This window comes from Bubalus kerabau, chromosome 4 (genome assembly GCF_029407905.1).
Source record: "Bubalus kerabau isolate K-KA32 ecotype Philippines breed swamp buffalo chromosome 4, PCC_UOA_SB_1v2, whole genome shotgun sequence".
NCBI classification, from domain to species: Eukaryota; Metazoa; Chordata; class Mammalia; order Artiodactyla; family Bovidae; genus Bubalus; species Bubalus kerabau.
Window position 1 is genome coordinate 170,533,445 of NC_073627.1, and position 271,289 is coordinate 170,804,733.

Genomic DNA, 271,289 nt, shown 5'->3' on the forward strand with positions numbered 1-271,289 from the left:
AAAGAACTTGCCACCAATAGACCATTGTTAAAGAAACTTCTAAAACAGAGTTGTCCAATAGGAAGGCAACATGAGGGACACAAATTTAAATCCCCTAATAGCCACAATTTCAAAAGCAAAAATAAATAAAAGGATAATCCATCTGAATAGTGATCTGCTTAAGCCAATATATCAAAATCGTATCATTTCAACATGCAATTAATATAAAAATCATTAACGAGATCTCTTACATTTTTGTACTAGGTCTCTGAAATCCAGGATGAGCTTCACACTAACAGCAAATCTCAATTCAGAGTAGTTGTAAGTCAAGTGCTCAATATCCACATGACTAGTGGTTACCACAGTGGTCAGCAGAACACTGAAAGATATGCTTCAGATACAAGGGAAATGATTCCAGGTAAAAGGAACTGAGATGCAAGAAAGGAGGACGACAAGATAAGCAGTAAACACATCTGTGTGTGCTCAGTCATTCATGTGTGCACGTTCATTTGTGTCCAATTCTTTGCAGCCTGGACTATAGCCCAGCTGTATGCAACATGGACTATAGCCCACCAGGTTCCTCCGTCCATGGGATTTTTCTGACAAGAATACTGGAGTTGGTTGCCATTTCCTCCTCCAGCAGTGAGCATATGGGTAAACCCCATATCCAAAAGATATTAAATGTATAAAACTATCATAATTATGTTGTAAACTGGAAGTTAAAGTGAAGTTGCTCAGTCGTCTCTGACTCTTTGCGACCCCATGGACTGTAGTCTACCAAGTTCCTCCCATGGGATTTTCCAGGCAAGAATACTGGAGGGGGTTGCCATTTCCTTCTCCAGGAGATCTTCCGGAGCTAGGGATTGAACCCGGGTCTCCTGCATTGTAAGCAGATGCTTTACTGTCTGAGCCACCAGGGAAGTTAAAAGGAGGTCTGATCTGATTCTGCTTAAATAGTTTGGGGCAAGAATATCCATGAAGATGTTGTGTATTTCAAATGGCATCACATTAAGCAGCATAGAACATCTGGTCAATGATGGCAAGGTTAGAACAGGGTGAAACATCTAAATCCTTCTGTCATACTTTCTCTCACTTTTTATCAAAATATAAATCTGTGGAGTAAGACCTTGGCAGAAAAAAATAAGTACAAAGCCCCTGAGGCAGAAGTGTGCCTGGTGTATCTGAGAAATACTAAAGAGTAAGATTTCCTATGGCTTCCCTGGTGGCTCAGAGGTTAAAGCGTCTGCCTGGAATGCTAGAGAACGGGATTTGATCCCTGGGTCAGGAAGATCCCCTGGAGAAGGAAATGGCAATCCATTCCAGTACTCTTGCCTGGAGTATAGTCTTTGACTAAGCCAATATCGGACCAGAATCATTTATCAGTTTAGTAACAATTCTTTTAAAATGTATCAGAATTACTAAAGGATCTCTTTTCAGTGGCTGAGAATCTTTTAATCAGAATTTAAAAGTAATCCCTCTAGCAAACAACTTTTGGTATTGGACCCCCTTGAAGCACTCTAGCCATTTCTTTGCACCCTCCCCACCCCTAGCTTCTTTGTGATTTTGCTTCTGTGGACCCACATTTCTGACTGTCTTCAGAAGACTGCCCTCAACCACAGATGCCACTTTGCCTGCCTGTGCCAAGAACTGGAAGTACGTGAGTGTATATGAGAGTTTGGGTCCCCCTTAGAATTGGGTGGCTCTTAGCCTGTGAGTGATTTATGAAAGCCCAGGTCCCTTGCCTCAATTTGGGACAAAATCTGAGTTATAACTTGATCTGTAAAGCTCTCCTGTATGATCCAGCTGAGGCTAGAACTTTGTCAGAAGTTGTACCCTGCTTGGATTCCTTCCTCTCACTGATCTGTTTCTCCTACTCCCTTACCTGTTTCTCCTGGGAGCAATTTGCTAATAAATCGTTTGCACATAAATCCTCGACTCAGAGTCAGCTTCTGGAGAACCTGACACAAGGCAATCCCTAATTGTGAATGCCACATTACATCCAAAATATGTAGGACAAATGTAATCAAACACTATATACTCACACGCAAAGTGAAACATGAGCAGAAATCCTTGCTATTTTCATTTGAAGCGATTGAGTTCCATTGGTATAACACAGTGACTAACTCATCGTGAGCAGCCCAAAGCTGATCCGTGAGAGGCATATACCAGTCAGGGGGCAACACTACACATCACCGTGTGAAATCACACTCACACACAGTGTCAGCATTATTGAGAACTCAGCTGTGCATCACTTTTCTGGATGTGGAAAACGTCTTTGGTTCTCGAATACAAGCAAACTGCTCACCATTTCTGAAGACTGAATGTGGCACTTATTGTGTCAGAGACAATGGATCCAGTGTTTGGCGCTCAGACTACATGTTTCAAAGGGAATCTTTGTCTGCTTACCATGAAAAAAAAAAAAAAAATCAGACTCTGTATTTATTGGGAAAAGAGAAATCCAGCAACCTTCACTCAAAGAAACCAGCCCTGTGAGTCTTAAGTTACTACAGTTGAATAAAGCCATAGGTAGACATGGAGTAACACAAGCCAGAGACTTCTGGGGGTAGACAGTAAAGAGAACCCACCCCTCACCTTTCTTTAATTATTTTTAATCATTGAGGATCTTTTTAATGACTATACAAATGGCTTTCAAGTAGGTTTCTTCTACCTAAATTCTAAGTCTAAGATAACTTCAATTCTAAAACAATTTTATAAAACAAAATTTCTCCCAATGACACTGTTTAAATATTTACCAATATAATACATGATGATCTGATTCTCTGCAAGTAATATAGAGAAACGTCATCCGATTGGGCTCCACTGGCTTGTGAGAAATATTTTGGAAACTGTCTGCTGAAGTTCGTCATTGTCTTTTAGAGAACTATATATACACAAACACATACCTACATATATCAATAATATAAACAAGGCCATTAATAAAACATTTTTCTCAATTTATATTAAGAGTAACTTTTTTGCTGTTGAACAGGGCAAGATATGCCTGCCGTCTATGACAGACATGCCCAGAAATGGTAAAAGCAGTTGGCCACACCAACAAGATATTCCTGGTGTCAGAGTACTTCACAGAGCTTCTCTCTAAACTAAAGGCATCTTAAAAGAATCAGTTAAGAAAAGGACTCATTTCAGGCTCTTTAGGAGCATCCATTTACAGGCACAAAATGTGCTAATTAAAATCATTTGCCTATGTTTGCCAAGCAAGGCCTCTAAGGGTATCAAATGAGTTATGATGCCTTAATCTAGTCTTAGAGACTGTGCGGTCTTTAATGCAATCCATTTCTATAATCCATATTGGTCTCCGCCAGTTCTTTTAGAAATATGTTTATTATCTTTCTTTAGAGTGAGAGATGATAATTCCAGAGAAAAAAGAAGAAAAAATTCTCTTAAAATGCAATGTTCTAAACACTAAAAACAGCAAAATACACTTAGAAATTCAGCATGTGGCAAATTCTATGTTTTTATAATCTTAGAGTGACTTGTTCACAGAAAAATGTAAAATGTCTGCATATTAAGAATCACACAAGAAAAGCCAAAAGATAAATAGAAAACTGAGGAAAACATTCGTAACCCAGATTACAAAGTTCCTATTTCCCTAATAATTTTTAAATATCTTAATAAGACTGAATTCAATTTAAAATGGGTAAAGGATACAAAAAGACAGTTCACAGGAAAAAAGAAAATGTCTCCTAAAAGGTAACTAATATCATTCATAATAAAATTATTCTTTGACCTTGCACTGAAATATTTTCACCATCAAATTATGACCAAAAAAGTAACGAATGGTGCTACTGAAGAATACAGACTGCTGACAATGTATTTTTTTCCAGCACTTTAGCCTAAAGATACATTCACATGTTTGAAAAGATTCTATCTATAACTATGCCCATATTCATATCCATCCATCCATCTACTATATAGCTTTTAATATATATAGTAGATATAAAAGCTATCTACTGTGTAGCTTTTAATAGAAAGATACTCAAGAATGCGGCAGAGGCTGCCTTCAGGAAGCGCAATGATCAGTAGAGTATAAGGGAGACTGTTTCCTTTATACCATGTATCTTCATCATTTGCACTTCTAAGACTTTGAACCCTATCATCTTTGTAAAATTTGTTTCAAATAAAAATCTTTTAAAACACCATATTGTCAGCATGAATATAGGGCACTAAGGAAACAGATCAGATCAGATCAGTCGCTGAGTCGTGTCCGACTCTTTGCGACCCCATGAATCACAGCACACCAGGCCTCCCTGTCCATCACCAACTCCCAGAGTTCACTGAGACTCACGTCCATCGAGTCAGTGATGCCATCCAGCCATCTCATCCTCAGTCGTCCCCTTCTCCTCTTGCCCCCAATCCCTCCCAGCATCAGAGTCTTTTCCAATGAGTCAACTCTTCGCATGAGGTGGCCAAACTACTGGAGTTTCAGCTTTAGCATCTTTCTTTCCAAAGAACACCCAGGGCTGATCTCCTTCAGAATGGACTGGTTGGATCTCCTTGCAGTCCAAGGGACTCTCAAGAGTCTTCTCCAACACCACAGTTCAAAAGCATCAATTCTTCGGCGCTCAGCCTTCTTCACAGTCCAACTCTCACATCCATACATGACCACTGGAAAAACCATAGCCTTGACTAGACGAACCTTTTTGGCGAAGTTATGTCTCTGCTTTTGAATATGCTATCTAGGTTGGTCATAACTTTCCTTCCAAGGAGTAAGCGTCTTTTAATTTCACGGCTGCAGTCACCATCTGCAGTGATTTTGGAGCCCAAAAAATAAAGTCTGACACTGTTTCCATTGTTTCCCCACCTATTTCCCATGAAGTGATGGGACCAGATGCCATGATCTTTGTTTTCTGAATGTTGAGCTTTAAGCCCTCTTTTTCACTCTCCCTTTCACTTTCATCAAGAGGCTTTTTAGTTCCTCTTCACTTTCTGCCATAAGGGTGGTGTCATCTGCATATCTGAGGTTATTGAAGCCCTACTTCTTTTTTTAAGTTTTTTTTTTTTTAATATGGACCATTTTTAAAGTTTTTTATTGAATGGGGTCGCAAAGAGTCACACACAACTGAGCAACTAACACACACTGAATTTGCTACAACAGTGCTTCTGTTTATGTTTAGGGTCTTTGGCCACAAGGCATATGGGATCCCAGCTCCCTGAGCAAGGATTGAAGCCGCATCCCCTGCACTGGAAGGCAAAGTCTTTTTTTTTTTTTTTGTAATTATTTACGTATTTTTGGCTGTGCTGGGTCTTGGTTGTTGTGTGGGCTTTTCTCTAGTTGCGGCGAGTGGGGGTCACTCTCCAGCTGAGTGTGCAGCCTTCCCATCGAGGTGGCTCCCGTTGGTGCAGAGCCCGGGGCCTGGGCAGCGTGAGCTGCAGTCGTTGTGGTGTACTGGCTTAGTTGCCACAAGTTAGGTGGGAGCTCCCCGGACCAGGGATCGAACTCAAGTCTCCTGCATTGGCAGGTAGATTCTTTACACTGAGTCACCAGGGAAGCTCAGAAGGCAGTCTTAGACACTGAACTGCCAGGTAAGTCCCCTAGAGGCTCTACTTCTGTTGATTGATTCGCTTCTTTGATCCAAAGTCCTTCACAAGACTTGATTAAAATACTCTGGAGTGCAGCATATATTACTAATAGCTCAAATGTATTCCAGGTTTTGGACAGGAAATATGCTTTTCCTCTGACATCACAGGGCATTAAATGTGTCTCCCCGTCTGTAGTATTTTCGCTTCCTTTGTGAGACTTCTGCAGGGTGATGTGGGGACACACAGCGATGTGGCAGTTTGGACTCTGTCCCTGCTGCATCATTGCTGGCTTCAAGTGGATGCAAAAGGGAACCTGCTAGATTCCACTGAATACTCTGCCAACTTGTCCACTTCATATCAATGTATCATTTCATCCTTACAAAGCCATTATGATAAAAAAAAGTATTATCTTCATCAATTAGAGACTCGTAGAATCAACCAAGTTGCCCAAGAGAGCCCTGGGATGAACAACTTGCTGGGCTGGGATGCAATTCCAGGTGTATCTGATGCCTCAGAGGAGGGCGCACATCAGGTGACTATGAGTCACACAAAACTAGTTGTGTATAATAACTGCATCAACAAATGTATGTTTTTAATAAATGCTTCTTAGTGGAAATTTATAAGAGCACATCATTCCTAAAATATTTCTAAACTGATATAACTGTATTAAGTGTTGATGGGAAAAAAACAGACTTAGAGCTGATTCTATTAATACAAAAAATATTTTTTGAAATTAAGAATCTTCTGAGATTGGTGTGAATAAAATGTTGGAAGCAATTTAAATGGTCACATAACTACCCCAGTTCTGCCGCTGAGAAGACTCCAATCATCCCGACCAGCTTTTTTTTTAATTGTGCAATGTATATCCTGATACTGCCCAAATATTTGTGGTTTATTTTATCTCAAATCTGCACAGTGAGTTCTCTGTTGAATGGATTTGGGCTTTTAGTTTTACTTTTAAGTATCTGGTTTAAGAGGACTCAGTATTACAGCAGGCACCAAACTTGAAAGAAATAACATGAAGAACTTAGAACAGGAATTCTTTTTCGGTCCCCAAAAAGACGCTGTTCCAGCAAGACTCAGGTCAGAGGGCTGGGCACTGCAGGGGAAGATCACGTGGCTGAGCTGGGGTGAACTTGTTTTGTGAAGAAACAGATGATTTCTAGCTCTGTTGTTCCTGTAACTTTTTAGCAACAGTTAAGCCCATTCCAAAATGACAAGCAAAAGAAAGGAGCATTCTGAATAAAATGCAGATGAATGGACTTTTCCCCTGCGTCCTTGGGAATATTATGAGCATCTCATAAAGGGGGTCATATCCTGTTTCTTTCTCTGGTTGCTACAACTGTGCTTTGTATATTGGCTGTATCAGCAATGTGAATTTATAACCAAAAAATGCCAAAAGAAAAAAAATCAGTACTCCTTCATAAATATGAATTTTTCTTCTCTATTTTTCAACAAGCACTGTTTTAAGTCATTTTTTTTTTCTGCACTGGAAGCAAATCTCCATGTCTTTTTCAAATCCTACTGCTAGCTCAGAAGGTGAAATACTGACATCAATGAAAGTAGTTGCAAGTTCAGCATTAATAGGAACCAGGCAACCAGCACTGGGATATTTATGACTCAACAGTGTCCTCTAGTGTGCCTCTAAAGAACTGCATGAGTCCAAAATTCAAAATGAATCTGGTTGGAAAAAGGTCAATTAAAAGACGCTAAATCAATTAAAAGACGCTAAGTCGACTCTTTAGTGACCCCATGGACTGTAGCCCGCCAGGCTCCTCTGTCCATTGGATTTCCCAGGCAAGAATACAGGAGTGGGTTGCCATTTCCTTCCCCAGGAGATCTTCCCAACCCAGGGATCAAAACCTCGTCTCCTGCATTGAAAGCAGATTCTTTACCAATGAGCTACCTGGGCATCCCCAAAAGACACTAATAAATGTATTATTTTAAACAATAAAGGGATTTGTCTTGGGCATACATTTTTTTTCCAGCTTTGTCAGTTTTTACTTTTTCAACTTATTTATTTTACTCAGTTTGTTAGTTTCTCACAAGAGTTCATATTATCAATGTTCTTGCCCACCTACTATCATCGGTAATCTCTGGCCACCAGTGCTCTTCATACATCTATGAAATTATTGGTACTTTCCACCAATGTCCCTGAAGTTGGAAATTAGTTTTCTCTGCTTAAATGATCATATCAGTTCAGTTCAGTCGCTCAGTCATGTCTGACTCTTTGCGACCCCACGAATTACAGCACGCCAGGACTCCCTGTCCATCACCAACTCCTGGAGTTCACCCAAACTCATGTGCATCAAGTCGGTGATGCCATCCAGTCATCTCATCCTCTGTCGTCCCCTTCTCCTCTTGCCCCCAATCCCTCCCAGCATCAGAGTCTTTTCCAATGAGTCAACTCTTCACATGAGGTGGCCAAACTACTGGAGTTTCAGCTGTAGCATCAGTCCTTCCAAAGAACACCCAGGACCGATCTCCTTTAGAATGGACTGGTTGGATCTCCTTGCAGTCCAAGGGACTCTCAAGAGTCTTCTCCAACACCACAGCTCAAAAGCATCAATTCTTCGGCACTCAGCTTTCTTCACAGTCCAACTCTCACATCCATACACGACCACTGGAAAAACCATAGCCTTGACTAGACTGACCCTTTTTGGCAAAGTAATGTCTCTGCTTTTCAATACGCTATCTAGGTTGGTCATAACTTTCCTTCCAAGGAGTAAGCGTCTTCTAATTTCATGGCTGCAGTCACCATCTGCAGTGATTTTGGAGCCCAAAAAAATAGTCTGACACTGTTTCCACTGTTTCCCCATCTATTTCCCATGAAGTGATGGGACCAGATGCCATGATCTTCGTTTTCTGAATGTTGAGCTTTAAGCCAACTTTTCCACTCTCCTCTTGCACTTTCATCAAGAGGCTTTTTAGTTCCTCTTCACTTTCTGCCATAAGGGTGGTGTCATCTGCATATCTGAGGTTATTGATATTTCTCTCGGCAATCTTGATTCCAGCTTGTGCTTCTTCCAGCCCAGCATTTCTCATGATGTACTCTGCATAGAAGTTAAATAAGCAGGGTGACAATATACAGCCTTGACGTACTCCTTTTCCTATTTGGAACCAGTCTGTTGTTCCATGTCCAGTTCTAACTGTTGCTTCCTGACCTGCATACACATTTCTCAAGAGGCAGGTCAGGTGGTCTGGTATTCCCATCTCTTTCAGAATTTTCCACAGTTTATTGTGATCCAAACAGTCAAAGGCTTTGGCATAGTCCATAAAGCAGAAATAGATGTTTTTCTGGAACTCACTTCCTTCTTCCATGATCCAGCAGATGTTGGCAATTTGATCTCTGGTTCCTCTGCCTTTTATAAAACCAGCTTGAATATCTGGAAGTTGAAGCCTGGCTTGGAGAATTTTGAGCATTACTTTACTAGCATGTGAGATGAGTGCAATTGTGCAGTAGTTTGAGCATTCTTTGGCATTGCCTTTCTTTGGGATTGGAATAAAAACTGACCTTTTCCAGTCCTGTGGCCACTGCTGAGTTTTCCAAATTTGCTGGCATATTGCTGGCAGCACTTTCACAGCATCATCTTTCAGGATTTGAAATAGCTCAAATGGAATTCCATCACCTCCACTAGCTTTGTTTGTAGTGATGCTTTCTAAGGCCCACTTGACTTCACATTCCAGGATGTCTGGCTCTAGGTGAGTGATCACATCATCGTGATTATCTGGGTTGTGAAGATCTTTTTTGTACAGTTCTTCATGCATTGGAGAAGGAAATGGCAACCCACTCCAGTGTTCTTGCCTGGAGAATCCCAGGGACGGGGGAGCCTGGTGGGCTGCCATCTATGGGGTAGCACAGAGTCGGACACAACTGAAGTGACTTAGCAGTAGCAGTCTGTGTATTCTTGCCACCTCTTCTTAATATCTTCTGCTTCTGTTAGGTCCATACCATTTCTGTCCTTTATCAAGCCCATCTTTGCATGAAATCTTCCCTTGGTATCTCTAATTTTCTTGAAGAGATCTGTCTTTCCCATTCTGTTGTTTTCCTCTATTTCTTTGCATTGATCACTGAGGAAGGCTTTCTTATCTCCTCTTGCTATTCTTTGGAACTCTGCATTCAGATGTTTATCTTTCCTTTTCTCCTTTGCTTTTCACTTCTCTTCTCACAGCTATTTGTAAGGCCTCCCCAGACATAAATGATCATTTAGCTCTTTCCAAAAGTTTCTGATACCTGGGGGTTTACAACATTTTGGGCTCATGAAAAAAAGTAATGCTATGATAACTGAGAAAAAAGATATTCAGCTGAGCCAAAGGCACCTAAGAACCCTTGAAAGTCATGTTCAAAAGAATTCCTCTTGCTGGACCCAAAAGCCGTCCCAAGATGGAGTGTACATCAGGCATTTCTACTCTTAGAACTTCATTCTCTCTTTGTCTCACCAAGAACTTCTATAGAGTTCTTATCTCCTCTTGGTTCAAATTCTACGGCCATCAACACTCCCTTTACAATTTTGAAGAAATCTTTCAAGGCTGGTACTCTATCTCAATGTCTTCAAAAATGTTATGCAAATAAAGTTTCATCGTGTCCACTATCTTGAAAAACACTAATGGAACCTAAATTATTTGAGAAATCTAGGCCTGATAGAATAAGGAAAGCTCCCGTACGTACATTGTTGTATAATAATATCACAGAGCTACAGTGTGTAGCAGAGCTGCATCACAAACCCATTCTACACCAACTGAGCCTCAGTTCAGTTGCACAGCTGCATATATGGTTAAAAATAATTGCTATTATTTGGGTTTATTTGTGAGATAGTTCATTACAAAACATCATTATAGCAATAGCCAAATGATACACATATTAATTGATAGATAGCTAGAAAATGTAAGTTTAATTATGTGTATGGCATTATTTCTTCTAATATTAATATATTAGCAGGAAAAAGAGAAAATTTAAAAATGACTAGAGGGGTGTGGGGGGACAAACGAATAAAGGGGAGAAGAAAGACTGAGCGAATAAATAAGAGTAGAAACAAGCCTAAAAACATCATAAATAATAAACATGAATAGGTAAAATTTATATTAGAAGACAGACTCACTGACTGAGGGGGTGTAAAAATAAACTCTTGCTATTTTTAAAAGACAGGCTTAAAATAACAAGACAATGTTGAAATAAAGGTATGAGAAAAGACACATCTCACTTTGCTGTAAAACTGAAACTAACAGTATTATAAATCAACTATACTTCAATTTAAAAATATATATATATATCAAAAATACCTAAAGGAAAATAAGCTGTAACAATATTCAGTTCAGTTCAGTTCAGTCGCTCACTCATGTCCAACTCTTTGTGACCCGATGAATCACAGCACACCAGGCCTCCCTGTCCATCACCAACTCCCAGAGTTCACTCAAACTCATGTCCATAGAGTCAGTGAATCTGTCCAGCCATCTCATCCTCTGTCGTCCCCTTCTCCTCCTGCCCCCAATCCCTCCCAGCATCAGGGTCTTTTCCAATGAGTCAACTCTTTGCATGAGGTGGCCAAAGTACTGGAGTTTCAGCTTTAGCATCAGTCCTTCCAATGAACACCAAGGACTGTTCTCCTTTAAGGATGGACTGGTTGGATCTCCTTGCAGTCCAAGGGACTCTCAAGAGTCTTCTCCAACACCACAATATTAATATCAAATTGAATACAAGATGAAACTTACCAAGAGAACCAAGAGGATTATGTTAATAACTATGTAAGCACATTGCAATACATCAGAAGGACACAATAGTTATGATTTTTTGTGGATTTAACTGAATAGGTCTGAAACATATAAGCTAAAATCTAATATAAAGAACTTTTGCACAACAAAGGAAATCATTAACAAAATGAAAAGGCAACATGTAGAATTGGAGAAAATGTCTGAAAATCATACATCTGATAAGAGGTTTATTTCCAAAATACATAAGGTATTCACACAACTCAATAGCAAAAAAAAAAAAAAAAAAGGAAATAAAATCAATTTAAAAAATGAGCCAGAGTATCTGAATAGACAGTCTTCCAAAGAAGGCATACAAATGGCCAACAGGTACACGAAAAGTGCTCAACATCACTAATCATCAGGGAAAACGCAAATCAAAGCCACACTGAGATATCACCTCACATCTGTTAACAGCAGCTATCATCAAAATGACAAGAGATAAGTGCTGGGGAGGTTGTGTAGAAAAGGGAACCCTTGCGTACTGTTGGTAGGACTGTAAATTGGTGTGGTCATTATGGAAAACAGTTTAGAGGTTTCTCAATAAAAATATAACTATCATATGGTCCAGCAATTCCAATTCTGGGAATATTCCAAAAGAAACAAAAACACTATGTCAAAGGGACATCTGCAGCCCCTTGTTCATGGCAGTATTTATAATAACCAAGAGATGGAAGCAACCTGAGTGTCCACTGACCGATGAATAGAGAAAGAAGTTGTGGCATATAAAGAACATGCAAAGAATAAAAACAGTTCTTGAAAATTTAAAATATGACCAAAACCAGGAAAAATTACACAGAAAAATTGGAAGATAGAATTAAAAAGATCTCCCAGAGGATAAACCAAAAACACAAAAAGAGATAAAAGATTAGAAAATTTAGAACACCAATCCAGAAGTTCCAACATAATGATAAAAGTTCCCAAAAAAAAGACAGAGAAAGTAAAGGGAAGAAAATCATCAAAGTATTTTGTTAATGTCCCAGAATGTGAGTTGTAATATTAAAATTTTCCAAATAGTACCTAGCACAATGGGTGAACAAAGTCCATCCCGAGGCATATCATCAAGAAATTTCAAAACATCTAGAATTCTACAGCCAGACAAATCTTCAAAGGAACAGATATGTTCAGACATTCAAAGTCTCAAAAAAAAAAAACGAAAAAGTAGCACTCTTGCACCTTTTCCTGGAAAGCTACTGAAGCATGGTGGAGCCTATTATACAGAGTGAAGTAAGTCAGAAAGAGAAACACCAATACAGTATATTAACGCATATATATATATATATATATATATATATATATATATTGAGTTCAGACTGAAATTGAAGAAAGTAGGGAAAACCACTAGACCATTCAGGTATGACCTAAATCAAATCCCTTATGATTAGATTTAAGGGACTAGATCTGATAGAGTGCCTGATGAACTATGGATTGAGGTTCATGACATTGTATAGGAGACAGGGATCAAGACCATCCCCATGGAAAAGAAATGCAAAAAAGCAAAATGGCTGTCTGGGGAGGCCTTACAAATAGCTGTGGAAAGAAGAGAAGCGAAAAGCAAAGGAGAAAAGGAAAAATATAAGCATCTGAATGCAGAGTTCCAAAGAATAGCAAGAAGAGATATAAGAAAGCCTTCCTCAGCAATCAATGCAAAGAAATAGAGGAAAACAACACAATGGGAAAGACTAGCGATCTCTTCAAGAAAATTAGAGATACCAAGGGAAGATTTCATGCAAAGATGGGCTCGATAAAGGACAGAAATGGTATGGACCTAACAGAAGCAGAAGATATTAAGAAGAGGTGGCAAGAATACACAGAAGAACTGTACAAAAAAGATCTTCACGACCCAGATAATCACGATGGTGTGATCACTGACGTAGAGCCAGACACCCTGGAATGTGAAGTCAAGTGGGCCTTAGAAAGCATCACTACAAACAAAGCTAGTGGAGGTGATGGAATTCCAGTTGAGCTATTTCAAATCCTGAAAGATGATGCTGTGAAAGTGCTGCACTCAATATGCCAGCAAATTGGAAAACTCAGCAGTGGCCACAGGACTGGAAAAGCTCAGTTTTTATTCCAATCCCAAAGAAAGGCAATGCCAAAGAATGCTCAAACTACTGCACAATTGCACTCATTTCACACGCTAGTAAAGTAATGCTCAAAATTCTCCAAGCCAGGCTTGAGGAATATGTGAACGGTGAACTTCCTGATGTTCAAGCTGGTTTTAGAAAAGGCAGAGGAACCAGAGATCAAATTGCCAACATCCGCTGGATCATGGAATAAGCAAGAGAGTTCCAGAAAAACATCTATTTCTGCTTTAATGACTATTCCAAAGCCTTTGACTGTGTGGATCACCACAAACTATGGAAAATTCTGAAAGAGATAGGAATACCAGACCACCTGACCTGCCTCTTGAGAAATGTGTATGCAGGTCAGGAAGCAACAGTTAGAACTGGACATGAAACAACAGACTGGTTCCAAATAGGAAAAGGAGTATGTCAAGGCTGTATATTGTCACCCTGCTTATTTAACTTCTATGCAGAGTACATCATGAGAAATGCTGGGCTGGAAGAAGAACAAGCTGGAATCAAGATTGCCGGGAGAAATATCAATAACCTCAGATATGCAGATGACACCACCCTTATGGCAGAAAGTGAAGAGGAACTAAAAAGCCTCTTGATGAAGGTGAAAGAGAAGAGTGAAAAAGTTGGCTTAGAACTCAACATTCAGAAAACAAAGATCATGGCATCTGGTCCCATCACTTCATGGGAAATAGATGGGGAAACAGTGGAAGCAGTGTCAGACTTTATTTTTCTGGGCTCCAAAATCACTGCAGATGGTGACTGCAGCCATGAAATTAGAAGACGCTTACTCCTTGGAAGGAAAGTTATGACCAACCTAGATAGCGTATTGAAAAGCAGAGACATTACTTTGCCAACAAAGGTCCGTCTAGTCAAGGCTATGGTTTTTCCAGTAGTCATGTATGGATGTGAGAGTTGGACTGTGAAGAAGGCTGAGCGCCGAAGAATTGATGCTTTTGAACTGTGGTGTTGGAGAAGACTCTTGAGAGTCCTTTGGGCTGCAAGGAGATCCAACCAGTCCATTCTGAAAGAGATCAGCCTGGGATTTCTTTGGAAGGAATGATGCTAAAGCTGAAACTCCAGTAGTTTGGCCACCTCATGCGAAGAGTTGACTCATTGGAAAAGACTCTGATGCTGGGAGGGACTGGGGGCAAGAGGAGAAGGGGACGACAGAGGATGAGATGGCTGGATGGCATCACTGACTTGATGGATGTGAGTCTGGGTGAACTCCAGGAGTTGGTGATGGACAGGGAGGCCTGGCGTGCTGCAATTCATGGGGTCGCAAAGAGTCAGACACGACTGAACGACTGAACTGATGACTGATATATATAAATATATATATATATATATATTTAAACATGGAATTTCTAAAGATGGTAAAAACAATCCTATATGCAGGCAGCAAAAGAAACACAGATGTAAAGAACAGACTACTGGACTATGTGGGAGAAGGCGAGGGTGGGATGATACGAGAGAATAGACTGAAACATGCACGTTACCATATGTAAGACAGACGACCAGTGCACATTCAGTGCATGAAGCAGGGCACTCAAAGCCAGTGGTCAGGGACAACCCGGAGGGGTGGGTGGGGAGGGAGGCGGGACGGCAGTTCAGGATGGGGGTGGGCCGCATGTGTGCCTGCGGCTGATCCGTGCTGATGTGTGCCAGGGGCCACCACACTGTTGTGAAGTGACTGTCGTCCAATTAAAATAAATAAGTAAATTTTAAAAAGAGAAAGGCAGTAAACCGAGGAGGAGGAAGATGTCAAATCAGGAACTAGGGAACACAACCCAAGTCAGAGGCAAAAGCAACCCTTGAGCTAACAGAAGAGACCCCTCAAATCACCGATCTACACCAAGTCTAAAGAGTAGTCAGTAAAGACTTAGCAAGTTAGAAGTATATCTGAGGAAAGATTTCTTCAAAATTAATACAACTATGTATGTGAACATATTGAGAGAAAATATACACGCTCTGGTGTTTGGGTTTGAGTTAATTAAAAATAAGCATAAAAAGGCAAGTATTAACTTCAGGGAACACAAATTATTGTGCAAGAAAAGAAAAGTAATTCAAATAAACTAGGCAATGGCACCCCACTCCAGTACTCTTGCCTGGAAAATCCCATGGACGGAGGAGCCTGGTAGGCTGAAGTCCCTGGGGTCGTGAAGAGTCGGACACGACTGAGTGACTTCACTCTCACTTTTCACTTTCATGCATTGGAGAAGGAAATGGCAACCCACTCCAGTGTTCTTGCCTGGAGAATCCCAGGGACGGGGGAGTCTGGTGGGCTGCCGTCTGTGGGGCCGCACAGAGTCGGACACGACTGAAGCCACTTAGTAGTAGTAGTAGTAGCCTTAAATTAGAAGAAAATATACAATATTCTGCAGGAACTTGAAAAAATACAGCAAATCTTTATGTATTTCCATGATGCTATTTCCAATACACATTATTAATTTTAAAAGTAAATTATACAATAATGCAAACAGTAAAACATTTGCACAAAACTGTATATACAAAGTTGTACTAAATATTTCTATATGTGCTTAGTCACTCAGTCATGCCCAACTCTTTGCGACCCCATAGAATGTAGCCCCCCAGACTCCTCTGTCCATGGGATTTTTCCAGGCAAGAATACTGGAGTGGGTTGCCATGCTTTTCTCCAGGGGATCTTCCCAACCCAGGGATGGAACCCAGGTCTTCTACATTGCAGGCGGATTCTTTACCAGCTGAGCCATATACCATATGCCAATAGTAACATTATCCAAAATTTGGTTTGTGAATCAGCATTATCTGAGATACTGACTCATTGGAAAAGACCCTGATGCTGGGAAATGTTGAAGGCAGGAGGAGAAGGGGAAGATAGGATGAGATGGTTGAATGGCATCACCGACTTGATGGACATAAATTTGAGCAAGTTCCAGGAGTTGGTGATGGACAGGGAAGCATGGCATGCTGCAGTCCACAGGTCAGACACAAAGAGCAAAGAGTCAGACACAACTGAGTAACTGAACTGAACTGATTATCTGAGATCTCATTAGAAAAGCACATTCTCACTTCCCACCCTAAACTTACTGAACCAGAATTTCTGGGTAGGGGCTGTAGAATCAAGCTACTTGCCCTCCAGGTGATTCTCAAGCAGCAGAAAGTTCAAGAACTAAGTATTGCATAAAGGTCTGATTAGAGGAATTAAGTCAGTTGGGTGACTTGGACCAGTGTGAACGTACTTAAAGGAGAATTCTGCTAAAGCATTTCACTTTAATGGTTTTTACAAGAATATATTTATTCACTGTGCAATGCAACAGAAAGTAAAATAATTTTTTGAGCATATGCTTAAGAAATATTTGCATAAACATGAGCCAGCCCTTGTTAATCAATGTCTCTCTAGAGTTGGAATGCCATTTTCCAGATGTAAATTCCATCCATCCGGTGCTAACTTTTGCCTGTGGTTGAAAAACAACAAATGCTAGAAGGAAATTTTTAAAGAATTTTGATGAGCTACTAAACTTCTTCTTCTTGAAGCACAGCTGGTAGGCAACCTGATACTGGAAGTAGCCATCCCTGGAACATGGTTGCTCAGAATAATTGCTAAAGTAGGTGGTACATTCCATCTAAAATTAACAGGCATTGTGGACATAGCTCTGACCCATATGCAGTAGGAGAGGACTAGCCCTTGATTTGTTCTGGGCTGTATGCTACTATTAATACGATATTAAAGGGCCTTCTTTCAGCAATATGTGAACTGTGAACTTCCTGATGTTCAAGCTGGTTTTAGAAAAGGCAGAGGAACCAGAGATCAAATTGCCAACATCCGCTGGATCATGGAAAAGGCAAGAGAGTTCCAGAAAAGCATCTATTTCTGCTTTATGGACTATGCCAAAGCCTTTGACTGTGTGGATCACAATAAACTGTGGAAAATTCTGAAAGAGATGGGAATACCAGACCACCTGACCTGCCTCTTGAGAAATGTGTATGCAGGTCAGGAAGCAACAGTTAGAACTGGACATGGAACAACAGACTGGTTCCAAATAGGAAAAGGAGTATGTCAAGGCTGTATATTGTCACCCTGCTTATTTAACTTCTATGCAGAGTACATCATGAGAAATGCTGGGCTGGAAGAAGAACAAGCTGGAATCAAGATTGCCGGGAGAAATATCAATAACCTCAGATATGCAGATGACACCACCCTTATGGCAGAAAGTGAAGAGGAACTCAAAAGCCTCTTGATGAAGGTGAAAGTGGAGGGTGAAAAAGTTGGCTTAAAGCTCAACATTCAGAAAACGAAGATCATGGCATCCGGTCCCACCACTTCATGGGAAATAGATGGGGAAACAGTGGAAACAGTGTCAGACTTTATTTTTCTGGGCTCCAAAATCACTGCAGATGGTGACTGCAGCCATGAAATTAAAAGACGCTTATTCCTTGGAAGGAAAGTTATGACCAACCTAGATAGCATATTCAAAAGCAGAGACATTACTTTGCCAACAAAGGTCCGTCTAGTCAAGGCTATGGTTTTTCCTGTGGTCATATATGGATGTGAGAGTTGGACTGTGAAGAAGGCTGAGTGCCGAAGAATTGATGCTTTTGAACTGTGGTGTTGGAGAAGACTCTTGAGAGTCCCTTGGACCGCAAGGAGATCCAACCAGTCCATTCTGAAGGAGATCAGCCTGGGATTTCTTTGGAAGGAATGATGCTAAAGCTGAAACTCCAGTACTTTGGCCACCTCCTGCGAAGAGTTGACTCATTGGAAAAGACTCTGATGCTGGGAGGGATTGGGGGCAAGAGGAGAAGGGGACGGCAGAGGATGAGATGGCTGGATGGCATCACTGACTCAATGGACGTGAGTCTCAGTCAACTCCGGGAGTTGGTGATGGACAGGGAGGCCTGGCGTGCTCCGATTCATGGGGTTGCAAAGAGTCGGACATGACTGAGCGACTGATCTGATCTGATCTTCCTACAATGGGTTAAGATGATAAAGATACAGGCATACCTCCAAGATATTGTGGCTTAGGTTCCAGGCCAACACAATAAAGCCAACCTTGACATGAAGGTAGTCAAAAGATTTTTTTGTTTCATGGTGAATATAAAAGTTATGTTTACACTCTACTGTATAGTCTATTAAGTGTGCAATATAATGGCTAAAAAAATGTACATACCAGTGGAAACCAAATGGTCCCTGATGTTCCAGTAAACAATAAATGAAGCCCACCATCAGCCACTGAAGACATCTCTTCACATATACACTCCCCACTACAGTGAACTCTGAGGGGAATTCAAGATGGAGAAAAACAGGAAACATTTTCCATGCTCTGGATCCTGGCCCAAGATAGAAAAGATGCCTATCTAAGGAACCATCTCAGTAATCCAGACTCTTCCATCTTCCACACATAAAGAAGCATGAAAATCATTAACTTGAGAGGTGTGTTTTTTATTAGCAGTAGTCTTTTGATGTTCAACTACATGGGTTTGTTTGGGTTGTGTTTGTTTTTCAGCATTTTCTCCTATATGTCCTGGCTCCTTCCTTACCTCTTCAGAGTAGTTCCTCAGAGCTGACAAGCTTTCTCCAGGGATATTAGTCCTCTGTGAAGTGAAGTGAAAGTCATTCAGTCATGTCTGACTTTTTGCGACCCCATGGATTATAGAGTTCATGGAATTCTCCAGGCCAGAATACTGGAGTGGGTAGCCTTTCCCTTCTCCAGGGGATCTTCCCAACCCAGGGACTGAACCCAGGTCTCCCACATTGCAGGTGAATTCTTTACCAGCTGAGCCATAAGAGAAGCCCAAGAACACTGGAATGGGTAGCCGATCCCTTCTCCAATGGATCTTCCCAACCCAGGAATTGAACTGGGATCTCCCGCATTGCAGGTGGATTCTTTACCAACTGAACTATCAGGGAAGCCCAGTCCTCAGTAAGGCTCAGTAAATCCTAAGTAAGGCTTCCTAATAAATCTTAACTCACAATTTTAAGGATGCTCATTTTTCTTCAGTTGACATAACTTGATTTAAAAATACATAATTGCTAAAAAAAAAAAAAAACTAACCATCATCTGAGCCTCAGCAAGTTATAATCTTTTTGCTGGTGAAGGATCTTGCCTCAAATGTTAATGGTTGCTGACTAATCAGGGTGGTGGTTCCTGAATGTTGGGGTGGCTTTGGCAATTTCTTAAAATAAAACAACAAAGTTTGCTGCATCAACTGACTTTTTGACAAATGATTTCTCTGTAGCACGCAATGCTGTTAGGTAACATTTTACACAAAGTAAAACTTTTTTCAAAATTGGAGTCAATTCCCTCTCAACCCTGCTTTATCAACTGTTTATTTAACAGTCTAAATCCTTTGTGGTAATTCCAATAACCTGCACAGCATCTTCACCAGAAATAGATTCCCTCTCAAGAAATCTCATTCTTTGCTCATCCAGAAGAAGAAGGTTCTCATCCATTAAAGTTTCATCATGCTGCTACAGCAATTCAGTCACATCCTCAGGGTCCACCTCTACTTCTAGTTCTTTTGCTATTTCCACCCATCTGCAGTTACTTCTCCTACTAAAGTCTTGAACCCCTCAAAGTCATCCTTGAGGGCTGGATCAACTTTTTCTAAACTCCTGTTCATGTTGACATTTTGACCTCTCTCTGTGAATCGCAAGTTTTCTTAATGGCATCTAAAATAGTGAATCCTTTGCAGAAGGTTTTCAATTGACTTTGCCCAGATCTATCAGAGGAATCACTGTGTACGGCAGTTATAGCCTTATGAGTTGTATTTCTCACATAATAAGACTTGAAAGTCAAAATTACTCCTTGATCCATAGGCTGAAGAATGGATGTTGTGTTAGCAGGCATGAAAACAACATGAATTGTATTGTGCATCTCCATCAGAATTCTTAGGTGACTGGGTGCATTGTCAAATGAGCATTAGTATTTTGAAAGCCATCTTTTTTCCTAAGCAGTAGGTCTCAACAGTGGGCTTCAAATATTCAGTACCATGTGGTAAACAGATGTACCATCATCCAGGCTATGTTGTTCCACTTCTAGAGCACAGGCAGACAAGAGGCAGCACAATTCTTCAGGTCCTTAGGAATTTTAGAAAGGTCAATGAGCATTGGCTTCAGCCTTAAGTCACCAGCTACATTAGACCCTAACAAGACAGCCCATCTGTGTACTGAAGCTTTGAAAACAGGCATTGACTTCTCCTCTCTAGCTATGTAAATCCTAGATGGTATCTTCTTCCAATAGGAGGCTATTTCACCTACACTGAAAATCTGTTGTTTATCCATCTTCATTAATTATCTTAGTGAGATCTTCTGGATAACTTACTGCAAATTCTACATCAGCACTTGCTGCTTCACCCTGTACTTTCATGCTATGAAGACAGGTTCTTTCCTTAAACCTCAGGAACCAACCTCTGCTAGCTTCTTTTCTGCTAGCTTTCCTAACTTTGCTTCTGCAGCTTCCTCACCTCTCTCAGCCTTCACAGAATTGAAGAAAGTTAGGGCCTTTCTCTCGCTTCGGTAAGGGAGTATTGTCACTGGTTTGATCTATCTAGACTGCTAAAACTTTCTCCATTTCAGCAACAAGACTGTTTCCCTTTCTTATGATTCATGTGCTCACTATGGTAGCACTTTTCACATCCTCCAAGGACTTATCCTTTGCATTCGCAACTTGGCTAACTAGCATGAGACGTAGCTTTCAGCCTGTCTCAGCTTTTGGCATGCCTTTCTCAGTAACTTTGATCATTTCTAGCTTTCGATTTAAAGTGAGAAATGCTTGAATATTCCTTTCACTTGAACACTTAGAAGTCACTGTAGAGTTTTAATTGGCCTAATTTCAATATTGTTACGTCTCAGGGACTAGGGAGATCCAAGAAGAAGGGGAAAGATGGGGTAACAGTGGTTGGTGGAGCAGTCAAACCACACACAACATTTATGAATTCAGTTCATCATCTCATATGGGCACTAGTTCATGGTACCCCAAAACAATGGACAACAGTAATATCAAAGATCAGACATCGCCATAGTAATCTAATGGTAATGTGAAAGTTCATTACATGAATTACCAAATTGTGACACAGAGACTTGAAGTGAGCAAACACTGTTGGGAAAAAATGACATCAATAGACTTGCTCAACACAGGGTTTCCACAAACCTTCGGTTTTAAAACAAAATCCACTACCTGCAACATGCAATAAAGTGAAGCACAATAAAGCAAATATGTCTGTGGAGGGAAATGTTGTATAGGTTAATCTGAAGGCCCATTTGCAGAAAGGAAACATGAGGAGGAAAGAATCGTCCTGGGGAGGTACTTCTTTGCTCAGGAAACAGTAAAATGATGCACACCACTCTACCTAGTCCTTCTCTAATTTCCAGATGCTCCAGTACCCCTCTGAGAAGATCTTCCCATGGCCCCTTGGGAGGAACAGCTACTTAGCTCTCCAAATAGCTCTAGAGCATTTACCAATCAAGATAGTTATAATGCTTCTCTTTTTCTGCAACACTTCTTCATTATGACACTATTCCCACTAGACAAGTACAAGTCACAGACCAGCTCTCACTGTCCTGTGTTTCACTAGGCTTCATTACAGTTTAGAACCCGTGTGGCCCTGCTTCCCTGGAGGTGCACACAGGTTAAATAAGACACTGTGGGACTTAGTCCCAAGAGTAGGCAATAGGTTTGCAGTGAACTTGGGAAAATTCAACTGAGACTTATTAGGAAGAGAACTTAACTTTTCTCAGGAAGTTTCCTAAGGGGGATTTGAAGTGCTTTCAAAGTGAAATGATCCTATTTATGAGTAACAGCGAAATACTGAGAGGAGGGGGTGATTCAAAGTACTCATAAAATGTCCAAGGAAAGTATTACTCAAGTTTAAGAAATTTACTCCATTTTATAAATTACAAATCCCATAAAGTTTCACAGTTTGATGCCATAATGATGGATACAGATCACTCTACATTTGTACAAACCCACAGAACACACAACACCAAGAGTGAACCTTAATTTAAACTATGGATTTGAGGTGGTTATGATGCATCAGTGTAGGTTCATCAATAAACGCACCACTCTGATGGGAATGTTGATAATGGTGGAGGCTAAGGGGGCAAGAGCAGGGATTATATGGGAAATCTCTGTATCTTCTAAATTTCGCTACGAACCTAAAACTATTCTACAAAAACACTTAATGAAAAAAAAAAAAAAAAAAGAGCAAAGTAGCCCATACTGAAGGACTTATCAGTTAATTGAGGACATACTAGAGACAATAAAATAATTAAAATGGGCAAAGACTTGAATAGACATTTCTGTAAAAAACATACACAAATGTCCAAAAAGTTTGTGGAAAATGATCAACATTACTAATCATTAGATCAGTGCAAGTCAAAGCCACAATGAGATATCACTTCACCCCTACCAGGATGGTTAATACAAGAAAAACCAAAACAAATAATACATAGTGTTGGCGAGGATATGGGAAATTGATCCCTGCGCTCTGCTGGTGGGAATATCAAATGGTGCAGCTGCTACAGGAAACATAACAACTATTATGGATGTTCCTCAAAAAACTACAAGTAGAACTACTGTAAGGGGCTCCCCTGATGGCTCAGCTGGTAAAAAAAATTTGCCTGCAATGCAGGACACCTAGGTTCAATTCCTGGGTCAGGAAGGTCCCCTGGAAAAGGGATAGGCTACCCACTCCAGTATTCCTAGGCTTTCCTGCTGGCTCAGATGGTAAAGAATCTGCTTGCAATGCAGGAGACCTGGGTTCAGTCCCTGGAGTGGGAAGATCCCCTGGAGGACGGCATGGCAACCCAGTCCAGCATTCTTGCCTGGAGAATCCCCATGGACGGAGGAACCTGGCAGGCTACAGTCCATGGGGTCACAAAGAGTCAGACATGACTGAGCGACTAAGCACAGCACAGAACTACTATATGACCCAGCAATCTCACTTGTGCATATGTACACAAAACAACTGAAAGCAGGATCTAGGAGAGATATCTGCACACCCATGTTCACTGCCCCATTATTCACAAGAGCCGAGAGGTGGAAGCAACACAAATGTCCACCAATGGAAGGATGGATAAAGAAAATGTGGTATATGCATACCCTGGAATATTCAACCTCATTAAAAAAAGAAATTCTGTAACATGCTACAACATGAATGAAACTTCAGGACATCAGATCAGATCAGATCAGATCAGTCCCTCAGTTGTGTCCGACTCTTTGCGACCCCATGAATCACAGCACAACAGGCCTCCCCGTCCATCACCAACTCCCGGAGTTCACTCAGACTCACGTCCGTTGAGTCAGTGATGCCATCCAGCCATCTCATCCTCTGTCGTCCCCTTCTCCTCCTGCCCCCAATCCCTCCCAGCATCAGAGTCTTTTCCAGTGAGTCAACTCTTCGCAGGAGGTGGCCAAAGTACTGGAGTTTCAGCTTTAGCATCATTCCTTCCAAAGAAATCCCAGGCTGATCTCCTTCAGAATGGTCTGATTGGATCTCCTTGCAGTCCAAAGGACTCTCAAGAGTCTTCTCCAACACCACAGTTCAAAAGCATCAATTCTTCGGCGCTCAGCCTTCTTCACAGTCCAACTCTCACATCCATACATGACTACTGGAAAAACCATAGCCTTGACTAGATGGACTTTTGTTGGCAAAGTAATGTCTCTGCTTTTGAATATGCTATCTAGGTTGGTCATAACTTTCCTTCCAAGGAGTAAGCGTCTTTTAATTTCGTGGCTGCAGTCACCATCTGCAGTGATTTTGGAGCCCAGAAAAATAAAGTCTGACACTGTTTCCACTGTTTCCCCATCTATTTCCCATGAAGTGGTGGGACTGGATGCCATGATCTTTGTTTTCTAAATGTTGAGCTTTAAGCCAACTTTTTCACTCTCCACTTTCACTTTCATCAAGAGGCTTTTTAGTTCCTCTTCACTTTCTGCCATAAGGGTGGTGTCATCTGCATCAGGACATCATACTATGTGAAATAAGCCAGTCACAAAAATGCAAATTCTGTCTGATTCCACTTTTATGAAGCATCTAGTCAAATTCATAGAAACAGAAAGCAGAATCATGGTTGCCATGAGGTAGGAGGAGGAGAAACAGAGAGTTGTTTTTCAATGTGTGTGGAGTTTCAGTTTTGCAAATGAAAAACTCTGGAGATGTGCTATACAACAGCATGAATATACGTAACACTATGGTACTGTATGCTCAAAAATGGTTAAGATGATAAATTCTACGTATGCATTTTTTAACAATCAAATCACTGTTCTTGAATCTTCCAAGATTTCTTTTGATTTCTTTTTCCTCAAATTGAAGTATAGTTGATTTACAATGTTAATTACTGCTGGACAGGAAAGTGGCTCAATTATAAATATATTCTTTTCCATTATGTCTAACACAGGATATTGAACATAGTTCTTTATGCTCTACGGTAGGACCTTGTTGCTTATCCATTCTATATACACTATCTTGCATCTGCTAACCCCACGCTCCCAATCCACCCTTTCCCCACCCTTCACCCGTGGCAAACAAAAGTCTATTCTCTGTATCCGGGATTCTGTTTGGGTTTCATAGATATGTTCATTTGTGTCATATTTTCCATTCCACATGTAAATGAGATCATATGGTATTTGTCTTTCTCTTTCTGACTTCAATTAGCATGATATCTCTAGATGCAGCCATGCAAATAGTACTATTTTCTTCTCTTTTATGCTATGCCTTTAATTTCTATAATTTCACCAAGAATGCAATATGGTCTTTAGTGTATATATTTAGTGGGAAAAAGAGAAGTTCCAGGGGCCTCAGTTCATATTTTCCTGCTACAGTGTTCCTTATTCCATAATTCACAAGGCCAGTGTGGGGATCTGCCACTTGTTGATAGTATCTATTCCAAATACTACGTGCAAACTGAGGAAAAAACCATGGGTGCTTTCAGAGTCTCCATATGTGGACTTTGAAGTGAATCTCAATCACCTGAGACTCATAGGCAGACTCACTGACATCTATATTGCAGTGTTGTTCTGGGTCTTTAGCAATTGGAGGAAGTTCTGCATGAATGTCCAAGAATCTGAAAGTGTTTCCATTTCTCAGTACAGCCATTTTGAAATCAAGATGTAGTAGGAAAAATAATGGTCCCAAAGAGGTCTATATCCGATTAGGACCCCGAAACGGAGCATATGTTAGATTAGATGGCAAAGGAGATTAAGGTTGCAGATGGAATTAGGTTGTAATCAGCTTACCCTAAAGAGATTATCTGTCTAGGCCCAACTGAAATCACACGGGTCCTTAAAAGTGGAAGAAGGAAATGAAAAGAGAGAGAGATGTGATGACACACGCAGGGTCGGAATGATGCAATGTGAGAGAGACTTGACTCATCGTTGCTGGCTTTGGAGATGGACGCAGGGCCCACGCATTAGAGTGCTCAGGCTGCCATAACAGAACACCACAGACTGGAGGGCTAACAGAAATGTATTTTCCCACAGGGCTGTAGGCTGGAAGTCTCTGCCTCAAGTACCACACAGGAGATGATAGAAAGAGAAAAAGGCAATGGGGACTCTTCCCAAGCTCGTGGGACCACGGTTCCTCTAAACCAAGAAGAAGGGCTCTTCCCTCAGGGTTTTAGGTGCTGCCCAGCCACCGCTGCTGCTGCCGCCACAGCCACCATGGGATTGCCTGGGAGTTGGGGCAAGAGACAATTTTTTTTTTTAATTAGTAAATTTCCTTTGCTCCCCATTTCTCATTTCAGACCACCAAAAGGGAGCTTCCCTTGGAGCTCATGCTATCTTTCTCTCTGAACCCAGTGTGTAGGTTTGGGCTTCAGGCTGCCCTTGAGTCTAGACCAAGAGATGCTGGATGGTGGAGAAGAAAAAGAAAAAAAAAAAAATTCACCGTGAGTTTGTTGGTACCTTGCATTCCAGTTTCCTTCCCAGGTATGCATGGTACCATTCATTTTTCAGAGCCCTCAGATGACTGCTCCATGCATCTCTATCTAAAGTTTTTAATTACATTTGGCGGGAAAGCAGGGTGGAGAGGGCTTACTTAATCTTGATGAAAACTGGAATCTGTCTTCTGGCTTTTGCTCTCTCCCTACTTTAGAAGTTGCTCTTTCTCAATGCCGCTTTGTTGGCTTTTCCTATTTGATGGGCTTTAAATATTAGTGTTCCCCTAGTTTCACTTAGGCAGTTTTCACAGTTTGTTGTTGTTCAGTCGCTAAGTTGTGTCTGACTCTTTGTGACCCGGTAGACTGAAGCACACCAGGCTTCCCTGTCCTTCATTATCTCCCAGAGTTTGCTCAAACTCATGTCCATTGTGTCAATGATATGTCAGTCATCTCATCCTCTGTCACCCCCTCCCCTCTTGCCCTCAATCTTTCCCAGCATCAGGGTCTCTTCCAATAAGTCGGCACTTCACCTCAGGTGGCTAAAGTACTGGAGCTTCAGCATCAGTCCACCCAATGAATATTCAGTGTTTTGCACACTGTATACTCTATCCCTAGTTAATGTTAAGTATTTTCAATACTTAAATTATTATATATATATATGCAAATATGTCACAAGTTTATATCTCCAGGCTGATCTTTCTTATTAATTCCAAACCAGCATATCCAACTGACATCTCTTACACATTTCAAAATCATGACAGATTCCACATGTCTAAATTATAACTCATGGTTTCCCTTCAACCCCTAAACTTGGTCAAGTATTTCCCATGTCAGTTAATGATATATCAGGCTTCTTTGACACCCAGAAGCCACCTTTGACATCCTCATCTCTCTCACTACAGGAATGGTCAAGTACTTAATTGAACAGCCATCAAAAGTTTATTATATGCATATTTGTATTCAACAGATGTTCACTGAGCACTTGATGCTTCACAAAAGTATGCACCGAATGCCTTTCCTGTGCCAGACTTTGCGCTAAGCTCTGGGTCTCCAGTGGTAAATGAAATTGATATGGTCCCTGCCTCAAAGAACCTACAGACTAGTGAGAGAAATATTAAACAAGCAAACCCACAAATTATTATCAGATTACAAATTTTGATGAATGCTTTCAATAAAAAGACACAGCACAACACTTTTGTAGAATGAAAAGGAATCTGAGTTTCCCAAAGCAAAGAATATAAATGGTGGGTAATCAGATTTTGAAAGCCCATGCATATCATCTTAAGGACGTCAAGCTTTAGGGTAATAAAAAGCCAATAAGGGGTTTAAATGGGAAGTGACATGATTCAATTTTTTAAAAAGCATAAACCTGGTCATGTTACTAATCTTTCAGGAACTGACTGTCAGAGGTGGTTGTACCTTTTTGTCAAATATATTCCTCTTTTTAATACCTGACAAGAATCCCTCACCCAAGACTCTATAAAATTAAGGATTGTAATTGAGACAGAGTTTAACCCAAACTGATTGATATGGAGTCTAATCTAAATGACAGAATGTACCAATTGCTAATAATTTCCTTTAGTACTGCCTGTAACATATGAAACACATTTATATTTATATTGACTTCCTGTTTTTCACAGCAACTTTAGCTAACATATGGCTGTAATACTGTAACTCCTAATCTCTTAGCCAAGAGCTACTAGGGAGATATCTACCTAGGTTCCATTCTGGGTCCTCTTCTGACATAAGGGTCATTTATAACCTGCTTCAGTGACTCATGTCAACTAGCTCAGTTCCCTTTGTCAAAGCTCATATACTAATTACTAAGGGTATTCAGTGTCTCTGTCTTCAAATTCTCATAGTTCACTCTCTGCAGTAAAGATTTCAGCTACTTCTGTAACTCCAGTTCTTCCTGTTTATATTTGGTATCACACATATTACAGCTAACTCCAGGAGACAGAAAATTCATTCTAAAATCCAGCTCTGCTACTTTAATAAAATTCTACTATCAAATATCACTTTAAGATGATTTATAAAGCAACAGACCTCATTGCCCATGCTGTTTCTTCTTCATAATTTTCACAAGTGGTATTTACTTCTCAAATACAGTGACTAATTCAAAGATGATAAATTTATTAGTTTACTGACTTATGTAAACATAAAAGATACAAAATAATAGGAATCCATGACTTTGTGAAGTCAATCATCCAATTAAGAAAAAAGACATATACACACATAAAAAAAAGACCTAATTAGTAGTATTGGTGGTATATTGACAGAGAAACACATACAAGCTATGCAAGCATCTAGGTGCTTGGAAAAGCAAAGTTAGCAAGTGAACAAAACAAGCAGGCATTACAACCTTACTCAAAAAGTCAAGAGTTTTAATGAGCAGTTTTCAATTAGGAAGGGTAGTTAGCCACTCAGCATGTAGAACAAGCTCTGGCGAAGAAACCCAAAGGATGAGGGTTACAGTTCCAGTTTTACAACTGTGTGATGATGAGCCAAGTATTTTAATTTTTCAAAGATTCTGTTTTATTGCTTAAGTAACCAAGGCCATTGTGTCTTTGTTTCTTTATGCTCCCACTTCATTCTGGAAAGGATTTAGGGCAGAGATGATAGACAAGTTTCTTCTGGCACCAGAGTTTACAGACTAAATTCATCCAAGTTTCCTTCTGGAACAAAAGTGTGATGACTCTATAGCCCCAAACTTCTCACAACCATAAGACAGAAAAGACAGAAATTACAACTAAATGCAAATTGGAGCCTACTATCGTCCATAGGCAATCACTCTATATACACCTATTTCACAACTGTAAAGTGACAAAGGTCAAGCACAAGTTAGTTTACTGAGCATGAGTATATTGTCTTGAATTCTTCTGGTGAGTTCCGCCAAGGACACACCCCTGTAAAAAATCACGGACACACAGTCAGAGATGTTCCTGTGTTTGTTGCAAGTACATTTTGCCCAGCACTTTTTTCACCGCATCTTTGACTTCTTTGTTTCTTAAACTGTAAATTATGGGATTCAGCATAGGCGTAAGCACTCCATAAAGCAACGAGATGATTTTATCTATTTCTTGTGAGCCTGATGAAGAAGGCTTTAGGTACATGGAGAGGGCAGCCCCGTAATACAAGATGACCACAGTCAAGTGGGCACCGCAAGTAGAAAAAGCTTTGTTTCTGCCCTCTGCTGAGCTGATTCTCAGAATAGTGGAAAGGATGAAGACATAAGAGATGCAAATTAAGAGCATTGGAATGGGCAGGAGGAGCACACTGATCACCAGCATGACTGTGTCCATGAGCAGAGACCGTGTGCAAGCTAGCTTCAGCACTGCCAGAATTTCACACGTGAAGTGGTCAATGAGATTTCCACAGCGGGGTATCCGTAGGGCGAAGCTGGTTTCCAGCAGGGCTGTCAGAGAGCCCATCACCCAGGAGATGGTGGCCATCTGCACACAGACCTGTCTGTTCATGATGACGGGGTATCTCAGCGGGCTGCAAATGGCCACATAACGGTCATACGCCATCACAGCCAGGAGCACACACTCCGTGGAGCCCATGGCAAGGGACAGATACATCTGTACAGCACACCCAGAAAAGACGATGGTTTTCTGGGATGACAGCAAGTTCACCAGCAAAGTAGGAATCGAAGCAGATGTGTAACAAATATCCATGAAAGAGAGATTTCCAAGGAACAAGTACATGGGAGTCTGAAGGCGTGAGTCTACGACAGTGATTAAAATAAGAGTGCTGTTGCCCAAGAGGGTTATCAGATACATTAAAAGGCTGAAGATGAAGAGAACGATCTCTAACTTTGGGTATCTAGAAAAACCTTCCAGGAAAAAGAAACTCCAGCTGGTGAGATTTTCGCCTTGCATTTGCTTCCTTTTACCTGTAGCTATTCTACTATGATTCTATTCACTTTATCTGAGGATAAAAACGGATAGATAAAGTATAATGTTCATTGACTTAGGAAAACACTTTTGCACTTATTTCCACTATTAAAAACACAATTTTACCACAAGAAATCACAGGACAATGTATCTATTGATCGAAGAGGAGGGGAAACAGGTTAGATCTACATAAAAAGTTGATTCTTTCAACACAAAATTTAGAGAAGAGTGAATTTGAAAACATGAATAAACAAATTTAATATGTGAGTCTCAGCTTGTAATCCTTTGCTTGGCACACAGCAGGCTTTCAGTAAACAGTTGAAAGTACTCAGTGATGAAAAATATGGAAGAACAATGAATATATTATTGAGCACTAATTAGAAAAGTCAGTCAAATAAATGAGGAAAAGAAAGCACATTTGTAAAAATAAAAACCAGTAATGATCTTCACTGGAAGAAAAGGAGAATTCTTGGAAGGAACAAGTAAATGAATTTTAAGCTAACAACCTATGAAGTTCTGGCCAGCTAACAGCTTGGAGGTCCATACACCTGTTTCAAAAATGGTGACATTGTTTGTAGCGTTGCAGATACCCATTCTGATTCTATGTAAGAGCCAGTTTACAAGTCATGCAACACAACCCACCTCATTTAAAAATTGTTACATCCACTCTAAAGTTTTATTCATTATAGGGACCCATATCGTTGTGAGTATGTAAATAGTTTTAAAAATTATACCCAGGCAATACTCCTGTTATACACTAAAACTCAGAAGATTCAGGAAATGTAGAAATGAAACCCCCTTTAAAACTTATCTTAAAATCTCTTTGCAACAAGACAGATAAACTTGGAGGATATTGTGCTTGGTAAAATCAGTCGACAAATACTGTATGAGATCCCTAATAGTGGAATCTAAAACAGATGAGTGAATATAACAAAAAAAAGATTACAGATCATCTAATTATCTACAAGACACTTAAGGTTTTATTTCTTTTGTTTTTGTTTTTAATTTTATTTTATTTAACTTTACAATATTGTATTGGTTTTGCCATATATCAGAATGAATCTGCCACAGGTATACATGTGTTCCCCATCCTGAACCCTCCTCCCTCCTCCCTTCCCATACCATCCCCACATTTCACATAATTATCCAAAAAAAAATTTTTTTTAACTTACCTTGCTTATGCACTGATATTGCTCTTTATCACCATCAATCTTTTTCCTTTCCCCACTACTTCTTTCCTTTCTATTTTCAGATATACTGTTCTTAAAAATTCCCTTCATTATCATGCAACATATGCAAATTGCATCCTATTTTTGCTCTTCCTTTCACAGGTAAATTCCTCAGTTATATGGTTTATCTTGCAGCAATTCACTCTTCACTTTCTCATCACTAATTTGTTAATTTCTGTCAATATTATCATTTGTCTTCCAGGTCTTCGTATTTAAACACCTGGCCTAAATGGTGAAAGTGAAAATAATAATGTCGTGGGCAATGCCTTATATCATGGCTGTATAACAGGGACGTATTTGTCAAATACCTTTCATTATATTACATTATTACTTCTGATCTCGTCCTCACTGTATCACATATCCAGTCTATTATCAAACCTGTCAATATTTTTTCCTGTTTAAGTTATCAGACCTCCAACAGCTTACATTGAGATCTAAACATTATCAGTAATCCTGAATACTCTGAGTATTTTAGGGAATACTTGCAGTACTACTGCCCTCTGTGGTAACTGAGCAGGAAGAGTTTCTGCTTTTCTTCCTAAGAACTGCATTTTTCCTACATCCTAGGAGTTAGTTCTTATTTATTTGTTAGTTAAGAGATGACTTCTTAGAAACTTCTCTACCAGATTTTATATTTAACAAATTTCCTACAAAAATTTTATTATATTACTGCAGGAGATGATTTCAATGAAACAGGTTTTAGGACTGCAGTTCTTTAGACTAGCAATGAAAACAGTTTTTTCAAGAATTTAAAATCAGCTCAGTTGCCTGGGACTTGATATCTTCTATTGTTTAAAAATAGTAGCCAAGAAAAACTGAATTCCCTATCACCAATGCCAATTAAAATATTGTTTATGATATACATCATAAACTTAGCTATGTGCAAGAAAGAATGAATTGCACCCATGTTTAAAATCTTAAACATATTCCTTAAAAGTCAACAATGCAAATCATTTCTTTCAGAAGAATTGTCTGTTACCTCAGTAACTAAAAATGCCAAGGTATAACAATTGAAATACTATGCAAATATAAATGCTCTGTTGTTTTGGGGGAATACCTTTTGTCCCTGAACAATTTAAAGTTCAGCAACTATAAAGTTCATGCAGAGGTTTGAAACTTTAGATCATTCAGGGATAAAGTCCCAAAGATCCAATTATATCAAACTTTTAAACATTGAGACAAAGAGTGAACCACAGTTCTCCCAAAATAATTTCAAAGAACTCATAAAAACAGAATTTTCTTTCTCCTCTCTGTCCAATCCAGCCAATGAAGAGTTTTTTTTCTTGAAAGATTACAGTTAGAGTACTTCTCAGTGTATAGAGAAAAGAGAGCCCTAAAATTCTAAAACCTGTATTTTTTTTTACTTGTGAAACTACATGTATCTTTTTTCATTTGTGAAATTGCTCCCTAGTTTTCGGAGATTAAAGGAAGAAAGTGTCCTCATTAAGCCACTTGTCCCAGCAAATGATCAGAACTTTTATTCAATTGGGCTTCCCTGATAGCTCAATTGGTAAAGAATCCATCTGCAATGCCAGAGATCTGACCTGGGTTCGATCCCAGGATTGGGAAGATCCCCTGGAGAAGGGAAAGGCTACCCACCCCGGTATTCTGACCTAGAGAATTCCATAGACTGTATAGTCCATGGGATCACAAAGAGTCGAACACGACTCAGCTTAGTGACTTAAAGAAAAACTATTAAAAATTCCAACATATGGAGGCTGAACAACACGCTGCTGAATAACCAACAAATCACAGAAGAAATCAAAAAAGAAATCAAAATTTGCATAGAAACGAATGAAAATGAAAACACAACAACCCAAAACCTGTGGGACACGGTAAAAGCAGTCCTAAGGGAAAAGTTCATAGCAATACAGGCACACCTCAAGAAACAAGAAAAAAGTCAAATAAATAACCTAACTCTACACCTAAAGCAACTAGAAAAGGAAGAAATGAAGAACCCCAGGGTTAGTAGAAGGAAAGAAATCTTAAAACTTAGAGCAGAAATAAATGCAAAAGAAACAAAAGAGACCATAGCAAAAATCAACAAAACCAAAAGCTGGTTTTTTGAAAGGATAAATAAAATTGACAAACCATTAGCCAGACTCATCAAGAAACAAAGGGAGAAAAATCAAATCAATAAAATTAGAAAGGAAAATGGAGAGATCACAACAGACAACACAGAAATACAAAGGATCATAAGAGAGTACTATCAACAATTATATGCCAATAAAATGGACAACGTGGAAGAAATGGACAAATTCTTAGAAAAGTACAACTTTCCAAAACTCGACCAGGAAGAAATAGAAAATCTTAACAGACCCATCACAAGCACGGAAATCGAAACTGTAATCAAAAATCTTCCAGCAAACAAAAGCCCAGGTCCAGACGGCTTCACAGCTGAATTCTACCAAAAATTTAGAGAAGAGCTAACACCTATCCTGCTCAAACTCTTCCAGAAAATTGCAGAGGATGGTAAACTTCCAAACTCATTCTATGAGGCCACCATCACCCTAATACCAAAACCTGACAAAGATGCCACAAAAAAAGAAAACTACAGGCCAATATCACTGATGAACATAGATGCAAAAATCCTTAACAAAATTCTAGCAATCAGAATCCAACAACACATTAAAAAGATCATACACCATGACCAAGCGGGCTTTATCCCAGGGATGCAAGGATTCTTCAATATCCACAAATCAATCAATGTAATACACCACATTAACAAGTTGAAAAATAAAAACCATATGATTATCTCAATAGATGCAGAGAAAGCCTTTGACAAAATTCAACATCCATTTATGATCAAAACTCTCCAGAAAGCAGGAATAGAAGGAACATACCTCAACATAATAAAAGCTATATATGACAAACCCACAGCAAACATTATCCTCAATGGTAAAAAATTGAAAGCATTTCCTCTAAAGTCAGGAACAAGACAAGGGTGCCCACTTTCACCATTACTATTCAACATAGTGTTGGAAGTTTTGGCCACAGCAATCAGAGCAGAAAAAGAAATAAAAGGAATCCAAATTGGAAAAGAAGAAGTAAAACTCTCACTATTTGCAGATGACATGATCCTCTACATAGAAAACCCTAAAGACTCCACCAGAAAATTACTAGAACTAATCAATGACTATAGTAAAGTCACAGGATATAAACTCAACACACAGAAATCCCTTGCATTCCTATACACTAATAATGAGAAAACAGAAAGAGAAATTAAGGAAACAATTCCATTCACCATTGCAATGGAAAGAATAAAATACTTAGGAATATATCTACCTAAAGAAACTAAAGACCTATATATAGAAAACTATAAAACACTGGTGAAAGAAATCAGAGAGGACACTAACAGATGGAGAAATATACCATGTTCATGGATTGGAAGAATCAATATAGTGAAAATGAGTATACTACCCAAAGCAATCTATAGATTCAATGCAATCCCTATCAAGCTACCAACAGCATTCTTCACAGAGCTAGAACAAATAATTTCACAATTTGTATGGAAATACAAAAAACCTCGAATAGCCAAAGCTATCTTGAGAAAGAAGAATGGAACTGGAGGAATCAACCTACCTGACTTCAGGCTCTATTACAAAGCCACAGTTATCAAGACAGTATGGTACTGGCACAAAGACAGAAATATAGATCAATGGAACAAAATAGAAAGCCCAGAGATAAATCCGCGCACATATGGACACCTTATCTTTGACAAAGGAGGCAAGAATATACAATGGATTAAAGACAATCTCTTTAACAAGTGGTGCTGGGAAATCTGGTCAACCACTTGTAAAAGAATGAAACTAGAACACTTTCTAACACCATACACAAAAATAAACTCAAAATGGATTAAAGATCTAAACCTAAGACCAGAAACTATAAAACTCCTAGAGGAGAACATAGGCAAAACACTCTCTGACATAAACCACAGCAGGATCCTCTATGACCCACCTCCCAGAATATTGGAAATAAAAGCAAAAATAAACAAATGGGACCTAATTAACCTTAAAAGCTTCTGCACATCAAAGGAAACTATTAGCAAGGTGAAAAGACAGCCTTCAGATGGGAGAAGATAATAGCAAATGAAGCAACTGACAAACAACTAATCTCAAGAATATACAAGCAACTCCTACAGCTCAACTCCAGAAAAATAAATGACCCAATCAAAAAATGGGCCAAAGAACTAAATAGACATTTCTCCAAAGAAGACATACAGATGGCTAACAAACACATGAAAAGATGCTCAACATCACTCATTATCAGAGAAATGCAAATCAAAACCACTATGAGGTACCATTTCACACCAGTCAGAATGGCTGCGATCCAAAAGTCTACAAGCAATAAATGCTGGAGAGGGTGTGGAGAAAAGGGAACCCTCTTACACTGTTGGTGGGAATGCAAACTAGTACAGCCACTATGGAGAACAGTGTGGAGATTCCTTAAAAAACTGGAAATAGAACTGCCTTATGACCCAGCAATCCCACTGCTGGGCATACACACTGAGGAAACCAGAAGGAAAAGAGACACGTGTACCCCAATGTTCATCGCAGCACTGTTTATAACAGCCAGGACATGGAAGCAACCTAGATGTCCATCAGCAGATGAATGGATAAGAAAGCTGTGGTACATATACACAATGGAGTATTACTCAGCCATTAAAAAGAATACATTTGAATCAGTTCTAATGAGGTGGATGAAACTGGAGCCTATTATACAGAGTGAAGTAAGCCAGAAAGAAAAACACCAATACAGTATACTAACGCATATATATGGAATTTAGAAAGATGGTAACAATAACCCTGTGTACGAGACAGCAAAAGAGACACTGATGTATAGAACAGTCTTATGGACTCTGTGAGAGAGGGAGAGGGTGGGAAGATTTGGGAGAATTGCATTGAAACATGTAAAATATCATGTATGAAATGAGTTGCCAGTCCAGGTTTGATGCACGATACTGGATGCTTGGGGCTGGTGCACTGGGATGACCCAGAGGGATGGAATGGGGAGGGAGGAGGGAGGAGGGTTCAGGATGGGGAACACATGTATACCTGTGGCGGATTCATTTTGATATTTGGGAAAACTAATACAATTATGTAAAGTTTAAAAATAAAATAAAATTTAAAAAAAATTACTCAATTACATATATTGAGAGGGCCTTAAAACAAAAGACACAGCCCCCACCCACACCTTTGTTTCTAAAGGCAATTCTCAGTTAAAAGGAAACATAGCTCCTTAGAGAAATGGCTGATGTCAAGGCTACTGCAGGTAAAGGACAAGATTCAGTTCAGTTCAATTGCTCAGTCACGTCCGACTCTTCGCGATCCCCATGAATCGCAGCACGCCAGGCCTCCCTGTCCATCACCAACTCCCAGAGTTCACTCAGACTCACGTGCATCGAGTCAGTGATGCCATCCAGCCATCTCATCCTCTGTCGTCCCCTTCTCCTCCTGCGCCCAATCCCTCCCAGTATCAGGGTCTTTTCCAATGAGTCAACTCTTCGCAGGAGGTGGCCAAAGTACTGGAGTTTCAGCTTTAGCATCATTCCTTCCAATGAACACCCAGGACTGATCTCCTTTAGGATGTACTGGTTGGATCTCCTTGCAGTCCAAGGGACTCTCAAGAGTCTTCTCCAACACCACAGTTCAAAAGCATCAATTCTTCGGCACTCAGCCTTCTTCACAGTCCAACTCTCACATCCATACATGCTTGCAGTAATTTATTGCATGATATCAATAAGAAAGTGTGCAAAGAACAACTGGGATATATCAAAGGGCTTTAGGAGCCCAATTGATGAGGCTCCCATTGGCCAGGTCTGGGAGAGATTATTTTGAGCATCAAAGTAAATAATGGTAAAAGTGGATTATAATCCATAGAAGGGGATAAGTCCATGAATTCTTTTGGAAGGAAGGGAAGAAGGCAGGGTCTTCCTTACAGCAGAATGCTAAACTATAAACATGGAAGAACAATGTAGTTAGAAAATCATCAATCAAGGATGGGCTGTTACAGTAATAGATTATCATAGGTAAAGTGTTACTGCAGGTAAATGTAAATATTATAGTTGCACAAGCAAAAGTTGGATAAGAGACAGGATATTTACACGATGTCAATGTATCTTGCAGCAAACTACTTATTAATTTCAAAAACAAGATAGTAATAGCTTTATAGCAGATACCATAACATCACCAATAATGGGACATATATCCACGTGACCTTGAGAAATCTGTATGCAGGTCAGGAAGCAACAGTTAGAACTGGACATGGAACAACAGACTGGTTCCAAATAGGAAAAGGAGTACGTCAAGGCTGTATATTGTCACCCTGATTATTTAGCTTATATGCAGAGTACATCATGAGAAACGATGGGCTGGAAGAAGCACAAGCTGGAATCAAGATTGCCGGGAGAAATATCTGAAGTTATGTAGATGACACCACCCTTATGGCAGAAAGTGAAGAAGAACTAACGGGCCTCTTGATGAAAGTGAAAGAGGAGAGTGAAAAAAGTTGGCTTAAAGCTCAACATTCAGAAAATGAAGATCCTAGCATCTGGTCCCATCACTTCATGGCAAATAGATGAGGTGGAAACAGTGACAGACTTTATCTTCTTGGGCTCCAAAAGCACTACAGATGGTGACTGCAGCCGTGAAATTATAAGACGCTTACTCCTTGGAAGAAAAGCTATGACCAACCTAGATAGCATATTAAAAAGCAGAGACATTACTTTGCCAACAAAGGTCCATCTAGTCAAAGCTATGGTTTTTCCAGTAGTCATGTATGGATGTGAGAGTTGCACTATAAAGAAAGCTGAGCACCAAAGAATTGATGCTTTTGAACTGTGGTGTTGGAAAAGTCTCTTGAGAGTTCCTTGGGCTGCAAGGAGATCCAACCAGTCCATCCTAAATGAAATCAGTCCTGAATATTCATTGGAAGGACGGATGCTGAAGCTGAAACTCCAATACTTTGGCCACCTGATGCAAAGAACTGACACCTTTGAAAAGTCCTTGATGCTGGGAAAGATTGAGGGCAGGAGGAGAAGAGGACGACAGAGGATGAGATGTTGGATGGCATCACAGATTCAATAGACATGAGTTTGAGTAAACTCCAGGAGTTGATAATAGACAGGGAGGCCAGGCTTGCTGCGGTCCATGGGGTCACAAAGAGTTGGACAGGACTGAGCAACTGAACTGAAACTGATATCCACATGCCTCCCTTGAGGACACAATAGCACTTCTGGGGTATTCCTCTCAAAAGTACATCAGATCAGATCAGATCAGTCGCTCAGTTATGTCCTACTTTTGCGACCCCATGAATCGCAGCACGCCAGGCCTCCCTGTCCATCACCAACTCCCAGAGTTCACTGAGACTCATGTCCATCGAGTCAGTGATACCATCCAGCCATCTCATCCTCCGTCATCCCCTTCTCCTCTTGACCCCAATCCCTCCCAGCATCAGAGTCTTTTCCAATGAGTCAACTCTTCGCAGGAGGTGGCCAAAGTACTGGAGTTTCAGCTTTAGCATCATTCCTTCCAAAGAAATCCTAGGGCTGATCGCCTTCAGAATGGACTGGTTGGATCTCCTTGCGGTCCAAGGGACTCTCAAGAGTCTTCTCCAACACCACAGTTCAAAAGCATCAATTCTTCGGCGCTCAGCCTTCTTCACAGTCCAACGCTCACATCCATACATGACTACTGGAAAAACCATAGCCTTGACTAGACGAACCTTTGTTGGCAAAGTAATGTCTCTGCTTTTGAATATGCTATCTAGGTTGGTCATAACTTTCCTTCCAAGGAGTAAGCGTCTTTTAATTTCGTGGTTGCAGTCACCATCTGCAGTGATTTTGGAGCCCAGAAAAATAAAGTCTGACACTGTTTCCACTGTTTCCCCATCTATTTCCCATGAAGTGATGGGACCAGATGCCATGATCTTCGTTTTCTGAATGTTGAGCTTTAAGCCTGGAGAATCCCAGGGATGGGGGAGCCTGGTGGGCTGCCGTCTGTGGGGTCGAACAGAGTCAGACATGACTGAAGCGACTTAGCAGCAGCAGCAGCAGCATATCAATAAAGATATAGGAGACTGACAACACTATAAATCAACTAGATTTAACACAACCTATAGAACACACCATCCAACAAAATATACAAATCCACATACACATTCTTCTCAAGCACACATGGAACATCACCTGCTGATTTTATGCCATTAAGCAGTACACATTTTCCTTCCTTCCCTCCATAGTAGGCTTGCAAGATCCATGTTGATGAGTGTGGCTTCTGTTGGTTCATTTTTTACTGCTATATCATAGTCTATTTTATGATCATATCATACTTTATCCACTATTCTGTTTTTAGACACTAGACATTTTAATTGGCTTCACTTTTTGGCTACTTCAACCAATGCTGTTACAAACTTGCATGTGAATCTTTTGGTACAAGTCTGGGTATATATAATTAGGAGTGAAAACTGGTGTGTGAAATAACATGCTTACATCACCTTTAGTAGATTTTAAGTGACTTTCCAACATAGTAGGAAAATTTACTATCAGAATTATGTTTCCTATTGTTTCCTAACAAAGTAACCAAAACTTAGTGCCCTAAAACAAGTCATTTTCTTATACCCCATGGAGCCTCCGGCAGGAATTCAGACTATTTAAGGGTATGTGTGAGAACCTGCAGTACGAACTTGATAAGGATTTTGGATTAGAGACTTTTTTCCTTTGCATAGGAGTTTATGCAAGCTGGGGGCAGAACTGGTGGGCTGATCTCAAAATTAAAACCTTTGGTAAAACTAATTAAAATAGGATACATTTTGTGAATCCATATTCTCCAGGGATTTAAACAGATTGTTATTTTGTCAAAGGATTTAAAGTATTATATTGGGAGTTACATATACAAAAGAACACCTAAAAGCACCCAGATTGCATACTTTTCAAGACGGAATTCTGTGAGCACAAATGTACAAAGGGCCCATGGAGGCTTCTCCCCAGATTCCAAGCACACAATGCAATTAATGGTGAACAGGGGTCTCAAGAAGCCTTATTTTCTAAACATAGAACTTCTAATTTGGCACTCTTGCCTCTGAAAGTTGTTTCCATTGACAAGTTAGGTAGAAGCATAAATTTTTAAAGTTGTTAAAATTAAGTGGTAATGACATCATAAATGGTTTTTACACCAAATTAAATGGGTCATGTATGGATGTGAGTTGGACTGTGAAGAAAGCTGAGCACCAAAGAATTGATGCTTTTGAACTGTGGTGTTGGAGAAGACTCTTGAGAGTCCTTTGGCTTGCAAGGAGATCCAAACATTCCATCCTAAAGGAGATCTGTCCTGGGTGTTCACTGGAAGGACTGATGCTGAAGCTGAAACTCTAATACTTTGGCCACCTCATGTGAAGAGTTGACTCATTGGAAAAGACCCTGATGCTGGGAGGGACTAGGGACAGGAGGAGAAGGGGATGACAGAGGATGAGATGGCTGGATGGCATCACCGACTCGATGGACAGGAGTTCGAGTGAACTCCAGGAGTTGGTGATGGACAGGGAGGCCTGGCGTGCTGTGATTCATGGGGTCGCAAAGAGTCGGACACGACTGAGTAACTGAATTGAACTGAACTGAAGTGGGTTAAATCTAATTTTGTGGACAAGGAGAACTGTTTTAAATACATTTGAAACATGATTTGGTTGATGACCATAATCAAGATATAGAACACTCCAAACATCTAAGACCTTATTTTGTGCCCATTTGCAATCTACTCTGATCCTATGCCTCCAAACTACTGATCTGATTTGTCACTAGTTTTGCCTTTTCTGGAATTTCATATAAATAGAATTATATAATACACAGCCTCATCACTTAGCATAGTGCTTTATGTTTATATTCATCAGTACTGAGTATTCCACTGCATAAATCACAATGGTTTATTCACTAGTTGATAGACATTTAGATTGTTTTCAGTTCTGAGCTCTTATGAATATTTCAGCTATTCACTTACAAGTCTTGTTTTTGTATACAGTCACTTTGTCTTCTGACTGGAGCATTTAGTCCATTTACATTTGAAGTAATTATTGATGGGTATGTACTTACTGATATTTTGTTGTTTTGTAGCTCTTTCTTGTTTCCTTTTTTAGCTCTGCTTGGTTGTGATTTGATGACTATCTTTAGTACTGTTTGGATTTCTTCTTTCCGTATGGGTGTCTATTATATACTTTTTGGTTTGTGGTTATGTTTATATATAGCACTCTATACAAATACATGATTAAACTGCAGATCCCTTAAGTTTGAATGCATTTTAACAACTCTGCATTTTTACCTGTTCCACATTTACTATTTACATATTTACATTTTTGCTTTGTGTATCCCTTAACTACTTATTGTGGATGTAGATGATTTGACTACTTTTTTAACCTTCCTACTAGCTTTTCATAGGGTTGCTTTACTACCTTCGCTGTATATTTGCCTTTATCAATGAGATTTTTCCTTTAGTGATTTTCGTATCTCTAGTTGTGAACGTTCCACTTAAAAAAAAAACTCAACCGTTATTCTAATCAGTTCATCTGGAACTAGCTTGACGGGAAAAAGAAAAGCATAACAGAAAAGGGAGCATCTAAGGCTTGTTATCTGCTATGAGAGAAAGAGCAAGTTATCTCTCACCTTCAAGCCTATCTTCCACAGCCTAAAACTTTGGTGTCCATTTACAACATAGGATGAAACCAAATCTCTGATATTTTATGTATATAGCCAGGTATGTTAATCTTGATCAAAAGCAGAACCGCATCTGGGATTACTTTTATCATAAAATCCAATCTTTCAATGATTGCATTTCTCCAGGTATTTGACAGCAATTATTCAGGTGTCTTGCCTGTTTCTATTTTGCCTTGAAATTCCCAGACACCTAAGCCAACAATTTCTGCTTGGTTAGAAGTAGCTCACAATATGGCAGGCAGTAGGACCTTTTTTGGTCTTTAAAGAATAACTAAGCAATGTCTTGGAAGTTGAACTCTTTTCCAAAAGAACCAGTAAAAATTAATGGACCACTTCAAAGAACTGATCATGCAGCTTTTATTCACCACTTAGTATCTCCTTGGGCATCAGAAGGATTTTCCTTTCAAGACTATCACATGCTTCGCTAGCTCAGTACATATTGCAGAGGATTCTATGAAGACTTTGCATATAAAATACAAAAATCTGTTACATATACATCCATTAACAACAGTTTGTACATTACAGTGGGTGCCAGTGTCAAAACAACTCCCTGCACTTCACAAGCAGCATGACTATATTGTGGCAGCAGCAGATATGAACTTCCCCCGGGGGGCAGACAGTGTTCACACAGTGCGACTGCTCCTAGAGCACAGACCAACAGAGTCACATCTTGTTTCCTTTGCTGTTCTCATCAGTGAATACACAAGTGAAGAGATGGGAGGGCAAAGCAATGGGGATTTGTGGCGCTCGGTTGTTGTCGTGCGGGTACGCTGTATTACAGGCAGACACACTGGCAATTGTAAATTTGACACAGACATTACAGAAGTGGCTGCTCTTTATCACCAAAAAGACAAGTTTTATACTTTGTTTTGATTTCCAATTGCCAAATTTCAGGTACCTTCTTTTCACATTATCAGTTAAATTTGTGACGATATGTATTCCAGGAATAAGGAATTCAGTAGACCCTCTAAATCAGTTGCTTATGTGATGAGTAGCACTGAATGTTCCTAGGGAAAAAATAATAAAGATCTGTTTCAGATAGCTTTGGAAAGTGAAGGCCAAAGATACAGACGTTCACAGGTCCTTTTGCCATTTGTTCACCAGTATCACCATTCCACAATTACAAACTCTCATTAACTCTTCTAAATAAATGTACGTGCGCATATGCACACCAACACAAGCTGCATCGGGAGACCATGAATAACATTACCAGCTGTGCGAATGACTTGGCTGGTCAAGATGAAGGCAGTAAGTGTAAAACTTAGAAATGTGCTTAGAAAACTAAAACAAATTAATTCACTAGCACTAAGCACTAAGGTTCAAGTATCTTAGCACCTCTCTCAGCACCATGGGAAATTCCCATTATTGAGTAACAAAAAGTTTAAAAAGCATAAAATCTGATGAGGTTTTAAACTTGATACGAGCCAAGAGCACAATTCTTGCCCTTACACTCTTACTTTCTGATAATACCCGATCTACACCGCATTCTTGCCTAGGAAGAGTATCCCAGGTACTGAAAATTAAAGTCAGAGGGCACTTAGTGGAAGGGGAAATACTGATCTGAAAAACACCAAGTTCCACGAGGACATACGCTTTCTAAAAAATGGGGTTGATTTTTTCTTCCGCAAACACACACCACTCTCAAGTGGAAATCCATGATAGTTTACTTAAAATTCATGATGCTGCCAAAACTCACAATTATATTTAGTATCAGCTAGGAGGATATTTTGGTAATAAACACTTAAATTTTCATTTGTAAACTCCTTTTCCAATCAGAAGCAACCCCAAAACATAGCATATACAGCTAGGCTTAGGTACTATCTAGGGCAGTGTTTTTCAAACTATAACAACCCACTTATGAGTCAGAAAATGAATTTAGTGGGTCTGAAGGGCATTCAGAATGGGGTGGGGAGCTAGTGGGGAGGGATCAAAGCAGATCACACTTAAGAGTATATCATTTCACAAAACATTTTATTTAAGTTAAAGATTTTCTATTCATCCTCTGTCTCTGTCTCACACACACACACACATACAAACACACAGAGTTCTGGGTCATGATGTAAAAAGTTACTTTGACTATGGGTCACAGTCAAGAAAATTCATTTCCTACTCCAGGGGATCTTCCCAGCCCAGGGATCGAACGCATGTCCCTAGCATCACCTGCATCGGCAGATGGATTCTTTACCATAAGCGCCACCTGGGAAGCTCCACTTTGGTTAACAGAGGCCCCCAAAAATAACAACATGGAATTTCCACCCTGCTGTTAACATCAGTAAGGGGTCAGAATTGAGTGAAAGTCAATTTTGTGCTTGGAATCCAAGGTGAGCTAGAGGGTTCTCCATTCACCTTGATAAACACTTATTTAAACTTCTTTCCCCCTTACCTGACATCCCTGGGCAGGAGTATGAGCAGTACAAGGAAAGAAAGAATCCCTAGCTGCAATTACTTACTTTGAATGATATCATGTTATTCCCAGATGGCTAATTAAAATGCTTCTCTTTCTGTCTCACAGTCATATTGTTAGCATAAAAGTGGGTAGAAAATTTTAATTTGCCTTTACAGTTTTGAGATTATAAATGATATAAACCAAAGCACTTACGATATCATTGTTGGTTGGAGTTTTGCAAAATACACACCACAGAATGAACACTTCTGTCCTAACCTACCTTCATCTGCTTTTAAAAGGAGGACAATTAGAATTATCACATAGAAACTGAATTTCCCCTCCCTCTCAATTTGTAAGGTTGGTAGATAACCATTCAAAAAGCCAACCATCTAAACAAATGATAAGACAAATGTTCAGCTTCTGAACTTCAAGAATCCAAGAGTGCTTACATAATGGGTCAGTTCAGTTCTGGTGCCAGGACGGCTGTACCTTCTCATCTTGGGAATTTCTCAGGCAGGTCAAGGTTAGCACTGATTGGCAGCAGGGTGTAAAAGAAAAGTGTCCTGGGTAGGTCATCAAACATGCAGGTTCCAGCCTCGGCACAGGCCTCCGAACGGAAGCTACATCATCTCATAGCCTGTTTCTTCAGGTTACAGAAGGGGGTTAAACTAAGTGATTTACACAGCCCCTCTTCCTGAAAGGACTTTATAAAATTTGGATGCAGTTCTAAGATTTTTATGCAGGTTCCCGCTGTAACTTTGTCTATTCCTTTAATAACAGCTCTAATTCTTTCAACAGCTATTTCTGTCAGTTTCACCTACAACCACCTCTCAAATATCATCCAAGGTTCCATTTAGCTTATCCAGTCCAGATACTTTTAAAACATCGAGTAAAATAAAGCTAATAAGGAACAAAATTTAAGGCATTTTTTTTTTTTTTATTTCAGCCAAGGAATGATGCATGCTACAGATTAATCTTTACTTTTCCCCACTTGGTTTTTCAAAGAATACCACCGTTTCAAACCCCAATGAACATGGCACTTGTTTTGTTTCTTCCCCTTCTAATTCACTCCAGACTTTCAAGTGTTTTCTTCAGTAACGATGCTTTCTCCTGCAGCTCAGGTCTGCTGTCTGTCTCCATGGCTCCTAAAGACTCAATCAGGACCACTCTGCACTCAGGGGTCAGACTTGCCCACTGTTTCGATTCTGAACGGAAAGAAGAAACACAAAAGAATCCTTATAGAAGAAGCAAGCAGAAAACCCCAAACTATTCTTTCTGCTTTTATGCCACACATCCTATCCCTGAAGTAAATGCAATAACTGTTCTGCATATAATGATCACAGGTTTAATAGTTGTCTCAGAATCTAATTATTGACAATAACCTGAGGGCCTATCGGGGGTTTCATCCTCTGCCTCCAGAGCTGCTGGGACAACGAGAATGAAGGGTCACTGAAGCCACTCAGGAGACAGGGCACACAGTGACAAAAAGCCATTGCAGCAACTGAGCTGAATATATCTTTGTAAGATAAGCTCAGTAAAAAAAAAAATCAATACATCTGAAAACTGTAGAGACAGTCTGAACAGATGATAACTTTATTACACCTTTAAGAGAAGCATAGAAGAACTACATGCATGCTCAAAATTTTAGAAATTCAGAAAGTATGTCAGATACTAAATCTTGTTTATGAGGTTCTGATACGTTCTGATGATGGAGTTTCAAGCTAGATATTTCACTGTTTAGCCTCATTTTCCTCATCTAGAATGTACGCATACATATGTGGCAAACATGAGAATCCAGGGATATATCTAAGTTCCTAGCTTTCATTTCAACAAGGAAAATGGGATTATGAGATGTGCAATGCTACTGAAACAAACGGCCTATTTGACGGAGCCTTGAGAGATGCTTTAATTGCTAGGCAAGGACAGAGACAGAATGAGAAACAGCAAATACATAAGGCTCTACAGAAAACTGTTCCATCTTCCTCATTCTTTATTCATATGGCTAAAATGACAAAAAACAGGAAACAGAAAAAAAAAGAAAAGAGGCCTCCTTCTGAAGTCAGTAGCAGATACACTACTGGAGAAATGCTACCAGTCTCCTGTTACCAGTGATAGAACAGACCATTAGATAAAATCGCTTCTGTATAAGACAGCTTTTAAAAAGGAAAACAGAAAAAAAAAATCAACTAAGAAAACTGCAATCAAATTTGATGATTCGGGAAGTTAACTGTTACGTGTTTTCCTAACTTCACTTTTCAGTGTGCCATTGTTTACTGACACGAGTGCAGTGAGCTCTGCCCTGCCACTGTCAGCCGCCTGCTGTAATTAACCCAGACTAACTCAAGATTCACTACAGAAACTACATCTTTTTTTTTTTAACTAATTAATTTTAGTTCAGTTCAGTTCAGCAGCTCAGTTGTGTCCGACTCTTTGTGACCCCATAGACTGCAGCACACCAGGATTCCCTGTCCATCACCAAGTCCTGGAGTTCACTCAAACTCATGTGCATTGAGTCGGTGATGCCATCCAACCATCTCATCCTCTGTGGTCCCCTTCTCCTCCCGCCTTCATCTTTCCCAGCATCACGGTCTTTTCAAATGAGTCAGTTCTTCACACAGGTAGCCAAATTATTGGAGTTTCAGCTTCAGCATCAGTCCTCCCAATGAATATTCAGGAGGAGGCTAATTACTTTACAATATCGTGGTGGTTTTTGCCATATATTGACATGAATCAGCCACGGGTGTAGTGTACATGTGTCCCCCCATCCTGAAACCTCTCCCCACTCCATCTCTCTGGGTTGTCCCAGGGCACTGGCTTTGAGTGCCCTGCTTCATGCATTGAACTTGGACTGGTCATCTACTTTACATGTGGTAATATACATGTTTCAATGCTATTCTCTCAAATCATCCCACCCTTGCCTTCTCCCACAGAGTCCAAAAGTCTGTTCTTTGTATCTGTGTCTCTTTTGCTGTCTTGCATATAGGGTCATCATTACCATCTTTCTAAATTCCATATATATGTATTAATATACTGTACTGGTATTTCTTTCTGACTTACCTCACTCTGTATAATGGGCTTCAGTTTTATCCACCTCATTAGAACTGACTCAAATGTGCCTTTTTTTTTTTTTTTTTTTAAATAGCTGAGTAAGATTCCATTGTGTATATATACCACAGCTTTCTTATCCATTCGTCTGCTGATGGACATCTAGGTTGCTTTCAATTCCTAGCTATTGTAAACAGTGCTGCAATGAACATTGAGTTACATATGTCTCTTTCAATTCTGGTTTCCTTGGTGTGGATGCCCGGCAGTGGGATTGCTGGGTCATATGGCAGTTCTAGTTTCAGTTTTTTTAAGGAATCTCCACACTGTTCTCCATAGTGGCTATATTAGTTTGCATTCCCACCAACAGAGTAAGAGGGTTTCCTTTCTCCACACCCTTTCCAGCATTTATTGCTTGTAGACTTTTTGATGGCAGTCATTCTGACTGGTGTGAGGTGGTTCCTCATTGTGGTTTTGACTTACATTTCTCTGATAATGAGTGATGTTGAGCATCTTTTCACGTGTTTGTTGGCCATCTCTATGTCTTCTTAAGAGAGATGTCTGTTTAGTACTTTGGCCCATTTTTTGATTGGGTCATTTATTTTTCCGGTATTAAGCTGCATGAGCTGCTTGCATATTTTTGAGATTAATTCTTTGTCAGTTATTTCATTTGCTATTATTTTCTCCCATTCCGAAGGCTGCCTTTTCATCTTGTTTATAGTTTCCTCTGTTGTGCATAAGCTTTTAGGTTTACTTAGGTCCCATTTATTTTTTTTATTTCCATTACTCTGGGAGGTGGGTCATAGAGGATCTTGCTGTGATTTATGTCAAAGAGTGTTCTGCCTATGTTTTCCTCTAGGAGTTTTATAGTTTCTGGTCTTACATTTAGATCTCTAATCCATTTTGTGTTTATTTTTGTGTATGGTGTTAGAAAGTGTTCCAGTTTCATTCTTTTATAGGTGGTTGACCAGTTTTCCCAGCACCATTTGTAAAAGAGATTGTCTTTTCTCCATTGTATAATTTTGCCTCTGTTGTCAAAGATAAGGTGTCCATAGGTACATGGATTTATCTCTGGGTTTTCTATTTTGTTCCATTGATCTATACCTCTGTCTTTGTGCCAATACCATACTGTCTTGATGATTGTATCTTTGTAGTATATTCTGAAGTCAGGCAGGTTGATTTCTCCAGTTCCATTCTTCTTTCTCAAGATTGCTTTGGCTATTTGAGGTTTTTTGTGTTGGAAACTAAACTTTATTGAGATAATCACAGTTCATAGTGCATTAAAAGTATATAAAATAGAAGTGTACCAAATTTAACACTTCATAAAGTTTGAAGGTTTTAGCTATGTATATTAAACTTTCATGTACAAATATACTAATTTACATTTTGGAATATATGCTTCATTAAAAATAAAAATAGAAAATAAAAAAATTCCTAAAACATCTGCCATAAAGTCTCCTTGGCTTTCCAATCCTCCAATCAGAAGTATCAAGAACTCACCTTCAAGTTTTTTAAGCAGCAATTCTATCACAGATAAAGCTTCTGTTCTCACAGATGAGTAGGTCTTATTTTCTAAGAAGGAAATCATATAGTTCACATTATTCATTTTATATGCCTTACAAACAGTACTTTTAAGATTAAGTTAATGTTACTGAAAAAAAGACATTCAGAAATTATAAATTCAGAAAAAGATATACCTATTCTTAAGTAATTATCCCTTTGCCAATTATCACCAAATATTAGAAATATGCTATAAGTCCATATTCCTTACTTCAAAAAAAAAGCCATCAGTGAAATATACCAATCTCCACAATAAATGGCAATATTTAAAGGACCCATTTTAGAAGTCAGAAATCAAAAGACAGTATCTCAAACACATATTGACCTCATAGGATACCTAAGAAAGTCTTAAGGTTTTCATGACCTCTTCATTTTAGCAAAGAACACGATACAACCCAGGGGTAAAGAGCCAACTCAGGGACACCTGGCTGGGACCCGACCCCACAAGCACGTTTCTTAGCTGCCAGTTCTTTATCCAAAACCATGTGGCTACCTCCAAGGATCACCAGTGAAATATGCTTCCTTGGTGTCTACTCTACACGGAGCATCTAGCTCACAGTGAAACTGTCTAGAGAAGAAACTGACACATAACCAGACCTGAGTCAAAGAAAGAACAAAATGAGGTTATGACAGGTTGTTACGCTACGAAGTACACAAATGCTTTAAAAATGGTGGTGAGCTGACAACCGGACACAGGAGTCAGCTCAAAGGGGCTTCCACTGGCCAAATTTGGGATAATTTGAGCAACAAATTAATTCAGGAAAGTAATTATAAACCAATAGGGAAATAAAGGGATGCATGAAACAATGTGGATAACAGATTAATAAAGAGTTCAGGAGAGGGACCTGGCTTATGAGAAGATATCAGTTGTCAAAGGGTAAATGTAGAGGAAGTGCTAGAGTTGGAAAATCCTCTTAGTAAAAGCTGCTCAGGAAAACCTATCAATGCATGCTGAACCTAGAGGAGATATTTTGAAAACCAGCAGTCCATGTACATGGTCTTAAAGTGTCTTCTCCCAGACTGCTTAGAAGACACAGTTCTGAAGAGGAGCAGGTTATTCGAATGGTCTTAAAATATGTTCTCCCGCAGGCTGCTTACCAGACAGAATGGGAAAAAACAGTAACCATACAGCAGAGAAAACTGAGTGATACCTTGACTGGATCATCACAATTAACCTCGCCAATGAGGGCAGATGGACAGTGTGCCTCTTGATGGGAGAGGACACACCACTTACAGAGAAGCACAACTGGGAGCTCATAACCCGGATCTGATCACAGGGAAAACACCAGACAAGCAGCAAATGACAAACACGCTATAGTTTTAAAGTGGGGCAAGCTGAGGCTTTTCTTCAAAATTGTCAATGTCATATAAGATGGAAAAAGGCCAAGGAAGCATTCCAGATTAAAGGAGACTAAAAGGATATGACAACTATCAATAAATGCACCAAATGACTCTGAACCAGATTCCTTAAGGAGAGGAGGAAAAAACTATATAAAAAACATTACTGAGTCAACTGAAAACCTAGAATATGAATGGTTAAAAATACTACATCATTACACTATCTGAAGTTGGTAACTATACTATGATTATGTAAAAGCAGGCACACTGAAGAACTTAGGAAAAAAGGGGCAGGACGTAAGCAACATACTTTCAAATGTTCAGGGAAAAGTATTACATGTGTACAGAAGGCAAATCAAAGTAACTGGCACAAAATGTTAACAGGTGACTTTGGGTAAAGCGTATACAAGTATCATATGCACTATTACTGTACTTTTCTCTAAGTTTGAAATTATTTCCAAATACAAGGTTTTAAAAAATACTGATCACAAAGGTTTTTCTAATCTAGATGTTGAAATTCTAATTAGTTTCAGGTTAATACATTCCAGTTTGGGGGCACATACTGAGTCTACTAAATAGATGAGTTCAGTAGTTGGTTCCATGAATTTAGTTCCCAGCACAAGGTAGGACAAAAATGAAAACCCCCTTATCCATGTCAGTTTGAAAGTGAAAGTGAAAGCCACTCAGTCATGTCCAACTCTTTGGGACCCCAATGACTGTACAGTCCATGGCATTTTCCAGGCCAAGAATACTGGAGTGGGTAGCCTTTCCCTTCTCCAGGGGATTTTCCCAACCCAAGGATCGAACCCAGGTCTCCGGCATTGCAGGCGGATTCTTTACTAGCTGAGCCACAGGGGAAGCCCAAGAATACTGGAGTGGGTAGCCTATCCCTTCTCCAGCAGAGTTTCCTGACCCAGGAATCCAACCGGGGTCCATCTGCACTGCAGGCGGACTCTTTACCATATCAGTTTACCACTCACCTAAAGAATATGTGATTGATTTACAAGTTTCAAGGAGAATTTCAGCCAGAGCCTCAGGATCTGCATGTTCTTCTTCTAAAAGCATTAATCTGTACAAATCAGAAAGCAAGATCCAAATACTAGTTATTTCAGAAACATTCTAAAGCCTTTCTGGCACAAACGACTCCTATCTGTATGTATTACTTTATGATGTCATTTTAGCTTTTTGAAATTTAAAAGAATTCCACTGATTATACATAAGATGCTAAGGGGAAGGGGAAAGTAAAATAAATGACTGAACTATGAAGCGAATTACCCCTGAAAAAAGGCATTCATCGCCTGTAGGACTCCCAGCTGCACTTTCCATGTGCTGAGTTTCAGCCGTTCACACATCAGTTTGCACAACTCCTGACGATAACAACCTGGGAAAAAAGACAGATTGGGACAGAGCAGGACAGAGAATGAAGAAGCAAGAGACAGAGCAAGTGAGAGAAACAAAGAAGAGAGAGGAAGAGAGGGACAAACAGAGAGAGGGTGGGATTCGGGGGGTAAGTGGAAGAGAGAGGGAGAGAGGAAAAAGTGAAAAAACAAAAACAAATGCCTTTAATTAAAGTCATGAAATTTCAAAAACACTTCAGCATGACTCTGTTCAATTCCCACAAACTTCCTTGATCAGAAATATGCTCCCCCTACCCTCAAATCGTATATAACTATTCAAAAGTTATAACTATTCACTGTCAAGGCAATATCCTTCTCTACAGAACTGACAGTCAACCACACTGTGTTTTCCCTGTAAAATACCCTAAATGACGGCCAAAGAAAGCAGGACTCTGGAGGCCAGGGGTCCTTGCTGGACACTCACAAGCTTATGCATATTGCAGACTTAACTAGAATCAATGGTGCTTTATTCCAAATCTGTTATGCCAACTGCACTCTTATTATAATTATGTAATTAATATTTTGCTAAATGATGAAAGAGGAGCATAAAACTCAACAAAGTAGTTATTTTTTAAATGCTACAGAATTTAGTAAGATTCACAAATGTAAAGATAGATAGGGGTTAAGAATCTAGATTCTGCATTTGAACCGCTTCCTAAGAAACTGTGCTTTCTTTCTCTACTATAAAGAAATAAAAACAAAAACAAAAAAAGGAAATAAACCCAGGAATTGAAGATGATGAGTAAGATGTATATGAGAAGCCAGTGTGGAAGAAATTCTCAAAGGCCGTTGCCCTTCCCCTGTATGTGAATTACATCTCTATTCCTTACACTAAGACTGCCTTGTATATGTGTCATCTTTTTATATAACTCCCTATTTGAATTTTTTCCACCTATCAAGCAAAAGTTAATAGTCCTAATGAAATCAAATAAGTGGGCTTCCACTGCAATCCAAACATAACACCAAGAAATAAAACCTCTTACAAATCTGTATCTCTGGGAAAACCCATCCTATACATAGCAAATATACTTTTTGAAGTTCACACAAAGGATGGCAAGGCTCAATGACACTCTTGAGTGTGATTTTAGATACATCCAAAACATTAAAAAAACAGAGAGACATTACTTTGCCGACAAAGGTCCATCTAGTCAAAGCTATGGATTTTCCAGTAGTCATGTATGTATGTGAGAGCTGGACCATAAAGAAGGCTGAGCACCAAAGAATTGATGCTTTTGAACTGTGGTGTTGGAGAAGACTCTTACAAGTCCCTTGGAGTTGGGGATAGACAGGGTAGCCTGGTGTGCTGTAGTCCATGGGGTCGCAAAGAGTCACAACTGAGCGACTGAACTGAACTGAATCAGAGTCAATGATGCTTTTCATAAGATTCAGGAATATTCAGATGTAGGATGCACTGCAAGAACCAATACAAGGCAAACTCCTACTAACTACAACCTAACCCGCAAGTAAAGGTTTATTATTTATTTAAACCTTCGCTGATAGCTCAGTTGGTAAAGAATCCACCTGCAATACAGGCGAGACCCTGGTTCAATTTCTGGGTGGGAAGATCCGCTGGAGAAGGGATAGGCTACCCACTCCAGTATTCTTGGGTTTCCCTTGTGGCTCAGCTAGTAAAGAATCCGCCTGCATTGCAGGAGACCTGGGTTCGATCCCTGGGTTGGGAAGATCCCCTGGAGAAGGGAAAGGCTACCCACTCCAGTATTCTGGCCTGCAGAATTCCATGGACTGTATATCCATGGGGTCACAAAGAGTCAGACACAGCTGAGCAACTTTCACTTTCACTTTTCACTTGGAAAGATTATGCTCAATTCTGCAAATCTCTCAGAAAATTACGAGTTTCTCAGGTAGACAGATTTCATTTGCTTATTGAAGGTTGAGCAACAAGGCCATTCATTTTGAGACAGAGAGACCCCACTAATAAGTTCCATGGATCTCTCAGAATACAGTGCCATAAACAAGACCAACAGAATTCTTTTTATAGTCAAATTATCTACATAAAATGTATCACAGTTGTTATGGTGGTTTAGTTGCTAAGTCATGTCTGACAGGCTCCTCTGTCCTTGGAATTCTCCAGGTAAGAATAGTGGAGTGGGTTGCCATTTCCCACAAATTCACATGTTGAAGTCCTAATAACCCCAAGTATCTCAGAATGTGACTGTGCTGGGAGACGGTTTTCAAAGAGATCATTAGGGCCCTAATCCAAGACGACTGGTATATAAGATATAAGAACATTAGGACACAGAGACATGGAGGGCCATTTACAAGCCAAGGAGAAAGAGCCCAAAAGAAACCTCAACACTGTTGATATCTTGATCTCAGACTTCTAGTCTCCAGACTTTGAGGAAGGAAGCCACCCAGCCTGCAGGACTATGTTACAGCAGCCATACCAAATTAATAGTCAAGGAGATTATTTGTCAACACAGAAGTAACATTTATATTGGACAGCCCTCTCTATTCCTCAGTCAGGCCCCACAGGAAACGGCAGCTGTAAGCGTCACACAGGACGCCCCGCTCTCAAGCGTCACACAGGACGCCCCGCTCTCAAGCGTCACACAGGACGCCCCGCTCTCAAGCGTCACACAGGACGCCCCGCTCTCAAGCGTCACACAGGACGCCCCGCTCTCAAGCGTCACACAGGACGCCCCGCTCTCAAGCGTCACACAGGACGCCCCGCTCTCACGAGGTGACCCCTGACTGCAGCAGCACCCCTCGGAACGCAGGCTCCGCTGCTTACGCTGCGTCTCCGCACTGCGGGGCCAGGCTTTGCCCAGGCTCTCAAAGGCGCCCAGCAGAGATTCCAGCTGGAGCTCCTTCTCCTTCTCATCCTCATCTTCATTTTTGGTAGTCCGGACTCCAGTGCTTTCAGGTGAGTTCTGGAAGGCAAAAGAAAAAGAAAGCAAATTAAAAATTGTTTTTTCTTTGAAGTTACAAGTATACTATTAAAACATTCAGGGTACCAGAGTATGAGATATTAACCAGGAATTAAATGCTAAATTCTCTACCATGGGTCGCCCTATTCATTAAAAGAATTTTGAACAGGAAGACTACATCTCTCCAATAAATTTGGGTGATCCTGTAAAGGACTCTGTGGGAAAAGGTGAAAAAACCTATTGTATATATAGTATTTTGAGCACAACACACAAAGGGTGGCATTACAGTCATGGAATTAAAGGAGAAAGAACTCGGTAATGATCTAAATCCAAACTCTGTCTTTATAAGATAAGGAAACAAGCTGGGAGGTCACTTGTCCAGCTGGCTGGTGAAATAATGCATTTAAAATACAGGGCTCCCAAATCCATACACTACCATTATGTATGTAACAGAAATTATTTAAACAACTTTTTTACAACTGCAAAATAGCAGCAACACAAGAAACCAAATAAAAATGTTATTTAAAATATTTTGTGTTTCACCAAAAAAAAAAAAAAAAAAAATTGGTAAACCATACCCTTCTTTCTCTGAATCAGTGTCCAACCTTTAAAAACAAGAACTTCATTATCCAAAAGAAATCAAGGTCCATTTTTGATCAAAGTCACCCAATCTGTAGCAAAGGCAGTCAACAGCGGCACACTGAGCTCCCTGTCTTCACTCTGGGATGCCTGGGCTGGCTGCTGCCCAGACTTGCAACGCAAAGCTCATTCCCACCAGGAGAGAGACTATTTGTCCACTCCAACACCAGACTCAGGAACTCACTGGTCCCGCAGCCCTAAGTTTCTTGCCTCTCAGGATGAAATCTCTGCAATAAACTCATCTTTCTGCTTTGTTTTTTATTTTTTTTTGGCCATGCCACATGTCATGTGGGATCTTAGTTCCCTGACCAGGGATCAAATCCATACCCACTGCACTGAAGTGCAGAGTCTTAAACCACTGGACTTCCAGGGAAGCCCTCTGCTTTGTTGAAAAAAAAAAAAAAAAATTCCACCATTATCCCATGGAGGGGAAATGGATACCTAAAATGAAGATTACTGTTTGCAACCTCATCTGCAGCCAGGTATGGCCATCTGGCTAAGCACTGACCGACGGGAGAAGTGAAAAGGCCCTGCCACAGTTTCCAGGAGCTGCCCTTAAAAGAGATCTGATGTGCCTACTCTGACCTTTCATTCTTTCTCCATCTCCTCTGCCATCACCCGCTTGGAACGCAGACACACGGTGGACTGTGAAGACAGTGGCCACCGCCCAGGGATAGCAGAGCTGGGAGCTGTAAAGAGCCAGACTCCCAAAACTAGTATGTGAAGGACAAACGTCTGTCTTGCTTAAAGCCATGATGTTTTGGGATCTCCTGCAATTTGCAGCTACATGAATCCTAATAAAACGTGCAAAGAGGACACAGGAAAATCTTTTCCTTTTTTAAAAAAATCTTTTAAACTATAAACGAGACCTGAAAGAAGAGGGCAGGCATTACCTTCTTGATGAGAGGTATGACGATGTCGGCAAACTCCTGGAATCTGTCTTCTTTGGTGGCCTTTAAGACATCCCCTGCACAACTGATTGCTACAATCTTGTACTTGGGGTTCTCTCTGCCACACTCCTTCAGAACAGCCTGCAGGATTTCATTTGTGCTGGGCTGACCGGGCACAGGCTTCTCCAGCTCTGCACTGTACGACCCACACGAAAGCATCAAACAATTAATAAAGGCTGCAGCTTTCTGGCTCAGTTTAAGAAATGGCGTCTGATTCACTGAAGGAACATTTACCTGCAAGCTGTCACCACACAGGCAATGGCCTTCAAAAGTTCTTCCTAAAGGGTTGAAAGAGGAAAAGATAAGCACCCATGTGTCATTTACATTCTCTGCACATGACTACAACTACCTCAGAAGTATCTAAAAATTATGGCAACAAAAATTAACCAGTCACCACATCGATAACACACTTTTCGTTTAACGAGCACACCACAGAGTTTTTCTCCAGACCATGGAAGCAGGATAACTGTCCTCATCTCCACCGCGTGAAGCCTAGAGAACCGACTTGCCCAAGGGCATAGAGGCAGAAGCATTAACAATGGAATCAGAACTGGTTCTGACTCTGAGGCCCCCACTTCATTTACAGCTCTGCATGGGCCACCAGGGCTTCCACCATGCCAAGCAGACTATATATGATGCCACAGTCTCATGCTCACCACGATACAGTCACTGTGTTAACCTACCACCAACGTCTATAAAAAATGACCAATTCACAGGCCCCAGAGACGTGCATCCTGAACTCGGGGGTTTAGACACACTGGCCTGGCCACTCAATTTCACATATGCCCAATCCTGATGGTCTGCTCATGAGGTCAACAGGGACAAAAGGATGAACACCTGGGTTAAGCCTTACCTTGGAAAGTTGAACAGGATAAATAAAAATCAACCCCCAGCATTACTGTGCACTATTCAAGGACATGTGGGTTATACTCTGATGAAATACCACATTTAATCAAAGTTTACCCAGGGCTTCCCACTGCCTAGGAAATCTGTCTGGTTCACAAACACCATCCATCTTTTGTCCCACAAAACAGCATTTTAATTTTTATAGAAAATGAAAAGTGAAGGATGAAGTCATAATCCTTTAAGGATACCTTAGGTTAATTGGGCATGAATGGTTCCTTTACCTTTCCTGCCCACGTTCTTCCAGCTAGGCCTTGTAGTAATGCGGTCAGTATCATTCCCAGATACGGAGGTACCAGGGAGCTGGTTTGCTTTGCAATTGACGCCATGGCAATTGCACCCTGCGCTTTCATTTTCCAGGACTGAGACTGTAAAGCCTTCTGGGTAATGGTAATCAACTCCTGCAGGTATAACCGAATGCCGCCAAAGGAACCTAGATTATGAAAAGCGAAATTAAAGCAACTTTTAAGTGACCAAAACAACCCCCAAAACTAATGGATTTTTTTTCCCCTAAGTCTGGAATAAAAGTCGTGAACATCAGTTTAAAGCAGTGACTCAACAGTGACACTGCATCACATCCCTCTCTCAAAGGAAGAGAAAGGGACGAGGGGTGTGAGGAGTCTTCACAGCAGCAGGACTTTATGGACTTGGGTGCACCCACAGGTGGGCTGTCACCCATGAATGTGGGTCCAGGTGAAAAGCAGAGTGGAGAAGCACTACTCTAAAACATTACTCAGAGCAACAGAAAAATCACTGTTCACTCTCAACTGAAATAAGCAAAGTTCTGCTGTGTTAGGGCGGTTTCTGTTCTCTCACATGGCCAGCAATGAGAGAGGAAAGAAAAGAGCTCTGAGCGCCAACCTGAGAACTCAGCGATTTGGACAGGCTGAGAACCCAACGGGACACACGCTGTTAAGGTGCCAGGAAAAGTAACTACAGAAGTTTGCAAATAAAAAGTGAGCTAGAAATCCCAACAATGGGATGCAGAAAATCAACTTATGGTTACTGGAGGGGTATGGCAGGAGGGGTAATTGGGAGATTGGGACTGACATATATATATACTACTATATATAAACAGATAACTAATGAGAACCTACTGTATAGCTCAGAGAAGTCTACTCAATACTCTGTAATGACCTATATGGAAAAAGAATATAAAATAGAGGGGGTGTATGTATAACTGATTCACTTCACTGTATAGCAGAAATTAACACAATATTTTATTTCAACTATACTCCAGTACAAGTTTTTTTTAAAAAAAGAGAAAAATAAATTTCAACTGTGGTTCTTAAGGAACAAGTTTAATTCATAGGCACTGTTTACTAACCAGGGACATTCTCCTGCCACACTTCAGTCCATAAGTTACATTCTTCTTTTTCTGCTTTCTCCTCATCAGCAATTTCATGCATGCCTAGGAATGCCAAAGGCAGAACTTCTTTGGCATGGTTCTTCAGTACATCGGGGCTGTATCGTCCAATAGCATGAATAGTCAGAGCACAAGAGGTCTTGTAGATGGGTTCTAAAAAGAAGCAGAAAAGCCCACAATCTTCATGACACGTACTGTCTTTAAGAGTAACTGGCTGAAACAGACCACTGCAGGACTTGTACCACAACAAACCAAACCAGTAAAATCAACCAGCAGTGTTCCTCGCAGAGCACATAAAATCAGAAAGGGTAAGACCTGATTTGTCCTGTTTCATCAGGCTGTTTACATCTAAATTAACAGTAACTGAAGTAGGAAAAGAAAGGCACCTTCTTTCTCCATATACCAGCCGTTGAGCTTCTGCAGGAGTTTCTCAGTGCTGCTATCCCGTGAGGTCTGGAAGAGAAACGATCCCAGTCATTTCTCTATAATTATGCCACTATACTTATTTAACTAAGTAAGAAATTCAACTCACCCGAACTAAATGGCCCATGGCAAATGCACAGGATTTCTGAATTACACTGTTCCGATCAGTCAGGCCACTAAGCAAAGCACTCATGAGTTTACCTGGCACAAACAAAGGAGGAAAATCTTGACACCTGGTTGACCGAACGCTCTGCTCTGTTCCCAGGACCCAAACAAAACTTAAACCTGTAGTTAGTATCTGATTTATTCCATGGTAGCCTAGAGCCCTTGCACATTACATCTGTACTATCCATTTGCTTCTCTTTGCTTGGTGTAAAATTAAAAATTAAACTGCATCAGGACTTCCCTGGCAGTCCAGCGGTTAAGAATCTGTGCTTCCAATGCAGGAGGTACCAGGGGGAACTAGGATCCTGCAGATGGCACACTGTGCCCAAGAAATAAAAGTAAACAAATAATAATCTGTGTCTAGAATACTGGGGGGAAAGCTGCAAAAATGAGACTGAGGTACTTTTGTACAAGTCCATCAGCCCACCTGGAAATCAATCCAAGAAGATAAAAGTGTTGATGTAAAATTACAAATCCTACAGAAGAGGAGATACTTTCACCTCCTTATACCAGCAAGAAATAAAATCTGTAAACCCGTGAAAATGTGCTAAACTTGATCATCTTGTACCTCTTGCAAAGAGAGATAAAGGCAGAGGCAGGGGAGCTTGAGGGAATAAGTACACAGTATCTCAAGCGTGGCTCAATGACCGTTCTTTTTCCATTTAAAACCTTGTCACACTAGACATGGCCATACGGACGCATCGCCCACATGGTTTGGACAAACTCACCCGAGTGCGGCGTTAGGTCCTGGGGACACTGAGTGGTCAGTGACACAACGACACTGGCGCAGCCTCCCTGCAGGGTCACAGAGGCACACGTCTAAGTCTGATGTCAGTGTTCTATCAAACTCTGTTTTAGGAGTCAGGGATTTAAAGAAATATGCAAAGCCTAACAGCCCCTCCAAGAGACCATCTAGGAAAAACTCTTACTTTAAATTACTAACATGAAGATTTTCTTCAAGACTTCCAGCAGGAACCTTTGCTGCACAAATGCACACTGCTCTCATACACTGCAAGTGAGGAGCAGACTCACATGATCTCTGGGGAGAGCAACCTGCCACCCCATCCATTCTTGTTTTAACATTTCCAGTTCTAGGAATTTAACCAAAGGAAGTAGCTTCAGATGTGTCCAAGGACATTCATCACAGTGCTTTGTGGAGAATCAAAAGAACTGAAAACCAATCAGATGTTCCTTGATGGGTTAAAATAAATGCTGTTCCAGCCACACAAGAGAATAATGTGGCCATTAGAGAGGGCACTGTGTAAGCACATAGAGAGACCAGAAGGCAACCCACCCCAGTATCCTTGCCTGGAGAATTCCCGTGGACAGAGGAGACGATATTTACTGAGTAAGTCACATGTTTTATATTCTGAGTGAGTTACATGTTTTAAGTTACTAATGCAGTCACAGAAACAAAATAGTTAATGTAAAATAGTATTAGGTTTTAAGGGAAAAAAAAATGTATTTCACACATGACGTCTATTCTATGTTTGTGGCCCAAACTAAAGAAGATGCAAATTTCTCTGGTAAAAAATACACTTGCTTACCTTGGTTCCAAGACCTACACCGCTTCTGATCAGTTCACATAATCTAGGAACTAGCTCACCCAGCACTGACACATCAAGATATTGCAGGCACTTTGGGAAGAGAATAAATATAAAGTTAACTTAAGGAAATAAGTCAGTCAGTCAGTCAGTATCACATCTTCAATTAAAAACTGCCCGGGACTTCCCTGGTGGTCCAGTGGTGAAGACTCTGAGCTTCCACTGCAGAGGGAGCAGGTTTGATCCCTGGTCAGGGAACTAGCCACACCCCTTCCCCCAAGAAAACTGCCCACGTCAACTATGCACCCGACTGGTTTTGACATGAAGCTGAAAAACTACTGGTTTGATTTTGCTCTAATTTCAGTGTTAAAACCACCATTATACTACACACAAGAAAGCCATTTATCAGTGGTTCAACATTAGAAACAAAAAATAATAAAAAGCACCAATTTATAAAGGAGAAAATAAATAATGAGCACCCAAGAAGAAAGGATCTCTCTGGGTCTACTTCCTCTTTATCAATCCAGATTAAAACCGACCTTCTTCAGGAGGCCTGCCCTACCAAGCCATCTTATTAAAGTTGACTTCTTAGGCTGAATTTGTGATACTGTTCTTTTGAAAGTGTAACCACTACATTCTATTACTGATGAACACATCTATAAGAAGTTTGCTAACTATTTCTATTTCTTTAAGCTTTCTTCCCCCATCATCCAACTAAAATATAACATCTTTACACCAAATTTTGATAATAATTCCCCAGTAAGCGCTAGAAGAATTTCTTCTCTTGTCTAATCTTGCGATCTGCCTAGCACCACAATTTCCAGTAGCTCCTGAGTTCTCAGTTAACCACTCCAGGGCAGGCACAGGAGAGTCGGCTTTTGTGACCTTAGGGACTCTTAATCTACGACTCCACGAACACTGGAACTTTGAAACTTGGTGCCAAGCAGCTCTTTTCTGCAAATCCCCTTCCTTTAACTGAACAACCTATCAAAGGTGCTCAGTTCTCTCTCCCTACCTTTTCTGCTGTCTACTTCTCTGAACACTTCCAGCTTACAACTTCCTAGGTCCCCAAGACGGTGCTCAGGCAGAGAGGAATACCTGAACCTTTCTTTAGACAGGCAGGACAAAAGATATACAGATACAGATTTACAGGGAAATATTTTAATATATTGTTTCCCTGCATAAGACAAATCTGGGCTAATGGGAGTCTAGTATTGGGGAAAGTATGTGTTCCTTTAGCAATACAGGAGAAGAAAAAAGAATTCTTAAGAAACAACTAGAGTCACAACAGCTGCTTGATTCGTCCCTTAAATCTCTAGTTCATTCAGTGCACTGGAACCTGAAGACTTTGAACACTACCCTCTAAAGTAAGCCAACAAATGTTCTCATTATAGGAGGCACTGACCATGTTGATTGTTTCCATCATGGGAGAGGATTTGGCAGCACTGAGTCGGGCACTATCCATTGCAGCCTGAGAACACAAATACAAGGGCATTCGATCAATTAAGAAGAACCTCCGCAGACTCCCACTGGGTGAGACTGCCAAATTAAGAAATATTTTTAAAGAATATACAGATACAACAAATTAAAACACAAGTCTAAATAACATCTTCGGTCCTGCATTCAACCATAGATATGTAAAGGCAGCATCTCATCACAGGTTAGACATGCAGACGACAGTTCAGTATTAACCACAGCTAGAACACACCCCAGTATGGCTCTGAGCAAGTTATCCAGCCTTCTGGAGCCTCAGGTTTTCCATCCAGTAAGTAAGTAGATTAAATAATTTTCCATCTAAGACATGATTTTTAATTTTTATACATGTTTTCCTTTAACTATGGAAAGGGCCCTCATGTGGTATTTTAGTCCAAGAACTAGGGAGCAGGAGAGGCTGACACTATCCAGACATAATAAACAAGAAAAATTGGGCACACAGAAGTGACTTGCCTACGGCTGCAAAGTCTGAACTATAATTCACGTTTTTTCATTCTCAACACTTATTAGGTGGGAACACAGGAAAGGGCAAGATTACTGCTGAAAGAGGGAAGAATGACCGAAGAAGAAAGAGCAGTATCAGAGGCAAAGGGAATGAGAAGAGAACAGTTTAGGTGAGTTAAAAACCAAACACTGAACTGAGAGAAAGCTTTTACAATCATATGACAGGAGCTTGATAGTTCTAACAAAGACAAATGCAAAAATATAAACAAGTGAAAAATAAACACGGAAAAGAAACAATACAACTCACAAAATAAATACAGATGGCTAACAAAATATGAAAAGACAATGGACAACACTAATAACAGGAAACTGCAAATTAGAATGAGATTCTTATCAGACTGATATTATTCAGTGCTGGCACAGACGTGGAGAAAACAGAACATTTGTAACTTTTGATATTATAAAATCTCCCACACAAAAGTTCAAAACAACCTCACTATAGAACACTACACACGCACTAAAAAGAATGAAACGGATCGACACACACACATGGTATTTTGTTAAAAACACAAATCAAGTTGCAGAACAACGTTTGTAGCTTGATTCTATTTCTAAATTACTGTGTTTGTTGATTTTGTAGCCCGTGACTACAAAAGAACTTGAAAGAAGACACAGGGAACTGCTGACAGCGTGTCCTCAGGAACGACACTGTGCTGCCAGAGAAGAGGGGACTCCTAGGGGAATACTTTCTACACTTCTGTGTTGCTTTCATTTTTCACATTAAATATATTTCATCTGTAATTTAAAGAAAAAAAAAAACCCACAACTCTGATTAAGAGACTAGGGAACTATAGTATACCTAAAAAAGCAAAATACTTTTGAACCATGCCAAAGTCTAGCTAGACATCCTCTTGACTTGTAGAGCAAGAATGGTTCATAGAAAAAGACTCAGAGGGTGTAGACTTAACCCCTAAAAAATAAACAAACATGTACCAAAAACTCTGTTAAATAAATGCACTGATGTGTTTTTTTGGATAGAAGTGTCATTTTTCACTCACTTCACATAATAGTATATGAGTCCTCTCCCTGCCCACCCCATTACTAAAAAAACACTGCATGTGGTTATAGGAGTCAAGTTGTTTCAAGAGTGTTGAAAGTATCATTTGAGTTGTGAAGTTTGACCAAGGACCCTGGAGGACCTATTCAGTATCTTAACAGGGCTCTCCCTTCACAATAATTATCAATACACTTGTACTGTCAACTCACCTTTTCTTGGTCTGTAGCCCGGAGGCTCAAATAATTGAGAACTTGGGGCTCCAATACACTTAGGGACTCCAGCAGAGCTGGGATGAGTTTTGGCGCATGTGGCTTCAACATGGCTCCTGCACTTTTGCTGATCTTCACCAGGGTGTTGATACTACAGACACACAAAACACAACTCTTGAGTTCTTTTAACAAAAGGAAGAAGCCCTACAAGTCTAATCATGAGGATATCCTGCAGTTACCTGCGTTAAGGAACATACTCCCTTGGGTTCAGAGCCTGGTCTTAGCTCTGTGTTGTTTTTCTGGGTTTTATTTCTACTTTTGATTAAAGAAAATTTCACGCATGTATGAAAGCAGAGAGGATCATAAATGAAATTCTATTATATTCTCCACTCAGTTCAACAATTAATAACCTTTGGCCAATCCCGTCTCACTTATACATCCATCCACCATACATACAGATCACACATATATTTTTTACCCCTGCCGTCGTAGTATTTTGAAGCATAATCCCTAACTTAACTTCACTACGTGTCACCAAGAGAGAGGGACTCTTTATCATCATCAAAATACCATTTCACACCCCAAAAATATTAAGAATTCTTTTCATTATCATCTAATATCCAAATTTCCCTGATGGTTTCACAAATGTCCTTAAGAGCTGGTTTGACGGAATTGAATCCAGAGTCCATCCACACACTGCAATTTACTGCATTTCCTGAATCTTTTTTCACAGTGCCCTCCTTCCTCTTTTTTTCTTATAACTTATTTGTCCTCACTGATCGTATTCTGATGGTATCACTTAACATGTTCCTCTGTAGCTTATACAGATCTGTAGGCTAAATCAAGTTTAATTCAAATTTTTTTTAAAATAAGAATCTTTCACAGATGGTCTGTCATGTCCTATCCCATCACATTAGGATGCTTATCTTTTTCTGTGCTCTTAAAGAGTGATCAGAGGGTTGAAGTTTGGTCAGCACAAACCAACCATCCATTGTAATTCTCCCCATCAGCCTTTCACCAGTGGAATCAGAGCCACTTACGATCATTAGCTGGGTCATCTTACTGATGACGGCAAAATGGTGGTATCCTAATTTTATCATTCCTCTGCATCTCTTAGCTGAATCCTTCTAAAAAGAACTTTCCCAAACCAACTACTTGATTACCACAAAAGAGTGTTGATACTATTAATTTGATCTAATATAAAGAGTGAAATAAAAATGGAATTCATGAAGTTTCTAGATAGTATTCTAGCTTAAAAAAAAAAACGAAACTAGAATCTTTCACTACTGACTTTAACTTAGAAGAGCCGTATAGATCTAAATACTTGTTTCTTGAATATTTCACAGGTAGTAAACAGCTTATTTTAAATCTAATAATCGGTGAAATGTTACTAAGTAATATAATCAACAAGCAAGCTTCCCAAGACCTTGCTTAACAGAGGCATAACAAGATGTGCCTGCTGGGGGCAGAGGCCAGTGACGAGAAAAGAGCACACCGCCCTCAAGGCTGAGGCAGGGTGCAGAACGCTGGGCGGAAGCAAGGCTCCCAAGAGAATGTCTCTGCAAAAATGTTCTGACTCGCCACTTCTCACACACACTCTTGGGTCACCCCAATGGATTCTCCTCAACTCCCTTCTCCACATGTTTCAGAATCTTAACCTTTGAAGAAATCCAATTTCTACTGGATGGCTAAGAACTCAGTAAGTCCAGTATATTCATCTCATCAGCTGATTCAAACCTGAGGGCTCGAACTTCCGTCACAGGACTCATCATTCCTTTGTCCAGAAGGCAGGGCAGGAGGACAGCAATGGTTCTCTGGCCAGCTGCTCCCTTGGCAGGGTCACACATTTTCACACAGACCTCACAGACAAAGAGCACAGAAATTAGTGAACCTGAACCCTCATCTGATAAAGCACTCATCTGACAAAACACTTCCTACTTCCTACAGCCACAGAAAAGAGTAAGTGATGCTGCACTTTCTACCATTCCACAGAGAGAAAACGAAGACCTCGTGATCTGGGGTTGAATCCTAGGGCTGCCAATAACTAAACAGAAAATCTGGTAACACATTTTACTTTCTAAGCTTTGGTCTTGTAATTTGTCAAACAGGCAACAGCTAAAGATGAAATGAGAAACCATTTAAGAAAGCACTCTGAAGAGGCTTAAGGTACTGTCACTATGATGATCATCAATAACCTTGGGCGGCAGCATAGCACAGAAGTCAAGAACACAAATGTGGAAGGAGAAACACCTGGGTTTAAAACCCAGTTTTACTACGTACTAATAATGTGACTTACAGCAAGGCATATACAGCTAGAACACATTAGAAGCCCTGATACACCACAAAACAAAATGCAAATGGGAAACTAGTTTCAAAAAGGCTGCCAACCTCTTAACTATGAAAGGCAGGTTAACACATAAACAGAGCAATAATGAAGAGAACAGATGCTTGATCTAAATGTCATGTGTGCTTCAGAGTCAAGAGAAAGTCATATCTTATATAAAGGCCCAGAGGAGCCGACCATTTAAAGAGCCCAGAGATAACTTTGTTAAAAATACTCGTATTCTAATGTCATAGCACCCAGTTTCCCATTCACTGGGCCTCCCTCGTGGCTCAGCTGGTAACGAATTCGAATTCGCCTGCAATGCAGGAGACCTGGGTTCAATCCCGAGGCTGGGAAGATCCCCTGGAGAAGGGAAAGGCTACCCACTCCAGTATTCTGGCCTAGAGAATTCCATGGACTACAGCCCACGGGTTTGCAAAGAGTTGGCACACGACTGAGTGACTTTCACTTTCTTTCACTTTTCCATTCATTGTTAAGAACAGTAGACTGTAACATGAAGTCAATTACAATGCAACTAAATGTCACTTTATATGACAAAAAATCGTCATTATTTTTATTGTCACATAGAATCCTGCCCCACTTCACCCCCAGTAAAAGATTAAGAGTTTTCACCTTGCTCAGAGTTTTCAGAGCTAGTTCTGCTGCTTTTCGTACAGATTCCTAAAAAAAAAAAGAGAAGTCTGATATCATACAAGTCAGAGTTTCTATCTCATCTACCCCCAAACGTGCATTTAAACTGCCTTCAAATCTACACAAACTGATGAAAAACCCTACTTTCATTAACAAGTAAAAACAGTCTTTCTCTAGGCTCTGTGCCCATCAAGGAGAATATTACCATGAGGGACTATTATTTTTTAAATTAGATACAACCTATTTTGATCATACAAAAATATGGATATTAAATATAACAGTTTAGAAACTAAATTGATTATAAAAGCAACTGTGTGAAGATGTATGTGAAGATTCTCAAAAACCTAAAAAATCTCTGATGAATAAAGAAAAAAAAAGAAGCATCTAATTTTAACTGTAAGATTGAAAAATCTAAAATTTAGATTGCGAAGGCAAAATTCAGAGAAAAACTGGACACATTATTTGGGAATGACTGATCCAACTTGTGAAACTGATCAAAGTAGAGTTATATTGGATTATTTCTAAACTATTATTTGTCCTTCATCAATAGCATCGCAAGATCTCTACTGAAAGAAAATCAAGCAGTAGCTACCCTTTATTTTTAAAAAAAAGGTAATTAAATTTAGACCTAAAGATACCTAACCTTACCACTTCACAGACAGATCAAGACTGAAACTTTGGAGGAAAATTCAAAAAATTCTGGTCTTCTAAAAAATTGTATGGATACTGAATTTTGAAATATGTAACACACATATCTTAACAATTCCAATTTCTGCTAGTCTACAAATAAATGCAGGTTTATTTATACAGTACCTTTATATCATCTTGTACTCTAAAGAGGGTTTCCCAAATTTCTGGAAGTTTATCAATGATGTCATCTAGGGGTCTTCCTCTTAATAAATCATTCAGAGCTAAGCAGCTGAAAATAAACAATTTGGTTTCAAATATATGATCAAAAAAGCTCAGTCTTTTACTACAAAATATTCATATCAGATAAGAATATGGTTTCTGCCTATACCTGCACTCTTAACCTCTTTACTCCAAGATAGGTCTGCGTACTCTCCCTGTGATGCCTGATATACCACAGGCATAAGGCATTTACAACCATCAAATGTCTGTGTCCCACAACTCTAATATAATCTCTTTCAGATGACACATCATCATTTTTCACTTAGCAATACACTTCCAGAGCCTAGCACACACTACCAAGCACGTGGCAGACACTGAGTAGACCTAAATTATTTATGGATAAATAAATGCTACCCTACAAAGTTATGAGACTATATAAACGTACCCTGATGTCTAATTTAACAAGTGATCTTCTACTTTAATCAGGCTGGCCAAAAAGTTCGTTCAGGTTTTTCAGTATGGTGGCATGGAAAAATCTGAACAAACTTTGGCCAAACCAATAAATCATACTTAGAAAAACTAAGACAACTTAGGAAAACCACTGGCTTAAATACCATATAGCTTAAATACTTAAAAACCATATAGCTTAAATGTTATTAATGATCTAACCCAACCAGAAATATGCTTTTTAGTGGTTTTAACGCATTCTTTTTGCACAAGGTATAAAACTTGGAAATTTGAAGGGGAAAAAAATGCAGTTTTGACTAGTTTTATTTCCAAAAATGATACCTGGATTCTCGAACTCGCCACATGTTGCTGGTTAGATTCTTAACCAAATCTTGAAGAATTTCCTTCAAATACTTATCCACCTAATGATAGTAGGATAAAATTAAAAATTCAAAATCCATCAATAATCAAATGATGCATCTCTACCACACTCTGTTTCTATATGTAACAGCCTAAGTGTCTCTCTAGGCCTTTCAGTCCACAACTCTCTCCCCACTTTGGTTGCTAAAAGCTGCCCAACCGATCATCTTAAAATGCAAGCACGATCTCTTATTTTCCTCAGTGTGTGATAATAAAGTCCAATCACCCAAGTACGCATATGAAGACCTCCTGCGACTCTCTGGCTCCCACGGTCTCAGGTCCTATCTCACTTCCATTCACCTCCACTTCCTGGCACATATCACCTCGAGCTCTTCTATCACCTACTCGCCTGGCTAACTTCTATTTCTCCAAGATTCAAATCAGGCATCACCTTCACAGACAAGAATCATCTATCTGCCCCATATGCCCACGGCACCTGCTTAGGTGCATCATATCAGCCGGCACGGTCACGGTCCTGCCCCTTCACACTGAGACCTCAAGAGCAGGGACAGCATCTCACTTGTGTTTGCCTCCCTGGCACCTCGCACAGTGTCTGGCACATGAAGAAGGATCTGATTGTTCGGAATGAAGATGAATTTAACCTTTTAGCTTTGCTATACACTTCTCCATTTGATAATAACAACACACTGATAGCAGATTGACTTTGACTGACTGATTCAAAACTGGGAATGGAATACGACAAGGCTGTATATCGTTACCCTGCTTATTCAACTTATATGCAGAGCACATCATGTGAAATGCCAGGCTGGATGAATCACGAGCTGGAATCAAGACTGCTGGGAGAAATATCAGTAACCTCAGATATGCAGATGACACCACCCTAATGGCAGAAAGTGAAGAGGAACCAAAGAGCCTCTTGATGAAGGTAAAAGAGGTGAGTGAAAAAGCTGGCTTGAAACTCAACATTCAAAAAACTAAGATCATGGCAACCAGTCCCCTCACTTCATGGCAAAAAAGAAGAGGGAAAAAGCAGAAGCAATGACAGATTTTATTTCCTTGAGCTCCAAAGTCACTGTGGATGGTGACCACAGCCATGAAATTAAAAGACACTTGCTCCTTGGAAGGAAAGCTATGACAAATCTAGACAGCATACTAAAAGGCAGAGATTATCACTTTGCAAACATCAGTCAGTATACTCAAAGCTATGGTTTTTCCAGTAGTCATGTACAGATGTGAGAGTTGGACCATATAGAAGGCAAACCACCCAAGAACTGATGCTTTCAAATTGTGCTGCAGGAGAAGATTCTTGAGTCCCTTGGACAGCAAGGAGACCAAACCAGTCAATCCTAAAGAATATCAACCCTGAATATTCATTGGAACGACTGGTGCTAAAGCTGAAGCTCCAAAACTTTGGCCACCTGATATAAAGAGCCGATTCACTGAAAAAGACCCTGATGCGGGGAAGGCAGAAAGAGAAGGAGGCAGCAGAGGATGAGATGATTAGATAGCATCACTGACTCAACGGACACAAATCTGAGCAAACTCTGGAAGAAAGTAGAGGAGAGAGGAGCCTGGCATGCTGCAGTCCGTGGGGTCACAGAGTTGGACAGGACTTAGCAAGTAAACAACAATAACAGAACTTCAAAACTTATGGCTTTTCCACTTTTACTCTCATAGGTAAGAGAGGTTTTGTTATCCTCACTGATATGCAAGAAAACCAAGAGAGGAAGGGAATAATTCATCTAAGAGTAAAGAAACTAATGCCTTTCTAAGCCCATGGATCTAGACAGCCTCCAGTGATCTCATCCACACCTGTGGCTTTACCTTCCATGCACAGAGATGACACTCACATCTCAAGAGCCTTGGCCTGGGCCCTGAACTCAGCCTACGCGATCTCGGCTGACTCATCTGTACCAAGTACTCTCCTAGAGCATACAGAACTCGTCGAACCCTCAGAGGGAAACCCTCCAGTGCCTTCCAGCACCAGACACGAGAGAGAGGAACGGGCAACATCGTGCTTAGGGATGGAAAGACATGGTAAGGGTCGTGGGGTTTGTTTAACTGAACTAGGATTTGCTGTATGACACAGGGAGCTCAACTCGGTGCTCCCTGACAACCTAGAGAGGTGGGAAGGGATGGGAGGTAGGAGGACGTTTCAAGAGGGAGGGGACATACGTATACCTATGGCTGATCTATGCTGCTGACAGGAGAAACCAGCACAATCTTGTAAACTAATTACCCTCCAACTGAAAATAAATTTAAAAAATTTTTTAAAGAAATACAAAACAGAAAAAAAGAACAACTAGACAGGAGATCAACAGCATGATAAACTACCTAAATCCAACAGACGTTTATGGAACATTTTCTTTTCAATAACAGCAGACTGCAAATTCTTCCAAAGTATACATGGAACATTCTCCAGGGTCACTACTTGCAAGGTCATGAAGTGTTTCAAAACATTTAAAAGGACTGAAATCATACAAAATGTGTTTGATCATAATGGAATAATAATAAATAATAATACATTAATAATCAATAACAGAAGGAAACTATATCCTTCAACCCATGATATTTTCATGTTTTTCACATGGAACGCTCTCTGACCTACTCCCATCCTTGGAAAAACAGCAGCTAAAATAAAATGTTATCTGCTTGAAAAGATAAATCAATAAAAAATAAAGTGATCTAGGAAGCCACCAAAGGATCTCAACCCAAAACACAATCCAATTTGCATTTTTAAAAATCACTTTTACTGCTGGTAAGTCAATGAAGGAGGGCAAATAGAAAAGATGACAACGTATTCATTAGGGAAGAACTAGGAAAAAAAGAGAGTAGATTCAAGAAACATTTTGCAGGGAATTCCATGGCAGTCCAGTGGTTAAGACTCAGTGCTTTCACTGCCACGGGCTCGGGTTCGATTCCCGGTCAGGGAGCTAAGAGCCTGCAAACCACACTGTGAAGTCAAAATAAAAAAAAGAAAGAAAGAAATACCTTGGAAGAAGAATGAACAGAATTTGCTACTAGATTCAACTGAGGGTCGGATGAGACAGACAACAACCAAGATGCCGCCCAGTTTTGCAGCTTGGGGAAATGAACATAGAAGAAGAGAGCGGGAAGGCTGTGATGGTTTTTGTTTTTGGCCACGTGGCATGTGGGATCTTGGTTCCCAGAACAGGGATCAAACCCGCATCCCCTGCAGTGGAAGCACAGTGTCTTAACCACTGGACCTCTGGGGAAGTCCCAAGGGAAGGCCGTTTTTCTTAAGTCCTGTTCTGAACGTGTTATGTCTAACATATCTTGAAATGACATCCAAGTGACAATGTCAAGCAGGCAGTGAGATATAGCAATACAAGTCAGGAACATAAGTCGTGCCTGGGTCAGAAGAATAAGACTGGGAACCATCACAATCAAGGTGACATTTACAAGCCCTGGACCTGAGAGCTCATCTCAAAGGAGAAAGTGGAGAGAGAAAAAGGTACTCAGAGGCAAGTCCTGAGAAATCCTAGTATCTAACAATGCGAGAGAATACGAGAAGCAGCCAAACAGGGTAACTGCTGCTTCCTCATCCACCTCCTGATCTCCACCTCATCAGTGCTATTGACACAGCTTTCACTGGTGTGGATACACTGCCAGTTCCTTAGCCATCCTCCCACTAGACATTTCATTACTTCTATTTTTGAGGTTTCAGTAAATGTTGCCATGAGCATCTTTGGTACCTTGAAAGGAGGAAGAAAGCAAAAAGATGAAACAAAGTCTATTTGTTTAAACAAACAGGTATACAGAGAAGAAAGGAAGGTAAGCCTGGGTTTACATCCCGCCTGTAATCTGGGACAAGGGTTCACAGATACTTACCATTGACTTGTCAGTGACCAGTGCATTCCAAATACTTGTCATGGCCTGTCGAATGCCAAGGTTGGGATCAAACTGGTAACGATAAAGACGCGGAACTAGCTGAGGCAGGAAAGGAGCCAGCTGTTCTCCAGCTCTGGTAGCAATTACATTAAAACCAAAAGCAGCACCCTAAAAAGACAGTAGCAAGATGAAGTGGTTCAGACACACCTATTGCAATAAAATATTAACACATTAAATACCACAAAATTTTCCCTCCTAGCCTTGTCGCTGAAGACATCCTGATTTGCTGAGTGTCCAGTATCAATACGGTACCAGCGCTGGGGTGGGACAGAGCTCTCTCACCAGACTTGTACAAAACACCCTGTGTTATCAACTGTCACCGTCTGCCAGTGAGGTGGGTTTGATTTGAAGGGAAGAAAAAAAATAAAACTGTTGGGCAACAGCCACTTACCTTCCTCGAGTTCCACATCGCATGATGGTTGGCTAGATTCATAAATTTATACACCAGATCCGGCTGACTAAGATCACTTGCCAGAGAACAGAGCTCCTTATAAGTAGAGAGGCCCTGGCTTGAAAACAAGAACCAAAAAGTACACAGTAATGTATTTCTCAACCTCCTGTCTAACAAAAACTACACTACCAATATTACTAGGACATTTTAAAATTACAGTTTCACTAAATTTCCAATATTGAGTTATCTCTTTACCACACAGGCAGAGAACCAGGGTGAAGAGAAACTAAGAAGTCGCCTAATTCAGTTCTCAGCAACAGCTGGTGAATGACCTAAGGCACGTACAATGCCCGTGCGGGTGGAGCCCTCATCACCTCCGAGGCAGCGATAATCCTTCAGTACACTGTGCACCAAAGTCTGTGGATCCTGACAAAGCCGTCTGAAGACAACTTCTGTCTTCCCGCCATCTTTTCTAAGCTAGAGTGATACGAACTTTTTTGAATCGCCCTCCCAGTCCAGTCCCGGGCTCCTTGATGGGTCAGGACCTCGTAAATATGGGCAGCACTTCAGCTCCTTCTTGGCTCCTGGCCGCGTCCTGACCCCTCACTCCCCAGGTGAGGACCCCGGGGTCCCCTTCAATCAATTCCAGCACACAGAGTTCCATCTCAGTCTGGTTTCCAGGAAACTGAATCTAAAAAACTATGCGGTAACTTTTCTTTGAAGGGTCTTCTTCCGCTAACACACAACACTTCCCACGAGGCTGGAAATCAACTTGGTGAGTGTCCTCTCCACTGGACGGAAGGCGTCTCCAACGATGGGTGGATCTGGCACACTTACCCGTCGGGGGTTTTGCCAAGGCTTCCTCCCTGAAACACCACTGTCTCTCCGGAAACTTCATGTTTAGCTCTAAACGAAAACAACAGCAAGAATTTACATAAGCCTCAAAATTTTCATACTGCCATTCAACTAATGTAAACATTTCAACTGTAAACTGATAAAATCAAATTCCCTATTAAGTATCTACAGTGAGCAAGATGTAAAAGCCAACTTGCCCTTCCCATTAGCCTGAGAATTCTGTAAAATAAAGTCTAGGAAGAACAAATAGATTATCTTCACAGATCAGACTGTGCAGGATATGCAAGTCCTCTTTCCTGTCTTCATTTCCGTTTAGCCAATCATAATTATGGTACTTCTGTAATCCAATGCTTTACCTGTCCCAAGATCATTCAGTTTTCAAAGCCTGAGTTATTGGCATGTTTGTAAACAGTAATTTAGCTTACTTTCTAAACAGTATACACTGGATAATTAAACTGCTGTCCACAGCATAGTAGCTAATGACCTGCAATTTCGAAAAGGCTTAATAAACAGGAAAATCAAAAGCTGAACTTTCCTTCTTTCACTGCATATTCTTGGTATGTACAAAACTTGCCCTGCGTGTTCAAATCTGAAGTTTTCAAGTTCACTGTACCTTTTGCCAGTCATCAGTGTTTCTACAAGAGTGGAAACCAATTCCTGTTGATCTTGTTCATTGCCCAATTCATACACCAACCCAAGGCCTTTTGAGGCAACATCCTGGCTCAGTTCTACACAAAAGTCAGACAAAACAATATTCTTTTAAGAAAAATTTGTTCTCTAGCCATCAAGTGAAAAAAACTTTAATAAACCTGTAACATTAACCAAAAATGATATCAAAGCAAAGATACGAAAATACCATCAACCTATTTTGTTAAAAAAATGTATTAAATCATCTGAGTGGACAGGACACCAGCCAAGTCCCTGTAAACGAGAACTGCATTCACACAATATCCAACTCACCAATCAAGCCAACCCTGCTGGGCCTCAGTGGGCAGAGCACAGTGACCAACAGTCAGCGGATGCAAGGTGCACACACGAGACACAATCCATATCAGGAGAACCCACGGGTAATTTATAAATGAAAGCTCAATATTGTATCACATGTTTAAAACAATTTATAAAACAAAGCTACTATTTAAATATCTAACACATATATTTGCACCCTCTCCTAGCTTAAATCACAAAGGGAAAAAATGAATCCTAAGTAGAAGAAAGCTATTATTTAGTAGAAGCTACGAATGTTAAAGATAGCCTCGGCTCCACTTTCAAATGCAAAACTGATCTAATGAATAAATGATTCATTAATGAATAAATGATTCATTAATGAATAAAATTAATGGGCTTCTCAGGTGGCGCTATAGTAAAGAACCTGCCTGCCAATGCAGGAGACATAAGAGATGCAAGGGATGTGGGTTTGATCCCTGGGTCAGGAAAATACCTTGGAGGAGGGCATGGCAACCCACTCTAGTATTCTCGCCTGGAGAATACCATGAGCAGGGGAGCTTGGCAGGCTACAGTACATGGGGTTGCAAACAGTTGGACACAGCGGAGCAATTAACACACACAATGAATAAGTACGTAAGAATCAAGTTTCCTGTAGCCTTCTTTTATGGTCATAATCTAGATTTTTCAAAATTTACGATACAAGTTTAAAGAAGTTTGGAAATCAAATATTTACCAATAACTTACCATCATTTTCTGACAGAACAGAAACAAATGCACTCTGGATTTCTTTAAGATGAGACTGAAATGAGAAAAGAGACATTCAGAACACTGAAACTCTACCCCCTTGGGAGACTGAGAATCTTGCTCTCGGGGTACACACCACCTGTGAACGTGGCCAAGTTCCCTGAAGGCTGCACCCCTGACAGCAGTCCATTCACACAGTCCAAACCTCCCCGCCCTCCCCACTTCCTCTGACTTTACGCCGTCACGTTAAGCATCACCCTCCAGTGCATATACACCAGGGATCAGCCTTCATTCCTTCACGTGTAGCTTATCTCACAGTATCTGTTACTGGTTAACGGCCCTTACCCCATACATTTCCCTCCGACACCTATTATAAATATTTCACAAACAGCCTGAGCAGAGCCGCATCGCGCCTGGAGACGGCCTACCTTCACTTCACTGTGGGTATTGAGCTTCCGCACAAGGGAAAGGAGCCAGATGCATGCTGCTTGCCTCATATGTGGGTTGGGACTGACGATGTGTTTATTTAAAATCACATCCAGCACCCAGGGGACCACATCATTAACTTTGGCTCCTAGGGAAAAGAAAAGAATGACAAGAAGCAAATTAAAATAACTGAACAGAGCTTCCTAAAAAAATATTAAAATTTAATCAACATTTATTAAACAGAACAATCCTACAACATATTAATATCTAAACAGATAAGGTGCTTAAATAAATTGCTGAAGGAACTGATAATCATTCACTTCAGAACCCAGCAGAAACTAAATAGCCTTTCAAAGGTACTCAGACACCTCTAGTTTCCTAGAATGAACAATTATCACCAACATGGGGGAGGTTAGGCATGTGCAGTGGTAGAGGGTGTGGAAAACAGAGCTCTGCACCTTCCTCTTCATTATGCTCTGAACCGAAAAAAACTTCTCTAAGACACTATCTTAATTTTTTTAATATCTGTATGATTAATGTAATTTTACTCATTTAAATCATGACTGCAGGGGGAAAATGTTATTTCCCTTCCTTCATATTCCCTCTTGAACCTTAACTGCACATTAAGTTTTTAAAATAAATGGTTTTCTTTGTTTTTACATTTTTATTGGGGTATAGTTAATTTACAATGTTGTGTTAATTTTGCCTTAATTTTCATTATCCCCATTTTCTCTGGTGTCAGCAATTTTTCTTTCTCTGCTGTATCTTTCCCATCTCCCATCTAAAAACTAACACGTAAACCAACCTCTGTTAACCTCGCTTTCCTCCTCCAGCTACTACACCACTGTTCTCCTTCCTTTGTCCCTTCAGAGTTCCCCAAGCTCAGCACTACTGAGGCTGGCAGGATTAGCCTCAGCAGGACACCTTGCTATGGAGAGCCATCCTGTGCCCTGGAGGATGTTCACAGCATACAAGAGATGTGAAGTCACTCTATCTGTAACATGCAGTCAGAAAGTACACATTCCTTCACCTATACAGTCACTAAAAGCCAGAGCAACTCAGTGGAGAGATGTACCTGCAGCATGATTGGCACTGCGTGATAAAGAATCAGGGTGGGCTTCCCTGGTGGTAAACAATCTGCCTGCCAATGCAAGAGACACAGGTTCAACCCCCTGGTCTGAGAAGATTCCACTTGTCAAGGAGCAACTAAGCCCAGGAGCCTTATAGAGCCTGTGCTCTAGAGCCCACATGCCCCGACTCCTGAAGCCCAAGTACCCTAGAGACTGTGCTCCACAACAAGAGAAGCCACCACACTGAGAAGCCCAACACCGCAACTAGAGAAGAGCCCCTGCTTGCCACCAACTAGAGAAAAGTCTACACGCAGCAACAAAGACCCAGCACAGCCAAGAATAAATAAATAAAATTACTGATGCAGGGGGTAGGATGCGGGAGGGCAGTAAGGTTCCAGAGGGAGGGAGGTATGTCTAATTATGGCTGATTTGCATTGCTGTACGGCAGAAACCAACACAACATTATAAAGCAGTTTTCATCCAATTAAAAAATAAATTAAAAAAAAAAAAAAAAGAATTGGGGAACACAAAACTTGGGAGAATGCTAGGCCCTGACCTCTGACACTGGCTAAACACCCCAAGGAATCCTCATGGACAGAGCACAGGTTTGAAGGGAATGGACAGCTAACTCCTCGGCCTCCTTGCCAGAGGGCTAAAGAAATGGTTCTTGCTCATTTTGTGCTCAGTCTCCTTTAACCAGCTATCTTTCTTGACTGAGCCGAACTCAGAAGACATATACAATTATGGGAAAAAGAGTCAAAAAAAAAAAATGGAATGTATATATTTTTTCCTCTGGCTTCAGAGGTGGTAACAAGAACAGAAGAGAGTTACATGGTGGGAATAAACGGATTTATTGACTACAAGGTACCGGCGGGGGGCGTATACTCCTCCTCGGTTACCAGCCAGGCGTCCCGGGCGGCCACAGAACTCGTCCCTACCGCAGCGCTGGTGAGGGCTTCACCGATGGTGAACTGCAGTTCTGTCTGCTTGGCCTGCAATGAAGGGGACAGAAGCCAGGGTCAGAGGGAACATTTCAAAAGCATCCATTTCCATAAAAAGGCCGCTTACTGGTCTTGTTTCTCAGCGTGCTTTGTTTGTTTCCACTCTTGCCTGGAACGCTCTAACAGGATGGTTGGAAAGTGGGGCAGGGTGAGGGAACAGGGCGCCCAAGAATGACTTGAAGATCTTTTCCCAAGTCCACGTTGCACTTTTCACCTAAGCAGAGAAGCAATAAGCGATTTTTAATCTTTGGAAGACTGGAATCATTCACTTGGGGAGAAGGGCACAGACTGCGAAGCCATACACATCTCAAGGGAAATTCTGTCTCTCACCAGTTGAGTTTAACAGCATTAAACTCTGAGCCTCAACGTCATTTGTAACATGAGCATAAATAATACCATCACCCACCTCGTTCAGGCCATAGGGATTAAACAAGATTAATGTACAAACGGTGACTAGTAGACACCTGATTGGTAGTAATTGCACAATAACATTGGCCTTTATCACTGACAGACATCTCTCTGTACACTTAAATTACATGCCATCTGCAAGATCCTCTCAAATGGTGGTCAGGGCTTCCCTGGTAGCTCAGTCGGTAAAGAATCTGCCTGCAGTGCAGGGGACCCGGGTTAGATCCCTGGATCGGGAAGATCCACTGGAGAAGGAAATGGCAAACCATTCCAGTATTCTTGCCTGGAAAATCCCATGGACAGAGTAGCCTAGTGGACTATAGTCCACGGGATTGCAAGAGTCAGACACAACAACTTAGTGACTAAATCACCACCTCAAATGGTTCAGGAAAAAAACCCAAAGAACCAAAAAGCAAATGTGGTAAAATGTAATTTGGTGAATTTGGATGAAGGATACAGAGGAGTCCTTTAAATTATTCATACAACTTCACTTTAAATGTGAAATTATTTCAAAAATCAAAACTATGTATATTTTATACATATACCCCAATTTTTAAAATCAAATTTGGAAACTGACACATCTCACAATTGTGAATCACAACTAATATGGAATTGGGCCAGTCTTTGGCATTTCTCTCTCATGTTTGCTAGGAACCAGAAGAGACTTAAGGATAGGAGAATAAGAAGAGAATGAAGAACAGAGGCATGAGGGCTATGGGAATACTGTGGAGACAGATGACAGTTTAGCTAATCCAAGCTCAATCTCTGGTGGCTCAGATGGTAAAGAATCTGCCTGCAATGCAGGAGACCTGGGTTCGATCCCTGGGTCAGGAAGATCCCCTGGAGAAGGGAACGGCAACCCACTTCAGTACTTTTGCCTGCCATGGACAGAGGAGCCTGGTGGGCTACAGTTCTCGGGGCCACAAAGTCAGAACGACTGAGAGACTAACACACAAACACACACATACACACCTCGAGGCTGCGAAGAGTCGGAAACAACTAAGAGACTCACACACACACACACACACACACACACACACACACACGGCCGTGGAGAGTCAGAAACGACTGAGACTCACAGACACACGCTCTACCAGCCAAGGGCTTTAGGCTTGTAAGGCATCAGGTGCTGACACCTCACGCCTCCTTCTCTGAGGAAGAATGACCCAAGGGCTTTGGTCTTACAGCCTTCCTGGTCAAAAGCTTCTCTTGGCAACTCTAAGCTGAGAAAAGCTATCTCAACACAGAGGATCTCATAATAGGGGTTCATTTTATGTGCCTGTTTTTACACGTTCACATGTTAATACAATGTAGTTGGCATTACAAACAAAAACAAAACTCCCTAACTCCATCTGTGAAGATGATATCTAAACTTTTAACTATTCTAGAAATAAAGAGTGGCTGAATAGAGATCATTACATTATTATTCTACTTCGGTGCATGTCTGAAATTTTCCATAATAAAAAGTCAAAAGAAAAAACAACCACAAAAAACTTTTAGGACTCTGTCCTAGCTGACTGTGAAGATATTTTGCTTCTGGTTCTTGCTCTTTTTTTTTAAATCCTTTACTCTCTCCAGCATGTTTCAAGCTGTTCATATTTCTAAATTTCTAAACTCTTATAATGTCCTCAGTAGCAAGTTAAGAATCGAGACAAACCTTCATTTATTTATATAAAACTGGAAGAAACCCATCTATATCACAGATTTAAAAAAAGAAAAAGGATGAGAAACCAGACATCACAAACTTTTCCCCAAGAGGTTACAATGTCAGTGATATCCAGGGACAATCTGACATGAGTTTAATTTCTTGTCAAAAAATTTCACCTCAAAAATACTTCATCGAGACTCTACCAATCACACCGCCTGGCCCCAGTTTTATGGGCTGCAGGGTTACAAAACAAACTCTGCCTTCAGTCTAGTGGGTAATTAGAAACTGTGATAAATGTGAAGAAAAATATGGAGAGGCATGAAAGCACAGAGAACTAGAGAATCTACCCTCGTGTGAAGGGCCAGGGGAGTTTTCCAAAGAGGTACAGCAACAACCTGAGAAAGAAGAAGTAAATAAGGGTCTTTCAGAAGCTCAGAACAAAGACAGACAAAGAGGCTGGTGAAGAAAAATGTGAGTAAGTGAAAAGAACCGAAGCCCAATTGGGGCCAATTTTGCTGAGTCACCGATCACACTGGCTAGCAGCTGTCTACTTGGAGGTCTTCTCCACCACATTGGACGTTTATCTAGAAGACATCAGACTCAAGAGCAACCAGAACACCAGCACCTACTCCCCACAGCCAGCTGACTGGGTGTATTTCCCCTTCTACTCACCCTGCACCACACTTTACAGAACAAATCATGAGATAAGGACTTCCCCGCACAGGTGACTCAATCAATGCTATGTCTAGCACAGCCCACAGCTGGTACTCAGTAAGCACTTGGTGAATGAATGAATAAAGGTCTCATTTTAAAACCTCACAACATGCAAAATTCCAACAATAAAAAAATGCCTTTTGTCTAAATGACTTAACAATCGGATAGCAATATAAATACCTCCACAGAATCCATCAGACCTTGCAAGAGGAGCTTCTGGTGAGGAAAATCTCCATCCCCAACTGGAAAATACCCCAGTGTTTGGATAGCTCTTTCTTTCATCTGGAAGAACAGAGAATTTTTTTTTTAATGAACTATATAACAGCTTGGCCCCAGAAAAATGTCTTCTGGGAGAAAAATGAGAAGGTAGGGTGGAGGAGTCTCACTAAATGCATCAGTGTAAGTTTTTTTTTTTTTAAGCATTCAATTTCACAGAATTATGTCTATAAGACACTGGAGGTTGAAAGACACGAAACTTAAGTTTATTAAGGGTCCACCACTACAAAAGAAGGAAGCACAGTCTTTAACTAGCTCAGTACCCTACAAACCATAACAGTTATAAATGTAGACTCTAGGCCCAGAAGAACCTAAGATCGGGTCACAGCTAGACCATTTTTAGTAGCCTTTGAGGCTGTGTGACCTCAGGCAAGTTACTTCACTTTTCTGAATTTTCCTCCTCTGGGAAAACAGAGATGACAAGCATACCTACTCCACTAGACCTTCTGAGGATTCAGTTAACAAAAGCATGTGAAGCACTCAGCATATGCTTGGATGGTAATGACTAGCTAATAGCAGCCAATAAAAATTACATTTTGATCTTCTCGGTAAATTTTAAAAATAGCTAGATTGAGAATAAGATTACATATTTATTAAACTTGTAGTAAACTGAGTTTTTCTGTTCATTCAATCATCTTACATTTCAACACTGAGGTACTCTTAATCCCAAAGAAAAATTTTAAAGTCTATGAAAGTTTTTATCTAAAATTAAAATACTATAAAGATCCTCTGGGCTTCCCTGGTAGCTCAGACAGTGAAGAAACTGCCCAAAATGTAGGAGACCTGGGTTTGATCCCTTAGTTGGGAAGATTCCCTGGAGAAGGAAATGGCAACCCATTCCCATATTCTGGCCTGGAGAATCCCATGGACAGAGGAGCCTGGTGGGCTACAGTCCATGGGGTCGCAGAGTCAGACATGACTGAGTGACTTTCACATTCACATTCAAAGGTCCTTTTCCTCAGAGATGACTCACACTGCTTACTAATGCCCAAACTTATTAAAACCCACCTGATTATAGGAGACTAAGATTTAGATCTGGTCTGAAATTATAAAAATCATGTAACTATTTAACACTTTATTACCTACCTTTTGCATGACAGAAGAATAAACTTGATGCATTTAATCTTTACCCAAATCTTAACAAGTTATGGGCCTTAATTGGAGTAACTGAGTCAAAAAGGCACACATACCAAGGCTATATACAAATCACCCACAACTCAAAATTAAACAGTTTTTAGAAGAGAAGGGTAAAAGGATGAGACATGCCTTATTTGTTTCTTTACTGGAGGGTATTCTGTTTAGCAGGCTTTCCACAAGATGCAGCTTGGTAAAGCCCGATCCCTCACTGGGGATTGGGAGGGGACCATTTCTGCCAATTTCCCCCAGGGCTGTACAGGCAGCAATCGCCAAGAGAGGGGAGGTACTATCCAAAAATGAGCCTGTGAACACATTTACACAAAAGAGAATTATACTTTATCACCCTTGGAATACAAAGCAACCAGAGACGTAATTGAGATTTTCTTAAAGACAGCAAATAAAAATCAAAGTCTACAATATATTTTCTAGTTGATAATTTGTTATCATTTCTTTAGTAATAAAACACCACAGAGTGGGGTCCTTTTTTGACATTTAAATTTTTTTCCATAATGGAATCACCTCTGTTAAACAGCAACAAATAGAAAAAATATATAGAAAAATGGGAATACCTTCAGTGTTATTAAAAACAGAATTTATTTAGCATTAAGATTTTGTGAAAAAGCTCGTGTGTTTAGAGTGCAATGCTATAAAAAGAAATTAAAATGTTACAATAAATTTTAACCTCATTCAAAATCTTGTAACCTGTTTATGCTGACATCCACATCAACATAAACACGTTAATTACCAATAGTTTCGGTGGCACTCTGAATGAGCTCCTCTTGTTCCGGCAGGAAATCAGCATGTGTCTCCACGTTTGGCTGCTCTGCCATTTTCATTTTCTTCTTAGCCAAATATCTTCCTACTGTGAATCCCAGTGCAAGCAAGGATCCGTGCTGTATCTCAGGGCTCTGGATTTAACAACACAACAGCGTATGTCTTGTCTCCCTCTCACACGTGTGTGAATGCACTGCAATAACTGTGTTTATCACAGTCATCTCCCCCATAAAACACAAGGCCAAAGAATAAAGTGATCATGGGAGGCTCCACGGGATGTTAATAAATCAGCTAGCGAACAAGAGAAACCTAGAGTTTCAAACACAGAGAATTCTGAGAAGTTGAGTTTATATTTGGATTCCCTAATCCCATACTTCAATTCTGGTGAGGTGACTCCCTCAGTGCTCTCTGATAAGCACATACGCTTTCTTCTCCCTTATAACACTTACATAACTATGCCATCATAATTTCCAAGCATGATTTTTCCCCTTCTGCCAACAAAATACAACGAACTAGAGCCTATTTATAATTGCAAAAACCTCCAAACATGGCAGGCAATAGAATACTTGAAAGCACATGACTTCAACGGTGCTTCCTGATGGGACAGGTACAAAGAGAGGTGGCAGGAGATGGGGAAGAAAAAAGGAACCAACATTTCTGAGCACCAAGCACTACGAGAGCTTCTCGTGCATCTACTCCCCATTGTCGTCGTAGCACCTAAAACCGTGCCTGTGAGACACACGGCACTCAAACTTGTTGACTGGACTGACTGAATCCATGTGCTATCTATCTCATTTCATCTTTACCATCACAAAAGCAAGCAATTTATGCGTTCATTTTACAAATGAGAACATAGAAAAAATATATTAGATGCTTTTGTAAAACCTCTATTTCACACACACACACACACAAAGATAAAGGCAAAACTGATCACATACATGATTGTCCTTTGTAGTCTTTATCAGCTGTTCTATCATTGACTTCAGCTCATTTCCCGACACTGTAGATACCACCACGGAATAAAACAAGGCTGCCAGTTCACGCATCTCTTCTTTACTGCTATTCATCAGACTCTGAGCAATGTAGAAAGAAATATGTACATGATAAAGGATCATCTCCCTGCTGACAACTTCTAACGTTTAAAGTTAAAAGAATACATGATACATTACAATGTTCAAGTTACTGGTATTTTTGAGAAAAGGACACAACCTATTATTTCAAAACAAAATAAAGTCTAGCTACCCTCCCTTTCTGAAAATGAGCATTTTAGCTTTGAGGCATCTGATGGACGTGGCCCATGGGAAAGAACACATGGTTGCAGGTGGCACCTCTGGTCACGTGGTGGCGCCCTTGCACCATCCCTGCCCTCTGGACCACAAGGGCATTCATTCTCCCTTCTGGCAAGTTCCTGCACTTCCCTGGGTCCTTAGCACAGAGGACCACCCCCAAACCCCCAACCCCAATCTATTCTTTGGGAACTTCTTCCTCTTCAAGAAAGAAAGGGACCTGCATGTGCCCGAATGTCACTGCAGACTTCTGATGTTACCATTTCTGAATAACAGTGAGTCACTGCAGGCCTGAGCCAGGCACGTCCTGTCCTGAGAGGAGTTCCTTGTCTCAAAATGCACCTTCATCTTTGGAGAACCTGTGCATGGGCCAGGAGGGGGCAGGAAGTGCCAGGATTTCCTTCCCAGGATTAAATGCTTTTTTTCTTTTTTTGATTGGAAGGTGCTAATGCTAAAGAACCTGCCTAAGCAGGAGACATAAGGGATGTGGGTTCGATCCCCGAGTCATGAAGATCTCCTGGAGTAGGGTATGACAGCCCACTCCAGAGTTCTTGCCTGGAGAACCCTATGAGCAGAGAAGCCTGGTGGGCTACAGTCCATAGGGTCACAAAGAGTTGGACATGACTGACCACACACAGGGTAGACCAAAATATCATGCACATTTTCATCAAAGATATAAAATATAAAACAGGTGGAATTAATATACAGCTGATCTAAAACAGAGGTTGACATGTTTTCTACAGAGAGCCAAATGATGCAGCAGTTCTACTCTGCCGCTGTGTTAATAAAAGCAGGCACAACACATGGGTGTGGCTGGATTCCAGCACAATTTTATTGACGCTATAATTTCCCCATGTCAGGAAATTTTACTTATCTTTTGATTCTTCCTTCAACCCTTAAGAAATGTAAACACCAGTGTCAGCTGGCAGGCCACACTAACGGGAGGCAGGGCGGACGCGGCGCACAGGCCGCAGACTAATGAGCCCTGGTCTACAAGGCCACAGGCCTAAAATCATGTTAAAATCAGCAAATCTCCACAGAGTAAAAAATCTTTTTGAACTAGATGCAATTTCATGAGACTAGATGTTTTAGAAAAGGGCAAAACTCACTCCTCTTGGTAAATTACATTCATGCATTCACACTTAAAAGAATCTGTACATGTTACCATAATTCACACTGTACCTTCCAAAAAGAACTGCATTATGTAGCACAAGAAGAACACAGAACTACATAAGCCAGACCTGTACTAAGACAGATTATTCATTCTACTCATCTGAAATTCAAATTTAACTGAGTATCCCACATTTTTATTTGCTAAACCTGGCAACTCTTTTGGTGTGACCATGGGAACAAAATGCTCTCCAACAGGGATGGTGGGAGTCTGAATTGGAACTACTCATGGCTCAAATGGTAAAGCGTCTGCCTGCAATGCAGGAGACCCGGGTTCAGTCCTTGGGTTGGGAAGATCTCCTGGAGAAGGAAATGGCACCCCACTCCAGTACCCTTGCCTGGAAAATCGCATGGACAGAGGAGTCTGTAACCCATGGACGGCAGGCTACAGTCCATGGTGTCACAAAGAGTCAGATGTGACTGAACAAGACTTCACTTTCGCTTTCACTTTCTCACATGGAGGATGTGCGCTGTCTAGTAAAATTGCATCCATGTGTCCTCAATTCCATTTCTGCAGAATCCAACTAAAAATACACCCACTCGTATTCAAAATGACAGACTGTTCATTGCAGCAGTCTGGAAGTACCCTAAATGACCATCAATAAGGATCTAGAATAATTCCAACTCAATGGACATGAGTTTGAGCAAGCTCCAGAAGATGATGGACAGGGAAGCCTAGCGTGCTGCAGTCCTTGGGGTCGCAAAGAGTTGGACACAACTGACCGACTGAACACCAAGAATAATTCCACAGCCATAGTGTGGAAAATAAAGAAGTTGTTAAAACAAAGAGGATGTTCTCTCTACAGTCATGCAGGAATAAGTCCATGTTCTAAAGCTAAGTGAAAGAAGGTACAAAACAGTGCGGAAAAGGTGTAACACCTGTATGTGAAAAAAGGAAGAAAAATTTAAAATGCTGATCTCATCTGCGTCTATACGTGTAACTAAACTCTAGAAGGGACACTGTATACAAATAAGTGATAACCTATATGTCTGTCAGGTGAGAGAGGAAGAGGCAGGAAGTGGAAGGAATCTGGGCAGTCGAGAGACAGAGAAAGATGTTTTACATAATGTTTTATTTAAACTATACAAAATGATTACTTCTTTATTTTTAAAGCAGAAAAATAATTCTTTTTCACTTATATGACTCTCAATTCATCTCCCCCTCTCACCTAAATAGATCACTGCCACAGGCAATAGATCACCTGACCTACAAGCTTCCTAGGAAATGTCTGATGATCAGAGTTTTCAAAGTGACCTAAAGGCAAAAAAGGTCACAGGAACCCTGGTAGGAAGGCGAAATCATGACACTAAAGTTTAAAACACAGAGAATCAAAAAGAAACACACAGGCAAAGGATATACCTTTATCCATTCAGTTTTGTCTACAAATTTGGTGGCCAACTTTTCTGGATACACTGAGACAGCTTCCAATAGACAGTACATGACTGGCAAACCTAAATAAGAAGGAATTCAGAAGCATTTTAATTTCAAGAAAAGTGATACATACAGGGATCACTAAATTCCTTCAAAGCATAAGGTTACATCTTCAGGAGGCATTTCCCAGTTTTACAAAACAAACGTTAACCTGAACACAGTATGTGACTCAATACAGCAAATTTACAGCCTTATTGTCTATAAAAAGATGCCCTGTTCTTCACTCCCACTTCCAAAGTAAAAATGTATTATCTATTGTTAGCATTTCTTTCTGCAAAGAGAAATAGTGTATCAAAGCCGAAATTAGACAAGTTTAGAAAAGAAAGATTCACATTCGGTTATAGGAGAGAGGAGAGAAAATAATTTTGGTGAAAATTGTCAGCTGAGTTTAATAAGATTTTTGCTTAAGTGCTTTAGTATCCGTCCTCGGTGTCATGACCTCCTACCTCCAACACCTGCTAACAGCTGCTGAAGCAGGCCAATGTAGATCTGCACAGGGTTGGTTTCCCCACTCTTGGAAGATGAGGAGGGTGTCGCCTGGCTGCCTGACATTAAAGTCCGTATGTAGTGTCCAATGGCTGGGGCGTGGTCTTGCATATCAGCTAAACTCTGAGAGGTAGGCACCACCCCCGCGCTGTGAGCCAGGCACATGCGCAAGTACAGGACGATCTACGGGTGGAAGGAAGCAGGACACCAGATAAGCTTCTCAAAAAAATCAAGGTGGGAGATGTTCTTCAAAGTGACAGTTCCCAGCTTTGATGCCCCCACCATCCTTCACAAAGCTATTCAATAATCCTCACAGTAGCTGGAAAACATGACTCAATATGTGAACTGAAAAAACTATAATTTTACATAACCAGCTTTTATAATCCAAAGAGTACTTTTTAATAGAGTTTAATGGAGTTAAAATGCTCACTCAACTTTTAAAGTCTAAAACAGGTATAACGAAAATCATTTTTTTTAGAGATGTGTGTGTGTTCATGAGAGAGAGACAGAGAGACACTAGGCAGAAACCCAGGGCCGATGATCTATTCCTGTGGAACTCCAGTTGAATTTAATCTCCACCGGCATAAGAATTTGAGAAAATGGGTTCAAATCATCTACAGAAGAGTAGCTACGACGTCATTAAAAACCTCTGATACAAATTAGCTACTCAGGAGTCCTCTGGAAGCTCTTTTCCTTGACAGCTAGAACAGGACTGGCAGCAATTCCATCGTGAGTATTCTCACTCACTGTGAACAAGATTATCTCTTGCCATTTATCTCAAGCCAATGACTGAAACAATAGAATTTTCCTTAGTAAATGAGGTAAATTAATCTAACCTTCCAACCTCCAAAGCTAGATACTCCAAATAACCTCAATATATCGTTGGCTTTAAATTCAAATCTAATTTGCTGTGAATTCCCAATAGCATTCAATGTAAAGTATCTAGGTCTCTCATGAAGAGAATCTCACTGAGATAAATATATTTCTTGACTCTGCTGTGAACTAAAACAATACCAATGATCAAGCACTGTTTTTCCTAATAAACAATCTGATATAAAACAATGACATCACTGTATGGGTTTTTACCTAGAACACAAAAAAGTCACGGACATCTCTTTGGCTGTGACATTATCTTTAGGAACGTTCTGTAAAAGCGAAAGAGAAATATACCCCGGTCCTACCTCTCCAAAGGCTGCTGGGTTAAATGGAAGGACAGTGGTCCCAGTCATGTACTTGGCTGGTGTTTTCATTCGATGGGAAGCCTAATAAAAAGAAACCCCCCAAATCAGTTACTGAAAAATAAAGCACACGTACCTTTGCTTGACTCAAAAATAACTGTATTTCTAGCTATGTTATTGTCTGCTACTGTTTTTCCTAGTCAAATATTTCTACATTATTCATGCTTGATTGTGCACAGACCTCAAACCCTAAGTGACAGATGTGTTGCCTTTTGACTGGCTTCTTCAAAAAGAAGAAACCTACAAATTAACTACACTTTAATTAAAAGAAAGGAAAAAAAGAAAAAACTCCAAAGATGACACAGTAAGAGGTAAAAATTAAAAGAATAAACCTACTCCGGGCATCTACTGACACAGTCGCACCAGGGCACTGAATGCCGGCTATTTTCATTAATAATGAAGGCAGAAGAAAAATATTAGCATGAAAGCACCTTTTGCCCCCAATTGTGGCAGTGCTATGGGGAAGAGAACCATGGTTGCCACAAACTGCCCTCCAACACCTGTAAAATGTCTGTCTACGCAAAAAGCTAAGACAACCAGCAGAGATGAAGGCAGTAAGCTCTCCCCCAGCACACCTACAGAAACATTCATGTAAACAGTCGGGCAGGTCTGGGCTGTGACTGCCAATCCTGTCTGATCTACCAGTAAAATAGGAGATTTGCAAAAAGCAAGTATGAAGTTTTCTCATGGACACAGGGGGCAAAAATCTGAAGTGCTCCCTAAAGTGCTCTTAAATTTAAACTGCCTTAAATAATGCCCTTAAAAATAAAAAGATATATTTGGGGGAATTCCCTGGCAATCCAGTGGTTAGGATTCCATGCTCTCACTGCTGAGGGCCCAGGATCAATCCCTGGTAGGGGAACTAAGATCCCACATCCCATAGGCTGCATGGCATGACTTAAAAAATAAACACAAAAATAATAAGAGTTAATATTTTTAAGCATGTCTTGCCAAGGGGAAAAATTTTAAACATTTTAAAAATTTTAAAATTTTAAAAAAAGCATAAAAGAAACTAAATAATTTAGATTTGGGCAGATTAATTACACTTGAGATTTCTATTTTTCTCATCTTGTACCTCCCTCTTATTGTAAATATTAACATTGTTAGAAACTTTTACTACTATTCAGCATTTAGTGATTAGCATTTTACAAAGTGTCACCAAAAAAAACAGTATGTTTATTTTCATCATTCACTATATGACTCAAACTAATAATATGAAAGTAAATACCATACCTTTTCTTGGATATAGTATACCATTTCTGGGAAAGATGGCATCTGCTTAGAAGCACTGTCTTTCCTGTTTCTACCAGGAAGACACCTTAAAACTCGTTGTGCCTCTCCGTGAACTTCTTCCCGCCTTCCGAAAAGATAAGAAAGATAAATAAATTTCACCAACCGGAGAATGATCATATGAAGACGAAGAGCAACAATTTTATCTGGCATCTGTCTTAAGTATATTCTTGGCTACATGCAAAGAATCATAAAATACATGAGAAGCAATCACTTCTTTTTCGAACTTTCATTAGTCACGTGGCTTGCATCTTCGAATTTTACCCACAGGAAATAACAAGACAGGGTATGACTACAGGTCTGCATGCTGTGTCAAGGGGGCCATATTTTTAACTCTAATACACTGCTTCTAAATTCCACAGACTAATGCTACAAACAACATAAATTTTATTCGATTTTCAACTTAATTTGAAATAAACCCAAGTTCATATCAACACCTTTGAAACTTACGGGTCTCCTGCAGCTAACAAGAGCAAGTATCTGGAAGGAATATGGTCTGAGGGAAACACCGTGCTGGCAAATTTCACAGCCACTTGTCGAACTTGAACTTCAGGCTATTTGACACATAAACACACACACACACAGACACATAACACAGAGATTTAAAAAAAAAAAAAAATCAAGTAACAACTCATTCCAGTCAAGGTAAGTCGTTTTAACTGTAAACAATCAAAATTTAAGTTGATATTTCAATAAATATATCTGAATAAATAAAAATCTTTTTAGTCGAGATCCTTAACCATGTTGTTTAAAAGTCTCTGGACAAAGGCATTATTTAAAAAGTGCTTTTATGACCTAAGGGGAATCTTCCAAGTAAAGCAGGAAACCCCACCAAGACCGCTATCAGAGAATCTCTCTGTAGATGCCCATACTCAGCCCGACCATGGGACCAAGGTCACGGGGGCAGTTTCCGGCCACCACTTGTTTCCTCTACTCTCAAGCTCTCAGTCACATGAGTGAAATTCATATAGTTTGCAGGGAGCACAAACAGCCTACTTGGAGTCCCTACAAATTTAAAGTAAAATATCGCCAACACTTTCAGGTTAGCTCTAAAATTAAAAATGACTTCAAAGCAAAATCTCAGCTCATATATCCAATTGGGGCTTCCCTGATAGCTCCGTTGGTAAAGAATCCGCCTGCAATGCAGGGAAATCCAGTTCAATCCCTGGGTTGGGAAGATCCCCTGGAGAAGGGAAAGGCTACCCACTCCAGTATTCTGGCCTGAAGAATTTCATGAACTGTATAGTCCATGGGGTTGCAAATAGTCGGACATGACTGAGCAACTTTCACTTTCACCTATATCCAATTAACTTATATAGACTGAGACTGCAATCTATAAATACAAAGTTTGACCAGAAAAAGCAGCTGTAGAGTCTAACGATGCTGAAGCTTTATTCTCATGTACCTTCCCCCTGGGTGAATCCTCCAGTCACAACATAAGTGAGATGAGAGGTGCTTAGAAACATGTGCTCCCTCATTCATCCAGGTGTTCTTCCTCTGCAGCATTCCCTTTACAGGGCAATATACTAAGGACTAGTCTGTATGATTTAGCCCTCAGTCTGGCTGCCTGACATGTAGTCTGGGAAAACAAACCAAATCACCTATGACTTGGTAATATTGTTACGTGACTTGATCTGCATAAGTATAACCAGTACCCATGTGCACTATACAAGCATTCCATTTTCTTATGAGGTTACCGATGAAGAGTTTTAAGTATTTGATTCTAACGAGCTTCCAAATAAGCCTATACTACTTTGCTCATGTTATATGACCATGAACCAGGTACATTGGACACCAAGAGCATTTGACAATGGGATTCTACATATAATATGATTCCTGAACGTTCGTAATTATCCTGTTCTGTTTCAACAGAAGCCAGACACGTTTCTGAACCTTTAGTAATTCCCTCAATATAAATATGGAAGCCAAATTCAGTGAGACACAAATCATATTAATCTCACCAATATTTGACATTTTCCCCTCTTTAATCTCCCTCTCTTTCTATTCCTACAAATAGAGGTCAAAAAACTGACTAAAGCAATACATAATATATAATTTTATACTGTATATTATATATCACATATACACACGTGTATGTATATTGGGCTTCCCTGGTGGCTCAGATGGTAAAAAGTCTGCCTGCGATGTGGGAGATCTGGGTTTGATCCCTGGGTTGGGAAGATCCTCTGAAGAAGGATATGGCAACCCACTCCAGTATTCTTACTTAGAGAACCCCATGGACTGAGGAGCCTGGTGGGCTACAGTCCATGGGGTCACAAAGAGTTGGACATGACTAAGTGACTAACACTATGTGTATATAAGCATAGATACTAAAAATTCTCTTACAAACTTCCACAACAGGCAGATGAAGAGGACTAAAAGAAAGAAGAGTATGTATGACGGTACTGGCTTATTTCCTAAGACTCATTTTGATACATAAAATGTGCTTTCCTTCTGCTCTTCTCCCCCAGTGTTACCTACAGAACTCCACTCCACGGGACTGTAGGGCTCAGCTACCAGTTAAAACACTTCCAACCAGGAGAACGTGACATTAAGAACAGTTCTCCAACAAGGAAGGCTTTAAACATAAGGCCTCTGTGCATATCACTACTCCTTCTCTAAAATCATGTTCCCATAACAAAGAATAAAAAACACATCACATTAGAGTTTTCCATTCAAACAGCTATTTTCTATGCCTAGTTTGTGCCTAGAAACCTTGGTTTGAAAGGCAAGACTGACAATAAAAGACTTTACGGGGCAAAAAAAAAAAACAAATCATAAATCACAGTCCAGGGGAAAGCAAATACTCCTCTTCATTATTAAGAAGAAAAGCAATTCAAATTTTGATCATAAAAATATAAAATGTGTACACTACCAGCCACCGTGGTTCACACAGTTGGACCTACCTTTATTAAATACGAGGCCACAAGTGCCTCCATGAGAGTCCGCTGTGCGCCTTCCAAAGTACTGTAAGCTCCAACCATCATGGATAACGCTTCTTGAATAGCGAGTCGCGTCTCGGGCTCTTCCTGTGAAAGATGATAAAAACAGCGGTCCCTTCACGGTTGAGCTTCCGGCTGAGCATCCAAACAGAAAGCACACACTTGCCAGGTGTTTCCCTACCTTACACAGGGCTTCAAAAAGCTGCTGCACGAGAGCTATATCCTTAGTGAATAAATGTGGCATTCGACTGCAAGAGAACGTGAAACCATCATTACTATCAAACATTTCCATAAGGCAGAAAAGAACGAAACTAAACACACTGTTCCTAAACTTGCACTTTCACCTCTGGGCGCCACGTGAGCATCACTGGCTTACCTCCCCAAAGACCCAAACATTGTTTTAAAGTCAACATTTAATTCTACTGTCTAATCCAAGTAACTCTAGATTGTTATCTAGCGTTATCCAGATAGTCTCACTAGAATATTCCATGCATTCAGTTAACATTTCTGATTTTGAAATAAAGAAAAGAGATGAGACTAAATGCTATTTAAGGCTACGGTGACAAGAAGCTCTGTCAACTGCATGCCAGCACCCAAGGGACAAGGTCTGTTAACAATGCTGTGCTGTATCAGTTGATCTGAAATGACTGTCTTCTGAGCCCCCAAACTCCTTCCCTACACAGTGCAGAAGAGCCTGACCTAGTCTCCACAGGCCAATGCAGAACCTGTGCAGGGGTGCAGGCAGCGGTTGGGCCACTGAAGATGCTGCTCCTCTCACCCCTGCTCTGAAATATGTGAAGAAAGAGGAAACCAGGAAGAAGTGGGTGCAGGAAACCATACTAAACAACGGAGAAAAAAAAAATCCACCTTTGGAAACTCAAGAATCCTAACACTATCAGAAAAGAGGATCACTAGAAAACCCCTTGATTATTGATATTAAAAATGCTAGTAGTAAGTTGTAACAAGAACACTTAAGATCAATCAAATGTCTCTATGTTAGGTACAAGAAAACTAACACGTTAGGACACAATCCAGCTCAAAATCTCATTTCAATACTACCATTTAATACAGTAACATATCTTCAAATATAAATTAAGACATCTCACATCATTATCCTTCTACAAGGAAGACATTTCTAAACAACCTATGGCCATTAAATAATTTCCTTTCAGAATCATAACAAATTTACTGTCCATCCATTATTAAATGCCACAATTCTTCTTAGTTTACCAACAAGGTATCTCTCACTGAAAAGGAGTTTACTCACCTGGAGAGTTTTCCAACAGCTGAATATGCCATAGACAGTAGCTTAGGGTCCTTGAAATTAAGAAAAAAAAAAAAAGAACAAAAAAGCAGACAGAACAAAAACACAGTAAACGGCAAAACCTTTTTGCTGCAGTGAAATGCATTATTTTACTCCTCGTTAAACCTAGGTCTCACTGTGCCTAACTACATGATACCAGAATCTGAACAAAACAAATAAAAATGTCCAAACCCAGGATGCGTCAGACTACTAAAAGAAAAAACAAAACAAAACTTTCCATCCCCCACTCCAAAAGGAAAATGCAGAGGTCATAGAAAAGTTCTCTCCACTGATGCTAACTTCAGGATCCTTTCAATACTATGTAACCTGCAAATATCAAAATTCACCACCAACATACTAGGAAGACAGCTTAACTTATTAGAAAATTAATCACTGCCCAACAGACTAGGATCCACCCTCTCTCATGCAGGAGAGCAACTGTCTAAAAATCTGCACTATAGTAAATTGCTTCTTCTCATATCTTTCACCTTAAAAAGTTAAAGGGATCATAGTACTTGGGTGAGTTAGTGAGGGTTCCACTCAAGATACAGAGAGAATTTTACATTGCTTTATGAAAATCAGGAGTCTGACATTACTCGGAACACAGCAGCACTTCTGTGAGCTGAAGTTTATACACTTCACAAAGGATTCACACACCTACATGGCCACTCTTATGGGCTCATCTGTTGGGAAGACATGCAGGTGTCATCTGGAGGTTAAGATAATTACAGCCCTGTAGATTATTTGGCCACTCTAGTCTCAAATATATAGTTTCTCCCCCAAAAGCCCCAAAGCATTTTTATTTCTACCAGCCATCCAAAGCGTGTATCTATGCCATAAAAATAATCTGAAAGGTTCCCAAGGCCTTAGGCACCATGCAAGCTCTGCTCACTCAACAGAAGAAGACAGGAGAGTCAGGCCTAGGACTGCCCCAAAGCACAGCTGTACAACAAGTGAACAGTTTTCAATAATAAAATAGCCACTAACACGCCTTCACTGTGCCAAACTAGCGCATTTAATCTTCACAATCATCTATACTCATTTAATCTTCACCATAATCCAATTAAATGATACTATTAGCCTCATTCTTCCAATAAAGAACAGAGGTCTGAAGAATTTAAGTTACTCACAAAGGAACAAAGCTAGGATTCAAACTCAATTCTAACTCCAAATGGCAAAATACTGGCCACTATACTACTGCAAACATGCATTCATATTTAGCTGAGACTTGGGAAAAGAACATTAACTAGAGTTCTTAAAACTTTACCTTTTTTCTTTTTAGCCAATTCCCTTGAAACACTAGAAATGGTAAGAGTGATACAGCAAGAAAAAACAGGATTTTAAAAACTACAATCCAAGGAATCCTCATCCCACTTAGCTTAAGGAATCAAAAATTTACTGAATGCATGTTTTGACAGTTTTGAATCAATAAAATCTCAGTCTCTAAGAATTAACACTGTTTCTCAATACAAGCTAATCCAAATAGACCTATATGGAAATAAATCATAAAATAAAATCTAATTTTTTTCATTCCATTTTTGCGCAGTTTCTAAAATAAAATGTTATCAGCTTTTTAAAATGTTACATAAAGAAATGATAAGACCACCTCAAGGTCCATATCAATTTTTAATGCTTATTTCCCAAAAAGGGGCAAAAGATGGTGGTAATTTCTGAAATTCGCACCACCTCAAAATGTTACGAAATGATGGAACAACAGCAAACTCTAACTGTATCCACGTGCAGACCAGGGAAGTTCATAACAGAATTTAAAACTAAAATATTAGCAAAAATTAAAAAAAAACCAAGTCACTTACTTCTTTATATTCATTGATTAGCTTGGTGAGACCATTCAAAAGCATTGGACCTAATGGCTTAATCTTGATTTCTGGACAGCTTGTTAAAAAACAACACATACACAAAGCAAGATGTAAGAATCTCGTAATTAAGTATTGTTTCAGATTATTACTTAAAACAGAGACATAACTGATATAAATTTAAATCATCTATCAAAATGTGACATATTTTAAGGTAAGCAAACACATTTGCTTTCTAGGTAAGATGCTCTTACATCCCTTCATCGCTCCGACTGGCTTGAAAACTTTATAAACAGTGCAAAAAACTTACGTTACACAAATGTGATGCACAAATTGCAGGGATAATGTTCTTAATTTTGAATTTGTATTTGTACCAAAGAGTCCATCATACACCACCTATGAAAACAGAACATCAAGAATACCAATTAAGAAGAACAGCAATTTATTATTTTCAAATACGACTGAGGATTCAACAGTAGGTCTTTTGTACTACACTTTGTTCTTCAAAATTAATGCAGTCTCTTTCACACAAGTATTCTAGCTGACGGCTGTAGGAAGCCAACAAGTAGCTTCAATTAACAGTCTGGATAACAAACACAGTAGCTGGTGGTTGAAGCCTGCGCTATTTGTGGGGCTACCGCTAGGAAGCAGCACAGAGCGCATGCTGCAGCGCGCCACCACTCTCACGCAGAGGACATGTTTTCAAAACAAGTTCACATGTAATTAAGAAACCTAATACCTCCCAAATCATTTAATCTGCTGATGTCCTCTGCGTGAGAGTGGTGGCGCGCCGCAGCATGCACTCTGTGCTGCTTCCTAGCGGTAGCCCCACAAATAGCGCAGGCTTGAACCACCAACCACTGTGTTTGTTATCCAGACGGTTTACTGAAGCTACTTGTTGGCTTCCTACAGCCGTCAGCTAGAATACTTGTGTGAAAGAGACTGCATTAATTTTGAAGAACAAAGTGTAGTACAAAAGATCACAAACTGATCGCATGGACCACAGCCTTGTCTAACTCAATGAAACTATGAGCCATGCTGTGTAGGGCCACCCAAGACAGATGGGTCATGGTGGAGAGTTCTGACAAAACGTGGTCCACTGGAGAAGGGAATGACAAGCCACTTCAGTATTCTCGCCTTGAGAACCTCAAACAGTATGAAAAGGCAAAAAGACAAGACACTGGAAGATGAACTCCCCAGGTTGGTAGGTGCCCAATATGCTACTGGAGATCAGTGGAGAAATAACTCCAGAAAGAATGAAGATAGAGCCAAAGCAAAAACACCACCCAGTTGTGGATGTGACTGGTGACGGAAGTAAAGCTTGATGCTATAAAGAACAATATTGCATAGGAACCTGTTATGTTGTTAGGTCCATGAATCAAGGCAAACTGGAAGTGGTCGAACAGGAGATGGTAAGAATGAGCATCAACATTATAGGAATGAGTGAGCTAAGATGGACTGGAATGGGCGAATTTAACTCAGATGACCATTATAAATACTACCGTGGGCAAGAATTCCTTAGAAGAAATGGAGTAGCCATCATAGTCAACAATAGAGTCCGAAATGCAGTACTTGGATGCAATCTCAAAAACGAGAGAATGAACTCCGTTCATTTCCAAGGCAAATCATTCAAAATCACAATAATTCAAGTCTATGCCCCAACCAATAATGCTGAAGAAGCTGAAGTTGAACGGTTCTATGAAGACCTACAAGACCTTTTAGAACTAACACACACAAAAAAATGTTCTTTTCATTATAGGGGACTAGAATGCAAAAGTAGAAAGTCAAGAGATACCTGAAGTAACAGGCAAATTTGGCCTTGGAGTACAAAACGAAGCAGGGCAAAGGCCAATAGAGTTTTGCCAAGAGAACGCACTGGTCATAGCAAACACCCTCTTCCAACAACACAAGAGAAGACTCTACACATGGACATCACCAGACGGTCAACACCGAAATCAGATTGATTATATTCTTTGCAGTGAAAGATGGAGAAGCTCTACACAGTCAGCAAAAACAAGACTGGGAGCTGACTGTGACTCAGATCATGAACTCCTTTTTGCCAAATTCAGACTTACATTGAAGAGTAGGGAAAATCAGTAGACCATTCAGGTATGACCTAAATCAAATCCCTTATGATTATATAGTGGAAGTGAGAAATAGATTCAAGGGATTAGATCTGATAGACAGAGTGCCTGAAGAACTATGGATGGAGGTTTGTGACACTGTACAGGAGGCAGTGATCAAGACCACCCCCAAGAAAGAAATGCAAAAAGGCTAAATGGCTGTTTGAGGAGGCCTTACAAACAGCTGAGAAAAGAAAAGACAAAGAAGGCACCGGAGAAAAAGAAAGATATACCCATTTGAATGCAGAGTTCCAAATAGCAAGGAGAGATAAGAAAGCCTTCCTCAGCCATCAATGCAAAGAAACAGAGGAAAACAATAGAATGGGAAACACTAGAGATCTCTTCAAGAAAATTAGAGATACCAAGGGAACATTCCATGCAAAGATGGGCACAATAAAGGACAGAAGTTGTATGGACCTAACAGAAGCAGATTTTAAAAAGAGGTGGCAAGAATACACAGAAGAACTGTACAAAAAAGATCTTCACAACCCAGATAATCACGATGGTGTGATCACTCACCTAGAGCCAGACATCCTGGAATGTGAAGTCAAGTGGGCCTTAGGAAGCATCACTATGAACAAAGCTAGTGGAGGTGATGGAATTCCAGTTGAGCTATTCCAAATCCTGAAAGATGATGCTGTGAAAGTGCTGCACTCAATATGCCAGCAAACTTGGAAACCTCAGCAGTGGCCACAGGCCTGGAAAAGGTCAGTTTTCATTCCAATCCCAAAGAAAGGCAATGCCAAAGAATGTTCAAACTACTGCACAACTGTACTCATCTTACACACTAGCAAAGTAATGCTCAAAATTTTCCAAGCCAGGCTTCCAACAGTAAATGAACCATGAACTTCCAGATGTTCAAGCTGGAATTACAAAAGGCAGAGGAACCAGAGATCCAACTGCCCACATCCACTGGATCATCAAAAAAGCAAGAGAGTTCCAGAAAAACATCTACTTCTGCTTTATTGACTATGCCAAAGCCTTTGACTGTGTGGATCACAATAAACTGTGGATAATTCTGAAAGAGATGGGAATACCAGACTACCTGTCTGCCTCTTGAGAAATTTGTATGCAGGTCAGGAAGCAACAGTTAGAACTGGACATGGAACAACAGACTGGTTCCAAATAGGAAAAGGAGTACATCAAGGCTGTATATTCTCACCCTGCTTATTTACCTTCTATGCATAGTACATCATGTGAAATGCTGGGCTGGATGAAGCACAAGCTGGTTCAAGATTTTTGGAAGAAATATCACTAACCTCAGATATGCAGATGACACCACCCTTATGGTAGAAAGCGAAGAACTAAAGAGCCTCTTAATGAAAGTGAAAGAGGAGAGTGAAAATTTTGGCTTAAAACTCAATATTCAGAAAACTAAAATTATGGCATCCGGTCCCATCACTTCATGGCAAATAGATGGGGAAACAGTGGAAACAGTGACAGGCTTTTATTTTCTTGGGCTCCAAAATCACTGCAGATAGTGACTGCAGCCAGAAAATTAAAAGACACTTGCTCCTTGGAAGAAAAGTTATGACCAACGTAGACAGCATATTAAAAAGCAGTGACATTACTTTGCCAACAAAGGTCCATCTAGTAAAAGCTATGGTTTTTCCAGTGGTCATGTATGGATGTGAGAGTTGGACTATGAAGAAACTGAGCACCAAAGAACTGATGCTTTTGAACTGTGATGTTGGAGAAAACTCTTGAGAGTCCCTTGTACTGCAAGGAGATCCAACCAGTCCATCCTAAAGCAAATCAGTCCTGAATATTCATTGGAAGAACTGATGCTGAAGCTGAAACTACAATCCTTTGGCCACCTGATGGGAAGAACTGACTCTTCTGAAGAGACCCTGATGCTGGGAAAGATTGAAGGTGGGAGGAGAAGGGGATGACAGAGGATGCAATGGTTGGATGGCATCACTGACTCGAGTTTGAGCAAGCCCCGGGAGCTGGTGATGAACAGGGAAGCCTGGCGTGCTGCAGTCCATGGGCTCACAAAGAGTTGGACACAACTGAGCTGAACTGACTGACAAAGTGTACACCTACAAAAGATCTATGAATATTCTGCCACATAATTTTAGCTGCTTATTATATAATGTAGCATTACTACCACCACCATTTCTGAACCAAAATTATTAAGCCACTATGAGGGAAAACAGTGCCTAGTAAGCAAAATGGAAGAAGCTCTGTGATTATTTTATGTTTATGGAAACACAGAATACAGTATTTGAAATCAGTCAAGCACTTCCTATAGCTCAGATGGTAAAGAATCTGCCTGCAGTGCAGGAGACCCAGGTTAGATCCCTGGGTCAGGAAGATCCCCTGGAGAAGGAAACGGCAACCCACTCCAGTATTCTTGCTTGGAGAATACCATGGACAGAGGAGCCTGGTGAGCTACAGTTCATGGGGTCGCAAAGAGTCAGACACAACTGAGTGACTAACACTACTACTACTAAATATTGGAGAGCAGATACTGGGAATAAAAGTTGTATCACCTAGAAGGAGGAAGTAGAACAAATAAGCCTTAAGAAGGAGAGAGATGAAGACAGAAGTTAGGAAGAGGAAGCTGCCACTTAAATAAGTCTTAAGAGGGAGAGACGTGAAGACAGAAGTCGATGTCCACCATACACATACAGTGAGCAAGACGAGTGTGTTCTTACTTTGGTACTGAAAGGGAGGAGAGGCAGGAAATAAGAACATTCTAGATAGGAGGGAGCACACTAGAAAAAATCCTAAAACCGGAGTAGATGTTTACCAGGCTACAGGGGGACGGGCACTACACCAGGAGTCATGAAACAGAGCCATGACAACGGCACACTTAAGAGCAACGATCTTTGCTGGTACATAAGGTACAGGGCGAGGGGTGCTGAGATACGAGACCAGGTGGGAAATAACTGCTGCCTTTCCACCATCTACTGAGAACTTTCTCACTGAATGAGTACTAGCAGCATGCTCTAAATCTTCTATCAGCTATCCCACTCAAGTCTTTACAACACTTCTATCATTACACCCATTCTACAGATTTTTTTTAAATGTTTAAAGAACAACAGGGGAAAAACCTTAAGGTTTATTTAAGATGAAAAGTTGTATTTGTTGTTGTTTACAGTCACTAAGTCATGTCTGACTCTTTGCAACCCCATGGACTGTAGCCAGCCAGGCTCCTCTGTCCATGGGATTTCCCAGGCAAGAACACTGGAGTGGGTTGCCGTTTCCTTCTCCAAGGGATCTTCCCAACCGAGGCATCGAACCCACCTCTCCTACATTGGTAGGTGGATTCTTTACCACTGAGCCACCAGGGAAGCCCTATTTAAGATCAAAAGCGAGTAACTAATGACAAAACCATGCTCAAATAAATTGTCTCTAGAGCTGGACTGGTCATCACTTGGATGAAAGGCAAGGGCTTTTGCGGAGGGGCTTATATCCCATACCCAAAGAGTACAAAGATTTCCAAGTGCAAAAATAACTCTGGTGGCAACACAGAGAACAGACTGGCTGCGGGCAAGACGGGGCAACAAGGAAGACAACTGTGACAAGCAAAACGAGAAGAGACGATCTCCATTACCGTCAGCACCTGCCCTAGGGAGATGAAGATACTGAGGCGGCAGAGCTCAGAGGCTGTGGCCGCTGCCTACATGTGGGGCTCCGAGCAAGGATGACTCATTATTCCACTTTAGTGAACAAGTTTCTGCTGCTACCATTTTTGGAAAACCACCACTCAGAAAAGCACTAGTTTGAAAGGGATTATCACCATACATTTAGAATAAATGGTAACCATATAGAGTATATTTTCTATAATCAAAAAATTTTAATATTTATGTGGACCATTTTAAAAAAATCTTTACAGATTTTGTTACAATACTGCTTCTGTTTTATGTTTTGGTTTTTTGGCTCCAAGACATGTGGGATCTCAGCTCCCCGACCAGGGATGGAACCTGCACCCCCTGTACTGGAAAACAAAGTCTTAACCACTGGACCACCAGGAAAGTCTCTATAATAAAAATTTTTAAGTATTTTCTACAGCTAAACTTGAAAGAGAAAAAAGTATCTCATTATTCTTGTTATACATATTAATCTACCTCCTGAATATTCATTACTGCAGTTCTTTCTCTAGTTACATAGACATAAAAGTTGTAAACAGGTGGTATTTTTCTTGAAAAAAAATCAGTTACCTGAATGTTAGCTGGGAACGTTTCGGCAGCTTGTCTAGAACGAAGAAGGTGGGGGACAATCTTTAACTTGACCCTTGTGCTGACTGGGTCCCTTTTCAGCTCTGGCTTCAGAACTGCTCCCTGTTGAAAACATTATAATTCAGCACTTTGAAATTATTATCAATTGAAAGAAATCATGAGAGATCATCTAAATCAATGGTCTCTAAAACTTCTGTTTCAAGATCCCTTTATACTCTTAAAAACTACTGAAGCTTCCTAAGATCCTTCTTTTATACTAGAATATCTATGAATATTTACTATATTAGAAATTAAAACTGAAAAAATTTTAAGTACTTATTCACTTAAAAATAGTATTAAAGCCATGATATATTTTCATAAATAACATACTTTTAAGACAAATTAAAAACTACATTTTTCATAAAATAAATTAAAAAAAAAGAAAACTTAAAAAAAATAAAAGCAACCAACCAACTTAAAAAAAATAAATGTAATACAATGTAGCTATTAAATGTTATAGAACACAATGACATGGAAAAGCGTGTGCAACATTGTTTAAATAATAAAAGAACTTTGTGGAACTACAAGAACCCAATTATGTTTAAAAAAAGAAATACAACACAGTGATATTTATGTACAGAAAAAAGTAGAATGAGATACACACCATGTTAAAATTATTAGCCCTGGGTGGTGGGATTACAGATAAAATTTAATTTTCTTATTGCTTTTCTGTGTTTGCCAAATTTTCTATAATGAAAATATGTTGAAAAAAAAAATCCTGGAAAAAAAAGAACAAACTACATTTTTCAAAATAAAAAACTGCACTGAGAGAGTGGTACTGTTTTTTCTGTGAGTCTCTTCACTATCCACTTTCATAGAAGAAAGCTGGATTCCTATATCTTTTTCAGCATTTAATCTGTTGTGATATGTTATTTTGGTTTAAGTATATTAAAAAAAAATAAAACCAGCTGTACACAGATATGTGACTGGAAAAATGGTGATGATTTTATTAGGTTTTTCAGGGAATTACAGGTATTCTTAATTACAGATATTCTAAATACAGCTACCATCCACAAACTTCCACAAACTTGATATAAAATAGTTTCTTAAAGGTTGTCATGTGGATTTGAAAATGTATCAATGGAACCTCTGCATACTCTGTTACAGTATACTAAATTCCACCACTCTATTAAATTATATTAAATGGCTCCCTTACCCTTGTATGCTTCTGTAACAACACTGGTCATTTGGAAAATATTGGCTCACCGAGTTACGCAAATATTTCATTATAAAACATCCACACACACACAAATCACACGTCAATATCATGACCAATCTTATCAGAAAACTCTGTAAATACTGACAAGCTGTCATGCTCAACACAATGAATACAAATTTCCCAAAATTCTCATTTTTGCTTAAAAAGCTCAACTTTCACCATTGCCAACAGAGCATGTTAACTGTTTTTCTTGAAACCTCATTTTTTTCATTTTAAAAGAGAAAATTCATGCCAAATACCCATCTTAATAACCCGAGTTTGTCTCTCTACTCTTAATATAAAATAATTTTTTCTGCTTCATCAAGGATATTCGTAAGCTGAGTTTTATTTCCTCTCTCCTTTTTAACCAAGAGTGCTGACAGTGAGGAGCAGAATGATCCCTAAGAATCATTTAGTGACACAGCCCTGACTCATGCTAAGGGCCCAGCACTGACATCACTGCTCCTGCACCATCAGTGCAAAATTCAACACAGGAAAAAAAAGGCAAAAACTGTCTTGGCTTTGTGAACCTCTAAGACCCTCTGTGACCTATGGACCACACTCTGAGAACCACTGACCTAGTGGTTCTTCTACATGAAGAACATGATGCCCAGAAAAGTCGTGCAATTAGCCAGATCGCTCCTCTCCAAAACATTTATGTGCATCCATTCAGGAGGAGAATCAGGGTGGGGTGAGAATTCCCAACTCATTGTTCTTTCTGCTACATTGCACACAACTTTTTCTTCTTGTGGGGGTGGGGGAGGCCTGTGTCACAGCATGCGGGATCTCAGTTCACCAATCAGGGATCACACCCCTGCCCCCTGCAGTGGAAGCAGGGAGTCTTAACCACTGGACAGCCAGGGAAGTCTCTATTACACTCAATTTAATCTAACAGGAGTTAATACAATTTTTAAAACAACTATTTATGGTTTAGAAAGCAAACAAATAATTTCGTATGTCTAGGTTTAGACTTGGAATACTTCTAAACACAGTGAACAAAAAGAACTTATGTTATTAAGCAACATCTTACTTTGAAAATTCAGAAGAACCCACCTACTGTCCTAGATTCTAGACCAGGAGTCAAGAAACTACAGCCCATGAGCCAAATCCAGCCTACTATCTCTCTTGGTAAGGTCTGTGAGTTAAAAGAAGTTTTCACATTTTCAAACAATTTTGTTTTAAATCAAAGCAATATTCTGTAAAATTGTATTTCACAAAATAATAAGAAATTCAAATTTCAGTATCAATAAAGTCTTACTGGAACATGGCCATGCTCATTCAGTTATGTTCTATGGCTGGTTTCACGTTATGGCAGAATTGAGTAGCTGCAGCCTCAGAACTATAAAGCCATTAAAGTCTAAAATATCTACAGAAAATGTTTACTGAGGCCTAATCTAGGGAGCTGAATAAAAAACACCACGTCAGGTAAACTAAGGTACTTCAGGAGACTTTACCCTACCTACACTAGTATGGTCTCAGAGTAGTACTTCCTACAGCGTACACTCAGCCTAAATCAAAATAACCTGGAGAAAATGTGCAAGGATCACCATGTCAATAAAATGCTTTTATGACAATGTAAGAATAAACCAAAACAACCTACCTCTTTTGTTTTCAGTGGTATATCTCCAAGGTATACCTTGTACATCTTATTAATGATGGCAGGATTATTCCAGTCAATCAAGCTACAGAAAGTTTCAACAAAGCTTGTTAAAATTATTATTTTTCTCTCCCACTTCAATAATTTCAAAATATCGTAACCTCAATACATTACTAAAGAAAAATCTTATAAATACACAAATGAAGAGAAGGCAGTTGACACTGCAGAAGAGAAGGAAAGGGATTAATTTCTATCAAAGTTAGTTTTCAAACAGAAAAAAAAAGTTCCTTATCCCACCATGATTCAATGTAACACAGACCATTGCAGCCAGTGGCCCGATTTGGTGCCACTCAAGAAATCTGGACTGTATTCCACTCTCAGGGTCAATGACACAGAGCAGGTCCAACAGAGCAGAGCCATACTACACTTGTTCAAAGAGCCCTGAGGCACGGTTCTTCTGTTTAGCCACTTGGAAATTCAAAAGTGATATGGAAAGTGACCAAAAAATACATTTTACCCATTAAAGCCACAACCTTAGGAAGCTTGCAGCCCATGGCATTTCTCAAATTCTGTGTCACGGTGACCTCCATCATCCCCCTCTTACCTCCCAGCACACACCTGCAGTCTTAACACCTAATTCTACAGAGCTGTCTTGCTGCCATTTAGTCATTAAGACTTATTCCTAATTGGGCCCCACAGTAAGATGACTTAGAACATTACTCCCCAACCTTCTGGGCACCAGGGACTGATTTTGTGGAAGACAGTGTTCCCACAGACCACGGGCTGGTGGAGGGGAGGGTGGTTTGGGACTGATTCAAGTGCAATGCATTTATTGTGCAGTTTATTTCTAATCTAATGCCATTGCTCATCTGAGAGCAGGTACTGGTCCATGGTGCGGAGGTTGGGGACTCCCGACCTAGAAATACAATGTGACTGGTGATGCACCCACCCTCCGCAGCAGCCGCCAGCCAGCCATTCTATAAACCAAGGAATAATGCAATTCTGTATTTCACTTGAAATAGTAAGATTTAACCACACTATCTTCTCTCTTTTGACCTTGATTCTGCTTTCAAACTATGTTGTATCTGTGCAAATGTAAGTTACCACGGTGCTTGGACTGTTTTCCTAATCCATCTCTTCTTTCATCTATCAAGCTACCTCATTTGGATATCCACAATTCCACTATCCTCAAAGACAGTCTACAATCCTACTTACATTTACCTGTATCTTTCCTCAGCTGATTTCTACTAACTAATCCTTGAGTTCCACCTCTGCTTCTCTTCTATAAATACTTCAAGTTTACAGATTTTTGACAAAACACACACACTTTAGTAAAATAAACAGAAAACCTAACAATGGTTAACTAATAAGGATAACTTTCACTGTTTCTTCTACTTTTCTCTTGTCACCTTTCTAGCTTTAGTTTTCTGATTACACGCTTATGAAAATTCAAAAATTATTAATATAGAGAATACAATCCCTTATACTCTGCACCCTAACCCTATTTCTTTTCAATAACCACTAACCTTGGTGGATCTTTTTCTAGACTTCTTTCCTATGCACAGAAAAGAGCTAGATGGGTATGGCAGGTAGATTGAAACAGATCAATACAGACAAGGATCGCTTGAAGAGATACTCTGGGATTTCTATTTAACAAAATGGGCTAACTACATATTGTTCTCAACTCACTTTTTACCTCTTACAATGTTACACTATTTTTTTTTTTTTTTTTTTGGAAAATACACTTGTTTTAATGAACAAAACCAAAACTAATTAGAATACTTCAGCACCACATTTATATATCCAACAATCCAATCTATTGCATGCTGTAAAGAATGGAGCCAGTCCAAACACAATGAAGTTTTAAAGGAAGTTTTTTTGGAAAACTGGAGGGTCCTCAAAAAAAAAAAAAACAAAAAAAAACAAGTTGCCAGTGGGACCTGGCAATCCCACTCCTGGGTATACATCCTGACGAAACAATAATACAAAAAGATACACGCATGCCTGTGTTCAAAGCAGCATTATTCATAATAGACAAGACATGAAGACATGGACAACAATCTAAATGTCCATCAACAGATGAATGGATAAAGATGAGGCACATATATTCAATGGAATATTACTCAGCCACAAAAAAGAATGAAATAATCCCATTTGCAGCAACATGGATGGACCTAGACAGATTATTGTACTGAGTGAAGTAAGACAGAAAGAGAAGACAAATACCACATGATCTACCACTTGTACGTGGAATCTAAAATACAGCACAAATGGACTAATCTATGAAACAGTCACAGACACAGAAAGCAGACTTGCAGTTGCCAAGGGGGAGGAGGGAGGAAGAACCAGGAGTTTGGGATAAGCAGATGCAAACTATTATACACAGGATGGATAAACAACGAGGTCGTACTGTATAACACGGGGAATTACATTCAGTATCCTGTGAAAAACCATGATGGTAAGGAATATGACAAAGAGCATATGTATAACTGAGTCACCTAGCTGTACAGCAGAAAATAAACACAACGCTATAATCAACTATACTTAAATTTTAAAAATATAAATACATAAAACCATTATATATAGAAAGGATAAATAACAAGGTCCTACTGTATGGTACAGTGAACTATCTTAAATATCCTGTGGTCAATCATAATGGGAAAGAATATAGAAAAGTGTGTATATATATACATATATTTTGTATTTATATAAAGACTATAAAAAATATATATATAATTTAATCACTTTGCTGTACAGCAGAAATTAACACAACACTGTAAATCAACTATACTTGAATAAAATTTTTTAAAAAGGTTTTTTGACACTTCAAAACCAAATAAATTTCTTGAAGGAGATACCAGGAAGACACAGTCATAGACGCATGAAAGAATTTTAGACTTGGTGGGGAATGTTAAGTACAATCTGGTCCAAATTTCTCATTTTACAGAGTCCGAGGCCTAGTGAGGTTAAGTGAGTCTTCCATATTCAGATAATCAACAAGAGGCAGGATCAGAATTATTTCCATGACAGACATGCATTCCCAGCCACCACCACACAGACACAGCTCACTTATATTTTAACAAGCAAACGAAGACACAATGAAGTTAATTTCATTACCCTGTGACACCTACTTATATTTCTTTGGAGAGGGAAACCTATGATATATACCTTTATAAAGTTTTATCATCTTACCCACATTCCATGGTCTTTTTATTATATTAAGCATTAAAATAAATTCAAAAATGAAGTATTCCATAATCTGATTTTTTTAAACAAAGTATCTTCAATTTTTCATGTATTTTCCAGTCTTTGTACATGTCATTTATTAAAAATCAGTACATATATAATTTTGTATTATGTGTTATTCATCTGCCATTATGTTGGGGCAATTTACATGTTGCTGTATTATTTTTATAATTATTTGCAAAGATAATAATACCTATATAAAATGTAATACTCTATATAGGTCACGTACTTAATTTCACTATTTACCCACTGTAGAAATCTGATTAAAAATCAGTACATATATAATTTTGTATTATGTGTTATTCATCTGCCATTATATTGGGGCAATTTACATGTTGCTGTATTATTTTTATAATTATTTGGGAAGATAATAATACCTATATAGATGTAATATTCTATATAGGTCACGTACTTAATTTCACTATTTACCCACTGTAGAAATCTGATTATGTTTCCTTTTTTAACAATTATAGGAAATAATACAATTAATGAATCTGTAACATTTTTCTAAATATAGTATTTCTCTTCTTTTGAATGATTCTCAGGATAAAGTCCCAGAAGATTCAGATAAAAAAAAAAAAGTAAGTATTTTTATGATTCATTACCTACTACAAACTGCTTTCCAAAAATTATTTCAATTTACAGTGTCAATCAACAAGGTATAAGCACAGCAGTTTCAACAGAAACTTAAATGGAGTAATCAACTGTTACACAATTTTATTTACCAGTTGGCATGCTATTGTTTTATTGTGCATGATTTGATTTCTTACATACAATTTTTTCCATGAGTCTATTTATTACACGTATTTTCTCCTGTGTATATTAAGATCTATTCAGTATCTCTTTTCATGGGACCTGATTTTCATATTAACCATAATACCTACATATCCTTTATTAAAAGCCATCTCAAAGAATTTTAGAGGAAGAATCAAACATGAGTAACTTTTGGGTTTCGACATTTTTCTTAACATTAGTTCTTTAAGTTCATTTACCTAAACAAAGGTCTCAGTTCTTGTGGTAATTATCCTTATCCATTCCAATTTTAAACTGCTTCTCCAACCAGCTTTTCCTCTTTGCCTTATACAGAATTCTGCTCCTCAGCAAACTGTCTTTCATACAAATTAGGTATATTTCACAATCTCATAAATTGAATGCCTCATTACGCAAAAGCTGAAAAGAATATGTGCTGAGCAAGCTTTTAGAAATCTAGCATCTTTTCAACTTTTAAAGTTTAAAGAGGGGAAGGAGCTCACCTTTGCTTGCTTTTCAGCTCTAGGTCTGCTGCGGTGGCTACACTGTGGCGTGTGTCGCTGGAAGCCGTCACCAGGTGGAGAACGGCCTCGAGCTCAGGCACCTGCTCAGCTTCTATGAATTTCACTATACCCAACTTGCACTGTAGATAAATGAAGGCAAGGAAAAGTATCGATCAGAGAGACAAAGACCACTAACCTGAAGTATCTGTTTAACATATTACTATGGTCATAAACCAAAGATTAATAGAACAACAGTAGCCACTCCTATTTAGCCTTACAGTGTGCCAGGGACCATACTAAACCATACATATTCATCATTTCATTTAACCCTCACAATCTAGAAATGAGTACCATTATACCCATTTTTCGGATAAGAAAACTGAGGCAAGGCTGAAGAGATTAAGACATTTAATAAATGATGAAGGCACAATCCAAACCCAAGTCTCTCAGACTCCAAGGCCACTATGATACAAAGCCTTCCTATTTGGGTGAAAAGCCTCTCTAGAATGGTGAAGCCTTGAAATGAAGTCCAAATCTGGAGCCTCTAGGTCGAGTGTGGTACATCGGGAGTGAGGTACTCCATGGATTCTTGTGACAGTTCAAAAAGAAATAAAACTCACAGTCCATGGAGTTCTATTCCACTGCTAACACACGAACTCTGCCCTCTATAGTCTTACATACTGAAAACAACATGATTTCAGACATACGCAAGACTGTCAAATGTAAGTAAAATTCTAATCAAACAGTATTCAATCTAACTGGCTAAAATGAAACACAGACTGAAGAACAGATTCTTAGATTCTGCTAAGAACTTCATGCAACATGAAGAAGCTATGACTTTCACTACAAATAACTGTATTTAGGATAAATATACCTGCAAAATGAAATTTTACCTTTAAAATCAGTTACATAATAGTTCTCATGGATATGAAATAGGACTCATAAAGTTTACAATTATTAATACTACATGACAAAGGATGCAATTTTAAAAAGCAGACAAACGGATCATAAAAATGCCTGCCTTCCCTCTGTGTGTTCAATACAACTGACTTGTAACAAGAGCTACAACAGAGAAGATGCAAGCATTTACTGCAGCTATGAGAGTCACTACATACAGATTTACAGAAAAAGTGTTCAAGGGAAACTGAGAACAATACTCATGTCTAGGAATAGGAGACTAGTTTAAAACATATTATGTGATTTATGCATTATTTAATACAGACATTTAAAAAGACATTATTTTAAAACTTGACATATTGTTTAAAAAAATGAAGCTCAAATAGTATATTATATAAAAATGTAATGTGTAAAAAATTACATTTGTGTACACACACACACGTATATAGAGTAGGTGAAAGGTGAATGACAAACTAGGGTGGTGGGATTCCGAATAATTTTTAATTTCTTGTTATAATATTCTGTATTATTTGAATATTTACACTATTACTAACACTATCATTTGAAAAAAAGAAAAACTGTTACATCTGAAAGAAAAAATGTAAAAAACAAAAGGGATGTTTAAAAATTAGAGGAAAACAGCTTTCATCCTTGAAACCAAACTCTTCAAGGCTCAACCATGAAATGGACAAAAGGCATACAGAAGCCCTTAGGAATTAGCAAATCATGACCAATGTAAGATTACCATTTAATGTTAACAGTGATTCTCCAGCACTGAGAGCTTTAGCGCTCAGAGAGACCTAGATGCAAAGCCTCCTACTAGGAGTGAGACTGTGGCAAATCTCCAAACTCAGCTCTTTTTACAAAATGGAACCAATAATTTCTATGCCTTGTCAGTTCTGCTGTGAGGATTAAATGAGATAATGTATTCAAAGTACTCAGTATAGTGCCTGTCACATAGGCCACACTGTAGCTTCTGCTAGTATTTACCTTTCTTTCTTTCTTACATCACAGTTTAAGAAGAAAAAAGATCTATAAAATATGAAGATTTAATCTAATCACATAGAACCCTTGCTGAACAAATCATTCTATAAATTTGTGAGTGGCAAGAATGCCCACTTGAATTCTTCCCTTTCCTGGGAACACTGTTTTGATCAGTGATCACTTACATTGCCAGAAAGAAAAGGACCAAATCATTTAGACTGCCATGGAGAGATAAAGGAAGGATTGGAAGACTAACCCATGTTGCTTGAATTCCAAAATAATTACATACTGATCTCATCTGTTCTTCCCTGAGGTGCCTGATGACACAGACACAGTGAGGCACCTTCTCTGTAGAGCACCAGTCTTTTTTAAAAGCTGCTCAGAGAACATCTGTGTCCTGTTTAAATCCAGAATAAAATTCTTAATGCCAATTTTTCAATTCCCAGGAAGAAATATAAAAGGGCGTCATGCTTTTTCCCCCACATGGTCACTTGTTCCTCACTTTACACAAAACGTACAGCCCTAAAAAGGTGAATAACATAAGATAAATTGTATTTAAACTGCACCAAAGCAGCTAAACATTAAACCTATAATTAAAAACTAAAATGAAAGAAGTTAAAAACATTCAATCTGTAAGTGGGCTGTATTTTATACGTGAAATATGGAAGCAACATTTGAAACACTGAAGAGTTTTTCCCACTCCTCCCTCTCCCTGGGGCTTTAACCAATAAATGACATGATGATGTGAGCACATTACATCAATCACTCCTCTCAAATGTATTTCATTAGACAGCCTGAATAACTGGAATTCTCTGACACATGCTTCCACGGACTGACTTCACAGGGGCAAGTGTGCAGGGTTAAGCTCCATATGAACACACAGCGTGTGATACCTGTTCCAACTGTTCAGGCGTCCATGGGTTATCGCCAATAACTCGTTTAGCTGCATAAAAGCTCATTCCTGGGGGAGGCTGCGGTATTCCAGAACCTCCCCCACTATTTGAAGAAGAACCCTGTGCTGAAGATGAATTTTGGCGACTCTGGGATTCATTTAACACATATCTGGAAAGGAAATGGGAATTTAACCCCTCTATAAAAACACACACAAACACATGTATATGTAATACATTCAATTACATACTTTCCTCCCACAGAATTTCTGTTGAAGAATAAACACTTGAAATTAAAATTTCATCATAAAGGAGAATTTTAAAGATAGGTATCTTTAAAGGGTATCCACATCCTCAGCAAATTAGCCATTAGAGTATATCTGCTCAATTTGACTACAAATGAACCGTAACAGTTACCAATAATGAATATAAGTATTCTGTTCACACTCAATCCATAAATTATTATTCTAAAAGTCACTATGAACCCACTATATTTTGTTGACTGTAATGGAAATTAAAAGAAAAAAAAAGCTATTGTTTTATACCCAAAGCAGACAATAATTTTATATTCATTCCCATTTCTCTTCAATTCTCCTTAAACTTCTTGTATCTCTCCATCAGAACACCCACTAAAACCTCCAAACCACTTACCACAGAAGCATACACTGCCCCCAAAATGAAAAAATTCAAAAGGACCCAAAGAAGAAAAATCATGAGGAGGACCAGCTTTTTCCATTATACATTCAAAGCATACAGCTTCACAAATACTTATTTACTGATTTATCATCCTATTTCATTTTTAGTTTCTATAGATTAAAAATAAGATTTCTGGTAAATTCCCATTTTGAACCAATTAAACTGGTTAAACATTTAAACCAATTAAGCATTTCTCATCTACAAAATGAAAATTTTTATATAAATAATGATTCAAGTCCCTCTGAAATCTAAAATTCTAAGCTGACAAATTCCCAGATTTGATATTAAAATATCCGTTATAGTAAAAATTAAACACTAGGAGCCTAGCAGCACAGTAAACTATTCCACATTACTATATATCATATTCATTTCATTCCTAAATTCATCTAATTTTTTTAAAACTTGTTGAAGGACCACTTTAATATTTGTAGATAACAATGCAAATTCTCACTTGGAAGAAAAACGTGAGGGACCACTGGCTTGGGTACATTGTGTGCCTAAGTTAAATCTGGACTTCCAAGTTAAATTACCAAAGTCATCATTACCTGCCAATTCTGGCTGCCTCCTGATTTTACAACTGTAAAAGGAGATTTTCATTTATTTCTAAGTTACAGCAAGACTGATAGTACACAGGAAGTAAATCAATCAATTACTGAACAGCTAATATTGTACAGACTACCATCCCAGACACCAGACAGAGGAACAACATGAGGTGTAAGACTGTCTGCCGACTGGAGCAAGCTAAGAAAATAACAACACAACACGCGCAACAGCACAGGATGTTATCAGATGACAAAGAAACTGCAGAGAAATAAGAAATGATATGACACAAGTTCCACGGTAGCTTCCCTGGTGGCTCGGCTGGTAAAGAACACACCGCCAATGCAGGAGACACAAGAGATGTGGGTTTGATCCCTGGGCCGGGAAGATTCCTTGGAGAGGAAATGGCAACTCGCTCCAGTATTCTTGCCTGTAAAATTCCAAGGACTGAAGAGCCTGGCGGGCTCCGGTCCATGGGGTCACAAAGAGTCATACGCAACTGAGCACACACATTACAGAGGTAGTGGAAGGTCCTGAAAATAAAACCGCCAAATCAGAAGAGTAGGAGGAGAACAAATGGGAGAGGAGAGAAAGTGAACAGCGTCAACTCTCTTGTGGCTGAGGGAGGGACAGACAACGGGGAGCCTCACATGCCGTGCTCATGGTGCAGATTACTGAAGCACAACAAAAGCAGTATTTTAGAAAAATATCTCTGGCAGCAGGACAACCTAAAAAATGAGCAGGCTGGAAGCAAATCACAATGTGGGCACTATGTGGGCACCAGGAGCCTGAGCCGGAGCAAACAGCTCCTGACTTCAAAGAGCTCCCCCCAATCTAGTAGGAGAGAGGGACACGTCACCGCACTGAAACACCACGTGGCACTACAGAGGGTGCTCAGTGTTTTGCGGACAAGGAGAGTGTCCTGTGCCTAGGGCAGGGGGTTTACGTCAGAGACAACAGAGCCGACGTCTAAGCTCCTAGGCTTTTTCAAAGTGATTTTTTTAGCTGTCGTTTCTTGCTGTTTTCTTTCTTTCCTTCTTCCTTTCTTTTGTGATGGGGAAGCATTCTAAGCAGAGGGAACTGTATGCTCTTAAAACAAAGACAGGCCAGGAGATACAGAGTGCATGGAGTGCATGAAATGCACAAGTGCGTGTAATGACTGGGAAATAACAGCCCAAGGATTTTAAGGTGTAACCTGGTAAGATCTGCGTTTGAAAACTCAGGAAGCTCTGCAGCAGAGTAGACAGTACTGAAGAAGAGAAGCTGGTGAGAAACGAGGAGAGAGGTTAAAAGAGCCTGAACTAGAAGGTAGCAATGGGAATGATTCCAGGGCACACAGAGGCAGTGGCAGGGAGTTTTATGGAATTGACATTGAGGCAACCAGGAGGAGAAAGCTGGAGCAACTTATAATTGTATGCCTACATGGCTAAGAGAATCATCACAGCACTGATGCAATTAAAGGAGAGAAACTACGTTTACTGGGAAAGATTGATTTCAGCTTGGATGGGTCAAGTCTGAAAGCACAAAAGCAGCTCCAGGCTGTTAAGATCAGTAAGCAGTGGGGCTGGAGTTTAGGAGAGATCACGGCTGCACCAAAGCAAACCTGAGACACACTCATTTTCACCTGAAAGTTGAATCACTGAAAAGAGTACTGGACGCCACACAGTAAAAGCAGTCAAGAACAAGGTCACTTGTTTCGTTTTGCTTTGGTTTACTTACCCGTAAGGCATCAAAAGGACGTCCAGCATGAAGTCCAAAAGCAGCTGCACAGTCTTTGGTTTCTCAGCAAGATTAAACGGAGAAGCTGATTTTGATGATTCAACAGGGTATTTCATGTGAAAAAGGGTTGGTATTAAAAGATGCATTAAGCTGAAAAAACAATTACATTTATTGCAACTATTTAAAAATAAGGGTTTTTTATACATGCAAATAACAGACAAAACAACAACAACAAAAAAATCACTTGACAAAAAATGGCAATCGTAGCAAGGACCATTCATCTTCAAAATTACTCATTTACAAAGTCTAGGGACTGGCCTAGATTTCATTCTTATTTCTTTCTTATTGAAAGCTCAGTATATTGAGTGATAAGTGACATTTTAGCCAATCTGACTCATCACAAATACACCTGAGAAAAATGTATATAATATGAGCTCAATGTTAGTATCTATTACAAGAGATTTAATATGAAACTTTAGGTAAAGTTCAACTGACAACATGTCCTGTCAATCTTTTTTTTTCCCCCTTTTCACGTTTAATTAAAAATAAAGTCATTCAAAAACTAAAGAAATTAAACATGAATCATGTCAATATTTGGAATATAATATTAAATTTCCACCATGTGAATTTAAGTAACACAACTTCAGTAATTCCTTCTTTCACTATACCTGTTGCTAGGAAAACAATTTCAAACTAGTGCTTACAATGTCTATTAATTTTACTTGTAGGAAGACTTTTCTGCACCAGCTACCACAAGAACACAGCTCTCTGCACCTTGTTATCCTGTTACACACGTGCACACAGACATTAAAGGGATCCTACCACATGCTCCCCAAAGAAAAATTTTTTTTACTTGTAAATGTGAGCATGAAGATCTTTTTAAAATGTTTATGCTCTAAAAAGCGAACTGAAAACATGATTTAACTCTTTCCTCCACAGCTGCTCTTCGTGTTTCTCACCAAAACAAGGCTAGGATACAGAACTTTTGGGCTACACTGAGAAACTAAGGAGGATAGTCTAAACCTCTTCATCTTGTCAATTCCCACATGACTACAAACAAGTAATCAGTTTCTTAAGAAAACTGCTCTGAAACTTTATATCCTCCAAGAGAGAAAGGTTTGACGAAAAGCATATTAGAACTCTAATTTTTGCAATCACAAGCTCTAATTTTTGCAATCAAGAAAATCAGTTGCTTCAAAATAAATGACCAAACTGAAAATGGATTTAGATTGAAAAAAATGTTAATTGTTCTGCACAGTTTCCCATATGCTCACAAGATATTTTATAATTTACAAAATTAACCAAACAGTCATGTTGAGGTAGCACAGCAATGTCGGCTGAAAGAGTTCGACTTAATTAAGCCTTTGCATTTGGCCAGGTGAAACCAGACGTGTGAATCTGTTTTTGAACGGCAGCACTGACTCTCAGAGGTGGGGAACCAGGTAACCGGGGACAGCATACCTGTCCTGCTGGGGCTGAGGCTTTCCTTCCATGGCAGTAAGAAGCGTAGGGGCCAGCTCACACTGTTTCTCCACCGGTAGCCGAGGATAGCCCATCTTAACATAAATTATAGTAAAATTCTGATGCAATGAGAGAAAGGCAAGTTAGTATAAAAGAAGTATTCAAGGATTTCAACAAAAACGTATGGTTGATAGCCTAGGCAGTTATCTTATAATGAAGAAACTGAATCCTCCTTCCTCATGCTTATCACCTATTACAGCCTGGCCAACCAATCTGTCTCAGGAAGAACTCCAGCCCCACTTACTCAAAATACTTACTTTAAGATGGGCTTCACAGGAAGGAGCAAGACCTAGTCTAGTGCATTTAAACATACATCAAATCATCCTGCTATATGCCTTAAACATATACAATTCTATTTGTCAATTCTATGTTTCAATAAATCTGGGCGGGGGTGGGGGGGGGGCAGGTGTGGGGGTGGGGAATTAGGTACTCACATGTGCAGTTACTTTTCACTAAAAAGAAAAAAGTAATCCTTTGACCTACCTAAGCTGACATACTACACACCAGTATCAGATCTCCCAGTTTGTTACATTAATCCTTTCAAGCTAAGAGGAGGCCCATGTTAGGTTCCAGGCTGTCATTTCCCAGCTGGTCAATTACTAAAATAACCTCAGTACACTGTGGCACTGTGGTTCCTCACTCCAACATCTGACCGATGGATGAGGCAGCGAGGGGAGGCTGCGTGTGGTCAGTGTGTGAGCATCGCTACAAACCATGTGAATGCCTCCTTTTAAGCAAACCCATAAATGCATATCCAGATTTACACATAAGATAGAAATTTGCTTTTCTGAAGGACTTTAGAACAGATTTCGTAAAATTATTCCTTTAAAGACATCCTATTTGGCAGTTGTACTGGCACACACTGTTCCTATTTGCTCACAGGAAGACACGTGTATAATGGAGCTGTATGCCCACAGCAGGAACAGACAAGATGGCCTGGGCCAGCGCGTGGCTCCAAAGGTTTAGAATCCAGATGTTAGATAAGACCCAATAGAATTCTACCTCAATGCTACCACCACAAGGGCCAGGAAAAGAACATCATCTGCCATTACATAGCATCAGTATTTTTTACATTTCATTTTCATGAGGAGAACATCTAATAGGAATATTTCTTACCAGCCCCAGTTTACTCCACTTTTAAAAAGAGTATCTTTCTAAATATATAATATATATCAAATATATTATTTTTAGTTCAGCCTTCCTATCTCTTCCTGTCTTTTTACCTTTTTTTCTTCTTCTATCATCCTTTAACTTATTCTGTGCTACATAACCCTTCTCTTTCTATTTATACCAACGTCTCATAATCTTTTACTAAGAATCAATCCTTCTTTTATATAGCAACATACCCGACACATCACTACACCAACATTCACCCTGTGTAAAACGGCCATGCGTTAACCTGCTCCTACCGTTTCCTCCAGGTCAACACTCAATGGAGAAACAGTGTGTCCATTTGAAGAAAAACATCTCATGTTTTATTTAGAAACAGTCTAAGATGAAATTCTAGGCTGGCCAATAAACTGCTAACATCTACTAACCATTATGAAAGAAAACTTACTGCAAGTCAGAAAACAGTCCGAGACAACACTCACTGTGACAAAGGAGACTGCGGCAGGGTCCTGGTACTGAACCAAGAGCGTCTCTACTGGGAGCTGTATCTTGGGGCGGCTCTTTATGCGCTTATTCAGATGCACCAACAGTTCCATCACCTAAAATAGAGGAAGGCGTGAACTCAAATTCTTGACATTTTAAAAACAAATTCATTTCTCAAGTGTTACCTATTTTACTTTTTTCTTGTAAAGGATGTAAATTTGGCATCTCAGAAAGGGAGTACAGAATATTGGAATCTTGTTCCAAAATGCTATCCCCAAGAATCCATACACCAGAATTTTACTAGGTAATGTATTTCACAATGTCCTCCAAGTTAATTAAAGTTCAGATTCCACAGAGGCCTATACTGAGGCACAGTCCCCCAGAAGATGGTGAGCAAATGACTGCAACACACCATGCTACAGACTGAATATCTGTGTCTCCCAAAATTCGTACAGCAAAGCCCTAATCCCCACTGTAATTTGGAGGTAATTAGGTTTGGATGAGGTCATGAGGGTAGAGTTCACATGTAAGGGATGGATGCCCTTATAAGGGGATGAAGATATCAGAGTTCTCCCTTTCTCTGTCATCTGAGGATAAAGCAAGAAGAAAGCCCTGTGTAAACCATGAAAAGTTCCTGATGAAGAACCTGACCATGCTGGCACTCTGATCATGGACTTCCAGCCTCCAGAACTCTCAGAAATAAATGCTACTTATGGAGTTGGTAATGGACAGGGAGGCCTGGCGTGCTGCAATTCATGGGGTCGCAAAGAGTCGGAGATGACTGAGCGACTGAACTGAACTGATGTCATATAGTCTGTGGTATACTGTTATAGCCAGAGAAGGCAATGGCACCCCACTCCAGTACTCTTGCCTGGAAAATCCCATGGATGGAGGAGCCTGGAAGGCTGCAGTCCATGGGGTCGCTGAGGGTCGGACACGACTGAGCGGCCTCACTTTCACTTTTCACTTTCATGCATTGGAGAAGGAAATGGCAACCCCCTCCAGTGTTCTTGCCTGGAGAATCCCAGGGACGGGGGAGCCTGGTGGGCTGCCGTCTATGGGGTTGCACAGAGTCGGACACGACTGAAGCGACTTAGCAGCAGCAGCAGCATACTGTTATAGCAGCCCCTATAGACTAAGAGTACTACAGAAAGAGAAACGTTCAAGGTACTGTGAGTTTCAAGAAGAAAACCTGTCTGCCAAGATCAAGAAGGACTTCAAGGAGAAAGTGACAGGAAACAAAGTCCTAAAGAGCAGATGAAATTCCAAGCAGAAAATCAGTTATAAGTAGGTATAAGAGGTCTAAACGAACATGGTGCACTGCATCTGACTGAAACATAGCATCAGTTCAGTTCAGTTCAGCTCAGTTGCTCAGTCGTGTCCAACTCGTAAGAGATAAAAGTGGGGCTTAGATTATAAAAGGATTTGGGTAAAATGCTGAGAAGTTTTTGCTTTATTCTGAAGATCATCTGATTCTATTCAAGAGTTTAAAGTAAGTAATACCAAGATTCCTCTCCGTTAAGTGGGAAAAGACGGCAGAAACCAAGGTCAACAAGCAACGATTCTCACAGGAAGAAAGGAAGCTACAAAGGCTCATGTCAAACGACCCCAGTCTTAACTATAAAGTGGGATAACACCACTTTATCTAACTAAGAAAGGAACACTGAGATGTAAGATTTTTAGAAAGCCTTAACTAAAGACTCAAGAATTTAAAGTGAGACTACTCCAGAGGGCACGGCTTACACTATTCTCCATCATTTCTGAAATTTGAGCTCTAGCTTCAAAGCAAGTATTAAGGAGAGCTTATAGGGATGTTCACAGAGAAGGTTCAGTTATTTACAGCAATCATGAAATAGTGCATTTTAAGAATAACAAATCTAATAATATTCGTTAAACAAGTGATAATAATAATCATAAAATAGCTGACATTTATCAAGCAGTTTCCATGCAGAACAGCAGTTTGCAGTCCTGTCTCATCTGATTCTCAAAACAACTGGGAGAGGCACTGTTTTCACTCCCATTTGACCCAGGAAGCAGCAGAGGCTCAGGAAGTGAAGTAACTTGCTCAAGTTGACTGCGACAGCAAGTGGCATAGTCAAGATCTGACTCCAGGATCCGTATTTTTAACCTTATCAGACACACTGACAGCTGAGCTCAATGCATCTAAAGTGTCTGTCACTGTGAGACACTCTCAGGACCCTGGTACTTTGCAAAGACCGAGAATTCTACATTACCATGCTTACCTCACCCAACCTCCTGCCCATCCAGATTTGTGATTCAGCTGGATGACACGGAAAAAAATCAGAAGGAGACAGGCCAAAGGAAACAGCCCTCCTCAGACAACCTAAGCTAGGCTGATTCCTGTAAGGACCCGACAGAAAATCATCACTGATGGAGATAAACAACAGTGCCCAGAATTACATACTCTCTTGATTATCACAGTTTTAAAATTTTAAGTCAATTAATTTTCTTCTAGCAATATTATCATCTTAAATATTGATTTACTTTCCAAATTTGATTATCTACCGCCTGGAACCCTTTATAAACTCATAAAAATCAGGAAATCCACTGAACCAGTCCTTCCCCCAGCCTCTGTCAGTAAACCTCCAGAATTATTGGTCATGGGTGTATAATATTTTATCTCTATCAGTTCTTATTACTCATTCATTTAAATTCATTTGTTCATTAGTAAACTTTTTAATGGACATATAACATATACTGAAGAGCAAAGTTAAGAATGTGTATGGCTTAATAAATTTTCACAAAGGAAACACATTTTTGCAACACCAGAAGTACAAAGTTCCTGCACCCAACTCACTAATGCCTCTTCCTGACTTCTAATACCAGATTTAAATTTATATACACAAAACAGGATGAACTCATGTGTTTTCATTCTGTACTATATCTGATATTCATCCATGTTGTTGCTCACAGTAATGGTTGACTTTCACTGCTCTACTAGGAAGAAAACCAGAATTTATCCATTCTCCTCCATCATGATATATATTAGATTATTTCCAGTTTGGACCATTAGGAATAATTACTATCAACATTCTTAGTTATGTCTTTTGGTGCACACGTATATACATTTTTATTGTATATAAACCCAGGACTGGAAATGCTTGGTCATGAAGTATACATATGATAAACCTTAGAATATTTCCAAGCAGTTTTCCAAAGTGGTTATACTAACTGACACTCCCACCAGCAGTGGTCAGTTCTAATTTTAATTTTATGTAAACTAGAATTCTACGTAACATATCTCATTTTCCTTAAAACTGGAAATGTACTCTAATGATATGACAGTAGAAATCGAAAACTTATTTCTCTGTGAATTTCCTGCTGGTCCAGTGATTAAGACAAGGGGTTTTCACTGAGATGGCCCAAATCCAATCCCTGGTCGGGAACTAACTCCTAGTTTTATTGATGATAAAACTTTACATGCTGAAACTATTTATACATAAGCTTTTACTAAAAAATACTCTGCTTTTATATGAGTCTTATTTTTATGATTAAAAAAAAGGTCTAATGTTTATAACTGAATTCTAGATTTGTGACAAATATCTATATCCTTTATTAACAATTATATAGTAATCAAAAGTCTAATTATTATATTCGTTCTATTTGCAAAAGGTATTAGTATAAGCACAGGACTGTACAAATCATGAAAGTCTGACCAAACAGCCATATTTCAAAATAATTAAAAATCTGACCAAGTATCTAATACTTCAAAACAAATAAAAGGGAAACATACATCAAGCCTCCACCACCGGTGTTAAAATAAAGTGAAAGTCACTCAGTTGTCTCTGACTGTTTGCAACTCCATGGACTATACAGTGCGTGGAATTCTCCAGGTCAGAATACTGGAATGGGTAGGGTAGCCTTTTCCTTCTCCAGGGGATCTTCCCAACCCAGGGATCAAACCCAGGTCTCTCGCACTTAAGGCAGATTCTTTACCAGTTGAGCCACTAGGGAAGCCCGGAGTCAAAACAACGTGCAGGCAAATTATGTTACTGCTCTCAGTCATTCTTTTATCCCCAACTTTCATTCACTGACCCTTCATGTACTGAATTCACTTTCATACATAAGAGAAAGAATGAACATGTTTGCCATCAAGTGGAGGCAAAGCCTGGCAGAAATTACTTAGTTTGGGATCATCTCTCAGGTATAAAATCCCATGTGCCACAAAGCTAATTATTTAGCTTCCCTGAGCCTCAGCTTGTTCCTCAATAAAATGGGAAAAACATGAGCATCTATACCCTGCAGAGCTGTTAAGTAAGTTGTAATGAACTGAGAGACAATGATCACATAGGCATTTAATGCTTTGCATTATTATCATTTTCAGAAACACTTTTCCTCATTTGCAGAAATCAAATGATAACACTTCACAGGCCATTGTGAGGATTAAATGAAAAGATATGTCAGAGTCTAGCACACTGCTTAGAATGTAAACAGGTATCTCAGCTCTTAAATCTCTTTTCCCTTAGGCCAGAAGTTTTCACACTTACTTAACAGCAAAACCTCTTTATCAACAGAAATGATATGAAAAAAAAGCAAATAAAATCGATATTTTATAATATAAAACAAAGTTCACAATAATTATATCTTTAATACTTTATTCTATTTTGCTGCTTTTTAAAATTATAATAGAAAAACCCATTTATTACAATAAATTGAAAAAAGTCGTAATCATTCCTTTTCCCTAGCCCATTCACAGCCACTCAAAGACACCAGTGTTAACAGTCTAGTGTTCTTCCTCACATCTTTCTCTGCAGTCACATAAACTTCTACAAACATATTTACATCTTTAGATTTTACATCTTGACTTTTTACAAAAATGAGCTATATATCATTAACATCAGCATAGAGTCCACTTTGTTTCCAGTTAAAAATATATAAGCTTCTTAATTTCGACCTAACTCATTCTTTGTTAATAGCTGCATAATATTCCACAGGATTCAAAGTTGTTTTCAAAAACTCACCTGTACTACTCATCACTCAAAGTAAATACATGTTCACATATTTCCTTCAAGCTTTTTGTAAAAAGGTTAGAAAAATTCACCAATAGATCAAAGTCAGCATTATTTGGAATATAAGAAGAAAATCAAAGGCAAACTTCTAGGGAAAAAGCTCCAAAGGTCCTTTTTCAAATTAGCAAGTTTCTAAAAACCTGACATGCTACACAATGAAATATAAAAATGAAATATTTTTTCCTGAATTCTACAGCTTGAAAAACAAAGAAGAAGCTATGCCTTCTTTGGAAAAGATCTTTAACATACACATTTTTATTGACAAATATCTTGGAGAACACACAGTGAGGAGTGGGGAAGCAGTAAGAGAACAAATGTAAAAGTAAACTGAAGAAAAAAGGCGGATATTGCTTAGATACTGCTTAGAATTCTAACAATAGTTAAGTGATTCAAAGTTTCAGACAGAATCCAACCACAAAACAGCTCACCAGATCCTCAGTGCTTTCTACAGAAGTAAGGAATAGAAGGGTAGAGGGAGAGGGAAGAAATCTGATCAAGATAAAATAATGTATTTGCTGGTAACTGAGTAAAACATTTTGTTTACTCAGATACAAATTAATGACTGAAATGTTAAGAATGTGGATAGATTGGCTTGATTAATCATTATATTAAAACAGAATACAGGTGATCAAAGGCCTACACAGAAAATGTGTGGCAGGATGAGAAGGTAAAGAAAGAAAAGAGGGAGAGATGGAGAGACTAAGAACGGATCAAGCCATGAATGAGGTTAATAACCAGAATAACCAATGTAAAATGCCCTCAATCCAAACCTCAAAAAAAAAAAAAGAAAAGAAAGTGACATGTCAATTATATTGATGAAGAGATGCAGCCAAAGTAAATAAAGTTAAACTGGTTAGCTGAGCCAAAGATTCACCAATCAAACCTACATGGAAGGAAAACACTGGTTACAATACTAACCTCAGATGAGAGGTATTGCGGTTAAAAAAAAATCTTAAATGGGATTTAAAAGTATGTAACATATTATAAATTACTAAGAAAGACAAGATCTTCAATTTGTGCACCAAAAGGCATCCAGGTGAAATTATTAAAAAGAAAAGCAGAATATTTACAACAGTAGTAGGAGACTGTAATTCACTATCAGTTTACAACAGGACTAGAAGACAGGCTTCTTGAGAAATGAGAGCACAGTGCTGAGTGGCCTCTCCACACACTGAGCTCCCATATTCCACACAAAGGAACTATTTTTCTCAATTTTATGAATAGTTTTTATGAACATCAGAAATTATATACTTTAAAAGATTAGAGCGTTTGCTCACTGTGGTTTCCAATCAGAATGCAATAAAACCATGCAAATTTTACACAATTTTGAAACTAAAAACAATATTCTTATAAACTAATTATTAAGTCAAAATTAAAATAACCTAATACTGCCCCTCAGTATAACAATGGAGTATAAGTGAAAGTGAAAGTCGCTCAGTTGTGTCTGACTCTTTGCGACCCATGCTACAGCCAGGCAGGCTACTCTGGTCATGAAATTCTCCAGGCCAGAATACTGGAGTAAGTAGTCTTTCCCTTCTCCAGGGGATCTTCCCAACCCAGGGATCGAACCCAGGTCTCCCGCAAAGCAGGCAGATGGATTCTTTATCATCTGAGCCACCAGGGAAGCCCAAGAAAACTGGAGTGGGTAGCCTATTCCCATCTCCAGGGGATCTTCTCTACCCAGGAATCGAACTGGGGTCTCCTGCATTGCACGCAAATTCTTTACCAGCTTAGCTACCAGGGAAGCCCAAGGAGTACAACCAAAATAGTAATCAAAAAGAAATCCTCAGCTGAACCTGTTTTTGGTTCTGTTTCTTTTTTTTTTTTTACTCTGACCTTAAACAAATGACAATCATCCAAGTCTCAATTTCGTCTATAAAATGAAAATTATATTTATACCTCACGTAATCTTGTGAGGATTTAAGTTATTAGCACTTCTCCTGGCACATAATAACCTTTATCATTACTATATAAACTGAAATCTTATGTGAGAAAAATATACTAAAGGAAAACAAAAAAAGGAATCATTAGAATACAAACAGAAGAATTTGAGACTCTCCTGGTAGTCCTTGGTTAAAAATCTGCCCTACACTGCAGAGGACAAGGGTTCAATTCCTGGTTGGGGAACGAAGATCCCGCATCCCACAGAGCAACGAAGCTCGGGTACCACAACTAGACACAGCCTGCCCGCAGCGCTGAGCCTGTGTGCCACAACTAAAGAATCTGTGCACCACAACGAAACATCCTGCACGACGCCAACGAAGATGTGATGCGGTCAAATAAATAAACAAGTACATTTTTTTTTAAAGAATGCAAATTCTTTTTAAAAGGTGTTCTCTAGCCTTAAAAAAAAAAAAAAAAAAAAAGCAAACGTTTGGTAGTGACAAAAAAAGTAGAAACAAGAATGGAATTTCTCCACTTGAATGGTTACAGAATATTAAGAGAAATAGTATGACAGAGGTGAATAATATACAACCAAATGTATAGATGGTGAGAGATAAATGATTTTCTATAAAAGATAAAAACACAAGGAAATGCAAAAATCCTAAGTAAATAAGTTAAAAAAAAAAAAAAAAAAAAAAAAAAACCTTACTGAAAATACTCAGCCTAGAAACTTGGACTAATGCAAAACCGCCCTCCTGTTTCCCCTCCTGGTCCCCGCTGCAAGCCTCTCCACCACAGCCAGAGCGGTGGGGCCACTGCCACCAACAGCCTAAAAACTGCCACTGGCCTCCCACGCCTGGCCTCCCATCCCCCTTGCTCGGAGGCGCTGGGTCGGCCTGTGGCCCTCTTCAGCTCCCTGCCAGCCTTACACTCAGTTCCAGCTCAAAATCTCTGCACAGGGCCTTCTCTGCCCTTACTGGTCTCCCATTTCTCTGCCTGGCTATTTCCTACACATCACAGAGGCCTCCCTTACACCCTGCATTTAACTTAAATCAAGTCCCCAAATATATTCTTTCATAGGATCCTTTTCCATCTTAGCACTGACTGCAATTTTAACTCTATACTATTTGCCTGATGGTTTAATAATGGTCTCCCTAACTAGACGTTTCTTTCCTTCACCAAGGTATTCCTAACATCTGGCATATAAAAGGTACTCAGCAAATATTTGCCAAATGAATGATGAGACTAAATAAAGAAACAAACCAACGCATGAAGGCCTTTTATTCCTTGCTATTCTGAGGGTAAGAAAAGGCCATAGCAGAGTTTTAAATAGGAAAATGACATAAACACGTATCTATCTCAGCAAAGCAGTTATTAACAACAGGCATGTCGAATATTAATATATGACAAGAATGTCCTATTCCTTCCCGTAAACATAACAGACATTCTGAAAGATACTATTTCTCCACTGAACTCAAACCAGGCCTCAAAATCCCTCTCAGGGCAGACCTCCAGGAAGGTCATTGCCAATCAATTAGAATGCTCCAAGGGATGAAATCTGATGATAGCTCAAAAACCCGAAAGTCTAGTATAAATACACGGGAAGACTAATGAACTATTTTAAACTGAAGAGTCCAAATGTTCCCTGTAGAACATTAGGTTAAAAAAGAACATCTTGATGTCACGGTTATGCAACTTTTAGTATAGTTCTTTACAAAAATCCTAAAACAGGAGCTATGCAAGACTGCCTTGCTTTTAAAAACATCTCTTTTGCTTACCTTAAATTAAGTTCATATTCATTGTCATGCTTAGCTGCTCAGTATGTCTGACTCTTTGTGACCCCATGGACTGTAGCCCACCTGAATCCTCTGTCCATGGGATTCTCCAGGCAAGAATACTGGAGTGGGTTGCCATTCTCTTCTCCAGGGAATCCCTGGTGCCTCAGTAATCCCTTTAAATTAAGCTCATATTCATAGCCAATGATTAAAGAAGATTTTTGCACCCCTGATGCAAAGAGCTGACTCACTGGAAAAGACCCTGATGCTGGGAAAGATTGAAGGCAAAAGGAGAAGCGGGGGCAGCAGAGGATAAGATGGTTAGAGAGCATCATCAACTCAATGGACATGAATTTGAACAAACTCCAGGAGATAGTGAAGAACAGAGGAGGCTAGCATGTTGCAGTTCACGTGGTCACAGAGTTGGACACAACTTAGCAACTGAACAACCACCACTTTTCATACTGGACTCAAGAGCATGGATTTTAAATCAGGCCTCCATACATTCCAGAACAAGTATGTCAACTATTATCATCTAGCACTGATGCCAAGTTTACAGCTGGAGCTAAAAGTAGCTGTACTAAGCATTCAAAAGGTACTCTGAAATCACGGAAGGAGGTTATGGACTTACTGTCCATTTGTGAAAGGCCTTAACTGGGTTCATGAAGCTAGATTTCAATAATGGGAACAGAAAACCCACTTCATAAAATACATTCATGTACTCCCCCATTTAATTCCCCACAACAGTCCCGGCATGCTTACCTTTTTACGCACGCCTTCTTGGGTGCTGGACAGCTTGAGCAAAACAGGAGGAAGGAATTTAGATATGATATTCTGTAACTGCTCATCTGTTTCAGCATGTCCAAGTCGTAAAAAGACTCGTTCAAGCTGATCTATAACATAAAAAGAAAAAAGGAAAACTTAGCAAATCATACAGGACTGAGACTAATCACTTTTCTTGCTTAATCCTTTTTTCTATATGCAGATCCTTCAGTCAGAACTTTAACCATAGCTAGCCCTGGACATGGATGAGTTTGGCCCCGCTGTGAAACAACACTTAAAAAGTTTACTAGCTAATTATACTGTCTTAGAACTGTTCTGGTCATTTAAACTCTAGAAGGGAAGAAAACAAGGCTAAATTTCTCTCCTACTTAACAAAACTATTCAGTGTTTCTAGAGGATATGGATACCAGAAAAGATACAAAAGTTTTTAAGAAATCTTCTAGATAAGAGAGCCAGGGAGGAGAACTTTAATCAGATACCAGGGATAATAGATCTTTGGTGAAACCATCTTACTAATGAAATTTCTGCAAAGACAGAATCACTGCCCACTACTACTAGAATTAGCCAACCAGACTGTGAAAGATAAATTTCCACCAAGAAAGCCACTGAGAAACATCTTAACATCAGAGGGATGCTTTCAGCAAAACCCAGTCTGTGATAAACTACAGGATAAATAACTAACACACTCCAAGTTTACATCTGTTCAATCAGTACACTGCAGGGGAGGGGAGAGGGGAAAGGGGAATTTACCAATGGCAAATGACTGGATATTTGACTTTTGTTCATTAGTGTTCACTTTTTAGATGCTATCATTGTATTGTGGTTATGTTTATTTTTTTAGAGGTTCTTATAAAAATGACCAGTGGTGATTAGGGAGCCTTCTAAGGGGCTGAAAATGTCCTACATCTCACATTCTGAGTGGTGATTACAAAGATATATATTATAAAAAGTCACAAGCTCTATATTTTCATACTTTCTACTGAATCTACTATACCTCAACTTTAAGAGTTATTTAAAAATTTTAAAAATTTAAAAGAGTTCTTTCCTTCCAGAGATAAAGACTGAAATATCTACAAGTGAAATAACAAAGCAACTTAGATTTACACCAAATAATCAAGGATGTGCTGGAAATCTGCTCAGAGGGTGAATTTCAGATGCTCACCTCACCAAAAAAAGGTGACTGTGAGACAGATATTTTAATTGGCTTGACTGAACTATTCATTTCATTATGTATATGTATATCAAATTATCATGTTGAACACCTTAAATACATATAATCATTTCAAAAAGTAAAAATAAATACAAATAGTCATGGCTTCATTCAAGTCCTCATTTTAAAATAAATAAATAATTGGGGATGCTGGGGTGAGCTGCAGGGAGAAGCCATATAAATGACACCAAGATTGGTCATTAGTTGATAACTGTATAAGCTATGGGACAGCTACTGAGAGTTTGTGCTTTAGTGTATACTTGAAATTTCCATAATAATTTTCAGAGAAAGATTTATATATATATGCACGCACATACACATAAAGATATAGATACATAAATATAGATATGTAGATATGTATCTCCATGGGGAGCCTAGAGGCAATGACAACCTGGCACAATCGAGTAGCAACAAGCACACCCAGTACCCAGGTCTTAGTTTTTAAAAACATTCTCCAGGCAAAGGAGCCTGACTCTAGGGCCAGGGTGAGGAAAAAACCAGGTGGACCCGAAGCACCCTGCAGAAAAGAAAGGGGGCCAGATAGGAAAGGGGGCCTGGAAGGAGTCAAAAGGATGCAAGAACCACCCTGAAAGAGCTCCATCACAGTCAAGGCTGGAACAAATTGAGGAACTAATAACACAGTATTGGATTCTAACCCAAAGTATAAAAGAAATCTACATGACCCAGTGATATAAATAAATGATTGAATGGTTAAATGCATGGAGGAAAAGAGACAAGTCTTTCTTACAGAATTTCAATGAATATATGTGTAGATACTTTCCCCTACAGGAAATAGACCTTAATTCCTGCCTCTATCCATCACCCCTGTAGGGTAGACCAGATTTAACGACCTGCTTCCAAAGAATAGAAGAGAGAATGAGGAAGACGTTAACTTCACAGTGGTACTACTGGATAAACACTGTTTTAACCAGGTGATGCCATGGCGGGTATCAGGCTCCCAAATGTGACAAGAAGGGCGTTTCACCTCTGGGGTATTCCTTCCGAAAACTCACGACCTCCATCTAGACATGGGGTAACACAAACAAACCAACACCAAGTCAAAATACATCCTACAAGATACATGGCCAGTACTGCCCAAGATTTTCAAGATCGTGGAACAGAAAGACTAAGAAACTGTCACAGACCAGAGGAGTCTGGGGAGACGTGACAGCTAAATGCAGTGTGGCAACCTGGACTGGATCCCAGAGCAGAAAGAGGACATTAGTGGAAAAACTGGTGAAATCCAAATAAAGTCTCAAGTTCAGCTTTTAAAATAGTAAAGGAAGGAACGGAGGAGAGGCACGCATGCTGACTCTGAGATTAGCAGACCAAAGGCTTCGATTTGCTAGCAGTTGAAACACTGCTGTAAAAGTAGCTTTTAAGAACAATGGATTCAATCCACAGTATCTGTGGAAGTTAGAGATAAGGCGTCTCTGCCCTGCCTCAGCGCCTCAGAGATCTCAGGCAGTGGAAACTACAGATTTTAGCTACAGAAACTTAGAACTGTTCGGTGGAAGAAGACAGGGCTAGATTCCTCATATGAAATTGATCTGCAGAACCTGTGCCAAAGGCTTAAAAAAAAAAAAAAAATCAAGTGACATCTGGTCCCTTTCATTTTTCATACAATCATCTGAGTGCTGCTCCTGTATGCCCAGCAGAGCACTGAACACTTTGTCCCTCACTAGAAAGGAAAAGATAACATCCCAACATAGTAAAATTGCGGATGATGGGAATGTGGGAAGGGAAAGAGAGGGCATCAGACACCACACGGGGGTCCTTATCAGAGAAGTCGAGCGCCCTTGGGGAACGGGCAATGCCTCCACACCCTTTGGGAAGGTCAGTGTCACACTGCTGCCTCATTCTGAGTAACAGCGGCACTTGCAACAAACCATCATCAATCGTGTTCAACTTTATGAAAAGAAATGTAAATAAAAATGCAGATATAATCGGCCACTGACCTTTCCAGCCTACAAAGTCAACAAAATAGGGGGAAACATTTGGCAACAGGATGGTGGCTGAATCCTGTTGTCAGAGGCACAAGAGGAGGAGAACCTGAACCTCAACCCTGGACACTGAGCCCCGTGAAAGTGACAGTCCGCGTCGGGCCTCTCACCCCAGACGCGCCTATTCAGAAACAAGAAGTGTAACCACACGTTCTGAAAATTCAAGAGGAATCTAACATTCAAGTTCACCCTTCGCAAGGACTTAGTGTTCAGTTGTAGGAATTAAGATCCTCCAGGTCATCACCAAAGCATCTGGGGTATGACAGACGTTATTCTAGAGTCAAGAGCAAGTTTCATCAACGGTGATGTTATTCCTCTTATTCAAACTCATACGGACTTAATTTCACTTACGAGTACATTAAAGACATCACCATACCCTCAGATCATCACTGTTCAATGTGGGGAATATCTTCTGAAGTATTATTTTTTCCTGTTCATACACTATTTTAACGTAAAAATATAACGTATAAAATATACATATTATAACGTAAAAATATGGAATATAACATATACCATTTTACAATTTGCCTTTGTTTCCTTTTAATTAACACAAACACATGGAGTAATGCATGTCTCAGGACTTTTCAGATTTTTTTAATTAAAATAAAGTGTATATGCTTTGTATTTCAAATAACCCTAACCACACTGTGTGTTCTAGGGTAGTTCCTATAATTAGATACATTCAGATTTCTGCAGTAAGACACAGGGATATATCTTACTATGTGGGAAAGTCAATTATAAAGAACCTCACATCCATTCAGGTCAGGTTTTAATATCAAAAGAGTTACACTAAAAAAAAAAAACTTGAGATATGTATAAAATTTTAAGTATCTTTCCATCAGTCCAGTTCAGTCACTCGACACTAAGTAAAGATCAAATTGATAATAGCAACTTTAGAGGAAGAATGATTTTATTCAGCTATGTGTGCTATTACCAGATTTACAGTACCACGAGCAATGCTCCAAAGACCATCTTTATCCCTGTGTATCTGTGCACTTGGATGGGTTTCTGTAAGCTAAAACCCTAGAAATGGAACTACTAAGGCAAAGTGTAGGAGTGTCAAGTTGAAGAGATTTTTGAAAAATGCCCTTCAAAAGGTTATGGTCCTTTATACCACTAGCAGTACATGTAAATACCAATTTCCCTGTATTCCCGTCTACACTGAGTAATCTAATCAATCTTACCAAGACTGTAAGTAATCCATCTTAGTTGAATATGATAGATGAGAAAGAACCACACTATTGTTTCATATATATTTTATTACTGAGGTAAAGTATCTTTTTAAATATTTATTGGTCATTTGAAATATCTTCTTCAGTGAATTATCTTATTCTTTTGACCTGCTAAGTTCTAAAAGCTTCTATATAAAACTGAAAAATTTCCGCCTGTTCCTCCATAAATTTAAATGCTTTTTTCCCAGTATGCCTAGTGACTTTTTTCTTATTGTATCTAAGTTTTTCAAATATCAATGTACCATTCCTTCATTTTATAGCTTCTGAGTTTCTAGCCATGCTTAGAAATACCTTTTTAACTCTAAGACTATAAAAATACTATATTCTACAGGAAAGAGTTAACACAGCGGGCCTGAGACTGCTTTCCTTACGGGGTTTTGTCAGTCAAGGCCAGTCCTTGGCTGCCACGGGAAAGCTTGGATTTCAGGAGGGCTCCCACCACTGCCAGGGCTGATGAAGAGCGACTCGCTGTGTCTGAACCGTTGGTGCAAACAGTATGCGGTATGCTCCCCACATGCTTTCCTCCTGAGAATCTGGAATTTTGCAACGTGTTAGGCAGAAGGTGCCAATGTGAAGAGCACCAAATAAAAGCCTTCAGTAATGAGTCTCTAATGAACCTCCCCTGCAGACACCACTTCACACGTGCTGTCATAACTTGTGTGAGTTCCTAACTCACTGCTGAAGAATTACTCATGTCCCACGTGCCTCAACTGCGAGAGGACTCTCAGAAGCATGCACCTGGTTTCCTCCAGACTGCTGCTTTTTATCCTTTCATGGTAATAAATATTAGCCATGAGTACAAGTAAGTGCGTAGTCCTGTGAATCCCAGCAAGTCACGGAGCCTGGGGGTGGTCCTGGCAACTCCAACACACACACACACACACACACACACACTTATCTGTGTTTTCTTCTAGCTCTTACGATTTTCCTTTCTGTATCCAAGTCTTTAATCCAACTTGAATTTTTTTTGGCTCATGAGGGATGTAAAGAAGCCTTATCTTTTGTGGGTTTTTAAAATCTCCTTCATTGTGAAATAAAACATTTAGAAATGTGTGCAAGATGTAAGTGTAATTTAATGAATTATTATAAACACCTATGTAACTACTGCCCAAGTCAAGAAAAAAAATTTGTTTTGAAACTTGCACAAAGAAAGGTTTCTACTCGACTTAGAGAGGACTGAAACACTGTTGAACACTCAAAAGCACCGTGAATTTTAAGGTCACCTAAGATCACAAAGGTAATTACAGCCATGTATGAACTAGAACGGGGTCTTCTGACATTCAGTCTAAAAACCTTTGCCTACCTATGAGGAGAAGGGGGCAACAGAGGATGAGCTGGTTGGATAGCATCACCAACTCAATGGACACGAGTTTGATCAAACTCCAGGAGATAGTGAAGGACAGGGAAGCCTGGCATGCTGCAGTCCATGGGGGTCACAGAGTCAGACACAACTGAGCAACTGAACACCACCACCCATGCAACTGTCTACCGTGATGACCTGCGTTTTATAGGGCAGGATCCCTGTACACTGCACCTTCTACAAGGAGCCCTGTTTGAGAGAATCACCAGAAGGGCATAAGAATTTGCCAGATTCAGGTGGTATCTGTGACAATGGGAAAATGTACAAATTCAAAGGTAAGAAAACACCACCAGAGAAAGCTCATTACTATGAATAAGAAGCTAAGTCCAAACGTGTCAACCTATAATGGACCTCCTCCTGCCTGCTCCTCCAGATTCTCTCCTCCTCTCAGGCCCAGCACCCTGCTTCTTTCACCCTGTGAAGCAGACTCCCTATCTAGGTCACTCGTTCACTCACACTCATTCCAGCATGAATCGGAACCCTACTGTGTGCCAGAGCTTGGTGGGCATGGGTACAGAGTAGAGAAGAAAGAGGTGAGGCTGGTGTTCATGCTTAGCACACATGTATGGTATCTGAAGGAGAAAACAACAGCAAAAGGCCTGAGATGGACTGCTCAAGACAAGAGCATTTGAGGATGGAAGGAGAGTCTGAGAAAGGGAAGGACAGGCACCACACAAAAACAGGAAGAAAACTGAGTATGAGGTCATGAGAACTAAGGAAAGAAAAAATGGACTAGTCAGGAAGAACTGGAAAAAATTTGCTTGCCTGTATTAAAAACAAAAAAACTAAAAATTCCATCCATGCAGGTAAATAAATGACACAAGTGTAAGAAGCAAGAGTGTAAAGCTTTTAAGAGAAAACTGAAAAGGGAACGCTAAAGTTCAAATACAAAACACAAAAGGCTAATAGGTTAAGATTTTAAAATATCATAAAACACACCATAAAGTAAAAGAATAAGCTATAAATAGCTACAATGTTTTTAAATGAAAAGAACTTGAGCAAAGACTCCTACAAATCAAGGAAAAGCAAATTAATTCAAACTTTTTAAATGGACAAAGGACATAAGCAGGCAATTCAGAGATGAGAGTCATATATTTAACAACACATAAAAAGATCCTCAATCACACTGATCAGGAATACGCAAACTTAACACAATAATGAGATACAATTTCGCACCTTTTGCATTAGAAAAACGGGCCCCTTGTGGCTCAGCTGGTAAAGAATCTGCCTTCAATGCGGGAGACCTGGGTTTGATCCCTGGGTAGAGAAGATCCCCTGGAGAAGGGAAAGCTACCCACCCCAGGATTCTGGCCTGGAGAATTCCATGGACTGTACAGTCCATGGGGTTGCAAAGAGTTGGACACGACTGAGCGACTTTCACTTCACGTTAGAAAAAATCTTCAAATGTTGGCAAGGACTGGAAACCAACCAAGAGGAACTGAGGCTTACTGTTCATGCGGTGTACACTGATACAATCTCCAAGCAACAAGTCTCTAGTTAAGCAGTCTCCACTGTAGCTCAACAGGCACATCCGTTCAACCTGGCAACTCTACTCCAGGGGAATATACTCTAGAGCAGTGCTAGTCAATCTAGTCCACCAGCCCTCTAAGAGAGAAGTAACCCTTCTTCCTTCACTGGGAAAGTCTTACCAGCATAAGAAATGTTAAATAAAATAACAGTGAGAGTTGATTTACATTCTGCCACAAGTGCCCTATTTGCAAGACATAATTCCCCAGTCCTCAGAAAACAACTTCTGTATCACTGTCCTGGAGAAAAACTCCCAGGGAGAGACAAGCACAAGGACACCTGTAAGAAACTGCTTCGGGACTTCACTGGTGTCACAGTGGATAAGAATCCACCTGCCAATGCAGGCCACATGACATGGGTTGGATCCCTGGTGCAGGAAGACTTCACATGCTGCAGGGCAATTAAGCCCATGCACCTCAACGACTGAAGCCTGCGTGCCTGGAGCCCATGTTCTGCAACGAGAGAAGCCACTGCAACGAGAAGCCGGCGCACCGCAACAAAAGACAATCCCCCGCCTGTCACAACTAGAGAAAGCCTGTGCAAAGCAACAAAGACCCAGCACAGCCAAAAATAAGTGAATAAATAAAAACTTTAAAAAAAGAAAGAAACTGTTCATTGCCACGGGGTCAGTAAATGAAAGAAAGAGCAGAAACAATCTAAATGTCAGTTACCGGGGAAATGGATAAAGCAAATGTGGCAGGCTCATATAACAATGAAAATACTCAAGAGTCACATGTCACATGGACCAACATAACAATATCTTAAAAACTAAGGTCAAACAAAGAAAGCAAGTTGCAGGATGCTGCTGCTGCTGCTGCTGCTAAGTCGCTTCAGTCGTGTCCGACTCTGTGAGACCCCATAGATGGCAGCCCACCAGGCTCCCACGTCCCTGGGATTCTCCAGGCAAGAACACTGGAGTGGGTTGCCATTTCCTTCTCCAATGCAAGAAAGTGAAAAGTGAAAGTAAAGTCGCTCAGTCGTGTCCGACTCTTCGCGACCCCATGGACTGCAGCCTACCAGGCTCCTCCATCCATGGGATTTTCCAGGCAAGAGTACTGGAGTGGGGTGCCATCGCCTTCTCCGAAGTTGCAGGATATGTACATTATAATTCCACTCATGTCAAGTTTTTCAGAGTGTGTGTGTGTGTGTATTGCTTATGATATACACTGCACAGGAAAGACAAACCCTAGGTGAAAGAGAAGGGAAGGGGAGAGGAGAGAAGAAAAAGGAAAATTTGTATGGGGTAACATAGGGAGTCTAAATCTTATCAGTAATGTTTAGTCTTATTAAAAAATAAAAGACCTGAAGTGAACAGCAAAAAATGTACAGATCTGACAAAGATGAGTGGGGACATAACTGTTTCTAAGATTATTCAATATATTTTTCTTCATACTTGAAATATTTCATTATGTTAAAAAAGAATATACATACATACCATAATAACTGTTTTATACTATATAAAAAGAAAATATATCAGTAATTTTTCTTTATATTTTCATGTACTTTTCAAATATTCTTCAGTAAAAATATATTTCTTTCAGGAAAAATAACATACAGAGAAAATTTTTTTTAAAGAATCCATGTTTCAAGGATAAAGAAATTTAAAACTTGAAAGGAGCCTTAAAAGAATATGGGAAAACAAAAACAAGAACATTTACTGTTAGAAACGAAACTGACACGGCCGCTCTGGGAAACTAAACACTCTTACCATACAATCCGCCAAGTGCCCTCCTTGGTGTTTACCTAAAGGAGCTGAAAACACATGTCCACAGAGAAACCTGCACACGGATGTTTACAGCAGCTTTATGCGTTCAGCCTTACTGCCAACTCTTGGAAGCAACCAAGAGGTCCTTCAGCAAGTGAATGAATAAACTAGTACACACAGACAATGAAATATTACTTATTACTCAACAAAAATGAGCTGTCAAACCATGAAGAGACATGGAAGAACCTTAAAGGCATATTACTATGTGAAAGAAGACGATCTGAAAACACCACATGCTATGATTCTAACTATATGATGTTCTGCAAAAGGAGACAGTAAAAAGACCAGCAGTTGCCAGGGAGGAAGAGGGGAGGAGGGATGAATATGACAAGCACAGAGGATTGTAGAGCAGTGAAAATACTCTGCGATATTACAATGATGGATATGTATCATTATACATCTGTCCAAACCCACTGAAGACACAGCACCGAGAGGCAACCAGGGTGTGCACTTCAGAAGAGGGGCAGTTACGGTGTGTCAGTGTGGCTCCACCCCCGGTGAGAGATGTGCCATCTGGTGGGCAGGGCGAGGCATATGGGAAACCTCTGTGCCTCCCTGTCAGTCTTGCTGCAAACCTAAAAAAGCCTCTAAAAAACACTTAGTATCGAGGGGAACATATCAGAAACAGAGATTCTTAAATCCCCAAATAAACAATTTTCAGTTTAGCTTATATCAGCTATTATATTCATGTAGGAAAAAAAAAATCTACTAAGAATAAATATATTCATTCACTTTTCATTAAATAATTCTCTGATTCTTATTATTCACCTATCTTCAATGTCTCCAGCTAAAGGGACAGAAAGGATCTTCCTTCCTCCTAACCCTCAAGGAAGAAATAACCCAGGAAAAGTTTAAGGGCTTCATTTCAGTGTTATCTACCATTAGTCACAGATAATTCTGAAAACATATCATTATCCTTGAGAAATAAAACTGTCCAGATAAATCACTCATTCTTCGTAGCTCTCCAAAAAATATAACTTTGGCCTCTGAGTCAGGGAAGAAATGCTATTTTCTCACAGAACTAGACAAGGTGGCTTTCACTCATATTATCACTTAAGGAAAAAATATTTTAAAAAATGAAAAAGAAAGAAGAAAAGAAAAAGCTGCTGCTTGTAAGTCACTTCAGTCGTGTCCGACTCTGTGTGACCCCATAGACGGCAGCCCACCAGGCTCCCCCATCCTTGGGATTTTCCAGGCAAGAACACTGGTGGGTTGCCATTTCCTTGAAAAGAAAAAGCAGTAACTCTCTTTCCTTAGATGAATCACCTCTTCATGACAACTTACACATCAAAACATTCCTTAGAAAGTATGCAAGAAAAGCATTACTGTCAAAAGGACCGGGGCAAGGACTATATTTAAGGTAGTAATTACCCCAGGTGGTGGCATTTCAGAGGATTCTTTTCTGGCTTGCTGGTTTAATTCTATGTCATTACTAATTTATCAGTATTTCATGAGCATGAATTACTTGTGTGAATTAAAAAGAGAAAAATGGTTATTCCAGGGGGACAGGTTTCAGATTTCTTTACATTTGTTTAAATTCTCTACAAACATTATTTTTTTTTCTGAATGTGAAAGCAAATTTTAAATTATAAATAAGGTTGAGAAGCCTGAAGTGGAAGATGAGATTGAAAGGGAAAGCTGAAAATACTTGGACCACTGCTCACAGCATCATTAATCAATTAACAATCCAACACTACAGGATATTTTGAGAAAGATCTGTCAAGTTACCACTGAAATACACTAGACTATTAAAGAATAATTTCACAAGGAAACAGACTCCCTAAAAGTATTCAATTTCTTCTGCTTCACATGTATGTGAATATATTACAGTCAAAAAGCAGTTTTATATGGCCATTTTAGCCTCAGAAAAACCCTGTGAGGTGAGCAGCTATTGTCTGCATTTGTAGATGAAAAAAATGGGCTCAGGATCCTGACTGACTTGCCAAAGGTCAAAGCTAATGACACCGAGTCACAAGTTGAACCAAGAGAGGTCTTTAACCTCCAAGTGCACAACAGAACACAGTTACCTCCCTCTAAAGTATTAATACTGTTTACTGAAGTAGGTAATATTCGCTTCAACTTACAGATGAGGAAACAGAGCCTAGAAGTCATTGAGAATGCTGAGTAGGAAGTGGCAGGGCTAGGATTCAACCTCCTGGTCCAACTGCAAACCCAAAGCTCCTTCTGAAATGCTAAATTACAGCAAGGCTGAGGCGGAGAAAGTGGGCGGGGATGACGCTAAGCCTTGCTAGACAACTATGTACAACATGACTTTGTACCCTGACCACAGCCAATGTGACAGGAATGGCCCCTGACTCATCCATCTCTTCCTCAGGTGCACAGAGAAGCTGGAAGAACTAGAGGACCTCTAATTCTTAGTTCCAAACCCCTCCTGAGAGCCCTTCTTATATCCATAAGACTCCCTGATTCCTTATAGTAAGTATCCCATTTTTGCTTACACCACGTTACCACCGGATAAGTAAGTGAAAGTTGCTCAGTTGTGTCTGACTCTTTGCGACCCCATGGACTCTACAGTCCATGGAATTCTCCAGGCCAGGTTACTGGAGTGGGTAGCCATTCCCTTCTCCAGGGGATCTTTCCAAACCAGGAATCAAATCCAGGCCTCCCGCATTGCAGGCAGATTCTTTACCGTCTGAGTCACCAGGGAAGCCGTCAGGGAAATTCACCTTACCACTGGGTCCAAATGCAAATGGACAGTCTTTGCCAAGAGGAAAAAAAAAAACAGATCTACGTCCATTAAAGTACATTAAAAGGGACTTCCCTAGTGGTACAGTGGTTAAGACCTCGCTTTCCACGGCAGGGGATGCAGGTTCAATCCCTGGTTAAGGAACCAAGATCCCACAGGCCTTGCAGCCAGAAAACCAAAACATAAAATAGAAGCAATACGGTAACAGATTAAAAGACTTTAAAAATGGTCCGCATCAAAAAAAAAAAAAAAAATCTTAGGGGAAAAAAGGACATTAAAAAAGTAAGTAGCAGCTAGAACATGTAGCATATGCCTGGGGTGAATATCAAAGGAGACAGGAAGTCCTCCCTAAGAGTGGACCAGTCCAGCACAAAGGACCCTCTCGACCATGCATCACGCTACTCCCCACCAGCCGTCCACACTGCAAGAGCTGCTTAAGTGCACCCTGTGTTCTTTCTGCCCAGCTCTTTTTTTCGACCTAGTCCCTCATCCAGGAATACTCTCCCAACCTCTCCTGACCATCTCTCTGTCTCCACATACCCAACTCTTCTCCATTTGAGGTCCAGCTCAAATACTACATGCTTCACACTTACACATCCCATTCTGGCTCAACAAACTCTCAAAGCCCTTTTCTCTATCTCCCCTGGCACTTGTTATCTTTCGCTGTGCATTTTGCCACTGGCCAATCTTCCTTCCCAAGACCGTACAGCTCTGTGAGATGCGCTTCCACATAATGGTACCCATTTGTTCATCCATCTCCAGAACTCTGCAGGTTGAGACACTGTGACTTCGTCTCTTGGTATCCCAGCATTTAACGCAGTGCCTCACAGAAAGAAGCTGCTCAAATACCTGTTGGGTGTATGCAAAATTAATTCCTCATGCACTGGAAAAGCTATTTCGGTTGATAACTCTGCAGCAAAGGAAAGGAGGGGATTGGTAGCAGTTCATTACACATGACATCAGAATCTCTTCGGAAAGGGACTGTATGTTTTTAATATCATAAGTGCTTAAGGCTTTTTTAAAAAAAGAAGAGGTGGAGAGAAATCCAGAAGGTTTGAAGGTGACAGACCTGTTCTGCTACAAATAAGGAGGGGTACAGAAGTTATCGCAAAGAGAAGGATAGGAGAAAAAAAGAAAGATGGAAGGGGAGGACAGACCAGGAAAGGGCAGAAAGTCAAGGCCTTTCCCCATGACTCACTACATCTAAGAGTTAAGAGCTGCTTTAGAGCTAAGTGAATTCCTGAAATGCTTAGGGAAAGAGGGGTGTGTCTATGTGTCTGTGTGTATCTGTGTGTGTGTGGGTGTCACCAGTGAAACATGTTAAGTTTCATGTCCAAATTAACAAGGGTGTGTATGTGTATGTGTCTGTCTGTGTGTGTATCACCAGCAAAACGCATGGGTTTCATGTCCAAACTGACAAGGGTGGAACCAAAACACTTTTTTTCAGAAATGGGGCCCAGAAGCTAAGAAAAGCATTAACTTAAACTAAAAAATTCACAAAAATTGGATGTGATAGAGTGCAGGCATAGTGCAGTGAGTCCCTCTGGACTTTGACAATCTCTGCAATTAGGAGATAAAGGCTAAAACTACGAAGAAGGACGCCCTAGCTGGAATCTAGATTTTATATGTAACACTCAATCTCTTCTGGCAGATCAATCTGCCAGAATTAAAAAATCTAACCACATACTAACTGGTAGGGACAGTCCACATCATCTATTGAAATTCCCAGGTGGCTCAGATAGTAAATCGTCTGCCTGCAATGTGGGAGACCTGTGTTTGATCCCTGGGTCAGGAAGATCCTCTGGAGAAAGAAATGGCAACCCACTCCAGCACTTTTGCCTGGAAAAGTCCATGGACAGAGGAGCCTGCAGTGGGCTGCAGTCCATGGGATTGCAAAGAGTCGGACACGACTGAACAACTTCACATCTACTGATTTCTATTTACCATTTTGGGTCACCAAATGTCACTCTAATACTTGGCAAAATCTAAATGAGATCAGTAGGATACTTCTTTGGGAATTAATGCTTACAACTGTGATGTCATTCAGTGTTTTAAAGACAAGCTTGCCCCTATTTCCCACTTTTTTTTTTTTAAAGGAACTCATTAAACACAAATGTATTGAAAATGTCGAGGAGTCCAGCAGTAAATACAAATATAGTAAGACGGGCGGGGTCAGGGGGGCGATGGGGGGAGGGGGAGGTGCGGAATCCATTCCCAGTGGAAGATAATCCACCATGGTGCCTGCGGCAGTTGCCTCCCTCCAGCCAGGGCAGCCTGAGAACCCAGCAGGCAGTAGATAAGAACCTTCTCAGGCAATGATGTCCTGAGCAAGAGGTTCCAGCTGACAAAGTCCCTGCTGAGACTCCTTCACCCCAGAACCAAGGCAATCAGACAAGCCATCTTCCTGTTCCCCAACCCACCAGCCTTAGATACCCCCAGGGCCCAAGCAGACACTCCCCTGTGGAAACCCCTGCATCAGGATGCACTAGTGACTAGACTCTTTCCAGGGAAGCAGAAAGTGGCCAGCCTTCTTCAGCTACTTCAAAAGTCCTAGCCATCTGCATATGTCAGGCTACTTTAAGCCCACTACCAACCCATAATAGCCCAGAGCAATGCTCTCCCATCCCTGCTCACACACACACAGCCCCTCACTCCCCCGCTGACCAACCCCTGCAACAGCACACACACAGAGGGTGGGGTGGAAGAAATCACACTTGGCTTGGCAGGGCTGGGTCAAGTGAAGAAACAGCAGTGCTCACCTGTACCCTGGATTTAATGAACGTGCGCCAGACTCCAGATGCACTGAGGCCCACAAACACTCCCAACCCCCAAAGAGGCCCTTTTCCCCAGAGATAGTCGCTGGCAGAGGCCCAGTCAGAAATCAGTGTTAGTAAACTGATGAGCAGAAAGATTAGTTCAGCTTATGAAAGTCGGCTTAAAGGAGATGATACATACTATGCAAGAGGTCAGACTGCATAAAAGTCCAATGTGTGCTGGTTAAGATCCACCCAAAGCAGTTAATTACTTACAACAACCCTCACTTGGATCTGTAAACTCTGGAAAGCTTTTTATTTAAGTCATTATTTAAATCCCAGCATTTGTGGTTTGACCTGCTTGCCTTCAGTCTATTGTAAATTAACACATCTATCCATGTAGGCCCAAAAGCTCGAAGAATCTAGGCGCAAATAATGTCCTCATTTCTCTCCTAAACCCTTTACCCAACCTTTCAATTTTCCACTTTTCTGTTATGGAACAAAATATGTGAAATAGCAAAAATAAACTCAAGTTTATTCTAAAGTTGAACTTTGGTTTATAAAATATTCCATTCATTCCATCACTCAAAATTCCACCTAAATGAATTAAGGCATCAGACACCATTAGCAGCAAAGTACACACCAAGAAACAGTAGAATGACCTGGGCGAAGAGGAATCCAGTAGTTAAATTGAAAGATAGCAACAAAATGTACCTTTGGACTGAAGCTACAAAATCTCAGGTACTCATGGATATTGAACTCATAATATCAGAGAATTACAATCTGAATTTAGAGCTTCAATCACAGGACTATCCAGTGTCACCCAAGAGTGAACCTGACACCATATTCTTGCTCAGCCTCAGAATGAAGCAGAATTAACGGCTTTCCCATCACAGTGCATGTCAAATTGGCAGAATTAGGAATACCCAATTACCATGATGATGCCTTTCTCAATACCTCTTTTCACAAATAAAACAAACCCATGATGACCCTCCTGGAGCACATAAAGTCATGCTTTTTTGGTTGTGGTATACAATACTACTTGTGAACTAACACCCACACCCTTTTCCTTGCACACTGCTAAGCAACACCTTTAAGTTTTATCTTTTTCTTGATAATTTTTTAAATGTTAATGTTTATGTGATGACGAGAGACTAGAAGCTTCACATAAATAAAAACTAATAGGAAGTTCATTGGTTCTCTCAGGACAGTCAGAGGAGAAAAACCCATGAAGATCTTGTGGGGGAAAGCTACTTGATAAATTTATGCATTTTTAAATGCTACTACAAAAAATGCACACATCCTAAGGAACTAAATCTACTAACCTCTACAATCAATGTGATACATGGTTTATCCAGTCTTGACAAAAATCCTCTGGATCACCAATGGTATGTTCATCCACTCGTACATATGCAATTGTATAAAGAATCTATTATTTAGAACACCAGGAAAAAAAAAACAATTAAAAGATTTATATTTATAGCTACCATTTAAAAAAACAAAATAAGCAATTTTCATTTTTATGCTAAGATCTCCTACTTTGATGCATGCCCTGCTTTTGCAAATTCAGAATAAGGGGGGAAATTACAGTCATTACCAAACTGGAGAAATAGTAAGGAACATGTCCATAAATAAAATTTGGTGTGTAGAAATAAGGTCCTACTGTATGGGACAGGGAACTATATTCAATATCCTGTAATAAACCATAATGTAAAATAACATGAAAAGGAATAAATATGTATAACAAGCACTTTGCTGTACGCCAGACACAACATTGTAAATCAAGTATGCTAAGTTAAAGAAAAATTGAGTGTGTAGAAGTAATACGCTAATACTTTATATATTTTATATATATATACATACATATATATGTATATACACACACACATACTGGTAGTTAAGGCTAAAAAACTCCAATAAACATACATATTGTGCGTGTACATATATATCATAAACATACAAAACTTTATATTACAATTAGAACAAAGTGTCTGATTTATACCATATTTTTATAAGAGCATTAGTGGGTGGGCACACATGTTATTAACACATTACAACAACTGAGAATGTAAATGGTTGATAGTCATTACCCTGGGAAACCTTTGCCCTCTTTTGACACTTTTGATCCCCTTCCCTGGTTCTTTCTGACTTCCTCTCAACCTTATCTATGCATAGCCCCAGACAGCTGTCTTCTGGACAATCTGTCCACATCACCCCACATTCTCCCAAGCCTCAGAATCAAAGTTCCCACACATCTGCAACCCATGTGCCCAGCACTATACCAAAGTCCTTAGCGTATATCATCTCTTTCCACTCTTAGAACAACCCTGTAAAATAGCTCTGTTATCCCACTTTACAAATGAGAAATCCAGGCCCAAAAGTTAGGTCCTTTGACATTAAAACTTAAAAACGGCAGGGATTTCCCCAGTGGTCCAGTGGTTAAGAATCTATCTTTCAATGAAGGGTATGCAGGTTGGTTCCCTGGTCTGGGAACTGAGATCCCACCTGCTCCAGGTGCAATGCTACCAGAGAGAAGCTTGCAAGTCGCAACTAAGACCTGACGCAACCAAATAAATACCTACAAAAAATAAAATGTGGCAAGGTCAGGATTCAAAACTAGTTCTGACTTCAAGGCCAGAGGTTTTAGTCACTATTCGAAACAGTCTCCCTAGACAACTCAACATGGGTGCCTCAATAATTTAACCCATTCATTCAACAAATGATTTACTATTTCTTGAACACAAACCTGTTCTCTCTTATCTCTATTCTTAACTCCCAAAATCTGTCTAGAGGCCACATTCTCTCTCCTTGTAATCTCTCAGGTAGATTCTTAGAATCATCTCTAACTCCTCCAATGAATAACTCCCTACTATTCAGCCAATAGTTTCTGCCTATTTTCAGGATTTTAGATTATATTACCTGTCGAATCCACTTCCACTATCCCAGTTCAGACCTTAAGCTTCTGCTAACTTGGCTACTGTAATATTTACCTTCCTTTTAGCCTTGCTGCTCTTGGTCTCTGGACCCTTGCAATCAATGTTAACATCACGGCCACCTGTTAAACTTATAAAAGGATCTACTCTTGTTACATTCCCTGCTTAAAAGCCTTTGATGGTCCTCTACTGTCTACAGAACGAAGTTCAGACTAGTTGTGTTGGCGTTCCTATGCAAGCCAGTCCCAACCTATCTTCCCAGCTTTACTTCCTACCACCATCCCTCACCAAGAATAATAATTTATATAGAATTTAGCTGTCTGTACAGTGCATTAACATGTATATTAAGCCTAACAACACTGCATTTCTTATGGGAAAGAAACAGACACTTAGTAAGGTAATATAATTTGCTCAAGATCTCAAACTGTAAAAGGCAGAAAGGGCCAAGTATCTTAACTCCAATCTTTAACTCCTTTCCCAGAATTTCATGCAGCCATCACATATCAGACTCACTTGAACTTTCTCTAAAAATACATATTTTTCAATCTCTATGTCTGAGCTCAAGTAATGTTCCGTTAACCTGGACTACAATTTCTCACTCCTTGACATTTCTAAAGAATTATGTTAGACATTTTTCATATCATACTTCAATCAGTTATTTATATTTATATATAAACCTGCCTCTACACCGGGGCTTCCCTGGTGGCTCAGACGGTATAGACTCTGCCTGCAATGCAGGAGTCCAGGGTTTGATCCCTGGGTCGGGAAGATCCCCTGAAGGGAATGGCTACCCACTCCAGTATATTTGCCTGGAGAATTCCATGGACAGAGGAACCTAACAGGCTACAATCCATGGTATCGCAAAGAGTCAGACATGAGTGAGCAACTAACAAAAAAAATGACACTGAATGATAAGCTCTATGAGGCCAGGACCATAAGCTAGTCACTCCATTTTTAAAGTCTGCTTATTGAACCCGAAAATGTGTGGGGAAAACAAGGCCTGTAAGACAGCAAGCATCACAGCAGAGACTGGCCAGGACTGAAACCCGAGACCAGCAACTTGGATCAGACCATTTGAGCACACTGGCAGTGCCTACAATTTTAACATCTACCTTCTGAACAAAGTCGAATGCCCCAGTGCCGATTATTCTCGCCTACACTGGCCCTTATGAAATATTACAAGTTAGTGCAAGCAGAATTTAAAACAAGATGAGGTAGAAGTGAAAAACGACAAGTTATAAAAAGCAGAAATACCATCGCTATTTTCCATTCTAACCTTCCTTTTTGGCTAAGTAACCAAAACAGAGATGATACTGGCTTGATTTAGCCTGTTTACACAGTTCAGCTCAGCTGCATGCATGGCTGCCGTTAAAACAGCCATCTCTCGGGCGCTGTTTCAGTGTGCTCAGACTCATGTTCACCCACACAGCTACACTTACAGCCTCCCCGTCTCATTCCCTAAAAGAGCCACTAAGATGCCTGGCACTGGAACAGACTCGCTCAGAAGACATATGACATGATGACTATCTAGCCAACATTTGAAAACTAAAGTGGCTGTGTCAAGTGGTCAAGTTGAGTAGCATCAATGTGTTTGAGAGTCCAGGCTGTTGCTCCTTCCGGAGTTGCCTTTACCCCAGTGAAGATCAGGTTCTAAGGATGCCTTAGAATTATACAGCCCAAAATATGAAACCAATGAACAGCTGACCAGGTGAAAAGTCTCAAATGCCTCCTCCCCTCAGTCAGAAATCTCCCTACCCACTGCTAAAATATAACTACAATGTCAACATTTCCATGCACTGGCAGAGGATAATATTAGAGGAAAAACTAGTCCACATGCCTTGCACTGAATTTCATCCCATTCCAAACAATTACATTACCCTAAATATAAAGAAAGAAAACTACAGACTGTGATCTTAAGTAATTTACAAACTAGATTTCAGAACTGCCTTTAACAGTCAGAAATAATCGTTCTCTATTTCAGCATCTTCCCCAAAAATCTATTATGTCCTATTCAATGAACATCAGAATCTTATAACATTTTATACACTATAAGAGGTTTCTTCTGGAGGCTAGCAAGACATTGGGGAAAAAGCCATGCTGATCTTCTTATAAACTGTAGTTTCCCTTTCAGAGACAGCAGTACAGCGGTAGCACGGGATTAACATAAACTCTGGAATCAAAGAATCTGAGTTCAAGCCCCAGCTCTGTAATATGAGGACAGCTCCACCAGACAATAACAGTACCAAAGTCACAGGGTTGTAAGGATTCAATCAATTAATATATACAAAGAGATCAGAACACAACAGTAAGCTCTCAATAAACATTAGCTTTACCATTGTTCTATTACAATCACCTGATTCAAACTGACAACGGCAGGATGTTTGTGCAAGGATAAAACATTTTAACAAATTCCAACCCAAGATTATCCTGCTTACCTTTTGGCAACCTTCATACATGATACCGTTCCATGACACTACTCGGAGAAAAAAGAGAGAGAGGGAGAGGGAGAAAAGAAAAGAGAAGAGAAAGAGAAGAGTAAAAGACAAGCCTACCCATCAGTTCTCCTCCTCAGGAGCTCCTAGAGTGTGGTAGCAGATACGACTGAGAGCTACAGATGCCATTTAAATTTTTAACATGCATATCACTCCAAGTGCAATGGTAAAATGCAAAGATTTAAAATCTATAGAAAAGCAGTGTTACCAGCCTCACATCTCAAAATAACACACCTGAGGACCAAAACTGTTCATATTACTCTGCTGCTGCTAAGTCACTTCAGTCGTGTCCGACTCTGTGCGACCCCAAAGACGGCAGCCCACCAGGCTCCCCTGTCCCTGGGACTCTCCAGGCAAGAACACTGGAGTGGGTTGCCATTTCCTTCTCCAATGCATGAAAGTGAAAAGTCAAAGTGAAGTCGCTCAGTTGTGTCCGACTCCTAGTGACCCCATGGACTGCAGCCTACCAGGCTCCTCCGTCCATGGGATTTTCCAGGCAAGAGTACTGGAGTGGGTTGCCATTGCCTTCTAGTATAATCTATAACAACTCATACAGTTTGGTCCTGACATATCTCTTTACATGTAGTCTTCCTCTTTCTTCTCAATAGTATTTTAATTCCATCAGCAGACTTCTTTTGTCACCCACAGCAGTGTTAAAAAGCAGTCAGATAACTGGATTAAAGTAACACGTAGCTGAGAATTTAGGAATGCATCTGACTTCATCTCTTCATCAACATGAACATTCTACGACAGGGGTCCCCAGCCTCCAGTTTCCTATTAGGAAGCCAGCCACACAGAAGGAGGTGAGCTGCAGGCAAGCAGGCTTCATCTGTATTGACAGCCACTGCCCATCGCTCACATTACCACCTGAGCTCCGCCTTCTGTCAGATCAGCATGTGATTCTCAAAGAAGTGCAAATCCTACTGTGAGCTGTGCATGCAAGGGATCTAGTTTGCTCCTTCCTTATGAGAATCATCCCAAAACCACTCCCCACCTCCAGTCCATGGAAAAACTGTCTTCACAAAACCGGTCCCTGGTGCCCAAAAGGTGGAGGCTTGCTGCTCTATGGTACACCGAGGTACAGCCTAAAGCCTGGCTACCAATGCCCGTGAGCCATCTGCGATCCAACTCTAACTCTACCACCTACTAGCTGTGGGATCTTGGGAGTCTAAAATGCCTGTTTTCCATGCCATAAAACAGCAGTAATAACTTTATCTACCTCTTAGGATTATACTGACGAATAAAACAATATATACAAAGCACTTAAAACAACGCTAGTGCTGAAATACTGAAGGGCACTGCTGTCTCCAATTCACTTTGAAACCCATCAAAATAAGATGCATTGAGTACCTAATGCCACTGAATTGTACACTTAAAAACGGTTAAGATGGTAAATTTTGTTACGTATGTGCATCTTACCACAATTCTTTTTTAAACAAAAATAACAAAATAATTAAAATAACATTTTAAAGTGTGGCTTGAAAACGGACAGATATGTGATGTGAAACATCATATGTAGAATCTAGGTAGTGGGATATGAAGGTTTATTTTCAACTTTTCTATATGTTTGTGAAGATTTTTATTATAAAATATCGGGGGGAGGGAACAGTGCTGGCATATAGTAGTTTGCTTTTATTATCATCTACTGGGGCTTCCCTGGTGGCTCAGGTAGTAAAGAATCCGTGTGCCGATGCAGATGTGCCGTTCAATCCCCAGGTCCGAAAGACCCCCTGAAGAAGAAAACAGCAACCCACTCCAGTATTTCTGCCTGGGAAATCCCATGGACAGAAGACCCTGGTGGACTACAGTCGATAGAGTCATACAGAGTCAGACACGACTGAGCGACTAAGCATCCAGCACACACATCATCTACTAGTCATAAATAACAACCAGCAAATACTCAGATACTTAGCTCTTTCTTTTTTTTTTACAGCCATCTCTCCTTTTATTACAGCCTTTCTGAAACTGAAAGTGATTTACGTTCCTTATATATATGTGCAGTATATTATGACTGTAATTTCAAGTTAAATTATTCTAAGGTATAAACTACCAAGTATTTAATCTCTCCTTAAACATAGAAACCAAGTCAACAGACATCTGTAGTCAATGACTGGGGATTTGACCAAACAGAACAATGAAAAGGCAAGGACTGGAATAACTTCCTCCTAACTTTTCCAGTAGCTGCTAAAGCCAATAAATTTCTTAACCAGAAGAACTACAAACATGTTAACAGGTACCTGATGTACAGGAGTACACTGCACGTATACAAATACATCAGCCACTTAAGAATGAGATCCAATTCTTCCTCAAGTTTTATTCCCCATTCCAACTAGTAATTAACAGTTTAATGTGTTTAGTGGTATAACACGAATTCAGGTATCTTGCAGTGGAACCATTTAAAAAGTCAGACCACCTCACACTCCTTGGGATGGCTGCTATCAAAAGTACAGAAAATAACAAGGTTGGCAAGGTTCTAGAAAAAAACTGGACCCCTTTGTTTACTGCTGGTGGGAACATAAAATGATATAGCCACTGTGGAAAACAGGATGGCAGTTCCTAAAAAAATTAAAAATAGAATTATCATATCATACAACAATCCCACTTTGGGGTATACATACAAAAGAACTGGAAGCACAATCTCAAAGAGATACATGCACATTCATATTCATAGCAGCAATAGTCACAACAGATAAAACATACCAGTGTGTCCATCGACAGACAGATGAGTGGATGAGAAAATATGATATATACATACAATGGAATATTAGCCTTAAAAAGGAAGAAAATCCCGTCACATGGCACAGCATGGATGAACCCTAAGGATATTATGCCAGATGAAATAAGCCAGTCACAAAAAGACAAATCTTGTATGAGTCCACTTACATGAGATATCTACAGACATCAAAATCATAGAGACAGAAAGCAGAATGGAGGCTGTCAGGGGCTGGGAGGAGGAGGGGGAGGGATTTAGTGAGCAGTGAACTTCAGTTGTGCAAGATGAAAAGTATTCTCAAGGTAAATGGTGGTAATGGTTGCATAACAATATGAATGTCCTTAAGACCACTGGCCTGTACAGTTAAAAATGGTTATGATGGTAAATTTCATGGTACGTTTATCACAATAACAAAAAATGGAAGAAAAAAGATCAGGGAGCTGACCTCCCCAGAAGGCCTGGTGGTGCTCCAGTTTGGCAATAACAGGCAAGCAACAACTCTGTGACTATCAGCCCCTGTCTATCTCTAACCACCGCAAGAGACCCAATCTACCCAGGCTCTGCATCCTACCCAGGGTCACATCAATTCTTTATTTCAGCTTCAAAATGACCAAACACCACTGCTGCTACACCAGTTTTGTGTCAAAGCAGGAAGGAAATTTAACTCTCTAAACGCGCCTCCTCTTTAAAACAAGGATAATTTCTACCTACCTGCTTTAGTAGGCTGTTACGAGGGGAAAAGTGAGATCATGCATATTAAAGTAGCTTTAAACAGCCAAAGACCAAAGAAACAGAAATTATTATTATGTGTACAACTACTTTCATATGGAAATTGAGAGAGGGGGCTGTAACAACAGAAACTTCCCAAGGCTTGCGACACCTGTTCCAGGTTTCATTCCATTTAAAACTCACAGCATCCCTAAATAATACCTTTCTTGTTTTTGATTATAAACTGAAGGGCAGCACGGAGAAACCCAACACTTCAACTTAAAGCTTTACATCCAAACACCACCAAACGCAATCAGAAATTATCTTACAGGTCCTAGGAAGATTTGATTTTTTTGACCCCCAGCGTGGGCCTGCGGCGCCCGGGAACTACACTTCCCACAAAGCACCGAGGCGAACCCGGGCGGCGGGCGGAGCGGCCTGCGATTCAGGGTGACCACCGCTCTCCCCGAACGTGGATCGCCGTCCCCCGGAAAACTGCAACGTTTAAGGTCAAGTGTGCACTGGCTCTCCTTTCCCAGAGCGCTGTCACCCCGAGGCTTCCCCTGCAGCTAGCGCCGCGACCCTCTCTGCCCTCCTGTCCTTCCTGCTCCACCTGAGGGTCACCGCCTATTCTTGACCTTTCCGCTGATTTCCATAGTGTCACAACACGGCACCTTCTCCCCCTCCCCGAAAGCGCTATTTCCAGAACTCGCCCCACAGTCAAGACCGGAGGAATCTACGGAGGGGTCAGACGGGACGGTGGGCACAGCCCGCCACCCTGGGGCTCCGGCCGCTCCGCCAGCCCAGCCTCCGCGGGCAGGGGGGCTAGGCTTCACCCCCATACACACCAAGCCGAGGCGGATCGCACACAGAGGGCTCCTCCCGGGGCTCCGGTTTCAATTTCGCAACGTGACGGTGCAAAGCTGAGGCCTACAAACGCCAGCGGTGGCGGCGGCGGCCCGCCCGCCCACCAGGCCCGAGCGCCCCAGCCCCCCACACGCCGCAGCCGCCGCCCGCCCGTGCGTCCGTCCAGCCCGTCCCGCCCGGCGCCACCCGACCCTCCCGTCCGGCCCCGGCCGCCGCCCCCTCCCCCGGCCCGGCGCGGCGCCGGCTCCGGCTCGCGGCCGCAGGCTTGCCGTGGCACTTACTCAGCTCGTCCTGGGAGGCGGAGGCGGCGGCCGCAGCCATGTTGCGCCGGGGAGGGAGGGAGGGGCCGGAGGGGGAGGGCGCGGACGGGCGGCGCGGGGGGCTCGCCGCTCGCGGTGCGGCGGGGGCCGGGAGCCGCCTCCGGTCGCTCGGCGTGGGCCGCGCTGCGCCCGCGAGGCCCGCCCGCCCGCCGCCGCCGCCTGCGTCCTCCTCGCTGCACGCGTCGCTCTCGCAGTACCCCGCGAGCTCGCAGCTGGGGCGCTCCCGCAGCCCCGCGCCTCTGCGGAGCAGCCGCCGTCCGTCGGCCGAGTCCCCCGTGCGCCCGGCCCGCGCGGCGGCTCTGCGGCTCCGCGCCGCGCTCGCCCGACTCACGCCGGTTTTATATTTAGAAAGAGCTGAGCCATCCTCCCAGCGGCCCCCCCGCCGGGCCCCTCGCGCGCCCGCCTGCCCGCCCTCGCTCGCTCGCTCGCTCGCTCGCGGCTCGTCCTGCCCACCTGCCGCCGCCCGCCCCGCGCGCGGGAGCCGGCCCCGCGTGCGCTCCCCGCGCGGACCCCGCACGCGGCGGCCTGCGCGGGCGGCCCGGCCTAGCCGCTTCCTCACCCGCCCCTCCGCGCCCGCGCACCCTGTGGCGGCCCCGGAGCGGAACAAGCGCGCGGGCCTCTGACCTGAGTCCGAGCCGGTCTCCATGTCTGGGATGCTGCGCTCGGCGCCGCGACGCGGGCGCCCAGAAGTGAAGCGAGCGACGAGCTCGGCCCCCGGGGAGCCGGGCGCCGCCGTCCGTGAGGGGCTTGGCCGAGCTGGCCCGGGCTGCCCCGGCCGGGGGAAATCCTCGAGGCCGGGCCGGAGCTCTTTCTGTAAAGGTCTGTGGCTGTCACGTTTGCTGGTCCCGACCTGGAGAAACACGCCCGTCCAAAGGAAGAGACGTGGACTCGGAAAAGTAAAGCTGGGTTCGGAGTCGGCGGGAGGAAGCCCCGCCCTGCGCCTCCCGCCGAACTTCTCAGTCCTGCCGCTGACTCAGTCCCGGGCGAGCCCCGGCGCGGCGATCGGCCCCCGACCCTGCTCGCTGGGCTTCCTTTATACTTAAAGGCAGTCATAGAGTAGGTTTCTGATGCTCTTAGGAACTAGGACTACCCAGTGAGGGAAGATCACCACTCCAACTAAAAGTTCAATAAACTAGGATTTTTTTAAAGTTCAAATGCAAGTTTGTATACTTACAGGAGCTGTTTTCTTACATTTTTGTTGTAATCCCTACGTTCTTTTTGGTAACCCGAGTGATTGGGTTTGAATATAGTGATTTAAACTTTACGCCTTGTTTGTCCGTGACGTCACTTAGCTAAGGCGTTTGCATAATTGCTTTGCTTCAAGTGATAGTACTGGTATAACAAATTAGGTACAAGATCAGGTACATTTTTTTGTGTGTATAAGAAGAAATTAAGATCCTAAGTGAGTTGAAATTGTGTTTATCCTTAAAAGAAACCTATAAAAACCTAGTTAATGTCTTGAAAAATGAATACGTATCATTCCAGATGTAACTTATGAAAGTTACAAGATACACAACAGTAAAGACGTTTATGTCCTTTATTGCTTTTATTATAGAAATTATACGCGATCTTTGCAAAAATTTTAAATATTCAGAATTTAAAATTGAAAGTAAAAGAAAGCCCTTGCGCCCTCCTACCATCCCACTTGCCAGAGAAAACTACAGGTTAACGGGTACACTTGAGTGTGCATCCTCCAAGGCCTTGTCTCTGTGTACACATGTATAAAGCCCCCAAAGTAAATAAGTGGGGAGGGGGTTCAGTGATAAAAGTTCTGTATCACTGTTTTCCCCCCGTAAATATTGTGCCACGTTAACTCAAAAAGCTCTACACCACCACCACTGTTTTTGTTGATGACTTCATAGCATGTTAAAGTTAACCAATCCCTTTTTTTGAGGACGTTTTGCTTCTTTTGTTTGATGGTGACACGAAATTCGATGAACTATTTGCAAACAACACAATATCGAAAATATAGTTTGTCCCCCACCTCCCTGCTGGCCATCCCCTCGTCTTACCTACTGGAGATAATTCCTGTTAACAGCTTGGCGTATACAACCTTTCCTGATCATTTCTATGAATGTATAGCATGACTACTAAGGACTAGTATGGGGAAATTTTCATTTCCCAAAACCTCCAATAGATCTTTTTAAAGCTACCCCTCCTCCAAACTATATGTGTGTGTGCTCAATCACTTCAGTGTATCTGACTCTTTGTGACCTCCAAAGTATAAAATCTAAGTTTAAAAAGAAAAAAAAGTCGTTTGTAATTTTGACTTCCAAACAAGGCCAGTTAGCAACTTATAAATTCCTCCTATGTATAAATTCCAGATTCCCACATGTGTGCAAATCACATATAGGTACGTTCATTCTCACAAAAATAGAATCCTACGATATGTGTTCTGTAACTTTACCTTTCAAACAACATATCACAGGTATCCTTCTTTATCAGTAACAATAGCTAATACTAATTGTGCCAAACACTACTTAAAGTGCTTTACTTGGATGAATTCGTTTAACCCTTACAATGATTTTATGAAGTAGGAATTTTTATGAGATAGGGTGATTGAGGAACAACTCTGAAGTGCCAGAATCTAGTAATTGGTTAAGGAGGAATTTGAACGCAAATAGCATGGCTCTAGAATTTGCATTCTTAACCACTCTGACCTGTATGTGGAGAACTACCTTATTCTTTTAAATGACTGCATGATAGTCTTCTTAACAAAGACTTGCAAAAAAAAGAAAACCTTCATGATAAGTACATGACAAAATTTAATGATTCCGCTATTGATGAGCATTTAGGTTTCTGCAAAATTGCTACTGTAAAACATTCCTATATATTTATGAAGTCACATATTTCTGTATGTAGACTTGGAATTGTTAGGGGGGAAATGGCTTTAACATTTCATTATATACAGTACTTTATAGCAGTTTATAATGCTGCTTCTAAGCTTTTTTTTAATAGTTGCTTCTCCCTTCAAACTATTAATAGTACATTTTCCCCACTAAATAGTATCATCATCTTACTAGGCACTTTGGTTTTGAATAGTAGCCTTGGGATACTTCCTGTCTAGAATTTACTTCAATTTTAAAAAACAGACAAGAAAGACCCTCATGGACTGTTGGTGGGAATGGAAATTGGTGCAGGCACTATGGAAAATAGTGTGGAGGTTCCTCAAAAAATTGAAAATTGGGGAATTCTCTTGAGGTCCAGTGGTTAGCACTCCATGTTGTCACGGCTAGGGTTCAATCCGTGGTCGCAGAATTAAAATCCTACAAGTGGCACAGTGCAGCCAAAAAAAAATTTTTTTTAAGTAGAACTACCATACAATCCAGCAATTTGACTTCTGGATATTTACCTGAAAAAAACAAAAACACTAATTCAAAAAGATACATGCACCCCAGTGTTCATAGAAGCATTATTTACAATAGCCAAGATATGGAAGCAATCTAAGTGTCCATCAATAGATGAATGTGTAAAGAAATGGGTATATGTATATAGGAATAGTATTCAGCCATTAAAAATTTTTTGCCATTGGCAACAACATGGATGAATATAGGTGGCTTTATGCTAAAGGTCCATCTAGTCAAAGCTATGTTTTCTCCAGTAGTCATATATGTATGTGAGAGACTATAAAGAAAACTGAGTGCTGAAGAATTGATGCTTTTGAACTGTGATGTTGGAGAAGGCTCTTGAGAATCCCCTGGACTGAAGGAGATCCAACCAGTCCATCCTAAAGGAGATCGGTCCTGAATATTCATTGGAAGGACTGATGCTGAAGCTGAAACTCCCATACTTAGCCACCTGATGCAAAGAACTGACTCATTGGCAAAGACCCTGATGCTGGGAAAGATTGAAGGCAGGAGGAGAGGGGGACAAGAGAGGATGAGATGGTTAAATGGCATCACCAACTGGATGGACATGTGTTGAGCAAGCTCCGGTAGTTGGTGATGGACAGGGAAGCCTGGTACGCTGCAGTCCAGGGGTCACAAAGAGTCAGACACAATTGAGTGACTGAACTGAACTATTAAGCTAAGTGAAAGAAGACAGAGAAAGACAAATACTGTATGACTTCACTTACATGTGTCATCTAAAAGGCAAAACAAAGAAAAAATGAAAGCTGACTCATAGAACAAGCACATAATGCCAGAGGGGAGAGAACAGACAGTAAAATGGGTGAAGGGGATTAAGAGGTACAAACCTCCAGTTATAAAATAAATAAGCACAGGGATATAATATACAGCACAAGGAATATGGTCAATAATATAATAATTTTGCATTAGGACAGATAGTTGCTAAACCTATTTTGGTGATCATTTACTTCATAATGTATGTACGTGTCAAATCTCTATGTAGTACATTTGGTGGCTCAGAGGTTAAAGCGTCTGCCTGCAATGCAGGAGACCTGGGTTTGATCCCTGGGTCAGGAAGATCCCCCGGAGAAGGAAATGGCAACCCACTCCAGTATTCTTGCCTGGAGAATCCCATGGATGGAGGAGCCTGGTGGGCTACAGTCCACGGGGTCGCAAAGAGTCGGACACAACTGAGCGACTTAACTAACTAACACTTGAAACTAACATAATATTACACATCAACTATATTTAAAAACCAGATAAGTAATTCGGGGAGATTAAGAAGGGGGCCAGGAAAAGGCCACTAAAAAAAATAATAATACATCACTAAATCCAAGAACTAAAAATGTATGTGTTTTATACCTTAGAAGTCATTCTCCCCTCTGCTAGGTCCTATTCACACTAAATGTATGCACAGTTATGAAACAGTGAACATAAACAATCTTGCTTCCATAGTCAGTCAAAGTAGATTAGAAGCAGAATATTAGAGGGCACTCTTCTGGGCAGGTACATGGATGACAAAACTTCTAACATACACCCTAAAAACAAGGGAAGATACAGGAAAACTATGAAAAGAAGCTGTAAGAACTTGAAAAGCAAAGCTTACTGGGGTTATTTATAAAGCACCAAAGCACTACCCACCCCATAAGCCTGAAATCATTTCACTTGAATAAGTGATGCTCATGGTGCTAATCCTGACATCAAGAAATAGTGAAATAGGGAATTCCCTGGTGGTCCAGTGGAGAAGGCGATGGCACCCCACTCTTGCCTGGAAAATCCCATGGATGGAGGAGCCTGGTAGGCTGCAGTCCCTGGGGTCTCCAAGAGTCGGACACGACTGAGCGACTTCACTTTCACTTTTCACTTTCATGCATTGGAGAAGGAAATGGCAACCCACTCCAGTGTTCTTGCCTGGAGAATCCCAGGGACAGGGGAGCCTGGTGGGCTGCCGTCTATGGGGTCGCACAGAGTCGGACACGACTGAAGCGACTTAGCAGCAGCAGCCAGTGGTTAGAGGAGTTTCCCAGGTGGCGCTAGTGGTAAAGAATCTTCCCACCAATGCAGGAGACGTAAAAGACACAGGCTCCTTCTCTGACTTGGGAATATCCCCTAGAGGACGGACCCCATGGCAACCCACTTCAGTATTCGTGCTTGGAGAATCCCATTCACGGAGGAACCCAGCAGGCTATGGTCCATAGGGTCGCAAAGAGTCGACACAATTGAAATGACTTTGCACGCACACACCAGTGGTTAGGACTCCGTGCTTTCACTGCTGAGGGCTTAGATTCAATCTCTGGTCAGGAAACTTAAGATCTCACATGCCTCATGGCACGGCCGAAAAAAAAAAAAGATGAAATGATGTCTAATTTCATGCATCAAAAATCAAGGAATTAGAATAGTTTACAAAACAATTTCATCTAAAATGATTATAATAAGTAAGCAATTTTGGTGCCTTAAAGATTTAATTCTAAACTATCTAGAAAATCCAACTACCCTAAAAGATTCAGTTATCCATTCCCAAAGTCCAAGACAAACCAAAATTCTGTGTAAATAAATAAGACTCATCTGGTATTTGTTTTGGTTACTGAAAAAGTCAGGGACTGGATCCAATCTGCCAACAGAGGCCCAACATTAATGATCTTCATCTTTGCTCTTTTCAGCCAGTTATTGATTGAAGACATATTTCACTGCACATAAAACCATGTCATGATTCAAAACATTCTACTTTCTAAAACTCAAGCTCAGAAACATCGATCTCTAACCACCATATAGAATCTTTCTTCTGTTTTACTAATTCCTGTAGATTTGGAGTACATTTTTTTAGTCATTGAACATTTTATTTTTAATTTAATAACCAAGAAAACAGTAGGCTTGACACAGCAAACTAGAGAAGTAGCAAATTAAGAGATAGAGGAATGCTAAAAGTATGTCTTTCAGAAGGATTAAGAGGAGGAAAAAACACACAAAAAAGATGAATTTGAAAATACAGAAGCCTCAAACTTCTTTATTAGAAGACTAGGTGGAAAGAACATAGAAAATTGTGGGAAAGGAATTTTTGAAGCAATTCCAATTGTGGAATGGCTAAATGCATCTAAACAGAGAAGGCGATGGCACCCCACTCCAGTACTCTTGCCTGGAAAATCCCATGGACGGAGGAGCCTGGTAGGCTGCAGTCCATGGGGTCACTGAGGGTCGGACACGACTGAGCGACCTCACTTTCACTTTTCACTTTCATGCATTGGAGAAGGAAATGGCAACCCACTCCAGTGTTCTTGCCTGGAGAATCCCAGGGAGGGGGGAGCCTGGTGGGCTGCCATCTATGGGGTCGCACAGAGTTGGACACGACTGAAACGACTTAGCAGCAGCAGCAAATTCATCTAGAAACTAATGCAGTAGCCATAATTTGTTTAGAAAGATCTGAATCAGCAGATATGTCATTTTTGCTTCCTGTCCTTTCTGTTAATTCCTGCCTTTTCAGTTTATTTAGACACGATGGAGCTCCAGCCACCACGTTGTGAACGTGACATTGAAGGCCACTGAAGCCAAACCATAGCAGGAGGCCAGGTCCCTGAATACTGTGGGAGCTGCCATATAACCTATGGTCAGCCTGATTCCAATTTTGTTATTGAATGAGGAAGAGAAAATCCTAATTAGTTTAAGCCTTTACTTTTAGGGACATAGAGTATGTTTTAGATCCTCATTCTCACCTCAGACGTTTTCACCACTTTCTGTTTATGGCAATGAATTCTTATTAGAACCTTTAAGTCTTTCTTTCCTTGATTTCTATCTTACAGAAGATGACAATCAATCCCAACCTTGGGCAAGCCCCACCATCCACTTTATTTTTCCCTCCCAGATATCACTGGGAAAAGGCAAAAAGTTTACCTGGTCCAGGAGAATACCATACTTTGCCTTCTAGAGAATGAGGCAACCTATTTTCTAGGGATAGGATTTATCCCTATATCAGATGATTCTATCTTCTCATTTCCTTAAAAGAGTGACTTCATAGTTTTTTGTTCACATTCCTCCACTCCCCCTAAAATTTTGGAAAACAGTGTAACCCATTTACATATTTTTTGATTGGCATCTAAAATTTTCTCTCATAACTTAAAGAATTGAAAAGAAAGAATTGTAACAATGGACTCTATTGTAAATAATTGCATTTTAAAATAAAAGCTCTGCTGCTGCTAAGTTGCTTTAGTCATGTAGACTCTGTGCAACCCCATAGACGGCAGCCCTCCAGGCTCCCACGTCCCTGGGATTCTCCAGGCAAGAACACTGGAGTGGGTTGCCATTTCCTGCTCCAATGTATGAAAGTGAAAAATGAAAGTGAAATCACTTAATCCTGTCGGATGCTTCGAGACCCCATGGACTGCAGCCTACCAGGCTCCTCTGTCCATGGGATTCTCCAGGCAAGAGTACTCTTCTATCACTTAAAAAAATATAGATTCTAAACAAGATCTTTTTCTAAATAAGATATTGATTTGATGTTTACCATCATCTGTTTAAAAAATATATGATTATATTCCTAGTAATGAGAAAATTTTACATAATTGCATTTCCTCATGGAACTCACTGTACTCATGAATAACTTTGTTATTCTTAGCAATTTTTTTGGCCTCATGGCACATGGGATCTTAGATCCCTGACCAAGATCGAACCCACATCCCCTGCATTGGAAGCAATTTATAATTTATACTAATGCAATATAGTTTTACTCTTGAAAATCTTATTGTTTTACTTAGTCATCCTTTTCTTCAACAAAAATATGTATATAAATTTGAATATTTAAAGTTTTTTCTATGTTTTTTAAAAAATTATTATGACCAAGTAATCATAATTAATAGTACACAATTTATGAAAACAACACGAATACATTACAAACATTTTTAAGGCTTCAACTATTACTGATTAACATATTTTTTAATGTTACAACTTTTGAGTTATTAAACATAAAAAGTAAAATATTATTGAAAATGTATCTCAATGAAAAAAACAGGAGCTTTTGACAGGAAAAAAAAAGGTACCCAATTGCCTTCATTCACTTCCTTATTACCTAATTTGATATATCCAATTATCCCTTTGATGACAGTAATGGAACTGTTCCCCTCTGAATGCAAACCACCCTAGTTAGCTGGGAGATGGCTAAGAGGCATGGCTTGCTTTTGTAAAGTGAGAGAAGGGCTATTGTGAAATAGAAACCTTGATTTTAGAGGAATTCTTAGGCAAAGCAATTTGAAGGAAGAATATATATCATCTAGAGATTGAGTCTCTTAAAACTATCCATGTTTCTATATCCTAAGAAAATCATGTTCTCCCAGAGGACCCTTGTTCCAGAACAATGCGCCTTCAGTGTTCTTCCTTCTTATCCTAGTCTGTCTCCTTAAAAAAATAACCTACCCCAATACTTTTCTTTCCATTCTCATATCCAGGCTGCACCTTATTCTTTCCTCAACCACCTGGACTTCCCTGAAACTGATCTCTTGAAGACCAGCCAACTGCAAACTCCAGTGGTTACTTTTCATTCCAAGCTCAATAAGTAGTATTGACTCCATCATCCCTTTCGAAACTCTCCTCTGTTGATTTTCCTTCACCATTTTCTCCTGATTGTTTTCTACTTATCAGTTACCTTCGTTGTCTTCTTTCTCTGCCACCCTCTCAAAATCATCATTTCTTTGGATTTTAAACACAGACCTCTTCTCATGCCACCTGCTCTTCTTTGCAATCCCTACTCCCTCCTCTTCAATTACTAAATATCCTTGATTTCCTTCTCCAGTTAAGTCATCTCTACCTAGATGTCCTACATGTTTGTCAGTATTAAAAGGTGGATTTTCATCTCCTTTCTCAAACCTTCTTCTGGTATTCCTTAGACTGTGTGTATCCAGCATCCAGTTGGTCAAACCAGAGACCTGGGAGTAGCCTATAATCCTATCTCCTCTCTCACTTTTATTTACTATCTACAAATTGTTGCTAAGTAGTATCAGTTGGGGTTTCTCTGGTTCCTGCTACAGAGAAAAAGCTCATGTATGTACAACAATATGTGAAGAAGAGTACCGAAGTAGTCTGGGCTTCCTAGATGGCTCTAGTGGTGAAGAACCCACCTGCCAATGCAGATGAAAAGACATGGGTTTGATCCCTGGGCCGGGAAGGTCCGCTGGAGGAGTAAATGTCAACCTGCTCCAGTATTCTTGCCTGGAAAATCCCATGGACAGAAGAGACTGGCGGGGTACAGTCCATGGGGCAGCAAAGAGTCAGACACGACTGAGTGACTAAGCACAGCACACTCGGCACTGACGTAGTTTATAGAAACAAAGAAAAACTAAGCATCATGAAGGATAGAAACTGGGCAGTTCTCAGGATCTCCATAACAGAAACTTGAAGATCATCCCTCAAGGATCTGCCCCCAGATGATTCAGCAACAACACAGCCTTTCACTTCCAGATGTTGCAGAATAAGAATCATAAATCCCAAGCTTTGATTCAACCTTCGTTGAAATTAAAACAGACCATAGGTTGAAATGATAATAGGTGAGACTTATGTATTGTTGACATAAATTCTCTCAGAATCCAAAGTACCCTGTTGAGGAATTCCCTGGTAGTTCAGTGGTTAAGACTCCATGCATCCACTGCAGGGGGCATGGGTTCAATCCCCAGTCGGGGAACTAAGAGCTTGCATGTCACAAGGTGCAGTCAAAAAAACAAAAACAACAATAACAACAAAAACCCAAGGTACTCTGTTGGTCTAATATTTCTCAATAACAGAAGAGATGATTAGAAAAATTTACATTCTGATGACTAGAGGAGCACAATGAATAAGAGATTAACTCTTAAATGGACAAAGATCATGTTTAAATTTCCAACATATGTCAGCTCTATTTCTTCTTCTTATGATATAGTTTCTTTAATACCTAGTAAGAGACTCCTGTCTTAAGCAATTGAATTTTCTCATTCACATCACAAATGAATTCACAAGCCTTCGAGGCACTGAATATACTCTGTGGCTACTTTTTATCAGCCCAAGGCTATTCTGAATTCCTCTTTCTCATAGCTTTAGAAATTAAAATCACCTCAGTTGATTCAAACCCAAACAAAGTTTCATTTCTTTGACAGTGTCAAGTTTAAAAGCTTGGGATGAGAGAGTTGATTGACTTAGTTTAGATCACTGATCCACCCTGTGATAGGGAATGGGAAAATTGAGCAACAAAACAAACAATAATAACCACATCCCACTAGTCTAAAGAGCAAAAATTCATTCTCCCTAGCTCTATTTGGGAATTTCCTGGCAGCCCAGTGGTTAGGACTAGGACTTCCACTTCAGGAAGGGGATGGGGTGATAGGTTAAACTAAGAACCTGCAAGCTGTTTCGTGTGCACCCCCCTCAAAAAAAGCTTTAATCTGTCACCTTCTCTCCATACCTTGCTTTAGTCTACTTAAAGACATCTTTTGGTAAAAAGAAGTCCTCTCTTTCATCTTTGGCATTCTGACTTCTTTGTTTTAGCCTGAAAAAGTTCACAACTGTTACTCTCATTACCAGAGATTTCTTATTTATAATTGAGATACAATGCACCTTATTGGCAAACTTTTTCTGTAAAGAACTAGCTAGTAAATAGGTTTTGTGGATCATACAGCTTCTAAGTTACTCCGCCACTATAACACTGAGAGTAGCCGTAAACAATGAAACCTGGCTGTGTTCCAATAAAACTTTATTTACAAAGGCAGCAGCCTGGCTCATAGTTTGCCTCTCATCTAGGAAATTCCTGAGAAAAAAGAGTCTGGCAAGTGAACAGTGTGGACTTGCATGTCTAAAAACATCTGTATCTACACTTTAACAACCAGAATGACTGCAATAGAATTCTAAGTTGGAAATACCTTCCCCTCATAATTTTGGAGGTACTGCTCAATGTTTTCCTACCTTCCAAAATGCCTCATTTCCTTCAGCTCAGCTAAATCCACTAGCCTGCCAAGGTAGGACTCTGCTTTAGGCTTTTATTTAGGCTTCCAGAGCTACTTTGCTTCATTATTAACTTTTTTTTTTTCATTTCTAAAAAGAAAATCCATTTGAAGAAATTGACTGTTATGTTTTCCAGTGTCCTTCACCCAAGAAATAGCTTTTCCTATAATTTGGTACCAAGAAAAATTTGAATCTCAGAGAAACTTCTGTCTTTATGAGCCCATCAGAATTAAATAACCCATTGTGATTTACTTGATTGTTAATGTCCTATTGGATTAAACTCATAACATAGCAATTCATTTATATACTCAGATGTTTAGTAAATGGAAATCAATTGAAGGAAAGGAGAAAGGGAGGCAACTATTTTGGCAGGTATTGCAGTATTCCAGATGAAAAGTAGTAGAGATGGAAAGCTGAGCTGCAAATCCAAGACACAATTCGAGATAGACTCAAGAACAGGAAGACGAATCATGAATTTTCCAGTTTAGGAAAGTTTCCAGGAAGTGACAGAGTAGCTAATATCACTAACCAAAGTAGGGGCTTCCCTGGTGGCTCAGACGGTAAAGAATCTGCCTGCGATGCGGGAGACCTGGGTTTGATCCCTAGGTTGGGAAGATCCCCTGGAGAAGGGAACTGCTACCCACTCCAGTATTCTTGCCTAATACTTTGGCCACCTGATGTGAAGAGCTGACTCGTTGGAAAAGACCCTGATGCTGGGAAAGACAGAAGGTAGGAGAGACGAGGACAACAGAGGACGAGATGGTTGGATGGCATCACCAACTCAATGGACATGAGTTTGAGCAAGCTCCCAGAAATGGTGAAGGACAGGGAAGCCTAGTATGCTGCAGTCCATGGGATCACAAAGAGTTGAACACAACTGAGCGACTGAACAACAACAAATCAAGGTAGGATTGGTATGGAGATGAGAAAAAAGCTAAGAAGCTAGGTTTTGAATATGTGAGCTGTCTTAAGTAAACATTATTGATTATCACTCCCTTCCTATCTGCTGCTGCTGCTGCTAAGTCACTTCAGTCATGTCCAACTCTGTGCGACCCCATAGATGGCAGCCCACCAGGCTCCCCCGTTTCTGGGATTCTCCAGGCAATAACACTGGAATGGGTTGCCATTTCCTTCTCCAATGCATGAAAATGAAAAGTGAAAGTGAAGTCTATCAGTCATGTACGACTCTTCGCGACCCCATGGACTGCAGCCTACTAGAATCCTCTGCCCATGGGATTTTCCAGGCAAGAGTACTGGAGTGGGCTGCCATTGCCTTCTCTGCCCTTCCTATCTACTTACTTTCAAAAAGTACTATAGGTACTTTAAATATAGTACAGGTTATATGGAAGAACAAAGATTGTCATTAATGAGAAATCCAAGTTGTAACACAAACGGGAACACAGCTAGCTGAGGTCAATGCAAAGATGAACATTCCTAAACCAGTAAGGACATCCACTGTAACTAGGTAATGTCAACATATTCAGAAAATCATCTGTCCACATTGCAGCCTGTCCTTGTTTCTTGTCCCCAAGAGCATCAGAGGCCAGCCAGTGGGGCCTTTGGAGCAAAACTGGCATCCAGTGTCTAGAAAGCAGCCAGCTCCAAAGATGAGAACTGACTCCTGGGTCATGAGTGCCTAGCATGTTTCATGGGAGTCCAGTTTTGTATTCAGGGGCTCAAAGAACGTTTAATTCTAAGCCCCACCCAGAGAAATATACTGTGACTCTGCCCGGATTCACCTTTGGAACTGGATCTATGAGTCAAGGAAGATTCATAGGCAAACAATGCTATACACACTGTCAGACAGAAGAATAGCTGTTGACACCCTTGAATTTACCCCAGGCTAGGAAATGCAGAGAATCTTTCTATTCTTGCACTACAAACCCCATGCTTCTGTGCATTCTCTCAGGCTGACCCAACCTCTCTTTCTTACCCCCAAACCCTCCACTGAGCCCTCTGGAACCTGTTTAGTAGCTATGAACACCCCTCCAACTTCAGTGTCACAGAACCCATTTCTACTTCCTACCTTGTCTGTTAATGGCTTTCTTCATGCAACCCTTTTCCGTATAAAGTGCTAAATCTCTTACACCTCACATTCCACTGGTCGGGTGGTACAATCAGCATCATCCTGGTTCCTCACTGCTGCCTGTGGACCAGTGCTCTACCTAGGTGAGGTGTTCCTCTCCATTCTAAGTCCTGGAGCATCTTGGATGTCACTATCCATTGATGGAGCCGTCCATACTTGGCCTTTGCTTTCCTTGAATGTGTCTTCTGGTTCACCTTCCCCTTCATTCCACTGCAGTGACCCACTCCTGTGGGCACACTGTAGACTTGGTCACCACTTACAACTCTTCTACTGCTTAAGCCTTCCCATCTTTTAGCCCACCCATTAGCCTGTCTTTCTGCCTTTCACTCACTTATTCAAATATTCATTCTTTTCAGAAAGTTAGGTTTAATGAATTACAAAATTGTAAGCTTTATCCAGGTTTAGTATTTTGGCAGCACCAGGTTTTGGTTGCAGCATGTGGGCTCTAGTTCCCTGACCCAGGCACCCTGCACTGGAAGCACGGACCAACACGAAAGTCCCCAAACTACACATACTTAAAGAGTACTATTCAATGAGTTTTGACATATGTGTACACAATGAAAATATCACCACAATCAATAAAATGAATATGTCTGTCACCTCCAAAAGTTCCCTCGTGGTTATTTCTACTTCTCTCCCTGTACACCCTCTCTCCTTCCAGGCAAGCAATGCTTTGCTTTGGTCACTATAGATAACTGCTGGAGGAGGAAATGAAAACCCACTCTGGTATTCTTGACTGGAGAATCCCATGGACAGAGGATCACAAAGAGTTGGACATGACTGAGGGACTGAGCATACATGCACTATAGATAAATCTGTATTTTCTACAATTTCATATAAATGGAATAATATACTATGTATTTTTTTTGTTTGACTTCTTTCACTTTGAGATTTTATCTAGATGTTCAGTTCAGTTCAGTAGCTCAGTTGTTTCTGACTCTTTGCGACCCCATGGACTGCAGCACACCAGGCCTCCCTGTGCATTGTCAACTCTCAGAGTTTACTCAAACTCATGTCCATTGAGTTGGTGATTCCATCCAACCATCTCATCCTCTGTTGTCCCCTTCTCCTCCCACCTTCAATCTTTCCCAGCATCACGGTCTTTTCCAACAAGTCAGTTCTTCACATCAGGTAGCCAAAGTATTGGAGTTTCAGCTTCAGCATCAGTCCTTCCAATGAAGACTCAGGACTGATTTCCTTTAGGATGGACTGGGTGGATCTCCTTGCAGTCCAAGGGACTCTCAAGAGTCTTCTCCAACACCACAGTTCAAAAGCATCAATTCTTTGGCACTCAGCTTTCTTTATAGTCTAACTCTCACATCCATACATGACCACTGGAAAAACCATAGCCTTGACTAGACGAACCTTTGTTGGCAAAGTAATGTCTCTGCTTTTTAATATGCTATCTAGGTTGGTCATAACTTTTCTTCCAAGGAGCAAGCATCTTTTAATTTCATGGCTGCAGTCACCACCTGCAGTGATTTTGGAGCCCAAGAAAATAAAAGCCTGTCACTGTTTCTACTGTTTCCCCATCTATTTGCCATGAAGTGATGGGACCAGATGCTGTGATATTAGTTTTCTGAAAGTTGAGCTTTAAGCCAACTTTTTCACTCCCCTCTTTCACTTTCATCAAGAGGCTCTTTAGTTCTTCTTTGCTTTCTGCCATAAGGGTGATGTCATCTGCATATCTGAGGTTATTGATATTTCTCCTGGCAATCTTGATTCCAGCTTGTGCTTCATCCATCCAGCCCAGCGTTTCTCAGGATGTACTCTGCATATAAGTTAAATAAGCAGGGTGACAATATACAGCCTTGATGTAGTCCTTTCCCTATTTGGAACCAGTCTATTTTTCCATGTCCAATTCTAACTGTTGCTTCCTGACCTGCATACAAGATTTCTCAAGAGGCAGCTCAGGTGGTCAGGTATTCCCAGCTCTTGAAGAATTTTCCAGTTTGTTGTGGTCCACACAGTCAAAGGCTTTGGGATAGTCAATAAAGCAGAATTAAATATTTTTCTGGAACTCTCTTGCTTTTTTGATGATCCAGTGGATGTTGGCAATTTGATCTCTGGTTCCTCTGCCTTTTCTAAATCCAACTTGAACATCTGCAAGTATACAGTTTACGTAATGTTGAAGCCTGGCTTGGAGAATTTTGAGCATTACTTTACTAGCATGTGAGATGAGTGCAATTGTGTGGTAATTTGAGCATTCTTTGGCATTGCCTTTCTTTGGGATTGGAATGAAAACTGACCACTAGACCATTCAGGTATGACCTAAATCAAATCCTTATGATTATACAGTGGAACTGACAAATAGATTCAAGGCATTAAATCTGATAGACAGAGTGCCTGAAGAACTATGGACGGAGGTTCATGACATTGTATAGGAAGCAGGGATCAAGACCATCCCCTAGAAAAAGAAATGCAAAAAGGCAAAATGGTTGTCTGAGGAGGCCTTACAAATAGCTGTGAATAGAAGAGAAGCAAAAGGTAAAGGAGAAAAGGAAAGATATATCCATTTGAATGCAGAGTTCCAAAGAATAGCAAGAAGAGATAAGAAAGCCTTCCTCAGTGATTGGTGCAAAGAAACAGAGGAAAATAATAGAATGGAAAAGACTAGAGATCTCCTCAAGAAAATTAGAGATACCAAGGGAACATTTCATGCAAAGATGGGCTCAATAAAGGACAGAAATGGTATGGACCTAACAGAAGCAGAAGATATTAAGAGAGGTGGCAAGAATACACAGAACTGTACAAAAAAGATCTTCATGACCCAGATAATCACAATGGTGTGATCACTCACCTAGAGCCAGACAGTCTGGAATGCAAAGTCAAGTGGGCCTTAGGAAGCATCACTACAAATAAAGCTAGTGGAAGGGATGGAATTCCAGTTGAGCTATTTTAAATCCTAAAAGATGATGCTGTGAAAGTGCTGCACTCAATATGCCAGCAAATTTATCTGCATGTAGCATGTTTTAATAAACCCTCCTTTTAATTGTTCTGAAGTATTCCATTTTCCAAGGCAAACCATTCAATATCACAGTAATCCAGGTCTATGCCCCAACCAGTAATGCTGAAGAAGCCAAAGTTGAACGGTTCTATGAAGACCTACAAGACCTTTTAGAACTAACACCCCAAAAAGATGTCCTTTTCATTATAGGGGACTAGAATGCAAAAGTAGGAAGTCAAAAAACACCTGGAGTAACAGGCAAATTTGGCCTTGGAATACGCAATGAAGCAGGGCAAAGACTAATAGAGTTTTGCCAAGAAAATGCACTGGTCATAACAAACACCCTCTTCCAACAACACAAGAGAAGACTCTATACATGGACATCATCAGATGGTCAACACTGAAATCAGATTGATTATATTCTTTGCAGCCAAAGATGGAGAAGCTCTATACAGTCAGCAAAAACAAGACCAGGAGCTGACTGTGGCTTAGATCATGAACTCCTTATTGCCAAATTCAGACTTAAATTGAAGAAAGTGGGGAAAACCACTAGACCATTCAGGTTTGACCCAAATCAAATCCCTTATGATTATACAGTGGAAGTGAGAAATAGATTTAAGGGCCTAGATCTGATAGATAGAGTGCCTGATGAACTATGGAAAGAGGTTCGTGACATTGTACAGGAGACAGGGATCAAGACCATCCCCATGGAAAAGAAATGCAAAAAAGCAAAATGGCTGTCTGGGGAGGCCTTACAAATAGCTGTGAAAAGAAGAGAAGCGAAAAGCAAAGGAGAAAAGGAAAGATATAAACATCTGAATGCAGAGTTCCAAAGAATAGCAAGAAGAGATAAGGAAGCCTTCTTCAGCGATCAGTGCAAAGAAATAGAGGAAAACAACAAATGCGAAAGACTAGGGATCTCTTCAAGAAAATTCGAGATATCAAGGGAATATTTCATGCAAAGATGGGCTCGATAAAGGACAGAAATGGTATGGACCTAACAGAAGCAGAAGATATGAAGAAGAGATGGCAAGAAAACACAGAAGAACTGTACAAAAAAGATCTTCATGACCCATATAATCACGATGGTGTGATCCCTGACCTAGAGCCAGACATCCTGGAATGTGAAGTCAAGTGGACCTTAGAAAGCATCACTACGAACAAAGCTAGTGGAGGTGATGGAATTCCAGTTGAGCTATTTCAAATCCTGAGAGATGATGCTGTGAAAGTGCTGCACTCAATATGCCAGCAAATTTGGAAAACTCAGCAGTGGCCACAGGACTGGAAAAGCTCAGTTTTCATTCCAATCCCAAAGAAAGGCAATGCCAAAGAATGCTCAAACCACCACACAATTCCACTCATCTCACACGCTAGTAAAGTAATGCTCAAAATTCTCCAAGCCAGGCTTCAGCAATATGTGAACCGTGAACTTCCTGATGTTCAAGCTAGTTTTAGAAAAGGCAGAGGAACCAGATATCAAATTGCCGACATCCACTGGATCATGGAAAAAGCAAGAGAGTTCCAGAAAAACATCTATTTCTGCTTTATTGACTATGCCAAATCCTTTGACTGTGTGGATCATAATCAACTGTGGGAAATTCTGAAAGAGATGGGAATACCAGACCACCTGACCTGCCTCTTGAGAAATCTGTATTCAGGTCAGGAAGCAACAGTTAGAACTGGACATGGAACAACAGACTGGTTCCAAATAGGAAAAGGAGTACGTCAAGGCTGTATATTGTCACCCTTTTTATTTAACTTCTATGCAGAGTACATCATGAGAAACGCTGGGCTGGAAGAAACACAAGCTGGAATCAAGATTGCCGGGAGAAATATCAATAACCTCAGATATGCAGATGACACCACCCTTATGGCAGAAAGTGAAGAGGAACTCAAAAGCCTCTCGATGAAGGTGAAAGAGAAGAGTGAAAAAGTTGGCTTAAAGCTCAACATTCAGAAAACAAAGATCATGGCATCCGGTCCCATCACTTCATGGGAAATAGATGGGGAAACAGTGGAAACAGTGTCAGACTTTATTTTTGGGGGCTCAAAAATCACAGCAGATGGTGACTGCAGCCATGAAATTAAAAGATGCTTACTCCTTGGAAGGAAAGTTATGACCAACCTAGATAGCATATTGAAAAGCAGAGACATTACTTTGCCAACAAAGGTTCGTCTAGTCAAGGCTATGGTTTTTCCTGTGGTCATGTATGGATGTGAGAGTTGGACTGTGAAGAAGGCTGAGCGCCGAAGAATTGATGCTTTTGAACTGTGGTGTTGGAGAAGACTCTTGAGAGTCCCTTGGACTGCAAGGAGATCTAACCAGTCCATTCTGAAGGAGATAAGCTCTGGGTGTTCTTTGGAAGGACTGATGCTAAAGCTGAAACTCCAGTAGTTTGGCCACCTCATGCGAAGAGTTGACTCATTGGAAAAGACTCTGATGCTGGGAGGGATTGGGGGCAGGAGGAGAAGGGGACAACAGAGGATGAGATGGCTGGATGGCATCACTGACTCGATGGACGTGAGTCTGGGTGAACTCCGGGAGTTGGTGATGGACAGGGAGGCCTGGCGTGCTGAGATTCATGGGGTCACTAAGAGTCGGACACAACTGAGCGACTGAACTGAACTGAAGTATTCCATTGTATGGCTGTTCCATTATTGTTTATTTTGTAGCCATTCATCACTTGCTGGTCATTAAGATGTTTCCAGTGTTTAACTATTACCAAAAAAAGCTGCTGTGAACAGTCACATAAAATTATGTTTTCATTTATATTGAGGTATAATTCACTCATAATAAAATTTACGTATTTAAGGGTTACAACTCTATTTATATAATGGCCAGGATCTTCTGTCCATGGGATTTCCCAGGAAAGAATATTGGAGTGGGTGTCATTCCCTTCTCCAGGAGATCTTCCCCATCTAGGAATTGAACCCAGGTCCCCTGCATTGTAGGCAAATTTTTTGCCATCTGAGCCACCAGGGAAGCCCATATAATTTGACAGGCATACACAATTATGTAATGACCACCATAATCAAGCTACAGAGTATTTCTATCACTCCAACAAGTTCCCTGAGTCCCTTCCTTCCACTCCTGGTATCTGGCAACCACTGATTTCATTTCTGTCCCTATAGCTCTGTCTCTCTAGAATGGCATGTAAATGGACTCATGCGTTGTATATACTGGTTTTTGTCTGGCATCTCTCACTTATAGCTTTTGAGATTCAGCTATACTGCTGTATATTTCAGCAGTTCACTCCTTTTTGTTACTGAGTAGTATTTCACAATTTGTTCACTAGTTGCCATACATTTGAATAGTTTCCAGTTTGGGGCATATGCATTAATAAAGCGGCCATAAGCACTCCCACACAGCTCTTTTTGTGGGCATATGTTTTCATTTCTGGTGAGTAAATATCTAGGAGTGCGGTATGCTGGGTCAAAAGAGTCGGACACTAGTGAGCGACTGAAATGAATGAACTGATAGTAAGTCTATATTTAATTTTTTGAGTACATGTGGTTAGGCAGGAGAGCTTTCTTTTTTTTCTTTTCAGGCAATAGTCAGCACTCCCAGACAGGAAATCATGGCCTCTTCTGGCTCTTGAATCCTTGGAGTCCCAGCTGAGCCAGGACCATAGGCACCTGGAAACAAGGTCTTGATATCCCTGAGGCAGCTCACAGCTGCAGGAGCTCAGAGATTCCCAGAATCCTAAGGAGACACCTCGAAGGCTGCCTCGGGAACCCAGAGGTGGAGACAAGCAGGCAGGACCATGGCTTTTTAGTTTCTTTAATGTGGGGTGATTTTAGAGGAAGCATAAAAATCTGACAGACTCACCCCTTCACACACACAAGCTTCCTCCTCACTTCCATATAAGATATGGCCTGGAAGCTGGGCAAGGAACTGTGAAAACAGGAAACTGTAGTGTACATAAAAGGTCATAGGGGAATACTAGGCAGCGATGAAAATAAATGATTTTCATTGATTTGTAACCACAGGCAACAATAATGATAAATCTCAGAGACATAATGTAGATGAAAGGAGCTATATACAGAGTGCATGTGATGATTCTTGTTATCTAGGCTCTAGGTTCCAGGTATGGAAACACATAATATTGCTCTACTCTGTTGTTCTTGTTGTTGTTCAGTTGCTCAGTCGTGTCCTGCTCTTTGCTACCTGCTGGACCGCAACATGCCAGGCTTCCCTGTTCATAGAATTCTCCCCACAAAATTACTGGAGTGGGTTGCCATTTCCTCCTCCAGGGGATCTTCCTGACCCAAGGCTTCATTGAGAACTTATGAAAGGGTGAGAACATGAGCCATCCAAGATATCTAGGCAGGTGGCAAGTCAGCCCTAAGTATCAGGCAGGTTGGAGGGAGAGGGATAGCGAGGCGGTTACTCTGACAACACACAAGTAGAAGAAAGAGTTCAGGGAGTTTATCAGTGGCCAAATTCCATCAGCCTTGTAGGTCACTGTAAAAATTAGAATTTCTACCCTGGGTGAAATGGGAAACCTTTTCAGGGTTTTCAGCAGAGGAAGTTCATAAGCTGTTTTCATATTTTAAGCATTTCTCTGGTTGCTATGTGAAGAGACAAAAGAAGAAAAGTTAAATCAAGACGCCATTGCAATAATCCAGGCGAGGCATGATGGGCGGTTTGGACAATCATGGTGGCAGGTGTAAAAGTAATACATTTGATATTTGTTCAAGTTGCGGCATTATGACTTGTATTGAATGCGTTGCTAATATGCTTCTGCGGTGGGGGTTTTGCAGCCTGGATTTCAGGGAAAGGTAAGGAAGGAAGAGGGGAAGGATGCTTTGAGGTTACCAAGGAAAGAGAACATCATAGATCTGAAAACCTGAGATGACTCTAGGCCTTTAGGCCTCTGGCGCAGCAATAATTCCGCAGCTGAGACCACCAGCACTTCCCAAAGACCATGCGCAACAGGCCGGGGTAGGAGCCTATGGAAACCACAGACCTTTAGCAAAGCTGGACAAGCGCATCCCGGGAATCGTAGTTCTGCGCCAGTGCGCAGGCGCACTCAGCTCCCCGCCACCTTGCGCGCGCAGCTCCTGCAGGACCAGTTTCTAGAAGCTCATTGCGGTGGCGTTGGTCCTGGCTGCGGGTCTTGACGCAGGTAGCGGTTGCCCCTGGCCCCTAGTGTGGGGGCCGAGGCCAGGTTGCCAGTTCCAAGGGCGTACCTGGGGCGGGGTGGGGGCCGAGGGCAGTCTCGCTGTGCACTCCCAAAATTGCAGCTTCTGCCGGAGATAAGCGCGCTCCTGGATGGAGCTTTCCTCCATCCCTTCCCTGAGCCCACGGTCTTGCAACTTCGCTACTTTGGTATTTTGGGCGGGAAAAGTTATTGTGTGTGCGTGAGGGTAAGGGGGGCTGTACCGAGTATTGCGGAATGTTTAGCAGCATCCCCGGCTCCACTCATTAGGTGATAACCAAAACGTCTTCAGACGTTGCCGAACGCACCCCGTGGGGCAAATCCCCCCTCCTCCTCTTTTGAGAACTTCCTTCTGCCTGCGTCACATTTTCACGGAGCCTTTATTGTAAACTCCCTGGAGATCGGGACGAGTGTCTTAGCTACTGCAGAGTCCCAGGTGCCCAGAGCGGCTCTAGGTACGTGGTGGGCGCTTAATATTTGGCAGAGGAATAAATGACGTCATGCATAGTGTGTGCGGCACTCTGTGCCCCTCAGAGGTGGGTAATTAACTGACGTTGTAGCTGGAGGAGAGTGTCCTCACTTGTCGCAGTGTAGCCCATCTAAGACATCTAAGACTGTATTGTCATTTCTTGAGTGCTTTGTGAGGGTGGGGGTCCCGTCTGACCCGTTCGCGTCTGAATCCATAGTCCCTAGTTCCAGATCGTTGTTGATGGTTAGTTATTGATGGAGTGAGAACGCATGCAACACAGGGCAGACTGCGTAGAAGAGTACTTGGGGATCGGAGAAAGCCTCATACAAGAGGTAGCAGTGGAGTCGGGTTTTAAAGAATGAACAAGTTTGGTAGAGGAAAAAATGTCAGCATTCCAAGGGGAGGGAATGAATGACTCTAGTGCAAAGGCAGAAGTGGGTAGAGTTGCTGGAAATGGAGATACCTCTTTATGGCTGCAGTGTCCATCAGGGGCAGCTGCAGCGGAAGGTGAGGTCATACCGACAGGGTTTCAAGATCATCATGCGTGACTTTTGCGTTTGAATTTTGTGTTGAGACAGTTGGGGAATTACAAGACCGTATTTTGCATATTAGAAGAAATCCTTAGGCTTCAGTGTAAGACTGAAATTGAAGGAGGCTGTCCTTAGGTAATTTCAGTAGGAGAGAATGGAGAGGTTCTTAGGAAATAAAGCCACCAGAACTTGGTTATTGATTGTGTGAGAAATTTGAGAGTCAAATATGAAATCAGGTTTCTGAGTTAAGCAACTGGTGGGAAACTGTGTGGCCATTCACCAAGAGAGGGCAGGGGTGGAGTCCGTTTGGAGCCTCTTGTAACAGTGAGCCTTTTCTGATACATTATGCTGATGAGTATCTGAAGAAACTGTTTTCTTGAAGGGTACATACCTTTATTTACCCTCAAGTAACTTCTCAGCTTTTCACTTACAGAGAAAATCATTCTTTTAATATAGTAGTTGGGCAGGGCAGTTCTACGCCTCTGAGAATGTGTGTGTCTATGAAAGTGAAGTCGCTCAGTCATGTCCGACTCTTAGCGACCTCATGGACTGCAGCCTACCAGGCTCCTCCTTCCATGGGATTTTCCAGGCAAGAGTACTGGTTGCCATGGCAACCCACTCCAGTATGTATCTATAACAGAACCAAATCAAGAACAATGATTTTTAGGATTCACAATTTGTTTCACTTAATTTATCTTTTATGTTTCTTGATGGTTTCTGCAGGACCATAAAGTGGATCCTTGGAACACTTGGTACTTTGCCGGAGAGTGCCTGTTGGTGGACTGTGCTGACATTCAGAGTCTAAAGGAGACTGGATTTCTGTTGGTGATACATACTGCAAGCAGGAGTAGCCTAAACAAGATGACAGCTGTCTCCCCAGATCCTCACACTCTGGTCTCAAGTGAACAGAGCAAAGTCCTTAGGATGGAGACTCCTGGGAATCCGGAATCTCTAATGAGAAGAGACGCTGCTGACCCAGAGTCTTTCAGACAGAGGTTCAGGTGGTTTTGTTACTCTGAAGAGGCTGGACCCAGAAAAACTCTGAATCAGCTATGGGAGCTTTGCGTTCAGTGGCTGAGACCAGACATCCACACGAAAGAACAGATTCTAGAGCTTTTGGTGTTTGAGCAGTTCCTGACCATCTTGCCTGGGGAGATCAGGATTTGGGTCAAATCACAGCATCCTAAGAGTAGTGAGGAAGTGGTGACCCTAGTAGAGGATTTGACCCAAGTGCTTGAAGAAAAGAAAGGTGAGATTAATAGGTGAAGGGGGGAAGTGGGGGAGATCATCTCAAGATATGACAGTAAACTCCCCAAAAGAGTGTTTTCATTCAACAAGTGACTTTTGTGCAAAATGAAAGAAGCAAATTACTATATGATATTACACATATGCTGTTCCACCTTAATACATCTCATAAATATTTTAAAGATTATTATAAAAAGTAAATACATTAAAGTAGTAGGTATGTGGAATGAAGGAAGTCAGATTTTGTGAGCCTAGGAATTGAAAGAATATTTTAGAGGGTAATAGGAGAAAGCTTGGGTTTCAGTACGAAACTGTATGTGTGGCTGTCCTCTGTGTTTTAAGAGTGTAGGAAAAACTTTTTTTTTGTTTAATCTGATTTTTTTCTCCAGAGTGACATACATAATAATTTTTAGTCTGAGGAGCCCATTTGAAAGGCTGCATTGTTTTTTTCCCCCTTCCTAGAACCAATCTCTCAAGATTCTGTTATTTCCCAAGAGGAGAACCCTGAAGAAGATAAAACAGTTTCTGTTCTTCCAAATACTGAGTCTCAGGTAAGCTTCCTTTCACTGGTTTTCATTCTTTTTTTTTTTTAACCATAAATTTTCATTCTTAAGTTAATTTTTAAATTGAGGTCTAGTTGACACCCAGCATTGTGTTAGTTTCAGGTATATAATGTAATGGTTTGATATTTGTGTATATTGTGAAATGACAACCACCGTAAGTCTACTTAATGTATCTTACCATATATGGCTACAGACCTTTCATTTTTAAGTACATGCTCACTGAGCTCCTCCTGGGTGTTATAAACACACTAGACTAATTAAGACCATCTCCTTTTCCTCTCAGTCTTCACATTCTTAGGGCTCATTCTTCAAATGCTATTTTACTTCAGTTATCAGAATTGGTCATAAGTCTGACTCTAATAAGCTCAAAAGTATTTACTAAAATCCAGCAATTATTCTTCATAAGACTGGTCAGGTGGAAATAGAATTATATTTCCTGAACATGACAAAAAAACACAAAAAAACATCTGGATAGTGTTGCAAAATAAAAAGCAGTCCTCACAATACCATTAAAAAGATGAGGTTGTCTCATCTTACTGTATTAATGAGTATTTTCTGAATATTTTAGCCAATCCAGTGTGATAAGAAACAAGTGAGGTAAGTATAGATATGAAAGAAGATGTATATTATTTACAGATAATGTAGTCTTTTTGGAAAACCTTAGAGAATCAACTGAACATGTACTGAAATTCATTTAGCGCCTGAGAAAAGTAGCTGATTACAAATCAGTGTTTTCTATATACCAATAATTTTCAGGAAAAAAAATTCTTATTCGCAGTGGTAAATAATAGTGCTCTAGTAGCCTGGTAATAGCTCTGATTACCAGGTAATGGCTCTGAGTGGACATGTATCGGGGACATATCTCCCTGATGTATATCTACTTCCTTGTCTCTGGAACCTGAGGATGTTACTTTACCTGGAGGAGAGGTCTTTGCAGATGTGATAAAATAAGGATTTGAAATGAGGACATTATTCTGGATTGTATGGGTGGGCCCTCAGTGGCATTAAAGTGTACTTAGAGTTTGAACACAGGAACAGGAGAAAGCGATGTGAAGATCGGAATGATAAGGCTGCAAACCAAGGAACACCATGGAATGCTGGCAACTAAGGAACCTGGAAGAGGCAAGGAATGGATTCTCCCTCAGAGGGACCAGTTCCACCAACGTCTGGATTTCAGACTTCTGGTCTCCAGAATTTGGGGAAATAAATTTCTGTTTTCTTAAGCCACCAGGGTTACGGTAATTTGTTCCAGCAGCCACAGGAAAGCTACTACAAGTGCTAATAGGCACTCTGCTGTATTGCCTCAAAATGTTTTGCTATAGAGGATGCTGTGAAAAGTGTATTGTAATGATTAATTGTGCTTGTTTATAATTTAGAATAATTGTAAGTGTATGTTATTGAACGCAGATCCTTGTTTGATTGTGATAGAAAGTAATTGCTACTTAGAATTGAGAGGGTAACAGGCAGGAAGGGCAGGGGTCTCCAAATGGAGGAAATAGGGTGCAAGGGTCAGACTTTTTCTCTCTCTTAAGTGGCAGGAGGAAACAAACTAGCAATATTTTTTTCCTTCTCTATACAAATTTAAAAGGAGGTTTCTCTTAAAATACTGTGTTGCCATAACACCTGGTTTCACCTGAAGTTAACTATTTTCAAACCTTGAGTTAACCAATGCATTTTTCTTATGGAAATGTTTGACTTAAGCGATGTCAATGTACTATGCATTTACCCCAGACTCTGTCTTCAAGTTGGTTCTGCCTAATGGCTCAGAACCTACTTGACAAACCAGTATGTTATACTCAGATATTGTTCCCCTGATCTATGTAAACGAAACTATTTGTATGGTGATCTACCCTTCTGCAAGATTCAAGTCAATCATTTTATGGCCCGGGATGAATCATCTGGTGCCAAGATTATCCCAAAATGCATCTTATGGATAAGGGGCCTGGTGCCATTCTGAGTTTTAAGACATTCCTTTCTTTCATTAACAGACTGCTAGCATTGGAGAAGGAAATGGCAACCCACTCCAATGTTCTTGCCTGGAGAATCCCAGGGACAGAGGAGCCTGGTAGGAGGCCGTCTATGGGGTTGCATAGAGTCAGACATGACTGAAGCGACTTAGCAGCAGCAGCAGCAGCAGTGACTATATAACATCCAGCTGAAGACTAGCAGGGGGGGTACTCTTTCTGCCCCCTTCTGATGCCTATGTCAGAAGCTTTCTCTGTCTCCTTTATACTTTAATAAGACTTTATTACAGAAAAGCTCTGCGCAATCAAGCCTTGTCTCTGGCCCCAGATTGAATTCTTCTCCAGAGGCCAGGAATCCCGGCATCTTTTCATTCAGCAACAAGTTTTCAGAATCAGCTGGAAATTATAATTTGGAATGTAGTCAGTGATGTTACTCTTCCATGTTTAATTTAAAGCTTATAGAACTTACATTGATTCTGCAGATTTTGGGACTGGGAAATGTAATTTGTGTTCTTCATTTAATATATTCTGTTAATCCTAGAAATCAGCGTGTTAGGGCAAATTTGATCAATGTTAGTCATTCCAGAGAATCCTTGTATAGCATTTCACACCAAGGGCTAAATGGAAAAGGAGGAGATTGTATCATAATCTTGTTCTATTTCACTTGTTATGGTCGTATAATAGCTACCTTGTAGTTTGCGTGCAAATTCTTAAAAGACTTGAAAACCATCACATCTATTACTTTTGAATTCTTAGGATCTGTTTGGGAGTAACACAATGCACACAGGCTGTCTTTGGTGTTCTAGGAATCCATGACACTCAAAGATGTGGCTGTCACCTTTTCCAGAGGAGAGTGGAGGAAACTGGAGCCTTCTCAGAAGGAGATATATAAGGAAGTGCTGCTGGAGAACTATAGGAACCTAGAACTTCTGGGTAAAGACATCTTCTCTTCATGATTTAATGTCTAAACTGAGTATCTTTTTGTCCACTAACATTGGAAGATAAGTGCTATTAAAGGTTTTGGCTGAGTTTACAGGAATCATATGCCTAAACCTTAAAATGGGTCCTAAAAATGTACTTTTATATAGAGTTTTCTTAAAAAAAAGTGTCTTTGCTCCATTGAACTGAAACTGTTGAGCATCATTTTGCTGTCATCAAGGCCATACCTTCCCCAGTTTTCTCCTCAAATTCCAGTACTGAAGTTTACTTTTGACAACTTCTCTTCCCTGAAGAACTAAAGGCTATGAATGTTGGAATGTCTTTGTTCTAGACAAAAATTTTCTATTTTCTCTGAATAGGCTTTCCAGTTTCCAAGTTAGATTTGGTTTCCCAGCTGAAGTGGGCTGGACTACCACGGCTGCTGCAAAAAGAAGTCTCCAAAGGCTGTAGACCAGGTGAGTAGGTGAAAAGTAGAGAAGGACATTGCAGCAGTTGCCTACCAAGTCATTTGAAAGAGGCTGTGAAATGTTGGGTGGGCTAGGTGCTAACATAGATGATGAAAATTTCTGCCTTGCCTTCCTAGAATATTCATTTTGATAGGAGAGACACTCAGTTTGGGTCCTCGGAGAAGGATGCCAAGATTGGCCCCATCAGAGACTTACTGGGGGGAAATAATTCCAGGCACTGGAAGAGGCTGGGGTTGCTATGAAGGTGCTGCAGGTCTGATACCTGTGACAGGAGAGGGAAGGAAGGAAGGCTGAGTAGGAAAAGTCTTAGATTGAAGTGCAGGTTGAGAAGATTTTAGTAAAGCCAAAAATGAACCTCCTGCCAAAGTCATCTAGCAGAGTCGTATGCCTTGCAGAAATGGGCCCAAGTATAATTGCCATTCTTGTCATTGACCGGGAGCACCTCTAGTGAAGTGGCCTTGGTGTGATGCTGTGGTGGAGTCAATGAGCATCAAAAGGGGCTATCAAGTAAGTGCCCCAGAGGAGATTTGAAGGGCAAGTTTCCATGGATGCTATAGATACAGAAATCAGGACAAAATGTGTTTTTAATGGGATGTACACTATAATAATGGCATGTATAAGGAGCAATGGGAAAATATAGGAGCAAGGGCATAATTAACAATTGAATCTTGAAGAATAAGTAGGAATTCATCCAGTGGACAGCATGTTTAGTATAATTCAGTTTTGTTAAAAGAAGAAAAAAATGTACATATACATGTATGTCTAAATGTATAGATATGGGTTTTTACTGTTAATATTTGGAGAGCATTCATGTTAATACTTGGAGAAGGCAATGGCACCCCACTCCAGTACTCTTGCATGAAAAATCCCATGGACGGAGGAGCCTGGTGGGCTGCAGTCCATGGGGTTGCTAAGAGTTGGACACAACTGAGCGACTTCACTTTCACTTTTCACTGTCATACGTTGGAGGAGGAAATGGCAACCCACTCCAGTATTCTTGCCTGGAGAATCCCAGGGACAGGGGAGTCTGGTGGACTGCCGTCTATGGGGTCGCACAGAGTTGGACACGAGTGAAGTGACTTAGCAGCAGCAGCAGCAGCAGCATGTTAATACTGGTTATCTTTGAGGAATTACATTTTTTCCTTATTCTTCTCTTTCTTAAACTTTAATAATAAATCTTAACTAGATTTTTAAAAATTATAATAAATGATTATTTATACATCAGTTGGGCTTCCCTAGTGGCTCAGACAGTAAAGAATCTACACCTACAATGCAGGGGACCCAGGTATGATCCCAGCATCAGGAAGATCCCCTTGAGGAGGGAATCTACCCACTCCAGCATTTTTGCCTGGAGAATTCCATGGACAAAGAAGCTTGGTGGGCTACAGTCCGTGGGGTCTCAAAGAGTAGGACACAACTGAGTGACTAACGCTTACACTTTCACTATATATCAATACTTTAGTTTAAGAAAAAACAGTAATTTGCTTTGCTTTTTGTTGTTCAGTTGCTCATTCCTGTCCAATTCTGCTACCCCGCGGACTGCAGCATGCCAAACTTCCCTGTCCTTCACCATCTCCTGGAGCTTGCTCAAACTCATATCTTTTGTGTCAATGATGCCATCCAACCATCTCATCCTCTGTCCTCCCCTTTTCCTCCTGCCTTTAATCTTCCCCAGCATCAGGGTCTTTTCCAATGAGTTGGCTCTTTGCATCAGGTGGCCAAAGTATTGGAGCTTCAGCATCAGTCCTTCCAATGAATGTTTAGGGTTTATTTCCTTTTGGATTGATTGGTTTTATCTCCTTGCAGTCCAAGGGACTCTCAAGAGCCTTCTTCAACACTTTTCTCTAGTTCATCTTCCTTTTTTTTTTATTTGCCATGAGCTTTAATTTTGGATCTAACTGGCACCCCGTCTTCAGTTACAATGAAAGTGAAAGTTGCTCAGTCATGTCCGACTCTCCGAGCCCATGGACTGTACATCTGTGGAATTCTCCAGGCCAGAATACTGGAGTGGGTAACCTTTCTCTTCTCCAGGGGATCTTTCCAGCCCAGGGATGGAACCCAGGTCTCCCACATTGCAGGTGGATTCTTTTATCAGCTGAGCCACAGGGAGGCCCAAGAATACTGGATTGTGTAGCCTATCCTTTCTACAGAGGATCTTCCCAACCCAGGAATAGAACTGGGGTCTCCTGCATTGCAGGCAGATTCTTTACCAGCTCAGCTATCAGAGAAGCCCTCCTTCTTCAGTTAAATTGCCAGTAAAGAAGGTCAGGAAAACAGCTTTAGAATTTGGGTTGGGAGAGTCATATGCATGGAGGAACTGGGATAGTGGAGGGAGGTTCAGGGCTGAACCCCTCAGGAGTAACTGCCTGGCCCTCACAGGAAGATGATGAAGACTTAGATGTCATCCCTAGAAGACATCTTGTTGTTGGGGAGATGCCAACCACAGTCCCGGGTGCAGGGGGTGCCCTGGGCCTCTAGGACCAGACCTTGGGCCAGAGCCGTGTACCTGCTGGGCTCATTGGGCTCATAGACTGACAGTACCCTCTCCACAATTAGCCCTGCATTTAAGTCAACCTCTTGGCTGTTTACAGTGTAATTATATGAATAAAGGAAAGCAGTTGTCTTCTTATGTTTAAGTAACATCTGGGAGAGTAGTTTTGAAAATGGAATCTAAAACTGTTCTGAGAAAAATTTAGCAGCATTGGTATAAATACATGCCTCTCCCCCCAAGCTGCTTATGTAAAAGAAGTATCATTTAGATGTGCAATTTATTTCAGTTCATTTCAGTCGCTCAGTCGTGTCTCTTTGCAACCCCATGAACTGCAGCATGCCAGGCCTCTCTGTCCATCACCAACTCCCAGAATTTACTCAAACTAATGTCCACTGAGTCGGTGATGCCATCCAACCATCTCATCCTCTGTTGTCCCCTTCTCCTCCTGCTCTCAATCTTTTCCCAGCATCAGCTCTCATCTTTTCCAGTGAGTCAGCCGTTCGCATCAGGTGGCCAAAGTATTGGAGTTTCGGCTTCAACATCAGTCCTTCCAGTGAACACCCAGGACTGATCTCCCTTAGGATGGACTGGTTGAATCTCCTTGCATTCCAAGGGACCCTCAAGAGTCTTCTCCAACACCACAGTTCAAAAGCATCAATTCTTTGGCATTCAGCTTTCTTTATAGTCCAACTCTCACATCCATACATGACTACTGGAAAAACCATAGCCTTGACTAGACGGACTTTTGTTGACAAAGTAATGTCTCTGCTTTTTAATATGCTGTCTAGGTTGGTCATAACTTTCCTTCTAAGGAGTAAGTGTCTTTTAATTTCATGGCTGCAGTCACCATCTGCAGTGATTTTGGAGCCCAAAAAAATAAAAGTCAACCACTGTTTCCACTGTTTCCCCATCTGTTTGCCATGATGTGATGGGACCAGATGAAAAATCATTTATAACTTACTGGAGAAAAAGTTTTTGACAGACAAAGCCATAATCAATACCCATGATTTATAAAAAGATCATGCAGATCAGTAAGGAACCCTGAGTCTGTTAGAAAAATAAGCAAAGAACTTCAACAGATAGCTGACCAGAGTAACTGACAGAAAGAAACTTTAAATAGCTATGAACATGAAAAAAATGTTCCAAGTCACTTGTCAGCAATGTAAGTTACATTTAAAGAATAACACTATTTATTATGAATCAAATTTGCAAAGGTTTAGAGAAAAAGCATTTGGCCAGAGATGAGTAATCAAGTACTTTTAATCATGTATTGTCTGGTGATAGAACTTTCTACCCTTTGTTTCAGTCACTTTTATGACTCACTTCTGAGGAAATATTAATCATTTGATAAACATTCCATACAGAAATAATTAGTAACATTGATATGATGGATTATTATATAACTCATAAAAATTGTCTTTATGAAGAATTAACCAATGAGATGGGAAAGAATTATGAAAAAAGTAACTACATATTATATATATAGATTTTCTATCCTAAAATATGTAGAAAATTTCTAGAAAAAATCAGAATTTTTAATAATGGCTAACTTCCAGGTAATAGGATTTTATATTTTATTTTCTTTATTTTTTTTGAAAAGCACTCATTAGCACTTAATGAACCTCCATCCATGTAGCATCAAGCTACCAGGACAGCACCCTTAGTCTTCTTCTCAGCTCTTCTGCTAAAGAATTTGGCCTTCAGTGTGATAGGTTGCTTTGGGAGCTTTCTTTTCCCCAGAACTCAATATAGTAGCCCCAGTGTACCACATCATGTGAAGAGCAACTCCAATTTTTTTGACAGCATTTACTATATCAACTCACTCACTGAGGTCCATAGTTTATCCAGGTTGACATTTGGGCAAAAGCTCTGGTTCCTTGCTAAGTGGTAATGCCTCATACCAACTTTCCCCAAATTAGTGTAGTGTAACATTTGTCCTTTAGTTGTGTCTGACTCTTTGCTACCCCGTGGACTGTAGCCCACCAGGCTTCTCTGTCCATGGAATTCTCTAGGCAAGAATACTGAAGTGGGTAGCCATTTCCTTCTCCAGGTGGTCTTCCCAACCCAGGGATCAAACCTGGGTCTCCCACATTGCAGGCAGATTCTTGACTGTCTGAGCCACCAGGAAAGCCCAACGTTACCTGGGTGATACCTTGTCAAAATTGATCCTGTAGTGACACATGCCACCAGTGTTACCCTGATCTCCAGGAGGTTTCCAGTGTCTGCTGTGCCTGTGGCTCATGTGGCCCTTAAGTTTCCAGATCTTCCTTAGTCTGGGTGGCATGTCAGCAACTGAGACCATAGAGGGAAGGCCCCCATGAAGTCTTCAGAGCTGCCCAGCGTTTTGTATTTTATAGTTGACTGGTTAAAAGTCAATCTTATGAAAGTGATACTGTAAGCTCATGATTAAGAGCCAAGATGAAAAAAAAAAAATAAAAAAGAGCCAAGATGAATGATAAATAAAAGAATTAATAAAGGAATTCAAGGTTCAGACCTTATTTTCTTGGGCTCCAAAATCATTGCAGATGGTGACTGCAGCCATGAAATTAAAAGATGCGTGCTTCTTGAAAGAAAAGCTATGACAGCATATTAAAAAGCAGAGGCATGACATTACTGACAAAGGTCTGTATAGTCAAAGCTTTGGTTTGTCTAGTAGTCATTTATGGATGTGAGAGTTGGGCCATAAAGCTGAGCAGTGAAGAATTGATGCTTTTGAACTGTGGTGTTGGAGAACACTCTTGAGAGTCCCTTGGACAGCAAGGAGATCCAACCAGTCCATCCTAAAGGAAATCAGTCCTGAATGCTCATTGAAAGGGCTGATGCTGAAGCTGAAACTCCAATACTTTGGCCACCTGATGCGAAGAACTGACTCATTTGAAAAGATGCTAATGCTGGGAAAGATTGAAGACAGGAGAAGAAGGGGACAACAGAGAATGAGCTGGTTAGATGGCATCACGAACTCTGTGGACATGAGTTGGAGCAAGCTTTGGGAGTTGGTGATGGACAGGGAAGCCTTTTTGTGCTGCAGTCCAGGGGTCACAAAGAGTCAGATTAAACTGAGCAACTGAACTGAACTGAAGATTCAGAGAGGAGCGCACACCTTGAGTATGGTGTTAGAGACTCTTGGGACTTGAACCCTAGGCCTTACCAGATTTTTATATTCGTGATAGTGAAGGTGCACTGGGGTCGAATTCTAGGCAGTCTGAAGCATTAAGACTGAGAAAACAGGACTGAAAATGCAGTCCTGTCATGGACAATAAAGAGATGCCTGGTTAGAGTATCTGCAAGGTTGGTAGGGGGCTGGTGGCTCAGTGGTAAAGAATCCGTCTGCCAATTCAGGAGATGCAGGTTTGGTTCCTGGATTGAGAAGATTCCCTGGAGAAGGAAATGGAAACCCACTTCATTATTCTTGCCTGGAAAATCCCATGGACAGAGGAGCACAGTCCATGGGGTGCAAAAGAGTTAGACACAACTTAGGAACTAAACAACACGGTTGGTAGGGCCAGATGGGTGGTAACCTTTGAAAGTCTAACATAGGTGGTGTTGCATGTTTGTGATGTGATTAACATTGTCTATAAACTTTGTGGTATTAGGCTGCTTTGAGGAGAGCCAGTGTGGTGTATGGATCAAAAGAGTGGGCTTTGATGTCAGACTGGGTGGCTCTAGCACTTACATGTGACCTTGGATAAGCTAATTATATTCACTCTGTGTGATTAGTTGTCATATCTATAAACCAGGGATAATGACAGGTCCTACTTCATAGGGTTATTGTGAAAATTAAGTGACATTCAAGTAAATTGCTTGGTATGGGACCTGGCCTTTGGTAGTTATTCAATAAACACTTGCACTGTCATATTACTATTTGGAAAGAGAATAAATTGATGTAAGGAGAGTAAGTTTGAACCTATCACAGAAATTTGAAACAAGGGTGAGAACCTGTATCTCTAACTATAAAGCACAAACCTATCATCTTCCTTAGTATTTTTCCTAAACTCTCAGTTCCCCCAGTTTCCCCATGTCACTTTTCCCTTCCCTGCTTTATGAGACTCTGAAAATTTTCCAGGCCCTGTTTCTTACAGTTTCTGTTGTCTCTGTTCCTAGTCCCAAATGCAGCAGCTTTCTTGATTGCAAATAGGAAATACTCTGTTATTTCTTTCAGAGTGTGAACTTGGTGGTGGATTGAAAGAATCTGGCGGAAGTCAAGATGTTCTTATGGAAGAATCGACTTTAGATAAAATAATAGAAAGGTATCTAATGAGTGGCGATTGTGACTCTATGGGAGAATCCTGGAAACGTTATGGCAGATTCGAGGATGGTTGTAGCAATAGGGAACATTCACAAGGACAAATCACACAGAAGAAAACTCATGGGAGAGGCAGTAAGGGTGAGGAGTTTGACCCAGAAAGGAGTCCCTTTGGAAGTAGCTTCAAACCACCTTCGGATCTAATTAAACATCTGAGAGTCTATTTAAGGAAGAAATCTCGGAGGTACAATGAAGGCAAGAAACCCTTTAGTTTTCATTCAGATCTTGTCCCAAACCGCAAAGAACACAGCGGTGAAAAGCCAAGGAAAGGTAACGAAGGCAGGAAGGTCTTAAGTCACTCTTCTTCTCGGACTGAACATCAGAAACATCAGAAAAGTCGTGCAGGGGAGAAGTCTCAGAAGTGTAGTAACTGTGGAGTAGCCTTTACTCAAAGCTCATCCCTCAGTAAGAAAAACTCCTCTACATGTGAAAAATGTTGGAAAGATTTAGGTCAAGATGCATCCATAGATAAAGACGAGGGAACTGAGACTGGAGAAGGAACCCATAAATGCAGCAAATGTGGAAAAGCCTTTGGCTATAGTGCCTCACTGACCAAGCATAGGAGAATTCACACTGGGGAGAAACCCTACATGTGCAATGAGTGTGGAAAAGCCTTCAGTGACAGCTCATCTCTCACGCCACACCACCGAACTCACAGTGGGGAGAAGCCCTTCAAGTGTGATGACTGTGGGAAATCTTTCACCCTAAGCGCCCACCTCATTAAACATCAGAGAGTTCACACTGGTGAAAAACCCTATAAATGTAAAGACTGTGGGAGGCCCTTCAGTGACAGTTCATCTCTTATTCAGCATCAGCGGATTCACACTGGAGAAAAACCCTACACGTGTAACAACTGTGGAAAATCCTTCAGTCACAGCTCATCCCTTTCCAAACATCAGAGAATTCATACAGGAGAGAAACCCTATAAATGTGGTGAGTGTGGGAAAGCCTTCAGACAGAATTCTTGCCTTACCCGACATCAGAGGATTCACACTGGAGAAAAACCATATTTGTGTAATGATTGTGGGATGACTTTTAGCCATTTTACATCTGTAATTTATCATCAGAGACTTCATTCAGGAGAAAAACCCTACAAGTGTACCCAGTGTGAGAAAGCCTTCCCTACCCATTCACTCCTCAGCCGTCATCAGAGAATTCATACAGGTGTCAAGCCTTATAAATGTAAGGACTGTGGAAAATCCTTCAGTCAGAGTTCATCTCTCAACGAACATCATCGGATTCATACTGGAGAGAAACCCTATGAATGTAACTACTGTGGGGCAACCTTTAGCCGGAGCTCAATCCTTGTAGAACACCTGAAAATTCATACTGGAAGGAGGGAGTACGAATGCAATGAGTGCGAGAAGACATTCAAAAGTAATTCTGGCCTCATCAGGCATCGGGGATTTCACTCTTCAGAATAATTCTTGGAAATATAGTAAGGTGCGGGGTGTGGGTTTACACAGTTCTCCCTCATTAAAAACTTAGAGTGTAAACTACCACTGCATTGATTAGTAGGAAATTTAGTCACAGTGGTCCCTTATTAAAAACCTGGGGTGTATACTGCCACAGCATTGATTAGTAGCTGCAGCTTTGGTGGGTTGGCAGCTAGGAAAAGTATTGTTTTGTCATTTACCCTTCTTCTTTGCAAGGATGTCAACTTTTGATAGGGAGTGACGAAGGGTTGGTAAAGTCTGTGGAAAGAAGAGAAATTAGCATGTGAAATAATCCTAAAAGGCCAAATGTGAATATAAAAATCGGGGGAGGGGTGCAGGGGACCCACCTTACTAACCTGTTTTTTTCAGACTTCTTTCTCTCCTAGCTTCCCCTTCTACTGCCATGCAGTGTTACAGAAAGAGGACCTGACTGCAGTCAGGTAACTTGAGTTCTGTCCCAGTTTGCCAACTAACTCACTCTATAACCTTGGACAAATCATTTGACCTTTCTGAATTTTCGTTTCTTTACTGGTAAAATGAAGGAGTGGGACTAATGATTTCTGTGGTTTCTTTCACTCTCTCCCTCCCTCCCTCCCTTCTTTTTCTACCTCTGATAACCTCTGAAGCTGTGGTAATAAGTTAAAACATTTTTGATTCATTGGCATTTCAAGTTTCTCTAGTGTAATAGAAAATAACTCATTTAAACTACTGAACTTCTGGCATAGTGAGAATGCAGTATGCTTTTAAAATATTTGATGCTGGAACTGCTCAAAAGCTATGCATAGGATCAAGTCAGTAGAGGTCAAACAGGTTTGCCATCAGGGAATGTCTTGATTGGACAAAGCACCCCAACCCCAGTGTTTGCTCTGGACGTTGGCCATGGGGACTGGGAAATTAAATGGCATATTCCAGGCTATCTCAGCCATGAGAGTGTAACTGTCCTAGGAAAACAGATGAAGGACTGGTTGGGGGGGGGTGTTGGGAAACGGGTACTGAAAACAGCTATTTTGGATGGATTGTCTTTTGCAAGATAGAGTTCTATTTTTAAAAGTTTGTCTATAGTAAGAACAGTTTCCTGTAATCAAAGTGTAAACATTCTGTGTGGCAAAGGTCACAAGCTAAGATTGGGCCTTTTGATGTGTCTTAGTTGTTCTTCATGGTGTGTGTGCGCGTGTGTGTAAGTAGTTGTCACCATTTAAAAATTAGGAAATTTCATACCAAAAAGAAATTTGTCTTGAAAAGTTACTGGGCTGACAACAATGGACCCATATTTCTGTGGGGCAGTCAACTGGTTTTGGGTATCGGCTGCCACCTTTAGAGGGGGAATCTGTTCTCCTTGCAAAGTTCTGTCTTTCATGTAACATGACTTGCCCACTGTAAGAAGCTGATATTATGATCTCCTACCACCTGGAGAGTACCTATCCTAAAACCTAAAGAGATTTTGTAGTAAAATTCAGGAAAAGAATGTAGAAATGATACAGAATAAATTTTCAATCAAGTTTTCCTTTATGAAATTAGACCTGAAAGGAGTAGATGTTAGTGGGTTATTCCTTAAAAATGTCAGTGGTGGAATCTGAATAATAATCTTTAACTGTGAAAAAGGAACTGAAAATCCTGGGTCAGTTAGATTTGGGGCTCAAGTTGTAGGATTCTGAAGGAGCCCCAATGACCACGTGGTGCAGAGTTCCTAAAGTTGAAATTTGAGGCAGCTCTTGAGAATGAAACGGGTAAACTTTCAGCTTATGGAAGTGAAGACATGCTTAATGGTCATCTGAGATTCAGCAATATTTGCTGGGATTTAATGGGTTTAGTTTGCAGTGCTACCTCTGGATACTGGTTTTGGTTTCTTCCTTGTCTGCTTCCCCAGGGTAGCTCAACTACTGATGAGTGAGAAATTGGTCTGTATAGTTACTTCTAAATGGATCAGCCAGAGACATTCTAGACATGGAAGGAATATGGCTTATCAGAGTTATTCACCCCAGTTGAAATTTTTTTGTGAAAAGATGAAAATCCTGATTTGTTTTCTGCAAAGATGCAATCTATAGAGAGAATTAAATATGTAAAAATCTTGAGAAGAGGCTTGTTCCAAGATGTTTACTTGTTACTTTCCCCAACATCCATAAGAGGATGCTTTATAGTTGTACCAGTTGGGAGTCTGGAACATAAACCTGTATTTTGGGTTTTTTTTTATAGTTTTATTGAGATATAAATTGCATATTGTAGAAGTCATTCAAGTGTATAATTCAGTGAGTTTTAACAAATTCAGCAAACTGTACAGTTGGCAGCACAGTCTGCTTTTAGAAAATTTTAGCACCTTAATAAGATCCCTCACACCCATTTGCAGTAATCCCATTCCCACCCTGATCCCAGGTAACCACTAATCAGTCTACTCTCTGTCTCTGTAGAGTTGCCTTTTCTGAACATTTTATATACATGTAATCATATGTGGTCTTTTTTAGTTGTTCATTAACTTGTATCTAATGTTATTTTCTATTTTCATCCATGTTATTTTCTAAATTCATGTGTGTTGTAGCATATCAGTATTTTAATCCTTTTTATTGTCAAATAATAGCTGGTTGGATGGATGTGCCGTATTTGTACATTCACCAGTTGAAGGACATGTGGGTTGTTTCCCATTTGGGGCTGTGAAAAATAATGCTGCTCTGAACATTAGCATGCAGGTCTTTGTGTGGACATAATGTTTTCACTTTTCTTAGATGCCTGAGTTGCTGGATTATATGGTAAATTTTTGTTTTAACTATTTTAAGAAGTTGCCAAGTTGTTTTCCAAAGTGACTGCATTATTTTATATTCTGGACTTCAGTGTGTGAGGGTTCCTGATGAGGTTATATCCTCACCAACCCTTGTTAATTGTTCATCTTTTTAAAAATTTTTATTACAGCTAATATGGTGATTGAAGTGGTATCTCTTTGGGGCTAATGGTATTGAGGATCTTTTCATATGTTCTTTAGCTGTTCATGTACCTTCTTGGGTGAAATATGTTGCCCACTTAAAAAATTAAGTTATTATTAACTTACAGATCTTTTTATTCTACAATAAGTCCTTTATCTAGTATGAGCTTTCTAAATACCATGTACTAGCCACAGAAGGCAACCTCAAATCCTCCTGTACAGCTTTTATCAAAAGCTTGGTTTCAGTAATTGTTTATATAAGATTGCCTAAGGATATTTAATCTGGCCTATTATCTAAATACTTAAATTCATTTTGGAGTTATATCAAACAGTCAAAATGTTTTAAATGTCTTTTGATTCCTTATATAATTTTTTTTATTAACCTGTGTCATCCTTTTTATCTGTTACCCATTTTATTTTAAAATGAAGAACTTACATTTAAAAATGTTTCCTCTTTATGAGTTTCTAGTGAAGAAATTTCTTTGTAGTCTCAGGACAAGACAAGGCTTCTCTTGTCAATGAATTCACTTTTATTTACTTATTTTAGAATTTTTTTGTAGTGTGGTAAATATATATAACATAACATTGAACGTTTTAACTCTTCTGAGATGTATAATTTAGTGGCATTAAGTATGTTCATGTTCTTTCTCATGCATCCCCACCATACATCTCTAGAACTTTTCCATCGTCCCTAACTGAAATTCACTTGTTAACCAATAACTCCTCATTCTCCCCTCCCCCAAGACCTTGGTAACTACCATTCTACTTTCTGTCTATGAATTTGACTATTGTAAACACTTCGTATAAAAGCAATCATTCAATACTGTCCTTTTGTGTCTGACTTGTTTCACTTAGCATCTTTCCAAGGTTCATGTTATAACATGTGTCAGAATTTCATTTTCTTTTCATTATTTTAATGCTAAATAGTTTTCTTTTGTAAATATACCACATTATTTGCTTATGCATTCATCTTTCAGTGGTCATTTAGGTTGTTGCCATCTTTTGGCTGTTAATTAATAACACTGCTATGAACAGTGGTTTGCAAATATTGTTTGAGTCCCACATTTAATTCTTTGAGATATATACCTAGAAGTGGAATCACTGGATGGTTCATCCATGTCTTAGTGTATGGCAGGATTTCCTCCTTTTTTTAAGGATGAGTAATTTTCCATTGTATGTGTATGCCACATTCTATTTGTCCATTCATCCGTCAGTACACATTTAAGTTGCTTCTACCTCTTTGACTGTTGTGAATAATGCTGCAGTGAACATGGGTGTGCAGGTATATCTATTTCCAGCCTTCTCTTTATATACTCAGAAGCAAGATTGCTAAATCATGATAGTTCTGTTTTTAATTATTTAAGGAACTTCCCTACTGTTTTCTATTGCAGTTGCACCCATTTCAGACTCTTACCAACAGTGCTTAAAGGGTTCCTCTTTCTCCACATCCTTGCAACACTGACTATTCTCTGTATTTTTGATAGTGGCCATCCTAATGGTTGTGAGATGGTATCTTGGAGTTTAGATTTGCATTTCTCTGATGATTGGTGATGTTGAACATCTTTTTATATGCCTGTTAGACATTTGTATGTCTTCTTTAGAGAAATGTCTGTTCAAGTCATTTGCCCATTTTTTAAATGAAAAACTTCATTTCCTGTTCCACTCTTTTTCATTGTTTTTATTGTTTTCTTTGCTATGCTGAAGTTTTTTAGGTTTGATATAGTCCATTTGCCTGTTTTTGCTTTAATTTTGCTTGTGCTTTTGGTGTCATATCTGAGAAATCATTGCTAGACCCAGTGTCATGAAATTTTCCCCCTGTATTTTCTTTTAGGACTTTTATAGCTTCAGATCTTATGTTTAGATCTTTAATCCGTTTTGAGTTAATGTTTGTGTGTGGTATAAGATAAGGGTCCATCTTCATCCTTTTGTCTTTAGGTATTCGGTTTTCCAAGCACCATTTGTTTCCACGTTGTGTAGTCTCTGTACCCCTGTTGAAAATCATTTGGTCGTAAGTACGAGTGCATTTCTGGGCTCTCTCTTCCATTGGTCTATACGTCTTTATGCCAGTACCATACTGTTTTAGTTACTGGAGCTTTGTCATACACTTTGCAATCGGGACATGTGAAAAAACCGCTAGCATTTTTCTTCTTTCTTAAAATTATTTTGGCTATTTGGGGGTTAAGATTCCATATGAATTTGTGGGTGATTTCCCTTGTTTCTGTAAAAAATCACTTGGGATAGTATAAATATTTTAACACATTAAGTCTTCAGGCCCATAAATATGAGATGTATTTCCATTTATTTGTGTCAACTGTTTTTTCAGCAGTGTTCTGTAGTTTCCAGTATACAAGTCTTTTACTTACTTGGTTAAGTTCATTCCGTAGTATTTTATTATTTTTAATGATAGTGTAAATGAAATTGCTTTCTTAATTTCCTTTCTGGATTTTTCAGTTACTGTATAGAAATGCAACTTATTTTTTAATTTTGGTTTTATATTCTATCACTTTTGCTGTATTTGCTTATTAGTTCTAACAATTTTGTGTGTGTGTGTTTGTGTCTCTATGTGATGTTTAGAGTTTTCCACATATGGGATCATGTCATCTGTGAAAAGAGATATTATTTCTTTTTTCCTAAGTTGGATGGTTTTTATTTCTTTATTTTGCTTGATTGCTGTGGCTAGGACCCAAGTACTGTGTTGGGTAGAAGTGGCTAAAGTAGGTATGCTTGTCTTATTACTAATGTTAAGACAAGGATAATGTTAAGACAAGGATAAGACGAGGAACAGGTTTCTGTTTTTTACCATTGAGTATGATGTTAGCTGTGATCTTTTCCTTCATGAAATTTATTATGTTGAGATAATTTCCTTCTATTCCCTAGTTGAGTAAATTTTCTCTCATTTTTTGATAGATTTGCTAGATACAAAATCCTCAACGAACTGTGGGTTTTTTTTCTTTTTTTCTTTATGCACTTTAACTAAATCAACCCACCCACTTCTGGTCTCCAAGGTCTCTGAGAAGAAATCAGATAGTTTCATTGAGGTTCCTTTTTATAAAATAAGTTTTTCTTCTTGCTTCTTTCAGGATTCTTTGTCTTTTAGTTTTGACAATTTAATTATAATTTGTCTAGATTTTTGTATTTTTGTGTTTACAAGCATACCTTGGAGATATTGTGGGTTCACTTCCAGACTGCTATAATAAAGCAAATATTGCCTAAATTGGTTCACAGGAATTTTTAGTTTGCCAGTGCATATAAAAGTTATGTTTACACTCTACTGTAGCCTATTATTAACAATTATGTGGTACCATTATGTCTAAAAAACCAATTGTGCATGCTCAGTTTAAAAAACACTTTGTTGCTAAAAAATATACATCTGAGCCTTTAGCAAATCATAATCTTTTTGCTGGTGGAGGGTCTTGCCTTGTTCTTAGGTGCTGACTGATCAGGGTAGAGGTTGTTGGGTTGGGATGGCTGTGGCAGTTTCTTAAAATAAGACAGCATTGAAGTTTGCTGCATCAGTTGACTCTCCTTTTCATGAACCATTTCTTGGTAGCACTCAGCCTCAGTGCTGTTTGATAACATTTTACACCACACTAGAGCTTTCAGTGGCACCCCACCCCAGTCCTCTTGCCTGGAAAATCCCATGGATGGAGGAGCCTGGTGGGCTACAGTCCATGGGGTCGCTAAGAGTCGGACACGACTGAGCAACTTCACTTTGACTTTTCACTTTCATGCACTGGAGAAGGAAATGGCAACCCACTCCAGTGTTCTTGCCTGGAGAATCCCAGGGACGGGGGAGCCTGGTGGGCTGCCGCCTATGGGGTCACACAGAGTCAGACACGACTGAAATGACTCAGCAGCAGCAGAGCTTTCAAAATTGGAGTCAATCCTTTCAAACCTTGCTGCTGCTTTATCAAGTAACTTTATATATAGATGATATCCTAAGTTCTTTGTTGTCCTTTCAACCGTCTTTACCAGGAGTAGATTCCATCTCAAGAAACCATTTTCTTTACTCATCCAGAAGAAGCAACTCTTCATCCATTAAAGTTTTAAAATTGCAGCAATACAGCCACATTTTGAGGATCCATCTCTATTTCTAGTTCTCTTCTGTTTCCACCACATCTGCAGTTCCTCCACTGAAGTCTTGAGCCCCTCATAGTCACCCATGAGGGTTGAAATCAACTTCTTCCACCTGTTGTTTGTGTTGGTATTTTGGCCTCGTCCCATGCATCACATGAGGGTTCCCTGCTGGCTCAGATGGTAAAGAGTCTGCTTCCAGTGCAGGAGACTTGGGTTTGATCCCTGGGTCAGAAAGATCTCCAGAAGAAGGGAACGGCAACGCACTCCAGTATTCTTACCTGGAAAATTCCATGGACAGAGGATCCTGGAAGGTGGGCTACCGTCCATGGGGATCACAAAGAGTTGAACACAACTGAATGACTAACAATTTCATTTTCATGCGTAACAAATATTCTTATTGGCATCTAGAATAGTGAATCCTTTCCAGAAGGTACCTGGATCCATCAGAAACACCCATCTCCCATCAAGTCATTTTCTGTTAATTCCTCTGGTGTGGTGTCTATTAGCTCTTAAATTTCCCCAAGATTTTATCTTGAAACCTTTCACACCCCACCTTTTTGCCATACCCCCAGTCTCTTTCATCATTTCCTTGGTTGGCTCTGTCGTAAGTTCTATGAGATCATGTACATCTGGACAGCAGTTTGCTCCAGCAGGAATTTATTGTTTTCAGCTTGATGGCTTTCATAGCTTTATCTTTAACAATGATGCTTTATCTTTAACAATGATGGCATCTTCAGTGGTGTAATTCTTCCAGACTGTCATGATGTCCTCTCTGTCTAGGTTCTCTTCCATACGGCCAACAATCCTTTCCATAGAGTACCATGTGGAATGAGCCTTAAAGGTCCATATGACACCCTGCTCCAAGGGCTGAATTAGAGATGTTGTTTTGAGGGCAGGTAGACCACTTTGACACCTTCGTTGTTGAACTCATGGGGATCTGGGTGGCCAGAGACATTGTCCAGTATTAGAATTTTAAATGGCAGTCCTTTATTGACAGAGTTCTTCCTGACTTCAGGAATAAAGCACCAATGTAACCAGTCCAGAAAAAGTATTCTTGTCATGGCTGGTGTCTTCTTCCTTCAAGACTTGGTGTTAGCAGCTTCATAGTTAAGGGCAGACTGATCATAAGCTTGACTGCATTTACATAGACAGGAGAGTTAGCTTTCTATTCCTGCTTTAAATCCTGGTGCTTGCTTCTTTTCCTTACCAAAGTGTCTTTTGTGGCATTTTTTTTCCCCAGAATAGGGCACTTACTCCTGCATTAAAAAGCCTGTTTAGGCAGACACACTTTCTCAGTGATTTTTCTTAGTGGCATCTGGAAAGATCTGCTGCCTCTTGGTTGGCAGAAGCTGTTTTTCCTGTTACCTTGACCTTTTTTTTTTAGGCCAAACCACTTTCTAAAATTCTCAAACCATGCTTTGCTGGCTTTAAACTGTCAACCTTTAGATCCTTTACCTTGCTTTGCTCTAAGTTGTCACATAATGACTTTGCCTTTTCTTGACTCATATTAGAGTCTATAGCTATGTCTTACTTAGAGCAAGCTTGCACCCACATAAAAGCTGCATTTAAAGAATAAAATGGTACATAGTTTTAATTAATTTTTTAAACTTTATTTAGGTTGTGCTTGGTCTTAGTTGTAGCACATGGACTCTTTGTTATGATATGTGGAATCTTAGTTCCCTGACCAAGGATCAAATCCAGGCCCCCTGTATTGGGAGCATGAAGTCTTCACCACTGGAGCACCAGGGAAGTCCCTTTTTTAAAATTAGTTTTTGTTGGAGTATAGTTGCTTTACACTGTTGTGTTAGTTTCTAAAAGGTACGTATTTTGCAAAAAGAACAAGGTTGAACTAGTATGGCTGTGGCTGGTAAAACAGATCCAAGAACGCTCATTATAGGCTATGTTACAGCCTAACCCAATAGATAACATCCATAGGCTTCTAGATACAATTGGCAGTGGTATTTGGAATTCAAAAGAAATTGGTTACAGGTAAGACCGAAGGATCTTGGGCATCAGTCTATTTGTTTTTCCTATACATACACATCTATGATAAAGTTTAGGTACAACAAAAGAATAAAAGTGGTTATTACACTGTAATAAAAATTTTGTGAATGTGGCTTCTCTCACAAAATGTCTTGTAATACTGTACTCATTCTATTTATCATGATGATGATGTTCTGACCACGTGGCTCACAGGCTTGGGTTTTGTGGTGATGAGATTAGTTTCCGGGTTGTCACTGGCCAATCATTCTGACTCAGGGTTCTTCCTGGGGGTGTGCGCATCACTCAGCCAAAATGAATTCCAGCACGAAGGATTCTGGGAGGTTGGGAGGACATTTGGACTGTCGTCTCCTGTCTCCTTTTGACTTTTACTGAATTTTTCTGCTTGGTGGTAGCTTGTTAGTATCTTGGTCTTGACCAGGACCTCCTGTTGTAAAACAACTCATCCAAATGGTTACTGTGGTACATGCCCAGGGTGGGTGGTGTGATTAGTGGTTCCTCTAACAAAAATGATAAAATGCCTCCTATGTAATGTAGTATAATGAAGGACATAGGCAACGTGACAAAGCATTTAGGCTGCTATTAACCTTTGGACACTGTCAGAAGGGTCATCTGCCTTGGATGTTCTTGGATCATTGAACTATGACAATGTTGTCATAGTTCAGGAGTGGATGTCAGGAGTAGAAGGTATTGATGATTGGGGATCCCCGGCAGGACACAGCAGGATGATGTGAGATTTCATCACGCTATTGAGAATGGCATGCAATTTTAAAACTTATGAATTGCTTATTTCTGGAATTATACATTTAATTTTGGGGCTGTAGTTGACAGCTATTAAACTGCACAAAGCAAAACCATGGATAAGTGGCATGAGTACTAAAGTGTAGGTGGCTCTGGAAATCAAGTTCTCCCCTTCCTCAGAATTTTTTAAATTGTTTTAGGGTATTTCCGTGCTAGGGATCAGTCTGTGGTGAAAGCCTCAACTTTTCTCAGGTCTTTTCTGAGCCCATCTTTTCCTGGGCAGAGGCAGTGGCTTTCTAAATTCTCACATACAGGCTTTTTTTCCCCTTTTTGTTGTTACTCAGTTGATAAGTCATGTCCGATTCTTTGTGACCCCATGAACTGCAGCACACCAGGCTCCTCTCTCCTCCCTGAGTTTGCTCAAATTCATGCCCATTGTGTCAGTGATGCCATCCAACTGTCATCCTCTGCTGCCCCATTCTCTCTTTGTCCAGCATCAGGGTCTTTTCCAGTTGAGTCACTTCTTCGCATTAGCTGGCCATAGTGTTGCAGCTTCAGCATCAGTCCAAAAACCAGATGTTTTGTTGTCCATTTAAATCCCCTGGGAATCACTTGAAGCCAGTGGCAGTGGGGTGGGGGTGGAAGAATGGCCATTCACCTATGTGTCTTATCTTTCTTTATGATCAGAAGCAATCATCCACAATCAGGACCTCAGACTCGTATTTGGAGGAAAAGGTCTTTATTGCCCATCTTGGTTCCAGCAAGTCCAGTGTTTGGGCTGGCTGATTGTGGGGTGGTAGCTGCTACTGAAAGGCTGGAATCCTCCACTGTTAGTTTCAGTTTACCAGTTAAGTTTTCCTCTGGACATTGAAATCCTTAAAACAGAGTCCTGCATTCCAAAGTAGCTCACTTTATGTACTTTGATGGTCAAAACCAAAATCAGATTGATTATATTCTTTGCAGCCAAAGATGGAGAAGCTCTATACAGTCAGCAAAAACAAGACCAGGAGCTGACTGGCTCAGATCATGAACTCCTTATTGCCAAATTCAGACTTAAATTGAAGAAAGTAGGGAAAACCACTAGACCATTCAGGTATGACCTAAATCAAATCCCTTATGATTATACAGTGGAAGTGAGAAATAGATTTAAGGGCCTAGATCTGATAGATAGAGTGCCTGATGAACTATGGAAAGAGGTTCATGACATTGTACAGGAGACAGGGATCAAGACCATCCCCATGGAAAAGAAATGCAAAAAAGCAAAATGGCTGTCTGGGGAGGCCTTACAAATAGCTGTGAAAAGAAGAGAAGCGAAAAGCAAAGGAGAGAAGGAAAGATATAAGCATCTGAATGCAGAGTTCCAAAGAATAGCAAGAAGAGATAAGAAAGCCTTCTTCAGCGATCAATGCAAAGAAATAGAGGAAAACAACAGAATGGGAAAGACTCGAGATCTCTTCAAGAAAATTAGAGATATCAAGGGAACATTTCATGCAAAGATGGGCTTGATAAAGGACAGAAATGGTATGGACCTAACAGAAGCAGAAGATATTAAGAAGAGATGGCAAGAATACACAGAAGAACTGTACAAAAAAGAGCTTCACGACCCAGATAATCACGATGGTGTGATCACTGACCTAGAGCCAGACATCCTGGAATGTGAAGTCAAGTGGGCCTTAGAAAGCATCACTGCGAACAAAGCTAGTGGAGGTGATGGAATTCCAGTTGAGCTATTCCAAATCCTGAAAGATGATGCTGTGAAAGTGCTGCACTCAGTATGCCAGCAAATTTGGGAAACTCAGCAGTGGCCACAGGACTGGAAAAGGTCAGTTTTCATTCCAATCCCAAAGAAAGGCAATGCCAAAGAATGCTCAAACTACTGCACGATTGCACTCATCTCACATGCTAGTAAAGTAATGCTCAAAATTCTTCAAGCCAGGCTTCAGCAATATGTGAACCGTGAACTTCCTGATGTTCAAGCTGGTTTTAGAAAAGGCAGAGGAACCAAGATCAAATTGCCATCATCCGCTGGATCATGGAAAAAGCAAGAGAGTTCCAGAAAAACATCTATTTCTGCTGTATTGACTATGCCAAAGCCTTTGTGTGGATCACAATAAACTGTGGAAAATTCTGAAAGATGGGAATACCAGACCACCTGATCTGCCTCTTGAGAAATGTGTATGCAGGTCAGGAAGCAGCAGTTAGAACTGGACATGGAACAACAGACTGGTTCCAAATAGGAAAAGGAGTACGTCAAGGCTGTATATTGTCACCCTGCTTATTTAACTTCTATGCAGAGTACATCATGAGAAATGCTGGACTGGAAGAAACACAGTCTGGAATCAAGATTGCTGGGAGAAATACCAGTAACCTCAGATATGCAGATGACACCACCCTTATGGCAGAAAGTGAAGAGGAACTCAAAAGCCTCTTGATGAAAGTGAAAGTGGAGAGTGAAAAAGTTGGCTTAAAGCTCAACATTCAGCAAACGAAGATCATGGCATCCGGTCCCATCACTTCATGGGAAATAGATGGGGAAACAGTGGAAACGGTGTCAGACTTTATTTTGGGGGGCTCCAAAATCACTGCAGATGGTGACTGCAGCCATGAAATCAAAAGACGCTTACTCCTTGGAAGGAAAGTTATGACCAACCTAGATAGCATATTGAAAAGCAGAGACATTACTTTGCCAACAAAGGTTCATCTAGTCAAGGCTATGGTTTTTCCTGTGGTCATGTATGGACGTGAGAGTTGGACTGTGAAGAAGGCTGAGCACTGAAGAATTGATGCTTTTGAACTGTGGTGTTGGAGAAGACTCTTGAGAGTCCCTTGGACTGCAAGGAGATCCAACCAGTCCATTCTGAAGGAGATCAGCCCTGGGATTTCTTTGGAAGGAATGATGCTAAAGCTGAAACTCCAGTACTTTGGCCACCTCATGCGAAGAGTTGACTCATTGGAAAAGACTCTGATGCTGGGAGGGATTGGGGGCAAGAGGAGAAGGGGATGACAGAGGATGAGATGGCTGGATGGCATCACTGACTCGATGGACGTGAGTCTGGGTGAACTCCGGGAGTTGGTGATGGACAGGGAGGCCTGGCGTGCTGCGATTCCTGGGGTCGCAAAGAGTTGGACACGAATGAGCGACTGATCTGATCTGATCTGATCTGTAAGTACAGTTGTCTAGATAGAGACGGATTCCTGGCGCTTCTTACTGCTCCGTCTTCCCTGACGTCACTCCCTCCATGTCTTCAGTTTTTATCCTGCTCTCTGAAAGTTGTTTGTCAACTTTTATCTTCCAACTCTACTACTAAATGTTTTGAGTGTTTTGTTTCTGTTGTCATTTTTATGTTTCCAAGTACATTTTTGACTCTGCTTTTTTTTTTTTTTAATCATACTCTGTTTCATAGGTGAAATACTCTTTTCTCTGAGGATGCTAATATAGTATCTTTTAGTGTTACTCAGCTCTGTGCATTATCTTTCCTCTGAGTTATTTTTATCTGTTTTTCTCTTTCACCTTGGAGGCTTTCCTCAAATCTCTGGTTATCTTTTGACTATTCACATTTAAGAACAGGGCCCCAAAAAGCCACAGGGAAGGTGTTTCAGTTACCGCAGCACACTGTCCACTAATAGAATGTGAGCCACATAATAATATCAGGTTTTTTCAGGCAAGGCTTTCTTGGGGCCCCTCTTGCTGCAGGGGGGTTTGAGAACAAACAACAGGTTCCCTTGCTTGCTTGTGCCCCTGGGGAGGTTAGCTTCTCCTTATATGGAGTGAGGGTAGGGGTGTCCAGGGGTCAGGCCAGAGGGGTGGGTTATGTGGTTTCCCAACCCTTTAGGTAATGTTATGTGCAGAGGGCATGCACAGCATGCTGCTTTTGCTCTGGGCTCTTCAGAAGTGGCAGAGGGCTCTTTTGATCTCTTTGTATCTTTTGTCCAAAATTTGCCCTAACTGCACATTTCAGATTTTGTAGTAGCCACTTTAAAAAGGTAAGAGAAGACGGTGAATAATATATTTTGTTTCACCCAGTATGTCCATAATCTTACATTAACATATAATCAGTATAAAAAATTATTGGTGAGCTATTCTATATTATTTTTTGTGCTGTGTCCAAAACCCATTTGTTACAGTTGCAGCATATCTTAATTCATACTCTATCCATATTGATAAAACTTAAGAGTTGAAAAGTAGATGCACATAGTTCTTCCAAATGTTCTTTGTTATTAGTCTAGATATACCTAAAGTTTTTAAGTGTTAGAAAATTATTTTCCTTCAATATTTGCATCCACATTGACAAGATTCGTCATATTTTATTAGAAGAATTGATGTGGTTTTGAATAAAAGGGTATCAATTTCAAAGCAGTATCTGTTTAAATCAACTCTTCTGTCAATTCTGTTATTAACATCACATTCAATTAAGTATTACATAACTGGAAACAAAATTAAATTTATCAGTATCAACCATTTTTCACATTTTTCTTAAATGTTTTGCAGCCAAATTATACAATGCTGTTGATTACTTTGAAAATCTGCAGGTTGACTCATATTAGAAAAGTGTGTAAAGTCATTATTTTTTGTTTATATTATGAAATGTTTCAATTTTAACTAATTTTTCTCATCTAAGCCGGAGAAGGCAATGGCATCCCACTCCAGTACTCTTGCCTGGAAAATCCCATGGATGGAGGAGCCTGGTAGGCTGCAGTCCATGGGGTTGCTGGGAGTCGGATACGACTGAGCAACTTCACTTTCACTTTTCACTGTCATGCATTGGAGAAGGAAATGGCAACCCACTCCAGTGTTCTTGCCTGGAGAATCCCGGGGATGGGGGAGCCTGGTGGCTGCCGTCTATGGGGTCACACAGAGTCGGACACGACTGAAGTGACTTAGCAGCAGCAGCAGCATATTCATTGTGATCCTGCCACTTTTTGTCTTTGATTATTGAATATTTCGCAAGCATTCCTTTTCATTCAAGAAAGATCTTAAATTGAAATTCCCAGAAAAGGAAATTTTTGTAAAATTCTTTTATAACTCAACCAAGGAACATTGGTAAAGAACACAAGATCATTAAAACATTATTTTCAACATTTTCATAAACTAGCAGTGATTACATCATTTCATATATGTACTGAAGAATTTTAACATCTATTCATGACTCCCGAAGTCTGCTTTGGAAAACTGAACAGATATTTGCAGTAGCTATCAAATAGTGAAACAAAGCTGTGAGCGGAAATACCATTTTCTTGTTTTAGAATTCCAATATCTTTGGACCTAACATAATTTCAGTCTTATCTTTATGAAAGAAACTAATTTTTATGTCTCTTGCTGAAATTCTTCTTTGTCAGGTTTAAAATGTCAAAAAACATGTCATGAGTTTGAGTTTTTAGGCAATGAATTGACATTTCTTTGTAAATTTGAATGTTGAGACAGAATATACTCAAAGTTTTCATTTGGCACTGTCTTACATTACACACCTAAAGCTAAGTACTTGAATTTTTCTAATTTTGAACCAAATGATCTTTGATATTATGAGAAGCTTCTTGTATTCTAGGAGCAAAATTAATTAAAGGGTTAGTTAAAAATTTCAATTTTTACGTGTCCTTTTAAGTCTTCCTCATAATTTTCTAGTTAGATTACCATAACTAAAATGGTAATTCCTTCTGTCTTCTCTCCATCTGAGATTTGTGTGTGTGTGTACACGCATGTGCACAAGTATTCAAACCATCTTACAGTTGGCCAAGTATAAGCTCAAAATCCTGTTAAAAATTGTTTTATTGTTTTGATGGAAATGTAATTCTTGTTTCATAAGACTTCATGGATTTTTCTTTTACTATTAGGAAAATACTTATTACTAGAGCGTTGCTAAAAAATGGCATAACTATTAGCTGCTGTCTTATGTAGTGTCTGCTGTATTGAACACTTGTGTACAACAAACAGCCTTCTCATTTTGCCGTGCCTGCAGCGAGTTGCAATCGCTACTCGTCACTGAATGTGCGCTGTACCTTCTTGCACTCGGGTTTTCTTTGCTGTACTAGTTGTGGTACTAGCTTCTGTATTGCACTGAATTCTGCCTCAGTAATATGCCTTCATTAAAATTAAATATTTTTCCATGTTTTTTAATCTAGGAAGTAATTTTACTATATTGCAACTAAAATAATAAGCATCTCAACGTATGACTATGGTTTACATATAGGTGTCGCTGTAACTTCTGCTGTGTGCATAGGTGTGCTCTCACTTGTACTATCTACATAAAATATCCAAGTAAACACTTCTGTGATGTTACTTCAGTGCATAGAAAAAAATCATCTGAACTGAGTCAAGTCTCTTGATTACTAGATTGGTGGAGTGTTTATCTGTGATAACTAGAAATTATGCACGTTCCTGTACAAACATTACAGTACAACAGCAACATCCTATGCTGTGCAACAGTCGAAGTGAATTGTAGTTCTACCAAAACAATAAAGTTGTGTTTAATGGAAAAATACTCACTCTGCCTCAGTTTTTTAAACCTTGAAATATGGCAATGTGCATGTTTCCAGTACACAGTGGCTTTCAATGGCTACCATACTGAATAGTACAGAGTTGGAGAACGCAGTGCTCGCCACACAGCCCAACGAATCAGAGTGATGTAACTCAGTAAAAGTTTATTTTCCAGTCAGGCCTCAACAGTTTCTTTCCAACATTTGCTAGTTATGCCATCTGGAACATACAGCCTCCAAGGTCTCAGAGGTAAGGAAAGCAAGACCTGGAACATTATACAAAGTTTTCAAACACTGGCCTGAAAAGAGCTTAGAACCATGGGTCCCAGTTTGGTGCCAAGGTGTCCCCAGAGCACTGTAAGGAATGCATAAGAGCTGCCTGAAAGTAAAAGTGTTAGTCACTCAGTTGTGTCCAATGCTTTGCGACCCCATGTACTGTCACCCACCAAGCTCCTCTGTAGGATTTGCCATACGAGAATACTGGAGTAGGTTGCCATTCCCTTCTCCAGGGGATCTTCCCAACCCACGGATTGAACCTAGGTCTCCTGTACTGCAGGCAGATTCTTAACCATCTGAGCCACGAGGGAAGCCCAGGATATTTTAAATTTTAGGGAAATGTGTGTGTATACACATACACACATATACTCGACATCAGGTTTCTGATCTAGTATCATCAGTCTGTCCTAACAATGAAAACACTGAGCATAAAAAAGCAACCCTTTGAGACGCAGCAGAGACCTGAGGTCGTGGGGTAAACTGCTGCCCCAAGTTGGGAGAGTCAGATACCGAGTCACAAACTACTGGGATCGAAGCCCTAAAGTAAAACCCTCCACGAGACACAGGGTGGGCTCAGGGACCTTCACCTGGAGGGGGCACATTTGCTGGAGGCTCTGTATAGACAAGTTTGAGAGGTAAAAACATGGGGGGGCACCCAGTCTTAGGGGTGACACCTCTCGTATATATGTTTAATTTCTCCCATGTGGGAAGAGGACACAAAAAGGCAGAACCTTTTAAATTGTATTTGTAAATATTGAATAAATCATTTCATTCGATTCAGAATTCAAAAAGTTCCAAAGGGCATATATTATGGTTTTTCTCTTATCCCCATCCTGTAGACACACCTCACTTGTCTTCCCTGGGGATGAACCATATAATCATATTTATTACCTCTCAATGGAGGTTTTATACATGCACACACACACACACTTTTTTCTCTTGTTTTTTCGTTGTACTACAATTTAATCCCTCCTCTATTTGGTGGCAGAATCAGTTAACCGAGTTGACATTTTCCTGATAACTAAACCGTCGAGTCCAAGAGCTAGGTAACCTTTCCATGTTCAGTCTTTTGTGTTCCTCAGTGATGTTTTAAAACTTTACTCAGAACAATCTCACATTTTCGTAGGCTTACAAAGATTCCTCTGTGTTACTGTTTTTGTAGCTGCTGTGAGTGATAAATTCCTTTCTTGGTCTGTCATGTTAGACCCACCTGTGGAGGACCAGTGGAGGCTGCCCTGAGACCCTTGTACATCAGCAATGATTATTTCTCCTTGTGTAACCATCAGCCATAGCAGTGGTAATCTTGACTTCAAATTCACACATTTCTGCAGGGAGGTACTTATTGAGTACCTAATATATGCCTAATATATGCCACACATTATGCAGGTGGTCTAAATAAATATATGATATGTATGTGAAGCAGACATTTTTGTCTGCACTTCACAGATGAAAAATCAGAAGTTTATGGTTACAAAGGCAGGAAACTTTTGGAGTCCAGAGCCATTATTTTCTATCATACTCCAGAAGGAACTACAGCAGGCAGTTAAGTTCAACTGGCCATTGTTCAGTATGAAAATTTCATTCTCTTGCTAATTATATACCACTTCAATGTATTTTCGCTTCTCTGGTGGCTCAGAGGTTAAAGCATCTGCCTCCAATGCGGGTGACCCGAGTTTGATCCCTGGGTCGGGAAGATCCCCTGGAGAAGGAAATGGCAACCCACTCCAGTATTCTTGCCTGGAGAATCCCATGGACAGAGGAGTCTGGTAGGCTACAATCCACAGGGTCGCAAAGAGTTGGACACGACTGAGCGACTTCACTTCAATGTATTTTATTAGGTGGATCAATCACATTACAATTACTGTTTTTTAGATTATGAAAACACAGATTTTACTAAATGATTAAAAAGAAGCTAATCATCCAAATGATTTCTAGATTCCACTAGTCACTTTTGTTCATGCATTATGAAGTTAGTATATATTTTACTAAATGATTAAAAGAAACTAATCATCTAGGTGATTTCTGGATTCCGTGTGTCATTTTTGTTCATGCTTTCACTATTGCCTTCCCCAGATTCTCTCCTTTTAGCAATCCTATAAATGCAGCTGGCATGTTTTCAAATCCTTCAGTGACGTGTTCATGGTACTGGATTTTACCCTGTATCAAAGCAATAACAAATATAATAGATTAGTTTCATATTCTAAATGATACACTCTTCTCATGATAGCACCAAATTAATTAGTACATCATAGGAAACTTGAACTAGGAAGAGGAGAGCCTGTCCTCTTTGAATTTATAGTCATTTGGTGGGCATGATCCACATACATAGTGTATATAGCAGATTATGCATAATAGCTTATAAAAGGCATCAGGTCACAGTAAATACAAAAAAGTCAGAAGGAAGCAGTTAACCAATTTCTACGTAAATTGAAGAGAAAACTCTAATAATGATCTCGGAAGAGGTGGAAGCAGGAAGGAGTAGGGCACACCCTTCCAGGGTATCATCTATGTTCATCACTCCAGTACCCAGTGCTGTTACCTCTATTTGACCCCTGAAGACACAGAAGCTGTTCAGGAAATGTAAATAACATGACAGTCTAGTAAGCTGTCTTTCCTTCAAGCCAAGATTTGTTCAGTATGTGTTCAACATTCATTTAGCAGTGTGGAAGTGAAGAGTTCATTTAGTGAAGAAGGATTTTCATTTCTCCTTCTATAAGTCACAGTCTCCTAAATGGACCTAACTCACATTTTCACATTTTAAGGGGGTCTTATATGGAGACCTCGACTCTTGAGAGTCCCTTGGACTGCAAGGAGATCCAACCAGTCCATTCAGAAGGAGATCAGCCCTGGGATTTCTTTGGAGGGAGTGCTGCTAAAGCTGAAGCTCCAGTACTTTGGCCACCTCATGCGAAGAGTTGACTCATTGGAAAAGACTCTGATGCTGGGAGGGATTGGGGGCAGGAGGAGAAGGGGATGACAGAGGATGAGATGGCTGGGTGGCATCACTGACTTGATGGACGTGAATCTGAGTGAACTCTGGGAGTTGGTGATGGACAGGGAGGCCTGGTGTGCTGCAATTCATGGAGTTGCAAAGAGTCAGACACGACTGAGCTACTGAACTGAACTGAAATGAAGTTACCTGATAACATTTTCCCTTAATGTATCCCAGTGATGGTTTAGCGTCCTTTATGGATTTATGGAAAAACTTACTTATTTGCTTGAGGTCCCTCAACTAGTATGTAGGCAAGCTGGGATTTGAATCCCTAACTAGAAAGCCCTAGCTCATTCCTGTCCTTGAGGACCAAAGAACCTGGAAAGGGTCAAAAGCTATAATCAAAAGTTTAGAGGTTAAAAGCAGAGGATGAGGGACTTCCTTAGTGGTCCAGTGGTTAAGACTCCACACTTCCAGTGTAGGGGGCATGGGTAAAATCCCTGGTCAAGGAACTAAGATCCCACATGCCATGAGGTGCAGCCATAAGACAAAAGAGTAGAGGATGAATGCTAATATAAAATGTTAATGATATGGGAAATTAGGATATAGAATACAGGGTATATGGAAAGTCTCTGTACTCTCTTTGGAATTTTTCTTTATAACTATTCTAAGGTAAAGAATGGTTTACTATTCTGTATTATTACTGTAACACAAAAGGGGGGAGGGAGAAGAAAAAATAAGTAGATGAGAGAGAAAGACAATTCGCTTGTTAGTTAGAACAAAATTAGTGAACTAGTAGGTTCACTCCGTTAGAAGAAAGCATTAGGGACACCAGCACAGTGGTGTCTGTTGTCAGCTGTGATCATATTTGATTTCACCAACAGAGACAAAGAGACTACACACTGGGAACTCTAAAAGCATCCTGCTCTTCCCAGCTCCCTGGAAAGAGCCCAGCCCAGCACTCCAAGAGTGTTAGACTGGGAGAGATGCCAAGCTCCAGGGGCTGCCAGAGGAGCAGTCTATTTCTTTAATTTGGAGACAATCATAAAGCCAGAAGTTAGAAAGTGTGGGACCACTTTTCTCCTTGGAAATGAAAATAATGCACCTTGGTATTCAGATTTCTGTTGACTAAAGCTCCATGTGGTGTAAGGTGGGTAAATGATCACAGCATAGGACGACGGGGCTGGCTTCCTCCTCAGGATCTATGAGGTGTGACTATGAGAAGACTGCATTCTAGGACCTGGAAGAGCTGTGGCTCAAATACATGCCCCTGTAATGCTCATTCACTCAACAGTATTCATCTAGTGCCTATATTGATTCAGAATGTTCTAGGTGCCGGGGATACATCAGAAAACAGAATTTGTGAACACTGATGCCCTCATGGAGGCTACATTCTTGTGAAAGGGAGATGGGCAATAAGTATAATATATGAGTTATAGTATATGTTATGTCAAAAGATGATAATTGTTATGGATCAAAGTAAGATAAGGAAGATCAATGAGTGAAGGTGGATTGCAATTTGAAAATAGGGTCATTTTCAAGGCTGTCTCATTCAGAAGGCAGTTTTCAGCAAAAACTTGAAGGTGTGTATGAGACAGAATTGAGTAAGCAATTACAGAAAGGTGGAGGAGTGTGGGGATGAACAAAAATGAAATTAGAGAGGTAATGGAGACCAGACAGTATCCAGCCTTGCAGGGTTTATTCTAAGAGAAATGAAGAGCTTTGTAGGGTTTTGAACATAAGAATGATTTGGTGTGAAGCTCACTCTGGCTGCTCTGTTGGGAATTGCCTGTAGGGTGAAAAAGTGGAAAAACTGAATAGAGGCCACCGCAACATCTGGGCTAGACAAGATTGTGGCCTATAAGGATGGTGGGAATGGAGGAGGGGGAACTGGGCAGATTTTAAATGTATTTCCAAAGCTGGGACACCAGAATTTCCTGACAGATTAGATATGTGTATGAGAGAAAGAAAGGAGTCAAAGATGATTTCAAGGTTTTTGAATTGAGCAACTGAAGGGATTGTCATAACTGAGATAGTGAAGTCTGTACACAGAAAGCAAGTTTGGCAGGAAAAATCAAGACATAATTGGTTTTTAATACATTAAGACAGAGATGAAAAAGTGTGCTACACATCCAAGTGCAGCTATTGAACGGTCCAGAAATCAGAGAAGAGATCTCGACTGGAGACAGATAGTTGGGAGCGATCAGCACATTGGTGATATTTAAAGCCAAGAGCCTGGATGAGATAACTAAGGGCTGAAAAGAGTGTGGACAGAGGTGAAAAGAGGCCCAGGGACCATGTATTGGAAAGCTCTGTTATTAATTTGGAGAGAAGAAAAGAAGCTAGTAGAGGAGTCTGAGAAGGACCGATACAGTGAGAAAAACCAAGAGCCAAGGGAAGCAAGGAGAAAGAGTGATGCCCTCTGTCACCACTCCCTACAGCCAAGTGATGCTAAGAGCTGACCACAGGAGTTTACATGTGAGGGGCATTGGCAACCTTGACAAAAGCAGTGTTGGTGGAATGGTAACAGTGCCAAACCCGACAGGCATGTTTAAGAAAGAATGAAGAGGGATTTCCCTGGAGGACCAGTGGTTAAGACGTGGCCTGCCAGTGCAAACAATGCTGGTTTGATCCCTGGTTGGGGAGTTAAGATTCCACATGCCTTGCAGCCAAATAAAAAAAAACCAGTATATTAAAAAAGAAAAAACAATATTGTAACAAATTCAATAAAGACTTTAACAGCCCACATCAAAAAAAAATTTTTTTTTAAATGGAGAGGAACTGCAGACAGTGAGTGCAGACAAGACTTCAAGGTGTTTTGTTATAAAAGGGGGAGAGTGCAATGAACCCATATTCACAGCGGAAGTGAAATCTGCAACCTCCACAGGAAGGGCATCTGGTGTCACAGTGGCTCCGGGGCCCCTCACCTCTGAGACCCACTTCAGCAAGTCTCTCAGAGCCTTCTGGCGGACTTCTCCTTGCCAGCGGTAGACGACGAAGCCTTGCAAGTGGAGTTCCTTAAAGATGATGATTTCCGGGGATGGGCCTGTGAAGAGGAGGGCACGTTTGAGCAGCAGGATGCAGGGAGGTGGCCGTGATGAAAACGCATATGGTACAAGGCATGTCAGCATTCCCCTAGTGCTCTCCCTCCCGTGTCCTCCACTCTTCCCGACCCACAGGGCTGCCCCAAAATCAACATGCAGTCTGTGCAGGCAGAGTAACTGCACCAAGACGTCCATGTCCTAGATCCCAGAGCCTTAACTATGTGACTTTACGTGGCAAAAGAGACTCTGCAGATAGGACCAAGTTAAGAACCTTTAGATGGCAAAATTATTCTGCATTACATAGGTGGGCTCACATGAGAGTCCTTGTAAGGAAGAAAGGGATACAGGAAAATTAGAATCGAGAAAAAAATATGTGATGATGGAAGCAGAGATCATAGAGATGGAGGGAGATTTGAAGAATCAGTGCTGCTGGCTTTGAAGACGGAAGAAGGGACCATGTGCTAAGAGATGCACGTGGCCTCGAGAACTTAAAAAGGCAAGGAATCTGAGCCTTCGGAAGGAAAGTAGCCCTGCTAACCCATTTCAAGTTCTAGAACTGTAAGAATAAATTTGTGTTGTTTCAAGTCATTAAGTTTGTGGTAATAGACAGGACTGAGCACAACTCACAGCTGGAAGACTCACCCCAGCTATATTTCTCTTGGGTTAAGGAGTGGAATCCTCATCTTGGAAGAGGATGAAATACTATTCCTGGGATTGTCCACACTACTGGGGATGTCGTTTCTTTATTGTGAACGGAAAACAAATATGGCATGAAAGCCAGGGGAAACAATTACTTGTCTCTGAGCTCCCCTAATAGTGAAACATGTTAGAGTTCCTAGAGATCACCGGCAGGCAGAATGTCACCTGCTTAAAACAGAATGGACAACACCAGCTGACATCTCATAACCTGTCTGAGCAGCTGAATTTCAAAAGGCTAGATCAAGTTACTGTATCCAAAATATTTAGCTGTGGTCAGGAAAATGCACCCTGGAGCTCTGCTCAATTGGCAGGAGAAGGATTCCCCAGGATTCTAGCTTAGCATCAATTAGAAAAATATGGAGGAAAAAAAGTCCCTAATAAGATTCCCCAGTGCCTTGGAGTGTCCCCTTTGACCTTTCACAACCCAACAGGGAATCTACAAGTGATCCTTCCTCAGCCCTTCGACTCCCACCCACCTGTCTCAGTGCAGCTGAGGTGCTAACTAGCACAGCTATAAGGTTTCTTCCTCACGAGTGAAGCCCATCATAGAACAAATAACGCATTTATTCATGGTTGTTAGGATCCTGATGGTGATCTGGATGATTCCATTTTGTTTTTTTTCCTCCTCTTTTTTTTTTTTTTTTGACCACAGGTAAATCTGTAATCTCTTCAACAGCACAGAATCCTTGTAGCAGAAAGGGGTTCTGTATGAAGAGTTCAGAAGATCAGCCTTTGTTTTGAGTCTATCACTAATGCTTCCCTTGTGGCTCAGCTGGTAAAGAATCCACCTGCACTGCAGGAGACCTGGATTTGATCCCTGGGTTGGGAAGATCCCCTGGAGAAGGGAACAGGTACCCACTCCAGTATTCTGGCCTGGAGAATTCCATGGACTCTGTAGTCCATGGGGTCACAAAGAGTCGGACACAACTAAGTGACTTTCACTTTCTGTCACTAATAGGAAAGAGTCTCTGGTCCTTTTGCCCATTCATCTTCCCACCTTCAATAAGAGACCTGGGCCTGGAGGTGGGAGGGGGAGGTCTCAGCATAAGAGTGGAGAAGCAGGAGCGGAGGGCATGGCAGGGCAGAGGAGAAGCAAAACAAGGACATTCTAGGAATGCAGAGAAAGGACACTCCTTTCCCTTTTAGTGGAAATTGTCGGTGTGGTGAGGCCTGGCTCTTCTGCTGCTCCAGGAAGTTCTGCCCACTACAGTCTGAAGGAAATGGCAGCCCGTTTTCCCTGTACCCACATCAAGTCTACCCATCCCCAAACCTCCAGCACATCCCCAGTATCCTGAAGACCTCTAATATTTTACCAGTCAGACCAATGTGTTCTATTTCTAAATGAAATCATGACTTTTTACAGCTTTTTAGAATACAGTAGGTAAAAAACCTAAAACTTATAATAACTCTGTTTTGTCCATATTTTCAGATCCTGTTTTTTCTCTATGTCAAAATCCAATATAAGCTGACTTAGCTCAAATATACACAATTACATATTTTTAGTTAATAGCATTTAATCAAGAATATTAGGAAATCTTTTAAAATATTTCAATAGTCACTGGCCTGTATCATATCTGTGAATCATCTCTTCCTCCCATCTTTCTACACCTCTGATCGTGTACATGAACTCATTACCTGGGGGAAGTGGGCCAGTTCTGTTGTATACAGAGATGGCCCCACATATAGCAATTCTTCCAAATTTCTTCATCTGGGTGATAGCAACATTGGAAAACTCTCCACCCACCTAGCAGACAGGGAAACAAAAACCAAAACCTTTAAATAAACCCTACCAAATTCAGGGGAATCATTAACTCACAATCATCATTTCATGATACTTGTTTTAGCAGCAATAACACTGATTAAGTTAGTACGGCAGGGCTGAAAACTGAATTTAGAAAAAGACATTTTTAGAAACTGGGCATTTTTATTTGACTGTAGGAACATAACTTATATAACTTATACATTTTGCTTTATTATATTTTGGGGTTTTCTGATCAGTTCAATAATCTCATTTCCCTTATCCAGAAGTATGGGAAAATAGCTCACAAGCCATATAAAGAACAAAGTTGGAGGACTCATAATTTCCGATCTCAAAACGTACTGCTACTGTTGCCACTGCTAAGTCACTTCAGTCGTGTCCGACTCTTTGCAACCCCATAGATGGCAGCCCACCAGGCTCCCCCGTCCCCGGGATTCTCCAGGCAAGAACACTGGAGTGGGTTGCCACTTCCTTCTCCAATGCATGAAAGTGAAAAATGAAAGAGAAGTCGCTTAGTCGTGTCCGACTCTTAGTGACCCCATGGACTGCAGCCCACCAGGCTCCTCCATCCATGGGATTCTCCAGGCAAGAGTACTGGAGTGGGGCACCATTGCCTTCTCCCAAAACATACTACAAAGCTATATTAATCGTACTACAAAGCTATATTAATCAAGACAGGGTGAGAACAGAAACAGATCAACAGTACTAAACTGAGAGTGCAAAAGTGAGCCCTCACATTTGTTGTCAATTGATTTCTGAGAAGAGTGCCAAAATAATTCAACAGGAGAAAAAACATCTTTTTAACAAATGGTGCAGAACAACTGTAGGCATCTACAAAGAAAAGAATGAAATCAGACTTCTTCCTTACAGGATACACAAAAAGTAACCTAAAATGTGTTATAGACCTAAATGTAACAGCTAAAACGATTAAGCTCTTAGGGAAAAAAACATAGGAGTAAACCCTTTGTGACCTTGGATAAGGCGAAGGCTTCTTTAACATGACACCAAAAGCCCAAGCAACAGAATTTGGACTTCATCAAAATTTAATACTTTTGTGCTTTCAGGATACCATCAAGAAAGTAAAAGAAAAAAAGGTAAAAGCAACTTACAGAATAAGAGAAAATATTTGCAAACCATATACAGGAGGTATTTTAATTAAAAATATACTAATATATTCCATATTTGAGAATTGGATTACTTGCTAAAATTTATTTATAACTCCAGAATCAATACTCAGAGCTTTCTCTGGTCATTCACAGACATAGTTCCCAGCCAAGGTCAAAAAAGGCCAAGGGTCTGCTTTCTTTTTCCAACTCTCAGAGATTATCAGAAGATGAAGACAGTAGGGGGCAGTGCCGAGTGGTTCAAGAAGCTCCAGTTCAGGGGCTGGTTGGATGGGGTAGGCATCTCAGCTGTGGGAGGATTAGTTGTGGCAGACTCAGACAAGTTACTTAACCCTTTTTAACCTCAATTAAAAAAAGATAATAAAATAGAAGCTATGAGAAGGACTTAAGATCATAATCCATGTAAGATACGTGCATGTATGTGTATGCTTCCAGTTGGATCAACGGTTCAGTGTTTGTAGCAACTTTGTAGAATATAACAACCAGGAATACTGAGAACTGACTATATCTGATAAGGGACTTGTATTCAGAATATATAAAAATCTTTGACAACTCAACAGATAACCCAACTGAAAGTTGGCGAAGGATTTAAGCAAACATTTCTCCAAAGAAGACATACAAATGGCCACTAAGCACATGAAGACAAGTTCAATATCATTACTGACTGCTGCTAAGTTGCTTCAGTTGTGTCCGACTCTGTGCGACCCCATAGACGGCAGCCCACCAGGCCCCGCCGTCCCTGGGATTCTCCAGGCAAGAACACTGGAGTGGGTTGCCATTTCCTCCTCCAATGCACGAAAGTGAAAAGTGAAAGTGAAGTCGCTCAGTCGTGTCCGACTCTTAGCGACCCCATGGACTGCAGCCTACCAGGCTCCTCCATCCATGGGATTTTCCAGGCAAGAGTACTGGAGTGGGTTGCCATTGCCTTCTCCGTTAGTGACTGAAGAAATGCAACTTAAAACCTCAACGAATTATCACTCCAAATTCACTAGAATAGCCACAATCAAGATGACAGATAATAAATACGGTAAAGATTTGGGAAAATTGAAACCCTCATGATTGCTGGTAAGAATGTAAAATAGTGCAGCCATTTCACAAAATAGTATGTCAGTTCCTCAGTCACTGCAGATGGTGACTACAGCCATGAAATTAAAAGATGCTCCTTGGAAGAAAAGTTATGATAACCTAGACAGCATATTAAAAAGCAGAGACATTACTTTGCCAACAAAGGTCCATCTAGTCAAAGCTATGGTTTTTCCAGTAGTCATGTATGGATGTGAGCGTTGGACTATAAAGAAAGCTGAGTGCCGAAGAATTGATGCTTTTGAACTGTGGCGCTGGAGAAGACTCTTGAGAGTCCCTTGGACTGCAAGGAGATCCAACCAGTCCATCCTAAAGGAGATCAGTCCTGAATATTCATTGGAAGGACTGATGTTGAAGCTGAAACTCCAATACTTTGGCCACCTGATGCAAAGAACTGACTCGTTGGAAAAGACCCTGATCCTGGGAAAGATTGAAGGCGGGAGAAGGGGACAACAGAGGATGAGATGGTTGGATGGCATCACCTACTCAAAGGACATGAGTTTGAGTAAACTCCAGGAGTTGGTGATGGACAGGGAGGCCTGGTGTGCTGCAGTCCATCAGGTAGCAAAGGGTTGGACACGACGGAGCGACTGAACTGAACTGATGGCAGTTCCTCAAAATGTTAAACATGGTGATACCATATGACCTGACAGTTCTACTTGTAGTCAAGAGAAATGAACATTTATATCCACACAAAAACTGCATATGAATGATCAAAATAGCCTTATACTTAATAGCCAAATGTGAATGACTCATTTGCCGATCAACTGATGGATGACTGATAAAACGTGGTGTGTCCATACAATGGAATATTTTTGGCCATAAAAAGCAATGAAGCAATACTGAAAATCAACTACATTTCAATGAAAAAAATGTATAAAAAGGAATGAAATACTGATAAACATGCTACAACATGGGTGGATTTTGAAAACATGTTATGTGTAAGAAGCCAGTCACCAAAGATCACTTTAGGGGGAATGACTGCTACTGAGCACAGCATTTCTTTTTGGCGTGATGAAAATGTTCTAAAATTGTGCAAAGAGTTGTACAATTCTGTGAACACACTAAAAATGATCAAATCTTATACTTTAAATGGGTAAATTATATCTCAATAAAGCTGTTTTTTTGTTGTTGTTGTTGTTAAATGCCTTCAAAAATTTTTTTAAATTATTTATATATTTGGCTGCACTGGGTCTTAGTTACGGCATGTGGGATCTTTAGTGGTGGCGTGTGAACTCTTATTTGTGGGGTCTAATTCCCTGACCAGGGATCAAACCCAGGCCCCTGGCACTGGGCGCAGGGAGTCTTTGCCATTGAGCCACCAGGGAAGTCCCAATAAAGCTGTTTTTTTTTTTTTTAAAAGAGCATATGGGCTTTCCTCATATTTTTAGATGGAAACTCTAGAAGTAGATTTCCTGGTACAGTACTTTGTTCCTAAGTCAGATAGTAAGTCTAATTTGTACTTACATTATCAAAATAACAATCATAACCCTCGGGAGCAGCTACTTTCAGAGCTTCTTCCAAAGACTTCACTGTTTTGTAGTTAAGGGCAACATCAAATCCATGCTTTTTAAGCCAAGCAACTTTTTCATCAGACCCTGCTGTTCCAACAACTTTGCAGCCCTAAATGGGGAGAAAAATGGTAACCATTTATAAACCACAACCAGGGCCAACTATGTCATCCTAGACTGGAATGACCAGGTTCCCCCAGAACACCCTCCTAGGTGCTGAGTCACATATATAATGGGTCAAAAACCCTAGAGGTTAGATTAGTCCCTAAACCAGCTTATGATACAACCCAAATGTAACTTCAGCTTGCCTCTGCCCACCCAACAGATCCCTCCTACGTTTAGGTGGTTGGCAGCTCTTTTCAACCTGCTGGCTTGACAGCCCACTCATTTGACTCTCCTGTTACTTCATATTGGGGCTTCTCCCTTGCAGTGACTTCCATGCTATCTCCTGGGGCAGTGGCACTTTAGACTGTAATTTTGGCTCAGCCCTGTAACTCTCATATCATAGACAGACCTCCAGGTAACTGCCCCATATTCTGTGATTTGGCCCAAAGCATTGGACTGCTGCTGCTACTGCTAAGTCGCTTCAGTTGTGTCCGACTCTGTGCAACCCCGGAGACGGCAGCCCACCAGGCTCCCCGTCCCTGGGATTCTCCAGGCAAGAACACTAGAGTGGGTTGCCATTTCCTTCTCCAGTGCATGAAAGTGAAAAGTGAAAGTGAAGTCGCTCAGTCGTGTCCAACTCCCAGCGACCCCATGGACTGCAGCCTACCAGGCTCCTCCGTCCATGGGACTTTCCAGGCAAGAGTACTGGAGTGGGGTGCCATCACCTTCTCCTAGATGCTGCCTAATCATAGAGGAAGCAGAGTGCATTCAGCTTGAGAATAGAGATTATATTGGCACATAGAGAGTAGCTCTTTAGAAAGTTCTATTCTGAATGCATTGTGAAGACCAGAATATCAGCCTCTGTTAACCTCCACCTGGATTGGGTGCATACATGTATATATCTGCACAAACAGCTGCCATATAGTTTTTCCACTCATTCCTGATTCAAGAAGAAATGATTTTGCACAGTCTCTATCTTTGGTCCTTGTTCCTTCTAAGCATATACTCTTATGGGATGATATCATTTACTCTCACCACCTCACTGCCACCTTCCTGCAGATGATTCCCTTGTCTCTTAACTCCAGCCAGGCCTCTACCCTGAGTTCCAAATCAGTATTTCTAAAGATCTCTACTAATCTACACATGGATAGCCTGTGGAGCCTTCAGACACATAATCAATGTGTCTGAAGTGGAATGTATTTTTTTCCTTGCTTTTTACCTGGTGTTCCTCCTCTGTTCTCTATTGTAGTGAGTGATACTCAGTTACCCAGTTAACCAGACCCGAAACACATGGGTTGTAGGAGATTTGCTTTCCACCCTCTTCTATCCACATCCAATCACCAGGTTTTATTCTTTTTCACCAAATATCCTTAAAAGCTACTTCTGACTTTCTGTCTTCACTGTCAGTCTATCATAATTTTCATCTGGATTATTGTAAGAGCCTCCTAATTTGACTTCTTGTTCCTAGTATCATGTCCCTATGAACTGTTCTCCTCCAAAGGCCAAGGTGATTTCTCTAAAATGAAGGATTAAGCATGTCACTCATCTAAGAATTAAGCACTGACTTCTTAGCATGGCAGTCGCTAGTGAAGTTTCTAAAATAACAGGTTTAAGGATAAGTCCTATCAAACTTTTGAAATAAAAATGCCTTTAAAAAAATTATTTTAGCCATACCATGTGGCATGAGGGCTCATACTTCCCTGACCAGGGACTGAAGCTGCGTCCTCAGCAGAGAAAGCACAGAGTCCTAACCATAAGGCCATCAGGGAATTCCCCCCCCAAATCCCTTAACATTTTAATAAAACATTTAAAATTTGAAATTTGGAAATATTGCTAATTCATTTTATAAGGCTAGTATAACCCAAAGCTAAACACTGATAGGTTCCAAACTTTAAACCAAACTCACCTATGAATATAGATGCAAAAATTCTATGTATAATGTTATTAGATCAATTCCACCAAAAGTATAAATTTAATATACACCATAGGTAAATAAAGATTATTCCAGAATGCTATTATGGCTTAAGATCAGGAAACTAACATAATTCTTTAACTGCAAAGTATGATAAAATTCAACATTTATTCTTATTTATTTACTTATTTAAATAAATTCTTCCTGCAACCACTATGATAGCCTCATCTATTTGTATTCCAAGTGCCCATCAGCACTGGATACCAGCCCGAACACTTGGCTGTTGGTCATAGCCCTGTACTCATCTGTATTCTCCCTGACTTTTTCACTAGAAACTAGGCCCTGAAACTAGGTCCTACATCCACCCTCTGACAAAGGATCAGCCAAACCAGATCACCTTGGAACATTTCTATAACGTGGTACATCCTGACCACATCTGAGCTGCCTGATGTCTTGTACTCCCACCATCAGATCAGATCTCGAGCACAAACACCTGTCTGTATCAGAGCCAGTGTTTCCAAGGCCTGGGTGCCTCCCATGAGTTAGTTCCCAAGCTAGGGCCCCACTGCTCTGGGCTGACTGCAATAACCTTTGAAATGGGGCCATAGGGGCAATGACTCTAGGTTGGCTGATCAAGTCCCTTTTGCAGTTGTTTGAGGCAATCGCAAAGAAAGGAGATTAAGCTGTAACAAGAGACATTCAGTAAAAACTACGAGAACAGTTCACAAACGCACTACTGTAGCAGAGTCCATTCCTGATGCGATACCTGCAATGTTACCAAATAACAACGTTCAGGTCACCATTGCTGCACCATTTTCCCTGTTCCCCCCATTTCTCAGTCATTCCCAATATCCAACTTCTACAAGAGGTCAACTAGACCAAACTCCCAGAGATGAGGCAAGGTCTGCTGTGTCCACTGCTACCTTCCCAGTGCACACTGTGGGAGTCAAGTGAGTGGTTGTTATGGAGGAAGCCACTTACCTTGAGCTTAGCGATCTGCCCCACAATAGAGCCCACTGCTCCTGCTGCCGCACTAACCAGCACTGTTTCTCCACCCTTCACTCCACAGATGTCAAACAGGCCAAAGTAGGCTGTTAGGCTGAGGGAAGAAAAGCAAGACTATGTGGATAAATGTGTTTCTTTCCTCTGTATCTCATTTATTTATACCCTGAAGACCTTCTCAGCAGCCCAATGCCATGGGTCCAGGTAAAAGACAGAAAATATAGGAAATGGATGTTACCAGCTACCGATGGTCCACTTCCTCCTTCCTTACCTCTAGGAGAGGAATAAAGATGATGGGAACTATGGATGGAACAGTGAGGTGGCTCAAAAAGAGCAGTATCTTGTCCATCCCCAGGCCAGGTTTCAAGGGTGAAGGAACCTTAAACCTTAGGGATCCCAGAACAGAAAGCTTATGCCTCATTCCCATGTAAGTCCTAGGGAGATGATGAGCTTCATGGGGAAAGCCTCCATGTCATCATGGCACCCTAGTCCCAGAGCAGAGATGACTGTGTGTGGATGGTATCTAGCCCTGAGGGGGTCAGGGAGAAAAACATTGAGTTTCCCATGCTCTGAAGTGTGAGGAAGAACTCCTACAGCCCCCCCCCCCCATCTTGTTTGAAGTTAAATGCCAAAGTCAGCTGCAGGGAAAGAACTAGTGGGCCTGCAAAGATGCAGCTCAGACAGCAGCAGTGGGGACGAGGTGAGGAAACCACCATGCCTCAGTAGAGTCCCAGCTCAGAAGGGATGTGGCTGAGGACTCAATCGGAAAAGTTACACTTTGAAGTCTCAACGCATAAGACTTATGACCAGCATAAGACTAAGACAGATCGAGAGCAAGAAGTCCCCTCCTCTACTAGCACTGGGTTTGTGTTAGCCCTAGGCCCTTTGCATCGATCCTAGGGAGAAGACAAAGGAAATCATGAGTATGATCCTGAGATGATGTGAGAAATCATTGGTTTAACTAAGGTTTATTTTGCTATATCAGCTGGAGATAGAAATGAAACACAGGAGTAGAACATTTTTAAGTTCTATTTTTGTACCCCTGAGTCTGAGCCCACGAAACCTGTTCCATCATGGTGATTGTTGAGCCACTGGCAAAATTTCAGACAGATTCCTAGGAAGTTATTTCTGTGTAAAACAAAGCTACACGCTGGCATAACTTAAGCTTACTCAGCCTCTGATTACATTTGAGGGCCAGATACACTTGGGCATTGAAGGGAAAGCAAAGAAGGCAGACAGCACTTTTTCTGAGGACCCAAAAATCTAAAGTCCCCTTGACCCAGTGTTTTTCAAAAGATGGATGGAACAACCATCTGCCTCAGAATCAACTGAAGTTTTATTAAAAATTTAGATTCCCCGTCCCACTGATTTAAAAATACTGGGATGTGGGAATCTGAATTGAATAGGATTCTAGGTAATTCTTATGAATGCAAACAACGGGGAACCACTACCTTAATGGACGCTGATACCAGAGTGTACGGATAAGTCAGCCTAACTCCCAGAAAGAAGCACAAGGTGTATTTCAGATAGGGTCATGCCACCCGCAACAATCCTTAGGCCCCCTCCCCCAATATCCCTTCTAGATATTTGCAAAAGCCTTAAATTAGATATACTGACTTAAGACATACAAGGTCTTTCCCAAACATCATGTTTTAAAAGTAAACTGGAGAACTTCCCTGGTGTGACAGTGAATAAGTATCCACCTGCCAGTGCAAGGGACGTGAGTTCAATGCCTGGTCTGGAAAATTCCACATGCTGCAGAGAAGTAAGCCTGCGTGCCACAGTTACTGAAGCCCATGCACTCTGGGGCCTATGAGCCTCAACAACTGAAGCTCCTGTGCCTGGAGCCTGTGCTTCACAACAGGAAAGGCCACTGCAGTGAGAAGCCCATGCACCACGAGGGACAGCAGCCTCCACTTGCTGCACCTGGAGAAAGCCTGAGTGCAGCAACAGAGACCCAGCACAACCCCCCAAAAAAGTAATTAAAAAGTAATAAAAAAATAAAAGTAAACTGGAAATAAGATGGAGACGCCAACAATAAAGAAAATTTAAGGTATGCTTTGGATGAAGGGTGACTGGATAGAATCAACATGTTGGAGAGAAAAACACTTAAACTCTTTCAGCCAAAGAGGAAGACAGAGGTCCCATTGACAGAAATAATGCAATACTTTGGGAGGATGTGAAATCTTTGGAGATAGCTGAAAGAGACAGACTGGACAGCTGAAAGTCCCTAGGTTTCAAAGTTCAACTTCTTTCATAGATTAGCGGAAGCTCCTGGATTCTGGAAGTGTTGATCCATCCTGTTGATAAGCAGCTCATCTAGGCAAAAATTCTCAAAGAATGGGTGATGTGTTGCTAGGGGAGGCTAGAAATGTGGTTTGTATCACCCCTCCCACTCAGTCTTTGAGAACCACTGTATGAAATTGATTGGAGTAAAAACATACTTCTTAGGGACTTGGAACAGGTGAATGAGAAATATACCCACAAATGAATACATCGTCTTCTGTTTTAGAATTCAAATCTCCTAATATTTTATGAATTACTTTCTCTCCAACTAAGTCATGGGAGACTGACCTTGTGGTTCGCTTGTGTCTGCCTTCACCCCTGTGCTCCTACCCCTGGGTCACAATTTAGAGAGAAGGATGGGTGGAATAACACGGTGAGAGGAAGTGCTGTTACTGTAGAGGGCACAGGCCTGCCAGGAAAGATCGAGAAGGGCTGTCATTCTGTTTAGTGCCCACTATTTGCATGTAAGAAGGCACTGCTAAGTCACTTCGGTAGGGTCTGACTCTGGAGCCGCATGGACTGTAGCCCACCATTCTCCTCTGTCCATGGGATTCTCCAGGCAAGAATACTGGAATGGGTTGCCATGCCCTCCTCCAGGGAATCTTCCTGAACCAGGGATCAAACCTGCGTCTCTTAAATCTCCTGCATTGGCAGGCAGGTTCTTTACCACTAGCACCACCTGGGAGGCCCAAGAAGGCATTAAGCGTCCTCTAATTTCACAATGTTGTCTCCTGACTGTGGTACTTCTGAGGAGTTCAAATTCTGAGTGTTACATGAACTTGAGATGTAAGGGATTGGTTATGCAGGAGGCTGATCATTCATTTCATTCAATGAAATGAATAATATTTCATTCTCTAGAAGTCCTCCAAAAGGTTAAAAAGAAGGAGGGCAGAAGAGTGGGAAGAAGGAAAGAAGGAAGAAAAGGATCACATAACTTAGAGAAACTCCTCAGCCTAGATAAGTTTTGGGGACTCCGAAAGGAATTCTGTCAACCTTGCTTCTCCAGGGCACAAGAAGAACCTTGAGGTGCAGAGAGCAGCTGGGGCCTGGAGAGCAGACGCAGGATGCACTGACCAGGAGTCTTCCCGAGTGCCAGGCCAAGAGACACTGGGCTATTTTAAAGCTATCCACCCTGAGTGACTGTACAACTATTGTGATTCATGTCAGTTATTAAATTTCAGATCCCCTGACACCTCTGGAAACTCAGATGTTGAAAGGTGGTGAGGAATCAGAGGTGATACAGAAAGGCCAAGGTACAGGCAGATGAGTGAGGGGTGAAGGAAGACCTTTCCAGGGACTGAAGGAGCTGGTTTCTTTGTGTCACCACTTGCGGGAGGGACCATGCCCCATGCCGTTCCTCACTGTCACTTCCTCCTTGTACCTGAGCCATCCTCTCTCCCCTCCAGCCCCTCTTCTTCCCTTCATAGTCCCATCATCCTCTCTAATCCACTCCTGAGCTTAGAATGCCTCAAGTCTCTTCTTGTTAATCAAGCTCTGGACCAACCATTTTGGAAAACCAAAATGTCAGGGATTCAAACAAGTGAAATATACCCATGAAACTCACCCGGGCATGCCAACCGTTCCCAGAGCCAGAGACAGTGGTAATGTGTCTGGCCACTCTGCAAGCACCTTTTCCAGTTTTTCCCCATTAGAAATGGAATGCGTTGTCCAGCCAGAAGGAGCCACCACAATAGTTCCTGTTGGGAAGGCTGAATTTTTACTTTCCACAACTCTGAAAGAGAAAGCACATTCAGATGTGTGAGACCTCTTTCCTTTCAAGGGAGTCTGGATGCTGCTTGGTTAGTCTCCACAAAGGGGCACTGAGTTTCATAGTCCTTGATCAAATACCCTACCACATCTCTCCATCAGAATAGCCACAGAATGGGCCATCAGAGAGGAATTCTCAACTGGTCCAGCATCTGTCCCTGTCCTCACTCACTCCTCTCTAAGCATGAGAAATTCATCCTCTGGCTCAAGGTGACCTGGACATCACCTCTTCTCTTCTTCAGAGGCTGCCCTTCATCTCTTAGCCCTTCCTCTCTCTTGAGTCCTCAACATTTCCTCTCTCACTGTCCCTCTCCCTCAGCATGGAAGTATGATCTACTTCACTATTGTTCAATCTCATCCTATACAAAGAAAACTTTTAATAGGCCATGAGACAAAAATGGATAAATGAAGAGATATATACCTTGTGCTTGGAGAGAAATATTGTAAATAAATCAGTTTCCCCTATATGAATCTATAAAGTCATTGAAATTCCAACAAAAATCCAAATAGGATTTCAATAAATGGTATTATAACTAGTCATTTGAAGCATAAACACTTCAGTCCTTTCTCCAAAATAAAAATTAAATTTCTAGAAGATAAAATATAACATACTATAAGAAAAAGTGAATAAATATTCTAGCAATTTTGGAGGGGAGAAAGCCATTCTAATCATGAAATTTTATCACATAAAAATTTTCAGCTATAATTGGACACAAAAGAAAGATAAAAGCCCAAATGTTGTCAGTACTAATATTCATAACACACAAGAAGTTTTACAGATCATTTTAAAGGATGAAAAGACTTAAAAGAAAAAGGCAAATGACATGAACAGATAATTCACAGAAGAAAACCATTAATTTTCAAAGAGAATGTCAACATCACTAATAATGAAAGAAATGCAAATTAAACTAAGCATCGAATAAGCAAGATCAGTTAAGTATCATTTATTCATCTCAGATTGCCAAGAGTGATAGTTAGCAATGATCATACAGTTACCAAGCAAATAGGTTCTTTAAGACACTCTTGGTAGGAATGGTTATAATCTTTTTGAAGTGAAATCTGTCGTTATCTCTTCAAATTAAAATGTACATCTTCTTTGACCTAGAATTTACACTTCTGGGGATTCAAGGTAAAGCAATAGTCATCCAGGTAGGCAAAGAATACAGAGACATACTCAGATCGATGTATGCATATTCCTTGCAGAACTATTTCCAGTAGAAAAAACTGGAAAGAGCTGTTATCAGGAGTAGATAAGTTAAATGTCAGGTATCAATGGAATGGGCTTCTCAGGTGGCTCAGAAATAAAGAGTCTGCCTGCCAATGCAGGAGATGCAGTTTTGACCCCTGATCTGAGAAGATCCCCTGCAGTAGGAAATGGCAACCCACTCCAGTATTCTTACCTGAGAACCCACGGACAGAAGAACCAGGAGGACTACAATCCATGGGGGTTGCAAAGAGTAGGACTTAGTGACTTAACAACAATAAAAACAATGGAGTAATCTGCAAGCCATTAAGAGGTAAGTGGTATATTTATACACTGTCAACAAAAGATAGCCATGACATATTGAGGAAAAGCAATTTGCTGAAGGGCTTTTAATCCCCTTAGAGATTATAAATATTAGTACATGTACTGAACAATTTTTGAAATAATAATACATTAACGAGAGTCATCTCTAAAGTTCAGATGATGGGGGAACTTTCAGTTTCCAATATATAAATTTTTGTCTTATTTGAATTTTTATACTAATCAGGAACTGCATGAATACACTTTTTTTTCAGTACTTAAAAGTAAGGATAGCAAAGCTAAGTTTCAATGATAAGAATTTCACCTTCTTCCCTCCCCATCCCCATTTCACTTTCTTTCTCCAAGAAAGTGAAGTCGCTCAGTCGTGTCCGACTCTTTGTGACCCCATGGACTGTAGCCTCCCAGGGTCCTCTGTCCATGGGATTTCCCAGGCAAGAATACTGGAGTGGGTTGCCATTTCCTTCTCCAGGGGATCTTCCCAACCCAGGGATCGAACCCGGGTCTCCCGCATTGCAGGCAGATGCTTTACCATCTGAGCCACCAGGGAAACCCTCAAAAGTAAGGATAGCAAAGCTAAATTGCAATGATAAGAATTTTGCCTTCTTCCCTCCCCATCAGCTAGTCAGGAAAAGGACAGATTTCCCAAGTAATTTCCAAGGTTGAACAGTGAGTGACCCACACAACCTGAAGAGATTGTAGGAGTGATGGACAGAAACAGGGCCCAGCAGGAGGTAAAGGGGAGACATATTTTCCAAGCACTGGGACAAAAGGATATCACTACCTGGCCACTTGCTCTCCCATCATCATGTCACCCTCCTTCAAGCTTTTTGCCATAATTCTGAAACAAAACAAAACCATTCTTAATATATAGGAGCATCTGGGAGAAAATGGTCTTAAGTTTCAAGCCAAATGGAAAACCACTAGGGAACTGTATATAAAACTGAAACCCAGCCACATGAGGGCAGTACAACTGGGTGGAATTGGGGAGGAAAGCTGTAACAGGCAGTTCTGATCTGGTAGTATTTTTCTATGAAATGAACGTGAGAATTTTACCATCACGCTCAATTGTGGCTGAATTTCTACCAATGACTTTGAAAACATAACCCAGGTTCCACTGGGCACTTGTTACCCAAAACACTAGACATGCAAAAAGAAATGCTAGTTAACATCTGGAAATACATTTTTCACTTTAGATTTGAATCTCTATCAATCAACTGTGAAAAAAAAGTATTTAAAAGAATGATGACTGCATTGTCCACCTAGGCAAAAAGTTATTGACTCAGTGGCCAATGAAAGCTTTTATTCCCTCCCCACCCCGAATTGCTTACTAAGTACACACAGTTTAGTCAGCTGCAGATTACCTAAATTACAAGAATATATGTAAAGGAAAGGCAAGAAAATCTAATTTTAGCCTCAGCCATCTTCCTCTACCCAAATGATTTGCCAACAGTGACATGGAGAAACTGGAGTTTGGCTTATTTCTTCTTTTAGTGTCTTGGGAAGCAATTCTGATGAATGACGAGGGGCAAATTGAACACAATAAGATAGGGGATGCTTGTAAAATAAAGGGGCCGGTGTTGTCTACCATCATTCTGCTCAGACTTTTGCCTGAAAAAGATGAGCATCTGTGAATCCCATCACTGACATCATACTGGGAGAAATGGGGAAGTGACAGTGGATTATTCTAAGATAGCCCATGGCAAGGTAGTATCCAATGCACAACATAAGAATTTTCCAGAGGAAAATAATACCTCATGTAAGGATCCACAGTCAAGTACAAAGCTTCCAGCAGGACCTCTGCAAAATAAAGCATTCCACAGGCAATTAGAAACCTTGGCCTTGTGCCTTACCTCTGGCCTTCTCAATGAACAAAGACAGTCTTCCTGCTTCAGGCTTATGCTCTCATCTGTGCTTTCTGGATGTTTTTTGTTTGTTTGTTTTTTGTTTTAGAATTAATTTTGAGCATTTATTCTCATCATTACAGTTGGACATATAAAGAGATCAGACACAAAAGTAAACATTGGGAAGCACACATATATTTCCATTCTGAAAAAGTCATGTTATAGTTACAGAAAAAAATGCAGCAAATATTAAGGTATTCAAAGTAATTTTTAAACAATTCAGATGTGGCATACTTACAACAAAAGTATAAGTTTTAAAATAATTAAATAATTTTCATAGAATCATAAAAGTACTGAGACAAAGAGACCCTGAAACTCACAAGAACATTTTCCTATGCTATTGAATACAAGGGTAGTTCTATAAAAAGTCCGAAAATAAAGCTAATATTTTTCCACTCTGAAGTATATTAAATTACTATACCAAAATATTAAAATGAACATGCAATGTGGGAGCTGTACCAAAGAAAACAGTATTAAAGTCCTGAATATTACCAACTGTCTGCACAATATGTCTTAGGTGTGTTCATGAAAAATGAGCTTTCTAAAAGAGCCGATGTAATGGATATATCTGCAGAGAAAGAGAATAAATAAAGCTTTTTCATTCTATCATTTTCAAATGTAACTGCAAAAAAGAAAAAAAATCTAATATAAGTTTTCAAAGTATTAGCTTATGAATAAAAATGTGGAGTGGTGCATTCTTTATGCATTTGGGTTTTTAAACTGATGCTATGATCATTGTAGTAAAATAGATAGTAACATCTAGACCCCAAAACTGTAGTAAGAAATCCACTCCCTCTTTCTCTTTCTCAAACAAGAAGTCATCTTAGAAAATGGAAAGGAGAAACAGTGACATGTGTGAATTCAAAACAACACAGTACTATAATGTGGCAAAAAATCATAAAAACAGCAGCATGTGAAATTCAAGACTATTTTCTTAGAGCAAATGTTTAAGACTGAACCATAAAAACACTACTTGGTCATACTGGTCTATTATTCAACTCCTGAAATAATGACTTTTTAGAGAGGTGCTTATATTTATGATATCCCCATGATTAAATGTATACTCAAATTTGTGTTTTAAAACATATATTGAGGGGCTTCCATGGCAGTCTAGTTAAGACTTAACCTTCCAATGCAGGGGGCTAAGATCCCATATGCTTTGGGGCCAAAAAACCAAAACATAAAACAGAGGCAATAATGTAACAAATTCAATAAAACACTTTAAAATTGGTCCACATTAAACAAATCTTTAAAAAAGACACATTTAAAATATAAATATTACACAGATAGTAGAATAACAGTATTCCAGTATCTCTAACACAAAATGGCATGTTATTTAGCACATTAACCTATGCTACTGAAAATTAATTTTATCCTAATTCTATAAAACCCATCATGTAGGACTTTTGAGTACATTAATCTCAAAACATTCCTAAACAAGATAAAAAAACACAGACACTTGAATATAGATTATTAGTGACAAAAAGCAGAGACTACGACCACCTGACTAAGGGTCTTTACATATAAACTTGAGGTCCTTACATATAAATTTGAGGTCTTTCACTGATCCAAATATAGAAGAAAGAGCCGAAGAGCTGACACACTGGAAAAGACCCCGATGATGGGAAAGACGGAGGGCAAAAGAAGCGGGCGACAGAGGATGAGATGGTTGGAATTGCATCACTGACTCAACGGACATGAATTTAAACAAACTCCAGGAGTCTTTACATATAAACTTGAGGTCTTTCACTTACCCAAACATGGAAGTAAGGACTATTTACAAAACTTTGACAAGAAAGTCAAATCTCCAAGAAATTTCACGGCAAAGAATTTTCACAAAATGCTGTACATCTTGACTAAAGTTTTACAAATGTCCAAGTTATAGCTTATTTGAATTCTAATTCTCCCCCTTTCTCCACCCCAGTATAACCCACAACCCTTACTGCTAGTCCAATAACATCCTCTATGCAAAACTCACTGCTCACCTTGAGATTCAGAGCATCAAAAATGGTTATAATTTCAAAATTGTCCAATTTATAGTGTACATTTTACAGCACCACAGATGATGTCAAGAGTTTAGATATCTTTGGCACTATTTCATTCAATAATATTAACCAATAAGAATGCATAGAGTTTGAACATCTAATAGGAAGTCACAGTAGCATTTTAAAAATAACCAAAATACTTAAGAAGCATTTTCATGTTTTAAATTGTGAAACATTTAAACTGTCAAGTTCACTAGGAAAAAAGTGTCACACACACACTTTTATCACTGCATGAAAACAAAGCATCAGACAGTTGCTACTGAGACACATTAGGGCTTTTTTCTTTTCTTTTTAAAAGAAACTGTTACCGAGCCCAAGCTCGTTCTGCTTGCCAGAGTGTGGAGGGGCTCACTCTGGCACTGGCCAAGGGTGCAGCAAAGCCCCTATTGTACCCTGAGTAGAAAGATGCGACCCAAGAAAGCGGCCGGGTCTCAGGAAGTAACGGGCTGCTCTAGCAAGGTCATCCTCAAGCTCTCAAGGAGCAAGACATGTGGGCAGCGGAAACCGTGATGGCCACGCAGGAGGAGTTGACATGCCTGTTACTGGGATCCTGTCTGATGTGGCAGGCACCCTGGGCTCAGCCTGCCACTGGCTTCCCTGGTCAGTTTTGACCTATGAAGTGGCTGGGGAGCTGGCATCCCCGGAGCGGAGCTCCCACCTGGCCGCTTGCACAGTGGGTGGGCAGTGGGCACAGGCTGGTCTGGTGGGCTAGAGCTGTGGCGGAGTGGCCTCTGCCTTAGAGGCCCATGCCAGCTGGCTCCAGGGAGAGAGCAAGAAAGGGCCCATCACACTTTGGGTAGGCCACTATTACAAAACTACATTTAGTTAGGTTACTCCCTAGCTTCTTGGCTTTCTGTTGTCTGACTCTTTGTGACCCCATGGACTGCAGCACACCAGGCTTCCCTGTCCTTCACTATCTCCCTGAGTTTGTTCAAATTCATGTCCATAGAGTCGGTGATGCCATCCGGCCATCTCACCCTCTGCCAACCCCTTTTGCCCTCAATCTTTCTTAGCATCAGAGTCTTTTCCAATGAGTCAGTTCTTTGCATCAAGTGGCCAAAGTATTGGAGCTTCAGCTTCAGCATCAGTCCTTCCAATGAATACTCAGGATCAATTTCCTTTAGGATTGACTGCTTTGGTCTCCTTGCAGGTCAAGGGATTCTCAAGAGACTTCTCTAGCACCACAGTTCAAAAGCATCAATTCTTCGGTGTTCAGCCTTCTTTATGGTCCAACTCTCACATCCATATGTGACTACTGGAAAACCATAGCTTTGACTAGATGGACATTTGTCAGCAAAGTAATGTCTTTGCTTTTTAACATGCTGTCTAGGTTTGTCATAACTTTCCTTCCAAGGAGCAAGCATCTTTTAATTGCATGGCTGCAATCACTGTCTGCAGTGATTTTGGAGCCCAAGAAAATAAAATCTGTCACTGCTTCTACTTTTTCCCCTTCTATTTGCCTTGAAGTGATGGGAACAGATGCCATGATCTTAGTTCTTTGAAAGTTGAGTTTCAAGCCAACTTTTTCCCTCATCAAGAGGCTCTTTAGTTTCTCTTTGTTTTCTGCCATTAAAGTGGTATCATCTGCATATCTGAGGTTGTTGATATTTCCCCCCGGGGCAATCTTGATTTCAGCTTGTAACTTATCCAGCCTGGCATTTCACATGATGTACTCTCCATAGATGTTAAATAAACAGGCTGACAATACAGCCTTGTCATACTCCTTTCCCAATTTTGAACCAGTCAGTTGTTCCATGTAAAGTTCTAACTGTTGCTTCTTGACCCGCATACAGGTTTCTCAGGAGACAGGTAAGGTGGTCCTGGTATTCCCATCTCTTTAAGAATTTTCCACAGATGGTTGTGATCCACACAGTTAAAGACTTTAGTGTAGTCAATGAAGCAGATATTTTTCTGGAATTCCCTTGCTTTCTCTATGATTCAACAAATGTGGGCAATTTGATCTCTGGTTCGTCTGCCTTTTCTAAACCCATTTTGTTCTTGGCTTACCAGCTTATAAGAGAGGATGGCAATGATGCAGGATACTATATGCATTAAAACCCATTTCCCCTTTATGACTGGCGAGAAGCCTTGTGAAAGAACACTGAGGGCGGATGAGGCAGGTCAGGCTCCACGTGTTTCCGCCTGACATACACATCACTGACCGGAAGGCCCTGTCCTCCAAGTCCACAGGGTCACAGGCTTGTTCCCGAGGGCCATTTTTACTTTGAAGTTTTAGCAGAGCGTGTTCAGTCACTGTGGAAGCTGGTTCTCTTGGAAAAGACAGTCAAGCTTTTGAAGTTCCCTGGCTTGACCTTGGCAAGAGATTCATAAAATCCTCCCTGCAAGGGGTTGCTGTGAGAGGCTGTGGAATGTGGGGTGGCTGCTGCAGCACGGGCAGAGCGGAGGGCATGTTCGGATTCGGAAGGACTGTTGGAATGCTCTTCTGTATACACAGATTTCACAGCCTTCTTCCTGCAGCCTAGAAGATGCAGATCTGTGGGTCCTGCAGCATTACAATGGCACTCAAAACTGCATGCATCCAACTGTGCCATCAGCCTGCACATAGAAAGTTCGAGACAATGTTACAGTCTCAAAGAGGGTGTCTCTCATCATCATGTCACTTTGCTGACATTCCTGGACTTGATGAAGCTCTTTAAGTGGCTGTACACAGAGAGGTTCCTTTTTCAGTTCAGATCCGAAGTAGGCTACTATGTCTCCATCCAACTGAAAATATCTTCTCTTTCAGTTTTTCTTCACTGCTCCTTGTTCGACACAATAACCAGCTTTGATCACTGCACTGTCTGAAGGCAGTTTGGGAGGAAAGTAAGGAAGATGGCTTTGTGACCGCTTCACCTTATTTCTGTCAATACTTTCACCACATTCGTTTATTTCTTTTTGCTGAGTTGGGGTAACAATGGGCACACCCCAACAGTGTCAGTTCTGTAAGACATTTGCTTCTTTCACATTCACCTGGGCAACTTGGGTTATCAGAATGAGGCTGTGATGGGCAGCTAGATGGGAGAGAGGCTCAAGAAGGAGGGGATATATTATACTTGATGGCTCAGTGGTAAAGAATCCGTTTGCCAGTGCAGGAGATGTGCTGTCCAATCCCTGGGTCGGAAAGCCCCTGGAGAAGAAAACAGCAACCCACTCCAGTATTCCTGCCCAGGAAATCCCATGGACAGAGGAGCCTGTTGGGCTACAGTCCATGGGGTCGAAAACAGTCAGACAGGACTTAGCAAGTAAACAACAAATAGCTGATTCACATTATTGTACAGCAGAAACCGATACAACATTGTAAAGAACTTACCCTCCAATTAAAAATAAATTTTAAAAAAGAAAAAGATTAATACCTCGTTTTGGTACTGTCATTTTTATAGCTTTGTTTACCACATTTACTCATTCTACTAGATCCTGCTGATCACTGACTTGTAGGAAATATTTTCTCCTCCCTGCATTCACAGCAAAACAGAACTCAGCCTTTGGCCTTTGCTTAGTTGCATCCTTGACTTTGAAATGTGGGTAAGTTTAATGACTCCAACAGTGATGATGGATCCAGAAAGCAGGTTCTGTGGATGATCCACGTACCAAACAAAACTCTCTTCTCTGGGATCCAGTGTGAAGTACCTCGGAAAAAAATTCCCACTGTTTGCACTTTCTTCACTGTCTAATAAACCACAAATGCGGTTCTGACAAGCCACGTAAAGCCTTTCCCAGCTTGAACATTACACAGCGCCCCGCCTATCCTTCGAGCCGCCCAGCGGGCTTCAGCGACCTCTGAGCTCTACGGGCCGCGCCTCTCCCAGACCCGGCGCCGCCGCGATTACCGATTATTGCACCAGTCTTCATGTCTGTCCTTGGCCTGGAACACCCGCGTAGGCCTGCCCCGCGTCCCACAGGTACCGAGCTTCGGGTTGGGGAGCAGGGGAAAGAGATGGCCCCCACGAAGGCTCACCCGCGCACTGCGCACAGGTGACCACGCAGCCTCAGCCCCGCCAGACGGCAGCCAAGATTCCGGAGCGAGCACTTCCTGTGCTTTCTCTTATGTCTATTTACTGGGCATTCACTTCATGCTTTACATAGATTATTTCCTATGATGTTCTGAACAGTTATTGTTTCCATTTTATTAAAGCTTAGGTTGACACTCCAGTACTTTGGCCACCTCATGTGAAGAGTTGACTCATTGGAAAAGACTCTGATGCTGGGAGGGATTAGGGGCAGGAGGAGAAGGGGACGACAGAGGATGAAATGGCTGGACGGCATCACTGACTCGATGGACGTGAGTCGGAGTGAAGTCCGGGAGTTGGTGATGGACAGGGAAGCCTGGTGTGCTGTGATTCATGGGGTTGCAAAGAGTCGGACAGGACTGAATGACTGATCTGATCTGATAAGTATCTTGCCCAGGGCCACATTTGTAACTGCTATTCCACGGAGCTCACATAGGGTTTTATTATCAGCCCATTAGTATTTTACAATGCATGCATTTTCCTGGAGTGATTCTCATGCACCCATCCTCTGGAATTTTGATTCTGGGTTTTGGCTATGGCAACCCAGATGGATGGATAACAGTAACCCTGTTAGTTAATTGCATGCCTGTTACCCAAAGCTTACCTGCCTGAAAACAGCCCTTAGCAGATGTTCTGCAAAGCTCATCTCCAAACACGTGATGGGGTGCCTTGCCATTTCTCTCCCTTCAACTTCCTCAGGCTTGCCTCATCCTTCCAGTTCCCCCAAGGGGATGGGAGGCCACTCAGTGAAGAAGCTTTCCCCTCCTTGTTTGCTCCAGGGATAGGTCTGAGCTCTGCACACAGCTGCTAGCAGCGCAGCCCCACTGTTATCATGGGACTCACTGGGACAGAGAGGAAATCCTCCCCCATGGCTGGCCAAAGTCAGGAAGAACCATGCCCCCAGGCATGTGTTGCAATCACCAAGGAGAGAAGAGGAATCCTCCAACATGACATCGAGGCTTCACAGAGACAACCTTGGTAAGGTCTCTGCGGTAGAAGTGAAAGGGCCACAGATACTACCCATCCCTGTGTGGGAGCGTCTTTGCCATCTTCCCACCAAAAAGTCTACGGTGGGACCTCCCTGGTGGTCCAGAGGTTTAGACTTCACGTTCCAGTGCAGGGGGTGCAGGTTCGGTCCCTGGTCAGGTAGCTAAGATCCCACATGCCTCTTGGCCAAAAAAACCAAAGCATAAAACAGAAGCAATATTGTAACAAATTCAATAAAGGCTGAAAAAAATGGTCCACATTAAAAAAAAAATCTTAAGGAAAAAGAAGTCTGCTGCTGCTACTGCTGCTGCTAAGTTGTTTCAGTCAAGTCCGACTATGTGCGACCCCATAGACGGCCTCCTACCAGGCTGTTCTGTCCCTGGGATTCTCCAGGCTAAACATGGGAGTGGGTTACCATTTCCTTCTCCAATACATGAAAGTGAAAAGTGAAAGTGAAGTCGCTCAGTTGTGTCTGACTCTTAGCGACCTCATGGACTGCAGCCTACCAGGCTCCTCCGTCCATGGGATTTTCCAGGCAAGAGTACTGGAGTGGGGTGCCATTGCCTTCTCCAAAAAGAAGTCTGTGGCCATACTTTGAATTTGGGCTTAGCTATGTGACTAGCTTTGATGAACAGCATATTAGCAAACAGTCCTTGCATATTGGAGCTTGCCAGTTCCTGCTGCTCTAGATTTATGAAATCACAGAAAATAACAAAGAGCTCAAACCAGCATGTTAGAAAGGCCACAGAGAGGAGAACTCAGGAGTGCACCCTCAGAAGGACAGTTAACATGACATGTGAGTAATGCCCATCCCGAAGGAACCATTTAGCCCAGATAAGATGTACAGAATGCTTGCCGAATTAATCCTGCCTAAACTGCCAACCCACAGAATCGTGATCTAGTAAATGATTGTTTTAAGTCTCTAAATGTTGGGGTGGTTTGTTATTCAGCAAAAGTGAACTGACACAGTCTCTTCCAACTTAAATCTCATGAGTATGACTTACCTCCATCTTTTAAGGGTGGGAGTTCAACTGTCTTCAGTTCAAAGTCACTATTAGTAGGGTAACCTACAAAGTGTTTCTTCAGGGTCCAGCTCTTTGCATGAACCATCCTGAAGCTCCTAGAATCAGTAAACATGCAGTCAATGTCATGATGTGACTGATTTCTTATGACTCCTGAGTGTTGCCCGAAGGCAAACAGAGGGTTTACCCATCATCAACTTTATCATTTAACCTCAATCATGTTTATTTAGTATTCACTGTTCCTGCTGCTGTTCTAAGCACGGCATACTTATCTCATTTTACCCTCATAACTTCCCTGTAAGAGGGGTATTATTATCATTGCCAGGGCACAGTGTACAGATGAGGAAATGAGTCTACCTTAGAAATTTCCAAGGCAAGTAACAATATTAACCCACACAGACTTTTCCTAGCCACTGCTAAGGCTAGGAAGTGAACAGATACCTGGAGTGCAGATATTCCATTTCTCTCCTCATATGAAGCGAATTCTAAGAAAAAGCATCAAACACAAAGAACCTACTAGAAGTCCATGCACGTCTTTCAGACAGAGCGCTGCCTTCTAAGACAAGCAGTCTTCAAAACTGACAGCCACTGGGTGGCGATGCTGCTCAGCCTCATTTTCAAAGGCGCGTTTTCTTTGGCAGCAAAGAAGAAATCAAGAGTACATTTGCCAGCGTCCAAGGCCCAGAGAAGAGAATTCAAGTGACCCCGAGCTCTTGGGTCAGAATATTTTGCTTGGAGCGATGTAGGTGGTTGGAGCCGAAACCTTACTGTTCCTAATTGTCTTCCCCCTTCAGAAAGGCAGCCGCTGAGAATTTTGGATTCGCCGTTAAGTCCGGAAGCACCCCTGCAAGGCGGACGACCACAGACGCAGGCGAGGATCATGAGAAGTCCCACCCGCCAGAGAATGGGGTCCAGGATCACTCACCCCCGGATCCCACCCCCTCGCCTTGCCCATACGCGGGCGTTAAACTCCCGCCTTTCTTCTTCCACGCTTGTGCCACTTTTGCTGTCCCGCAAGTTCCTTGCTAGCCCCTGCCCGGTGCAGGGGGCTACACCTGCACCCCAAATGCTGCCAGGCCATGCCCTTCTCTTAGGCAGCCATCTGCGATCTCTAAGAACCTGCAGGGAGCAGGAGCATGGCCGGGACATCCTGCTTTCAAGTTTCCTCTGAGTGCAAGACGCAGAGGTTACCCAGCATTAGGAGAGGGCGAGCACCGGGCAAACGCTGTGCCATGGCGGGTCTAGGTACCCTGGAGATGCGGGGGGAGACGTTTACTTACGAGTCTGCAGGATCCACTTCCTGAAGCCTAAGGTTGGGACTGCGGAGCAGAGTTGCGGGAGCGGGAATTTAGGGCTGGTCTCTACAGAGGGTGGGGCTTCTTCCAGGGCAGGACTGTTGGGAGAGTTTACAGGAGGGAAAACCAGGGTTCCAGGAGAGAGAGCGAGAGCGAGTGAGCGAGCAAGCGAGAGAGAGATTGTGTGTGTGGGTGCGCGCGCGCGCGCGCGCGCGCGTGTGCGTGTCTGTGTGTGTGTAGGGGGTTCTTGCAACATTAAAAGCCTCCACTGGAGCCCTGCCCGGGTAGTACTGTGTCTGCTTCAGTGTCTTAACTGGAAACCCACTGCAAGAGGCTGCTTGGGAACCAGCTGCTCCCCAGCCTCCCAGGCAGGGAGGAGGGGCACAAAGGCGGGTCCCCTAGAGGCCTGAGCCAGAGAGCGCCTCCTCAGCCTTGCAGCTTTCAGTTCCGTTCAATTCAGTCGTTCAGTTGCTCAGTCGTGTCCTACCCTTTGCGACCCTATGGACTACAGCGCGCCAGGCCTTCCTGTTCATCACCAACTCCCGGAATTTACTCAAATTCATGTCCATTGAGTCGGTGATGCCATCCAACCATCTCATCCTCGGTCTTCCTGTTCTCCTCCTGCCTTCTATCTTTCCTAGCATCAGGGTCTTTTCAAGTGAGTCAGTTCTTCGCATTAGGTGGCCAAAATATTGAAATTTCAGCTTCAACACCAGTCCTTCCAATGAATATTCAGGACTGATCTCCTTTAGGATGGACTGGTTGGATCCCTGTGCAGTCCAAGGGACTCTCAAGAGTCTTCTCACATACCACAGTTTAAAAGCATCAGTTCTTTGGGGCTCGGCTTTCTATACAGTCTAACTCTCACATCCATACATGACTATTGGAAAAATCATAGCCTTAACTAGACGGACCTTTGTTGGCAAAGTAGTGTCTCTGCTTTTTAATATGCTGTCTAGGTTGGTCATAACTTTGCTTCCAAGAGGTAAGCTTCTTTTAATTTCATGGCTGCAATCACCATCTGCAATGATTTTGGAGCCCAAAAAAAGAAAATCTGCCACTGTTTCCACTGTTTCCCAATCTATTTGACATGAAGTGATGGGACCAGATGCCATGATATTAGTTTTCTGAATGTTAAATTTTAAGCCAACTTTTTCACTCTCCTCTTTCACTTTCATCAAGAGGCTCTTTAGTTCTTGTTCGATTTCTGCCATTAGGGTGGTGTCATCTGCATATCTGAGGTTATTGATATTTTTCCCAGCAGTCGGAGACTGGAGGGACCGCACTCCAGTACTCTTGCCTGGAAAATCCCATGGATGGAGGAACCTGGAAGGCTGCAGTCCATGGGGTTGCTGAGGGTCGGACATGACTGAGCGACTTCACTTTCACTTTTCACTTTCATGCATTGGAGAAGGAAATGGCAACCCACTCCAGTGTTCTTGCCTGGACAGTCCCAGGGATGGGGCAGCCTGGTGGGCTGCCGTCTATGGGGTCGCACAGAGTCGGACATGACTGAAGTGACTTAGCAGCAGCAGCAGCTTGATTCCAGCTTGTGCTTCATCCAAACCAGCATTTCACATGATGTACTCTGCATAGAAGTTAAATAAGCGCGATGACAATATACAGCCTTGGCATACTCCTTTCCCATTTGGAACGGCCATGTCCAGTTCTAACTGTTGCTTCCTGACCTGAATACAGATTTCTCAAGAGGCAGGTAAGGTGGTCTGGTATTCCCATATCTTTCAGAATTTTTAAAAAGTTTCTTGTGATCCACACAATCAAAGGCTTTGGCATAGTCGATAAAACAAAATAGATGATTTTCTGGAACTCTCTTGCTTTTTCGATGATCCAGAGGATGTTGGCAATTTGATCTCTGGTTCATCTGCCTTTTCTAAAACCAGCTTGAACATCTGGAAGTTCATGATTCACATACTGTTGAAGCCTGGATTGGAGAATTTTGAGCTTTACTTTGCTAGCGTGTGAGATGAGTGCAATTGTGCAGTAGTTTGAGTATTCTTTGGCATTGCCTTTCTTTGGGATTGGAATGAAAACTAACCTTTTCAAGTCCTGTGGCCACTGCTGAGTTTTCCAAATTTGCTGGCATATTGAGTGTTTCACTTTCACAGCATCATCTTTTAGGATTTAAAATAGCTCAACTGGAATTCCATCACCTCCACTAGCTTTGTTTGTAGTGATGCTTCCTAAGGCCCACTTGACTTCACATTCCAGGATGTCTGGCTCTAGGTGAGTGATTACACCATCATGATTATCCACGTCATTAAGATCTTTTTGGTATAGTTCTTCTGTGTATTCTTGCCACCACTTCTTAATATATTCTGCTTCTGTTAGGTCCATACCATATCTGTCTTTATTGAGCCCATCTTTGCATGAAATGTTTCCTTGCTATCTCTAATTTTCTTGAACAGATCTCTATCTTTCCCATTTTATTGTTTTCCTCTATTGCTTTGCATTGATCATTGAGGAAGGCTTTCTTATCTCTCCTTGCTACTCTTTGGAACTCTACATTCAAATGGGTATATCTTTCCTTTTCTCCTTTGCCTTTAGCTTCTCTCTTTTCTCGGCTATTTGTAAGGCCTTCCCAGACAGCCATTTTGGGTTTTTGCATCTCTTTTTTCTTGGGGAGCAAATGGATCCCTGCCTCCTGTACAATGTCATGAATCTCCATCCATAGTTCTTCAGGCAGTCTATCAGATCTTATCCCTTAAATCTATTTTTCACTTCTACTGTATAATCATAAGGGATTTTATTTAGGTCATACCTGAATGGTGTAGTGGTTTTCCCTACTTTCTTCAATGTAAGCCTGAATTTGGCAATAAGCAGTTCATGATCTGAGCCACAGTCAGCTCCCAGTCTTGTCTTTGCTGACTGTATAGAGCTTCTCCATCTTTGGCTGCAAAGAATATAATCGATCTGATTTTGGTATTGACCATCTGGTGATGTCCATGTGTAGAGTCTTCTCTTGTGTTCTTGGAGGAGGGTGTTTGCTATGAACAGTGCATTCTCTTGGCAAAACTCTGTTAGCCTTTGCCCTGCTTCATTCTGTATTCCAAGACCAAATTATCCTGTTACTACAGGTATTTCTTGACTTCCTACTTCTGCATTCCAGTCTCCTATAAAGAAAAGAACATCTTTTTTGGGTGTTAGTTCTAAAAGGTCTTGTAGGTCTTCATAGGACCATTCAAATTCAGCTTCTTCAACGTTACTGGTCAGGGCATAGACTTGGCTGATGGTTACACAAGGAGAAATAACCATTGCTGATGAACAAAGGCCTCAAGGAAGTCCCCACTTGTCCTCTGTTGATGGGTCTAACATGATAGACCAAGGAAGGAATCTATCATTCACAAGAGTCACAAAAATGATAACACATGGGAATATTTATAAATCTACAAAAATATGATAGATTATTATGAAGAAAGCTTTAAAACATCACTGAAGAATATAAAAGAAGACTGAACACTTGGAAAGGTTACCATGCTCTTGCACTGGAAGATTCACTATCAGTAAAACGTTATTTCTGTATATCAATTTCTACCACCCCATAGAGGAGGGATTAAATTGCAGTACAATGGAAAAGATAGAGGGAAAAGTGTGTGATTGTGTGTGTCTGTGTGCATATAAAACCTCTGGAAAGATGAAATAAACTACTGATAATATGGTTGATTCCCAGAGAAGAGCAATAGTGGAAGAATTTAGAAAGCCACTCAGGGAAAGACAGGCTGAGAAAAGACCTGAGAAAAGCTTAGGCTTTCATCATGGGCTGATCCCTGGCACAGAGATGCCCTAAACCATTTTACACATTCTGAGAAGAGGGAGGACCTGATGTCTAGAGCTGCCACGCTACACTAGTCCCCCATTTATCCATGGTTTTGCTTTGTGCAGTTTGTTAATAGCTCTCAACTACAGCCCAAAGATATTAAATGGAAAATTTCAGAAATAAGTACTTCTTCAGTTTTCCAATTGCACACCATTCTGAATAGTGTGAGATTTCTGTTGTATCCTTCTGGGAATCCCCAACCATTAATTAACACCTTCTACTGTCAACATTCACCCATCAGCATCATCATGGTTCAATGATCCAGGATCACTGAAAGCAGATGATCCTTCCTCTGACACAGTATCCAAAGGTTAATAGTGGCCTAAATGCTTGGTCAAATTGCCCACATCTTTCACCTCATTTCATTGCATAGGTATTTATCACTTCACATCATCATCATGCTAAGAAGACTGAGCACATTATAAAAAGATATCTTGTGGGAAAAACCACATTCACAAGATTTTTACTACAGTATATTATAATCACTGTTTTATCATTTTATTGTGTCTAATTTATTTTTTTAAGATTTATTTATTAATGGTTGTGCTGGGTCTACCTTACTGCCCACAGGATTCTCCAGTTGTGGTGAGTAGGGGCTGCCCTTCATTGTGGTACACTATAGTTGCCCCTTGGGGCAAAAACAAGGCCAAGCGTTAGTACCACCAGACGACCCATTTCACTCGGTACCGTGCATGGATCATAGCCCATTGGCAGGTCAGTGTGGGAGGGTTACATATACCAAGGCGGGCACATGCAGCCAGCCCCAAGTGCACCATCCATCCAGTATCCGGGCAGGTGTGGACACCCGTACAGCCCATATACCCACAGGGTGCTATGAGGGACAAGGATTATACTATAGGCCTCTTGATAACCCTACTCAAGACTAACTTTAGCACAGAGGGACAGGGGGTTCCACACTCCTGGCTCAGTACCATCCCTTGTCTCTACACAAAAAAATGCAAATTCCTGTAATTTAGCCCATGCAAGCAGGAAAGCCTTTCCACAGTCCATGCTCTCCCTGGGGGCGAGGCATGTGCTGCCGTTTCTTCACATCTTGTATAATCAAGCGCTTAGTCTCATTGCAGTCAGCCATCTTCTGATATAACCGGAAGGTGTTTTGTTTCTGGGTCCAGTTAGTCCCAGTCGGAGGCTCAATATGCCAGGGAAGCCCCAGTTCAGCCCCCACGGGGAGTTAGGTGCAGATCCAACATGCCAACACATTCTTTACCATCGCATAGATGTGTGCTCAGTTTACAATCATATCGGTCATGACACACATGGAACTCATGTTGCAGAACCCATGGGGCCAGAAGAGCCACCCACCGCATGTGGGGTGCCTTTATCTTCCATGGCCAAGTCCATTCCACCGTCTGTCCCTGTGAAATCCTGGTCGGAGCCGGCAGCAAGATATTGCCTCAGTTTCGGTATCCAGGCCTTAACAGAATGTCTGTTTTTACTTGCAATTGTATAGGTGTGGCATCACGGTGCAGGAGAGCCTCCACAGGGGCAACTCCACCCCTGTAAGGTTTCTCATTAAGGACCCGCACAGGGAGTTATCTGATTTCGAAAGGCAAGGACACAGTCTTCAACTTAACTCTTTGGCCACCATAGACATCAGTGAGTGCTCTCGGACCAGGAAACTGCTCTGACTTGTTGTAAAGAAGGCTGCATTCGTCCCAGCATCAACCAGAGCCACTACTCTCTGTATATTGGCCTGTGACCAGTGAATTACAAGCCCTACATGGGGCCTCAGGTCCCTACCTGGGGTCTTCAGGCAGACACCTTAAGCCTGAGAAGGTTAGAAGAGTTGAGCTCCAAATCCTACATTAACCTTTCATAGGAAGAGAGACACTTCCTCCATCATTGAAGGAAGAAAAGAAAATATGGATATAGATGCAGAGTGTGTTAGTCGCTCGGTCGTGTCTGACTGTTTGCGACGCTATAGACTGTAGCCCAACAGTTTCCTCTGTCCATATTATTCTCCAGGCAAGAATAATGCAGTGGGCAGCCATTCCCTTCTCCATGAATCTTCCTGACCAAGGGATTGAACTGGGGTCTCCTACATTGTGGGCAGACTGTCTACCATCTGAGCTACCAGGGAAGAAGCCCAGATGCATAGAAGCTGGTAGCTTTGACCACAAAATGACAAGGTCTCCAGTCTAATGGCTTCTATTTTCTCAGTGAAGCATGATGTAAGTGGATCTCTTGAGGGCTGAGGTGTGAGGAGGGCTGAGGTGAAAGTATAAAATTGTCACCAGTGTGTGTGAGAAAGCAAACATACTGGAGAATCCTGGAGTTGCTGGGCAGGGTTGAGTGTGCCTACACATTGTCTGTGATAATGAAAATAAAACCAACTAGTCTGGTTGTGTGGTTTTTCACAATGTTTAGCTGCTTATAGGGAGGAATTGAAAAGTCAATAATTGGTTTTATTTTGGGGTTTATGCCAAGAAGATTGGTGGTCAAAGAAAAAAGCAAAGAAGCTGAAAGCATTTACCAGGGAATAGTTTCATGGAGCATGTTGGAATCTTATCTGAACTGGATGAAAAATTAATGTCTACTATCATTATGGTCATTAAGTCCCCAAAATCAAAACCAGGGAAAGAAGAGCACATTAAGGAATTCCTTGGTGGTTCAGAGGTTAGGACTCCAGGCTCTCAATGCTGAGGGCCAGATTGAATCCCTGGCCAGGAAACTAAAATCCCGCAAGCCATTTTGGGGGGTGGAGCACCCCCCAAAAGAAGAGCATATAAGGGGGGTCGGCTCATGGCGGGGGTGGGGCAGGGGTTCCCAGTTGTGCTCTCGGGGGTTGCCATTGCAGCTGGGAACGCCCATTTCATGCGCTCCTGGGTCCCCAAGGATCGGCATCCAGTGGGCGCAGCAGAGGGGTGCGGACCACAGAATCCTGGTTGGTGGGAGCCTGTTAGTTCCTTGTTCCTTACCAGGACCTCCTGTGATGGAAGTTGCTAGGACCTCTGGACTGCAGTCTCCCATCTCTTGCTGACCTCTTGCTGACCTCTGCAGAATCCTGGTTGGTGGGAGCTTGTTAGTTCCTTGTTCCTTACCAGGACCTCCTGTGACCCAAGGCACAATGGTTACTAATAGACTTCCCACAGTACTTCTTCATTCCATGTGGACTCCTTCAAGGACAGTGGAGCATCACAGCTTCCCTTGAACTTCGCCTGGGAATGCTACGGAGATGTACGTTGATTTGGACAAACTTGATGGACTTAAAGCAGACGAATATATAGGTGAACTATAAAGAAAGCTGAGCACAGAAGAATGGATGCTTTTGAACTGTGGTGTTGGAGAAGACTCTTGAGAGTCCCTTGGGTTGCAAGGAAATCCAACCAGTCCATCCTAAAGGAAATCCGTTCTGGGTGTTCATCGAAGGACTGATGTTGAAGCTGAAACTCCAGTTTTTGGAGAGCTGACTCATTTGAAAAGACCCTGATGTTGGGAAAGATTGAAGACAGGAGGAGAAGGGGATGACAGCGGATGAGATGGTTAGATGGCACCAGCGACCCAATGGTCATGAGTTTGGGTAAACTCTGGGAGTTGGTGATGGACAGGGAGGCCTGGTGTGCTGCGGTTCAATGGGGGTCACAAAGAGTCGGACACGACCGAGCGACTGAACTGAACTGAACAGAAAAACAAATGCTGTTCAAGGACACTGAAAGAACCCTTATGTTGAAAATCAGATCTGTATTGTGAGCAATGCTTAGAAATCCATGAGTTGACACATAGTATTACGCCTATCATCCTGGTAGTTCCCTCAGTGAAATATGTTGCGAAAAGCTCTTCCTTTGTAGTATAGATTCATGAAGAAGCTAAATAGCATGAATCCTTTACGTTGACAACTGTGAATTTAAATCTCCTGTGAATCCTATGTGACAATCACACATACCAACATGATTTATTAGTATTATATCAATATTTTTAGTCCTACTGTATTTCAACTAAAAATGTCACTATACAATGGTACATGAAGTCAAGACATAAAATCAGGGCAAATACAAAATATTCCATCCTTTGAGAAAGGGAGCGAAAAAATAATGTGCTTTGCCTATTGCATTTTTATGTATCAGATCCTTAAGTATTTTATTCACCACACCCAACTGAATGGTTCACAAATGTTTCAGAGAGGAAAGGATTATTTCTCTTTAACAATGAGGAGTTCAACTGCTCTCACAGCAAATAACGGACGGTAATCACCATGCAGGACAAAGTTGATTATTCATATTTAGATTACTCATTCGTTAGCTTGCCAAAGGTTCTAGATCTGTTACCACATTTTTTAAAAATAATATCCACATGTGAAAGTGAAAAAAAAAAAAAGAAGAGCATATAAATAAAAGAAACACACACGATCCTGAACAAGGATATTAAAATTGAGTTTTGTGCTCTGACAGCTCCTGACTACTTGTTCCTTTTTGGGTAAAAGGCATTCCAACAAGCCTGACAAGTGCAGTGAGGCCATTAGTAAAAAAACATGCACATTCCATTTCAGCCTCACCCAAAACAGGCATGCCTAAAAGTGTCCAGGGAGAACCCTCAGCCTCTGCTATGAGGACCAACCAAGAGATGTTTCCTCTCCCAAGACTTTCAGAGAGATCAAAAAATATAAACCACTTTCTTGTTGCTATTGTTTAGTTGCTAAATCATGTCTGATCTTTTGCAACCCCATAAACCATAGCCTGCCAGGTTCTGTCCATGGGATTCCCGGGCATGAATATTGGAATGGGTTGTCATTTCCTTCTCTGGGGGATCTTCCCAATCCAGGAATTGAAACCGCATCTCCTGCATTGGCATGTGGATTCCTTACCATTGAACCACCAGGGAAGCCCAAACCTCTTTCTTACTGACTCATTTTTCCTGGCCAAAAGCTTCTATAAATAGCTGAGCATGCAATAATAGGAGATGTGGGTTCAATCCCTGGGTTGGTAAGATCCCCTGAAGAAGAGAACAGCTACCCACTCCAGGATTTTGTCCTGGAGAATTCCATGGACTATTCCATGGGGTCACAAAGAGCTGGACACGACTGAGCAACTTTCACTTCATGCAGTAATCGGGCAGACAGATGGGGGCTTGTTATGAAACTCCATCTCCACGCATGCAGAATTTGGGAGGGCCAGCCCAGAGCTTGTGGAACACAGGCAGAATGAGATTGTCTCATGGACATGTGGAGATAAGGAGATGATGCAAAGGTGGAAATGTGTGCAGTAGACAATTAAGCATCAGGTACAAGATAAGGAGATGGCAAGCAGAGACCTCAGGCTTCCTTGGTGGCTCAGATGGTAAAGAATCTGCCTGCAATGCAAGAGATCCAGGTTCCATCCCTGGACTGGGAAGATCCCCTGGAGAAGGGAAGGACTACTCACTCCAGTATTCTTGCCTGGAGAATCCCAAAAACAGAAGAGCCTGGTGAGCTACAGTCCATGAGACTGCAAAGAGTCAGACACAACTGAGTGACTAAGCTCGCAAGCAGAGACCCCAGAACAGATTTCATGGCCTCAGAATGCCATGCAGGGGGATTCCCTGGTGGTCCAGTGGTTAAGAATTTGCCTGCTAATGCAGGGGACATGGGTTTGACCCCTGGTCCAGGAAGATTCCACATGCTGTGGGGCAACTAAGCCTGTGCTTCACAACTACTGAGCCCACACACCCTAGAACCCATGCTCCACAACATGAGAAGCCATTGTAATGAGAAGTCTGTGAACCACAACTCAAGAGTAGCCCCTACTCACTGCAAGGAGAGTCTGCATGCAGCAATGAAGACCCACGGCAGCCAAAAATACATAAATAAATAAATATTTTAAAAAAGAATGCCAGGCAGGAGCTGGGAGACATTTCCTGGGATGCTGGAGTCTAGTCCACAGTGATGTGGAACAAGAGTATCAGAGGCCATTTAGATGACCTTGTGCACACTCACATACAGCCCCCTACCCAGATCAGCATTAACAAAGCAGAACTAGATTTTCCTGGGTTCCCCACACTGAAAGCTTTAACACTGTACAATGTTCAGTGTTCTCAAACTTAACAATGTTCATCTGAATCATCCACAGATCTTGTTTAAAATCTAGTTTCTGTAAGAGTAGGTCTCAAGTGAGACTTGAGATTCTGAATCTTTAACAAGCTCAGAGCTGATTCCAATGCTACTGGTCCAGGGACCACACTTGGAGGAGCAAGGCTCCAGTACTCTTGACAGTGACCCATCTCCACAACCATTCCTCTGTGTCCCAGGTTTTATGGTGAGTTCAACTCCTCCTGAGTAACATTCTCTTCTTATTTAACATGCCTTCATTGACTTTGGCATGCCAAAGAATAGCCAGAGATGGAATAGATGGTCCAGAGTTTTAGCCTTAGCCTGACAATTTGCATCCTTTGAGAGAACCCAAGTGACTGTCCTCCAGCTTCAGACTTGGTCACCATGTGTAAGTCATGGTGGGAAAATCATGTTCACCACTTGGATTTTCTCTCTGGAGCTGGTACTGGTCATCATTCTTCCAACAGCCTTTGTCCCTCTGGAGGGTTTCCTAGATGTCCTACTTAGTGATCTATATTCTCCTAAGAATGAGTCAGTCATCAGGAAGTCAGTGGTAGTGAGTGGGTTGAGAAAGTAACAGGACAATAGAGATGCTCTGGAGGAAGATAGGCATTGCATGCTGTAATGGTGAAGAGGGGGTCAACTGAGATCCTGCAGGAAGTTCAGAAATGCAAATATGCTTCAAACCTTCTGTGGCTCTGCCATTTGGCCACTGGTATGTGATTTTGAGGGCTTCCCTGGTGGCTCAGTGGTAAAGAATCCGCCGGCAATGCAGGAGATGTGGGGGTTTGATATCTGGGTTGAAAAGATTCCCTGGAGAAGGAAATGGCAACCCACTCCAGTATTCTTGCCTGAGAAATCCATGGACAGAGAGGCTAGCAAGCTACAGTCCATGGGGTCACAAAGAATTAGACGTGGCTTAGCAACTAAACAATAACAACAAAAACAAGTGGTTTTGTATAATGGCCAGGTGTTTATAGATTCCCAAAGTCAATAACAGTGCCCTTCAAACCAGAAGATAGGATGGAGACCATGGCTGCATGAGGGAGATGCTGCATGATGCTGTGGTTGTGCAATAAGAGAATTATGCATTGAATGCTTTCAACTATTCTTTTAGAGATGGGAGTGAAAAATGAAAGTAGCTCTTTATTACTTGAATTAAGTCACTTTTGGTTGCCATATTGAGCTTCTTTAAACATGACTGCATGTTCTGTACTCAGAATTGTCAAGAATTGTGAAGGGGCTGAGATTTTTACCTCCCTTTGCTAACTGGTTACCCAGCCACATGGATGGTGGCTGACAAAATTCTTGGGTCAGAGATGAAGAACTTTATTACTTGTGGCAGAGCAAGCAGCATGCAGTTCAAGTTCATGTTGATTTCCTCTTGAAACCCCAGTTCCACAGGGACAAGACAGAGGGGACCATGTGAATGCCACACTTTCAGAGGATTTTCATTTCAGCTGAGAAACTCTGGACTTAGGGAGCCCAAATCTTTTATAAAAGACATTTGCACCAAAAGGAGACATCATTCCACCAGTTAGAAAACCAACCTTCTCCCTGCTCTGGAGAGAGACGCCTTATCTTCCAAGGCCATTTGCCATACAAGCATCCTGGAGAAAATGGGCCAGAACAGAAGTTGTCAGTGCCCCTGCTCACAGGACGTGCAGAAACACGGAGAATTGTCTTCAGACAAAAAGAACATTAGCTATCCTCCTGTATTACTATCTGCGTGCTAAGAACTGCTCTAAGAGCATTAGTGCTTTATACACATTATATCACTCAGTCCTCACAACGTTTCTTGGAGGTTATCCCCATTTCACAGATCAGAACATTCATTTTGTAATGATACAGAATCGTAGAATCTATAATGATTCAGATACTGGGGATTCTGTCTCCCCAGGTTTGGAAGGGGCATGGTGGTTCTTTTTAACTGGCCTCACAGGTGATTTTGACAGACACCAAACCTTAAGAATGTCACTAATTTAAAACATAAGCATCTTTAAATTCTCGTAACTATTTAGCCAAAGTTTTTACTCTTCTCTATACTTATGCTTACTTAGTAAAGAACTTTATTTCCTCTGATTTAAAACATAGGACTTTGAGTTCTTACTGTGTAAGGAAGACTCAGAATCAAAAAATTATGTGTATATATATATACAAATTGTTTGTAATAAATATGTTTAGAGAAAGTAGAAGCTTTGAAAGGACTGGCTCATTAAATTTAAAATGCAACATGTCCCTTTCCTTTCTGCGGCTCGCGGCGGCAAGATGGCCGTGCAAATTTCCAAAAAGAGGAAGTTTGTCGCTGATGGCATCTTCAAAGCTGAACTGAACGAGTTTCTCACTCGGGAGCTGGCTGAAGATGGGTACTCTGGAGTTGAGGTCCGAGTTACACCAACCAGGACAGAAATCATTATCTTGGCCACCAGGACACAGAATGTACTTGGTGAGAAGGGCCGGCGGATCCGGGAATTGACTGCTGTGGTTCAGAAGCGATTTGGCTTCCCTGAAGGCAGTGTAGAGCTTTACGCTGAAAAGGTAGCCACAAGAGGACTGTGTGCCATTACCCAGGCAGAGTCTCTGCGTTACAAACTCCTAGGAGGCCTTGTTGTGCGGGGGGCCTGCTATGGTGTGCTGCGGTTCATCATGGAGAATGGGGCCAAAGGCTGCGAGGTCTGTGGTGTCTGGGAAACTTCGAGGACAGAGGGCTAAATCCATGAAGTTTGTGGATGGCCTCATGATCCACAGTGGGGACCCTGTTAACTACTATGTGGACACCGCCGTGCGCCATGTGCTGCTCAGACAGGGTGTGCTGGGCATCAAGGTAAAGATCATGCTGCCTTGGGACCCAACTGGTAAGATTGGCCCTAAGAAGCCTCTGCCTGATCACGTGAGCATCGTGGAACCCAAAGATGAAATACTGCCCACCACCCCCATCTCTGAACAGAAGGGTGGGAAGCCAGAGCCGCCTGCCATGCCCCAGCCGGTACCCACAGCATAATAGGTCTCCTTGGCCGCTGGATCTGGAATCTGAATGTTGCTCTTAGTGGGCTTTATCCCAGGGATGCAAGGATTCTTCAATATCCACAAATCAATCAATGTAATACACCACATTAACAAATTGAAAAATAAAAACCATATGATTATCTCAATAGATGCAGAGAAAGCCTTTGACAAAATTCAACATCCATTTATGATAAAAACTCTCCAGAAAGCAGGAATAGAAGGAACATACCTCAACATAATAAAAGCTATATATAACAAACCCACAGCAAACATTATCCTCAATGGTGAAAAATTGAAAGCATTTCCTCTAAAGTCAAGAACAAGACAAGGGTGCCCACTTTCACCATTACTATTCAACATAGTTTTGGAAGTTTTGGCCACAGCAATCAGAGCAGAAAAAGAAATAAAAGGAATCCAAATTGGAAAAGAAGAAGTAAAGCTCTCACTATTTGCAGATGACATGATCCTCTACATAGAAAACCCTAAAGACTCCACCAGAAAATTACTAGAACTAATCAATGACTATAGTAAAGTTGCAGGATATAAAATCAACACACAGACATCCCTTGCATTCCTATACACTAATAATGAGAAAACAGAAAGAGAAATTAAGGAAACAATTCCATTCACCATTGCAACGGAAAGAATAAAATACTTAGGAATATATCTACCTAAAGAAACTAAAGGCCTATATATAGAAAACTATAAAACACTGGTGAAAGAAATCAAAGAGAACACTAATAGATGGAGAAATATACCATGTTCATGGATTGGAAGAATCAATATAGTGAAAATGAGTATACTACCCAAAGCAATCTATAGATTCAATGCAATCCCTATCAAGCTACCAACGGTATTCTTCACAGAGCTAGAACAAATAATTTCCCAATTTGTATGGAAATACAAAAAACCTCGAATAGCCAAAGCTATCTTGAGAAAGAAGAATGGAACTGGAGGAATCAACCTACCTGACTTCAGGCTCTACTACAAAGCCACAGTTATCAAGACAGTATGGTACTGGCACAAAGACAGAAATATTGATCAATGGAACAAAATAGAAAGCCCAGAGATAAATCCGCGCACATATGGACACCTTATCTTTGACAAAGGAGGCAAGAATGTACAATGGATTAAAGACAATCTCTTTAACAAGTGGTGCTGGGAAATCTGGTCAACCACTTGTAAAAGAATGAAACTAGAACACTTTCTAACACCATACACAAAAATAAACTCAAAATGGATTAAAGATCTCAACGTAAGACCAGAAACTATAAAACTCCTAGAGGAGAACATAGGCAAAACACTCTCTGACATATATCACAGCAGGATCCTCTATGACCCACCTCCCAGAATATTGGAAATAAAAGCAAAAATAAACAAATGGGACCTAATTAAACTTAAAAGCTTCTGCACAACAAAGGAAACTATTAGCAAGGTGAAAAGGCAGCCTTCAGAATGGGAGAAGATAATAGCAAATGAAGCAACTGACAAACAACTAATCTCGAGAATATACAAGCAACTCCTACAGCTCAACTCCAGAAAAATAAATGACCCAATCAAAAAATGGGCCAAAGAACTAAATAGACATTTCTCCAAAGAAGACATACAGATGGCTAACAAACACATGAAAAGATGCTCAACATCACTCATTATCAGAGAAATGCAAATCAAAACCACTATGAGGTACCATTTCACACCAGTCAGAATGGCTGCGATCCAAAAGTCTACAAGCAATAAATGCTGGAGAGGGTGTGGAGAAAAGGGAACCCTCTTGCACTGTTGGTGGGAATGCAAACTAGTACAGCCACTATGGAGAACAGTGTGGAGATTCCTTAAAAAACTGGAAATAGAACTGCCTTATGATCCAGCAATCCCACTGCTGGGCATACACACTGAGGAAACCAGAAGGGAAAGAGACACGTGTACCCCAATGTTCATCGCAGCACTGTTTATAATAGCCAGGACATGGAAGCAACCTAGATGCCCATCAGCAGATGAATGGATAAGAAAGCTGTGGTACATATACACAATGGAGTATTACTCAGCCATTAAAAAGAATACATTTGAATCAGTTCTAATGAGGTGGATGAAACTGGAGCCTATTATACAGAGTGAAGTAAGCCAGAAAGAAAAACACCAATACAGTATACTAATGCATATATATGGACTTTAGAAAGATGATAACAATAACCCTGTGTACGAGACAGCAAAAGAGACACTGATGTATAGATCAGTCTTATGGACTCTGTGGGAGAGGGAGAGGGAGACAGTAGGGAGATTTGGGAGAATGGCATTGAGACATGTATAATATCATGTATGAAACGAGTCGCCAGTCCAGGTTCGATGCACGATACTGGATGCTTGGGGCTGGTGCACTGGGACGACCCAGAGGGAGGGTATGGGGAGGGAGGAGGGAGGAGGGTTCAGGATGCGGAACACAGGTATACCTGTGACGGATTCATTTCGATGTTTGGCAAAACTAATACAATATTGTAAGTTTAAAAATAAAATAAAATTAAAAAAAAAAAAGAATAAATGCAGAGACTTGGGAAAGTTACCAGAAGTTTCACCATGATGCACCCTGTACATCTTACTTATTAGTATGTGCCTGAATCAACCCTATGTGTAGCTATAAAAATGAAGAGTGATTACACTTAAAATGTCAAATAAATTGCAATAAGTTTAAAAAAAAATGCAACATGTATTTAAATGAAAAGAAAGTCACAAGATAAGGAACAGTCCTAAGTTTAGCCTCAGGATGTTCTTAGTGGAAAAATGTATTTTGTCACACGATTGTGATAGCCATGAATGTTGCAAATTTGCAAAAGACAAGGATGGAATCACATCAAGGAGTAAGTAATTACAGGAAAAATTCAATGTTCATTAATTTTGGCACCAAGAGTAGTTGGGTTAAAAAAAAAAAAGTTTGCAGGGTGATGGCCCTGGGTTTTTGTTTTTGTTTGCCTTCAGTACAGAGTTCAAAGCATTCTTTACTAAACTGAGAAATGTGATATGCACTTGATGATCTGTTAAGGAGGATGACTCATGAAATGAGAAGCTAGGGCAGACTTGAAATGCCTCTGAATTTCGCCTCCGCACCTTCTAAAACTGGGGTGATTTCTTCTTTCCTTCCTTTTTTGATGTCTTTCCCCCTTTTCTCCCTCTTTGCTTCCCCCTTTCTCCCTTCCTTCTTTTCATCCTTCCTTATACTTACTCCAGGACACAAGTTTTCCTATATGAGTCGGTTCATACATCAAAAGTTCTCTTGAAAGGCGATCTATAGTAATCTATATAATAATAACAGGCCATAATCTGCATTTTCTAGTTATCTGAATGGAAATTTGAAATGAGTTTGGTGTTGTCCTGTTGCTCTCACACTTTCCTCTTGAATCGCTTTATCCATTTGCCTGTGTCTTCTTTTGGAGAGTCTTCTAATCCTTGGCAGTCATAACTGCCTTAAAGGAACCTTCCTACACTGTTGGTGGGAATGTAAATTGGTGCAGCCAGTGTAGAGAGAAGTATGGAGATCCCTTAAAATAACTAAAAATAGAGCTACTATATGATTTAGCAATCCCACTCCTCAGCATTTATCCAGAGAATACCATAATTCCAAAGATATAAGCTCCCCAATGTTCATTTCAGCAAGACATAAATGCAACCTAAATGTCCATTGACAAATGAATGGATAAAGAAGATGTGGTACATATATACAATGGAATACCACTCAGGCATTTTTTTAAAAGAGTGAAATAAGGCCATTTGCAGCAACATGGATGGGCCTAGAGATTATCATACTAAGTGAAGTCAGACAGAGAAAGACAAATGTCATATTATATCAATTTATCACTTCAGTTCAGTTGCTCAGTCATGTTCGACTGTTTGCGACTCCATGGACTGTAGCATGCCAGGCTTCTCTGTCTATCACCAACTCCCTGAGCTTGCTCAAACTCATGTCCTTCGAGTCAGTGATGTCATCCGACCATCTCACCCTCTGTCGTCCCCTTCTCCTCCTGCCTTCAAACTTTCCCAGCTTCAGGGTCTTTTCTAATAAGCCATTTCTTTGCATCAGGTGGCCAAAGTATTGGAGTTTCAGCTTCAGCACCAGTCCTTCCAATGAACACTCAGGACTGATTTCCTTAGAATGCACTGGTTGGACCTCCTTGCAGTCCAAGGGGCTCTCAAGAGTCTTCTCTGGTGCTCACCTTTCTTTACAATCCAACTCTCACATCCATACATGACTACTGGAAAGACCACAACTTTGACTAGATGGACGTTTGCTGGCAAAGTAATGTCTCTGCTTTTTAATATGCTGTCTAGGTTGGTCCTAACTTTTCTTCCAAGGAGCAAGTGTCTTTTAATTTCATGGCTGCAGTCACCATCTGCAATGATTTTGGAGTCCCCCAAAATAAAGTCTCTCACTGTTTCCATTGCTTTCCTCATCTATTTACCATGAAGTGATGGGATTGGATGCCATGATCTTAGTTTTCTGAATGTTGAGTTTGAAGCCAACTTTTTCACTCTCTTCTTTCATGTTCATCTGCAGGCTCTTTAGTTCATCTTCACTTTCTGCCATAAGAGTGGTGTCATCTGCGTATCTGAGGTTATCGATATTTCTCCCAGCAATCTTGATTCCAACTTGTGCTTCATCCAGCCCAACACTTCGCAAGATATACTCTTCAGAGAACTTAAATAAGCAGGGTAACAATATACAGCCTTGATGTACTCCTTTCCTAATTTGGAGCCAGTCTGTTGTTCCATGTCCAGCTCCAACTGTTGCTTCTTGACCTGCATACAGATTATCTCAGGAGGCAGGTCAGGTGGTCTTGTATTCCCATTTTCTTTCAGATTGTGCAAAGTTTGTTGTGATCCACGCAGTCAAAGGCTTTCACATAGTCAATAAAGCAGAAATAGATGTTTTTCTGGAACTCTCTTGCTTTTTTGATTATCCAGTGGATGTTGGCAATTTGATCTCTGGTTCCTCTGCCTTTTCTACAACCAGCTTGAACATCTGGAAGTTCTCAGGTCATGTACTGTTGAAGCCTGGCTTGGAGAATTTTGAGAATTACTTTACTAGCATGTGAGATGAGTGCAATTGTGTGGTAGTTTGAGCATTCTTTGGCATTGCCTTTCTTTGGGATTGAAATGAAAACTGACCTTTTCCAGTCCTGTGGCCACTGCTGAGTTTTCCAAATTTGTTGGCATATTGAGTGTAGCACTTTCACAACATCATCTTTTACGATTTGAAATAGCTCAGCTGGAATTCTATCACCTCCACTAGCTTTGTTCGTAGTGATGCTTCCCAAGGCCCGCTTGACTTTGCATTCCAGGATGTCTGGCTCTAGATGAGTGATCACAGCATTGTGATTATCTGGGTCATGAGGATCTGTTTTGTACAGTTCTTCTGTGTATTCTTGCCACCTTGTCTTAATATATTCTGCTTCTGTTAGGTCCATACCATTTCTGTCCTTTATCGAGCCCATATTTGCATGAAAAGTTCCCTTGGTATCTCTAATTTTCTTGAAGAGATCTCTAGTCCTTCCCATTCTAATTTTCCTCTATTTCTTTGCAGTGATCACTGAGGAAGGCTTTCTTATCTCTCCTTGCTATTCTTTGGAACTCTGCATTCAAATGGGTATATCTTTCCTTTTCTCCTTTGCCTTTCACTTCTCTTCTTTTCTCAGCTATTTGTAAGGCCTCGTCAGACAGCCATTTGCCTTTTTGCATTTCTTTTTCTTGAGGATTGTCTTGATTCCTGCCTCTTGTACAATGTCACAAACCTCCATCCATAGTTCTTCAGGCACTCTGTCTATCAGATCTAATCCCTTGAATCTATTTGTCACTTCCACTGTATAATCATAAAGGATTTGATTTAGATCATACCTGAATGGTCTTTTGGTTTTCGCTTCTTTCTTCAATTTAAGTCTGAATTTGACAATAAGGAGTTAATGATACGATCCACAGTCAGCTCCTGGTTTTGTTTTTGCTGACTGTATAGAGCTTCTTCATCTTTGGCTGTAAAGAGTATAATCAATCTGATTTCGGTATTGATCATCTGGTGATGTCCATGTGTAGAATCTTCTCTTGTGTTGCTGGAAGAGGGTGTTTGCTATGAGCAGTGTGTTCTCTTGGCAAAACTCTGTTAGTCTTTGCCCTGCTTCATTTTGTAATCCAAGGGCAAAATTTCCTGTTACTCCGGGTATCTTTTCCTACTTTTGCATTCCAGTTCCCTATAATGAAAAAGACATCTTTTTGGGGTGTTAGTTCTAGAAGGTCTTGTAGGTCTTCATAGGACCGTTCAACCTCAGCTTCTTCAGCATTACTGGTTGGGCATAGATTTGGATTATGGTGCTATTGAGTGGTTTGCCTTGGAAAAGAACAGAGATCATTCTGTCATTTTTGAGATGGCACCCAAGTACTGCATTTCGGACTCTTGTTGACTATGATGCTTGGCCAGCTTCTATACTGCCACCCTGGCACTCCAGTGCTGGCCCCTTGCCCTCCTGCCCCAAGTATCCCTGATGAGCACCTGTTTTCCTTCAGTTCAGTTCAGTTCAGTTCAGTCGCTCAGTCGTGTCCGACTCTTTATGACCCCATGAATCGAAGCATGCCAGGCATCCCTGTCCATCACCAACTCCCGGAGTTCACTCTGTTTTCCTTACAAGAGCCAAAAGGTCACCTCCTCTGTGTCTTTCTCAAACTCTCCCAGGCACCAGTGAGCAATCCCTGTCACTGAGGTGCCCCACCCCACTGCAGCCCTACAATATCCAGCCCTTGGTAGGGTCTTTTCTACCCTGGCCTCAGGGAGCAGAGTTGTCCAAGGGAGAGACTGTGCAGCAAGGTTGTTCCAGCAAGCGTTCCAGGGCTCTGATTTCAGGCCTATGCCCACCACACCCACCACTTCGTCAAGACGCATCTCTGAATGAGCTATTTAACCTCTTCCTGGATAATTCACTCATCTGCAAAATGTGGATACTACTTCATGAAAACTAAATCTTTTTAAGACTGAAATATAAGACATACTCGTCATCAGTTATGTCTGACTCTTTGCAACCCAAAGGGATTTTCCTGGCAGGAATACTGGAATGGGTTGCCATTTTCTCCTCCAGTGGATCTTCCCTGGCCCCCATGTCCTGCATTGCAGGTGGATTATTTACTGCTGAGCCACTGGGGAAGCTCTAAACATAAGATGTAACACCATATAACTCCTAAAAGCATAGGCAAAACCTTCTCTGACATAAGTACCAATGTTTTCTTAGGTCAAGGGACACAGGCTTGGGACTGCCTTTCTCCCAAAGCAATATAAATAAAAACAAATCAGACTTGCAAGCTTTTGCACAGCAAAGGAAAACATAAAAGCAAACAAAAAAATGAAAAGACAACCTATGGAATGGGAGAAAATATTTGCAAATGATGTGACAGACAAGCGCTTGATTTCCAAAATAGTCAAGCAGCTCATACAACTCAACAACAATAATAAAAATAACCCAATTGAAAAATGGAAAGAAGACCTCAATAGACATTTCTCCAAAGAAGACATACACATGGCCAGTGGGTACATGAAAAGATGCTCAACATCACTAATTATTAGAGAAATGCAAATCAAAACTAAAATGAGGTAACATCTCACACCACTCAGAATGGTCATCATTAAAAAGTCTACAAATAACAAATGTGGGAGAGGGTGTGGAGAAAAAAGAACATTCCTCTACCGTTGGTGAGAATATAAGTTGGTACAGATATTATGGAAAACAGTGTGGAAGTTTCTCAGAAAATTAAAAATAGAATTACCATATGATCCACCAAGTACAGTCCTGGGAAGATATCCTGCCAGGAGCCACCACGGGAGATCCCGCCCATGACAAGGTCATGTGGAAGAGCCATGACGAGCAAGGCGGATCATGGCTCAAGGAACCCCCCGAATCTGCTCGAGCATCCACCCCAAAACCAAAGTCTGTCTGTCTTACTATTTTGTGCCTTTCACCAACTCTTCTGACATTAACAGGGGGCTATCCCCAACCACCTTTCTCTGGAAAAAATCAACTTAGGGCTTTAGTTAATAAGTCTCCTGAGCATGAAAGGAATATTTCTATTTTAACCCCTCTGATGGCTTTCTAGCTTGCCTGACAGGTTTATCCATACTCTTGCAATTAACACACATGATTGTTCACAACTCCCCAACCTTGAAAGGCACGGGAAGCCAAAACATTCTAAAAGTCCTAATGAGCATAGGGTCCTTTAAGGGATGAAAAATTATTAGAATAGATAGTACTGGTAAAGGGCTTCATTATTGGGCCAATGCTTGCTGCCAAGTTCCCATATCCCTTATCCTTTGTGCACCTGAGAGTGCATTAGTTAACATAGTTGGAATGTAAGAAAAACAAGTAGCAGCCTTGGAATTAACCACATCAGACCTTTGAGCTAATTGGTTCTTTCTTTGTTGTGACCCACTGCACCTTTGCTCCGTGAGAATGTAACTCTGTTTAGTACTTTCTGAGGCTGGGAGAAATAAAGAAGAAACACTTTAAGGGAAAACAAGTTTTCTGGCTCATCAGCCTTTATCAAAAAAGGGTCATAAAATGTCCACAGGCCTCCAAGGCCAGAAGATATTGTACACAACATTGTTTATGGAAAAGGTATGTAGAAAAAATCCTGGTTTTGATAAAGACAAAACAGATGTAATGTTTGGGCTGACTCTGTATGACTTTGCATCTTTCACTTCCCTCTATGTACAAGTCAAGGTATAAAAGTTCCTTTTGAAAATAAAGTTATGGGCCTCACTCACTGAAGCTTGGTCTCCCCATGTCATTCTTTTTTCCTTTTCTCTCCATTTCTCTCTCTGTTCTTCTTTCAGGATGACTCCTTGGAACACAGGAGCTTTATTGGCTTTCTGTGTAACCCAAGGAAGATCAAGCCTCTCTCTCTCTCTCTTTTTACTTTCCTTATCACCTATGCCATCATCCTGAGGGTACCCCTGGATCCTGCTGGGGCTGGACCCCGGCAATATCCAGACAAGACTGTAGTTCAAAAAGATGCATGTACTCCTATGTTCATAGCAGCACTGTTCACAATAGCTAGAACATGGAAACAACCTAAATGTCCATCAACAAATGAATGAATAAAGAAGATGTGGTACTTACATGCAATGGAATACTACTCAGCCATAGAAAAGAAGAAAATAATGCCATTTGCAGCAATATGGGTGCAATTAGAGATTATCACACTAAGTGAAGTCAGAAAAAGAAAGACAAATACCATATGATATCACTTATAAGTGTAATCTAAAATATGGCACAAATGAACCTAAAAAAAGAAACAGACTCCTAGACATAGAAAATAAACTTATGGTTGCCAAGGGGGAGTAGAGGAGGGAGAAGGATGGACTGGGAGTTTGGAGTTGTTATATGCAAATTATTACATTTAGAATGGATTAACAAGGTCCTAATGTATATCACAGATAACTATATTCAATATCCTATGATAAACCATAATGGAAAAGAATACAAAAAAGAATGTATATATGTGTATAACTGAGTCTTTTTGCTGTATAGCAGAGATTAGCTCAAAACTATAAATCAACCATAACTTCAATTAAAAGAATAAAATTGTCTTTTTGAAGAATAAAATGAGTTAACACCAAATACTTAGGCAAGTACAAGTGCATGGTAAGCTCAATAAATGCTGGATCTTGAAAAATCTTTTCGCCTCCCGCTGGCCTGAAGTCAGTCCTAGGCACCCCATACTGTCTCACTCAATTGCACTCCCCCAGCTCTGAACCCAGTCCTGGTCAGTCATACAAACAGGGAAATAATGCAGAGATGTTTAAAGAACTCTGCCCTTTTCCTGCATTGCCCTCTCTGAAAGGTAACAAATGTTACTTGTCCACTGTTTACCCTTTCCCTCCCTTCTCCAGTCTTTCAGATGTATACATTTAGAAAATTTCCCCTCCATTTTTACAAGCATGGGATCATTCTAAAAAGGGCACCATGCATGTGTGTTTTTTTTAATTCCCAGATGAAATATCTTAGGCCTGGTTTATCTAACCCTGGGTTGTCTGGGTTATCCCAGACATCTGGGATACAGTTTGTTTTTCTCCTTGCTTGACTTTCAGTTAACAAGGCACTGAGAGAACAATTCAGAGCTCCAAGAGACAGACTTCTAAGTTTTCTATATAAGACAGCATTAAGTAATAATCAGATGTTAGCTACAGAGTATTGCCATTTTTGCAGTAAAGACTGTTGACTTCAAAAGCTTTCCACAGGGACTTCCCTGGTGGTCCCGTGGTTAAGACTCAAAGCAGGGAGCACAGGTTTGATTCCTGGTTGGGGAACTAAAATCCCACATGCCTCTCTTTGAGGCCCCAAAATTAAAGTAAAATAAGATAAAATTTAAAAATTTGTCCTTGAAAGAGTTGAAAGAAATCTGAGTGTCTCTGAGAGTGTGCATATTGGATTGCTAGGGCTGCCATAACAAAATACCACAGACTGTGTGGCTTAAACATTTATTTTCTTGTGGTTATGGAGGCTGGAAGGCTAAGATCAAAGTGTTGGCAGGTTTGGTTTCTCCTGAGCCCTTGCTTCTTGGCTTGCAGAGATGGCGGCCTTCTTATTGTGTCTTCTCATGGACTTTTCTCAGTGCACCTACATCCCAAGTATCTCTCTTCTTTAAGGACAGCAATCATATTGGATTAGGACCCCACCTAACAGTCTCAGTTGGATTTCATCATCTCTTTGAAGGCCCTGTCTCCAAACATGTGAATTAGAGCCCACTTATAGGATCTTGCTTACTCTTATTACCTCATTAAAGCTCTGTCTCCAGAAGTGATTAGTCAGGGCCTGGGGTTGGGGCTTCAACATATGAATTTTGGGAGAAGACAATTCAGCTCAAAATAGAGTGTAAGGATAAAGTGTGGTGGACACACACAAGGAGGTATTAAGCAGCCATCATAACACTGGGTTAGATGGAAATAATGCAACCTGAATGGAACAATACAACCATAATGCAACAATGCATGCATGCTAAGTTGCTTTAGTCATGTCCAATTCTTTTCTACCCTATGGACTGTGGCTTGCCAGACTCCTCTATCCATGGGATTCTCTAGGCAAGAAAACTGGAGTGGGTGGCCATGCCCTCCTCCAGGGGATCTTCCCGACCCAGGGATCTAAGCCATGTCTCTTATGTCTTCTGCATTGGCAGGCGAGTTCTTTACCACTAGCACCAACTGGAAAGCCCCAAAACACAATGCTGTATGAGAAACGTGAGGAACAGAAAGACAAGTGTGACCCAATATCATTCCTATAAATTAAAAGCAGGTACCCTTAGTGCACATTATGCAAGAACATTTACCCCCAAAAAATACAAACTACTCATTAAATACAGCACAGTAATTGCCTATGGTATCAGGAGGACAAGAGTAGGGGATGGGGACTTTTTTTTAAGGCACAGAAATTAATGAGAGAGAGAGGAGAGAGAATTTGGCAGACTGGAGGTAACATTATACTATAAACTCTGATGAGTATGAAGAGCTCAAAACCCTCTGGCTCTCAGGTCCAAAATGAAATACCAACAGTGAGGAAACTAGGACACCCCTCCTCCATCTTCTTAGCATGGTGTAGAGAGAGGATCCGTGGACATAAGACAACCTACTTTTCTCTTTTACCATCTGAGACATTTGGCCCAAATGGTGACATCCAATTGCAAAATATTGTAACATTTCCTTTTCCATCTAGGGCATCTTTGTTTCCTCAGTTCTCTAACAGAAATATTGCAAAGTAATATTGAAAAGTAGCAGAAACTTTGTGAAGTGTAACAGGTATGTATACTTAATGGTAAAGAGCCAGAAATAAAGACTCTGAAAAACATTTGATGCCTGGTATATCCCGCGGCAGACCATGTTGGTTGCCTGTCCTATATCCAATATGCTAACCCCAACATCCTGATTTATCCCTCCTCCTCACCTTTCCCTTTTGGTAACCATAAGTTTGTTTTCTAAGCCCATGAGTCTATTTCTCTTCTGTAAATAAGTTCATTTGTATCATTTTTTTTGATTCCACATATCTTAGAGGTTGCCATTATCTTCATTACCTCCACCATAGTTTGGTCTCAGGTCAAACAACAGGGAGGGAACACAGCCCTGCCCATCAACAGAAAATTGGATTAAAAATTTACTGAGCATGGCCCTGTCCAACAGAACAAGACACAGTTTCCCCCAGTCAGTCTCTCCCATCAGGAAGCTTCCATAAGCTTCTTATCCTTATCCGCCAGAGGGCAGACAGAATGAAAACCACAATCATAGAAAACTAATCAAACTGATCACATGGACCACAGACTTGTCTAACTCAATGAAACTATGTGCCTTGCCGTGTAGGGCCACCCAAGATGGATGGGTCATGGGGGAGAGTTCTGACAAAACGTGGTCCACTAGAGAAGGGAATGGCAAACCACTACAATATTTTTGTCTTGAGAATCCCATGAACAATTCAGTTCAATTCAGTTCAATCACTCGATTGTGTCCAACACTTTGTGACCTCATGGACTGCAGCACGCCAGGCCTCCCTGTCCATCACCAACTCCTGGAGCTTGCTCAAACTCATGTCCATCGAGTCAGTGATGCCATCTAACCATCTCATCCTCTGTCATCCCCTTCTCTTCCCGCCTTCAAACTTTCCCAGCATCAGGGTCTTTTCCAATGAGTCAGTTCTTCGCATCAGGTGGCCAAAATATTGGAGTTTCAGCTTCAGTATCAGTTCTTCCAATGAATATTCAGGACTGATCCTCTTTAGGATGCACAGGTTGGATCTCCTTGTAGTCCAAGACTCTCAAGGGTCTTCTCAAACACCACAGTTCAAAAGCATCAATTCTCCAGTGCTCAGTTTTCCTTATAGTCCAACTCTCACATTCATACTTGACTACTGGAAAAAGCATAACTTTGACTAGACGGACCTTTGTTGGCAAAGTAATGTCTTTGCTTTTTAATGTGCTGTCTAGGTTTCTCATAGCTTTTCTCCCAAGGAGCAAGCGTCTTTTAATTTCATGGCTGCAGTCACCATCTGCAATGATTTTGGAGTCCCCAAAATAAAGTATCTCACTGTTTCAGTTGGTTCCACATCTATTTGCCATGAAGTCATGGGACCGGATGTCATGATCTTAGTTTTCTGAACAGTATGAAAAGGCAAAAAAATAGGACACTGAAAGATGAACTTCCCAGATCAGTAGGTGCCAATATACTACTGGAGAAGAGTGGAAAAATAACTCCAGAAAGATTGAAGAGATGGAGCCAAAGTAAAAATAACACCCAGTTGTGGATGTGAATGGTGATGGAGGTAAAGTCCAATGCTGTAACAATATTGCATATGTACCTGGAATGTTAGGTTCATGAATCAGAGTAAAATGAAAGTGGTCAAACAGGAGATGGCAAGAGTGAGCATCAACATTTTTGGAATCAGTGAACTAAAATGGATTAGAATGGGTGAATTTAATTCAGATGACCATTATATCTACTGCTGTGGGCAAGAATCCCTTAGAAGAAATGGAGTAGCCCTCATAGTCAATAAAAGAGTAAGTATTTACTTACTTGATATCAAATAGAAGGTATGGATAAATTCTGGCCACACTGAGTCAAACAGGACCCTAGGCATTGTGATTCTGTCAGACTTAATCAATGAGATTTGTCAAGTCATGGTGATTAGGTCAATGTTGTTATCACACACAGAGAGTTAGAAAGTGAGGTAGAAGGTCAAGGGAAAAGATTTTCCCTTTCTTTACAAAGATAAAACTTTAACCCAGCCTTAGATTTCAGAGAGCTCTGATCTAGCTAGCTGAAGGTACAATTCACTTAAAACAATAAATCACACAAGTACTAAGAGAATGCCTCGTGTCAAAAAATTCAGACAATATGAACGTGCACATTGTAAGAAGCAAAAGCCCTTGTTATCTGTTTGGGGAGATTCCTTCCATTGTTTTTCGTTGGCCATGCACTTTCAAAGTAGACACTCATTTCCGTGTCCTTCTCTACCACTTCCATTGCATTGGCCTGGTAAGATAATGCTTGGGAAACAATTATAAAACTGGGTAAGATTATTGTTCTCATAATTGAAAGAACCCCTGAAAACACAAAGGAAACAGTATTTGGGAAGAGAACATTTATGCCTCTCCCCACAGTCTAGGAGACGTGCTGGTATAGGACCGACTATGAGCCTCATCCTAGACCAGCTCTTGAAACCTAGTATTTCTAGTCCTCAAAAAAGTCCATGGCAGCCCGTGTTCTTATTATCTTCCTCACAACCTAAGGAAACTGAAGTTCCAAGCAGTAAAATAACTTAGACTCCTCATGTAAGTAGTCAGTCACAGGGTTGAGATTTGAATCTGAGTTAACAAGCTCCCAGGCCCTATACTTTTCAGCATTCTATTTTACCTTTCAATACAGGTGAGATGGATTCCTCTTATAGATTAAAGCAAATTTAGGAAAGTTCATATTTATGAGATATCTGAAAACTACTACTGCTACTGCTACTGCTGCTAAGTCACTTCAGTCGTGTCCGACTCTGTGTGATCCCACAGACGGCAGCCACCAGGCTCCCCCGTCCCTGGGATTCTCCAGGCAAGAACACTGGAGTGGGTTGCCATTTCCTTCTCCAATGCACGAAAGTGAAAAGTGAAAGGGAAGTCGCTCAGTCGTGCCCGACTCTTAGCGACCCCATGGACTGCAGCCCACCAGGCTCCTCCATCCATGGGATTTTACAGGCAAAGTACTGGAGTGGGTTGCCAAACCCTAACCCTAACCCTACTACTAGTGATGTTATTTTAGACAGGAAAAGATGTTCCTGAACTCAGGTTCGCTGGCGTGCCACTTAGAAACCAATGGGCTTCCCTAGTGTCTCAGTTGGTAAAGAATCTGCCTGCAATGCAGGAGACCTGGGCTCAGTCCCCAGATTGGGAAGATCCCCTGGAGAAGGAAATGGCAACCCACTCCAGTACTCTTGCCTGGAGAATTCCATGGACAGAGGAGCCGGACAGGCTACAGTCCACTGGATCAAAAAGAGTTGGACATGACTGTGTGACTAATTTTAACTTTAGTAACCAATACTCAAGAGGCAAGTGTTAGCAGAAAGGAAAGGAAAGTTGCTTTCATCAGAAGAGTGGGCAATCTGGGGGAAAGGTGGGCTCATGTCTCAAAAGCAACTCTGAAGGTTCTGTCTATTCGTGAAAGTTTTTAAAGGGAAAGGGGAAGTAATCCCAGTTATCACTGAGATAGGGAATTAGGCACTTAGCCATCTCCCTCTGCATCCAGGTTGTTGATTCCTTGTGATCTTTATTTAGATGGATATTGTTCACACAGTTTATACACGAAATTTCTAAAATATTCTATTTATTTATTTATTTTTGGCTGTGCTAGGTATTCATTGCTGAGCAGACTTTTCTCTAGTTGTGGCGTGCGGGGGCTACTGTGTAGATGCAATGCATGGGCTTTTCATTGTGGTGGCTTCTCTTGTTGAGGAGCAACGGCTCTGTGCTCATGGGTTTCAGCAGTTGCAGATCCTGGGCTCTAGAACACAGGCTCAGTAGCTATGGCACACAGGATTAGTTGCTCTGCTGCATGTGAGATCTTCCTGGATCAGGGATGTCTCCTGCATTAGCAGGTGGATTCTTTACCACATTTTTTACTAGGGAAGCCCTACAATTATTTTTTTAATATTTATTTTTATTTATTCACTTATTAGGTCATGCCAGGTCTTAGCTGCAACACACTGGATCTTTGGTCTTCATGTGGCTTGAGGAATATTTAGCTGTGCCATGCAAACTATCAGCTGTGGCATGTGGGATCTACTTTTGCAACCAGGAATTGAACCCAGGCCCCTGCACTGAGAGTGCAGAGTCTTAGCAACTGAACCACCAAGCGAGTTCCATGGGCCAATTATTCTGATGACACAAGAGATATAGACTATTGTGAGCAATAGTGTTAGTTCCATTCTCTCAAGGTCAGTTCTTGGAATTGCAGTAGCCATAGATTCAGAACTGCTCAAGTTGGAGCAGCTTATATCATGGCTGTAGTCTGGTCATCATGCAGTTAGCTTTTTCCCTCTGATAGGTAGTTACAGTGTCTATAAAATGACTCAGGGATGTGCATCTAACCCTGAAGAATTGTGTGATTCTATTTTCCCAATCATTAACTGTTGGAGCCTGCTTATTTGGGACTCAGGGAAGGCTGAGAGATTTCAGTTTTTCTACAAACAAGAGGCAGGGAACATAGAGATCCTTTTTACTTGGGGGATGGGTCCCCACAGGTTTTTTCTGGGTTCCAAATATACTATCACCCATTGAATAAGTTACCAAGAGTTCATAAATGAAGAGCTAAGGAAAAGATCTTCCTTACAGAGACTTCGCTAGTGGTCCATTGGCTAAGACTCTGTGCTCCCTGTGCAGAAGGCACAAGGTTCAATCCCTGTTCAGGGAACTAGATCCCACATGCCGCAACTAAGAGTTTGCAAGCTATGGCTAAAAAAGATTCAGCATGCTTCAACAAACATTGAAAACCCCATGTGCCACGATAAAGACCCAACACAGCCAAATAATAAATACATAGATATTAAAAAAGAAGATCTTCCTTAGAGTAGAATACTAACTAATAAATGTGAGTGAAATGATGAAATTAGAATGTCACCACTTTGTAAAAACTGTATTAATAATTCTTTCAGGCAAAAATCATGGACACTAGAAAAGCAGGTGAAACCTGAGGTGGAATACAGTAAGTCTAAAATAACTTCACAAAGTACTTGTTAAAGGAGAAAAGGTAGGTTTACAGTGGAATAACCACACAGACAACTGGTCAATGTCAACATGGGTTTTGAGACAAACAGATATTATCTTATGCTTTCTGATACTGTACATTGAGAACAGAACATCAATTCTGTGATTGTTGCTGTTCAGTTGCTAAGTCGAGTCCGACTCCTTGTGATCTCCTGGACTGCAACACGCCAGGCTTGTCTGTCCTTCACTGTCTCACGGAATTTGCTCAGAATTATGTCCATTCACAGAGAAGGCAATGGCAACCCACTCCAGTATTCTTGCCTGGAAAATCCCATGGATGGAGGAGCTGGTAGGCTGCAGCCCATGGGGTCGCTAAGGGTTGGACACGACTAAGCGACTTCACTTTCACTCTTCATTTTCATGCATTGCAGAAGGAAGTGGCAACCCACTCCAGTGTTCTTGCCTTGAGAATCCCAGGGACGGGGGACCCTGGTGGGCTGCCATCCATGGGGTCGCACAGAGTCGGACACGACTGAAGCGACTTAGCAGCAGCAGCAGCAGCGTGTCCTTTCAGTTGGTGATGCTATCTAACCATCTCATCCTCTGTTGCCCCCTTCTCCTTTTGCCTTCAATCTTTCCCAGCATCAGGTCTTTTCCAATGAGAAGGCTCTTCGCATCATGTGGACAAAGTATTGGAACTTCAGCTTCTGTATCAGTCCTTCCAACTCTGTGGTCTCCTGATTGAAATGCATAACAGAGATTTCATTATGAGGAAATAAATACCAGACAAATACCAATTGTAGGACCCTCTACAAAATAACTAACTGGTAATCTTCAAAAGTGTTTAAGTTCATAGAAGTGAAGGGCAGGTTGAAGAACTCATTTCTAGATTAGAGGAGACTAAAGAGACATGAAACTAAAAGCAGTTCAGGAACCTGGCCTGGACTTGGGGCAAAAGGATAGTTATAAAGGGCATGATTGAAACCACTGTGAAATCAAAGTGGCCATAGATTAGATCAGGCATCAGCAAATTACGCATGCTCCTCTGGTCAAATCCAGCCCGCTAGTTTTGTATGGCTCGCAAGCTAAGAATGGTTTTCACAATAAAAAGAAAAATTTGTGGTGGAGAATGTAACATAAAATTTACCATTCTGAACAGTTTTAAGTGTATTTTTTTTTTTCTCAGTTGCTCAGTTTGAGACCCCATGGACTGTAGCTCTTCAGGCTCCTCTGTCCATGGAATTTTCCAGGCAAGAATACTAGAGGGAGTCTCCATTTCCTACTCCAGGAGATCCTTCCAACCCAGGGATTGAATCTGCATCTCTTAAATCTCCTGCATTCTTTACCACTGTGCCACCTGGGAAGCGATTTTAAGTATATGGTTCACATTGTTACGTAATAGATCTCTAGAACTTTTTCATCTTGGAAAACTGAACCTCTGTGCCCACTGAACAACTCCCTATTCCCCTCTCTCCCCAGACACTGGCAACCACAATTCTGTTTTTTATTTCTATGAGTTTGACAGTTTTAGGTGGCTTATATAAGTGACATCATACAATATTTGTCCTTTTCTGAGTAGCTTATTTCACTTAATGTTCTCAAGGTTTATCCATGTTGTAGCATGTAATAGGATTTCTTTTTTTAGGTTGTGTAATATTTCATTGTATGTATTTATCACTTTTTCTTAGATTGTAATTAATTTTATTTTTTATTTTTTAAGAAATTTACATTGGAGTATAGTTGATTTACAGTGTTGTGTTAGTTTCAGGTGTACAGGAAAATGATCAAGCTATACATATTTATATATCTGTTCTTTTTCAGATTCTTTTCCATATAGGTTATTAGAGAGTACTGAGTAGAGTTCCCTGTGCTATACATAGGTCCTTGTTGATTATCTATTTTATATATAGTAGTGTATATATGCGGAGAAAGCAATGGCACCCCACTCCAGTACTCTTGCCTGGAAAATCCCATGGACAGAGGAGCCTGGTAGGCTGCAGTCCATGGGGTCGCTAAGAGTCGGGCACAACTGAGCGACTTCACTTTCACTTTTCACTTTCATGCATTGGAGAAGGAAACGGCAACCCACTCTAGTGCTCTTGCCTGGAGAATCCCAGGAATGGGGGAGCCTGGTGGGCCGTCTATGGGGTCGCACAGAGTCGGACACAACTGAAGCGACTTAGCAGTAGCAGCAACAGTGTATATATGGCAGCTTCCCAGGTGGCTCAGTGGTAAAGAATCCACCTGCCTCTGCAAGAGATGCAGGAAACTTGGGTTCGACCCCTGAGTCAGGAAGATCCCCTGGAGGAGGAAATGGCAACCCATTCCAGTATTCTTGCCCGAAAAATCCCATGGACAGAGTAGCTGGTCTGTGAGTCCATGGGGTCGCAAAAAGTTGGACATGACTGAGTGACTGAGCACACGCAAAGTGTATATATGTTAATCCCAACCTCCTAATTTATCCCCCTTAACAGTTTTCCCCTTTGGTAACATAAATTTGTTTTCCAAGTCTCTGTTTTGTAAATGAGTTCATTTGTATCATTTTATTAGATGCCACATGTAAGTGATATCATGATGTTTGTGTGTCTCTGTCTGACATTCACATAGTTGGTAATCTCTAGGTCCATCCGTGCTGCTGCAAATGGCATTATTTCATTCTTTCTTATGGTTGAGTAGTATTCCACTGTATATATGTCCCGCAGCTTTATCCAGTCATCTGTCAATGGAGATTTAGGTTGCTTTCTAAATCTCTTGGCTATTGCAAATAGTGCTGCAAAGAACACTGGGATGCCTGTATCTTTTTGCATTATGGTATTCTCTGGATATACGCCCAGGAGTGGGATTGCTGGATCATAGGGTAGCACTATTTTCAGTTTTTTAAGGAACCTCCATACTGTTCTCTATAGTGGTTGCACCAATTTACATTCCCACCAACAGTGTAGGAGGGTTCTTTTAAGGCATTTTTCACCGTCAAGGATTAGAAGACTCCCCAGAAGAAAACACAGACAAATGAGTAAACAGATTCAAGAGGGAAATGTGACAGCAACAGCAAATTGTTTCAAATTTTCATTCGGGCAACTCGAAAATGCAGATTGTAGCCTGTTACTATTATATAGATTACTATAGATCACCTCTCAGTGAGAACCTTTGATGTATACACCTGACTCATAGGAAAACTTGTGTCCCAGAGTAAGTATAAGGAAGGAAGAAAGGAATGAAGGAGAAAGGGGGAAGAGAGTGATGGAAAGAATGAGAAACAGAGGAAAGGAGTCAAAAAGAGGAAAGAAAAGAGAAATTACCCCAAATTTTGGAAGGCAAGGAGGCAAGATTAAGAGGCATTTCAAAACTGCCCTAACTTCTCATGTCATAGAAGGAAATCTGTCCCAAAGCCCTTTTAGTTTGTTTTAAAGCAAAAACTTTGGGTGAAGGCAAATTATTATTTTTATTTATTTATTTCTTGACTGCAGAGCATGGCATGTGGGATCTTTGGTCCATGGATCAGACCCACACCCCCTGCACTGGAAGGCAGACTCTTAACCACTGGACCACCAGGGGAACCCCAAAGGCAAATTCTTCTTAGAATGCTCATGCTGTTGAGATTGAAGTAACCAGTGATACAGAGTTCATACATTATACAGTAAAACTTTGTTAACATAAATTGCTACAGTATTTTTGTGTCTAGGCATTTACTGAATGAAAAAAAACATAATTTAAATTGGGAGCCTCCCTGCAGTTCTAGTCAAGTTCAGGCAGAAGCTCTTTGAATCAGCCTCTGACGTGGCAAGACATTAAAGAATCAATCAAGAATTCATTGTTATTTGGTTAACCTTAACCAAAGACTTTTTTTAAAATCACCCTTGACTTCTTCATTTGTTTATTTTAAATTGTAAGTATATGAAAAACAATGTTTATTTTTCTCATTGAAGACTATGGATCTGGAGGCTGGTTTGGCCTCTTACCTGCTTTGCACCTTTGGGTAAATCACATCTTTTCTCCAGATCATACACATCTGTTCCTCTACCTGACAGGGTTGTGACACAATGTGCACAGAAGCAATCTCCAACCTCAAGTGAAAGTGTGTGTGAAAGTGTTAGTTGCTCAGTCGTGTCTGACTCTTTGCAACCCCAGGAACTGTGGCTTACCAGGCTCCTCTGCCTGTGGGATTCTCCAGGCAAGAACACTGGAGGGGGTAGCCATTTCCTTCTCCAGGGGAATCTTCCCGACCCGAGCCTCCTGCACTGCAGGCAGATTCTTTATTGTCTGAGCCACAGGGAAGCCTTCCAACTTCAAAGGGCTGTACAAGTAATTGTTCATAACATAGGCCCAAAGCGATCTGTGATAAAAACAGTCAAAACATGCCCGCTTTCTGGGAGTGGCAGGAACGGCTGATCCTATTCACATTTCTTCCATTTTCCCCTCCAGATCCACTCTCCAGCCGGTTCCTCACAAGTTCAGCTCCTTTCTCAAGCTTCTGCTTGGTTTGGGTGGGCCTGCTGCTGATTCTCCCTGTATTACTTAGGGGTGGCCGTGTCCTTCTAACAAAAAGCCACAGCTCTTTCAGACAGCTGCTAGGCAACACCACCCCCTTCCCCCCTGCTCCCCCGACCCCTTTGGGCCCAAGAGGTCTTCCCAGGCCCCAGTTGGTTCCCCTTTTCCCTGCATGTTGCCCTTTGGGTGGGTAAGTTGTCTGACTCCTGCTTAGGAGGCTGTGAGCATGCATAGTCACTCAGCTGTGCTCAGTCCCTCAGTTGTATCTGACTCTTTGTGAGCTCATGGACTGTAAACTGCCAGGCTCCTCTGTCCATGGGATTTCCCAGGCAAGAATACTGGAGTAGGTTGCCATTTCCTTCTTCAGGAGATATTCCCAATCCAGGAATTGAACTTGTGTCTTCTGCATCTCCTACATTTGCAGGCAGATTCTTTACCACTGAGCCACCTGGGAAGCCCAACATGGATAGAAAAAAAAAATTTTTTTTTTACAGGTATTTTAG

At 40.9% G+C, this 271,289-nt stretch overlaps 5 protein-coding genes and 2 pseudogenes across 11 annotated transcripts; 2 read left to right on the forward strand and 5 right to left on the reverse strand.

Moving 5' to 3' along the window:
* Positions 1-29,132: 29,132 nt before the first annotated feature.
* LOC129651774 (olfactory receptor 2K2) lies at positions 29,133-30,316 on the reverse strand. The gene has a single exon (XM_055580345.1). It carries the CDS (start codon positions 30,081-30,083, stop codon positions 29,133-29,135), a length of 951 nt encoding a protein of 316 aa, XP_055436320.1. The 5' UTR covers positions 30,084-30,316.
* A 15,078-nt stretch (positions 30,317-45,394) lies between these two features.
* On the reverse strand, positions 45,395-153,251 carry ECPAS (Ecm29 proteasome adaptor and scaffold). Of its 5 annotated transcripts, none has more exons than XM_055579312.1 (50): positions 152,914-153,193; positions 143,582-143,685; positions 127,679-127,809; positions 118,227-118,343; positions 116,575-116,693; positions 115,114-115,263; positions 112,162-112,330; positions 109,388-109,527; positions 104,892-104,973; positions 102,037-102,156; positions 96,055-96,140; positions 95,745-95,823; positions 93,895-93,944; positions 92,809-92,875; positions 92,592-92,714; positions 90,136-90,239; positions 89,629-89,752; positions 88,339-88,419; positions 87,118-87,340; positions 86,600-86,691; positions 83,722-83,856; positions 82,755-82,917; positions 82,139-82,311; positions 80,777-80,878; positions 77,694-77,817; positions 75,758-75,903; positions 75,330-75,384; positions 74,254-74,368; positions 73,623-73,691; positions 72,786-72,903; positions 72,335-72,502; positions 68,444-68,523; positions 67,619-67,724; positions 66,788-66,835; positions 65,569-65,690; positions 63,832-63,982; positions 62,033-62,098; positions 60,631-60,720; positions 59,812-59,878; positions 59,028-59,119; positions 58,882-58,948; positions 58,457-58,648; positions 57,354-57,562; positions 56,461-56,504; positions 56,170-56,362; positions 54,502-54,640; positions 51,628-51,733; positions 51,333-51,421; positions 48,955-49,026; positions 45,395-45,617 (listed from the first exon to the last, which is right to left on the reverse strand). In XM_055579312.1, the coding sequence occupies exons 2-50, from the start codon at positions 143,601-143,603 to the stop codon at positions 45,478-45,480; spliced, it is 5,520 nt and encodes a 1,839-aa protein (XP_055435287.1). In that variant the 5' UTR covers positions 143,604-143,685; positions 152,914-153,193; the 3' UTR covers positions 45,395-45,477. The 5 variants fall into 5 exon arrangements, with proteins under 5 accessions (XP_055435287.1, XP_055435285.1, XP_055435288.1 ...); XM_055579310.1 differs by lacking the exon at positions 152,914-153,193 and adding an exon at positions 152,251-152,627; XM_055579313.1 differs by lacking the exon at positions 143,582-143,685 and having other exon boundaries at positions 152,914-153,251.
* A 20,026-nt stretch (positions 153,252-173,277) lies between these two features.
* On the forward strand, positions 173,278-188,464 carry ZNF483 (zinc finger protein 483). The gene is made up of 7 exons (XM_055579783.1): positions 173,278-173,295; positions 173,629-173,748; positions 175,504-176,029; positions 176,488-176,576; positions 179,359-179,485; positions 179,851-179,946; positions 186,609-188,464. Exons 1-7 carry the CDS (start codon positions 173,278-173,280, stop codon positions 188,174-188,176), a joined length of 2,544 nt encoding a protein of 847 aa, XP_055435758.1. The 3' UTR covers positions 188,177-188,464.
* LOC129650644 (60S ribosomal protein L27a-like) lies at positions 184,088-184,733 on the reverse strand (annotated as a pseudogene).
* Positions 188,465-206,480: 18,016 nt separating the features above from the next.
* Positions 206,481-236,878, reverse strand: PTGR1 (prostaglandin reductase 1). 3 transcript variants are annotated; one of them, XM_055580348.1, is made up of 11 exons: positions 236,657-236,878; positions 235,894-236,220; positions 235,359-235,474; positions 227,166-227,211; positions 226,196-226,252; positions 223,687-223,854; positions 219,816-219,933; positions 216,774-216,929; positions 212,976-213,084; positions 210,525-210,643; positions 206,481-206,822 (listed from the first exon to the last, which is right to left on the reverse strand). In XM_055580348.1, the coding sequence occupies exons 3-11, from the start codon at positions 235,462-235,464 to the stop codon at positions 206,712-206,714; spliced, it is 990 nt and encodes a 329-aa protein (XP_055436323.1). In that variant the 5' UTR covers positions 235,465-235,474; positions 235,894-236,220; positions 236,657-236,878; the 3' UTR covers positions 206,481-206,711. The 3 variants fall into 3 exon arrangements, with proteins under 3 accessions (XP_055436323.1, XP_055436321.1, XP_055436322.1); XM_055580346.1 differs by having other exon boundaries at positions 235,818-236,220; XM_055580347.1 differs by lacking the exon at positions 235,894-236,220.
* On the reverse strand, positions 231,875-234,013 carry LOC129648512 (pleckstrin homology domain-containing family A member 1-like; annotated as a pseudogene).
* An 11,908-nt stretch (positions 236,879-248,786) lies between the features above and the next one.
* Positions 248,787-249,610, forward strand: LOC129651777 (40S ribosomal protein S3-like). Its single transcript, XM_055580349.1, is given in 2 exon segments — positions 248,787-249,225; positions 249,227-249,610. Coding segments are annotated over 2 exon segments (732 nt in total). The 5' UTR covers positions 248,787-248,817; the 3' UTR covers positions 249,551-249,610.
* The last annotated feature ends 21,679 nt before the right edge of the window (positions 249,611-271,289 follow it).

Bases quoted from the DNA above. Each gene is read 5' to 3' on its own strand.
- LOC129651774 (XM_055580345.1), bottom strand. From the start codon at position 30,083: ATGCAAGGCGAAAATCTCACCAGCTGGAGTTTCTTTTTCCTGGAAGGT.
- ECPAS (XM_055579309.1), bottom strand. From the start codon at position 152,290: ATGGCTGCGGCCGCCGCCTCCGCCTCCCAGGACGAGCTGA. The intron at 92,876-93,894 runs GTGAGTAAACTC...GTTCTCTTGCAG, and splicing joins GCTGTTGGAAAACTCTCCAG to TCGAATGCCACATTTATTCA. The intron at 86,692-87,117 runs GTAGGAGGTCAT...CTTCTTATTTAG, and splicing joins GCTGTTAGCAGGTGTTGGAG to GTTTGCCAGTCATGTACTGT.
- ZNF483 (XM_055579783.1), top strand. The intron at 173,749-175,503 runs GTAGCGGTTGCC...TGGTTTCTGCAG, and splicing joins GGCTGCGGGTCTTGACGCAG to GACCATAAAGTGGATCCTTG. The intron at 176,030-176,487 runs GTGAGATTAATA...CCCCCTTCCTAG, and splicing joins AGTGCTTGAAGAAAAGAAAG to AACCAATCTCTCAAGATTCT.
- PTGR1 (XM_055580346.1), bottom strand. From the start codon at position 235,849: ATGAGGAGAGAAATGGAATATCTGCACTCCAG. The intron at 216,930-219,815 runs GTAAGTGGCTTC...CTCCCCATTTAG, and splicing joins GGCAGATCGCTAAGCTCAAG to GGCTGCAAAGTTGTTGGAAC. The intron at 210,644-212,975 runs GTAATGAGTTCA...TCCTCTTCACAG, and splicing joins AACTGGCCCACTTCCCCCAG to GCCCATCCCCGGAAATCATC.